The 272134-nt window shown below is 39.2% G+C and overlaps 4 protein-coding genes, 1 non-coding gene and 1 pseudogene across 13 annotated transcripts; 3 read left to right on the top strand and 3 right to left on the bottom strand.

The window, feature by feature from the left end:
* Positions 1-55602: 55602 nt before the first annotated feature.
* SP9 (Sp9 transcription factor) lies at positions 55603-58032 on the top strand. Its single transcript, XM_068543903.1, has 2 exons — positions 55603-55623; positions 56605-58032. The coding sequence occupies exons 1-2, from the start codon at positions 55603-55605 to the stop codon at positions 58030-58032; spliced, it is 1449 nt and encodes a 482-aa protein (XP_068400004.1).
* Positions 58033-68076: 10044 nt separating this feature from the next.
* Positions 68077-107943, bottom strand: CIR1 (corepressor interacting with RBPJ, CIR1). Its single transcript, XM_068544902.1, has 10 exons — positions 107794-107943; positions 103383-103477; positions 97869-97942; positions 97285-97295; positions 97133-97197; positions 96709-96757; positions 91604-91721; positions 71446-71552; positions 70294-70379; positions 68077-69083 (listed from the first exon to the last, which is right to left on the bottom strand). Exons 1-10 carry the CDS (start codon positions 107863-107865, stop codon positions 68414-68416), a joined length of 1347 nt encoding a protein of 448 aa, XP_068401003.1. The 5' UTR covers positions 107866-107943; the 3' UTR covers positions 68077-68413.
* Positions 107944-107973: 30 nt separating this feature from the next.
* SCRN3 (secernin 3) lies at positions 107974-147077 on the top strand. Of its 9 annotated transcripts, none has more exons than XM_068544892.1 (9): positions 107974-108059; positions 108703-108814; positions 109962-110131; positions 112227-112408; positions 113048-113247; positions 115929-116141; positions 136125-136287; positions 137580-137754; positions 140793-143109. In XM_068544892.1, the coding sequence occupies exons 3-9, from the start codon at positions 109973-109975 to the stop codon at positions 140961-140963; spliced, it is 1263 nt and encodes a 420-aa protein (XP_068400993.1). In that variant the 5' UTR covers positions 107974-108059; positions 108703-108814; positions 109962-109972; the 3' UTR covers positions 140964-143109. The 9 variants fall into 9 exon arrangements, with proteins under 9 accessions (XP_068400993.1, XP_068400994.1, XP_068400996.1 ...); XM_068544893.1 differs by having other exon boundaries at positions 107984-108059; positions 108685-108814; XM_068544898.1 differs by lacking the exons at positions 107974-108059; positions 140793-143109 and adding exons at positions 143269-143350; positions 146044-147077 and having other exon boundaries at positions 108375-108814.
* Positions 147078-153234: 6157 nt separating this feature from the next.
* On the bottom strand, positions 153235-196902 carry GPR155 (G protein-coupled receptor 155). The gene is made up of 16 exons (XM_068544891.1): positions 196716-196902; positions 191626-192122; positions 183002-183401; positions 181032-181197; positions 179984-180139; positions 178553-178636; positions 177502-177619; positions 174136-174220; positions 173947-174037; positions 172061-172271; positions 167965-168069; positions 164907-165043; positions 162997-163092; positions 160377-160441; positions 159037-159174; positions 153235-155171 (listed from the first exon to the last, which is right to left on the bottom strand). The coding sequence occupies exons 2-16, from the start codon at positions 192089-192091 to the stop codon at positions 154880-154882; spliced, it is 2610 nt and encodes an 869-aa protein (XP_068400992.1). The 5' UTR covers positions 192092-192122; positions 196716-196902; the 3' UTR covers positions 153235-154879.
* Positions 196903-242352: 45450 nt separating this feature from the next.
* LOC137765592 (U6 spliceosomal RNA) lies at positions 242353-242456 on the top strand. The gene has a single exon (XR_011074235.1). It is a non-coding gene; the product is annotated as a U6 spliceosomal RNA (small nuclear RNA).
* A 20021-nt stretch (positions 242457-262477) lies between these two features.
* LOC137764858 (MARCKS-related protein-like) lies at positions 262478-263074 on the bottom strand (annotated as a pseudogene).
* Between the last annotated feature and the right edge of the window lie 9060 nt (positions 263075-272134).

Below are 272134 nucleotides of genomic sequence, written 5' to 3'. Positions count from 1 at the left end.
CTAAATTGATGCAGTGATTAAAATGTTTCATCAGGAAACAGTTTATTCAGGGAATCCTGGATGAAATGCTGTAAAATCATTGGTGAACTATTAAATGATGCATATAAGTAGGAAGATGAAATCCCAGAACAGTGCTTCTTCCCATTTCATCTGTCTTTTAACTTCAGTTCTCATTACAGCTTGAAGAAGAGTATTTTCTTTTTTTTTTAATTTTGATATGGTCCAATTTACCTGTTTTTTTCTTTTGCTGCTTCTGCAGCCTTTGCCTTTTTTTTTTTAATTAATTAATTTTTTACTTATTTTTGGCTGCGTTGGGTCTTCGTTGCTGTGCACGGGCTTTCTCTAGTTGCGGCCAGCGGGGGCTACTCTTCCTTGCGGTGCACAGGCTTCCCATTGCAATGGCTTCTCTTGTTGCAGAGCACGGGCTCTAAGCGTGCGGGCTTCAGCAGCTGTGGCACGCGGGCTCAGTAGTTGTGGTGCACAGGCTTAGTTGCTCCAAGGCATGTGGAATCTTCCCGGACCAGGGATTGAACCCATGTCCCCTGCATTGGCAAGTGTATTCTTAACCACTGCGCCACCAGGGAAGTCTCTAGAACATAAGACTTTGAGTATATATTCTTAGAAATAGGTATTCTAAGGACAAAAAGAAAGATAAATTTTAAATTTCATCTAGTAGTCTAATTAGTGAAAAATACTTGGATCACTTTGAAACTATTTTATGGACATTATAGAGCAAATGATTATGTTAATGTGTTGGGATCCAAAATGTATAAAAGGAGCCCAGGATGCCTTCTACCTGAAAGCAAGGAAGTTATCAAAGACTGTTGGGATCATATCAAAATGACACAAAAGTCAATTTCCTCTAGGCTCCCTCTAGCCAAACACAGAACAATTTAAACATCCAAAAGAAAAATGATTGCAACAAATTGAAACATGTTGAATGTATAAAATCCATGCATTCATAATGATATGAAAAAGAGAAAGAAAGCTAATTAATTAATTAGCTAATTAATTACATAAATGTACAAAAAATTACTGGTCACCATTACAAGTAGCTAGGGCATTGTATGCTCGCTAGGGCTGCCATAACAAAATACTACAGACTAGGTGGCTTCAACAACAGAAATTTTTTTTCTCACAATTCTGGGAGCTAGAAATCCAAAGGTGTCAGCAAGGTTGATTTCTTCTGAGGCCTCTCTCTTTGGCTTGCAGAGGCCCACATTCTCCCAGTGTCTTCACATGGCCTTCCCTCTGTGTATATCTGTGTCTGAATTTCCTCTTCTTGTAAGGACACCAGTCTTGTTGTATTAGTGACCACCGTAATGACTACATTTTAACTTAATTGCCTTTTAAAGACATCTCCAAATATATAATGGGGCTTAGGACTTCAACATATGAATTTGAGGAACGACACGACTTAGTACAGGCACCGAGTCCTTACTTTGAAAATTAAAAACTAAAGGAAAAGAGGAACTTCACTGGCAGTCCAGTGGTTAGGATTCCATGCTTCCACTGTAGGGGGTGCGGGTTTGATCCCTGGTCGGGGAACTAGGATCCTGCATGCCACACACAGTGCGGCCAAAAAAAAAAATTTGTTTTTAATTAAAAAATAAAGGAAAAGAATTTATCCTGCCCATCCTTTACAAAATACACTAAATTACTCTAATTGAGGAGGGAAACCCAGTTAATAAATTTAAACAGAGGGACTTCCCTGGTGGCACAGTGGTTAAGAATCCACCTGCCAATGCAGGGGACACAGGTTCGAGCCCTGGTCCGGGAAGATCCCACATGCCTCGGAGCAACTAAGCCCATGCGCCACAACTCCTGAGCCCGTGTGCCAAAACTACTGAAGCCCACGTGCCTAGAGCCCATGCTCTGCAACAAGAGAAGCCACCGCAATGAGAAACCCGCGCACCTCAACAAAGAGTAGCCCCCACTCGCCACAACTGGAGAAAACCCGCACGCAACAATGAAGACCCAAAGCAGCCAAAAATAAATAAATAAATTAATTAATTTAAAAAATAAAAATTAAAAATAAATGTAAACAGAATGATTGAATTAGAAAAACACTATTTTGTGGTATAGGCTGTGCTTATCAATGGATGATTAAAACTATTAAGGAGAAAGGTTGGTAGTTCACTTTACAATGATTAAGCTGTTACCACTTGAATCTACCAATCAATGTAGCATCACTAAAAGTAGAACAACCAGATGTTATATGCCTCCTGATGTGACGCAACATAACTTACGTGACATCGCCTACGAGATATTCTTGCTAAAGAAGCTAAAACTGAATCTAATTGAACCTTTAGTCCTGACTTTCAGTTTACAGGAAATACAGTGGATGGGAGGACAAGTTGAATTACACTATGAAGAAGCAATTATCCAAATCCAGAAGGTAAGACATTCTACAAGGTAACTGACCTGATTTTGTCAACAAGTCAATGGCATGAGAAAATAAAAAAGGGAAAGACGACTGTTCTAGATTAAAAGAGACTTAGTCACAACAAAATGGAATGTGTTAACCTTGTTTTAATACTGATTTGAACAAACCAACCATAAAAAGTGTTTTTGAGATAATTAGAAAAATGTGATCATTATCAATGAGAGATATTAATGAAGTAGTGTTAACTTTTAGGTGTGATATTATAATATGTTGTTTTAAGTCCTTATTGTTTAGATATACACAGAAGTATTTAAGGGTGAAATGATAGAGAAACATCAGACATTTGCTTTTAGAAATACAGAAGAGAAAGGAAAGAGGAAGGAAGGGAGGGAGTGATAAATGATAGATATGGCAAAATGTTGATAATTGTTGAAACTGCTAGGCCAAAAATTCTCAAAAGTGGTCCCCAGACCAGCAGCGGTACCATCATTTGAGAATCTGTTAGAAATGCTAATTTCTTTTTTTTTTTTTTAGAATTCTTTTTTTTTTTTTTAACATCTTTATTGGAGTATAATTGCTTTACAATGGTGTGTTAGTTTCTGCTCTATAACAAAGTGAATCAGTTATACATATACATATGTTCCCATATCTCTTCCCTCTTGCATCTCCGTCCTTCCCACTCTCCCCATCCCACCCCCCTAGGTGATCACAGAGCACCGAGCTGATCTCCCTGTGCTATGCGGCTGCTTCCCACTAGCTATCCACTTCACGTTTGGCAGTGTATATATGTCCATGCCTCAGAATTTAGAAATGCTAATTTCTAAACTCTGAGGGTAGGGCCCAGCAATTTATAGTTTAACAAACCCTCCAGTTGATTCTGATGCAACTAAAGTTTGAGAACCACTGTGCTAGACAAAAGGAGGTCTGAGAATTTTAAGTGTTGAATATTTTTCAGTATGTTTGAAAACTGTCATTATAAAAAAAAAAGTTAAAAAAAAACACCAGCATTTGTGGTATATGCAAGAGTCTGAAGGAGAATAAATTGTAACTACCTCCAGGGGTTTGTCATAGCATAAATAACCCTAAGAAGTGAATTACAGGGCATGTGAATTATCTCTCAATAAAGCTGTTTGAAAGAGAAAGTAAGTTAGTGTGTTTTTCTGTGGATCTCCTTGAAGGTGCCTTTCTAAGGCTTGATTTTTTTTTTTTCTTTCTACGACAGACAGGCTTCCCTTTCATTCTCTCCTTTAATAAGCATTTATTGAATCTAATGCTGTGCCAGGTACTCTGCTGAGGGATGGGAAGATAAAGATGGATAAAATGCAGTTGCTTTCCTCAGTGGTTCCATAGCATAATGGGCAAAAGAGACAAAGGAATCACAGTGTAATAAGTGAGGGTTAAACTGGGGGTGAGTAAATGTAGTATGGCACCAAGACCAACAATGATGGAAGGCTTACTGGAGTAGGGGACACTTGTGCTGAATTGTAAAGGCTGAGTTGAGATTAATGAGATGGGGAGCAAGTCTCAGAGACATGCAAGAATACCACTCACTCACAAAGTCACAATAAAGAGCTGCCAGTGGCTAGGGCAGAGCAAGGGGTTCATGGCGGCAGTGGACAGAGACAAGACCCTAAAGGAACCAGCCTGCCAGACTTTTCACCACTGTTGTCTCCATCAATATTTCTGTGAATGTACGCAAAATGTAGTAAAATCCCTAGCAACTGGAAAATAATCCTAAGAGCCAGACTATGAAATTGTGAAAGTCTAGAGCAATCAAATAAAAGGAAAAATTTGGCCTAAAACCATTGCTCACATTTGTATAGAACTATACTGCTAAAAAGAATGCTAAGAGACTCCTTTGTATAGAATTGTTAGCTAAGTATAACTACCTAATCATTTGTGAATAAATTGAAATGAGCTATCTTGGGAAAGAATAGAAATGTCACTATGCTTTAACCACAGATTCCATCTTAGATATGGGGCTTTGAAGCAGGTATTTCAAGCTCTTTGAAGATTTTTTAGTGTTATTGTTCTAATCCACATTATTTTTTTAAGTCAAAATCTCAGGAATGTTGTGCCTATCAAATATAACTATCTTCTGTTGCATTTTCTATATATGCCACAAATATTAACTTTAAAGAAAGTGAAATGTAATGAATAGATTTTGGACCGCATTAAACCAATCGAAGAATTCCATAAGTAGCAAAATGAAAGATTTTTCCATAGAAATATAATTAAAATTTATTATCAATATAAGCAAGGAACATATCTCCCTGTTATTTGAATAGTACGTGCTAAAAGAGGAAATTAAGTTCAATAAAAGTCTATTAATTGAGACTATGATAAAGCAAAGATTTGGCTTTCTATGCATTAGCATGGTATATAAAATAAGAATTTGCCAGGACTTAATATAAACAAGGTTTCCAGAGTAATATTGTTTAAAATCACCAATCATATTTTTCTCTATGTTAAACCTGAGGTTTGCCCATTAATTATAAAATATTGTTGAGTGTCACAGCATACTAAAAAGAATACAGGCTTTGGAGCCAGATAACCTAGACCTGAATTCTGGTACTACCGCTTACTAGCTATGTCATTTGGACCATCTTATTTGTCTCAGCCTCAGTTTCCTGATCCTACCACCATCTTCCTCACAAAGGTTTTATGAGCTCTAACGAAAATGGTGTGTACAGCAGCAAGCAGGTTACCTGGCACAAGATGAAAGCATTCTACAGATATTATTAGTTCCCTTCAACTATAGTCTTCTGTACAAACAAAACTTAGTGGCTTAACACAAATATTTAGTATTTCTCACATTTCTTTGGGTTATCTGGGTAGTTCTGCTTTGGGTGGAATTGCTAGGCTAGGCACTGGGATTGCTGGAAGATCCAAAATGGCCTCACTCATTTGGCTGACATTTGGTATTAGTCAGCCAGGGCTGTTGCTTAGGCCACCTCAGTCCTTCTCTACATGGCCTTTCTCTGTCACTCAGGCATCTCACAGCATGGCAGCTGGGTTCAAAGAGGGAGCATTTCAGTAGCAATAGGCAGTGGAAGCTGTCAGTTCTCTTAAGGTCTAGTTCCAGAAGACCTAGAATGTCACTTTGTCTACATCCTACTGGTCAAAGCTAGTCTAGATTCAAGGAAAGGGAAATAAGCTCCATCTCTTAATGTGAAGAGTGGCAAGTATACTTGTAGGAGAAGTATTTGTGGGGGACAATCTTTGGAAACTAGCTACTTTAGTCTACCCTCTGGCCACAAATATTCACATCCTTCCAATGTGCAAAATATACTCACTCTTCAGAGCTCCTAAAATCTCGTACTTTTATGGCATCAGGTCAAAGTCCGGGACTTTGTCACTTAAATAAGGTCCAGGAGCAACTGAAGCTCTTCAAGGGTGGTCTCTCAAGTGCAGCCCTTATTTGCAAAGACCTGTGAACTAAAAAGAAAAATTATCTGTCCCACCTGCATCCAGCAATACCATGGTGAAAAAGGGACAGGATAACCGCAATAGACACCTCCATTCAAAAAGAGAGGAATAGATATGATCCAGCAATCCCACTCCTAGGCATATATCCAGAGAAAACTCTAATTCGAAAAGACACATGCACCCCAATGTTCATAGCAGCGCTACTCACAATAGCCAAGACATGGAAGTAACCTAAGTGTCCATCAACAGATGAATGGATGAAGAAGATGTGGTATATATATATATATAATGGAATATTACTCAGCCATAAAAAAAAGAAATATTGCCATTTGCAGCAACATGGATGGACCTAGAGATTATCATACTGAGTGAAGTAAGTCAGACAGAGAAAGACAAATATTATATCACTTACATGTGGAATCTAAAAAAAATAATACAAATCAACTGATTTACAAAACAGATTTGCAGACATAGAAAACAAACTTATGGTTACCAAAGGGAAAAGGGAGTGGGGGAGGGATAAATTAGGAGTTTGGAATTAGCAGATACAAAATACTATACATAAAATAGATAATAAGGTCCGACTGTATAGCACAGGGAACTATATTCAATATCCTGTAATAAACCATAATGGAAAAGAATGTGAAAAAGAATATGTGTGTACATGTGTGTACATATATATTATCTATCTATATAATTGAATCACTTTACTGTATACCAGAAACTAACACAATGTTGTAAATCAAATATACTTCAATTTAAAAAAAAATTTTTTAAGGGGTGGGAGGGATAGAAGGTACATAGCAGTCACCAGACCATAGTAATTCTGAAATTAGGCCAAGCACATAGTATCATTTCCTCCAACTCTGAGATCAGAGAATGTGTCTTAATTAAGGCCCAGTTCCACGTGCTGGGAGTACCAGATTCTCTAGGCCCTTGGCTCTGCCCTCTGAGTCATTCTTCACTTTCCATAAGAAATGGTCCAGGGACTTCCCTGATGGCGCAGTGGTTGAGAATCCGCCTGCCAATGCAGTAGACATGGGTTCGATCCCTGGTCCAGGAGGATCCCACATGCTGTGGAACAGCTAAGCCCCTGCACCACAACTACTGAGCCTGCGCTCTAGAGCCCTCGAGCCACAACTACTGAGCCCATGCGCCGCAACTACTGAAGCCTGCATGCTCTAGCGCCTGTGTGCCTCAACTACTGAGCCCACATGCTGCAGCTGCTGAAGCCCGCGCACCTAGAGCCCATGTTCTGCAACAAGAGAAACCACTGCAATGAGAAGCCCGTGCACCGCAACGAAGAGTAGCCCCCACTCGCCACAACTAGAGAAAGCCTGTGTGTAGCAATGAAGACCCAATGCAGCCAAAAAAAAAAGAAAAGAAAAAAGAAACGGTCCATGTTTGCAACTGAGTAGCAGTCTCTGCTTGCTTCTTGTCCAGAGGAAGTTGGGGGGTCAGAGGCCTCTTTTGTTTTTACACTATCTCTGTCCCTTCATGCCATGCTTATATAAATTCCTTTTTAAAAATCTTTAGGGGCTTCCAGTGTATGAAATTTTAATCCACTCTATTCGATAAAAGCCACACCCTCAAATCTCTGTGAGACAGGCCCCCTCTATCTTGGATTTAGAGTCAGGTGCTATGGGACAATGCCTTTAAGATTCTCAGGGGTCCTTTTGTCTAGCAAAGAAAATCCAAGAGGTGTGCACTTAAAATTCTTAGAAGCTCTATCATCTAGCTGGCAGCACCTTGGATTTGATTCTTGCCAGCAAAGTCCTGGCTGGGACTCTATATGCCTGTTTCATCATATGCAGCTTAGAGAAACCAACTGGTACTTGCAATATTCTGCCTGCAAATCTCCTAAGCCATATTGACAAGTTCATGAGGTATGTTTTCTATCTTGTATTGATGTATTACTACAGTCAACAGGTTGCCAGACTTTCCACCACTACTTAACAGGGGTTGCCTTTTCCCCAGTATCCAATAACATTGTTATCACCCTCCTTCCAACTTCATTTACAGTCTCCTCAAAGCCCTTCTGGCCTCTGCCCTCCAGCTGGTCCCAAAGCCAATGCCACATGTTTTTAGCTTTTTATTACCATAGCACCTCACTTCCAGATTCCAATTTCTGTCGTAGTTTTCTATTGTTATATTTAAAAAAAAAAAAAACAGCCCCAAACTTAGTGACTTCAAATGACTGCAGTCATAGTGGTTGGATCTATAACATACACATGCTTTTTTACTCACATGTTTGGTTCCTCAGTGCTCTTCCTGTGGCCTCTGTCTCCACATGATATCTCATCCTCCAGGGTCACCATATGAGGCAGACATCTCTCCAGCAGGATAGTCTGGACTTCTTACATGATGGCTCAGGGTTCCAAGGTTCAGGAGGTGAAGTGCCAGCTCTCTTAACCTGCGCGCTTGGAAGTCCTGGAAAGCCACTTCTGTTGTGTTCTGTTGGGCAGAGCAAGCCACAAGACCAGCGCAGATGGAAGGGGAGTGGAAATAAACTCCATGTTATGAACTGAATGTTTGCATCCCCCTAAAAATTCATGTGTTGAAATCTAGTCCACAGTGTGATGGTATTAGGAGGTGGGGCCTCTGGGAGGTAACTAGGTTATGAGGATGGAGCCCTCCTGAATGAGTTTAGTGCTCTTCTAAGAAGAGGCCAGAGAGCTAGCTCTCTCTTCCTGCCATGTGGGGAGGATACCACATGAAGTCAGCCATCTACAACCTGGAAGAGGGCTCTCACCAGGACCCAAACATGCTGCCACCCTGATCTCAGGACTTCCTGCCTCCAGAACTATGAGAGAGAAGTTAGTTTGTGCAGTTTTGCTATGGCAGCCCGATCTAAGAAATGACTAAGCTAAGAAGTGACTACGCTTCTCTTCTAAAGATGAGGAACAAAATGTGCATTCAGGGAGGGGAGGAACTGTTGGGGCTCAATTTTAGCCCCCGATTTTATCACAACAGTTAAGCCTAGCGCTGCCTTGTTTAGAGTAAATTGCAGGAAGTCTGGGTTCTGACTCCTTATATGTTGGTGTATGTAAGTGTGGAGGTAGATCTCTGACTAGAACAAGCGCTGCCACTCTCACCCTCAAACCCTGATTCAGGTCATCGGGGAATGTTGTGCCAGACATTAGAAGATTGCCGAGTTCCCCCTCCCTTTTTCTCTTTCCTTCCTTCCCTCTTTCTCTTTCTTTTTTCTCTTTCCTGTTTTTTTTTCTTAAAGAGGCCATGATCTTGGTAAAGAAGTTAATCTTGCTTCTAAGTCAAATTAATGATATTTCCTTTGACTCAATCACCTGCTTTTCTTGACTTATAAAATGCTATTTCAATCAATTACTATTTGACTGGTTTTCCCAAAGCAGTATAAGAGAGTGTGTCAAGTAGTATATTACTTATTACTGGTAGATTCCACTCCTGGCTGTTTGACTTACAGACTAGAGACTCAGACTCACCACTGAGAGTTCAGTATGTGTAATGAGACTTTTAAACAATGGGCATAAATAAGAAATGTTCAATGCATGTAGTAATCTTAAATTCAAACAAAAAGGAAATAAGACCAAATGATTAAAAGATTAAGTTTGACTCTGTTTTTTAAAATCTTAAATCAGATAACTTCATAGCTGAAGGGTGATAGACAAGCATAGCAAGGCAAAATAAACTAGCCATGGGGCAGAAAATTGTAGTAAATGGTTTATTTCTATGTAGCATGTCCACTGTGTCATATAGACCTTACTTTAGTCTCTAGTAGCTTTATTCACTTTATTTTTTTGTTGAGATATAATTCACATACCATAAAATTCACCTTTTTAAGATGTACAACTCAGTGTTTTTTAGTATATTCACAATGTACAACTATTACCACAGTCGAATTCTAGAATATTTTCATCACCCCCAAAAGAAACCCTATACCCATTAGCATATACCCATTGGCTCTTTGTGTCTGGCTTCTTTCTTAGCAGTACCATATATCAGTAATTCATTACTTTTTATGGTCAAATGGTATATAATTATACGGATAATATCACATTTTATTTAGTCATACATCAGTTAATAGACAATTGGGTTTTCACTTCTTGACTATTACGAATAATACTATGAACATTTGTGTACAGCTTTATTCACTTTAAAGATTCCTATAGAATATCCTAAATGAACAAGGTTAATGCTTTTTCATTTTTTCGTTTTTATTTTAATATTATAGAGAGTTTGGAAAAGAAAGCTGTCTAAAAGAAAACTGATTTCTGGAGGGAGAAATTAGGGCAAATAATGAATAGTTAGATAAAGTGCAGAGTGTGAAGTTAGAAATTACAGGTCCACTTTACTAATCAAACTCATAACCCCAGGAGGATGACAAGAACATAAAAGAGAATTCAAGCTGTTTTTCAAGGGTAGGGGGGATTTATATAACAAAACTTAAATAAAAGTTCTCTGGTTTCAAGATTTACAGGAACTATAAACCAAATAAAATTGCCTTATTATGAAGATTTAGGCAAAGAATTCTTTCTAGCTAGTTATTTAACATCGAAAAAGGCAGAGTGCTTACCTCTCCTGTCCTGTTTCTTGTTTTGAGGGTGTTTTTGTTTTTACATATAATTAATGGTCCCCAGATGTACTTGTTTTTCAGAGCTCTATCTTTTCACTTTCGTCTTCCTTAGGGAACAGAGGTTTCCAATATTCCCCAAGCCCAAAGTTTAAAAAAGACCAAACAACAGAGCCATGTTGACAGCATTTTTAGGAAATTTTCCTTTTGGGTCTAATATCAAACTCTCCTGTGTAATCTCAGCACACATCTCCACTCACTAACACTGACTTCAGGACCCTGTCGCTACCTAAAGCTTCTCTTTCCCCTGAAATTTTTCATTAGAAGCCTCTTTGTTTTCACCACCGCTTCCTTTCCACCTGCACTTCACGTGTCCTCTCTTTCATTAAACCAGCTCTTCAGCCTTATCTCTACCTCAAACGTCCTAAGTTGTCAGACTTCTAGCCTCTCGCTGTTCCTTTTCTCTCCCCTGGCCTGGATCCCAAAATATCAGCCACTCTCTCACCAGTCCCCCCAGTTCCCTCAGCCTGGGACTTTGGCCTCGTCATCTCTCTCAGCCATCCAAACAGAAATCCACCTCATTCAATTTCTCTGTTCCAGGACTACTATCCTCCGGCCCCTCCACACTCCTGTGAAAGCCATGCACTCCACTGAGTATAGCTCAGAAATTATTTTATTCCCTTTCTATTCACAGTGGTCACTCCAAATCTTTATTATTCTCCTCAAGTCCCAGACTTTATCCACCATCCTCTTAACAGAAGCAGAAACAAAAGCAAAAACAGAGGCATCAGGCAGGGACTCCTTTAATCCGCCTCCCTCTGTTAAGCTCTCTGAATCTTTCCTCATCCTTACATCTTTCTTCTTTTCTTCACTGACCTCCTTCTCCATGCCTTTTGTGCCCTTGGTCTGCCTTCAAGACCTCATCCTGTCCACTTGCTCATAACAGCTTCAGGTTCTTCCACACCATCTGCTCCCCTGCAGTCTCTACGTAGCACCCTGAAAACCTCCTTCCAGCTTCTTCGTCTCTCTGGATTCACCCTTAACTTCCTAATTAGTTTCCTTGCCTTCAAATACTTTCCCTCTTTACAATCCAATCCCCAGTGCAGACAGAGCCTCCAAAAACACAAATATGGTTGTGCCATTTCCATAATCTAAAATTTTCGGGCTTCCCCGGTGGCGCAGTGGTTAAGAATCTGCCTGCCAATGCAGGGGACATGGGTTCGAGCCCTGGTCCAGGAAGATCCCACATGCCGCGGAGCAGCTAAGCCTGTGCGCCACAACTACTGGGCCTGCACTCTAGAGCCCACGAGCCACAACTACTGAGCCTGTGTGCCACAACTACTGAAGCCCGTGCACCTAGAGCCCGTGCTCCACAACAAGAGAAACCACTGCAATGAAAAGCCCGCGCACCACAATGAAGAGCAGCCCCGGCTCCCCGCAACTAGAGAAAGCCCATGCACAGCAACAAAGACCCAATGCAACCAAAAAATAATAAATAAATAATTTTTTTTAAAATAAAATAAAACAAAATTTTCCATGGCTTCTCATAGTCTCCAGGCTAAAATCCAAACTCCACAGCCTGGTAGACAAGACCCTTCATCCTGTGAGCCCCATCTACCTCTCCAGCTGCGTCTCTCCCCACTCCCCAAAGAGCACGTTACACATCTGCTACAGCAAACACCCAGTCTTCATCATATACTTTTCATGTCATCATGCCCCTGCCTAGATTGCTCTCTGTTATGGGATGAATGTGTCCCTCCTCCCAAATTCATGTGTTGTGAAGTCCTAACCTCTAGTACCTCAGAACTGACTCTTTGGAGACAGGGCCTTTAAAGAGGTAATTAAGGTAAACTGAGATCAGATAGGTGCTCCCTAATCCAAAATGACTGGTGTCCATGTAAGAAGAAGAGATTAGGACACAGACAAACAGGGAAGGCCATACGAAGACACAGAAAGATGGCCACCTACAACCCAAGGAGAGAGATCCTCAGAAAAAAACCAACCCTACTGATATCTTAATCTTGGACTTCTAGCCCCCAGAACTGTGAAGAAATTAATTTCTGTTGTTTAAGCCACCCAGTCTGTGGTACTTTGTTATCACAGCCCAAACAAACTAATATACTTCCTATGTACTCTTCCAGAATCTCCTTCTAAATACCTACTATTTAGGCCACCTACTGCCTCCTTCAAACTTTGTCAATCCCATCTCTTCTCTAAGACACTTTTCTTATTAGCACACAGCCCCTCCTACCTTGAGCTCCATTCCTCCAGGGAGTCCTGAGCTACCTACAGGCTCCATTACATTGTCACCCTCATCAGTCGTCAAGGTTCTATATGCCTCAGTTGCTTCTTTAATGCAGAAATAGTGAGAGTAGCATCTATATTACCGTGTGATCAAACTCTAGACATGAAATATTAGGAAGAGATGTTTCTTTTCAGAGACACCAGTAGCCTTAGAAACCATCATAATTTCAAATCCATATGAAAATTTCTCAGTATCTTCTAGTAGACCAACAACCTGACGTGATCTGAAAGTATATTGTGTCACACGGATGTTTGTTCAAGAAGTTTCCGTGTATTTTAAAGATTCTTGCCATGTACAATTAATGACATTTAATAATTTTTAACATTGAGCTTTTCAGATCTTACCTGTAGTATTTATGCCACCTAAAAGTGTGTTTTAAAGCATGGGGGTAAAGGATATGGGGGAATTTTACGTAAGGAAACAGGTAGTTGTAGAGTGTTGCTTTTTAAAGACACCCCCAAAAAAGAGTAATCCTTGAAGATGTGAAATAGGTTACGACCTTTGCCAGACCAGCTGGAGTTCTTACAAGACTGCAAAAGGCATCTTCCTTTAAAGATGGCACTTTCTGCAGTAACGATGGAGACAGAATCTGGCTGCATGCTATCCGAGGTCAAAGGAGTAGAGAGAAAGGAGCAATGACATGTGTCTATATCCTCACTCATTAGAGCCAGGAAGAGCATCTTAGGCAGGCAGGCAACAAAAGAGACTACAGGAAGATCACCTCTATCATGATGAAGGCACTGGGAGAACTGTGTGCTTGCCATATAGTTTGAGGTTGGAGTCATCTCAGTAAGGCTTGCTTCAAGCACTGTTCAGGGTTATTGTATGACTATCCAGCTTTATTATGACTCAGTTCTAACATTTTAAAGGAAATGGAAATGTGGTAAACACTTCAGGTGCAGAATTTAAGGGCAGAAATTGTATTTTGTAGGTAGAAGATAACACCTCCAAAAATCTAGTCTGAAAAAACAAACAAAAAAAGACAGCCCAGGGAATTATGGAGGAAGAGTCACCACAGACAGTATAATGCACGGAAGACTCCATAGTCTCATTTTCATTGCTGCCAGATGCTCTGCAGCAATAAACGAAGATAGTCCCATTTCTTGGCTGGTACCTTCCTCACTGATTGCTTAAGTCACTATTCTTAACTTCTAGAAAAAAATCACAGTCAAAATCTAATCTGGTCCAGTTTGCAGTAGCTCTATTTCCTTGTCTGTTTCCAACTTTTCCTTATCCATCTTCCATCCTGTATAGACAGTGACTTCAGCAATAGGAGAACTCATTGGCCAAGAAATGGAACAGCTCCCAGGGCTTTTTTCCAGTGATGGGAATGAAATTGTAGGAAAGTGCTCCTTCCTTCTCTGAGGTTATCAGTGTCAGATTCCTCTCTTTCCCACCGTTTCTGGCTCTTACTCACGATCAAAAGGTATCTTATCTCAGGTGCACTGAAGTCCCACTTTAACCCCTAATTGCCAGAGGCATAGTAGCTAATTTTTAGGTGTGAGGGAAGGAAGGATATCTGGGGCAAAGGTACCAAGCAATGGTACTACCTACCAACTTTTCACGTCATCTTACGTTCTGCACATTTTCCCGTCCTGTTGATCATTTTATACTGTGTCTGTGGAAAAGACCCTGGGCTCCAAATCTGAGTTAAAAGTTTAACTTTGCTTCTTCACTCTTCCATTGTACTAAGCACCCTAATTGCTGCCTTGCTGTAGGTTCCCGGTGGTTAAGAACAGCAGTCTCACATCTGCACTACTCGTTCTGTTATTATGACATTCAGACAAGGTGATGTATGTGAAAGCTCTCTGTGAACTCTAAATCATTATGGAAATATTAATAGTCATTTTTATTGTCATTGTTCTAACATTTCGAATACACTGGGGAAAAGTGCGCTGCAATTCATTCCTTTCTTCACTCAATTAAACAAACTGTTGACCTTAGAGATGGAGAGGTAAATATAGATATATATAGATATATATACACACACACACACACACACACACACAAATACATATATACCATTTCTTCACTTTTACTTTGTCCAAAAAAGCTGTTTAAATACTTTACATAATTTATCTCATTTAATTCTCACAAAAACTCTTTAAGGTAGGCTATGAGGTAGGTATTATTATCCCTATTTGCGTAGGAGGAACTTTTGGCTTCTATACATGTATAGCTCAAGATCTCATAACTTTTTATTTATTTATTTATTTATTTATTTATTTATTTTTGGCTGTGTTGGGTCTTCGTTTCTGTGCGAGGGCTTTCTCTAGTTGCGGCAAGTGGGGGCCACTCTTCATCGCGGTGCGCGGGCCTCTCACTATCGCGGCCTCTCTTGTTGCAGAGCACAGGCTCCAGACACGCAGGCTCAGTAGTTGTGGCTCATGGGCCTAGTTGCTCCGCGGCATGTGGGATCTTCCCAGACCAGGGCTCGAACCCGTGTCCCCTGCATTAGCAGGCAGATTCTCAACCACTGCGCCGCCAGGGAAGCCCCGAGATCTCATAACTTTTAAGTGGTAGAACTGGTTCTTAGCCCAGGCTTTAAAAAGGTAATTTATTTTTATTGGGGTAAAATATATACAACCTAAAATTTACCATTTTAACCATTTTAAGTGTACAATTCAGTGGCATTAAGTACATTCATATTGTTGTGCAACCATCACCGCTATTGATCACTAGGACTTTTTCATCTTCCCAAACTGCAACTTTTTAGCACCGACTCCCCATTTCCCCTTCCTCCCATCTCCTAGTAACCACTGTTCTACTTTTTGTCTCTGTGAATTTGACTATTCTAGGTACTTCATGTAAGTAGTATCATATAATACTTGTCCTTTTATATCTGGCTTATTTCACTTAGCATGTTTTCAAAATTCATCCATGTTGTAGCATGTATCAGAATTTCATTCTTTTTTAAGGCTGAATAATATGCCTTTGAATGTATACCATATTTTGTTTATCCATGCATTGCTTGATGGACATTTAGCTCACGTCTTTTGAATGACAAACATCTTAACCACTAAACCAAGCCCAATTTTTATTTTAATAGCTCTTACGTTGTCAAAATATACTAAAAGCTAAACTGTTGCCCTTAAGATTTTACTCTGGGTGATTCTAGGAATCATTTAATTTCCCTAGCATATTAGACGTTAATAGGATTTCCTGCCTAATGTAATAGTACCAACTCAGATTATCAAGGATGATAGAAAAAGATACCTGCATGAATTGTGTCATTCTAAAATTAGAATTTATTTTGAAGAATTACTTTTCTCACTTCAAAATTAAAAATCTATTCTTTAAAAACACTGATAAGAGAAAAAAATATCTATTCTTTTAGCAAAAATGACAGTTGGTTCTGATCACCAATTCTAATCCAATATAGTGAGAAACTTTTTAAGTTTAAAGGAAAATAATCCAATGGCAGTATCTTAACTTAGCCTGGTGTGAATTTACCAGAGCACAGGGTTGCTCTCTTGTTGTGTTCATCTATCCATAGGAGATCCTAACCCAGATGGTATTCCACTTATGATTTGGGAGACATCTAACAACATCATCTGAAAAATTATACATTGGTTTTTCAGAAATAAATCTTAATGTTTTTTAAACAGCTAGATTGAGGTATAAATGACATACAATGAATTATGTATACTTAAAGTGTACAACTTGACAAGCTTTGACATATGTATATATCCATTCACTGTCATGCATGTGGATATCCAAACATCCCAACACCATTTTTTGGAAAGATTATCCTTTTTTCACTGAATTACCTCTATACCTTTGTCAAAATATCATTTGTTCATATACATGTGGCCTATTTCTGGACTCTCTATTCTTTTTCATTGATCTGTTTGTCTATCTTTGTGGCAATATACCTCACTGTCTTGGTTACTGAAGCTTTACAAAGTCTTAAAACCAGATAGAGGGGACCTCCCTGGTGGAGCAGTGGTTAAGAACCCACCTGCCAATGCAGGGGACACGGGTTCGAGCCCTGGTCTGGGAAGATCCCACATGCCGCAGAGCAACTAAGCCCATGTGCCACAACTACTGAGCCTGCGCTCTAGAGCCCGAGAGCCACAACTACTGAGCCCACGTGCTGCAACTACTGACGCTCACGCGCCTAGAGCCAGTGCCCCGCAACAAGAGAAGCCACCGCAATGAGAAGCACGTGCACCACAACAAAGAGTAGCCCCCCCTCACTCACCGCAGCTAGAGAAAGCCCTCGCACAGGAATGCAGCCAAAAATAAACAATAAATAAAATAAATAAATTTTTTAAAAAACAACCAGATAGAGTTAGTTCTCCAACTTTGTTCTTCTTTTTCAGTTCTTTTGGTTATGTTAAATCCTTTGCATTTCCATATGAATTTTAGAATCAGTTTGTCAATTTCTATAAAACAGCCTGCTGAGTTTTTTACTGGGATTGCATTGAATGTATAGATCAATTTGGGGAGAACAGATGTCTTAACAATATTGAGTCTTCAACCCCATGAACAAAATATAGCTCTCCTTTTATTTAAGCCTTCTTTCATTTCTCTCAGCAATGTTATGTAGTTTTTAGTGTACAGGTCCTGTGCATCTTTAATCAGAAAATTATTTCATATTTTCAATGCTATTGTAAATGTTCTTTTCTTAAGAAATTGGGTCTTTGGACTGTATTAATTCATCTTTAACTATAGAATATTTGCATATACTAGAATATGGCTGTCTGTTTTGAGTATACAAATGTTTTAATGTAAAGAATCTGTAAAACTTACCGCACTTCCAGTTCTGTTTCTTATTGACTAGGAGTAGAATAAGTAGTCTTTGTGGAAAGGCTTCATCCAAATAGCTAAGCATTTCAGTCCTTATTTATGGTTATTCCTTCCCAGCTACAAAGAAAACATGCTTCTCTCTCTAACTTTCTAATTAGGAAACCCATGAAAAATATATATATTCAAGTTGCAATTTTGGAGCCAAGTTCTATTTTTCTGGTGAATGAAAACATTTCCAGCTTTCTGCCACGATCCTGGAAGGTGCTTAACAAATATTTGTTTTGAAGGAATGAATAGTTAGCATATGGGGCACGGAGGCTCTCTGGGAAGATGCTTTCTGCAGTTGAAGGAGTCAGGATCTTTCATCTAAGCTCTGCCTGGGTTTTATAATTTCACTCAACTTGTTTGTACTCACTACTTTGTATTTCTTTCAAAGAACTTTTACAGTGTGACCCTTGAGGATGCTTAAATGTGGATGGATGGGAAGGAGCCAGTAGAGGTGTGTTGGTTAAAGTTGAGAACAGGAAAAAGCAGTCATAGTATAAGTGAATTCTTTGAAAAATCAGAAGAGAATAGAGTCCAGGGCACAGACCGAGGGTTGGCCTTACACGGGAGCAGGGTATATATGCCTCTTCCTCTGAAACTGGAGGAATAAAGGTTACAGTGTAGGCTGAAGGGGTGTTGCCAAGACATTGAGGGGGTTGGGTGTGATGGCACCCACCTCCTCTGAGAGTGAGAGGTGGAGCAGTAAGAAAGGAGAACAGGAAGGTGTAGTAGGAGGACCCCAGTAAAGAATCATATTCTAGGGCTTCCCTGGTGGCGCATTGGTTGAGAATCTGCCTGCTAATGCAGGGGACACAGGTTCGAGCCCTGGTCTGGGACGATCCCACATGCCGCGGAGCAACTAGGTCCGTGAGCCACAACTACTGAGCCTGCGCGTCTGGAGCCTGTGCTCCACAACAAGAGAGGCCACGATAGTGAGAGGCCCGCGCACCGAGATGAAGAGTGGCGCCCGCTTGCCATAACTAGAGAAAGCCCTCGCACAGAAACGAAGACCCAACACAGTCCTAAATAAATAAATAAATAAATAAATCAAAATCAGCATCTAAAAAAAAAAAGAATCATATTCTAGATCATCTCCTATTAATGATAACTATATCTTTAGGCTACAAAATTATTCCTTTTCTACCCTCCCCTCAACAATCACCCCCCAAAACTTTGCCAAACCCTTTCCAAACCCTTACTAGCGCCACTGAGGACCCAGTGATGTCAGAGACCATGAATAAATGAATGAAAAACTCATCTTTTAAGAAAAAAAATTGTATGTATATAAGCATTGTGATTTTTCTGATGATTTCCAGTTACGTTGTAAGATCATAAGAATTAAGTATTAGGAATCATTTTTGTTCCTATGATTTTAAGCACAAACCAATATAATAATTCCATTAGTAGTTTAAAATTTCAGTATTACTGTCTATCAAATCTTTAGCACTTTGAAACTCAAAGGTGAGAAACAGTTTCATTATCTAGACTCTCCTCTACCAGTGATAAGTGGTTGATAACCACTGATGTCAGCCATAAAATTACTCTTATTTCATCTATTCTAAGGTGCATATTTTTTCACATTTTAATAGCTCAGAAATCAAAGGGTATCTTACAGTTGAAGACATCTTCCAATTATAATTGGAAGTATTTTTTTAAATACACCAAATATAGGTGCCCCTTATGACCGATAGCATCATAGATTCCATGAAATAGACCTTTTTTAAAAAAATTAATTAATTTATTATTTATTTTTGGCTGCATTGGGTCTTTGTTGCCGTGCACAGGCTTCTCATTGCAGTGGCTTCTCTTGTTGTGGGGCATGGTCTCTAGGTGCACAGGCTTCAGTAGTTGTGGCTTGCAGGCTTAGTTGCTCCACGGCATGTGGGATCTTCCTGGACCAGGGCTCAAACCTGTGTCCCCTGCATTGGCAGGCGAGTTCTTAACCACTGCGCCACCAGGGAAGCCCCATGAAATAGACCTTTTTTCTCTCCACTCCCTTACTCCTTTCTAAGACTGACAGGAAAAAAAAAATAAAAGGTTTGATGCAGTCACTCTTTTCGAGGGACTGATGGTTAAGAATGTTACCTATCCCCAAAGTATTTATGTTTAAAAAGAGATGGTTGAGATAAGAGAATGACTCTATCTTATCCTATGAGACTAAAGGAGATTTCAATTAGGAAAAGGCCTTTGGGGACCCTCAGATCTACCATGTTGGCAACTCTCCACTTCTCTGAGACGGTTCTGTCTTTACCTCCTAAAAATTAGATAAACTTGTGAGCAAAATGAGGCCTAGGTTTTTGCCTATAGAATAAATAAATGCAACCCCAAAATTCCTTGGGGAGTACAAGTATCCCACCCAAACAAATCTTTTAAAGGGTCTGGTTTGGGGGATTGTTGGTCTCCAAAAATACCTTCTCATCAGGGTACGCCATCTCCTTCTCTTTCCAGAAACTCCACTACAGTCTTTGGGTAGTATTTTTTAAATAATAATGTAATAATTTTTTAAAAGGAGCAACATGCCCAGAGGGTCTTATTTAAAAGATGTGCATTTTCTGAAGGAAAAGGATAAAAGCTTGAAGCAATATTTCTCAAATAGTATGCTCTAGCCAACTGCATCAGAATCACCTGGGAAGCTAGCTAAAATACAGATTCATAGGTCCATGTTAGGGAATGAGCCACAGAAAATAGCATTTTTAATAGGCTGATTCATACCCGTATGGAAATTAGCAATCTTAGACCTCTTTAGAGAAGCTCATTATCTTACAAGAAGTTTTGTCTGGCAAAAAGAGCCTGGCACATAATTACCATAAGTAAATGGCAGGGGCTTGTATTAATTATCTATTGCCACATAGAAAATCACCCCCAGGGAGTTCCCTGGTGGCCTAGTGGTTAGGATTCCAGACTTTCACTGCCATGACCCAGGTTCAATCCCTGGTCGGGGAGCTGAGATCCCACAAGCCACATGACGTGGCCAAAAAAAAAATCACCGCCAAATTTAGCAGCTTAAACAATGAACATTTATTACCTCACAGTTTCTGTGGGTCAGGAATTTGGAAGAGGTTTAGCTGAGGGAGTCTGGCTCAGGGACTCTCACAAGGTTGCATTCAAGACAGAATTGCATTCAAGACGGCCCTGGCTACAGGCATCTGAAGGCCAACTGGGACAAGAGGATGGCTCACCCGCATGGTTCTTGATAGTGACCTCTTTTTATTCCTGTTGGCTGCTGTTTGGAAGGCTCAGTTTCTCAACCAATGGGCCTCTCCATAGGATTGTTTGAATGCCCTCTTGAGATTACCTCATGAGATGGCCCGTGCTTTCCCCTGAGTGAATGATTCAAGAGAGAGCAAGGAGGAAAACTTAATGCCTTTTATGACCTAGTCCCCAACATCATGCCCCATTATTTTCATCATATTCTATTTGTCACTAAGTCCAACCTAGTAGCAAGGAGAGGAGAATTAAGCGCCAGCTCTTGAAGGGAAGAATACCAAAGAATCTGTGGACATGTCTTTAAATTACTACAGTGCTAATATTTCTTTATGGTAGTACAGAGAGCACATCTGTGTGAAAGGGCGCCTTGGTTTAACTTCCCCAGAAATGCCCACAGCTTCCCACCCATTTTTTAGGGGGAGACTGGCAAAGAACCCAACCCTACAGAGGCAGTTTTATGCCAGACATGACTTGCTTTTCTAATTGTGGATGGGAAGTGAACCCCCCCCTATACTCTCTTCCCCTGCAAACAGGCTTTGGCTCAGCTAGTGGTTAAAATAGCTCAACAACCTGCAATCATAAATGTTATAGAGCTATAGGAAGAGAGAAAAAGCTTGAAGTGGGTGTTATTTTCTCCCTCTGTGGTACCACATAGCAATGGAAATGCCAAGCAGAATTGCCACAGCTACGCTGAGACATAGCCTGTGGACCTGTCCATCTGGAGGACAGCACTCCATAAAACCAACAGGGATATGATAATTGACAACTTGCCTTTAAATAACAAATCCTTCATTTTATAAAAATGTGGATTCTAACATTCCTTTAAGTAACCAGCGCTATTAACACACTTAAACTATTTATTTTAAAATTTGATCTACAGGGATGCATGAGACCTCTGCAGAACTCTAGAAGCCTGTCAAAGTTATACAGCTTCCAAAAGCATTTAATTTACAACCAGCAAGTGGTTTAAGCAGTGGAAGCATTGGGCTGATTCCAGGGCTGCCTTAGCTAACAATTTGAAGGGAAATTGAGTACATTACAAGACAGAATCAAATTCTGATCTTTCTTTGAAAGTCTATTGTCTGTTTTATCAAAGACATTCGATATTGACACAGTGCAGGCTATTGAGTCTCAATAAAATCTATTCTTCACTTTCTTTTACCTCATCTGCAGACTGTTGACATTTTCTTTTATTTCACCACCGATGTTTTTCTTTTACATTGGAGATTTTAGCACTGATGTTGTAATTGCTTATCACACAGCTGGCCCTGTTATGATGTTCTTGTGAATGTCCCTTCATTTTCCTGATGGTCCTGTGATCCAATCTACAATCCATTTAAAAACAAAACATTCATGTGCCATTTTATGCTGTGGCTCTTTTGGAGTTCTATTTCAGCTTCATTAATATTGATGCTGTCTGTCTCCTTGCTTATTTCAGAAGATTCTGAAATTAATCTTCAGAATTTGTTGTGATTTGTTGCTGTTTGGTACATCAGCCCCAGTACAGCTTGTCTCTTGTTAATTTTGTTTTTCTTTATTTTTACGCCTCTGCTATGACTGTTCTCCTACTTGTACTACTGGTGTGTGTCAGGTCCTTTATGGAATCCTGGTTTCGCCTCTGCCTTTCACTGTGATTTTCCATCATTAGGGACCTCTTGAATAAAAATGTAGCCCTTGTTTCTGACAGAGTCCATGTTCCTTTTCTTTTCTTTCTGTGTGATTTTCCATCATTATGGTTCTTAAATTTCTTGAATAATGATATATACTATGAACAAATGGACAGAGCAGTAATGCCTTCATCAGTGTTTTCTAAAATGTACCTGCAGCTTTTAGAGCACACAGTGCCAGAGCAGAATCTGTACTATGTAAGTAAATGAATTTTTAAAATAGATTTTGTGGTCTGTTGGTGACAATGCTATGTTGCATTAATAATTCACATTCTTGCTTACAGCATCTGCTTGTTAGAATGGCAGTTCCACAAAAGCCAGGTTGGAGAATGGCCTTAGGTCTGAATGTCTTTGAGGAATATAGGTGCATTGCTATATCTGCTTTTTTTTCCCATAACATTTTCAAAGGCAGTCAGTATTTCCTTGATCAGGAATGCTAAGTTGGAAATTGCACAAATTTCAAAAATGAGGTAGATGAAGCCAAACTTTACTCATTTGAGTTATTTTTGTCTGCCAGGATGAGTAATTTCATTGATCATTTCTGAATAAAATAGCTCCATACTTCTCATTACAAATAGGCAAGGGAGCATTACAGGTGATAGGAGAACAGAATTTAAATTTAACAACTACAGTTGACTAAAGCCAAGTCAATAAATGCCAAGAAATAAGAGAGTAAAGCTAAAATTATTGGCTGTCTAATCATTGCTGTAAAATGATGGAGAGAGAGTAATGCTAAAATAAGGTAATAAAATACACTGTTCACTATTGGTTAAAAACTATCCTTGCTTCAGATACCAGTTACCAACTGAAGAATTCAAAATCAACAAGCAGTTTGATCTTTGAAAATGCCCTATAAGAAACTACCAAGGGCTTTCCTGGTGGCACAGTGGTTAAGAATCTTCCTGCCAATGCAGGGGACACAGGTTCAAGCCCTGGTCCAGGAAGATCCCACATGCCGCAGAGCAGCTAAGACCGTGCACCACAACTACTGAGCCTGCTCTCTAGAGCCCACGAGCCACAACTACTGAGCCCACGTGCTACAACTACTGAAGCCCGTGCGCCTAGAGCCCGTGCTCTGCAACAAGAGAAGCCACTGCAATGAGAAGCCTGCGCACTGCAACGAAGAGTAGCCCCAGCTTGCCACAACAAGAGAAAGCCTGCGTGCAGCAACGAAGACCCAACGCAGCCAAAAATAAATAAATAAAATAAATTTATAAAAAAAAAAGAAACTACCAAAACCTATACACAGCTGCTGTTTCAGAGAGTTTTACAACTTTATGATGCACAAATGATTTCAAAGTTAAGCAAAAAATCTGGTGGTTTCCTTTAGATGAAAACCACTGTAACTTGGACATAAACCTAGAAATCAGAAATTTTGAGTTCTCAGTTTATTGTTAATACATTTCATTAGAATTATATCAGTTCCTTTATCAATCCTTTCCATATTTTAAAATAGAAGGAAAAATGCCTAGAAAATGGAATAGAAATCCACATGCAAAATCTACATGCAAAATCCACATAAAGTTGGATCTCTATCTCACATGATATTCAAAAATTAATTTAAGATGGATCAGAGGGCTTCCCTGGTGGCGCAGTGGTTGAGAATCTGCCTGCCAATGCAGGGGACACGGGTTTGAGCCCTGGTCTGGGAAGATCCCACATGCTGTGGAGCGACTGGGCCCGTGAGCCACAATTACTGAGCCTACGCGTCTGGAGCCTGTGCTCTGCAACAAGAGAAGCCGCGATAGTGAGAGGCCCGCGCACCGCGATAAAGAGTGGCCCCTGCTTGCCACAACTAGAGAAAGCCCTCGCACAGAAACGAAGACCCAACACAGCCATAAATAAATAAATAAATAAATAAATAAATAAATAAATAAATAATCCTTCCAAAAGGAAAAAAAAAACATGCCTCACAAAGAAATATAATTGATACTAATCTTAATTTTCTACCTAGGAATTTTTCACTTATTTGGAAGGTTAATAACAGGTTGTAGAGTATAATATATCCAGCTTCTCCATCTTCATTAAAAAGATTTTCGTTGCACTCAAGTCAAATTAAGACTGTTATCAGACTGGTTCAAGATGGCAGAGTAGAAGGACGTGTGCTCACTCCCTCTTGTGAGAGTACCAGAATCACGACTAACTGCTGAACAGTCATCAACAGGAAGACACTGTAACTCACCAGAAAAGGTACCCCACATCCAAAGACAAAGGAGAAGCTGCAATGAGATGGTAGGAGGGGTGCAATCACAATAAAATCAAATCCCATAACTGCTGGGTGGGTGACTTACAAACTGGAGAACACTTATACCACAGAAGTCCACCCACTGGAGTGAAGGTTCTGAGCGCCACATCAGGCTTCCCAACCTGGGGGTTCGTCAACAGGAGGAGGAATTCCCAGAAAATCAGACTTTGAAGGCTAGCGGGATTTGACTGCAGGACTTTGACAGGACTGGGGGAAACAGAGACTCCACTCTTGGAGGGCACACACAAAGTAGTGTGTGCATCAGAACCCAGGGGAAGGAGCAGTGACCCCATAGGAGACTGAACCACACCTACCTGTTAGTGTTGGAGGGTCTCCTGTAGAGGCAGGGGTAGTTGTGTCTCACCATGAGGACAAGGACACTGGCAGCGGAAGTTCTGGGAAGTACTTCTTGACGAGAGCCCTCCCAGAGTCTGCCATTAGCCCCACCAAAGAGCCAGGGTAGGCTCCAGTGTTGGGTCCCCTCAGGCCAAACAACCAACAGGGAGGGAACCCAGCCCCACCCATCAGCACACAAGCAGATTAAAGTTTTACTGAGCTCTGGCCACCAGAGCAACACCCAGGTCTACCCACCACCAGTCCCTCCCATCAGGAAACTTGCACAAGCCTCTTAGATAGCCTCAGCCACCAGACGACAGACAGCAGAAGCAAGAAGAACTACAATTCTGCAGCTGGTGGAAGGAAAACCACATTCACAGAAAGATAGACAAAATGAAAAGGCAGAGGACTTTGTACCAGATGAAGGAACAAGATAAAACGCCAGAAAAACAACTAAATGAAGTGGAGATAGGCAACCTTCCAGAAAAAGAATTCAGAATAATGATAGTGAACATGAACCAGGACCTCGGAAAAAGAATGGAGGCAAAGATCGAAAAGATGCAAGAAATGTTTAACAAAGACCTAGAAGAATTAAAGAACAAACAAACAGAGATGACCAATACAATAACTGAAATGAAAACTACACTAGAAGGAATCAACAGCAGAATAACTGAGGCAGAAGAACGGATAAGTGACCTGGAAGACAGAATGGTGGAATTCACTGCCACAGAGCAGAATAAAGAAAAAATAATGAAAAGAAATGAAGACAGCCTAAGAGACCTCTGGGACAACATTAAATGCAACAACATTTGCATTATAGGGGTCCCAGAAGGAGAAGAGAGAGAGAAAGCACCCGAGAAAATATTTGAAGAGATTATAGTCGAAAATTTCCCTAACATGGGAAAGGAAATAGCCACCGAGGTCCAGGAAGTGCAGAGAGTCCCAGACAGGATAAACCCAAGGAGAAACACGCCAAGACACATAGTAATCAAATTGACAAAAATTAAACACGAAGAATAATTATTGAAAGCAACAAGGGAAAAACGACAGATAATATACAAGGGAACTCCCATACGGTTAACAGATGATTTCTCAGCAGAAACTCTACAAGCCAGAAGGGACTGGCATGATATATTTAAAGTGATGAAAGGGAAGAACCTACAACCAAGATTACTCTACCTGGCAAGGATCTCATTCAGATTTGACGGAGAAATCAAAAGCTTTACGGACAAGCAAAAGCTAAAAGAATTCAGCACCACCAAACCAGCTCTACAACAAATGCTGAAGGAACTTCTCTAAGTGGGAAACACAAGAGAAGAAAAGGACCTACAAAAACAAACCCATAACAATTAAGAAAATGCTCATAGGAACATACATATCGATAATTACCTTAATCGTGAATGGATTAAATGTTCCAACCAAAAGACACAGGCTAGCTGAATGGATACAAAAATAAGACCCATATATATGCTGTCTACAAGAGACCCACTTCAGACCTAGGGACACATACAGACTGAAAGTGAGGGGATGGAAAAAGATATTCCATGAAAATGGAAATCAAAAGAAAGCTGGAGTAGCAACACTCATATCAGATAAAATAGACTTTAAAATAAAGAATGTTACAAGAGACAAGGAAGGACACTACATAATGATCAACGGATCAATCCAAAAAGAAGATATAACAATTGTAAATATATATGCACCCAACATAGGAGCACCTCAATACATAAGGCAACTGCTAACAGCTATAAAAGAGGAAATTGACAGTAACACAATAATAGTAGGGGACTTTAACACCCACTTACACCAATGGACAGATCATCCAGACAGAAAATTAATAAGGAAACACAAGCTCTAAATGACATAATAGACCAGATAGATTTAATGGATATTTATAGGACATTCCATCCAAAATAGCAGATTACACTTTCTTCTCAAGTGCACACAGAACATTCTCCAGGATAGATCACATCTTGGGTCACAAATCAAGCTTTGGTAAATTTAAGAAAATTGAAATCGTATCACGCATCTTTTCCACCCACAAAGCTATGAGATTAGAAATCAATTACAGGGAAAAAAACGTAAGAAACACAAACACATGGAGGCTAAACAATACTTTACTAAATAACCAAGAGATCACTGAAGAAATCAAAGGGGAAATCAAAAAATACTTAGAGACAAATTACAACGAAAATAATACTATCCAAAACCTATGGGATGCAGCAAAAGCAGTTCTAAGAGGGAAGTTTATAGCAATACAATCCTACCTCAAGAAACAAGAAAAATCTCAAATAAACAATCTAACCTTACACCTAAAGGAACTAGAGAAAGAAGAACAAACAAAACCCAAAGTTAGTACAAGGAAAGAAATCATAAATATCAGAGCAGAAATAAATGAAATAGAAACAAAGAAAACAATAGCAAAGATCAATGAAACTAAAAGCTGGTTCTTTGAGAAGATAAACAAAATTGATAAACCATTAGCCAGACTCATCCAGAAAAAGAGGGAGAGGACTCAAGTCAATAAAATTAGAAATGAAAAAGGAGAAGTTACAACAGACACCGCAGAAATACAAAGCATTCTAAGAGACTACTACAAGCAACCCTATGCCAATAAAATGGACAACCTGGAAGAAATGGACAAATTCTTAGAAAGGTATAACCTTCCAAGACTGAACCAGGAAGAAATAGAAAATATGAACAGACCAATCACAAGTAATGAAATTGAAACTGTGATTAAAAGTCTTTCAACAAACAAAAGTCCAGGACCAGATGGCTTCACAGGTGAATTCTATCAAACATTTAGAGAAGAGCTAACACCCATCCTTCTCAAACTCTTCCAAAGAATTGCAGAGGAAGGAACACTCCCAAACTCATTCTATGAGGCCACCATCAGCCTGATACCAAAACCAGACAAAGATACGACAAAAAAAGAAAATTACAGACCAATATCACTCATGAATATAGGTGCAAAAATCCTCAACAAAATACTAGCAAACAGAATCCAACAACACACTACAAGCATCATACACTATGATCAAGTGGGATTTATCCCAGGGATGCAAGGATTCTTCAATATACGCAAATCAATCAATGTGATACACCATATTAACAAAGTGAAGAATAAAAACCATGTGATCATCTCAATAGATGCAGAAAAAGCTTTTCACAAAATTCAACACCCATTTATGATAAAAACTCTCCAGAAAGTGGGCATAGAGGGAACCTACCTCAACATAGTAAAAGCCTTAAGTGACAAACCCACAGCAAACATCATTCTCAATGGTGAAAAACTGAAAGCATTTCCTCTAAGATCAGGAACAAGACAAAGATGTCCACTCTCGCCGCTATTATTCAACATAGTTTTGGAAGTCCTAGCCACGGTAATCGGAGAAGAAAAAGAAATAAAAGGAATACAAATTGGAAAAAGAGAAGTAAAACTGTCACTGTTTGCAGATGACATGGTACTATACACAGAGAATCCTAAAGATGCCACCAGAAAACTACTAGAGCTTATCAATGAATTTGGTAAAGTTGCAGGATACAAAATTAATGCACAGAAATCTCTTGCATTCCTATACACTAACAACAGAAGATCAGAAAGAGAAATTAAGGAAGCAATCCCATTCACCACTGCAAGAAAAAGAATAAAATACCTAGGAATAAACCTACCTAAGGAGGTAAAAGACCTGTACTCAGAAAACTATAAGACACTGATGAAGGAAATCGAAGATGACACAAACAGATGGAGAGATATACCATGTTCTTGGATTGGAAGAATCAATATTGTGAAAATAACTATACTACCCAAAGCAATCTACAGATTCAATGCAATCCCTATCAAATTACCAGTGGCATTTTTTACAGAGCTGGAACAAAAAATCTTAAAATTTGTATGGAGACACAAAAGACCCTGAATAGCCAAAGTGGTCTTGAGGGAAAAAAAAGGAGCCGGAGGAATCAGACTCCCTGACTTTAGACTATATTACAAAGCTACAGTAATCAAGACAATATGGTACTGGCACAAAAACAGAAATATAGGTCAATGGAACAGGATAGAAAGCCCAGAGACAAACCCACGCACCTATGGTCAACTAATCTATGACAAAGGAGGCAAGGATATACAATGGAGAAAAGACAGTCTCTTCAATAAGTGGTGCTGGGAAAACTGGACAGCTACATGTAAAAGAATGAAATTAGAACACTCCCTAACACCATACACAGAAATAAACTCAAAACGGATTAGAGACCTAAATGCAAGACCAGACACTATAAAACTCTTAGAGGAAAACATAGGAAGAACACTCTTTGACATAAATCACAGCAAGATCTTTTTTGATCCACCTCCTAGAGTAATGGAAATAAAAACAAAAATAAACAAATGGGACCTAATGAAACTTAAAAGCTTTTGCACAGCAAAGGAAACTACAAACAAGATGAAAAGACAACCCTCAGAATGGGAGAAAATATTTGCAAACAAATCAATGGACAAAGGATTAATCTCCAAAATATATAAATAGCTCATGCAGCTCAATATTAAAAAAACAAACAACCCAATCCAAAAATGGGCAGAAGACCTAAATAGACATTTCTCCAAAGAAGATATACAGATTGCCAACAAACACATGAAAGGATGCTCAACATCACTAACCATTAGAGAAACGCAAATCAAAACTACAATGAGTTATCACCTCATACCAGTTAGGATGGGCATCATCAGAAAATCTACAAACAACAAATGCTGGAGAGGGTGTAGAGAAAAGGGAACCCTCTTGCACTGTTGGTGGGAATGTAAATTGATACAGCCACTATGGCAAACAGTATGGGGTTCCTTAAAAAACTGAAACTAGAATTACCATATGACACAGCAATCCCACTACTGGGCATATACTCAGAGAAAACCATAATTCAAAAAGTCACATGCACCCGAATGTTCATTGCAGCACTATTTACAATAGCCAGGTCATGGAAGCAGCCTAAATGCTGATCGACAGACAAATGGATAAAGAAGATGTGGCACATATATACAATGGAATATTACTCAGCCATAAAAAGGAACGAAATTGGGTCATTTGTAGAGACGTGGATGGATCTAGAGACTGGCATACAGAGTGAAGTCAGAAAGAGAAAAACAAATATCGTATATTAACGCATGTATGTGGAACCTAGAAAAATGGTACAGATGAACCAATTTGCAGGGCAAAAATGAGACACAGATGTAGAGAACAAACGTATGGACACCATGGGGGGAAAGCGGCAGGTGGGGGATGGTGGTGGTGTGATGAATTGGGAGATTGGGATTGACATGTATACACTGATATGTATAAGATAAATAACTAATAAGAAAAAGAAAAGAGTGATAAAATTTGTTGGAGGCCAACAGGAAAAAAAAAAAAAGACTGTTATCAGCCTAATATCTCTCCAAATAAAAACCACATGCTGGGGCTTCCCTGGTGGCGCAGTGGTTAAGAATCTGCCTGCGAATGCAGGGGACACGGGTTCGAGTCTGGTCAGGGAACATCCCACATGCCGCGGAGCAACTAAGCCTGTGTGCCACAACTGCTAAGCCTGCGCTATAGAGCCCATGAGCCACAACTACGGAGCCCACACACCTAGAGCCCGTGCTCCACAACAAGAGAAGCCACTGTAATGAGAAGCTCCTGCACTGCAACAAAGAGTAACCCCCGCTCCCTGCAACTAGAGAAAGCCTGCGCACAGCAATGAAGACCCAACGCAGCCATCAATGAATGAATTAATTAATTAAATAAAACTAAAAACCACGTACTGACCTTTAAGGGAATCATCATTTTAGGACAAAATATTACTAATTTCCAGTATAATTGTATAGAGTAAGAAATGAATTTATGTTTATGAGTTTTAATAAATAATTCAATTGCTCTGCAACATTCCAAACAGTATTAGAAGCAAAATCATATATTAGAACAGAACACAAAAGCACTAGGAGCCAGACAACTTTCTATGGGTTTTTATAGCTAATGAAGCTCCAGACCATAATTAGTTCCTCTCTCAGTTGTATTTTATCATGAGAACCCATCTTTTAGAATTTCTATGCTTGGCATCGTTAAGGCCAAATACTGCAGCCTCAATTTTTGAAGGAAGAAATTATTTCAAGTTTTGTATCTGCACAATGTCAAAATGATTGGTGAAATCAGTGAAAATATTAGGCAAATCAGTTGTTTGATATAATGCTGGCACAAAGTAAGTCCTTATTCCTGGCTTTGGTCCTATATTTAGAAATATCTTTGCTTTCCTGTGATTAGAAAGATATGTATCATTTTCTTTGGGTTCTCATATTGGGGATCAAATAAGAAGACCTAGGGAAGTGCAGCCAGGCCTCTGTAGAGGGTGGCTCCCTGCCCACTAGCTTCACCTGGGGCGGCAGCACCACTAAGCCAGGTGGGGCTTTGCCATCTGAGTATTGACATAGCCAGGTCCTCCTAGCTTGAGGAAGGACAACTTGCTGGTCTGTTCCTTGCCGTGTACCCTAAAAAGGAACCTTCCTGAATGCCTGTTCCCCAATCTCAGCCTACGCTCAGCCAGGCCTACCCGCAGGGCCTGCTGTCCTGGTGGCCTGGGGACCGAGTAAAGGGGACCTTCACTCCAAGGGACACCAAACACTGACCTACCTCATTGCTGAGGATATCCATACCAAATGCCTGTACAAATCAGTCTACACCTTCTTTCCTTTTCCTTTTCCTTTTCTTCAGGAAAGAAAGTATTGGCTTTGTACTTACCAATGGAGAGCTTGACTCAGCCTCTAGACCAGACAGGTTTTCTAATACTTCTACTAAGTTTAACAAATCAGTCAGTCACAGACAGAGCTCCTGGACCACGCCCCTTTGCCTCCCCTCCAAGCAAATCGGCACTTTGTCCTGTTGTTGTCATGCATTTTACTTCCACATATGTTGTAAACCCCACACTACATTATTTTGTTTTTGTTTAAACAGTCAATTATCTTTTTAAAAGATTGAAATAATAAGAAAAAAATCTTACACATTTACCTACATTTTTAGCCTTTCAATTGCTCTTTATTCCTTTTGGTAGGTCCATATTTACAACTGATAATGTTTTCCTTCTGCCTAGAAGATTTCCTTTAACGTTTTTTGTAATGTGGATATGAATTCTTTCAGCTTTTTAATGACTGAAAAGTTCTTTATTTTGCCTTCATTTTTAAAATATATTCTAGTATAGTATATATATGACTATTTTCATTTTTTAGTACTTTAAAGATGTTGATCCACTGGGGTTTTTGTTTGTATGTTTGTTTTGTTTTGTTTTGTTTTTTGCTTACATTGTTCCTGACAAGAAATGTTCTGTCATTACCTTTGTTCTTCGTACATGTCATGTTTTTCCACCCCCTCTGGTTGCTTTTAATATTTTCCCTTTGTAACTTGTTTTAATGAATTTGATTATGATGTTACCTTGGTGTAGTGCTTCTTGTTCTTGGGGCTGGTTGAACTCCTTGGATCTAGTTTTTATTGCATTTGGAAAATTTTGGGCTTTTATTTCTTCAAATACTTTTTTTCTGTAAACCCCTCCCCCTGTCACCTTTCCATCGGGGCTCCAGTTACATATATATTAGGCCACTCGACGCTGGCCCACAGCTCACTGATGCTCTGTTCCTTTTCTTCCCCCAGACTTATTTTTGTCTGTGTTCATTGTGTGCAGTTTATATCGCCATGTCTTCAAATTCACCCCTGATTTTTCTGCAGTAACTAATCTTTTTTTAATTAATCCTATCCAGTGTATTTTTTCATCTCTGTCATTGTTGTTTTCATCTCTAGAAGCTCAATTTGTGTCTTTTTTTCACATTTACTGTGTTTCTACTTAACATGTTCTATCTTTCCTCTAGATCAGGATCTCGCAACTTCAGCTCTACTGATATTTGGTTTGAGTAACTCTCTGTTGCAGAGGCTGTCCTATGTATTGTAGGATGTTTAGCAGCATACCTGGCTTCTACCCACCACATGCCAGTAGCACCACTACCTTCAAGTTGTGATAATCAAACTGTCTCCAGACATTGCCAAATGTTGGCTGGGGGAAAAAAATCAGCCCTCTCTTGAAAACTACTGCTCTAGATTTTGGAACATATGTGATACAGTTATGATAACTATTTTAGTGTCATTATCTATTAATTCTATCATCTGTATCAGTTTTCTCCAATTTCTATTGTTAATTTTTCTCCTTATAATCTTCCTGCTTCTTCACATGCCCGATAGCTTTTTTATTATATGCCGGACATCGTGAAGTTTACTTTGTTGGTTATGGATATTCTTATATCCCTATAAATATTCTTGAGCTTTGTTCTGGGATGCAACTAAGTTACCAGGAAAAAAATTTGATCCTTTCAGGTCTTGCTTTTAAGCTTCATTAGGTAAGACCAGAACAGCATTTAATCTAGGGCTAATTTTGCCCTGCTACAGAAGCAAGACCCTTCTGCATGCTCTACCCAATACCCCATGAATTATAAGGTTTCCCAATATGGCTGGTGGGCATTGGCACTATTCGTGGCCCTGTGTGAGCTCCTCATGGGTGGTTCTTTACATGATCTACTATAGTGTCCTCACACACATGCGCTGGTAAGCTCTCAGGTGAATACTTCAGGGAGGACTTCTGGACATTTGGGGGGTTCTTTCTGTCTGAGAAGCTTTCTCCTCTCTGGTTCATTGTTCTTCGAACTCCAGCAGCTTTGGCCTCTCTCAGCTTCATCTCTTCAACTCCCAGCTCCACCTGCTCCACTCAGAGATCATTGCATTCTGCTTGGGTTCCCCCTCCTGCACTGCAGCCTGGAAACTGTCCCCAGGAACTAAGCTGTGATAATCACTGGGGTCACTTGCTGTGTTTCCCATCTCTCAGGGATCACTGTCCTTCATTATCTCATGGCCCATGTCTTGAAAACTATTGTTTCATATATGTCATCTGATTTTTTTTTTTTTTTAGTTGTTTCAGGCAGGAGGGTCAATCTGGTCTCTGTTACTCCATCTTGACTGGAAATGAGTACATTTTTAAGTTACTTGGAATTGACGTGGGTGTTAAACTTTCTGAATTATTGAATTTCTGACAATAACTGTACATTGCTCTTACTCTTTTTTTTAATATTTTATTTATTTATTTATTTGGTTGTGCCAGGTCTTAGTTGTGACAGGTGGACTCCTTAGCTGCAGCTCACCAGATCCTTTGTTGTGGCATGCGAACTCTTAGTTGTGGCATGCACATGGGCTCTAGTTCCCTGACCAGGGATCGAACCCGGGCCCCCTGCATTGGGAGTTAGGAGTCTTAACCTCTGTGCGACCAGGGAAGTCCCTGATCTCACTCTTGATTGAAAAGTTTGGATTGAAATAAAATGCTATTCAATATAATTTTCACTACAAACTGAAGACATTTTCCCCTTGTTTTAAGCATCCAATGTTGTGTATGGGAAGTCTGATGTTTGTTTCATTTTTGTTCCTTTGTAAATATTTTTTTTTCTACAGGATTTTAGAATCATCTCTTGACCTACAGCGTTCTGTAATTTCAAAGTGATCTGTTTAGATTTTTTTTTTAATAGTATCTGTGAAATCATGAGTTGACTAATTTTAATTTTACAACCCATTATAAAATAAATATATGATCATTAAGATACAAAACATTTATCCATGCCACTTAAAATCATCTTTAGTATCACTAGTGTTATATCTTCCACCCTTTGGAAAACTTTGGATTAAAGCATAGTGTTAAACAGCAAAGGAAACCATAAACAAAACAAAAAGACAACCTACAAACTGGGACAAAATATTTGCAAATGATGCAACCAACAAGGGATTAATTTCCAAAATATACAAACAGCTCATACAACTCAATATCAAAAAAAACCAAACAACCCAATCAAAAAGTGGGCAGAAAACCTACATAGACCTTTCTCCAAAGAAAACATACAGATGGCCAACAGGCACATGAAAAGATGCTCAACATCGCTAATTATTAAAGAAATGCAAATCACAACTACAATGAGGTATCGCCTCACACTGGTCAGAATGGCCATGATCAAAAAGTCTGCAAATAATAAATGCTGGAGAGAGTGTGGAAAAAATGGAACCCTCCTACACTGTTGGTGGGAATGTAAATTGGTGTAGCCACTATGGAGAACAGTATGGAGGTTCCTTAAAAAGCTAAAAATAGAGTTACCATATGATCCAGCAATCCCACTCCTGGGCCTATATCCAGAAAAGATGAAAACTCTAATTCGAAAAGATACATGCACCACAATGTTCATAGCAGTACTACTTACAATAGCCAAGACATGGAAGCAACCTAAGTGTCCATCAACAGATGAATGGATGAAGAAAATGTGGTATATATATATATATATATATATACATATATATATATATATACACACAAAGGAATATTACTCAGCCATAAAAAAAGAATGAAATATTGCCATTTGCAGCAACATGGATGGACCTAGAGATTATCATATTGAGTAAAGTAAGTCAGACAGAGAAAGACAAATATTATATTACATCACTTACATGTGGAATCTAAAAAATAATACAAATCAACTGATTTATAAAACAGAAACAGACTCGCAGACATAGAAAACAAACTGTGTGGGGGGAGGGATAAATTGGGAGTTTGGGATTAACAGATACACACCACTACATATAAAATAGACAGGCAACAAGGATTTACTGTATAGCACAGGGAACTATATTCAGTATCTTGTGATAACCTATAATGAGAAAGAATAAAAAAATTATAAATATATGTGTGTATATATGTATAACTGAATCACTTTTCTGTATACCTGAAACTAAGACAATATTGTCAATCAACTCTACTTCAATTTTTAAAAAGCACAGTGTTAAGAAAAATTATAATAGATCATCAGGGAAAATTCAGAATGGGTGATGATTACTAGGTATCTTCTCAATGGATGTTGTCTAGGTGATCCTTTGGGGTTTTCTGACTATATAGGTGTCTGTGGTTTTCATGATCTTCAGGCAATTTTACATCCAACTCTAAGTTGTATAAAACTGACGCAAATGAGTCTTGTCTGTAGACGTGACAATAAATTGTCTCTGGTGAAGATGCAATTGACTGTCACCATGTAAAAGAGATGATTCCAAACATTACATTTTATTCCCTGTAAATATTGTTTTATCACCTATTGGCAATTTCATTTCAGCATTCCTGGTTGCTACTATATGTGTTTGTTCTTTGAATTCTCTTTTGAAAAAGCTTTAACCTCTCACTGTTTCTCTCATTAATTATTAATAAGTTAAATAAGATCTTTGACCTGTGTGTCTTTGTATTTACATGACAATCATGATTTTGCCTTATATTTAAGTATATTTTATTAATAGCATATATGAATTATTATAATGTGCATTATTACTCTACTTATCATGTTTGAGAGGATTTGGAGAACACTTCAAACTGGACTTTGGAAAAAAGTGCCTCTTTGCTAAGCCTTGGTTTGGTATCAAATTCTCTATGACAAATCTGGCTGGCCACCCATTTTGTAAATAAAGTTTTGTTGGCACACAGCCACATTCATTCATTTACATATAGAGTTGACAGTTGTAACAGAGACCATATGACCCACAAGCCTAAAATATTTACTATCTGGCCTTCAATAGAAAAAGTTTGTTGACTCCTCTTTTACGATATGACACCAACCTGCTTTAGCATATAAACCGCAAATGAAAATTCTATTACTTTTTTAGCTTGAGATGGTTAGGGTTTTCTGTACCTCCAAATGGATGTACAATACCATTTGCAGGGATAGAGGGAACTTCTTCATTTTGGGAGACTGAATATCATAGTGTTTAATATCTCCCACTGGCCTTGAAGTCAGAGTGTCCTGGGTTTGAATCCACACTCTCTCACTTACAGCTGAGAGACCTTGATCAGGCTGTTAAACCTTCCTAACCTTTAACCTTCCTAAGCCTCAGGTACCTCATCCATAAAATAGGGATAATGATATTTTATATGGTAGTTGTAAGAATTAAATGAGCTGCAATATGTAAAGAGCTTAATACCCAGAACATAGAAATCCATGTTGTTATTGGGCATGGGCAAACTTTGGAAAGCACAGAATAATTAGATCTATGCCTGTTTTTGTAACCTTCAAAATAAAGTCCAATATCTGTCACCAGCCTACCCAACTTAAAGCTTCTCTCCACTCTTCCAAAGAAATTCTCTTCTTCTTACTCAAGAGGTAAAATACTTTGTTTGGTTAGTTGGGGACACTCCAAGAGGAAACCTCACTAAGTTATCCCTAGCAAAATCTCATCTTTATTACGGTAGACTGATTGCAAAAAAATGGCCCCGATTCTTCTCCTCTAGGTATGCATGTCTCTTATGATGTGACTTTTCATCCCATGTAGAAGTGGAATCTGTTTTCCCTGCCTTTCTCTACTGGCCTTGTTACTTGCTTAACCAGTAGAATGCAGCAGAAGTGAATGTGCCAGTTCTGAGCTAAGGCCTGCAAGAAGACTTACACACTTCTGCTTGCTCTTTTGAACCCTGCCTTCACCACGACAAGCATGGGATAGCCTGCTGGAGAACAAGAGTGCAGAGATGAGTCATCTCGTCCATGAACATCCTGCTTCAATCAGCTCCCAGCTGACCTGCCCACTGAGATCAACCAAGACCAGCTCAGATCAGCAGAACTACCTAACCAATGTATAGATTCATGAGCAAAAATACATATTGATTGTATGTCAAAATAAATTAGTGTCCGATAATTTCTATCACTGTAATCTTGGCTACTGAATGATTGCTCTCTGCTGTTATTTGCTAGGGGAGTGTCGAGCATACGTATCTCACACATAGGACTAGAGTGATAATCTGAAAATGTGGTCCTAACTCAACCCTGTTGTGTCAGGACATTGCTGAAGTGATTTATCCAGATGCATACTCAAGTAGAGAATTTCCCATGAAAGACTTGGACAGAAGTCACAGCTCTTGGCTACAGAGATCGTGTAACAGTATTATGAGAACTCTTAAAGAAAAGAGGTAAGTAGTCATTCCATTTACAAAACCAATTCTTACAATAGTGACCGTTAGAACCAAAATGTTTGCATGACAAAAGGACTTTTGAGTCCCCTCTGGTTGGCCTCCTGTTTAGAAATAGTAGTTAACAAAACAAAACTGATTACTGCTAGAAAATGCACTGTTCCTTGGGCCTCTAACAAGAAGTGACGTGATTATATTATGGCATGTTTTTCCCAAGGTAGTTAAAAAGAAAACAACATTCTTTTCTGGGTCTCTGGTGTTTCCCTTGTGATTTTGAGGATGACTATGCCTTTGCCTTTCCACTGTACTGACACTCTGCCACCCTGTGTCCCTTTAAGCCAGTCATTTAATATGTACTATGGATAAGTTCTCGTGTCTCTTCTAGCCCATGTCAGTTGCAGATACAAATTTTTTGCTTACCAATTTTTGTTCTCAGTCATTGGACATTTATTTCATATCTATTATGTGCCAGGCATTTTACTAGTCACTGGAGACACAGCAGTGAATAATGAGACATGGACTTTGCCCTCACATTAATAATGATAACAAAAATGACAGCAAGCATATCATTAACAATAACTGATACCATACTACATTATAGGTTCCGAAACACTTTCACAGGCATTTTTATGTTTGACCCTCACTGTGGCACTGTTAAATGGTTAGGACAAGTTATTATCATCTGCATTTTACATATGAAGAAACTGAGACTCAGTACCATTAAGTAACTTGGCCAAGGCTACAAGGAACTCATCTTATCACTTAGGATCTAGAAATTTCAATCCTGATTATTTACAAAAAAATATTTTATAATGAAATGTTTCAAACTTACTAAAAATAGTAGGATGATAAATCCCATATACCTAAAACCCCAAATTTTAAATTATCAATATTTTGACCATATTTTCTTCATCTTTCCCCCCTTTTTCCTTTGCAGAAATATTTTAAGCAAATCCCAGAGATCATGTTATTTCATCCCTTCATACTCAACATAAATCTTTAAAAAATAAGGCATTATGTTAACATAACCACAATGCCATTTTCACACTTAACAATATCAATAATAGTTACTTTGTCTCATTTAGATACAATTTTTGATGTTTACTTGGAATAGAATGAAATTTAAAAATCATTTTGCTATTCAGTCACATACTGACTAGCCCAATGTTGTATAAATTTGCCTCACCACAACAGTTTGTTAGATTCTAGATCATCCCTCCTCCCCCAAAGCACATATCTTGTGGTAGAGGATACTATTTGGCCTCCAGTGTCTCATCTCTCCCTTTTCCTTATAGATTTGTTATCTAGAAATACGGTCATGAGGAATAAAGACTGTATTTCCCAGCATTCCTTGCAGCTGGATGTGGCCATGTGAGTAAATTCTACTGCTACAGATGTTAAGTGAAGTGTTAAATTAGCTCCTGGGTAATATTCTTTTTTTTTTCTTCAAGATTTATTTATTATTATTTTATTTTATTTTTTGGCTGTGTCGGGTCTTAGCTGCGGCACGCGGGATCTTCGTTGTGGTGCGCAGGCTTTTCTCTAGTTGTGGCGTGCAGGTTTTCTCTCTCTAGTTGTGGCACACGGGCTCCAGGGCGTGTGGGCTCTGTAGTTGTGGTGCATGGGCTCTAGTTGAGGCGTGCGAGCTCAGTAGTTGGGGCATACAGGCTTAGTTGCCCCGCGGCATGTGGGATCTTAGTCCCCTGACCAGGGATCGAACCTGCGTCCCCTGCATTGTAAGGTGGATTCTTTACCACTGGACCACCGGGGAAGTTACTTGGGTAACATTCTTAAGGGGAAAGAGTATGTTCTCTTTTCCTTTCCTCCTTTTTGCTGACTAGAATGTAGACTCAGTAGCTGGAACTTAACATCTTGACCTATAAGGCTGTGTCCTAAGTAAAATAGGTGAGACATCAAGAGAGGCGGAAGATCCCTGATGATCATGGAGCTGCCATATCAGTTTAGAAGTAAGTTTCTATTTTGTAAACTTCAAGCCAATGTTATTTATCTTGGTTTCTGGTTGTTTTGACACATGTAGCCAGATGAATCCTAACTTCTACACACTTCTGTGTACATCTTCCCCATCCCTCAATTATGATGGAACTAGCACACAGAAAAAGGGGTTAGCTCTGAGCTAATGCCTCCAGATCTACTTTGACTATTCACTGAGATGTATTCCATTCAACTAAATGTTTTAAAATGACAAACTGTCAACTTCCAAAACTCCTTTTCTTTGAGTCTGTCCTTGTAATATGATCAACATCTTTTCTGTCTTCTTAATTGAAAGATCACCCAAACGCACCAACTGTTTGGTTCTTGAAAAAGGTGTTTTGTTCATAAGATTTGTAGAAAGGATTTGGAGAAGAGTGGAAAGGGCCTGAACTATTGTATGCATAGCAAGCATTGGATAGTGAAATCAAGTCCAGCCTTGTGACCTGTCTCAGATCTCTGAAAATGCATCACTGATTTCAGAGCTGGTCTGGGTGAGCTGCAGTGAGCTGTCACAATTGATATTGTCATTATCAGAAGATCACAGTATATGTACAGAAGTTGAACTATTGTTAACAGTTCTACATTTAAAAGATTTCTTACGGAATTTTACAGCTGATAAATCAAACCCTGATGACACAGTGAAATAGGACCAGGATATTAAAGCATTTAAACATGGGTTTTTAATTTGTTAACCAAACATTAAGACATTTCCTCAGTCTTTTTTCATATTAAAAAAAAAAAAGACTTGCAGTAACAAAGAAAAGTATTAAAGTTTCTTTCAAAGGTGCCCGCTAATTTCGAATATTCCAAAACTTTGCATTATGTAATCGAATAGAAGCTAATAAAAAGGAATGCACAACTGAGAGACTGGGCATTATATTTTTCTATTATCAGTAATTCTCTATTAAAGCAGTCTATCACATTTTACTTTAAAGAGATGCGAGTGATCGAGTTATTAGATCAATACTTTTATTACAGTATTTTGAGCCAAAACGGAAATTCTGGTAGTTACTGAAATTCTGTACTTGCTGTTGTTCATCTGCTGATGAGAAGTTTAAAGAATTGTAATGCACTTGCCAATTATGCGTGTGAGAGCAAAATGTTAATCAAAACACTGCAAACTTTACACTTGCAAGAAATTAGTGGAAAATAATTCTTAATAAAGAAAGCATAGGGAAGATGTAAAATCCTGCTTTACATCTCAGACTGACTTTATTATTTTTTAATGGATCACACAAAATATTTATTTCTCACTTCTGTGAATTCCAAAATGGGTGTTCATGTTTGGTGAGCAGCTGCGGAGGAAAGACTTTATTTTATTTATTTATTTTCAACACTTCATTTTTTAAAATAAAATTTATTATTTATTTATTTATTTTTGGCTGCGTTGGGTCTTCGTTGCTGCGTGCGGGCTTTCTTTTTAGTTGAGGGGAGCGGGGGCTACTCTTCGTTGCAGTGCGCAAGCCTCTCATTAAGGTGGCTTCTCTTGTTGCAGAGCACGGGCTCCAGGTGCGTGGACTTCAGTAGTTGTGGCACATGGGCTCAGTAGTTGTGGCTTGCTGGCTCTAGAGCGCAGGTTCAGTAGTTGTGGCACACGGGCTTAGTTGCTCCATGGCATGTGGGATCTTCCCAGACCGGGGCTCAAACCCATGTCCCCTGCATTGGCAGGTGGATTCTTAACCACTGCGCCACCAGGGAAGCCCTATATATATATATTTTTTAATATTTATTTATTTAGGCTGTGCCGGGTCTTAGTTGCAGCATGCGGGGTCTTAGTTGCAGCATGCAGACTCTCAGTTGCGGCATGCGGGATCTAGTTCCCTGACCAGGGATCAAACCAGGGCCCCCTGCATTGGGAGCATGGAGTCTTACCCACTGGACCACCAGGGAAGTCCCAGAAAGACTTTAATTTTCAACTGCCACAGACAGTGAAAAATAGCTCTCAGATGTTAACTCTCTGCACTCTGTTAGGAAGCTCCCTTTACATGTATATACATATATTATTGCAGACAGTATTTTCCAAAAGGGACTGAAACAGTATCTTATACTCTGAGTGCTCTTTTTACAATGTGATCTTAACACTCCTCCCACGGAGAGGTGGAATTTATGTCCTTTCCCATCAAACCTGGGCAAATACCTGTGACTGTCCCAATCAAGAGATCACCAAAATACCATGCTATTTCATCTTGCTCTCTTGGGACACTGGCTCTAGGAATTCACATGCATGCTGTGAGGAAGTCCAAACTAGCCCATGCAGAGAGACCACGTGGAGAGACCATGTATAGATGTCCCGACCAGCATCCATTGCCAGATGTGTGAATGAAGAAGACTCATCCAGATGATTCTAGTCCCTGCTCTTTGAGTTCTCCCAGCTGAGGCTTCAAATATGGTGGAGCAGAGACAAGCCATCTATACCCACTGTACTCAATCTGAATTCCAGACTGGCTGCAGGGAGGAGAAACAAGGAGATGTTGGTCAAAAGGTACAAACTTCCAAGTCATAGGATGAATAATTTCTGGGGATCTAATGATGTACAGCATGGTGACTATAGTTAACAGTATTGTATTGTGTACTTGAAAGTTGCTAAAAAAGTAGACCTCAGGGCTTCCCTGATGGTGCAGTGGTTAAGAACCTGCCTGCCAATACAGGGGACACGGGTTCGAGCCCTGGTCTGGGAAGATCCCACATGCCAAGAAGCAACTAAGCCCGTGCACCACAACTGAGCTGCGCTCTAGAGCCCACAAGCCACAACTACTGAGCCTGTGTGCCACAACTACTGAAGCCCGCGCACCTAGAGACCATGCTCCGCAACAAGAGAAGCCACCGCAATGAGAAGCCCACGCACCGCAACGAAGAGTAGCCCCCGCTCACCGCATCTGGAGAAAGCCCGCGTGCAGCAACAAAGACCCAATGCAGCCAAAAATAAATAATAAATAAATTTATTTTTTAAAAAAGTAGATCTCAAATGTTCTTACCATCACCACTACCAAAAAAAAAAAAAAGGTAGTTATGTGAGGTGATGAATGTGTTAACTAACCCTATTGTGGTAATCATTTCAAAATATACATTTGTATCATATCAACATGTATACCTTACATTTACCCAACGTAATGTGTCAGTTATATCTCAAAAAAGCTGGGGGGGTGCGGGGGGGAAGAAGTAGTAGATTCCTTTAATGATTCAAGTAGTTAAGAAAAAGCCCTAGCTGATATTGCTGTTTCTGCTTTTTTTTTTTTTTCCTATTTTGACCTAGAGAGGAATGTGCATATGTTTGCAAAAAATTTTGTTGTTGTTCAGGGTAAGTTTACTGTACAGAAATTACATTTTCCGCAAATGGAAGCAACATTCTCTCTTTCCTCTCTTTTTTTAGTTCTTACCCTGGCTCAAAATGTAATTCCTCAAGTCAAAATATTTTACATAGGTAGGGCCATCTAAAATAAAAAGGAAGGACTGGAACCTTCATTTTGTCGAGCCATTACGTTACAAAGGAGGACTTCCTGGCCCAGGAGACTCATAAGAGGCATCTTACCAACAGGAGCAGAACTGCCCAGGACTTCTTTTGCTACCTTTTGGCTTACTCACACCATAGCCCCAGGTCTTGAAACCAATCTTCCTTCTAGTCAAGAGAAAGGATTTGGATATTTGTAATTTATAAAGTCAGTTTGTCTGTTTTGTAAAGAAAAAGGAATCTAGAGTTGTGTGCATTAGAAGCATGATTGCGAGGGGAATTTTATTCAGAAGCAAATGCATGAATATTCTTACAAATGCTCATAGTCTAGTTGCTCCAAAAAGCCCTAATGTACAGCTTTTTTCCTTGCTGATTCTTCTCTACTTCACCTCCTTGAAATACTAACACATGTTTTATCAAATCTATAAAATTCAACGCTATGTGCATCATCTCCTCTCTTATTCCGTCATCTCACTAACTAATATCATTGCCCACTTTGGCAACTGCTCACCTACCAAGGTGTTTCCAGAAAGATTCTATAGTAGACTATTGGCTCTTCTACTCACTTTTTTTTTTCCCTCTTGCTAAGTCTCAAGGGACTGATCTAATGCCCTCTAACCATCCTCCCTCTTTTTTTTTTAAATAAATGAAGCCTTTAGGTTTGTTTTAGTGTTTCCTCTCACCTAGAAGCTCCACCGGCAGGTTGAGGCCCTTGTATGGTATCCAGTGACAGATGCTGAATCCCATCCTTACTGGTATTTGCTCCTTGGAGGTAAAAAAATAAATGTTTTATAAAGCTCAAATTGGCCTTATCAAACAAAACATCTGCTAGATCAGTGAATGACTGGTGACAGCAGGAGACAGCAGTGCTGGCCTCTCCAATAGAAGTCACTGCAGTTAATGGAGGCTATTACAGGAAAATTCTGGCAATAAGTTTTCTTTTTCTTTTTTTTCTCCTCCAGACAGCTAAAAAATTTTTTAAAGAAAAAAATGTATTCAGTTGCTAGGGTAACTGTGGTTTCAAAACTACCGTAACAAAAGCCAGATATCACATATCAAACTACCAAATTGTTAATTTGACTGGTATTTTAAAATAACTACTTAAAAGAGATGTTTTTTTCCTTATCTAGCTATGGAGAACAGAGAAAAGGGGAATATAGCAGGAAAGTAAGGAGGAAAGAAAGAAAAAGGAAACTGGTAGATTCGTTTAAGAAATGTTTTTGCTTTGCTAAATATTTGTTGGAAATAAAAATCCCTTCACCGTGTTACAGATACATATGAATGCAGGAATTATTTAGTCAGATTCAAAACAGAAGGAGGATACTGGGTTATCCTGTTTTCAATTTCTCTTCCCACATTCAAACCCTGCCTGGGTTTGAAATGAACAGCTTTCTGTGGACGCTTGGTAAAGGAACTAGTCACTTAGGGGAGTTAGACATGTTCCGAAATCTTTTATGGGTGATTGTCTTTTTCCTGTGTCTTGCTTTTCATCATTTGATTTAAAGGGAATATAATAAAGCCATTAAGCACTTGGACTCTGGAGTCAGACATGGCTGGGTCTGAATTCCTTTTCTATCTCTTACTAAATTCCTTTAACCTCTATGAGCCTGTTTCTTCCTTTATAAAAAGGATAAATGACTAGGTTACTTCAGTAAACAAATTACAAGGAAAGAAAAAGAGGGAGAGGGACCTATGATTAAAAGAGACATGAGAGACTAAATGTGTGGATATTGCTTAGATCTGATTTTGGAAAAAAAAATAAAGCAATTGTAAAAAATCATTTATGAGATAATTGGGGGGACTTGAACACTGATTAGATGTCTGATAATATTAAGGAATTATTTCAAATGTGTTTATGTATGATTATAACATGGTATTGTGATTTGGGTTTTTTTTTTTTAGTTGTCTTTTGATATTTTGATAGTAATGGAATATTTACAAGTAAAATGATATGATGTCTGAGATTTGCTTTAAAATAAGGGAGGAGGAAATGGATGGGGTAGGGATTAAAGAAGTTTGGCTATGAGATGACAATTATTGATGCTGGGTGATCAACATAGAGGGGTTCATTATAATATACTCTCTACTTTTAAATATATATTTGAGATTTTCCATAATAAAAGTTTAAAAAGAGAGATATCAATAATACTCATAATACTTACCTGATAAGATTATTGTGTGCATTAAATCAGATGCTGTTTGTAAAGCACTTGGCAGAATGCTTGGCATATAATAAGTGCTCAATAAATGTCATCTATTATTGTTAGGGACAACATCTCCTGTTTCCCATGTGCAGACCTGTGAAAGCCAGACCATAAAATGTGTTGCTGACTGGAGCAGCTAACCTCACTCCTTCCCAAACAGGCAGCTGCTAGCTGTTGTTGCATTCGTCCTCCTCCAACCTGATTTTGTACTAGGCCCCGTACTTTCCACACGCACTAAAATTCTGTATTATAGTAGCTGTTGATTTTGCTTTTAGTTCCACGGTAAGTTTTAGCTGGGAATTTCAATGGAAAATGGAAGGCAACTATTAATAAGTATTGAGCAGTTGCTAGGAATTTCCCTACACAGTTTTATTTAACCTTTCTAAAAATCCTTCGAAGTCGAAATTATTAGCTTCATTTTAGAGAGGAAGAAACTGAGAAGCTTCCTGGCCCACCCAAGGTCACAGCATGAAGTGGTGGACCTTAACTCACACCCAGCTCCTGACAGCCCCAAAGGGCTTGTGCTGATCCAGGAGCCCTGGCCATCAGCCTCCTTGCCTTTCTTTCCTTGTCCTAGCTTTAAAACAACCACAATCCAGAAAAAGTTAAGTTGTCCCCAGTCAAAGGGGTCCGATACCATATTTATCTGTCCTGTGGACTTCTTGGCAGGCTGGTTTGCCGCAGGGTGGTAAAAGATCTGCACATCTGATAAGGAGAGTCACAGGCTTGGGTGGGAGCTTGAGGCTGGCAGAGGGGATTCTCAGGAAGAAGTATCAGAAAGAAAAAGGACTTCAGGATTGCCCAGACATTTGTGTTTAATTTTCCTCTTGTTCTAAATGCTATTCAACTTTTATGGGAAGGAGAAAGCAGAGAGAGATACCTTATACGAGAGCTGTTCAATTCCAAAAATTAAAACCAGGCAACTACCATCCAAAACCGTGGGCCCCAATTCAAGCCCCAGCTGTCATTTAGTTCCGTGGTTGCGCCGACACCCTAAACTTGCAAATCATCAGTTGACTTTAGAATCCAGCTTATTGAAAGCGGGTCAGTTCCGTGCTAGGAGAGTATCTGATTACAACCGGAGTTATTGGTTGTTTATATCGAACATTCCCAGGAATGGAGCGGAGAAAGAGACACCAGGAGAAACAAACTCCAGCGACCAAGTGCCCAAGGAGATAGTGCCTCAAACTAGAGGCTCAGCCTCCTGGGCCCCGCTCCAGGGCGTCGGGAGGGGTTGGGTTCTTCCAAACGCCGCCGGGAAGTGGCCTAGCTAATTAACCCTTTCCCTGCAGAGCCCAGAGGCCCTCACTCTTAAGGCCACTCCCGCAGCCAAGCTGCAGGAAGGAGTCGACACCACCCCTCGCTAGAGCGGACCGCCCACCTCCCCAGGCCTGCCTATTCCCTGCTGCGAATCCGGGTCTCTCCGCCTAGCGCTGGGCTAAGGTCCTCTTAATTAGGAAACAATAGCTGTTTAGGAAGAAGCGCAAATACCCCGAGCTCTGCGCGCCCAAGCCTGGCATTCTCGAGAGTTCCCGCGGGGCGAGGAACCCGGCAACTCAGAGCAGAGGGAGATGAAGAGAAGGAGCCCGCTTGCGGAGGCCTGGGCGTCAGGAAGAGCCCGACCCGTCTCCCGGGGCCCTGCCCTCAGCCTTCCCGTCTGGCGGGGACATGCCGGGTGGGGAACCACCCTCTTCACTGCTGCAGATTTGGAGGGGAGGGGGCCAGAAGCCCTCGGGGAGAAGGCGCGGAACGCGGGATTTAGCCGCTCGGATGTCAGGGCGGTCCCCAGTCCAGCCTCAGGCCCCCGCGCCCGGCGCGCGGGGTCACAGCCACGAAGTCCTTCTCCTCCCCGAAGGGAGCCGGCCCTTGATTCCTCGGAGGGTGGAGATTCCTCGCGTTCCCTCCGCTCGCTCCCCCGGGTGGGAGAAGAGATGTGGGATTAGGCTGGAGTGAATATTCCGTGTGCTCTGTAATCACACACACAGTGAAATCTTCACCGTTGACTTAAGTTACTTGGCGCTGCGAGGGCTGGGGCCCCGCGTATTGATTAAACGCAGCCTCTATTTACCTAAACAACAAATGTAGAGATTAGCAACGTTCACTTGATCACAATAATGGGGTTGACAATTAAGGGGCAATGCATCCCAGATGTAACCGAGCCTTGGAGGAGGGCGAGCGGGCGGCAGGCTTCTTGGAGACGGGCGCTCGGGGGCTGCGGCGGTGAAGGTGCGGAGCCGGACGCAGAGCAGGGGGCGGCGCGGGGAGCGCGGCAAGAGGCGGAGGGGAGGACCAGCAGCAGCGAGGCCTCCGGCCACGCGGCAGGGGAGCCCCGCAGCTGGCTTTGGGGGACCCGAACATCCCCACTCCCAGGGTGGCATCTGGAGCGCGGAGTCTGCCTCCCCGCGGCGATGTCACCTGCCTCAAGGCCGTCTCGCCTGCTGCCTCCTGGCAGGGAAGGAGGATCGACGCCGCTGACGCGTGCCCGAGTGAGTGTGTCAGTGTCATCAATGTGCATTCTGCCTGCGGCAGCGGGGGAAGTGGGAGGGGCAGGAGGAGGCGCACGTGTCTAATGTGTGCGGAGCCTCCCTCTGCCCCTCCGGGTACCCGGCTCTAGATACTTCAAGAGGCGAGTCAGGGTAGAGGTGTCAATCTGGCCTCTCGATGGGGGTGGGTGTGACAAGAGAGGACTCTAGAGTAGCTGAAATTCAGAAAGCATGAAAGTGTCGGCCCAGGACAGGCCTGTTCTCGGAGATGTCACAGGACTACCTGGGTGCTTGGTGGGACTCTTAACCGACCATCTTTCTCAATCTCTCACTAAGCTGTAGAGCCCTGAGAAGTCCTGGGAAGGGGGGCGGGGTGGGGAATGAAAGAAAACAACTCAGGGAAGAACTCAGGAGAGTAAGATATGGGGTAATAAAGGACAGATGAGAGCGGTTGGGGGGAGAGGGGTGTGTGTGTGAGGTCACCGTCCGCCTAGAAGTGTTTCCGTATCCCGGGCTCCCATCGCAGGTTGGCTGCAAAAGACACAGGTGGCAACTCTCCCAGTGCATGTAGCTTCTCTGTTTTTCCCCTCTTCCCTCTGTGCCCCATTATCAACCCGGAATGCTTCCCATTCCACATATAGACACAAACAAAATGATTTGTCCCAGACACCCGTGGACAAGCCAGGACGAAGCCCTTTCCCGCCAAACCACTAAGGCCGGGAAATAAACTGCGCCTGCCCAGGCTCTAGGCGCTGGAGCCCGCGAGAAGACTTGAGTGGTAAGAGGATCTAGAGAATTGGAAAAAGGGAGGGAGAAAGGAAGAGAGAAGGTTGGGAAAGAGAAGAAGAGAGAGGAGAAAAGGGGGAGGGGATCTACAGGCACAGAGCTGGACGTGGGGTTCGGTTACTATCGCCCCCTCCGCGCCCAGGGTCTTTAGGCCCGCTGCCTGTCCCCCATTTCAGAGCTGAGGGCGGACTGGGGGAGGGAGAGATAAGACAAAGGGAATTCTCCCTTGGGAAGTGTGAAGTGCGTCTGTCCTCTCCTTTCAGGCTCTGGAAAAACTGGCTGGAATTTCCTTGTCGTGAGAAGACCGACGAGTCTGCAGCACAGGAGACAACTACAAACAGACTTTGGGGCGGGAAGGAGGGCGGGAGGAGGGGGCTGGCAGGGGCCTGCTTTGATCGCTTTGGCTCTGTTGTAATTTTGTCTTCGCCAGTTAGATTAGCTGAAATAGTCAGCCCGAGCGAGGAGGTCGGTTCCGAGGAGTTCTCGCCCTCCCCACCGCCCCCTCCCCCGCGTGGTGTGCACGCGGGGAGCTGGGTCGCGGCTCCTCCCCGAGTCGCGCCTGAAACTTCAAGGGCTAATGGTTGTGTGTTCCTGCCGTAATTAGGAGGCCACACAGCACTCGAACACTCCGTTAAAACAAATCTGTAAGTCATCCTCCCCCTCTCCGGGGACAGACCCGGGGAAAGGAGGCAGCTGGGACCGCTCGCGGCAGTGTCCTCCGCTGGGGGAGTGGCGTCGCTGTGAACCCCGGCCTCGGTCCTTCTAAGCTCTTCCTTAAAAAGAAGAGAAAAGGGGCAAAGAATGGGCACCTCGACATCCATCGAACGAGCCAGGGGAGCCTGTGTCTTTGCTTGAAAAGTTTTCAGAATAAATCGCTCTGGTGGTTCTAAGCAGTGACGAAGAGAGGCTGGGCCCGTGTTTTCTCCAGAACATTGCGATAATGTGAAGGATATGGAGTCGTCCTCCCCCCCAGCCCCTTTTCTTTTTCCTCTCCATATAAATCAGCCATATAAATCATTTGCATTGTTTAAGGTACGTTGATCAATCTAATGGCTTGTAATAGGCTCCTAATTGCCACTTGCAGAGTTCTGAAGGCTCCGGTTTGAACGGGGAAGGTTCTCGATTCCAGACCAAGGAAGAGCACCACGATGACCAAGTCATCTGCAGTCTCAGAGCCTCAGGGGAGGGAGGAAAGGGGGCTTACTAGGGATATTTGCTGTACCTTTTTTTCTTTCTTTCTTTCAAATTTCACTAATAAGCAAAGCCCAGGCTGTGATTTATTGATTAGTGTAGACAGGATGATTTTGCTTTTATCAGACAAGAAATCTTCCTTATTTGCATTCCTTGTGCCTGTATATAATACAGTAAAAAAATTCCTTAGCCACAAACCGTTCTTAGTCATACCTTTTCTTTTTATTTACTTATTTCTCACAGGGTAAGATTAGGAATTGTGATAGGAAATAATATGGGGGAGGGGGACGCTGTTAAAGGAAGGAAGAAAAAGCCAAACTTTCTCCAGTATGGAGTCCTGGAGATATGCCTAAAGTCCTGTTTCACAACTTGCAGTTGTGCCTCCTTCAAACCCTGAAAGGAGGAGGGAGAGTTGGAAGTCTCTTCAAAGCCTGCCTATGAAAGTGTAAAACTGAGGAAACTGGTACCCTGGCTGGGAGAAGCTGATGAACGACCAGAATTCCCTGGCCTTTGGCTTTTTAAAAATATTAGCTTAAGGTCTGTGTGAAAAGATTGCTTTAATATCTCCAGAGATGGTTCGATTAGAGTTGGCTGAGACACAAATGTGCTCCATTTTGGTAGAAATGCCCTAAAAGAGAAGAAGGAAGCCAACAGTGAATGGCACATTTGCTTAGGTCTAATACCCCTCTGTGGTAGTTGGTGAGGGAGGGAGGAAGGTAAAACCCCAAGCCGAATAGGCCCCCCATAGTTTCCAAGTAAGGCAGTAAACAAATCTATGATGCTTGTCGAATAATCTTCCAATAATTGCAGTCATTAAAATCATCACACAGTCTACAGTCACCTTCCTGCCTTTGACACACCAGAGTCTTTCCTTTAATTGTTCATGCATTTTTGGCTCAGATAAACAGATCAAGGCAGGCTTAAAATATATGGCCCAGATACATCTAGCAGCAGAAAATTAGTTGTGTAGCAAATGTTTGGAGTGTACTTAATAGACTAAGGGTTTTCAGTTTCTCCAGTAGACCTTATAGACAAAACGGATTTGCATCTCCTGCCATCTCTAAATAGCAGTAACACTTCTGAGATGGAGAAAAGATGAAAGTTCCAATGGCCTGGTGATCCTTCCTGGCTCTTTTATTTGCAAGGGTTGGGATGGAAGGAGGTTGTTATAGAACAAATATTAAATGAAAGCTCAATGGAAATTGTGGGAGAGTTCCTCAGTTTTCAATTTATTTTCTCCACCCAGTTGATCTCAAGGCTGGTGCTTTTAAAAATATAGATATGTTAACTATAAAAGATTCCCTTCTAATCAAAAGCTGCATTTCATTTTCACCCACAACTGACAAACTCCAACTGAGGAAAAGACTCATTGGACTCAACAGGCGCTATAGTCTGTATTGGCTTCCTCAGCCCCTGTTCATGGCAGGTGACTGTGGTACACAAGGGCAGCTTTTCGTGTGTGTGGTTTTTTTGTTTTGTTTTTTAACTCGTTATTAATGTATCTCCCCAAATCCCACACTGTGCTGACCTGATAATCACTGCTGTAGTGTAGATCATGCAAATGAAAAGCATAATTAATTGCACAAATTATCCAGAAAGGGAGAGCTGTGGCTAAGCAAATAAATAAAGGCATGCCGGAGGAGGACAGGTCAGATAGATGCTTTTTACGGGCTCCTCTCCCTGCCTTCTCCTTTCCCTGCTCCCGGGCACCCAGGTCCTGGTGGCCGAGGCTTTGGCAGCAGCCAGCAGAGTCCAGGCGAGAACCTTCGGTTCCTCCTCCCCAACCCCTTCCCTCCCGCCCACATCCTCGAGTCTCCCCAACTCTACCTCACCCCACCCCTGTGCAGTATATCCGCTGCTCAACTCTGCGACTGGCCAAAGCCCCTGGGAGACTGGGCAGCCACCTAATATTTCGAGTTATTCAGAAGATAACTGTTCCTCCCCCGTCTCCCTGTGCATCAGGGAGAAGCTTTTTTTTTTTTTTTTTTTTTTTTCCTGTGGCGTAGGAGCTCCAATCCTTCGGATCCGCGCTAATGACGGAATTGTTTCCCCGGTTTTGCCTACTAAATGCAGCAACTTGAGCAGTTGCTCAGATCAAAGCTCTCGGGAGAGGCAGGATGGGGGAAACAATATTTGTTCAAAGGAAGTGAACTCTTTCCTTTAATTACCCCATTCTTCTTTATTAGGATTCCTATTGAAATTTTTTGCAAAAAAATTATGTTGATTTAACCATAGTGTATTTACGATGTAAATATATTCCAAGATGAAAACGTCACGGATCAATTGTAAAGGACCCGGATACATAATTTTAAAAAATCAGTTTCAGTGTATATGAGGTTCTCACCCCACTTTCGCTGCTCAGTCAGATTTGTTTATGCAGAATCGACATTTAATAGTGCTAATTGCACTCCAGTTAAATTGCCCTGATTGCAGAAAGGGAAGCAATTTTCGTGCTCTCTGTCTGGGTTTGGAAGAAATTGTTTTATATTCACCTCTTTATAAAGAAGTGGAGATAAGGCACCGGGGCCTTTGCACAAATTGCACTTAGAGGCTGACTGGCAGCATTCAGGCGCTATAATAGAGCATTATTTGGCCGTTTTGAATAATGTAAAGCGTTTGCTGAAAGCTATTCTCCTGAAAATTGCTTTAACTTTTAAAAGGGTGATGATTCACTCCAAACCAGGCCTTTGTTACATTGTCATTATTTCCCCAAATGTTTTAACAGTCAGCTCAACACTTCAGCATAACACATTGATCTTTGTTTAAAAACTAGATTTTTTAGAGAATGAAAAAAACTGTCACACACACACACACACACACACACACACACAACTGGACTTCTTCTGAAAGATTTCCTTGGGGGCCCCACTTTAGAGTTGAAGTGCCCGGAGCGTCTGCCTGCGATCGTTTGGAAGATTTCCTAACTTTTATTGTGATCCGGTGATGTGTATCTAAAGGAATATCCGAGTGCCCACGTAGAGAGTCTGACAGCTGGAACTACACTGAAAACGGAGGGAGGGGGAGGGGAAAGGAGGAGGAAGAGGAGAAGAGACAGGCAACCAAGGCGCCGGGAGCCCGAGGTGCCTGCGTGAATTGTTTTAAATGGTTGACTTGAAAATGTCACGAGTGCTAAGTGGCTTTTCGGATTGTCTTATTTATTACTTTGTCAGGTTTCCTTAAGGAGAGCGTGTGTTGGGGGTGAGGGAGGATGTGGATGGGGGAAACCTCCGCGCTTCTCCTCCCGGGGCTGCACTGGGTGAGTCGGCAACGCCTGGCTGCCACTTAACAATCCCTCTATTAGTAAATCGACGCGAAGACTCTACGCGAAGCCTAGCACCAGTCTGACCTTCCAGGGCAGAAGTCACCTGTTGGGAAGGGCTCCCGGGTCCCCCTGCCGGGCTTTCTGGCTCTTCCGGGCTGCTTGGCTCCCCCTCACCCCTCCACCCCGAGTGTCCCGGGGGCTTTTCACACCTTTCCCCCCCCTTACCCCGCCGATTGCTACCACAACCCCCCAGGGCACAGAGCTTCATTATAGCCGCGCGGGTCTTCTCACTCTCTCCCCTTTCTCTGTCATACTTGCTTCGGTGCTTTCGCCACCTTAGATCAAAGTGCGGGGGGAGGCATTTTGAGCAAAGATATTCTACCGACTAGCAAAGAAAGCAACCCAGATAGCCTTCTCCACCTACGGAGTGCTCCGGGATACACGCAGGCTCCATCTCAGGGCCGAGAGAAGAGCCACGGTGGTCGCACTCTTGAGCCAAGAGATATTGCAAAAGAAGGAAGAAAACGCTGGGGGCATAGTTCCACGTCCTCCTCACATGCTCCCCCTCCTCAACAACTCGCCTTTTGCACCCAAGCATCTGAGGTTCGTGGTTTAAAATGTCTTTGAAAGCAGGATGTGGGCTTTCAGGAGAATGTGGTACATTAAAACCAGTACCCAGGTCTGTCGAGGGCACTGGTATTTCTGGTTCAAAAGCTGCTCCTGGCTGCCCTGAAGAAGAAAGAGAAAGGGAGACCCAGAAAAAAGAAAAACAAACAGCTCAGCGGGTGCCGAGGGGCTCCAGGACGCTCAGTTGTCCGTCTGAGGACGTGTCTCCTCACACCGACAGAATCCGGAGAGGACTTCAGGATGCTTCCAGCCTGCAAAATGTGGAGGCGCCCACGTGTGGCCTCGTCCCAGGCACTCGTGGACAGAGGTCCGGGAGAGAGGCTCCCTGAGCACGTCCACGAAAGCAGGGCTAGGGGCGAGCCCACTTCTCAACCCGGCGCCCTTGCCCTGCAGAGGAGCCTCTAGGCCTAGGCGGTCTGGAGTGGGAGTGGGCTGGAGCTGGGGCAAGAAAACTCGCTTCCAGGCTGAAACGTGACATGCAAATTTTCACCGGGTTAAACAAACAGCCTAGCAAGCTGCAGCTTCAGCGGGGGTGGCGATGGGGGCGGACGCGGCTCCCGCGGGTCTCTGTTTCCAAAGTCGTTACATTGTGAAGATAAGCAGCTTCGTGCAGCGTGTTGTATGGGCTGATGCCTCCCACCCCCACGCCAGCCCCCAGCGAAACCCGGCAGATAATCAGCACGTCCCACTGTTTAGTCATATTTGACAACTGGGTTAGCCTGGTATCTAGGCGCTGGCGAAACGGTACAAAGGGTGCCCTCAATTACCACTAGAAGCTTCTGGTGTGAGTGGCACTTGTATTACCCCCCGGGTCAGAGGCCAGAGCGACAATTAGGAAGTCACTTAGGCCGCTAGGGGAAATGGCGGGATGCGGGAGGCTCCAGGCCCTCCCAGCAAGTCTGTGGGTGTAGACCTGGACGGAGAGGCCTATTTCTCTCCTCTCGGAGGAGCTGTCCCTTCGCCCCCTTCTCCTCAATGTGACTCAGAGTAAAACTGAATCCAGTGGGAATAAGGAACTAGGTAGACAAATGACAATGATAAAATCGCGAGCGAGAATGATGGATTCCAGCTGAAGTTGTGCTCCGCAGGCGAGAGCCTGGACACACAAAGTGAGCGTTGACATTTCCGTCTCCACTTGGGTCTTGCTGGTGCGGCCTCAGCCTCGGGCCCCCTCCCCGCCTGCCTCCTTTCCCACAAGTGGAGAGTCGAGGACTGTCAGTCCTAACTTGCATCATCTCGGGGAGGTTCGGGGGGCTTGTGGCTCGGTCTCAACGATAGCTAAACCTGGCTTGGTGCGTGTGTGTAAATTTTTAATTGCGCTGTAATTTCTTCAATCTCTAGCCCGCGACCCCCCCTCCCCCCCCCCGCCAGCCGCGGTGACTGGCACGCGCCAGGAGCCCGGGCTCGGGCCCCTCGGCGCGTCTGATTGGCTGCGGGGTAGCTCCCGTCTGCTCTGCCTGCGCCCTCATTGGGTGAGAGGCGCCGCCAGCGGCACTTCAAAGCGGGTGCTCCTAGCACTTAGGCTGAGTTTAGCCGGCGGGAGCCCGGAGTCCGCTCGGCGCGAGCGCGGGGACACGGGAGCCGTGCGGTACCCGAACAGTTCTCCCGAGCAGCCGCCAGGTTCAGCCCCGCTCCCGGCCCCGCCGCGCCGCCCAGGGACCTGCTATGGCCACGTCTATACTTGGGGTAAGTCGGAAGTGCGGCATTTGCTTGTTTTAACTGGAGTAATTTTTCGTTATGGCTTCTCCGGGTCCGCGGCTCTGGAGAAACTGTTGCTGCCTGACTGCAGCCTCAGCTTCTTTTAGCACTTTCCACATTTCCAGGACTGATTCTTCCCAAGTTATTGGAACCCAGGAGGTGCCTTTGTAAGAAAAGGATTTTAACTGTTAAGCAAGTCCTTTTAATATTCGGTTTTAGAGGTTTCTTTTCTGCCCCTCGTGATTTATACCCCATCCCCCCTTGCTTCGGGGATTGTTGCAATTACGCGACAGCGGTGTTTCCAGAAAACAGCCTTAATTGTTTTGCAGTCCATGTAGTCACGTTAACAAACATTTACACTTCTGCGGCTTCCCAGTTCGTCTGTGACTCTGAAATCCATCGCGGGGGTCGCTTCTGCTCGGATTCTTGTTTGTGTGTGTGTATGTAAACATTTAAAATGTTTTCTGTTAAAAAGAGTCAAGTCCTAGCCACCCTTGGGAAGAGTGCCCCAAGTTTCCCCCACCCCCGGCTCGCTATTTCGGCCGCCTCTGCCCTCACCTGGCGTTTGTTGTCGATGTGTTTACCTCCGTGCTTCACCCCGAAGGGCGATTTGGGGGCTTCTGTGAGAGGAGCGGGCTTATGGCGAACGGAAGGCGGGCGACTCGAGTCCGGTTTGGGGCAGGGTTTGCAGCGACTGAGGCGAGGAGAACCGAGACATCTTTGATTTGTAGTCCCACTGAAGAACAACTTTCCAGCGCCGGGACCCTCGCCCTTGTGATTGCCTCTTCCCCGCGCGGGGCGCGGCGCATCCTCGGCGAGCGTGCGGGGAGGAGGCGCGAGCCGGGGAGCCACGACCCCCCGGGACCAGCCGCGGGAGGACGAGGCTGCTCACGGGTGCACTCTGTGTCTTCCTCCCACTTGTTCCTGCCCTCCTCCTCCTTGCTCCCTCCCCCACCCCACCCACTCTAGGAAGAGCCGCGCTTCGGAACGACCCCGTTGGCCATGCTGGCGGCGACCTGCAACAAGATCGGCAACACGAGCCCGCTGACGACGCTGCCGGAGTCGAGCGCTTTCGCCAAGGGCGGCTTCCATCCCTGGAAGCGCTCCTCGTCCAGCTGCAACCTCGGCTCCAGCCTCTCGGGCTTCGCCGTGGCCACCGGCGGCCGCGGCTCAGGCGGCCTGGCGGGCGGCTCTGGAGCGGCCAACAGCGCCTTCTGCTTGGCCTCCACGTCCCCCACGTCGTCCGCTTTCAGCAGCGACTACGGCGGCCTCTTCTCCAACTCGGCAGCGGCCGCGGCCGCGGCGGCCGGGGTGTCCCCGCAAGAGGCGGGCGGCCAGTCGGCCTTCATCTCCAAGGTGCACACGACGGCGGCCGACGGCCTGTACCCGCGCGTGGGCATGGCGCACCCGTACGAGTCGTGGTACAAGTCAGGCTTCCACTCAACGCTGGCGGCGGGCGAGGTGACCAACGGCGCGGCGTCGTCGTGGTGGGACGTGCACAGCAGCCCAGGCTCGTGGCTGGAGGTGCAGAACCCCGCTGGGGGACTCCAGAGCTCGCTGCACTCGGGCGCCCCCCAGGCCTCGCTGCACTCGCAGCTCGGCACCTACAACCCCGACTTCAGCTCGCTCACGCACTCGGCCTTCAGCTCCACGGGCCTCGGCTCCTCGGCCGCCGCCGCCTCGCACTTGCTCTCCACCAGCCAGCACCTGCTGGCCCAGGACGGCTTCAAGCCGGTGCTGCCCTCCTACTCGGACTCCAGCGCCGCCGTGGCGGCCGCCGCAGCCAGCGCCATGATCTCGGGCGCCGCGGCCGCCGCCGCCGGGGGGAGCTCGGCGCGCTCGGCCCGCCGCTACTCCGGCCGCGCCACCTGCGACTGCCCCAATTGCCAGGAGGCGGAGCGGCTGGGCCCGGCCGGGGCGAGTCTGCGGCGCAAGGGCCTGCACAGCTGCCACATCCCGGGCTGCGGCAAGGTGTACGGCAAGACGTCGCACCTGAAGGCGCACCTGCGCTGGCACACGGGCGAGCGGCCCTTCGTGTGCAACTGGCTCTTCTGCGGCAAGCGCTTCACGCGCTCGGACGAGCTGCAGCGGCACCTGCGGACTCACACGGGCGAGAAGCGCTTCGCCTGTCCGGTGTGCAATAAGCGCTTCATGCGCAGCGACCACCTGAGCAAACACATTAAGACGCACAACGGGGGCGGCGGGGGCAAAAAGGGCAGCGACAGTGACACGGACGCCAGCAACCTGGAGACGCCCCGCTCCGAGTCCCCCGACCTCATCCTGCACGACTCCGGCGTCAGTGCCGCCCGGGCGGCGGCGGCGGCTGCGGCGGCGGCGGCGGCGGCGGCGGCCTCGGCAGGAGGCAAGGAAGCCGCGTCTGGCCCCAACGACTCTTAGAGGCCGGGTGAGAGGCGCGAGCGAGCGAGTAGAGAGACAGCGAGAGCGAGCGAGAGGTTCGGAGGGCGAGCGAGCGGGGTATGGACGGGCGGGAGCTCCACGGCCGCCCCCGGGCCGGCGCGAGGTAGAGCGGCATCCGGCTCGCGGGCCGCCGCTTGCCGGCCACGCCAGGAGCTCCCCTCTGCTGCCCGAGCCCAGACGAGAATCAAACGCGTGGTCCAGGAACAAAAGCGAAGCATCTTTCGACACAAACAACACTTTAAAAAGCTGCACGCACAGACACACACACACACCGGAGACCTACAACCACAGGCACGCACACTCGAGCGCGCGCACACACACTTAACCACTCGCACAAACTTCTCGAGCGAAGAGCAATACACAGAAACGCTCCCTCCTCCCCCACCGCCCACCCCCTTCCACCACCCTTCTCTTTCCTTTTTTCCAAAAACAAGCCACCATCCTGCAAAGGACTGTCAGAACATTTGAGAACAAACGGGACCTATAAAAACAGACCCTTTGCGTGGATTATATTATATATAAAATGCTCCAAGTCCTGCTTGATATCTACTTACAATAAGACTTTTTTTTCCTGTAAAAGGAAGCATCAAAAAAGGCCGAAGGTGAGAAATTAAACTGGAAGTCTAGTGACAGTTTCTCTGTATTTCATAACATCTGTATAAATAGGGTTCAAAAGATTGTGTTCTCTTTTATTTTCTTGTAAATGTTCATTCGAATAGAGTTTTTTTGGTGAATTCCTGAAATTCAGGGAGTTTTTTGTTTTTAATTTTCTGATGCACTTTGTGAAAGTCAGTATATATGTAAAAGATATTTAAAATGTTGAGTTATCATTTCACTCACAAACACGTAAGTTAAGGTCATCTAAAGAAATTAAATGCGTTTATCTGTATGAAGAAAATCTTGACATCATATTTTCACTTTGGTATTATTAAAGGACTCTGAACAATACACTTTCTTTTTTTTTTTTTTGATCCTGTTACCCCCTCAATAACCTTTAAGTGAGCCGACTTTTTTTTGTTGGGAAAAATTCCCTTAATGTTAGTTTTAGGTGATGTAAGGTTTATGTGAGTTATAAAAGCGATACGTTTTTGAGAAGTGAGAATTATTTATTTGTATATTAACAGAGTAAATTAAATTAGGTGTTAAGAAGGTGTAGTTGTATTACTAAACGAGAGAGCTCTCAAAAGGTGACATTTTAAAACTCTGGAGCCCCTTCAAAAAAGCAGAGGTCCTTGGCAGCTTTAACTGGGGAGGTGCCTACCCCTCCCGGAGGGATCAGACGAAACTCCAGTGGGTTTGTTTGTTTTTAAAAAGCGATTTTAAAACAATCTGTGAAAGGAGAAAGCTTTTTAAAAGAAGTAGCTCCCAAGACCCTCTACGTTGGGAGGTGACTCAGGGGAATAAATCGCTAGAGTCAATACCCCGGAAAAGACATTTCATGCCTAAATGAAAATCTTGTTAAATGTTATTAATTTTGACTTAGAGCACACAGCAGCCCCCTGTGCCTTGTATTCCCTTATTAGGGATTCATGTCTTATCAAATATCTAATTAATCTCCTAGACATCATTTGTTCTGGCCAACTTTATCTCAGCTGGTCCACGGGGAAAACTCCAAATATTCTCCGTGACAAAGCTCCCTTGAAGATCTTTTTAATTGTCTAAATTAACTGCACCAAATTTGCATGTCAAACGGTAAAGGGCAACCTGAGATAAAATGTAAACGTTTTAAAAGCCCCCAAACTAAGCACTTGATTTGATAACTAGGCTTTTTAATGTTATGGAAGACAACTGCTCCTTTCCTTTTCAAAGACGGCTGATCTATGCAAATAGTGAATTGGAAATGCCTAGGTCCCCGCGCCGTCAAATGGCCCTCGCAGGTTATTTGAATATCAGTGGCGCTGCTTCTGAAAAGGTTCAAGGATGCTCTCTGACTTCTTTGTGATTACTCAGTGCGGCGTCTTATTCTGAAGAAAAAAAACTCAGGAATAATTAAAGGCTGGGATCAGGCCTGGGAACACATTTGGGACAGGAATCTCATTTAGACAGTCTCTTTCAAAATAAGGCACAGTTAAATTGACCAGAAGGCAATTATTGAAATGAAAATTATTTTCACTCTCTTTGTCTTCTGACCACCAACTTAACAGCCCCAGTTTAAAAGAGAGGGAGAAGAGAGGGAGAGACGAAAAGAAAATTGGTAAATGAGATAATTTCCCAATTCGAAAAAATGTTAGTTTAGAAAATAAAGTACATATTTACAGAATAAAAATATTTCTAAAAAGCTCCCCACACAATAGGAAATGCAAGTAAAGTCAGCCCCAGTGGGGGGGAATTTTTTTTATTATTATTACTGTCTTGGGAACTTGACTGAATGTTTTTATTTTTAGGGGGGAAAAATAAATTGTTATTAATAGTCAACAAAATTTTTCTCGCAAACTGCAGTGAAAAGCCAATTAGCAAAGTAGCGATAAAACGTACAGCGAAGGTCCCCAGAGGGGCGTTTGCAGCGTGGCGCTGGGTGGCTTCTTCCCGCTCCTCCTTCTTGCTGTCCCCGCAGCCTCGGCTGCCTCTCTCTTCCTCGAGTGTTTCTTTGCTTTGGCCATTTTCGCTCCCCGCTCAAACAGTTTATCACCGGGCGCCCCAGCCCACACTCCTCACGCCTCTGGTCCAGGTCTGGCCTGGAGCAGCTGGCCAGGGGGACGTTCACTCTGGGGGCTCGGGGCCGAGGTGCTGGAGGCCGGGAGGGTGCCCGGCATGTTTGGGGGCTGAGGGCGGGCGGCGCGGAGGTGAGGGTGTGGTGGGGTCTCCCGAGGAATGAGGGCGCCCGGGCGTCTGTCCCAGGCAGCTTTGTTTCTCGTGGATAATAAAAGCACATCAAAGGGCCTGGCCGTGCAGGTCCCGCTCGCCGCGCGGCTCCCTCCGCAGCCCAGTGATCAAGGCCTCTGCGCGCTGCCTCTGCCCCGCGGGTCAGCCGACGTCCATCACCGCGGCTCCCGGGAACGGCGGGCGGCGGCCGGGCCAGAGCGTCCAGCCGGGGTGAGTGGTGGGGGGGGGGGCAGAGCTCGCGGAACCTGCACGCGGAGGGAGCGGGCCCCTGTCCCCAGCCGAAACCAGCAGGCAAAGCAGACCCCCGCCCTCCTACCCAACCCCCAGCCCCAGGGGGCTCTGGGGGCGCGGGGATACCTTGACTTGAGCGGGCAGCCACCCGCTGCGGCCGAGCAAATTGGAGAGGGCGTGCGTGGGAGGAGAGCCCACGAACCCGGGAAGAGTTCAGTCTCCACCCGAGGTGGAGCCACGTCTCCCCTGGGCCACCTGGGGGCTACGGGGCCCGGGCCGCTCTGGCTCCTGGGCCCGGGAGAAATGGGAGGCCGCGGCCAGGGGTCGGGGCGCAGACGGGGGCTGCTGCTCGGAGGCCGGTGTGGGGCGAGGGGCGCAGACCGGGGTCCTGAGCCCGCTCAGGCCCGGGTGAGGGGAAATGCGATTTCGTTTCAGCCGGTTTCTCCCAGCGTTTCCTGTGCTGTAGCTTCCTGCATAGTAGAGGAACGAAGACCAAGTTTTCCTCGGCTCTTCGCCTAGCCAGCGCCGATCCACACCCTCCCCCGGCGATTTCCTTTTCTGGCTTTACATTTTCCCCCTCGGAGTGAATTGGATCCTACCTGATGAAGGGGGAAAAAAAGAAAGAAAAAAGAAGGAAAGATTTTTCTCTCCTCAAGGAGGGAAAACAGCATTATTTTGACGCGATTAGATGGTGCACCTGAGCGGCTTGTCTGGACATTCCGTCAAATCTTTATAAGTCGTGTAAAATTGAATTTCTTTTTATTCAGATGGAAACTTTATTTATTTTAACTCTAATCTTATTTGCATCTATTATCTGTATTCACCAAGGCTCTTTCCCACTACAAAAATGCAGATGAAGTAAATCTTACATAAATCCCGCCCATTTGTGTAATTGGTATACTAAGTGTTTATTTTAAGTGAGAATAATTTAGCTACAAATTTTCTTAAGGAATAACATTCTTAACACATTAAAAAAACTGAAAACTCTGATTTGCTTTTATGTTTGACAGTCGCTCTTGATTCCCTTAAGAGGAGCTTGGCGAGTGCGGCTCGCTGGCGCCATCTAGAGCTCCGGGCCGGGAAGGCCGCGCTGTCTGCCCTTGCTCGCCGCTTCGAGCGCGGGGAGTCGGCGTTTGCCGCGAGCTGCAGCAACCCAGCGAATCGAGCAAAGAAAAGCGAGTTTTTGTGCTTCGTGGGGGACAAGCCCCGCTACTGGGCGGCACTGCTTAGTAATGGCCGGTATTACTGCTCCCAGGCAAAGGAAGTCTTTTCTAGAACTTGCTAACTGAAAATCCAAACAAAACAATATAACGCCCTGTTTGGCCCTAGTCTTAGAATTGGCGCATTTAACATTTCCTTCAAGGCAACTTCAGGGTCTTCCAACTTGGAGTTGAGCACGCTGGGCGCTGTCGGCGGCGACGTGGACCCCGGCATGGGGACCCGGCAGTGGCTGCAGCGCCCCCGCACTCTTCCCCCAACTACCAGAATCCGAAGGCTCCCGGTCGGCGGGACCCACGTGGGTTATCTGGGACCGACCGAACCAAGCTGATTAAACCAGGCAAGCAGACCGTCCCAGGTCCCCAGGCCCCCCTGTGAAGGGGAGGAAAGCGAGGGACCCGCAGTTTTCTCCAACCCGGACCCGGGGATGGCCGAAGCAGCCTCCTGCCTTGCCTCTGTCTTCCAGGCGCCATCCCGCCCGAGTCGGGTGCTGGGGGCTGCTGGGCAGGCCGGGGCCCGGCGGGGCGCGCAGGGCCCCCTAGGGCTGCCAAAAGTCCCGAAATCCCTGACCCCAGACCCTTGCGAAGGGTCCGCACTCCCTGTCGGCGCAAACTGACCCCTTTGGCCCCCACCTTTTCCCTTTGAAACCCAAATCTAAAATCGGATAACACTTGGGGGCGTTGACCAATTTTCTCTCCACTCTGTGCCTCGCCCTCCTCCCGCCGCCCCCTTCCCTCCTCTTCCTAGTTCACTACCCAACCCCTCGTCTTCAGACGTCGTGCAGTGGCTTCTTCCCCTCCTTTCTTGTCCCCCACCCTCCCCGCACGTTTATTGTATTTTAATCTTGAAAGCTACACCTCCAAATCCCGCGCCAGAGGCCGCAGAGGCGCCGGAGCCCGCAGCAGCTAGAGCCGGCCCAGGCGCTGGGGCGCCGGGCTCCCCGATCTCGCGCCAGGGAAACGCCGTGCGTTTCAGGGAACTCGCAGCCACCTTTGCAGCCGGTAACTCGGCTGGGTTTGTATTTGCTGTTTTAATACAAACCCCGCCGCACTGCCTGTTTCAAAGATGTGCTAATTACTACTTGGATAGCAGGGCGCAAAGTCCTTGTCCATTTCCCAGTACAAAGTAGGTTGCTAGAAAATTTGAAATTGCCTTTCAGCCTAAAGCTGCCTTACCTGAATGTCATAATTACAGTAATTATGTACATCCAAATTACATGCTAATTAAATTAGAATCAAATCGTTCTAAATCGAAATCAAATGAGGTAGTGAAGAATTAATCAATGACAACATAAATAGAGAGCTTCCTTCAGAGATATTTATTGTAACGATCCAAGGAGGGATTTGATCTGAAAAAGTCACCTGTTTATTTACTTTCAAATTAGTAATCAGTTATTATCCCTTCTCCATAATTTTAACCGTTCGGGGTTATTTACCCCCACCTTTTCCAGACGCTGGAGTTTATAGAAATATGTATGAGGTAAATACATACAGACATGCCTACCCTATATGTTATTGATATAAATATATACAGTGTGTTTGCAACTCCAGTTAAGGGGAAGGTTTCAGTAGGTCCGTGGAAACATGTTCTGTCAGGGCCTGTTCTCAGGGACCCGGGAAAGAAAAACAAGGTTTAAGATTTTCCAAGACCCTTGCACTCTCTTCCTTTGGAATTCATACCAGGGATTTTGCATTGTTTTGCAAACATCTAACCGTTTCAGGGTGATTCATTTATAAAAGAAATACAAAGTGATGTGTTGTCCCCCCGCCCCCCTCCTCGGCAACCCCGATTTGTTTTCTGCTTGCAGATTGTTGGCGAGAGTCAACATTTTCACTTTTGCCTCAGGAGCGAGAGATTAGCAGCGGCGTCCTAAAGCGCCCTCTTCACCTGTGGAGCCCGAGAGACGAGAGAAATTCGCTCGCTTTCCTAACTAGTGAAGGCAAGTCCGCCCTCTGACCTGCGTAGGCGAAACGCGCTGGAGGCCGGGCGAGCTTAGGCTGGAACTGGCAGGCGAGAGCGCGCGGCGGCCTGGGAGTGCTGGTCCCCAGGGCGCAGCTCCTGTGGTCCGCAGCCTGGAATTTCTTCTGAGTGGGCCACTGGCAGGGTCGGGGCGGGGAGGCGGACCCTTGCCGCGAGCTAGCCCGCATCCTTTCCCGTTACACTTTGTCGGTGGGGAGTCCAGCGGCCTCCTCGCACGGGAGGCGCATATTCTAGGAGGGAGACGCGCCCCCTAACTCTCAGGTTTTCATCTGGGTTTGAGGTATGTTCAGAAGGTTGCCAGGCGCGCGTCTAGAAGGAAAGCACCACCGTACGCAGGGGTGGAGTCGCCTGTGGGGATGGGAAGGGGCACGCCAGCCCGGGACTCACTCCAGCCCCCTTCCGGCCTCCGGTCTAAGGCGAGGTCCTTGGAAGCCTCGGTCCGGCCAGCACCCAAGCCGCTGGACCTCCACTTCTGACCACCCCCTCGGGAGGACCTTCGAACCGAAGGGACCGGGTTTTCTTCCGTGCCTACGAGTCGCGGAAAGGCGACTCACGGGCAATTTGGGCCACAGTGTGCGTTTTCCATGACAAGCCGTTCCTGCGTTGCACCCCACGCCTCGCTTCATTATTACTGTTACATTCTGAGGGTGATGTTAAGTGTGGCGTGAAGGGAGGAGAAAGGGGGAAGGGTATGAGAATCTGCTTCCTTTTCTGTCAGCAGGAACGGGGTTTGAGCAGCTTCATCAGCTCTCAGCTGTCATGGCATTTCCCAAAACTTAAAGAGTTCCCTCGATCCTATTTGTTCCTCACAACTTTAAAAAAGCATTTCTCCTTTTTGATCCGAAAAACCCGCTCCCAAGGTCTGCAGCTATTGCATGCCTTTAGCTCTTTTCAAGAAGTGGTAACTATCAAGATTTTCTTTTCAGAAAACCGAAATAAGATTTCTTAATACCCCTCAGCTACTGAAGCTAAAATGCAGCTTTCTTCCTGATCTTAAACACAGGGTGTGGAGGACGCGGCCTTGTTGAGCGGCCTCCACCTGCGTCTTGGCCGAGTGGTTGTTAGGTAAGGAGAGTGAAATGGCTCAGGTGGATTTGAAATCTTTGAGATTCAATGCTAAAACATAGTAAATATTTGGTGATTGAAACTGGGAAACGCCGAGCTCCCAACAGCGTGGACTGATGTGATTCACTATCAGCAAGCCATCTCATGGAAGAACAAGGAAGGTCTCTCCAAGCCTTTCAGATAAAAAGCTTTCTTCAGATTAAAACCGTATGATACAAAGTAAGATCTCCATTTCCTACCGCAAGGTAAGCAGACCTGCCGCTATGCTGCAGCAACCGCTGCCTATTTTGGCACATTTATTAGATGAAATTATGACTAACTTACCACATAGACATTCAGATAAATAAGTCCTAACCTAGTAACCTGATCGTGCCTGACCATTTGTAAATCGACAGCACCTCCTACAGGAATTAATTTGCTAGTGTTAAATTATGTTAAATGTTAGGCCAGGGAAAAGGGGAGGAGGGAACCCCAATAATGTCTCCCAAGTTGGCCGGTGCAGTGCCAGGCCGCTGGACAAATGTCACTAGGCACACCCAGATTTCTTTAAAAGAATTTCTCTATTAAGGGTAAGAAGAATGACATATCACCAGACTTTTCCTGTGGTTTTCTAAAAAAAAGTCAGCTGGGGACTCTTGTTCTTGAATCATATTCATTAAACTTGAAGGATTCTTTTTTGGCGTTAGTACTTAGGGGAACCTCTACACATACAACTAGATATCCTTTTTATTATGGGGTTTATCTCTTTGGTTTTTACCTTGTATTTCAAAAGCAAAAGTATAATTAGATGCTTAACATTTTATTTTAAAAATCACTTTCAATTCCTTTTACCCTTATCATTAGAGTGTGCAGAACAAGTCAGGTGAGGCTCTTTAAAGCTGTTTGTTACCATGTTATGAATGTATGTGAAAATGCCTCCCTTCAGTTTTTAAGTTTGCCAAGTTGGAATGCTAGCCCCTTGGGGCTGTCTAGCATCCTTTGGTGACCAAGTCTGAAAGCCAAACAGCAAACCAACATTTCCTATAATTACATAGGAATTTTTCTCACCATTGGATAGATAAGAATGTTGGGGCTATTGGTATAGCTTCTCAATCTTAACAGTGAAGGATAAGTAAACCAGAGATTTGAAAAATTCTTGCAGCCACTTATAAAGTTAAAAGGGGACCACACTTTTGTGGAAGTCCAAGTGTTAAGAAATGATAATATATTTAATTCATTTTAATTACAGGATGCATTTCAACATTTCTCTTCATGAACACTGTTGGTTCAGAAATCCTTTAAGGCAGTAAGTATTGCATAGGTTTTGACATTATAAAAATTATAAAGTCTAAAAAGGCATAAGATAGAAAATAATCAGTGCAACACTGATGAACTCAAGGTGTAAATTAGCGGTCTTTATCAATCTCAAATGCATGCTTTCTTTTTTTAAATGAAGAGGGAAAGGGATCTTTGAGGTGCACTGTTAAGTTATTGAAGAGTACCGTAGAAGGAATTCAAGTTCTCCCCTCCCAACTCTCTTAAAAATGTAAATAATCAAAGGGTTGCTTATGCCTTTAGTTAGCTGCTTGTAAATCGGAGGACATCTGTGTGTGTGCATATACAAGACAAAGATATATATACCAGACTACGCAGAGAGGTTTTACTTAATTCTTCTTTCAAACTTCTTTCCTAGAAAATTTATGAAATTAGGACTGCCATTCTCAAAACCATCCAAACTAAGCAACATTTGTATTGTATTAAATAAGAGGTGTTTTTAAAATGTGGAACCCTGATAACAATACTTGTGTCCATGATGGTTAGTATATATTTTTTGGAATTGCATGTTACTTGTAATTTGAACTAAATGATTTTTTTCTATAGTTTTCCTTCACCATATGCTTTGAAACACAAGGGGAAACTTGCAGCTAAATTTAAACATACCTTATATACCTATACTTATGAAATATATCTAAATAGTTTACACTGGTTCATTTGTGACGTTATGTAAATGCTTCACCTTTAGAAGTAAAATCTGTAATAGCTGAATGTCAGTAGTAGAAGGGCCATCTGTCCTAGGTAGAATAATGGTCCCTTAATGACATAGCAATCCCAATCCCCTGGAACCTGTGAAGATGTTAGGTTACATGGCACAGGGGAATTAAGGTTGCAGATAGAATTAAGGTTGCTAATCAGTTGATTTTGAAATAGGGAGATTCTCCTGGTGGGCCCAATGTAATCACAAGGGTCCCAAAGAGTGGAAAACAATGCAGAATGTGAAAGTGTCAGAGTGATTAGATGTGAGAACTTGACTTTGTTAGCTTTGAAGATGGAAGAAGGGGCCAGGAGCCAAGGAATGCAGGCGGCCTCTAGAAGCTGCAACAGGCAAACAGATTTTCCCTAGAGCCTCCAGAACCAAACCTGCTGACACCTTGATTTTAGCCCAGTGAGAACCCACTTCAGATTTCTGATCTCCAGAACTGTATTCGCATTAAGACTGAGGTTATTTGTTATGGCAGTATAGAAAATTAATACATCATCCAAATGTAAATAGCTTCTGACCCTAGAGCAAAACACCTGAAGGGAATTTAAAGTCTTAAAGAAATACTGACCAATCCATTACTTACTTCATAGCAGTGAATTTCTACAATGATTACACTTGGCTTGTAAATTCAAATCTTAAAAGTAATAAATTTGAATTGAAAAAAAAAATTAAACTATACCCATTCATTGTACTGTCTGTCATTCTTTTAATGATGTTTCAGAACAAAGAAAATGTCACATGGTTACATGGGGTTTTTGTTTTAGTATAGGGCACAGGAAACATTAAAGAACAGAAAATATTTTTACAGCCCCAAAACAGATCACTTACAAATATTTGCCAAGTTCATTCTTATGGGATTCATGTAGTTTTGTACTTGATATAACAGTTTACAGAGATGAAAAATTAAAATAGAGCTTTTTTATGAGAAAGACAATAGTACATAATTTAGCCCTTGCTAAAGGTATTCAAGAAGAAAGTGGAGATATTTTTATTTCCAGGTACAAGTCACACACAAGTCTCTCTTTATTCTCTACTTCTCCATTCTCTTTGCATCACTCTAGTATGCCTATCTCCTGGTAATGCTCTGTGCATTTTCCCTCCTCTGTATCTATCTGTGCCATGGCTTCTGGTGTCGTTTCTCCTGTCCCGCTCTTCACTGGGACTTCGCCGTGGCCGTTTTCTCACTTCTCTTGGCTTGTAACCACCATGACTTCTGCTTCGGCTTCTCCTACTCCTCTCGTCCCTGCTCTGGCTCCTGCTGCTCCTCTCATTTCTTCCAGATCCGCTCTCCTCTGGACTCTGGTTATGGTTTCTGGGCTTTCTGTCAGAATCAGAATGGCTCCATTTGCTCTTCTCCCCAGAACTCTCTTGTTTTAAAAACCTAGGCTTTTCCTTGTTACTGTGACTGCTAGAACGTTCTTCATCAAGTTTTCTCTTCTTAGACTTGTCTGTCTCTTCAGAACCACTGTTGTAATTCCCTGAACGCTTGTTTTTCTTTCTTTTCTTCTTCTGTATTTTTTTTTCTTTGTTGTCACTCTCACTGCTGCTTTCTGAAGTGTCACCAGAGGAGGAAGACGAAGAGGAGGAGGATTTGTTTTTATGTTTTTTGTGTTTACTTCTGCTCTTCTGAAGCTTTTTCTTTTTTCTATCTTTTCTCCTTTTCTTTTTTTTCTTCTCAAGTCGATCCAATTTCCTGTTATTGGGAAAAAACAGTGACAGGCTATGTAAAAACAGTCCTTTCACTGACAAGTATAAAATTTTGAATAGACAATATAGTTTCTTAGAAGCTATTAAAAGTGGTATCAAATACACTCTTTACTTTTATTAAATGACAAATCATTTTCTTCCCTTTATTCAAGTCACATATACTATAAGTTTAAATTTAAAAATGCATTAACTGTCTCAGTATACTTTCCTCAATAGTAATGACTATTAAAAAAATTCTTACTGAATCAGAATTTGAAATTATATAGTACCCTAAATAAATGGTCATCCTGGCATAAAGAAAAGTTTGTAACATTAGCTGGACCAACTGCAAACTGAAATATAAAGCTCTAATCAGATGAAACATTAATTTTATGTATGTACTATTTTAAATATGGAAATACTCATCAACATTACACTATCAAATTTCAAGGGCATTTTCTCCAGAAAGTCTGAGTAAGTATAATACATTTTACTTTTTTTTAGTATTCTATTTTAGTTACATAAAATAAAATAATCACATATTAGTTTTCAACAATTGTTTAGACTTATACATAAATAATTAGGACAATTCTATTACAGCATTCTGAATTTCTAAAGAGTATTTCACATTCTCAGAAGAGTAACTTGTTTATATGATATGTCTGAGTTACTCTGAAATAAAAATGTCTTCACTGGATCCTGTCCAGCCATTCTCAAGACTCCGCATACTGAAACATCATGAGCTCCCTCTATTGGATTCAGCAGACATTTCTTGGATTCTTTAATCCAGAGGTAGTCTGTTTAACACGATTCATACTGACTTTAAATTTAAGCATTTTTCAGCATTCCTCATAAAATTGTACAAAATATAAGAAGAGTAATACATGGCCCACAATTTTCTAAGAACAAACCGTATGCAAAGATATATACAAATCTACTATGAAAACTAAAACCTACAAATAAATCTATTTCCAAATTAAATGTTCTGAAAAGTGCAGTGACTTTGCGGTATAAACTGAGTATATAATCTTACATTCATTTTCATATTACTGAAAGAAAGACAAAATTGTACTACTACAGCTGAAGAATAAATCAATAAATGAATGTGATACATGGTTTTAAGTACCTTAAACTTAGGATCAGAGTTGAATATGACACTAAGATGAAACATAAGAAAAAATGTAGTTGAATTCATTAAACAGACACTTTTTAATCACCTGAGAAGTTTCTGTTTTTGTTTGGTTGTTAGTGACTTTAAAAATTCGACTTCTGGATCTTCTTCACCCTCACTTGCAACATATTCCTAAGTCAACAAAGACATCATTAAATTGCTAGATTACAAGACAAGTTAGTTATCAGACAGGAAAGGAAACGTTTACAAATAAGAAATTTTATATTAGGGGCATACTGTAGATGAGTATGACATTTTGGATTGGAAAGTGGAATTAAAAAGTTTTTGTAGTCTACCTGCCAAGGAGGATCATAATGCCCTAAGAGGTTAAGACGACTGCTTTGCCACCATTAACAAACTTTTATCAGGAGAGGACGACAGAGAAGCATAGACAAAATGTTTATAGCATGGCTTCTACTCTCTCAATTTTCTTTTTAATTTAATGGAACATAAAAACCAGGAAGATCATGAACTTTAGGGGAAGGTCAAAACATCCACAATTTTTGCCTTTACAAATTCAACAGTACATTATCAAATATATTAAACAGTACAAATACACGATATATACGTTATACGTACAGTCCCTAGCAGTGTTTGAGAAGGAATGTGACTCTTTCAGAGCAACACAAGTTTATGCCAGTGGGAGTCTGGGTTTTAGTCTCAGCTCTGTCTCTAAAAAGCCACATGATCTCAGGGAAATCACTTAACTTCTGTGGGCTCCAGTTTCCTCATTAAATGAAATACATGGTTTGTATTAGAACATCTGCATTTAACCCTTTAAACTCAACCATTTTCTGGATCTATGTACACTTTAATCAAGTAACTGTTTAAAATATTTTCCATATTTTTTAGGGGTTTGCTTTTATACACTTCTTCCCATTGGTTCTGTTTAATGTCACTTCCATGGGTAAGTTAGCAGGAAGGAAAAAGTAACAACCTTATCACCAGATCAGTTAGATATTTTATCCACATAAACCCAGAGGAGCAGTTTCGTTTATTAAAATATAGGTTTAAAAACAATTTCTCATTTAGGTTAAAATAATAAAGAAGCAAAATCAAAATACGTTTTAGGCATTTTCTTTGCTCTAGCTTGCCTTCCTATGGATATATACATATTGGAAAACATTAAGTAGCAATTCACAAGCAATCACATTTAGATTTATAGACATTTTCAGTTTACTGATAAAAAGATCATTACCTGTGATGGATCATTTGCGGTCAAGTTTCTCCCCAGTACGTTTCGTTTCAGTGCAAACCCACTGTTTCTCATCTCCGCTATTAGCTCCGAGGGGTGCATCGATGGTCCTGTTCACAAAAATCACAGCTTGAATGTATCATTTATATCTCTCTACCTTTTTCGGACTCCACAGTAGGAATGCAGCTGAAGCTTTGTTAAGTAAAATCACAGCTAAATCAACTCAATAATCTTCTGCTGAGCAAATAATCAGATATGATTTTCTAAAACAGTAGTCTGGAGATTCAGAATAGAAAATAATTGCATTTTTCTTACGTGCTAGGGGATTCTCTTATGTAACTTTGTCATATTGAAAAAGATACACTGAAGTGTTATCTGCTTGGTAGTTTTTAGTATAAAATCAAAGCAAAATGATAAAAGACTGTAATTAAACTTTTAATGGTTATTCTCTCAGTAAGAATTCAATTTGAAAGAGATACTTACACATATGCTATCGGTAACGATCAATAGTTAATCTTGCATATATACATTCCCAGAGTTTGAAACTTCTAGTCATTAGTTTGGAGTTGGTGACAAGCAATTTTAGGCTAGCTATAGGTGTGTATGTGTTATATTTTCTACAAGCTGTTGTTTCCACTTTTACAAAATCCCCAAACTTTTTGAAAAGTGAGCTTGTTTTTGGTCACATAATATGCTCTACAGACAAACAATATGGACTAAACATAGATGTAATTAAAAATAAAAAGTTTTAAACATCTGCACCCTTCCCTCAAACATTATTATGTTTACATAAGATAGGAAAGATTCTTTCCTCCTTCTTTTGTATATTCCAGTTTCATTTTGTTTTCCCTGCAAGTAGCAAATTATGACAACATTTCATGGAAGCTTTTTAGTTTCTGGCCTAAATCATTACACTGGCTTAAAAGAACTATACTGGGCAATGTATCTGGAATACAGGAAAGAATAAGACAGTTCCTGCCAACAAGCAATTCATAAGGGAGGGTGGGGGATAGAGAAACATTCAGAAACTGATACTCTAGTTTGTTGATTAAATACGTCATCTAATTTCTTTACCTTTTCCCTGATATACTGGTCTTTTACTACTTATTTTGCATGCTCACCTACATGTTACCATAAAAAAACAAAAGGCAATAGGCAATATAATTCAAATCTGTTCTCTTGCCAATAGCATCTTTGGTAAAAAGTTTGGTCAGACAAGTTCAGGTGTAGGTTAATAACTTTTATTGGACTCTGGGCTTTACCATTCTACTCATATTACCAAAAACAATTGAAAGTTGGCTGTAGGTATTAGGGAGATAATTAGAAAAAAACTGCCTATTACTGGTGTATGGGAAGTATTAATAATGTGATGCTTTAATTTACTGGGGGGGAAAAGCCTTATTTAACTGAAAACAAAACAAAAACATCATAAAGCACCATCTTTATTTCATTGATATTAATATTTCATTTTAAAACAACACTGGATTTTTGATTTGTTTTTTCTTTTATACAATTAATTTAATTTCCTGTGGATCACTTTAATGACTTCTAGAAAAATTATTCAACTTGGTTGATAATACTGATAATACGTTAAGTAAAAAACTGAATTTTATAAATTCATTTATTTTATTTATTTTTGGCTGCATTGGGTCTTTGTTGCTGCACGCGGGCTTTCTCTAGTTGTGGCGAGCGGGGTCTACTCTTCATTGTGGTGTGTGGGCTTCTCATTGCGGTGGCTTCTCTTGTTGCAGAGAGTGGGCTCTAGGTGCACGGGCTTCAGTAGTTGTGGCACGCGGACTCAGTAGTTGTGGCTCGCAGGCTCTAGAGCGCAGGCTCAGTAGTTGTGGCACACGGGCTTAGTCACTCCACGGCATGTGGGATCTTCCTGGACCAGGGATCAAACCTGTGTCCCCTGCACTGGCAGGCGAATTCTTAACCACTGCACCACCAGGGAAGTCCCAAAAATTGAACTTTAAATATTAGTACGGAGTGCCTCTAAATGGCATTGAAGTGCTAATATAATGAATAGCTTTAAATTAATTATAGAGTGTTTCACTTTGGTGGCTTCTCAAATTTCACATGTAGGAACCTAATTTTATAAAGTAGAAAATGTCTTTCCTGAAGTGTCAAAACTACATTTCCTTGTCAACAACTTTTTTAGATGTTCAATGAATTCAGAAAGCAAACATGCTAAGAATTAGGATAAAAACCACTCCAGTAAAGGGCTAAAGAGCTTGGCCATTATGATGAGAGGGTACTGATTTCATCAGTTTTCATCAAAAGATGGGTAATTTTAATAAAATGCTTTAGAAAAAACATGCTTTAAAATTTTTCATTACAGTACTTCTAACTACTTCAAGAAAATGATCTCTCCTTCCCCAGGCTGACAGAGATTATTCAGACTATAAAACAAACATTATTCTTCCATCATTTATATTTCTCCAAAATCTCAACTGAAATTTTGTAGTACATATGCTTAGCATATACTTCCACACTGTAAGACTCTAAACAATGTTTAGTGAAGTACCTAACAAATAGTAACTATTATTTTTGTCAGTAGCCATAAAACTTTTGTGATTATTATATATTTTTCACAAAAAAATGCTCTTAATAGTAACATTTTTCAAAATCCAGTCTTATTCACTTCTTTTTGTACTTAAACTTTCTCCTTCTATCATCAAAACTTCTAGAAAGATATGACAAGTCAGGTTTAATTAAGATATATTCAGCAAGGTATCTTTATACTTTCATGTTACTGTGATAGTGGCTATGTAGAGTTAACCTGACAGAAATGACTCCAGCTCTCTGAGAACTCAAAATTTAATTGATATAATATCAATAAATTATATAGGTATGTTGAAGACAGATTTTACAATATGTTCAAATGCAAAATGACTACTTTTTTTGGATGCCTTTATAATTTAAATTACAGATGGAGCTGGGGTTCAGGAAGGTTTGGTTTGCTCTTAAATTTGCTATGGCAGAATGATTCTAGAGAACTCAGAAAAAGGGCATTTGTTTTAAAATGTAGATTTGTGAAGGCTCCTTTCTAGATCACTTCAGTCAGGCTGGGTTAAGCCTCCATAGCTTGAAAACCAGTGTTCCAACTTAGAAAAGTTGGTCCACTGAAGAAACTGTCTTCAACATTCATTAATTTTGCAAACTTTCTTTGCTGTGATGTGGGTAAGCACCAAAATACTAATTGTGACTATGGTATTCAGTTCTATGCCCTGATTAGACCCAGACTATTTTCTACTAGAAAAACAACATGAAGTCAATGTCACAGAAAAAATAAATTCTCAGAAGGCAAATTATGTCCTACAAAATTATGTTTGTAAAGGGTTTAATCTATTCATTAAGAGCATTCATTTTTATAGAACTAAGCAATAGAAGGTAAAAAATGTTCTGTAGTAAAACAGGTATTTTATCAGAGAATAATATAGGAGTCAAAAGAGCTGGCCGTGAGAAAGGCCCTGTCGCCGACTTCCCAATTAGAGGACAGCAGTCCCAGGTGAATCCCACAAATGGCACAGGAGGGAGACTAATGCTGAAGGCAGAGATATTCCTGTGTCTCACTGTTAGCCTGGGCCCATCTGCTCTTCCCAAGGACAGAGCTATCTTCCTTCCAAAGTTCACTGTTCCTTTCAAATGAAGCATTACCTGCTACAGTTTTATGGTATTTAGTGGGAAAGAGGACACTGAGTTACAGGTTAAGTATGGCTGTATTAGAAATACTTTCCCCTCCTTCCCCCAAATTTAATACACTAATTTAATTTATAGGATGCTACTGCTTCCTGAGACTAAAATTCTGTTCCTAGAGTGAATATCATTTTGTTTGTGATGACAGTGGTGATTAATTATTTTCCTTCTCATTCTGTGTGTGTATTTTAACTTGATACAATGAAAAAATCTCAAACCTAGGGAGAATAAAGAGTTCTATATATTCATCACACAGCTTCAACAATTATCAATGTTTTGCCATCCTTGTTTTATTTATTACCTCCAGGGTTTTTTGTTTCTTTTTTGATAGAGTATTTTAAATAAAATTTCAGACATCACTTTGGTATATAAATCACTAATATGGGCTATTTCTTAAAAATAACGCCCTAACACCTTTGTTACACTTATTAATACTGACAGTTTTAAAATCCAGTCAACATTCAGATTTCCCCAATTATCTCAAAAATATATTTTTTTTTACAGTTGGCTTGTTCACATTAGAATCCAAACAAGTTCCACACATTGCATTTGGTTTATGTATCTCTTAAGTCTCTCTCTCCCTCTCTACTTTTGAGGTACAAATGACACACATCTTAAATCTCTTTTAATCTAAAAAAATGTAGCCACTTTTCCTCCACTCCCCCCTTATTGCTATTCATTTGTTGAAGAAACTGGGTCATTTGTACTGTACAATTTCCCCCATTCTGGGTAGTGATGTCATTTAATATGTTCTTCTGGCCCTTGTATTTACTGTAAATGAGCAGTTAGATCTAGAGGCTTATTATTAAATTATTTTGGTATTTTATAACACATACTTTGGGGGAATAATGGAAAGTTTTCTAAAGTTTGGATTCAGGAAAATGACACCTGAAAAAACCCACATTTTTGCTAATGAACTAGACTAAGGAAAAAAGGCTGAGACTTCAACCTGGCATGTTCTTGCTTTCATCATGTATTTATTGTAGTCATAGTAACAGTGATACAAACTTAAAAATGCGTGGGTTTGAAAATAAACCCCCAAACACATCACAAATAAATTATGATTCTTATTTCCATGAAAAGTATGACATTTATTTCTTCCTTCTTTCTTACGGTTAAACTGACTATATATTGTGAAAAAGCCACTCCCTGTCACTAAATGTAAAACGGACACTTCGAAACACTAGTTACAGTACATGATCAAGAGGGAGATTATCACAATTATCTTACATTTGTATTTGATTCCTAATATTACCTAACCTTTTTGCTTTAAAGAAAGCTTATAGAAAGTTACCTTAAAAAAAGACTGAAAAGGGGGGCACAGCATGCAGCACAAGTCCCAGGGAAAAAATGAACAAAGCTATTAATAAAGTGTGTGGGTGATTTTTATTTATATAGATGAGAATGTTTTATGTATGATTTTCTAAAGGTTATGCAAGAACCAATTGTACTGAATTGTAATAAAACTGCTCCATACTGAGAATTTTCCTGACACGTTGCCAGTTCATCTTAGTGGAGGCTGGAAACAATAAGGTTTCTTATTGCCCTTATCCTGAGTTCATACTGAAGAAAGCTAATTTGATCTCTATTAAGACATACAATGTAAAGGAAAAATTAAACATTTCAGTTTTGTCCGTGTGTCTGGAAAATACAGCAAAGGCAGGGAAAGATGAAACTGCCCTTACTGTATGCTAGTGAAAAACACTTTATAAAAAACAACCTTGCCTTATAGAATCAATAATGTTAAAGATATTTGAGTTATATTTGATCATGTCTTTACACTTATATTTTCAACCTAACTTACATGCAGGTATTTTACTGATGATAGAGCTATCACTAAATAATAAAGTGAATGAAGATAATAAAGTGAACTCATAGTCCTAGAGGACTAAGAAAAATCATTTGTGTTGTGATGAACATGAAGTATTAGAAGTCAGCACTATGTTTTAAAGAAGTTATGAGAATAGGAACGCTCTTGAAAAGCTGTGCATCCATGAGCCTCAAAAACAGTATGTTGAGTCAAAGAAGTCAGACACAGAAGAACACACACTATATGATTCCATTTATATGAAGTTCATGAACAGGTAAAAGTAATATATGGGATTAGAAATGACAGTAGTAGTTGTAGGTGGAGGAGTCCAACTGGAAGGGGATAGAAGGGTATTTACCAGGGTGACAGCAATGCTCTATGCTCTGTATCTTGTCGGAAACATTGGTTACATGGGTGCATACATTTGTCAAACTCAATCTACACTTAAGACCACTGCATTTTACTTAAAAATATATGAAATCAGTCAACAGTTATTACTGAATGACTGAGTTACTATAGACTCTCACTACATTTCTATACTAGATCTCTCTCAAACTATGGAGAGAGCCCTGCATAGGGAATTTCAACTTAGTCTTCCCTAGTATATAACGTAGAAAGTGATTTTACAAATCAATATGTATTATTGAGGGCTTATTATTTTATCTCAGTAGGTACTTGAGAAATAAAGAATGGAGAACTTGGTTTTTGCCTTCAAGCTTATAATCTTTTTTGGGAAAATTAGTTAATATAAAAGAATAGGAAAAATATAACTTGTAAATTTGTGTTATAAGATATATTCAGAGAATAAGATGGTAAACAGTGATGTTTAGTATAGTTAGCAAAGCCTAACTCTTCAGCCACTCACTGAACTATTATTTAGGAAGCATGTGCATTGTGGAGAGCATTGGGAATACAAAGATAAATAAGATACATTACGTATTTCAGAAAAGCAATACTTTCTAGGAAAGAACTAGAAACTGAGTTTGACTTTCAAACTCATAGGATTTAGAAAAAGGTAAAAAATATGGCATTATAAATGAGTGGAACATGACGAAGGTCCATGTTAACTTAAGTTTGGTTTGGGTAGAATTATTAATATTTACTAGGTAGACTACATTTCATTCATTCTCCTTTTCCCAGGTAATCACTAGTTAATTTCCTTTACTTGAAGTTGGCAGACCTTGAGTAGATGGAATGATATTAACAGGAAGAGTCATGTAAAAGAGAGTTATGATTGGGATCTGAGAATCATAATACCCCTTTGAGATTATGGGAGGTATAGCCTCCACTAGCCCCACATATGCCTTTAACACAGAGCAGAGCCATTTACTGACAGAACAGGATTGCAATTAATTTGTTAATGTCAATGGAATTTCAAAGCATAGCCACTCTAACAACAAATTTAATCACTGAATTATAATAGTGCTTATAAATAGTTCAAAATGAGTAACCATTTGTAATCACTTAAAATAGCCAAAATTTAAAGTACTAATCAAGAGCATCAACTTGACCTTTGAAACACTATGAATTGACAAGTTTTACTGAATAATTTCTTTAGTAGGTCAATATTTCTTTTTAGATAATTAGTTTCCTCATGCATTTAGAAACATGTATGTTCCCGACTTATCAACTGCATATTTTTTTTTAAACTTCTTATCTTATTTATTTTTTTAATTTAATTTTTATTTTTGGCTGCATTGGGTCTTTGTTGCTGTGCGTGGGCTTTCTCTAGTTGCGGCGAGCGGGGGCTACTCTTCGTTACAGTGCGTGGGCTTCTCACTGCGGTGGCTTCTCTTGTTGCAGAGCACGGGCTCTAGGCACGTGGACTTCAGTAGTTGCGGCACGCGGGCTCTAGAGCGCAGGCTCAGTAGTTGTGGAGCATGGGCTTAGTTGCTCTGCGGCATGTGGGATCTTCCTGGACCAGGGCTCGAACCCTGCATTGGCAAGCGGATTCTTATCCACTGCGCCACCGGGGAAGTCCCTAATACTTTTTATTTTATATTGGAGTATAGCCGATTAACAATGCTGTGATAGTTTCAGGTACACAGCAGAGCGACTCAGCCATACACATACATGTATCCATTCTCCCCCAAACTCCCCTCCCATCCAGGCTGCCACATAACATTAAGCAGAGTTCCCTGTGCTATAACAGTAGGTCCTGGTTGGTTATCCGTTTTAAATACAGCAGTGTGTACATGTCAATCCCAAACTCCCTATCCCTTCCCTCCACCCTTCCTCCCTGGTAACCATAAGTTCGTTCCCTAAGTCTGTAAGTCTGTTTCTGTTTTGTAAATAAGTTCATTTGTATCATTTCTTTTTAGTTTCTGCATATAAGTGATATCATACATTTCTCTTTCTCTGACTTACTTCACTCAGTATGACAATCTCTAGGTCCACCTATGTTGCTGCAAATGGCATTATTTCATTCTTTTTTATGGCTGAGTAACTACTGACAAGGGCTTAATTTTCAAAATATACAAAGAGCTCATACAACTCAATAACAAAAAACCACACAACTACATATTAAAGGAGAGAAGAAATGGTGCCTGCCTAACTTTCCTTCTTTATTTTGAGGTCAATCCTTTATTAGTTTTAATATCTGCCTATTTGAAGAGTTTAGCTTTAAAGGGATTCTGGTAACACAAATACTTTTTCTGCAGTAGAATTATGTTGAAGGATTTTTAAAAATTCTGCCATCAGATGTAGGGCTATCTCAGTAGCTATCCTGGGAGGATTCAACTTCTTCAAGGAGTTACATAAAAGAACTCCGTAACAGATACGGGCAGGATGTGCCAGAAGGGCAACTGAGTTTATCATCTTTCTTTCTAAACAAAGTCCCTCCAGCATGCTCCTAGGTGTCCTTCTAGTACAAGCTTATGATCAGACAATTATTTTGTTAAATTTCCCAAACATGTTCTCAAGCAACAAAAATTCCTCCAACATGATAGGTTGATGGAAAGATGGAAGAGCAGCATGTGGGAGTACTCTTGCAGGAAACTGCTATTAGTACTACAGCTTAGTGTAATATTCTTCAACAAAAATTAAATCAAGACTTAGGGGAATAAGGCAAGGAAAAGAGCACTGATATGTAAACAAATGTTTGCAGCAAGTATAAAATAATACTTTCCTCAATTTAAGCTATTATTAATTTTCATATTGTTTAAACATATTAAAACCTTTGGCATACACAAGACTGGTTAGAGAAACCTGAAACATTAAGTACCAATCATTTTAGGTGTTAGTGGTATGGCTGGATCTCATACTTAGGCGTTATAAAGAAAAAGAAATTTTGTATATGTCATGAATACCCAGTGATACCACTTTGCATTTAAAATTTACTTTTATTAAAAACGTGAAATTTACCGTATTATCATATAGAGTCAGTTCCAAATATTCTTAAAATTAAGTTTAAAAAAATGGCAGGGACTTCCCTGGTGGCACAGTCGTTAAGAATCCTCCTGCCAATGCAGGGGACACAGGTTCATGCCCTGGTCTGGGAAGATCCCACATGCCGCAGAGCAACTAAGCCCGTGCACCACAACTACTGAGCCCGTGCTCTAGAGCCCGTGAGCCACAACTACTGAGCCCATGTGCCACAACTACTGAAGCCTGTGCGCCTAGAGCCCGTGCTCTGCAATGAGAAGCCACCACAATGAGAAGCTCGCACACCGCAACAAAGAGTAGCCCCTGCTCGCCACAACTAGAGAAAGTCCAGGCACAGCAACGAAGACCCAACGCAGCCAAAAATAAATAATAAATAAATAAATTTTAAAAAATCATTTAAAAAAATGGCAAAGTAACTTTAAATATATAGCAACTTAAACCTAAAAAAACAAAAGTCAAATAATTAGTACACTATGAATCTTATGTTAACAAATTTCGAATCAATATTTCTTCACTTTTATGTTGCTTTTACAACTTTTAGGCTTCAGTCCACTATATGAAGAGCTTGAAATTCCTCCCATTCTCACAACAAGAAAAAAGCTGAAAAAACTGAAAATCAATAAATCTTATAGATCTATCGGAGAATTGAGGTCACAGAGCAAATCACTGCCCCCAAATGGGAGAGACAGGTGATACAGAGAATCAGTTTACCAAGACCAGAAACCAACAGAGCCAGCAACTGGTAGAAATACTTAAAGGATAACTGACTATTCTTGGAGACTGAGCAAGGACTAGCTTGAGAGATGAAAACTCCTGGGGGCTCAACCTTAAAGGGGCCCCAACATTTCTGTGAGTTTTACTTCCAGAAGCCCCACCAGGTTCTCACTGTGAACATCAAATAACAATCCCCTTGTACTTCCCTTCCAACAGTGGGAAGGGAAAAATAATCATCTTGAAATACACCCAGAGCATTTTGTTGTCCTGAACAAATGCTTACCCTCAAAGGAAGCTATTTCACCAGAGCCTAACCTATGTGGGTGAAGAAAAAAAGCTGAGAAGTGGGGGAAAAAAAGCTGAGAAACACTTGTGAAGGTTACAGCCCAGGGGCAGAAGCTCACTAAAAAACTGAAACCTAGTCATAGAATTATAGAATGCTTCCCCTCCCCTCATATCTTACCACGACATTAGTAGGGCTCCTGTAAAATAACAGAAGATTACAACTGAAGCCAGGCTCAGCCTCTATTAACAGAGTCTGTAGGGAAACCCAAAGATAACAGAGACCAAAACAATGACACCAGAGGATATTTATCCTCTAAAATCTACAGCTATAGCAAAGAGTAAATACAACCTAACTCCTTGCCAGATAAACATAAAACCTCACACTAAAGGCCTATTTATCTCGGTTCTGTCTACCTGATACACCACGTCTGGCTTTCAACAAAAAATTACAAGTATGCTAAGAGGCAAAAACCACAGTCTGGAAAGACAAAGCAAGCATCAGAATCAAGCTCAGCTATAATGAAGATTCTGGAATTATCAGGTTGGGAATCTAAAATAACTAAGATTCATATGCTAAGGGCTCTAATGGAAAAAGTGGACAACATGCACAACAGATAGGTACTGTAAGCAGAGAGATGGAAACTCTGAGGAAGAATCTAATGGAAATGATAGAAATAAAAAACACTAATAGAAATGAAGAATGCTTTTGATGAGGTCATCAGTAGACTAGGCATAACTGAGGAAAGAATCAGTAAGCTTTAAGATAGGTCAATAGAAACTTCTCAAACTGAACAGAAAATTAAAAAAAAAAAAGAGAACCCAGAATATCCAAAAACTGTAGGACAATTACAAAAGGTGTAACATATGTACAACAGGAATACCAGAAGGGAAAGAGAAAAGACAGAAAAGAATAGAAAAAAATATTTGAAATAATAATGGCTGAGTTTTCTCAAGACTAATGATAGACACCAAACCACAAATCCAGGAAGCTCAGAGAACATGGAGCAGGATAAATACCAAAAATCTGTACCTAGGTATATGATTTTCAAACTGCAGAAAATCAAAGATGAAGAGAAAATCTTGAAAGATATCAGAGGGGGAAAAAAACCTTACCAAGAGAGGAACAAGGATAAGAATCATGAGACTTCTCTTAAGAAACCATGCAAGCAAGAGGAAAGTGGAGTGAAATATTTAAAGGTTGAAAGGAAAAACCTACCAACATAGAAATCATCCAGTATCCAGTAAAATTATCCTTCAAAAGTGAAGAAGAAATACTTTCTCAGGCAAACAAAAATTGAGGAACATGTTACTAGTAGACCTGCCTTTCAAGAAATATTAAAAAGAAGTTATTCAGAAAGAAGGAAATGACATAGATCAGAAACTCAGATCTACATAAAGAAAGGAAGAGCATTTGAGAAGAAATAAAAGAAACAATATTTTACGTTTTTTATTCTTAACTGATCTAACAGATAACATTATTCAAAATAATAACAGCAAGAATAAACTGGATGCATTATAACTTATGGATAAATGAAACGTATGACAGTAATGTTATAAGAGACAGGAGAAAGGAATTGTGTTATATAACAGAAATTGGTTTACTCTGTTATAAGGTACTGGCACTACTCATGAAGTGGTACAATGTTATTTGTAAGTGGACTTAGATTAACTGTAAATGTATATTGCAAATTCTAGGGCAACAACTAAAATTTTTTAAAAATTAAGCATAATTGATATGCTAAGAGAGGAGAGAAAATGGAATCACATAAAATACTCAATTAAAACCAGAGAAAGCAGAGAGTGGAAGACAAAAACAAAGAACAAGGGCAACAAATAGAAGACAATTATAAATATGGCAGATTTTAATCCAATTATGTCAATAATAGATAAAAAAAGATCCGACTCTGTGTTGTCTACAGAAACCCAAGTTAAATATAAAGACACAGAGAGATTAAAAGTAAAGATATGGAGAAAGATATACCATGCTAACACTAATAAAATAAAGCTGCAGTATTACATTATTTTCAGATAAAGCAGATTTCAGACCAAGGAAATTTATCAAGGATAAAGAAAGACAATTACATAATGAAAAAGGGGCTCATTCTCCAAGACATAACAATCCCAAATGTATATGCACCTAACAACAGAGCATTAAAATATGTGAGGCCAAAACTAACAGAAATGTTTTTAGAAATAGACAAATCCCCAATTACAGTTGGAGACTTCAGTGCTTCTCTATCAGAAATGGACAGATCCAGCAGGCAGAAAATCAGCAGGATACAGTTGAACAGCACCATCTATCAACCAGATCTAGTTGTTATTTATTGAGTACTTCATCTAACAACAGCAGAATACATTCTTCTCAAGCTCATATGGCAGCAGTCCCCAACCTTCTTGGCACCAGGGACCGGTTTCATGGAAGATAATTTTAACACGGACGGGGGGGTGGGGGGTGGGATGGTATGGTTCAGGCGGTAATGCGAGTGATGGGGAGCAGCAGATGAAGCTTCGCTTGCTCACCCACTGCTCACCTCCTGCCGTGTGGCCCAGTTCCTAACAGGCCGCGGACCGGTACTGGTCCACGGCCCAGGGGTTGGGGACCCCTGTCATATGGAACAGTTACCAAGACCACATGCTGAGCCATAACCTTAACATATACCTTAATACTAAAAGAACAGAAATCATACAAAGAATGCTCTCAGACCCAAATGGAATTAAACTAGAAACGAGTAACAGAATGATAGCCAGAAAATCCCCAAATATTTGGAGATTAAATAAACACACTTCTAAATAACACTCGGATAGAAGAAGAAGTCTCAAGAGAAACTTAATATTTTGAACTAAATGAAAATACAACTGCTGTATAATAAAGAACTCTGTCCCCAATTCGTGGAAGGGAGCCTCTAAATCTCAGAGTTTTCTTGAGTGATAGGAGTGTCTTTGTTATTCATGGTGAGCCCCTAGATAGGTTTTGCCAAGGAGATGACTCAGGATGGAGCTGGCCACACCAGAAAGGCTAACCATGTGATTAAAGAGTTGGAGCTTTGAGCTACATATCAACCTGACCTCTGGGGGAAGGGAGAGGGACAAGAGACTGAGTTCAACCACATGGCCAATGATTCAATGAATCATGCCCATGTAATTAAACCCTAATAAAAACTCTGGACAGCCTGGATGAGTTTCCCTCATTAACAATACTCTGTGCATATTGGTGTACATCAATGGGTAAGGAAGATGACATGTCCAGACCCGTGGAGAGAGGACACTGAAGCTACGTGTTTGGGGTAGGGAGAGGCAAGGCAATTTTGTGTTGAAACGTGAAATTTTTCTTTTCTACATATTGTATGATTCCATTTATATGAAATGTCCAGAATAGGCAATCAAAAAAAAAGCAGAAAGTAGGTTAGTGGTTGCCTAGGACTTGGGGAGACTGGGGACTGGGGATAAGAACTAAGGGGCGTGGGGTTTCATTTTGAGGAAATGAAAATGTTCTAAAATTGACTGTGGTAATGGATGTACAACTCTGTGAATATACAAATTCAAAGCCATTGAATTGTATACTTCAAATGGGTGAACTGTATTGTATGTAAATTATAACTCAATAAAGCTATTAAAAACACTTGCTCAAGGAAATGAAAAGACAAGCCACAGACTTGGAGAAAATATTTGCAGAAGACATATCTGATAAAGGACTGATACCCCAAATATATAAAGAATTCTTAAAACTCAACAATAAGAAAGCAAATAACCCAGTTTAAAAAAATGGGCCAAAGGCCTTAACAGATACCTCTCCAAGAAGATATACAGATGGCAAATAAGCATATGAATAGATGTGCTGCATAACATGTCATCAGGGAAGTGCAAAATAGAACAATGAGATACCACTACATACCTACTAGAAAGACCAAAATTCCTAACACGGACAATGCCAAATGCTGGTGAGGTTGTGGAGCGACAGGAACTCTCATTCATTGTTGGTGGGAATGCAAAATGGTGCAACTACCTTGGATCAGTTTGGCAGTTTCTTATAAAACTAAATATACTCTTACCACACGATCCAGCAATCACATTCCAAAAACCTGCACATAGATGTTTATAGCAGCTTTATTCGTAACTGCCAAAACATGGAAGCAACCAAGATGTCCTTCAGCAGGTGAATGGATCAATAAACTGTGGTACATCCAGACAATGGGCTATTATTCAGCACTAAAAACAAATACGCTATCAAGCCATGAAGAGACATGGAGGAACCTTAAATGCATATTACTAAGTGAAAGAAGCCAATCTGAAAAGGCCACATACTACAGATTCCAACTGTACGACCTTCAGGAAAAGGTGAAACTATGGAGACAGTAAAAAGATCAGTGGTTGTTAAGGGTTAGAGGGGAGGGAGGGGTGGATACTCCGAGCACAGATGATTTTTTAGGGCAGTGAAACTACTCTGTATGATACTATAATGGTGGATACATGCCATTATACATTTGTCCAAACCCATGGAATGTACAACACCAAGGGTGAGCCCTAAGGTAAACTATGGACTTTGGGTGATAATGATGTGTCAATGTAGGTTCATCAACTATAACAAATGTACCACTCTGATGGGGGATGCTGATAATGGGGGAGGCTATGTATTTGTGGAGGCAGGTGGTATATGGGAACTCTCTGTGCTTTTCTCTCAATTTTGCTATGAACCTAAAACTGCTCTTAAAAAAAAGTCTATTAAGAAAAAACACAAATAAGACTGAAACAAAACAAACAAAAAGATTAAGTAGTAGACATATAGATATATGTGACCATTAAATCTACTAAAGCCAAACAAAACAAAACAAAACAAAAAAACCCACTTGCTTTGTTGAAACCCCCCACTGTGGATTTAAAAAATGATGTTTAATTTCAATATACATTAAAAACATGAGTAAGTAACAGAAGGTAAGAAGCAATGATAAGAGTAAGGGCTGGGCTTCCCTGGTGGTGCAGTGGTTGAGAATCTGCCTGCCACTGCAGGGGACACGGGTTCGAGCCCTGGTCTGGGAGGATCCCACATGCCACGGAGCAGCTAAGCCTGTGCGCCACAACTGCTGAGCCTGTGCTCTGGAGCCTGCGAGCCACCACTAGAGCCCATGTGCTGCAACTACTGAAGCCCACGCGTCTAGAGCCTGTGCTCCGCAGCGTGAGAGGCCACCACAATGAGAAGCCCGCGCACCACAACAAAGAGTAGCCCCTGCTCGCCGCAATTGGAGAAGGCCCACGCGCAGCGGTGAGGACCCAGCGCAGCCAAGGATAAATGAATAAAATAAATAAATTTATTAAAAAAAAAAACACAAAAAACAATAACCTAACCTTAACCTTAAGAAGCAAACTAAAACCAAAGCAAAAAGAAAGGAACAATAGGTATTGGGGTGAAAATTTATGAAATAGAGAATAAAATACAATAGAGAACATCAACAACAACAACAAAAAAGAGTAAGGGCTATAGAGTATAAACAGAAGGCTGGTGGGCCAGGCATTTAGTTATGTTGTAATATAAAAATATTTTATAAAAATTCAGTCACCACTGAAGCTTATAAGTTTTATATATAATTTTGATGTATCTAGAGTAGACAAAAACTTATAAAGTTAAGATGATCTTATCAGTAGAAAAGATATTCTAAACCAGCTTAGCCAAAAGAAGCATTTTGATTGCCTAATTTAACTTTGTAAAGGAGAAGTAAATCTTATAGCTGGTCTCTGTAAACCTCACAGCTGGAACATTCTAACAGCACCTTGCAGTTTCCAGTGATCAAAGTAAGTTACTTTATATACTAAACTAAGAATTTCATAATAGAAATAATGTAACACCAAGAGGTGCAGTTATCATGAAATAATTACACTCCTGGGAGATTACAGGCACAAGGCTGTACCCCAGGGGTGTGATTATCCCATGATAACCATATCCACTGAAATTGCCTTATTGCAAAAATAATCTCTATTCACTGGTGAGACATTATTCAATAGGTGATTTTTTTAAATGAAAAGAGTTTTTAGCTTGAATCAGCAAGTGGATTAGGAAATTGGCCAGTTTATTTTTCATTGCATTCAAATTTTGAACATAACATCATTATTTGCTTTCCTATTTGATACAGTAGAGTATTTTTGATTTGGTTTTGAGAAACCTTTAGGAGTTTCTAATAATGTTAGTTAAGTGGTATTGCTAAATTCAGGTCAAACTTTAAAAGGTATTAAGTGAGCAAAACCATTTTAAATAATTTATTTCTATGCATAAGTTTTAACTCCTCTAATATTCCTTTAAAAATTATAAATGTATAACCACTGTTAATATTTTAGTGTATTTCCTTCGAGGCATTTTTATTTTTCTAAAAATATCTCTCTATATGTCTACCTAAAGATGTAAAGAGAAACATGAATGGAATCCATGTAATTACCTTGTTTTATAATGTTTTTTTATTTGACCAAATGTTGTAAACAACATCCATTAAGAAATCTTCCTGTCATTTTTAATGGTTGCATAGTATAGTATTCCCCTGTGGCAATATCCCATAATTATTCACTTAACATCCTTTTATTAAATATTTAGGTTCTCTACCTTACTATAATACACAATGCTTTACGACAAAAATCTTGGGACATATCCATGATTATTTCTGTAGGATAAAGTTATGACTGTGTAATATTAGTAAAACATAATTTAAACAAACAAACAAGGTCCTGTTTCCCACATCTTCAGTTGTTCTTACATACAGCTGAAGCTGATGGTTCTCAACGCCGACAGTGCATCAGAAATAGATCAGTAACTTTCATCATCTTATGTGGTATCACAGATGGTGAAAGTTACTGATCTATTTTTACCATAATCTTATCATAGAGTTCAGTGCTTTGAGGTATTCTTAGAAAAGTAAGACACAGGATTTAAGAAGTTTAAAATACTGCTTCTTAATTTTTTCTTTTTTACTTGATATATCCTGGTATACCCTCATGTGTCAAAATAGATCAATAGCTTGATTCATATATCTATATCTAACGGCTATATGGTATTCCATTTTGGCTATATTGGCATTCCAATTAATTCCGTAATTAATTTATTTTAAAAATGAAAAAAATTTTTTTGGCCACGCTGTGCATCATGCAGGATCTTAGTTCCCCAACCAGGGATTAAACCTGTGCCCCCTGCAGTGGAAGCGCGGAGTCTTAACCACTGGACCGCCAAGGAAGTCCCCATAATTAATTTTTTAAAAATACACCAATAGGGCTTCCCTGGTGGCGCAGTGGTTAAGAATCCGCCTGCCAATGCAGGGGACACAGGTTCAGTCCCTGGTCCGGGAAGATCCCACATGCTGTAGAGCAACTAAGCCCATGCGCCACAACTACTGAGCCTGTGCTCTAGAGCCCGTGAGCCACAACTACTGAAGCCCGCGCACCTAGAGCCCGTGCTCTGCAACAAGAGAAGCCACTGCAATGAGAAGCCCGCACACTGCAACAAAGAGTAGCCCGCGCTTGCTGCAACTAGAGAAAGCCCGTGCGCAGCAACGAAGACCCAATGCAGCCAAAAATAAATAAATAAAATAAACTTATATATGTAAAAAAATACATCAATAAAGTGTATGTGCCCAGCGCTATTCTAAGCACTACACGTGTATTAACTCATTTAGTTCTCTTAACAACCTTATGAGGTAGGTACTAGTATAATACCTATTTTACAGACACTGCAAACTGAGGCACAGAGCAGTTAAGCAGCTTGCTTAAAGTCACGTGGCTACTAAATAGAGAGCAGGGGTTCCAAATCAGGCATCTACGTACCTCCACACCTCCACAGTCTGAACTTATGGTTCCTTCTGTGTGGAAGGTTGTTCCTTCTGCCTGAGATACCAAATGCTCTTCTTCCAGATCCTGCATGGTTGCATTTTTCTGTCATCTAGGTCTCAGCCTAACATCACTTCCTCAGAGGGGCCCTTCCTGACCACCTCATATTCCCCATTTAGTTCTTATCACAGTATCCAATGTAATTTTAATCACAGAATTTATAAATACCTAGTACTTTCTTATTTATTAGTTTATTTTGTGTCATTCCCAATAGAATGAAAGTAAGAACCTTTTCTGTCTTGCTACTGTGTTCCGAGAGCCTAGAAAAATGGCTGGCACAGAGTAAGCACTCCATACGTGATTGTTGAATAAATGAGTGAGTTTATTTTACCAACCCCTTACTGACAGACATTTAGGGTTATTTCTCATCTTTACTACTATTAACCTTTGAGCATCTACCTTATCACTTTCTTACTATAAATTCCTGGACGTTGAATTTCCAGTAAAACGATATGCATCTTCTTAAGGCTTTTGATACATATCATCAAATAACTCTTCAGAAAGGCTGCTCCAATTTATCATTAGTGGATTAAAATGTTCATTTTATCATACTTGCTCCAACACTGGATGTGTTTTTCTTTTAAACCTTTAGCGCTCGTTCTTTTTGTTGTTGTTAGTAGACTTTCTAATACAGATTCAAGAGAAAGCAGGTCTATTAGTTACTAAATAAAAGGCTATCCTAGTCTATAGTCTACGTCCTAGTCTCCTAGTATCCTGGAGTCTATCCTACTCATTCTCTCCAAGCAGAATCAAAGTAAGACAAGGCTGAGGAACAAAGACAGCAACTGCCACTGCCTGCCCCTAGCCAACACAGGGGTCATGCAGCTGGAAGAGCACCACAAGGATGGAGAAAGAATGAAGAAAGATGCAACCCCTTCCAGCAAACAGAATATACCTTTCAAACATAACAACAGATCCCTGTGACTACCAAAATTAGTGGTCAGAGATATTTGCACCAATGGGTTCTTCATCCTACTTTGCCCTCATTTCTTTGGGGCTTTATTTCTTTGGGAGCTTCTCTCCCCTCTTTCATCAGTTGAGTGAGGGCAGGGGAGAGGGAGCATAGTATGTGGGTTTTAAGAGTACCTGCACTTTGGCATCAGCAGGATGTTCTTTTGTCAGAGATTGCCAGACCAAGGTCTGTACAGCTATTTTCTCACTACTGAGCAGTTTTCCCTCTACTTAAGATGTGGTTTTTTAAACTTTTTTAAAGAGCAATAAGGATTTTTAAAAAATCAGTTGCAATATTCTGTGTCTGTACTTCCTCTAGCCATCCCGACATTCGTAACACCATTAATGAGACAGTGTCAAACCTGATAATGGATCAAATTCCTAAACTCCTAATATGAGAACTGGCATCTTGAATCCTACAGCCTGCATCTGGCTTGCTGGAAGAAAGCCCAATGTCTAGCTATAGAAGAGGGCTGAAGGTCATATGCTGATTGAGGGTGAACCCTGGGCTCAGAAGTGGCAGTGGAAGCCTCAGGGAGTCTAAAGAGGTGCATCACAGGCCTAGATTAGCGGAGAGGTTGGGGCTTCACGCCCAGAACGTTTGCTTCAATACAGCAGCTCTGCCTTTATATGTTCTATACACTGGGATTACATGTAGGATTTATTTTAAAAAATTTTAAAAAGGTTCTATAGCTGTTCAAAAAATTCTGAAAATCTTGAGTTATATTATCATCTTTATTTTAAAATGAAGAACTGAAACTCATAAAGGTGAAATGACTTAAGGTTACAGGGTTAAGCAGGTTATTGGTATTATGATTCACTATGAGTTACTGTTGGATTAGTGTGGCTGTCTCAACAACATACTAACAAGGCACTGATAAATTTAAGTTAAAACTTCTCAGTTTTAGTATCTATTTATAAAAAGAACCCAAATGATCCAAACCAAATTAGACCAATTTTTCTTAGTAGACAATAACATGCAGGAAGGTAAATAACTTTCAAGTAAAAATTAATTTTAATATATCTAACATCTTTTAAAACTCAATTTTTATTTTATCTCGGAAACAAAAAATGCAATTGTTGAGGCTTTTGTCCAGCCCAGTTCTACAACTCGTTAGGACATGAATATGAGAAATAGCCATTTCTTCCTTCTATTTTTAGGTTACCAACCTGATAAACTATGTTTAATACATCTGTTACTTTTAAAATCAATTACACAGGGCCCTTGGCTAGAAAAATTAAATTCTAATATACAGCATTTCAAACTCAAAACATATGATCAGAGTTTCCTGTTGACCATCATATTTCGGGAATGTAACCTAACCCCAAAAAACCAACCAAACCAAATCAAACTAATATCCAGAGAGACAAAAAAAAAAAAAAAAAAAAGTTATTTTAGCTTCCCTTGTTTGCCCTCTTATAAATTCTAAAACAAACAAATAAATTATGTCTGGTGCCTACCTGAGCCATCAGTGGGAACTGAACTTGCATTAATTCCAGAAAGACCAAACAAAGGACATTCTCGATCTGTATTGACATGACCCCATTTGTGACATTTAATGCACCTCACATTTCGAACCTGAGAAATAGTAAACATTAATTATTTTGGTTACTAAAATACTAATAATCTAACCAATGTTCAACTCCCCACTCCTTAGCAGAGTTTAAGTTAAATTAGTCTTGTTTTTAAAAGATCTCCAGGGAAAGAGACTCCACAACTATATTTGGTAATGTAATTCAAACACTAAAATCTTTTATCATAAATTATGCCTAAAAGCTAAGCTGAATCCTGTTTCTTTTTTCTAAAAATATTTATTTATTTGGCTGCATCATGTCTTAGTTGCAGCACATGGGATCTCCCTTGCGGCATGCAGGCTCTTTCATTGCAGTGTGCAGGCCCTTCTTTGCAGCACGTGGGCTTCTCTTCAGTTGTGGCGTGCGGGCTCAGTTGTTGCAGCGTGTCGGCTCTCTAGTTGTGGCATGCGGGCTCTAGAGTGCGCGGGATTACTTGCCCCGCAGCATGTGGGATCTTAGTTCCCCAACCAGGGATCGAACCTGTGTCCCCTGCATCGGAAGGTGGATTCTTTTTTTTTTTAACATTTTATTGGAGTATAATTGCTTTACAATGTTGTGTTAGTTTCTGTTTAACAAAGTGAATCAGCTATATGTATACATATATCCCCATATCCCCTCCCTCTTGCGTCTCCCTCCCACCCTCCCTATCCCACCCCTCTAGGTGGTCACAAAGCACCGAGCTGACATCCCTGTGCTATGCAGCTGCTTCCCACTAGCTATCTAGTTTACATTTGGTAGTATATATGTCAATGCCACTCTCTCCCTTCGTCCCAGTTTATCCTTCCTCCTCCCCATGTCCTCAAGTCAGTTCTCTACGTCTGCGTCTTTACTCCTGTCCTGCCCCAGATTCATCAGATCCATAGTTTTTTTTAGATTCCATATATATGTGTTAGTATACGGTATTTGTTTTTCTCTTTCTGACTTACTTCACGCTGTATGACAGACTCTAGGTCCATCCACCTCACTACAAATAACTCAAGTTCGTTTCTTTTTTATGGCTGAATAATATTCCATTGTATACATGTGCCATATCTTCTTTATCCATTCATCTGTCAATGGACACTTAGGTTGCTACCATGTCCTGGCTATTGTAAATAGTGCTGCCATGAACACTGTGGTACATGGCTCTTTTTGAATTATGGTTTTCTCAGGGTATATGCCCAATAGTGGGATTGCTGGGTCATACTGTAGTTCTATTTCTAGTTTTTTAAGGAACCTCCACACTGTTCTTCACAGTGGCTGTATCAATTTAAATTCCCACCAACAATGCAAGAGGGTTCCCTTTTCTCCACACCCTCTCCGGCATTTGTTGTTTGTAGATTTTCTGATGATGCCTATTATAACTGGTGTGAGGTGATACCTCATTGTAGTTTTGATTTGCATTTCTCTAATAATTAGTGATGTTGAGCGTTCTTTCATGTGTTTGTTGGCAATCTGTATATCTTCTTTGGAGAAATGTCTATTTAGGTCTTCTGCCCATTTTTGGATTGGGTTGTTTGTTTTTTTGATATTGAGCTGCATGAGCTGCTTGTATATTTTGGAGATTAATCCTTTGTCAGTTGCTTCATTTGCAAATATTTTCTCCCATTCTGAGGGTTGTCTTTTCGTCTTATGGTTTCCTTTGCTGTGCAAAAGCTTGTTTCATTAGGTCCCATTTGTTTATTTTTGTTTTTATTTCTATTTCTCTAGGAGGTGGGTCAAAAAGGATCCTGCTGTGATTTATGCCATAGAGTGTTCCGCCTATGTTTTCCTCTAAGAGTTTTATAGTGTCTGACCTTACATTTAGGTCTTTAATCCAATTTGAGCTTATTTTTGTGTATGGTGTTAGGAAGTGGGTTTTTTTTGTGTTTTTCTTTTTTAAACATCTTTATTGGAGTATAATTGCTTTACAATGGTGTGTTAGTTTCTGCTTTATAACAAAGTGAATCAGTTATACATATACATACGTCCCCATATCTCTTCCATTTTGCATCTCCCTCCCTCCCACCCTCCCTATCCCACCCCTCTAGGTGGTCACAAAGCACCGAGCTGATCTCCCTGTGCTATGTGGCTGTTTCCCACTAGCTATCTATTGGTAGTGTATATATATGTCCACGCCACTCTCTCACTTTGTCCCAGCTTACCCTTCCCCTTCCCCGTATCCTCAAGTCCATTCTCTAGTAGGTCTGCATCTTTATTCCCGTCTTACCCCTAGGTTCTTCATGCCCATTATTTATTTATTTTTTTTAGATTCCATATATATGTGTTAGCATACGGTATTTGTTTTTCTTTTTCTGACTTACTTCACTCTGTATGACAGACTCTAGGTCCATCCACCTCACTACAAATAACTCAATTTCGTTTCTTTTTATGGCTGAGTAATATTCCATTGTGTTTATGTGCCACATCTTCTTTATCCATTCATCTGTTGATGGACACTTAGGTTGCTTCCATGTTCTGGCTATTGTAAATAGAGCTGCAGTGAACATTGTGGTACATGACTCTTTTTGAATTATGGTTTTCTCAGGGTATATGCCCAGTAGTGGGATTGCTGGGTCATATGGTAGTTGTATTTTTAGTTTTTTAAGGAACCTCCATACTGTTCTCCATAGTGGCTGTATCAATTTACATTCCCACCAACAGTGCAAGAGGGTTCCCTTTTCTCCACACCCTCTCCAGCATTTATTGTTTGTAGATTTTTTGATGATGGCCATTCTGACCGGTGTGAGGTGATAATTCATTGTAGTTTTGATTTGCATTTCTATAATGATTAATGATGTTGAGCATTCTTTCATGTGTTTGTTGGCAATCTGTGTATCTTCTTTGGAGAAATGTCTATTTAGGTTTTCTGCCCATTTTTGGATTGGGTTGTTTGTTTTTTTGATATTGAGCTGCATGAGCTGCTTGTATATTTTGGAGATTAATCCTTTGTCAGCTGCTTCATTTGCAAATACTTTCTCCCATTCTGAGGGTTGTCTTCTCGTCTTGTTTATGGTTTCCTTTGCTGTGCAAAAGCTTTTAAGTTTCATTAGGTCCCATTTATTTTTGTTTTTATTTCCATTTCTCTAGGAGGTGGGTCAAAAAGGATCTTGCTGTGATTTATGTCATAGAGTGTTCTGCCTATGTTTTCCTGTAAGAGTTTTATAGTGTCTGGCCTTACATTTAGGTCTTGAATCCATTTCGAGCTTATTTTTGTGTATGGTGTTAGGAAGTGGTCTAATTTCATTCTTTTACATGGAGCAGTCCAGTTTTCCCAGCACCACTTATTGAAGAGGCTGTCTTTTCTCCACTGTATGTTCTTGCCTCCTTTATCAAAAATAAGGTGACCATATGTGTGTGGGTTTACCTCTGGGCTTCCTATCCTGTTCCATTGATCTGTATGTCTCTTTTTGTGCCAGTATCATACTGTATTGATTACTGTAGCTTTGTCATATAGTCTGAAGTCAGGAAGCCTGTTTCCTCCAGCTCCATTTTTCTTTCTCAAGATTGCTTTGGCTATTTGGGGTCTTTGTGTTTCCATACAAATTGTGAAATTTTTTGTTCTAGTTCTGTGAAAAACGCCATTGGTGGTTTGACTGGGATTGCACTGAATCTGTAGATTGCTTTGGGTATAATAGTCATTTTCACAATGTTGATTCTTCCAATCCAAGAACATAGTATCTCTCCATCTGTTTGTATCATCTTCAATTTCTTTCATCAGTGTCTTACAGTTTTCTGCATACAGGTCTTTTGTCTCCTTAGGTAGGTTTATTCCTAGGTATTTTATTCTTTTTGTTGCAATGCTAAATGGGAGTGTTTCCTTAATTTCTCTTTCAGATTTTTCATCATTAGTGTATAGGAATGCAAGAGATTTCTGTGCATTAATCTTGTATCCTGCTACTTTACCAAATTCATTGATTAGCTCTAGTAGTTTTCTGGTAGCATCTTTAGGATTCTCTATGTATAGTATCATGTCATCTGCAAACAGTGACAGTTTTTCTTCTTCTTTTCTGATCTGGATTCCTTTTATTTCTTTTTCTTCTCTGATTGCTGTGGCTAAAACTTCCAAAACTATGTTGAATATTAGTGGTGAGAGTGGGCAACCTTGTCTTGTTCCTGATCTTAGTGGAAATGGTTTCAGTTTTTCACCATTGAGAACGATGTTGGCTGTGGGTTTGTCATATATGGCCTTTATTATGTTGAGGTAGGTTCCCTCTATGCCTACTTTCTAGAGAGTTTTTATCATAAATTGGCGTTGAATTTTGTCGAAAGCTTTTTCTGCATCTACTGAGATTATCATATAGTTTTTATCCTTCAATTTGTTAATATGGTGTATGACACTGATTGATTTGCGTATATTGAAGAATCCTTGCATGGAAGGCAGATTCTTAACCACTGGACCACCAGAGAAGTCCCTCCTATTTCTCTTTGTGTGTTACTTTGTGGCAATAAAACAATGTCATCCAAAAAGAAATGGCAAAATACCAAAAAAGAATGATGTCATGGCCTCATGTTAAATCCTCTCATTTTAAAAAATTAACCTTTGAGGTTTCAATTTTCTAAACCAGGGGCTGGCATACTTTTTCTGTAAAGGGCCAGATAGCAAATATTATAGGGTTTATGGGGCCAAAGGTCTCTGTTGCAACTACCCAACTCTGCCAATATAGCAGTAATATGTAAATGAATAAGTAAGGCAGTGTTCAAAAAAATGTTATTTATAACAAGGACCTGGCCCTCTGATGATAGTTTGTTCTGGTTCCAGACAGTTTTATATATTTTTTTGACCTTGAGCTAATTCTCCAAATTCCTTGAAAACCACAGAGACCATTATCATTATAACCCTCACAACAAAACTTTGAATCCTATCTTTTATCAGTTTAGTACATTTAATATTTTCTCTCCTAGTCCTTCTATTATCTGATACAAATAGAAACCACAGAGCCCCTTTTCAGCTTAAATACCTTTTGGACAACAGTATAAAGAAGTGTTTATAAAAAAAACTTATTCTTACAGTATGAATATGTGTCACTTGCCTGAATACCAAAGGGCTGATCTCTGATGTTCATGTCATCTTTGGCATATCTATTAAGGAGAGAAAATGTACAAACGCAATATTAAGAATAATTTAATAAGTAAACTAAAAATAGTTTTATAGTTCTGAGTAAATTATGAAATGTACAACTTCAATAAATAAATAGAACCATAAAATCTATTTAGTATTTCCAAACACCACTTCATTATTAAGTATCCAGTCTGATGATCTGTGATTTAAAAAAATGAAAAAAATAAAAATAGAACTAAAGACTATAATCAAGCAAATGAGTTGCATAAGACAAATCATTAAAAATAACTTTTCACATTAGTTGCTTTCTCTAATGAATAAAAAGGCAACATAAGATGGGATATTAGATAAATTTAATGATACACATTTTATCTTAAAAGAAAACCAGCTCTTACTTTTCTCGTGGGGCCCCTTTTTGCCATTCAAATTTGTATTCGGTCTCTCCTTCTGTTTCTTCTTTCTAAAAACATTCATTAAAGTCTTTCAATTTTTCCATAAAATTACAATCTATTGCAAATAAATCCAAACATAGAAAATAGTACTTTACCTCTTTGTTTTCTTGATTGCATATCAAAAACATGGGAGGAAAAAAAGGTAGGTCAAGTTAAAAACTTCAACATAAAACTCTTCTATCATATACGACACTATGATATCATGGTATTTAATTGTAACTTGTAAGAATGTATTAGTTTGACTTTTTTTCTTAAGATAAAATTCAAATCACTGAAGGATAAAAAACAGTGAATAAGAGATAGTATTTAATAAGCACATTTATTTCTAGTCTTTAAATTTTTATATTTTCCATTGACAGTGAATATTATGCTTTGTATTTACAAGTATACTCAGTAAGAAGGACTAAATACACAAATTATAAAAGAATAAATGTACTTCTGGTGATGTTGAGATTATTTTCCTCCCCAAAAGACAAGTCATGAAATTATTACTAGATTAGACAAATATTTTTAGTATTTATTCTACTGTATTGATTGTAGTATTTTAAAAGATTATTTTACAGAAATAATAGCAATTTTAAAAGATGAAGAGCAACTTCTAAAAAATGTCTGTCATAACAGTTCTCAATCTTTAGTTGCAAACACATCAAAGACTTAAAAAAAGGAAATGACCGAGTACCTTTTTTAGCCCCTGGTGGAGCCTCATACATGAAATTAAGGCCATTCTTTACACGTTCATCTCCCATAAGCAATCTAAATAAAACAAGACATAAAGTTAGCCATTTTTTGTAGGAGGAAAAAATTACAGAAAAACTGTCCCTCCATACCCCTAAATCCTAAGGGAATTAGGATAAAATATATTTATTAGAGATAAAGTTCCAGAAGTTTACTCCACTGATTAGGTGACATCTGAAATATCTGATTGGAAATTCCAACAGTACTGCCTCTTTAGTAACTAGTTGTAAATTCTGAGACTTTCTCATTACCTGAGAGATCCCGGCCCTCCCAACTGAAATGAGGGAAAAAATGCCATGCTTCCCCTCACATGCTTTTCTTAAACTTTGAAATGCTGTGGAAATAGGGACAACTTTGAAATCCTATACGCCAACGCAAATTTGGAATTAAGTTAAATAGTGCCAACATCTTTTCTTAATTGTGAGGAATCAAACAGTTCTAGAAAAATGAGTCTCTCTGGAATTTCTTTAGGAAGGCAAATCCAATTAATTCTTAAAAGAGTCAAAGGCAATAAAAGAATCAAATTCTTTAGCGAGGCCAATGAAGAGAGAATAGTTTAAAGATAATCTACAACAGGTTAATTACTATGATGGACTGCTGCATCTTAAAAATCATTTTCTTTTTTTTTTTTATAAATTTATTTATTTTGTTTATTTATTTTGGCTGCATTGGGTCTTCGCTGCTGCGTGCGGGCTTTCTCCAGTTGCAGTGAGCGGGGGCTACTCTTCGTTGTGGTGTGCGGGCTTCTCGTTGCTGTGGCTTCTCTTGTTGTGGAGCACGGGCTCTAGGCGTGCAGGCTTCAGCAGTTGTGGCTCGCAGGCTCTAGAGTGCCGGCTCAGTAGTTGTGGCGCACAGGCTTAGTTGCTCTGCGGCATGTGGGACCTTCCCAGACCAGGGCTCGAAACCGTGTCCCCTGCGTTGGCAGGCGGATTCTTAACCACTGCACCACCAGGGAAGCCCCTCATTTTGTTTTTTATCATTTCTGTTTTAACACGAAAAGTTCCCTGTTTGGGTTCTGTTTAGAGAGATATGCTGTGCTTTTTAGAAAAAAAGCTCTGCTACTAATTGAATGAATGGTCAAGTTAAAGTTTTAATTCATAAGATCCAAGTAAAGTACTGATTATAAAGAAAAAGGCTAAAGAGTGAACAGAATTTCCTCTTATTTGGAAAAGGCTATCACAAAGGATAGCCTACATGATTATAGTTCCTCACTTTTTATTTCCACTGGTGTTTACAAAGAATTGTAAAAGAAGAAGAGGGCAAAAGGATGACAGGATCTACCTCTATACAGTGCGGTATTATTCAGCAATAAAAGGGAATGAACTACTGACACATGCTACAACATGGATGAACTTCAAAAACACTGAAAAAAATGTTTTTTAAAATACATTTTAAAATTTTTAATTTTTAAATTTTAAATAATTATATTAAATGAAAGAAGCCAATCACAAAAGACCACATATTATATGATCCCATTTATATGACATTTCCAGAATAGGTGAATCTATAGAGACAAATAAATTAGTGGTTGCTTAGAGCTGAGAGGTATTAGGGGGCACAGGGTGTGGGAATGGGGAGTGACTGCTAATGGGTACAAGATTTCTTTTTCGGATGATGAAAATGTTCTGAAATGAGTTATGGTGATGGCTCCAAACTCTATAAATACACTTAAAACCAACATATACTTTAAAGTGTATAAATTATATCATATTAAATTAACACCATTTAAAAAATTAAAATGGACCACATGAAAAGCTCAACATCACTAGTTATTAGGGAAATGTAAATTAAAACCATGAGATATCATGTTGTACTCATTAGGATGCCTATTATCAAAAAAAAAAAAAAAAGGAAAATAACAAATGTTGGCAAGGATGTGGAAAAACTGCATTGCTGGTGGGAATGTAAAATGGTACAGCCCCTACGGAAAACTGTTGGGTGGTTCTTCAACAGCCAAACACAGAATTACCAGATGATCCAGCAATTCTACTCCTAGGTAATACCCAAAGGAACTGAAAATAGGGAGCTGAACAATATGTGCATGCCAATGTTTATAGCAGCATTATTCAAAACAGCCAAATGGTAGAAGCAATTCAAGTGTCCACTGATGGATGAATGGGTAGACCAACTGTGGTATACACATACAATGGAATGTTATTTGGCCATAAAAAGGAATAAGCTGTGATACATGCTACAATATGGATGAAACTTGAACATGTTATACTAAGTGAAGTACACCAGACACAAAAGGACAAATGTTGTGTAATGCCACTTATATGGTATATCTAGAATAGGCAAATTCATAGAGACAGAAAGAAGAATAGTGTTTACCAGGGGCTGGAGGGAGGGGGAATGGAGTTATTGTTTAACGGGTATAGAGTTTCTATTTGGGGTAATGAAAAAAATTTTGGAAATAGACAGTGGTAATGGTACCAACACTGTGAATGTAATTAACGCCGCTGAACTGCACACTTAAAAATGGCAAATTTTGTTTTATATATTCCCACCCCCGAAAAAGCATTTCATTTATATTGAAATGAAAATAACAAAATCAAAACTGGAATATCAATTTCATTTTGTGCAAAACTCAACAGGTATACAAAATAAAAGGAAAAGCTATGATATTGGCATTTCTGTTTTAACTTCAACTAAAAACCTGTACAGATTCTTTTTTTTTTTTTTTTTTGCTGTTGACTCTAAGCAGAGTGAAATGTACAGATTTTTGGACATCCTTTTATTTATCCAGTCAGAATAATAAATGTGATTGTCATCTTTTAAAAAAAGTATGTAGGGATCAATATCCACAAACATTAAGAAACATCTAGGACAGTTAAAAACTTAAAAGGGAAAAAAATAGAGTACTAAGGAACAGAATTGGCTATCAAGGACAATACTTCTGAATGAGGAAAAAAGAAAACTGTAGCAAATCACTCCACATACTCATAAATTTGCTTTTATATACTCATAAATTCAAACAAACAAACCTAAAAGCAATGAACACACCTAGTGTCCAGATCCTGGTTTGTAAATATCTTTCTCCAATAAAAGGAACCAGGTTGATTCCAATGCTGGAGCAGGGAAAAATAAAAGACAAATTTTTGACGATCTTGTAGTGCCAGGAAGAATTTTTTTTTTTTTTTTTTTAAAGGATGGGGCATGTTAAATGGACATAGGAGTCAAGCTGACAGAGCAGGCAAAGGCCAAAACTGGAACAATTTGAGCAAAAATATAAATAAGAGTATTAGATTATAACTGATTAAATAAATATCTGAGTCCATGCTGATAGGAATAAATGATTAAATAAATGAGTGAAAGAGAAAAATCCTCTTTCCAGAAAAATTCAAATTAAACAATGTAGAGGGACTGAAACAGAAAATCACTATTAGAATACCACAGTAATAACTGATGCAGGCAAGATCTATCAATGAATATTGACATCAGTGGGCAAAGTTCAGGATATGTGCATAGCTTCAAATATTTCCACCTCCACTATCTCTTCATTGGTGTAACTCAACTATATTGGCTGTTTTCTGAACATCCTCTCCATCTTCCCACCGTGATCATCTTTAATAAGCTTTTACTATATGTAAATCACGGTCTCTCAACGGTAGTGCTATTGACATTTTGGACTTGATCATTCTTTGAGTGCACTGTAGGCTGTTTTACAGCATCCCTAGAATCTACCCACTAGGTGCTCTTATCACCCAACCCCTGAGTTGTGACAATCAAAAAATGTGTCCAGGGACTTCCCTGGAGGTCCAGTAATTAAGAATCTGCCTTCCAAAGCAGGGGACACAGGTTCTATCCCTGGTCGGGGAACTAAGATCCCACATGCCACAGGGCAACTAAGCCTGTGCGCTCTAAAACCCACGCGCCACAACTAGAGAGCCAGCACGCTGCAACTACCAAGCCTGCATGCTCTAGAGCCCACACGCCAGAACGAAAGATCCCACATGCTACAATGAAGATCCCACATGCCGCAACTAAGACCAGACGCGGCCAAAATAAATAAATAAATATATTTTTTTAATTAAAAAAAAAATGTGGACTTCCCTGGTAGCGTAGTGGTTAAGAATCTGCCTGCCAATGCAGGGGACACAGGTTCGAGCCCTGGTCCGGGAAGATCCCACATGCTGCGGAGCAACTAAGCCCGTGCACCACAACTACTGAGCCTGCGCTCTAAAGCCCGTGAGCCACAACTACTGAAGCCCATGCACCACAACTACTGAAGCCCGCCCACCTAGAGCCCGTGCTCCACAACAACAGAAGCCACCGCAATGAGAAGCCCGTGCACTGCAACAAAGAGTAGCCCCCGCTCACCGCAACTAGCGAAAGCCCGCGTGCAGCAACAAAAACCCAACACAGCCAAAAATAAATTAAAAAAAAAAAATGTGTCCAAACATTGCCGCATGTCTCCTGGGGGCAATAATGGCCCTCAGTTGAGAACCAAAGATCTAAATCCTTACCATTCTTCACAGTTCAGCTTAAATGTCACCTCTTTTATGAAGTCTTACCTTGTTATCCCAAATGGAATTATTTTCTTATGCTAGCATGTCACAGTTTTTATAAAGTGTGTTTTCAATCAGTTATTACTTTCAGCCTTGAACTATATGTATGTACATATCCCTTATTAGATTTTCTTGGGGGTAGAAACTATGCATCACAATTTTATAGGCCACTACAACACCATTTGTTGTCTTACATGAAGTAGGCACTCAATAAAAGTTAATCAGATTAAATAAATGAGTGAGAAAAGTACTTAATTAAACTAAACATTTTATTTCTTTAATTTTGCTCTCATATACTATATTTTAAAGAGAGTATTTAGTAATAGTTTAGTATTACTTCGCTTAAGTTCCATGTTTTGATGAAATATACGACTGAGTGGAAGAGAAAATATGACTTATCTAACTAAAGCACCACTATTCATTTGCTTGATTAACCAAGAGAAATCAGCTTCAGAGTTAGACCTGCAAATACAAACATAAATGACAATAGCTAAAGGGCAGGTACTGTACCGTAGTAAACCAATGAAGAACTCTAGCTCTGATCCTGCCATTAACAGAACAATGACACGCAGGTCAAGTAGAGACACTTCAATTTACTTCTTGAAGCTGTCCTGTGCACCTTTTCATTTCAGTGTATGTTGAAGAAATATCTTTGTAAGAGGCCTCAGTAGTTCAAGTATAGACATTTATTTTTCTTCTAAGTTTTGTATAAGTTGGGACTTCCCTATAAACTGTATGTGGAGTCACATCAATCAATATTTTATGTGAATTATGGGTAAGGTTGGAAAAAGTGCCCATCTATCAATATAAGAGTAAAGACAGTTCACAGGGAATACAATCCTATCATTGGGGCATTCAATTCAATAAAGCTAATTTAATATATGATTCAGTAAAGGATATTCTCATGCAATTGACTATTCTAAAAACACCAGCATAGTGGAATTTCTTACCTATTATCATATGATTCTTGTTCTTTAAGATATTGTTGCATTAATTCTTCTTGTTTCTTCTTATCATATGATATTTTCTGTTCTGCCATCCATACCTAAATTAGTAAAGTACAAAACTTAAGTAGGAAGTTTGCTCTCTTTATAATAAAATATAAAATGCTATTGTATATAGTTTACAACATCATCTATTTTGGTCATAATGTCATTATCACAAAACAACAGTTGAAAATCTGATTTGTGCTTTTATACAAGTCCTTAAATATAATCATTCAAAACACCTAAACTTTCAGGCAAAAATGTCAAACTTGAGAACCACGCTGAGCACTTGGGGTACAACTGCTTCTTGCATTAAGTCCCTCTGTTGTTTCAGATATGAGAACGACCATCTCTCTACATGGAATATGTCTAGTCCAAAAAACATACAGGGCACAACCAGTAAGGTTAAACGGTGCCCATGGATGCCAGTGGGTGTTAATGACACCCCAAGAGAGGAGAAATGGAAGACAAATAGGAGAAAAAAAGGAAAGGAGATGAAAGGTAGTTGTAGAAAAAAGGGAAGAGACAAGAGAGGAATCAAAGAGATGCATCTGACGTCCTGCAGTTGCTCAAGGGCACCACCACCATAGGCTGAATGCGTCCCTATGTGAAATTCTCAGAATTGTAAAAGTGGTGAAGGTAAAAAGCCCACACAACTTATGCAAGGATATTTAATCATGTTACTTCCAGGTTTAAAAGGTATCAGTGACTTCCCACCTCCTATAAAGTAAAGGACAAAATGTTTGATAACCATTCAACATAAACAGCAAGGCAAAACTTTCTCTCCCAACAAGCTAAGTTTTAAGAAGGTAAATTCAAGGAAAAATACTTACACTGATAAAATTATAATTATTAAATGTAGGTGGGGGCAGATAAGTGTGGGGAGAAGGATGGGGGACAAGACTGCCATTATTCAATTTTAGATGCAAAACAGTAGTTATCAGTATTTAATAGTGCTCAGATAGGAAGCTTCTATGGGCACCATAATCTGAGATTAATATGGAGATAAAAGCAAAAATAGAAATGAAAAGAGAACCCTTCAGGGACAGATATACCAGAAATTTCTTTTGTTATAAGTTTCTGAAAGTTTCTTCCACTGCCTTCATAACATAATATACATGCCATAACCAATATAACGTTATAGTAGAAGAAAAGTCTACACTTGGGATGGGCAGTAAAAGGCACATGTTTGGAATTTTCACTGCAGCTCAAAATGCAAACAGTTGCAATAGAAAAATGCAAGGTGTCATTGCCTGGTCAAATAATATATTAATAATAACATTCTAATGATTAACATATTACTTCTACCAATAACTACCATTTATTTAAAGCTTTAGATTTTACAAAGTTATTTTACTAGTCTCAATTGCTCAAGAGCTTAAATACATGAATATTTATGATGAACTAGAATAAAAAGTAGTAAAACATATTCTTGCCTACAAAATGCTCAGAATCTGCTAATAGAAAAGCATACTAACTTTTCCGTATATTTAAGATATTTCATAATAAAAAAGACAGGAATTGTGTAAATAAACAGTAACAATATTTGGGCCTGGGCTGAGGGCGGGGGAGGGGGGCACATGGTGACTGTGTTTTTCATAACTAATGTTTTTATATGGTTGCATTTACGCCAATAAATCCTCAGCTGAGAAAAAAAATAGTAACAATAAAAATTGATATTTGGAACAGAATATGTTCAACATGAAGAAATAGAACAAGACAGTGTTCTAGGGGGCAAGGAAAAAGGCTGGTATAATGGAATGCTTTATAGCTAAGGTTTGGTTTTTAGAAGCTCTTTATTTTTTAAATGAAGTAACTATATTCACAGGTAGCCAATATTATTCCTGTTTTGTATATCCTTCCAAAGATGTTCACATGGACATACACATAATATACATAATATAATATACACACATGCATTTTTTGGTCACTCTTTTCATAAATGGTAACATATACAGCATATATATACAATATGCTGTACACAGAGAATATGTATAAAATAAAATTCTATACCATGAAGATCATTCCCAGATCAGTAAACAAAACACTTTCTTGTTTTCTGGAGGATGGGGTGCTGAAGAATATCATTCTTTTGTGGGGCTACACCACCATTCACTTAACCAATCTCCTGCTGTACTGATGGGCATTAAGAAATTTCCAATCTTTTACTATTACAAACTCAGCTGCAATAAATAACCCTGTTACACAAGTAGCTTCATACATGTTAAACAGGATTTTGAAGCGTATCAAAATTTTACCAAGGGAAAAACAAGGTAAGATATTACCAGCAGAGGGAACAACTCAGACAAAGATCCAAAAGTGTAAAACAAGAATTAAGTAGCTTGATTTTACCGCAGTATAAAATCTATGGTGGGAGAATAGCAGTAAGGCATGAAGAAGGAAAAATAAACTGGAGCCTGGTTACCTGGACTTAATCCTGTAGTATTTTAATAAGGAGCGAGAAGAAATCAGAGTTGCGCTTTAAAATGACTACTCTATGGAAACACCCAAATATTCATCAAATGATGGATAAATAAAATGTGCTATATCCATATAATGGAATTATTCAGCAATAAAAAGGAATGTAATACTAATACATTCTACAACATGAACTCTGAAACATTATACTAAGTGAAAGAAGGCAGTCACAAAAAAATCACATATTGCATGATTCCATTTATATGAAATGTCCAGAATAGGCAAATCCACAGAAACAAAAAGCAGATTAGTGGTTGACTAGGGCTGGGGAGGGGGAAGGATTAAGGACAAATGGGGAGTGACTGTTAATAGATATGGGTTTAAGCGGGGTAGGGGGGGTGATGAAAACCTTTTAGAACTTTTGTGGTGATGATAAAATTCATAAATATACTAAAAACTACTGAATTGAACACTTTAAATGGGTGATTGTACGGTATGTGAATTATACCTCAATAAAACTGCTAAATAAAAAAATAATTATTCTGATGGCTAGATGGGTAGAGAATGGATTTGAGAGGGGTCAAGACTGGCAGCAGAAAAACCAGTTAGGAAATATAACTGTCTAGGTGAAAGATGATGAGGGTCTAAGCTAAGATACAGGCAGTAGTGACAAGGAGGAGAGATGGATTCAACAGATATCTGAGACGTAAGACCAATAGAAATTATTAGCTGACAAGATAAAGGAGTGATGGGAAAGGACGAATCCTGAGTCTCTGGCCTGGGTGACTGGATGAAGGGTTGTGTTACTACCTGTATTTCCTACTGATATGAGAACAGGAGGTATAAAAAGAAGAGCAGATTTAGGATAAAAGGTAAATTCCATTTCAAATATGTTGAGTTTGAGATGCCTGTACGATATCAAGATGAAACTGTCTAGTATATAGTTGTCTTCAGGTGCCTCCAGCTAAGAGGAAAGATCTTGCACTGTAGATTTGAGAGTCAGGAGTAAACAAGGGGTGGTTAAAACTATAAAATTGGCTGTGATTGTTTGGGAAAGCATACAGAGTAAGCAAGACATGGGCCAGGGATGAAACTCTTGTTACCACCTGTATGTTAGGAGCAGGCTAAGGATAAGGGTGTGTGTAGGGCAATTAACATTTTATTGAGCACTCCCTTTATGTGTTGGGCAGAGTGCGAGGTGGTGGTACTTGTTTCAAAGTCTTTATCTACACCATCTTATTTAGTCCTCATAACAATTTCACAAGTCAAGGCAACTGATATTAATCATTCTTAACTTATAGATTAGGACACTGAGGATCAGGGACATTAAATATTTTGTGTAAGGTCTCAGGGCTAAAAGTGACTGTGCTGGAAAAACAGAATCTAGGTCTGGTTTCAATGCTCATACTCCTCCTACCTCACCATTCTGCTTTCCACTACTATAATATTCAACACAGTTTTTCTGTACTGGACGTAGTAGACCTGCAAGTGGTTATTTAAAAAGCCAAAGATCAATGACACCAGACAGACGGTACATGATCAAGTGGGATAAAAAGAGTAAGCAAGGTGTGACTTTAGTCCCCTTTTAAGATCTATCTTAAATAGACAGGGAGTCTTCTTTGTACAGGACAGCAGAGCTCAGAAGCCGTGATCTCTGGGATTCGAAAAGACAACATCAGAATCTGCTGCGGGAAGTTATGAGGAAGCCGGTTATCGGTCTCCATATCTTAAAGATTTACATTCTAGCTGACAAAACCGAAAGAGCACACAGAGCCGCCCGTCTCCTGGCTGATGTACAATAGAATAAACGTCGAGGGCCAGCCGGGAAGGGACGAGAACGCCAGGGCTTTAGGCATGGAGAAGAGGCGACTGTCCCAGGGATCCCAGAGACACCACCACTCTCACCTCCAGGAACCCCTGGGAACCCAGGCGCCAAGGGCCTGCTCCCCGTACTCACTTTTTTGATGTTGGATTTGGAGGCAGGATGAAAGTCCTTCTTGCACATGAAATTGGCGAAGGATTTTCCCATTTTGGAGCCTGAGCTGGGGAAGGCAGCCGCTAGATCTGAGAGCAACGTAAACAAACTCTGCCGCCTAACCGGAACTACGCCTGCCGTGGCAGAGGGAACTTCCGGGGTCAAAAGGGACAGCTTCCGGCAATTAGCGCCTCTGCCGCTCCCTCTTCGCCCCTTCCTCCTTTCACTTTGGGCCCCTCGGAGGCCAGGTGAGGGGCGTGCACGGGGGTGGGGCGAGCATAGTAGTTGTTGGAAGCGGGAAGTCGGGAACTGCGGCGCGGCGGGGCCGAGGGGCTCCTGGGAGGGGCTGCTGGGAGGGGCTCCTGGGGGGGGGGCTGCTGGGAGGGGCTCCTGGGAGGGGTCCGGGTCGCGGCGCGGGCTGCAGTTCGAGTGCAGCCAGTTCGGGTGCAGCCAGTTTGGGTGCGGAGTGCGGGCTTGGTGGCGGCTTATCTGCAAGGAGGTGTTTGAAGTCCGAACCCTTTACTCTGTGAACTCCATTTCGAGTTACGTAAACTTTTCTAAACCAACTTTTTCCATCTGTGTTGCTAAAGTAGTAATTCTTGCCCTAACTGTAGCAGGTTTGTGAGGATCGAACGATGTGATGTGTCTGAAACCGCTTGGTGAACTAAAGCATATAGTAGAATGTCATAAGTAGAATGTCAACTCCAAAGGAACGAGGACTCTATTTTGTTACCAATACGGTGCCTGGTGCAGAAAGATATTCATGAACATTTGTTAAATGACGAATACATTTTAGGAGTTAGTAAAGGCTCTCAAGGCTTCCCCTCCTAAATGGTCTAGGTGTCTTCTTAACTAGGTGGCATGTTTCCTTAGCTTTCCTCATTACCGCAGTTAGCTCAGATCACCCATTGAAGCTTGATGGCTCTTGAAACTTCACGGTTTTGAGTGGACGTGGCTGCTACTGCTGAGGGGATCCACCAACCAAATCCTCTGGCGGGAGGGGGTGAGTGTGACGTCAAGAATAAGCCTTTTGTAAGAAATTGACTCTTCTGACGAATAATAACAGTAACAGCTCTAAGTGTCTGATATGTTCTAACAACTGAAAAACGCTTTACACACTGTCTTATTAAATTCTCGTAACAGCCCCCGAGATATTTACCGATGAGGCAGGAGACTTAGAGATTAAATAGCCTGCCAAAGTTAGGTAGTGGTGGAATTAGCTTTGGAACACAAATAGAAGGCGATCTAGGATATAAAGGTTGAAATTCACACGGAAAAGAACAGAAGCAATGGTGACCGCTCTGTTTCCATCATTGAGGAAAAAAGAAAAACCCTTAGGTGTTTCAGGCTGAAGTTGTTTCTTACTTGAGTCATTTTGTTTTCTTTTGAATGAATCATTTATTACATTTAAATCTGAAACTCTAAGACAATGTGCCATTCTGGAAGCAAACAAATTCTACTAAATTGAGGATTTAAGATTTTCCAAATTACAAATGAAGACATGATCTTGATATTAAATTATACAATCAGGATTCACAAGTTGAATGTGAACGTCTTCCTGGAAATAACAATTTGGAATTTTATTGACATGTTTTTGTATTTGTCCAATTCAGTGAGTCTGTTTCAAAATTTCAGTCTTATTAGTATTGTAACCAGTTCAAAAGAGACCCCTTCTTCCTGCCTTTGAGGAAACACTGGGTATATAATACTGTGACTTTTCCATAAGTTCCAGTGATGAGAATACAAAGATTAATAAGACATACTCTCAGCTCTCAAGGATCTCACTGTCCACTAAGAAGACATATATACACAAATATGGTCTTCATAACAGTAGAGCTAGGTACAGGTGTTCCCAAATATGGAAATAGTGAAAGGAGATTCAAGGAAGACTTCAGGAGAGAAAGAGCTTAGAGAGTAAATTTGACCTATAATCTAGAAGAAGGTACCTGTCATTCCTATTTTCTTACTAAATCTTGTAGTACTAGATTGATTCCCAAGTCATTTTCTTACTGATATGAAATTTGAAACTTTAATGAGTATCCTATGTTAGATATGGCAGTAATATCCCCTGGTCATCAAGTAAAACTCTTTGTTTTGTATATACTAAAAATGCTTTTCTTTTTATTTTGAATCTTCCATATGATTTTTAGTTTTAAAAAAAATGGAACCTTGTTCCTGTGACACTTTTGTGGCACTACCTCCAGCAACAGTTAATAACAGGATTATTTTTGGAAAAAATTCAGATAGACCCTGTGATGAAGTACAGGAGGTAGTTTATTTTCCTGCTGCAGTTCATGACAACCTGAAGGAACATCTTAAGGTAGGTGAAATGCATGTTTTGTTAGCAATATTTTTCTTTAAAAATATCATAAACAGGTTTTTAAAAATCATTAGCTAGCCATTTGGCAGAGGCTATAGAAGTTAAAAATTTAAGAATTTAAATTTGAAAAATAATTTGAATCAGAACTAGACTTCTGGTCTTTAATTTCAATGATTTGGAGGAATCTGAAATAACAATAATAAGAATTGTTAATTCTTTGATCAGATATTTGAATGCTTACCATATGCAAGCATGTCGAATAGGGCAAAGGGATTTAAAGCCTGCTGTCAAGACTAGTTCTGTCTTCCAGGAGCTTAGAGTCTAGTAGAGGAATAGGATGTGTATGTAACTAACTGCATTGTAAAAAAGGATGGTTTAAATGCTAAATTTAAGTAAGGGCAGCAAGTTGTGACATCAGTGGAGAAGCAAGTAATTCAGACTAGGAATTAAGGAAGGCTTCACCAAGAGTTGGGCTTTCAGCTGGAGTTTGATGGGCAAAAAGGATTCTGATTGGTGTAGAATAGGAAAAGTCATTCCAGACTCTGGAAGTAACAATTTTATCATCAAAAAAGGTTTTTTGATCCAGTGGTAACACTGTCAACACTATGCAATTTATGCAGTCATTTGATAGTATACAGGTCAATTAAAGGATCCTTTAAATTTTTTATTAAAAAAATCCATTTAGCATGGAACTTAAAAATTTCATACTATGCTTTTATTCCTAAGTTATATATTTTTTAGATTCCTTTTTATTGATATTCTAATACCAAAATATATTAAATATTAGACATTTTATGTATACAGTTGTTCCTCCACATCCGTGGGGGATTGGTTCCAGGAGCCCCTAGGATATCAAAATCCTTTGATGCTTAAGTCCCTTATATAAAATAGCATATAAATGCGTATAACCTATGCACATCCTCCCGTAAACTTTAAATTTTCTCTAGATTATTTATAGTAGAATGTGAATGGTATGTAAATAGTTGTAAATACAATGTAAATGCTGTCTAAATAGTTGCCAGCAAGTGTCAAATTCAAGTTCTGCTTTTTGGAACTTTCTGGAATGTTTTATTTTTCCTGAATAGTTTCAATCTGTGTTTGGTTGAATCTGTGGACGTGGAACCTGTGTGTGTGGAGGACTGACTTTACTAGGCCAATTTTTTTCTTTTGCTGAGATTATTTATTCATCTTGGGTCCATTTCTTTTTTTAATTATTTTTTATTTATTTGGTTGCACCGGGTCTTAGTTGCAGTAGGCAGGCTCCTTAGTTGCAGCTCATCAGCTCCTTAGTTGAGGCACGTGGGCACCTTAGTTTTGGCGTGCAAACTCTTAGTTGCGGCGTGCGAACTCTTAGTTGCGGCATGCATGTGGGATCTAGTTCCCTGACCAGGGATCGAACCCAGGCCCCCTGCACTGGGAGCATGGAGTCTTATACACTGCGCCACCAGGGAAGTCCCTTGGATCCATTTGTATTTTATCTCTTCATATTTAAGTCTCACCTATCCTCTAACAGTGGTTCTCATTCTTTTCACTGCTGTGGACATATTCGGTGATTCCCACATGTGACATGGGCATCTATGTATTTAAGGGCTACCATATGGAACTTACATCACCAATCAAGAAACACTGGACATTGAGTTTGAGATCTGTTTCCTTACACTTCAACTCAGATACATCTTTCTCTACAAAATGTTTCAAGATTCCACAACTAGAAACTATCCCTTTCCTGAGCTTCCATTAGCACCCCATCTTCACTTTTCTTCATAGTCTTTATACTTTATATTTCATTGTATCTTAGGTAATGTAGAAGTCTTAGTTTCTTGACAGCAAGATCCGCATCTGATTCATCTTTGAAACCAATATATCTCTTAGCAGAGTGCTTTATCGTAGGAGATGCTTAGCAAATATCTGAATGAATAAATGCTCTAGGGACAATTCTGAATATGTTTTAAGCGTAATGCCTCTATTATTGAAATTTTCAATTTAGTTATAATCTCTTTCATAATCGTCACGTCTTCTGATGGATTTTAAGATTCTAGACTTTGATAACTTTTCTTTTTTGGTTTTATTGTTGTTGCTATGACTTTCTCTACAGTGTACTTACATAGAAATTGATCAAGTTCCTGAAACATATGCTATTGTCCTTAGTCGCCCAGCTTGGTTATGGGGGGCAGAAATGGGAGCCAATGAGCATGGAGTTTGCATTGGGAATGAAGCTGTATGGGGAAGAGAAGAAGTTTGTGATGAAGAGGCACTACTGGGCATGGACCTTGTCAGGTTATTTTTTTGTTATATTTTTGCACTGTAGAACTTGTCTAAATTTAAGATTTGTTGTAACTCTTAACATGTTTTATCTTCCCTTTTTTTTTCATTTTTTGGACTTTGATACTTTATAGTTTGTGTTAAAAATGCTTCAGAATGCAGGCATGCAATTTCAAGACTCTCAAATATCATTAATTAAGAGAAGGGAAGGAGTTGAAAATTATGATTCATTGGAAGTACCTAACTTACTTTATCGACTGTAACTAATTCTCACAGTCACCTTATGGGATATTATTATTATCCTAATTTTACAGATGAGATACCTAAGGTTCAGAGATAAAGTGATTTGCCAATAAACTACCAAGTTGTAATTTGAACGATGATCTTTTTGACTCCAAATCTTTGTTTTCATGAGTCCAAACTGACTTCGCTACTTCACAAGGAATAGTTTAGACTCCAAATCTTTGTTTTCATGATTCCAAACCGACTTCACTACTTCACAAGGAATAGTTTAGAAGTTGGATTTCAGTGTATCTGTTAACTTGAAAGGATTTTTACTTGGAATATAAACACAAAATCTCATGTGCATGAAATTATTTAAGAAACATAATGGAAATTTATTTTAATCTGAGAACTTTAATATTTTTATTTTAGACTTGGTCTTGAAAGAGCTGATACAGCTGAAAAAGCCCTCAATGTCATTGTTGATTTATTAGAAAAATATGGCCAGGGTGGAAATTGTTCAGAGGGCAGGATGGTATTTAGCTATCACAACAGTTTCCTGATAGCTGATAGGAACGAAGCCTGGGTTCTGGAGACTGCAGGGAAGTACTGGGCAGCAGAAAAAGTACAAGGTATGGACAACTTTTCATGATTTAATTTGTTTTACAATTAATAAAAAAACCTCTTAGTTGCAGACATTGCATTTAATTGTTTTTCAAGATTTATACTCCAGTGCAATGAAGGCGAAAACTGAAGGGGAAATGAAAAAATTTGAAAGAACATACATTGAAAGAGCACTATAAAGGGCTTTCTTGAAAAAGAGGAAAAGGTGGTGTTATCTCTTTTCAATATATATGATATTAATTTCATATAACCTGTATACATTTTCTGTGCAGTAGCTCTTGGCTGTTTTATAGTACTTTTTCACTTTTTTTACACCCCTCCCCTTTTTCACTTTTTTATGAAGTGAAACCATTTCTTTACCATTTTTTCATGTTTTAACTTTGGGCTGAACTCAAACATTTTATCATGTGTGGTTATGGAGGTGAGGACAGGGTAGTGTTATTGGGGATTGGTGACTGTGGGTTTAGTCGTTAGAAAGAATATATTGATACAATAGTAAAGTATAAAAATTTGATGTCATTGAGTAAATAACACAGTTGATTGTTTTAGAATGCTTTGCTTTTTTTTTTCTTGATTTCTTTGTAACCATATATTCCTCTCATTTTTCAAGTGAGGAAATCCAGAGATATGAAATGATTTACTCAAGGCAGTGAATGAGAGACTTAGTATGTAAATCTTTCCATCCTGACTCTCAGTTCAGTATTCTTTCACTAGAGTACAACCTTGTGCTTAAGCATGATCATGTACTTCTTGTGTAATTACCTCCTGGATCTCATAGTTTTACAGGGGGGATAAGATACACATGTGAAAATATTAAATGGCAAGTGAATGACACACACACATATATGCTATGAACATTTAGAGAAAGGAAAAGTCATCGTGAGCTGGAGAAATTTGGGAAGTCTTCATGAAGGTAGCCTTGAGCTACCTTTGGAGGATTTGTATGTTATTTTTCAAAACAGGTCATTGACAGTTGTTTTGATGGACATTTTATTTTATATTTTGCATATATGTTTATTAATACACAAAACTGAATTTAGACTCTTTTTATTATTGTGATAATTGGCCTGATTATACCATTAATTACTTTTTATTTTGTCAAGTGTGCTACATCCAAGAGAAAAACTAATTCTGTTGAAAAAGATAGCCCCACCGAGCCATCCAAAACAAACACCTTCACTGAGTCTGATTAACCAATTGTAGATTAACTTTGCCAACTTGTTTCTCTTCCTATTACTAAATTAGCCCAAGAACTAAGTAGTTTAACTATAGGGAATTATCTACTCGATGGAAAATTCCTCTTCTCTGTCTTTGATTCTATCATGACTTAAGTCTATTTTTGTAGTAAGAATATCCCAAGTATGATTTCATTAGAGTAATTAAATTGATTTCTACTTGGCAGACTATCATTCTAAATCTGTTGTAAAATGTTATTAATTTTCATTTATCATGATCGATTTCATTTATTCTGATCTGTTTAGAACAGACTTTTATTGTTTCTTCTGTTTTGTATTTTAGTTGAAAATTTTGTTATAACTTAGTGCCATGATATTTTTAGAAGCCTTATATTTCTGTTCTAAACTTACTTATGACTATTTTTTAAACAGTAATTCATATAAAAGACTAATATCTAGAATATATAAAGAACTGTCAAAACTCAACAGTAAAAAGACAAATGACACGAAGAGACATTTCACCTATAAGGATATACACATGTCACAAAAGCACATGAAATGATGTTCAACGCCATTAGCCATTAGGGAAATGCAAACTAAAACCACAATGAGATACCACTCTACCTCTATCAGAATGGCTAAAAATTTTTAAATGACACTCCCAAATGCTAGTGAGAATGTGAAGGATGGTACATTGCTAATAAGAATGTACAGTCACTCTGGAAAACAGTTTGGCAGTTAAAAAAAAACCTTAATATGCAACTATTATACAGTGCAGCAATTGCAATCTTATGCATTTATCCCAGAGAAATAAAACTTAAATGCACACAAAAACCTGTACATGAATTTTTAGAGCAGCTTTTCCCATGATACCAAAAACTGGAAACAACCTAGCTGTCCTTTAACTTGTGAATGTTTAAACAAACCATAGAATGTCTATAACATGGAATACTAGTCAGCAATAAAAAGGAATGAATTGTTGATACATACAATAACCTGGAATAATCTTTAGGGAATTAAACTGAGTAAAAAAAGCCTAAAGATTGTATATTATATGATTCCATTTATATGATTTTCTTGAAATGACAATTATAAAAATGGATAACAGATGGTTGCCTGGGGTTAATGAAGCGGTGGGCGTGGGAGACAAGTGGGTGTGGCTATAAAAGGGCAACACGAGTGATCCTTGTGATATTCTGTACCTTGACTGTATAAATACCAGTATTTTGGTTGTGATATTATACAAGATGTTACCATTTGGGGAGACGGTGTAAAGGTGCGTAGCTCTCTCTTTAATTCTTACAACTGCATGTGAATCCATAATTACCTCAAAATAAAAAGTTAAATTTAAAAAAATAATTTATCTATTTGAGTATGTAATAAATAGATGCACATGGTACATTGAGAAGCCTATATTTACATTGAAATAATGATTAAGAATCATAATGTACAGAGATAGATATATTAGATTAAATATTATTTTTCTTCTCCCTTCCTCTCTTCTTTGAAAATAGAGGGAGTTCGTAATATTTCTAATCAGCTTTCTATAACAACCAAGATTGATCGGGAACACCCAGACATGAGAAGCTATGCTAAGCAGAAAGGTTGGTGGGATGGTAAAAAGGAGTTTGATTTTGCTGCAACATACTCTTATCTTGACACAGCCAAGATGATGATTTCTCCAGGCAGATACTGTGAAGGCTACAAGCTTCTGAATAAACATAAAGGTAATTTTAAATAATATTAGAATGAAAATGGTATTTTGTGTAAATATAATGTGGGTATAATAAAGTCTGTTTTTTGAAAAATTATTCTAAGTAAGATATAGTTTTATTAAAACTGAAAACAGGGAATTCCCTGGTGGTCCAGTGGTTGGGACTCCGTGCTTCCACTGCAGGGGGCACGGGTTCGATTCTTGGTTGGGGAACTAGGATCCCACAGGCCGTGTGGCACAGCCAAAGGAAAAAAGAATTGAAAACATTGTGATACTGTAAGCTGTTTTTTGAGATGAGTGAAGTGCTATATAATTGTGAGACGGTAATAATTTTTTCTGAAAGACAAGTTCAGATTTGCAATCCTCAAACCCTTTTTTCAGTTCTTAGTAATATTCTTAAAGCCAAATTTGGATTACTTTTCTTCTCAGAGTTCATTGGAACATGGAGATGGTTTTCTTTGACTATTGCTGCTGCTTCTTTCATTTATCTTTTGATAGTACCCTTATTGGTTATTTTCTAATTTCAAAAGTTATATCTATAACTTGCCAAGAAGACAAACTGAGCAGATATAAGAATTCTCCCTTTCCACTCCTAAACTCTAGAAATGTTGAATAAAATATTTAAACATTAAGGACATATATAGATAGGTTTAAACACAAGAAGAGGAAATCACTAGGTACCAAAAATGAAGAGAGAACCCATAGAGTCAGCAAGATTTGAGGTGTCTCTTCTCCATACAGTCCTCCTCTCTGTGTCAAAGAGGGGATTGTGGACCACGTATCATCCTTAGAGGCTAGTTTTAACACCCATGAGAATGTAGGTGCCTAGCTGAAAGACCTATTTGGGGAGCAGGAACTGGACTAGTTACTAAGATTAGTACTCTGCTCCATGCCGAGTCCCAGCCTGGAATTGAGCTGTCTGCTGTCCCAGGCTATGGGTCAGTACATTCTCTTGTGAGTGACTGAACTCTGAGCTACATGTATTTTGTAGACTCAGCTGAGGCTACCTGTGCTGTGTTGAGAAACAAACTGGTTTGGAACCTGCAAACCACAGGTATGCAGAATTCCAGCATACCTGTGTCTCTATGAATATATGACAAATACTCAGGTTTTACTCAAATTTCCCATCCAGATGAGAAATCTGCTATAATGAATCTTCATGTAACTGCCATTAAAAACATGGACATTCAGATGAAAGGATGTAGTTTCTACATTTATTATGGATAGTTTCTATTATTATGTCCTCAAGTTCATTCATCTTTTCTTCTGCATTATCTAATATGCTGTTAATCTCACCTAGTAATATTTTCATTTCAGTTATTATATTTTTCATCTCTACATGTTCTATTTGGTTCTTTTTGTATATCTCTCATTTCTCTATTCATTACCTTCATGTTTTTCTTTAAATCCTTGAGCATATTTAGCCGACAGCTGTTTTATAATAGTTGTTTTAACATCCTTGTCTTCTAACTCCATTATCTCTGTAATTTCTGCATCTGTTTCTGTTGACTTGATTTTCTTCTGGTTTTGGGTCACATATTCCTGCTTATTCATATGTTTAATAATTTTTGATTAGATGATGGACATTGCAGATTTTAATCGTTGAGTTCTGGATTTTGTCTTATTCCTTTAATGAGTATTGGACTTTGTTTTATCAGTTAATTTCATTATTTAGGGAACAGTTTCATCTCTTTTAGGCCTATTTGCTTTTCTAGGGTAGCTCTAGAGTAGCTATTATACCAGGGCTAGTTTAGTCCCACTAAAGGCATGTGATCTTTCTGGGATCTCTGCTGAATGCCTTATGTATTAAATGAGATCTTCTTACTCCAGCTAGTGGGAACTCAAAAGATTCCCAGCCCTGTGTTAGCTTTATGGATTTTTTAAAACCTCATAGTTTCCAATAATTGCTCTTTCCTTATAATTTGTTCTTTGTTTGGTCTTGTGGAGTTTCACCCTATGTGTGTGTGCAAATTGGTATTCAGCCAGAGGCTCAATGGACCCTCTGTACAGGTTGCTAGAAATTTTTTGAGAGGTAGCTTATTCCTCTTTGGTGCTCTGCTTTGCAAATTCTACCACCTTGACCTCCCTGAACTTCCACCTCTGTTTCCTCAACTTAGAGTGATCTTTGGGCTATGTCTGGGTCTCCCTCCCTGCACTGTTGTCTGAAAATTGCCTCCAACATCACTGAGCTCCTGGAGTCAACACAATGGTAGGGCTTACTTTATTTGTTTCCTTTCTCTCAGGGATCATAATCCTACATTACCTGTTGTCCAATATCCAAAAACAGTTTTATATATTTTGTCCAGTTTTCTGTTTGTCTACAGTAGAGGGTAATTCTAGACCCTACTGTTCCATCATGGTTGGAAGCAGAAGTTCTATTTACATTATACTGAGTGTTTTTTGCAGTATAGAAGAGAAATGCAATTCATATCCAGTAAGATATGTTATTATTTTGAACTGCACACAAGCACAATTACTGGACATTCACTGAGAGTTAAATAAATAGATGATTAGTGTTTACACACTTTGCATTATGCAGAAGTTCTTGGTTGATTGCTACATAGGTTTTACAAGTATTTAGTAATATTTGGGGAAATTGATTGAATTTTTAAATATGGGCTAGGAATACATTATTATTTTTTCCATTTAAAATAATGGGTTGTAGGCTCTTGCTATTCAGTGTTTATAACAGTTTAGATTCAGGTAAGGAGGCTGTATCTATTTTATTAACCACCCATATGGAAGCCTTCATTATCCATGGTCTGCCAGGACTCTACCAGAAATTCCCTTTGAAGATGATTTCACAGAAAAAAATTAGAAACACATGAGCAAATACAGTACTAAAAGAGAAACAATTCATAGACCCAACAAATACAGGAAATTCACACCCAAGAACAAATTAGCTGATTTAAATTTAGCTAATGATTAAAACTTTCAAAGGTATTTGATAATGTTAAGGAATTATTATTTAAAAATTCAGATGTGGTAATTGTATTTTAGCTATATTTATAAAAAAATTCCTTTTGTATAGATACGTACTGAAGTATTATGGATGAGATGATGTGACTGGGATTTTCTTCAAAATAATTTGATGGGAGGGATTTGATAACTGTTGAAGCAGTAATGAATATTTGAGGATTCATTGTATAATTTTTCTGAACTTTTATATATTTAAAATTTTCTATAATAAAAAGTTAAAAAAATAAAATTAAAATGTTCAAAGATATAAAGGAAGGAATGAAATCCATAAAGCAAGAGTAGGAGATTATGAAAAATAAACAGATAAATTTGAAAATTCTAAAATGTGCAGAAATTCTAAAAATGAAAATTACAGTCACTGAAACAAAACCAAAATTGAACGTTGTAACAAATGTTCAAAGTTAAGCATTTGGAAAATGCAGGTAAACAAAGAGGAACAAAAATTACTCATAATAAGTACTCAGCACTCACTTAACATTTAAATATTTTTAATTGCAAAAGTAAAATGTATCATTGCTAGCAGATATTCTTTGTAGCCATATTTCCCTTTATACATATACAGCTTATTTTTTAAAATAAAAATAGGTCAATACTGAATATATTCTACTTTAATCCACTTTTTAGTTGATGGTATATTTGGAATATCATTCAACATCTTTAGTTATCATTCATTTGAAATGTTTTAAAATTTCCCTCGTGATTTCTTTTCTGACTTGTGGATTATTTAGAAGTGTGTTATGAATTTCCAAATATTTGGGGGTTTCCTAGATATCTTATTGTTATTGATTTCTAATTTAATTCCACTGAACTCAGAGAACATACTCTATATGACTTCAGTCCTTTAAAATTTACTGAGACTTATTTTATGGCCTGGCATATGATCTATTTTGGTGTACAAAATATGTACCTTGCACTTGTTAGGTATAGAGTTTTATAAATATCAATTAGGTCAAGATGGTTACTGTGATCATCTACATCTTCAATGATTTTTTTTTCTTGTTGTATATATTACTAAGAGAGGAGTGTGAATATCTCCAATTATGTTTATGGAATTGTCTGTTTCTCCCTTTAATTCTGTCAGTTTTTGCTTAATATATATTAAAGCTCTGTTATTAGGTGCATACACATTTATAATTGTTTTGTCTTTCTGGTGAATTGGCTCTTTTCTTCATGAAATATTATTTCTCACTGTTAATACTGTTTGTCTTGAAGTCAACTTTAGCCCAGCTTTCTGTTTACTGTTTATATGACATATACTCACCTATCCATTTGCTTTCAAACTATCTGTATCTTTATATTTAAAGCACATTTCTTGTAAAAAAAAATATGGTTTAATCTTTTTTTTTTAACCATTCTGATAAGTTTTGCCTTTTACTTAGAAACTGTAGTTCATTAACATTTAATGTAGGCTGGTTCTGGTTCCAGATAAGATGCTGTAAGTAAACTCAATCTCTTTTTCTGAATATAACCAAAAGCGTGGAAATATTGTATGGAACAGTTATCTGAGGACCTTTAAATGTAAAAAGGAACAGGAAATAGGAGAAAGAAACCAGAACCCAAAGTATGAATTCATCCAGCAGTGAGTTTCATGGTTTTTTTCCTTCCATATCACTTGGCCTGGTTTCAAACCGTATGATTCCTGGAACTATGCACTGGGTGTGGACAGAAAGTGGGCCCAAAATCTCATAACATAATGTTATAATCTAAATGATACAATCCAAAATTACCCAATATATGAAAACCAGGAAAATCTCAACAACTTGGAAGGGAAAGGACAATAGATACCAACCACAAGATGGTCTAGATGTTGGGATTATCAAATGAAGACTTTATTCTGTTATTTTTTTTGATTGAAGTACAGTTGATTTACAATGTTGTGTTAATTTCTGCTGTACAGCAAAGTGATTCAGTTAAATGTATATATATATCAATATATATATATATTCTTTTTTGTATTCTTTTCCATTATGGGTTATCACAGGATATTGAATATAGTTCTCTGTGCTATATAGTAGGACCTAGTTGTTTATCCATTCTATGTATAATAGCTTACATCTGCTAACCCCAACCTCCTATTCCATCTCTCCCCCAACCTTCTCCCCCTTGACAACCACAAGTCTGTTCTCTATGTCCATGAGTCTGTTTCTGTTTCGTAGATAGGTTCATTTGTGTCATTCAAATGAAGACTTTAAAGCAGCTATTTTAAGTGTGAACACTCCCAATATGAATGGGAAAGTAGAACATCTCAGCAGAGAAATAGAAGCTATAAAAAAGAACTGAATGGAAATTTTATAATTGAAAAACACAGTAACCAAAGTAAAAAATTCCTCTGATGGGCTCAGTAGCAGAATGGATATGACAGAGGAAAGTATCAGTGAATTTGAAGATAGATCAGTAGAAATTATCTAATATGAACACAGGGGAAAAAGATTGAAACAAAGAAACAGAACAGAGCCTTAGGGACTGTGGGATAATACCTAAACATCTAGAGTCATAGAGTCTTAGAAGGAGAGAAGAGTGTGATGCAGAAAAGTTTGTAAATAAATAATGGTTGAAAACTTCTCAAAATGGCAAAAGACTTAAATTTACAGATTCAGGAAAGTTAGCAAACCTCAAACAAGATAAATGAAAAGAAATCCATGCCTAAATGCACAAACTGCTGAAAACCAAAGACAAAAAGCCTTAAAAGCACCTAAAGAAAAATAACACATTATATATAGGTAAAAAATGATTTCTGTGTGTTTTTCATTATAAACCATAGATGCCTAAAGGCAGTGAAACAACATTTTTAAAGCTCTGAAAGAAAATAATTCTGTATCTAGACAAAATATTCTTCAGGAATGAAGGTGAAATAAAAACATCCTGACATGGGAAAACTAAGAGACTTTGTTGCCAGTATTCCTGCTATAAAAGAAATGCTAAAGGAATTTTTTTAGATAGAAGGGAAGTGATAGCACAGCAAAACATGGAACTTCAGGGATGAAGGAAGAGCCACAGAAATGGTAAATATTGGGTAAATATAATACCATGTTTCTCCTCTTAAGACCTTAAAAATATGTTTAACAGTTATAAGCCAAAATTACATTTCCTATAATACACATGATAATCACAGTATAAAGAGGGGAGTACATATGGTGTTAAGGTTTCTACATTGTACTTAGAGCTGTAAAATATTGATTCTAGTAAACAGATAATTTAATTACGTATATTGTAACCTTAGAGCAATATTTAAAAAGCTATGTAATAAGATACAGTAAAAAAAAAAAAACCCAACACATGAATTAAAATGGAATACTAAGAAAATATTCAAAAAGAAGGCAGGAAAGGGGAAATGGAAGAATAAAAATAGAAGCATCGGACATAAAACAATATAATATAGATCTAAAGTTCAACATATCTATAATTACATTAATTGTTAAATGGTCTAAGCATACCAATTAAAAGATGAAGTGTGTCAGACTGAAGTAAAAAAACAAACAAACCACGACTCAGCTATATGCTGTGTATGAGTGACTCACTTTAAGTAGGCGAAGGTAAAAGAATGGGAGAAGTTATAGCATGTAAACACTGATCAAAAGACAGCTGGGTTGGCTATATAAATATTAGATGAAGTAGACTTTTGAGCAAGGTACATTACCAGGGAGAGACATATCACATAATCAAAAGAGGGTCATTTCAGGGTTATTATTTTCTCCATGGTAAATGTATATGAACCTAACAACAAATCTTCAAAATATATGAAGTAAGAACTAACAGAACTGAAAGGAGAAGTAGCCAGTTCCACAATTATAGGTGGAGACTGCAATGCTTCTCTCTCAGTAATGGGAAGAACCAGTGGACAGAAAATCAGCAAGGATGTGAAAGAATTGAACAGTATATCAACCACTGGATCTAACTGATGATTATAGAATTCTCCACCCAACAACAGTGGAATGCACATTCTTTTCAAGTGCACATGGAACATACACTAAGTTGACCATATCCTGGATCATAAAACAAATCTTAAAAAGAGACACTAAGTTAAGTCTTTGACAATAATAAAATTATATTTGAAATCAGTTACATAAGGATATCTGGAAAATCCCCAATACTTGGAAATCACACAACACACTTCATTTTTTTTTTCTCTATTTTTTAAAAATTTATTATTTATTTTTGGATGCGTTGGGTCTTCGTTGCTGCGCACGGGCTTCCTCTAGTTGCGGCAAGCGGGGTCTACTCTTGGTTGCAGTGCGTGGGCTTCTCATTGCGGTGGCTTCTCTTGTTGTGGAGCACAGGCTCTAGGCGCGCGGGCTTCAGTAGTTGTGGCTCACAGGCTCTAGAGCACAGGCTCAATAGTTGTGGCGCACAGGCTTAGTTGCTCCGCGGCATGTGGGATCTTCCCAGACCAGGACTCGAACCCGTGTCCCCTGCATTGGCAGGCAGATTCTTAACCACTGTGCCACCAGGGAAGTCCACACAAGACACTTTAAATGTATGGGTCAAAAAAGAAGTCTCAAGGGAAATTAGAAAATATTTTGAGTGGAATGAAATGAAAATGAATATACCAAAATTTATAGCATGCAGCAAAAGTAGTGTTTACAGGAAAATTTAAAGCATTAAGTGCTTAAATTAGAGAATAAGAAAGGTCTCAAATCAACAATGTAAACTTTCACTTCAATAAACCAAAAAAAAAAAAAGAAAAGAAAGAAAAAAAAGAAAAAAAAAATCCCAAGCAAAGAAAAGAAAGAAATAATAAAGTGCAGAAATCAGTAAAATTGAAAACAAAACAGTGGAGAAAATGGATCAAATTACAAGCTGGTTCTTTGAAAAGATTAATAAATTAAAACACTCAGCTCCACAAAGAAAAAAAAAAAAAAAAGGAAAAAAACACAAGTTACATGTCAGGAATACAGATATTATTATAGACCCCATAGACATTAGGAGGATAATAGGGAAACACTATAAACAGCTCTAAGTGTGTTCAGTAACTTAGAGGAAATGAACCAATTCCTTGAAAGCCACCAATCACCAAAACTCACCTAGGAAGAAATACCAATAACTTTTGATTTAGCAGTTGAATTGGTTGTGTTCTGTCTGCAAAGTCTGTCTCCTGGTCAGCAGCTCAAATTCCAGTTTTGTTCTTTTATCTTTAGCTGAGCTGCTATCATTCTCCCCCACATATACTGATTCATGAAACAGATGGAGATTTGGGCAGAGTGTTTTTTTTTTTTTTTTACAAAGAATTTGGGGGTTCCTCTCTGTAACTCTCTCCTTTCTGCGATTCTCCCTTCACCTTCTAGTACCGGTAGTTGGCCTCTGGTTCTTCAGGCCAGAAAGACCAAGGTTTTCTATAACTACCTGTGCCACATTGCACGGCATTGACCATGGCCTTCCCTCAGGCTAAAGCTGTAACAAAAATGGGAAATTTACTCTGTGCTTCATCCCATCTTCCAAGTGTCACCTCTCCTCCAGAATTTTCCTGCTTTTGCTCACAGTAAAGAGCCTTAGTGTATTTTGTCCCAAGTTTATAGTTATCTGAGGGAGGGTTAGTATGATAGAAGCTTACTCAGCCTAAATGAAAGCAGAACTCCTTCCCATGTCATTTAATATTCTATAACATTCTTTTACTTATAAAAATAAATATATTCACATGATTCAAAATTCAGAGGTATACAAGAGTATACAGTGAAGCCTCTCCCTTCTAACATGCCCCTGTTCAGTCCTTTTTCCTCCAGGCATTTCCTTGTATATGCCTTCAGAGATGATGTATGCTTAATGAAACAAATATGTATAGGTATTCTTGTTCTCCTTTTTACAGAAATGGTAGCATGCCATACACACTCTTCTGCACATAGGTTTTCTCTAGTTACCAATATATAATGTAGATCATTCTATTTTAATATATATAGAGCTTTCTCATTTTTAACAGATGCATAGTATTCTATTATTTTGGTATATTATTTATTTCCATGTGGTTGTATTTGATCATTATATAGTAAAGATTGATTGTATGATTGATTGATTTAGTTAACAAATTCTCTGTTACTTAGGTTGTTTTTAGTTTTCTACCACTGAAAATTATACAGTATGCTTATAGCTTCTTTATTTTCACATCCATGATTATTTTCCTAGAATAATTTCCTACAAGTAGAATGTGGGGTCAAAGCATTTGCACGTTTTAAGGCTTTTGAAACTCATTGCCAAAATGACCACTAGGAAAGTTGCATCAATTTAAATTTCCACCAGCCCATTTTCTAATATATTTACCAATATAGGATATTGTTTTTGTTCCATCTTGTTAAATTTTTAGGCAAAATTGGCATGTTATTACTTTAAAATATATTTCTCCTATTAGTGAGGTTAACCATATTCTTATGTTTATTAAAAATTTATAATTTTTAAATAACTTTCCTGTTCTTAACATATCTTTTCCCCATTTTTATATTTGGTTACTACTAACTCTTAAAAAATTACTAGTAATGTACCTTTGTCTATTTGCCGCCAAATAATTCCAGAAAAATAACTTTTACTTAGAAGATTATTGGGTGGCAGATAAATGCTAAAAGGGTCTTTCCACTAATAAAACTCTGTGACTGATTTATCTTCCTTCACTTGAAGGATAAAATGGTTCTATAAATCAATCAGAAAGCAACTACTCAGAGATAGATAAGTCAGTGATTGATACTTGCTTCTCAGGTATTCATTAAACAATTTAATTATATGTATAGCAGAAAAAAGTTTGTGACAGAATGTTTTTAGAATGCCTTAACATCATTGTTTTCAAAGTATTTAATATCTTATATTTTAATTTCCAGAAGAATGTCATCATTTGAAAAGTTTCCTATACAGTTTCTTAATATTAGTTTGCCATTTTGTAAGTAGGTTATTTAAACTATCTTTTTTCATATAGATACATATGTAGAAAATGCTAAAATATGTTATTCTAAGGATTTTGATTTTAGGCTTACTGTTATTGTAAAAGTAGAGACAGTACTGATTGCAGCAACACCTACTTCTATTTATTAAAAAAGTGTATCAAAGGTTAGACACTGTGCTAAGTGATTACATTATTTTCTTTAAGCAACCATGTGAAGTAGGTATTATCTTCATTTTACAAATGAGGAAGTTGTGTTTGTGCTCTTCATTTATCTCCTGTATGAAACTGAAAAAAATGGACTCTCATTTGTCCTTATATTTCTCTCAGCACCTAGTTCAGTGTCTTGCACTAGTGTGTGTGTGCTTAATAAGTTTCTTTTTTTTGTTAAATTAACAAAGGATTATTAGTTGAATTGAATTAAATTGTAATTTGCAGATAGTTTAACAAAGATCATTGTTGTATGATGATGTATGATTGATGTATGTATGATGTTGTATGATTGCTTTTCTTCTGGCAATAAACCTAAAGGCTTAGGACATAAAATTAGCAGGTATTCTTAAAAAATGAAGAATAACAACACATAATTAAGGTGGAGAGGAAAATGTCGAGAATCATAAGGTTTAGGGTGATTGGACGAAAGGAAGAAAAAACTAGAAATAATTATAAATTAATTAGCCACTGTATCATAATAATTAATTCTGTTATATTTAACTATAAAATAACTGAATTATAGATTTGAAATGCATAAAATATTATAGTAATAGATGAATCTGACATGAAACTTATTTTTCCCCTAAGTATGAAGTATAGTTCATCCAACTTTCTGTGCTTTGCCAAAAGAATAAATGTCTTTCCAGTACTTTTATAGAAAATTGTCTACTAGTACATTATGGCTAATTCTTCCTATGAGTTTTCTAGATGGAAGAGCCTACCTCTCTTCTTTACAAGTATTCCTACCTGATAGCTATTAACTGTGCTGCATGTATATCCAAATTGTATCTATATTCACTCTTGTATTTTAAATAACTAGTTTAAATTGCAGTGAAATTGTACCCTGTGTTTTGCATTCATTGTAGTGAACCCTGCCACTGCAGTCTCAGTACTTATTCAATGCTTGCTAGTGGATTACTTATAGCTATCCTACTCAAGTGATCATGTAAATCCTTCTTTCATTTTGAGAATTGTAGGTTTTGACTACAGAAAACATTTTCGTAATACCTGTGTTACTGCAGTGTTATGGTTCTGACACTGTTTTCGTTAAAACTTGCCATTTACAGGAATTTATATGTGAATCATCCTAAAATCTCACTAGGTGCAGAAGCTATGTGTGTGATAGATAGGTGTGGATGGCTAATGCTTTATTGTTTAGTTTTAATATTAAGGGTTGTTTTCAGGTATATCCTTTTTTTTTCTTCCTACATTTCTCCAAAACTAACAGAAAGATATTGCTCCTGTAACAAGTTATCTATACATTGTTTTTCTTGAATTTGAAGTCATAGCTATATTATGGAGAAAGTGAAAATTTGCTATTAACATAAAACAGTTGGAAGTTTCCGTGATTAACTGAGGGTGGAACATTAGACTGTCTTATATGGAAATCAATTTTATTTTAATTTGAAATGTCACAAAAATCACAATTTGGGTGCAGACTTGATGTAACCTTTTTTTCTTTTAATTATTCCCATATATCATGGGGATGGGGGGAAATTCTTGCTCTTCATGCTTTCTTTGTCTTTGTGAGTAATTTCATTTTTTATTCCTTTGCTGTCATTGTAGTAGGGTTTGGGGAGAGAGGAAAACCATACCTGTGGTCAACCAACTATGTTAAATGAAAGTTATTTGTTTCTTTAGAACTAATTTTAATGAAGTAATTAAACATTTCCATACAAAGTATCTGAAGATATCTTATCCGCTGACAGGAACTATATGTTTTGTGTTATTTTTTAAACTGTACTTGTTACAGTATGGGTCTACCACATTCATTACTGTTATTCAGAAATTGATACTACTTGAGGGTAAAAAGAGACTGATGTATTTAATAAATGGGAGGCATAAAATTGGAGTGGTTAAAAGCACAAAGCTGGATATTTGCTTTTGGTTAACAAGGAGTAACTAGTACTAGACTAACCTCTCCCCAAGAATAACTAAAAGCTGGGAAAATAAAGCCCACTGTTTGAAGGCATGGTGAACACCCAAAACAGTTAGGACATGAGGGGCCTAGATCCAGGAGATTGGGAAAAGACTATGTGCACTCTGAGAAGAGTCTGACCTTCTATGTCACAATTTCTCCTTAAAGCAGTTGCTGGCTTGTAAGCAGTGCATATGTAGGATGAGACTCTGTAGGATGAGTAGTTACCAAGAGCTTAAAAAGTTAAGTAGAGATTTTGGCAGTCCCACAAGACCTTAGGGACAAAAATTGGATTTGATGAACAACCAAGAAGAAGGGGCCTGGGAAATACCCCAGGCTTTCAGTTGAAACCCCAGAAAGGCTACACTTTAGGAATAAGAACAAACAGAATAGACCAGTCTCAGCTGGATCAGTAGGTAATCTACCTGTATTCCATCTGTTTGCCAGAAGAAAATTAAATACTCTGTGGAGGAAAATATCATACAGTACCTCTACAGATTTTAATCTATAGTGTCCAACGTTCAATAAAAAATTATCAGACATGCCAAGAAATAGGACCAAATGATTGAAAATCAAGAGAAAGCAGACAGTAGAAACTGACCCATTGGTTATCCCCAAATTAGTTTTTATCAGATATAGACTTTAAAATTACTATGTTTTATATGTTCAAGAAAATTAGACAAAAAGATGGAGAATTTCATCAGAGAACTGAAATCTATAAAAGAGAACCAAATGGAATTAATAGAACTGTAAATTTATAATAACTGAAATTAAGAATTCAATAGATTAGTTTAACAACAGATTAGACATAGGAGAAGAAAAAAATTAGTGAACTGGAAGATCAGTAGAAAGTTCCCTGATTGAAACAGAGATAAGAGTTTGGAAAATATAGACAAGAGTGTGAGAGCCATATAGGACTCATTGAAAAGGTCTCATATATATGTAGTTGGAGTCCCAATAGGAAAGGAGAGAGAGAATATGGAGGGGCAAAAGCAAGATTTGAAGAGATACTGGCCAAGAATTTTTCCAAACTAATAAAAGTCATCCAGCCACAGCTTCAAGAAGCTCTGCAAATCCCAAGAATAAATAAAAGGAAACCACACCTGGGCACATTGTAGTGAGATTGCTGAAGGGGGAAAATAAACAGAAAATCTTAAATGCAGTCAGAGGGAAAATATATATTATCTTCAAAGGAACAACTATAAGACTGACAGATAACTTTTCAAAAGAAGGGAAAGAATCTGGAAGACTATAAGATGACATCTGTAAAGTGATGGAGAAAAATAATGACTACCAATTTAGAATTCCATACCCACTGAAAATATCCTCCAAAAATAAAATTGAGAAAATTTGTCACTAGCCAATTGGCATTAAAAGGAATACTAAGGGTCATTCTTCAGGCAGGAAAAATGATCTTTGATAGAGGCGAGGTAAGCAGGAGTGAATGAAGAGCAACAGAAACAGTAAATACGTGCATGAAACTAAATGAATATTGTCTTTTTAAAATAATAATAATTTTATGACCAATGGCCATAGCTGCAGTGCTCAAATTCTGTTGTGCATTGAATTCATGTAGTACCAAGGTTGCGCTTCCCACAGGCTGCTCCTGGCCAATGACTGAAAGCAGCAGGGAGACTAGGGCAGGCCCATTCCTGGGGTCATTGGACTCCTCTGATGGCTGACTCTGGGTCAAAGACTCCTTGATGGCCTTGCAAAGCTTTCCTTAGGTGGCATGGCAGTCTAGGTCACTTTCACCCAACCTTTCTTCCCTCTCTAGTAAAGCCAGGTTCGGACTTCTGTCGCAGTCCAGCTTCCTCCCCATTTTCTCACATAGGCATTTTCCCTCATAAAATCCTTGTACATTTAATCTCATGTTGTGGCATCTGCTTCTCAGAAGACCCAGATGAACACAGTAGAATTAAATATATGAGAATAGCACTAAAAACAGGAGGCAGTAATTGGAGTTAAAGTGTTACAAGGTCCTTGCATTAACTAAGTGGTGAAGAACTAATTTAAGGCAGACTGTGTAAGTCAAGAGAAACTAATAAAATAATAAAAGAATATATAAGTAATTAATGGGAGAAATAGAATAATAAATACTTGGAAAATTCAAAAGAGGGCAAGAAAGGATAAAAAGGGAAAAAGAATAGCTGGCATAAATAGAAAAGTAATAATAAAATGGTTGATTCTGTCCCATGTGGAATTGCTCTTACATGGTTTCTAGCATTGATGTCATGCTTTTAGAATGGCCATTTCACTGTACCAGAAATGGTTATCTACATCTTATATTTATAGTTTTATTTTTAAAATTTATAACTCTTCTGGAATTATTCTAAAATAAAATATGAATTAGGATTACAGCATTTTTTTCCCTCACTTCTCAAATGATTACCCAGTGATCTCAACACCGTATTTTAAATGAATTATCTTTTCTGTTGATTTGAAATGCCAACCAACTTTATCAAATATTAAATTCCTAAGTAAACCCAAGTGTAAATTAGATTACTGTGTTTGTGCAGTTTCATTTAGAACAGTGTAAGTATACGTAATAAGTGCTCAATACTTGCTTTATGAGCCAAAGGACAATATGAATGAATTTACAGGTTTTTTTTTTAATGTGGTAGGACAAATACCTCCTCATTATTCTGCTTTTTCAGAATTTTCCTGACAATCCTTGACTGTTCATTTTTCAAGGTTAATTTTACAATCATTTTTCCAGCTTCTCCCCAAAGAATCTTTTTGAGGTTTGACTGGGTTTGAATTAAAACTATAGATTATTTTAGGGGAGAATTCACATCTAATAATATTGCCTTCCTAGTCAAGAACAAGATATGGTTGTCCGTTTATTGAATTTTTCTTTTCTGTTCTAAATAGACTTTTATAATTTTATTTGTCTAGGTTTTCCATATTGACATTTTTTGTTGTTGTTAAAGAAATCTTTTATAAACACTTGCTCTGTGCTAGGCATGGGGCCACATAGTGGCAGACATGATACAGTCTATGACCTTCTGGAACATAGTAACTGGTGGAGGGGAGGACACAAATGGTATTGTTCACTATTTGGTTGTTTCCCTTTTACCACTGTAAATCATGTGAACATCTTATTTATTAAGTTTGTCTGCATTTCAAAATTACTTCTTTAGAATAGATTCTATAAGTGAAGTTGGACCTACAAAATTTGCAGTCTCAACCTAAACGAGAAAACAGTCTCTAGTTCTCTTCTATAGAGCCTAAACAAATTGTTTCTTAATAAGAACTTTTCAAAATTTCAGATTGTTTTCATTACTTTTTTGTATGTTGATCTTGTATTCTGTGACTTTGCTAAATGAATTTACTGGTTCTAGGAGGTTTGTTTTTTTGTTTGTTTTTTGGTTTTTGGTTTTTTTTTGGTCAGACTCCTTGGGATTTTTATGTATAGACTATCATGCCATCTGCAAATAGGGACAGTTTAGTTCTTCCTTTCCAATCTGTATGCTTTTTATTTCCTTTTCTTGCCTTATTGTGCTGGCTAGGACTTCAAGTGTTATACTGAATAAGAATGGTGAGAGCAGACATCCTTGCCTTGTTCCCAGTCTTAGGGGGAAAGCATTTAGTCATTTACCATTAAGTATAGTATTAGCTGTAGCTTTTTGTAGATGTACTTTGTCAACTTTATCAAGTTAAAGTAGTTTTCCACTATTCCTTGTTTGCTGAGAGTTTTTATCATGAATAGATACTGAGGTTTGTCAAATGCGTTTTCTGTATCAGTTGATATGATTCTCTTTTTTCTTTAGCCTGTTGATATGATAGATTACATTGATTTTCTAATATTGAACAAGCCTTGTATCCTGGGGAAAAAACCCAGCTTGGTCATGGTATATAATTCTTTTTATATATTGTTGGGTTCTATTTGCTAATATTTTGTTGAGGGTTTTTGCATCTGTATTCATGAGAGATATTGGTCTGTGTTGGTTTGTTTGTACTGTCTTTGTTTGATTTTGGTATAAGGGTAATATTTGCCTCATTAAATGAGTCAGGACAGGTTCCCTCCTTTTTTATTTTCTGGAAGAGTTTGTGTAGATTTGGAGTTAATTCTTCCTCAAATGTTTGACAGAATTCTCCAGTGAAACATCTGGGCCTGGAGATTTCTGGAAGTTTTAAAGTCAATTTCTTTAAGATATATAGGGCTAGTCAAATTATCTATTTCATATTGAGTGAGTTTTGGTAATATGTGCTTTTCAAATAATTGGTCCATTTCTTCTAAGTTGTTAATTTATGGGTATAGAGTTGTTCATAGTATTCCCTTATCATGCTTTTAATGTCTGCAGGGTCTGTCATGATACCCCTGTTTCATTTCTGATATTGGTAATTTTGTAATTTGTGTCTCTTTTTCTGTCAGTCTAGCTAGAGTTTTGTCAATTTTTTAAAAAATTAATTTATTTATTTTTGGCTGTGTTGGGTCTTCGTTTCTGTGCGAGGGCTTTCTCTAGTTGCGGCAAGCGGGGGCCACTCTTCATTGTGGTGCGCGGGCCTCTCACTGTCGAGGCCTCTCTTGTTGCGGAGCACAGGCTCCAGACGCGCGGGCTCAGTAGTTGTGGCTCACGGGCCCAGTTGCTCCGCGGCATGTGGGATCTTCCCAGACCAGGGCTCGAACCCGTGTCCCCTGCATTGGCAGGCAGATTCTCAACCACTGTGCCACCAGGGAAGCCCCGAGTTTTGTCAATTTTATTGATCTTTTCAAAGAACCACTTTTTGTTTCATTGACTTTTCTGTTTTCTGCTTTCAATTTCATTGATTTCTGCTTTTATCTTTATTATTTCTTCCTTCTGCTTGCCTTGAGCTTATTTTGCTCTTCTTTTTCTAGTTTGTTAAGGTGGAAGCTTAGATTACTGATTTCCACTTGACTTTGAAGTTTTTTTCTGGATATTTAATATTTTTTTTACTGGTAATGTGAATGGAATATTTTTCTATTATGTTTGTTAATTGGTTGGTTTTGATCTATAAGAAAGCTGTTGAGTGTTTTTACTTATTTAATGGGACACCTCATTGACAGTCTTTTGTTTTCGTAGTTTTAAAATCTATTCTCTTTGGTTTTTCAGGTAAGTAATTATATGTTAGTGATTCTATTTTAATTTTCTTGTAGAATTATACTTTGGGGAATATAAACTTTGTACAAGCATAAAAAATTAGGAGGTCATATAAGAAAATTGGGGAGATGTAGGTACTTTAAAAAATGACCTCATTTTAGTCATATATCAGCTGGTTAATGAAGCAAAGATTGCAGCAAGTTGTGATGGATGGTAGGAGGGATGTCCATTTTATCTGAATTTTCAGTCTGATGCCCCAAAGTTACAAGGGTTGCATAAGGAAGCAAAGCTAGTCTCAAACATAAAGATAATCACTGATTAACCATCTATTTATAAAATTAGTCCTCATTCAAACATCTTTCCCAACTTAACACTATCCTTCCTCTTCTTTGCGTCAATATTTTTGTTGATGTCTCTTAATGATTATTAACACAATACAAATAAAATACAAACTGAAAGTCTTACAAAAGATGCAGGATTTCCAGAAGCCCATGAAATTAACATTAGATAACTGATTAGGTCGCATACAAAGCCATTGGCAAATAAAAAATGGACAGAGAGTTAGACCTATTGACAACTGAAGAAAAACTGAGAGCAGTAACACAACAAAGTGCTTCAAAAGAAAATGATTTGAATATTAAAGAATTAAGAGTAGATAACTAATAATAACCTGCTGTATAGCACAGGGATCTTGACTCAATACTCTGTAATGGCTTACATGGGAAAAGAACCTAAAAAAAAAAAAAAAAAAGTGGGTATATGTATAACTGATTCACTTTGCTGTACACCTGAAACTAACACAACATTGTAAATCAACTATACTCCAAAAAATTTTAAAAAAGGAAAAAAAATAAAATTATTATACAGTAAAAAAGAAAAAAGAATTAAGAGAGGGACTTGAGAAACTTGATGAAGTCCTCATATATTTTTGCAATCATTATCTGTATGATCATTCTGCAATAGTCAAATAAAGTCGAATTCTCTTACCGTTTTGTTGTAAAAATTACACTTGTTTCATTCTTTGTTCTAAGAATTAGCATATTAAAATTTTAACCTAAATTTTGTTAACTATAAGCTTATATAAATTTATTTTTGTATTTTAATTTCATTTTAAAGACCCAGTCAATCCTTTTCCTCCACTACTTACCATGAAGTTTTGATTCTTATTTTAAATATGTTGCTTTAAGTGGCTATTTTCTGGTACCAATTTTCTTCTGATAATGAGAATTTCTTGCATTTATTCAAAGAAAAGGTTTCAGACCTGTTCTGAAACTCTTCAGGAGAAATCTTTTTTTAAAAAAAAATTACTTATTTATTATTTATTTATTTAGGCTGCAGTGGATCCTAGTTGCGGCATGCGGGATCTTTTGTTTTTAGTTGCGGCATGCGGACTCCTAGTTGTGGCATGCAGACTCTTAGTTGTGGCATGCAGACTCTTAGTTGTGGCATGCATGTGGGATCTAGTTCCCCGACCAGGGATCGAACCTGGGCCCCCTGCATTGGGAGTGTGGAGTCTTACCAGGGAAGTCCCAGGAGAAATCCTTTTTGAATTGTTAACTGTGGTTACCTCAATTGAAATTAGATCAGGGGACTTTCATTTCTTTATATTCACAGAGCTGTATATCCATGTCTAAATCTATCACTATCTGTCTTTCTGTCTGTCTGTGTCTATCTATCTATCCATTGCCTAGGACAGTGCCTGGCATTTACTAGGTGTTCAATAAATATTTGTTGAATGAATGAGAACTAAACAGAGAAAATCCCATTCTTGTCTTGAGAGAATTTGTAATCTAATGGCAGAGATATGACCAATACAGACAAAAGATCAGGAATTTATAATCTGATGGCAGAGATAGGACCAAGATAAACAAAAGATAGGACCAATACAGACAAAAGACAGATGGAGAGGAAAAGTTTATTTCAGTTAAGCTTAGTAGTAAGTTTTAATTTGAAGGAGTTCTAATGTGATTCAGGGAGAATTGAGTCATAAACTTTGGAGAAGAGAATTATTATCATGTGAGAAGAAGATATTTTGGCTACTTTTAGAGGACTGCATTGTGGAAGGGTAAGATTATTCATCTTGACATGAGATAGATCCTAAATCACATCTTTGACTATGGATATATATAGAAAGAAACAGAGCTGTCTGAGGGCATGATTGGCTTTTAAAATTTTTTGGTGGAAATTCCTTCCAAATATGGGATTCTGAGGTTCTCTGTAACCATGGACATGTTGTGTTTGCTAAAGAGATAGATTTTCTTCTATTTTTCTCAAAAAGATCTCCTTAAAATATCAAACTTTACCTATGAAAGCAGAAAACAGAATATAATGCCATTTATTTTCATCACGCATGATGGACATTTAAATTTTTAAAGTAGTCCAGTGGAACTATGTACATACAAATTCCATTAGCCAATAATGTCTTTTGCCTCCTTCATTCCCACTCAGGTTACAATTCACACTTTCATACAAGAGTATTAATGTCAGCATAGAAATTATATTACAGGAAAAATAATTTGTTATTTTGTAAAGAACATCTTGTATAATGTTGGAAACTAAGCACAATATTCTCTTAATATTTGGTTCCCAGAATGGATAGACTCAGATAATAGTTATTGATGTCATTAGTTAATTGTTAACTACATACCTCTTAAAAAATTTTGGAACGACAGTGAGATTGAGTGTATTTTGCATTATTGATTTCTTCTTCTTAGGAAATAACAGATTTAACCTGTTATAATGTTTTGAGATTTTGTATATTTTATAAAAAAAAAATCTTCCTTGTGACAGTGTAGTGAGTCTAACAGTTATGATACAAGATTTGCTTATAGTCAATCTTACTTAATTTATACCTAGACCAGTGTCTCATATTATGTATTATCAATAGAGAAAGCAGTTCATAATTGCAGGATACCAACCTGCAAATGCATATGTATTTGATGGTCTTAAAATTCATTTCCCTAGGAAACATAACTTTTGAAACAATGATGGAAATTCTCCGAGATAAACCAAGTGGCATTAATATGGAGGGAGAATTCCTGACCACTGCAAGCATGGTTTCTATTTTACCTCAAGACTCCAACGTTCCTTGCATCCACTTCTTTACAGGGACTCCTGATCCTGAGAGGTAAAGTCACAAAATGCTATAAACCAAGCAGGGGGTCAGGGGTAGGGTAGAGTCATTAGTTTGGTGATGATTTTGTCGGGCTAAGTTTTTGTTGCACAAATACCACAATAATTTTTGAATGCATTTTCTTTTTTTAAAATAATTAATTAATTAATTAATTAATTTTTGGCTGCGTTGGGTCTTCGTTGCTGCACGTGGGCTTTCTCTAGTTGCAGCGAGCGGGGGCTACTCTTCGTTGCGGTGCGCGGGCTTCTCATTGTGGTGGCTTCTCTTGTTGTGGAGCACAGACTCCAGGCATGTGGACTTCAGTAGTTGCAGCACATGGGCTCAGTAGTTACAGCTCGCGGGCTCTAGAGCGCAGGCTCAGTAGTTGTGGCACACGGGCTTAGTTGCTCCGTGGCATGTGAGATCTTTCCGGACCAGGGCTCGAACCCCTGTCCCCTGCATTGGCAGGCGGATTCTTAACCACTGCGCCACCAGGGAAGTCTCTTGAATGCATTTTCTATTCAGGTTTTAGTCTGCCATTTTCCTATGTGTATCATTGCCATAACTATTCTCATTCATATGGGACGAAAATGTTTATAGTTTCTGGTATGCAGTTATCCCTACTCCCTCTTTCCCTAACTATATTTAAAATTGTCAAGAAAAGAAAGTAGGTTGGTTTTCTAATGCAGATTTCAGTATTAAATATTAGATGATGAGTAAGAGTAAAAAGGTTAAATGATCTAGAAAATACATACATGTAAAACAAAATATCAGTAGTTCAAGTTATATCTTAAGTAGGATATATATAGACTACCTTGATTTAAATCATTGGTATCTCATAAAACTTAATGCACATTACATTTAGAAGTGATCTTATATTCACTATCTTTTAGTATTATAATCTTTCATATTATTAAAGATATCTTCCAGAAAACGGAATAAAACTTGTGAATCCCTTATTAATACTGCTGCTTATTTTCATCCCAAATCCTAATGCTCAATCTGTTACATTGAGGATTGTTCTTACCCTCCAACTGTGGAGTTTGCAGTAGAAAATGATGAACTATAATTTTACTTGACACTGTTTATATGCCAGGCCCTTTGTTAGGTTCATGGGAATACAAGGCTAAATAAAGTATTTAGGAGATCCCAGTGTACCAGGGAAGACAGGCATGGGTATAAGTAGTATGACAGGAACAACTAGTATGTTATAAATTAGTAGAAATTAGAGGGAATCTTAGAAGATTTAGAATAATGCTGAATATTTTTATATCCCCACATACCAAACTTAATACTTTTTCTTCTAGATCTGTTTTTAAGCCTTTCATATTTGTACCAAATATTTCACAACTATTGGACACCAGTTCACCCACATTTGAAGATTCAGTTAAAAAGAAGCCACAGTTTAACATTAAGCCTGACAGAAGACACCCACTCTACCAAAAACATCAACAGGCCTTGGAAATACTAGATAATAAAGAGGTATGATTAGATTATATTCTCTGTTTTATCATTAAGAATAACTTAAAATATGATTCAATCCATATTTTGAACTTTGAAATTTCAGCTTTCTTTCCTTTATATAAAAATAGGTTTAAAAATAGTTTAGATGCTTAGACTATATTAGAGCTATATTATTTTTGAACTTTGGTTAAAAAAAATGGTTAAGAATATATTATGAATTTAGAGAAATTTAGTATATTAAACATAATAACAATAGCTAACATTTATTGAACACTTATTATACACCAAGCACCATGGTACTGTTACATGGGATATTTCATTTAATCTTCACAACCACTTTATCAGGTAGGTACTATTATTGTTTCCATTTTACTGGTAAGAAATCTGAGACTTGGAGAGTTTAAGTAGCTTTCTTAGTGTATCTCACACCAAAAATTACAAAACCTCTGGAGGGGAGTTAACCTGGTCTCTAAAATAATGTTCTTAATCATATACCCTCAGATTAATTTTAATTGAAAGTGACTTGACACCCCATAGAGTTAAAATAATAATTATTATAATGAGTTGAAGTTTTAAAAAAAGATAAATGCTTATTATTTTTAAATGTAAGCATAATAAAAGATTAAACACATCACCCACAATCTCATCTCCAGAAATAAGTAGATATATATTTTGGGGGGACAGATAGATTGATGGGTAGACAAATAATTTTATAATGTTCATACCTCTTCAGCCTTCCTGCCCTCTTCCGTCTCTGCCCCAGAGACTAAAAAAAATAGATTAGGAGGAAATGGAAGGGCTACCTAAAGGCTTTTCTCAGAACTATCAACTGGTTCCTTGCAATGAAGGAAAAGATTGGCCATCTTATACCTTTTCTCACCTGCTTCTACCAGCTTCGCTTCTGATTTTTATTGCCTATAATTACTTTTACTTTGTGAAGGTATATACATTTACATTCTTTCTACATTAAATGAATTAGATGAATTTTCCTCCCCGGCAATTATTTATTTCTTTCCTTTTTCTGTAGTATGTTTACATAGTTGCCATGCTTTTCTCTCCGCCACCCCCCCGGCCCACCCCCGTGCTTATGCTTAAAGCAGAGAGCTCTGTACAGATCCTCTATTTGCTATAGATTCTCGACACTACTGCTTTTTTCTGAGACCAGTTTGTTTTACTTCTGACCTACAGTGTAAACACCTTTTTGTAGCCTAGTGGCATGGAGTGAGAGGCAAGTGTTTTGTTCTAGGAGCCTATTAAGTGCACTGACTAGGGCCCAGTGCACGGGGCCAGAAGTGTCATTCCCTCCATGGGCTTGGCCCATCCTCCAGACTCAGCACAGTGCTGTGAAAAATGATGAGCCCCTGGTTCTTCCTGCCTTTGCTCAAGTTCTTCAGTGATATGTTTCATGAATGTCTGCTCTGGAGGGATTTTCCCTCCTTCCTGAGCAGCCTCTGCACTGCTCTAATTGCTCATGATAGTTCTCAAGAGTTGTTAGCTCCCTTTTCCCCTTAAATACTGCTTCTGGGAGGTGGGTTTTGTAGACTTATTACTAAATGCCTGTTAAACTAAATTAAATTGCTGATTGACATTTTTCTAAGTAATAATGAAATAAAATTTAAAAGAAGTTACTATTTTAGGCTCTGTTTAATAGGTATTAAATGTTGATTGACAACATGAAGTAGTGGAAAGACAATGGGATTTGAGGGAAGAAGTGTCAAAGAGCAGGGTTCTAGTCCTGGCTCTGTAAATAACTACTGTGTTTTAGGGAGAGTCAGTCCTACTGGTAGTTTAGTTAACATTTCTTGATTACTAATGAGGTTGAAAATTTCATATGTTTATTGGCCTTTGTATTTCCTCTTAAATGACTTGCCTATTATTTTCCTTAGTCTGTATTTCAATTGATTCTTGGTTGTTTTTGTCTTTTGCCTCAAAGAGGCAAAAATATGTGAATAACTTTGTGGTATAGCAAATTTTTAATCTCAGTTTGTTTATTTAACTTTTTTGTCAGACAAAAGTTTAAAATTTAATCAATTGCATTTGTTAGTCTTTTCCTTTAAGGCATATTGATTTCATGCTTCAAAAGGGCTGCCTCACCTCAAAATAAATATAACTTCTGTATTTTCTTCTAGTACGTATATGCGTATTTGAAAAAAAAATTTAATTCTTTATCTGGAATTTATTTTTATGGGTGTTATGAAGTAGGGTTCTAACTTCGTTTTCCAAAGAGGTGACCAATTATTCTAACACCATTTATAGATAAAATACATTTTTTGCACTGATATGAAATGCAGTGTTTCTTCAGAAAAAATTGCATACAATTTCATACTGAAGTACAGGTCAAAGTTTAGAATCCTTGTTTTGTGGAGTTCTGCCCCATTATGGTTCACATTTTTAAAATTACGCTCACTTTCTAGTAACTCTCTTCTTATACACTTTTTCTGTCAGTACCTACCCTCTAACTGATGATGGTAATTCATTAATAACTTAAAAATTTCTCCTTTCTATAAGAATCATGACCTTTTTTCCCCCGTGTTGATACAAGGAGGAATCATAGAGAAAATGACTTTTCTTTTAGTTGCTCTTTCCCTTGAACGTCACTGTTCTATTTCCTTTGTTTAATCTGATAATACTGGTTTTAAATGTAGAAGATCCAAATTCATAAAAATATTTCAGCCTCAGTTTTCAGCAACCTTCCCCATACACAATTAATATCAAATTTTCAATTGACCTGTTATTTGTCTTTTAAGTTTCTTGCTTATAGACTAATACTACATAATTGTTATTGTATTTTCTACTAAAAATAACTAATAGTTTGTGGTTAATAGATTAACTGAATCTAGAACGATGATTTTTCCCAAAGAATTTCATTCTTTCTTTATCTAAAGAATAGGAGAAGGGGAACCGAACCAGAAGTAGAAACCAGAATGAACAAACCTTGTCTATAGAGGTGGTTTGGAATTTTGTTAGACTCGTGTGTGTGCATGTGTGGTCATGCACACATGTGTGTCTATGTAGTTATTTATTTTTATTTTTATTTTTATTTTTTAATTGTTCAGGAAAAAGCCAAAACAATGTTGGACAACATGAGCAAACTGGAGAAGGAACTATTCAAAGAGATGGAATCAATCCTTCAAAACAAGCATCTTGATGTGGATAAAATTGTTAATCTTTTTCCTCAGTGTACAAAAGATGAAATTAGAATTTATAAGCCAAATATTAGTTCTTAGTGATCGCATAAATAGTCAGCAATCTTCCTCAAAATTAGAATCTGTTACCTTGGTAAATAATATAAATTAAGTTTGAGCAGATCTGATTATTCTTTAATAGCATTCAAGTGATAGCTTGGCTATTAAAACTACATGTAGCCTTGATCAAATATTGAGAAGGAAAATAATATTGGAATTGGACACATATATCATGGATAGCCAGGTATCACTTTAGGTACTGACTTGTATTTTTTTTTAGCCACAATACCTTTTTAAAAATCACAGTAATTAAATGTCCAATTCTGCATAAAGCATGAAACATTAAAATAATGTATACATTTATTATAATTATGTATTGTCCTCAAATAATTTTCTCAGTTACAACAAGAAAGCAGATTTTTCTTTAGTAATGGAAAATATTGTCTCAACTAATAAGTTTTTGTGCTTTAGGCAAGTATTAGCCAGCTCTAGCAAAATTTTCTAGATTTACATTGTCTTATTCCAGTCTTTTAATTATGCAAATGTTTTATTAAACTCAAACATGCTCTTTGTCAAGACTTAGCTGACCAGTGAGCTTTTAGCTCTAATTATCTAGCATTTTTTCGCCCATACCCCTTAACAGACATTTATGTTAATATTTTTAGAAGAGCTTTCCTGGGAGATTAGGAAATAGAATAAGCCAAGACCTTAGGAGATATTATTTTGGTGTCTCAAATCTCTCTCATCTTTTACTTCTGTTCATTCAGTGAAAACAGGAACAGGAATGAGATAGTGGTGATGAAATAGAAATATTAGCATATTATGAACATTAAGAACGTTATAATGAATAATGTATTATGAACATTATATATGAATAATAATACCTGTCCAAAGATTATAAAACTTTGTTAAAGTTACACAGGGATTACCAAGTAAGACTCCAAGTTGGAAATATAAACAAAAGAAAAATCCAACTCAAAATAGCACTATGTTTTTATTGGTTTCTAGAAATTTCCATTTTAGGTGTTTGATTGCATTATCATATTTATTGGTCACTATCACTGCAATTAGGATTATTACTAAAATAGTGGATCATTATATTTAAAGAGTCCTCAGAAATTATTTTTTAAATTCTCTCATAAAAATCATAATCTGCCTGATGGCTCTTGTCTAATGCAGGGCTGCCATTACAAAAGAAAACTGTATCAAATGCTCAGTTAATTCTGGTTTGCCTTACATATAATTCAGTGATAAGTTCTTCTTAAATCATGAAGCCCCTTGGGCAACCCCCAAATGCCCCCCCTCTCTTTTTTAATATGTGAGGAAACTAAGGGTAAGCAGTTCATTGATTTATTTAGGCACAGAAACGTGCCTCTCTCTAGGGCCCGCGTGTTTTCACTTTCTCCTTTGACACCATGCTAGACCAAACTAGCACCAAGCTCTCACCTGGACCACTGCAGTTAAGTTCTTCTGCACCCATTTTTGCTCTTTATCTTCATCCACCTGGGTCACTGCAGCCAGAGTGGTCTATTAAAATTTTAAATATGTTCATGAATTTCCCTCCTAAAACTTTTTTTAAAAAATAGACTTTATTTTTAGAGCAGTTTTAGGCTTAAAGCAAAACTGAGCAGAAAGTACAGAGTTCCCATATACCCCTGTTCCTCTATCCTCCCCTCCACCATCAACATCCCACACCAGAATGGTACATTTGTTATAACTGATGAACCTACACTGACACATCATTATCACCCAAAATCCAGAGTTTACATTAGGTTTCACTCATTGTACATTCTATGGGTTTGGATAAATGTATAATGACGTGTATCTACAATTGTAGTATCATACAGAACAGTTTTACTGCTCTAAATATCCTTTGTGCTCCACCTATTCATCCCTCCCTTCCCCTAACCCCTGGCAATCACCTTTTTACTGTTTCCACAGTTTTGGCTTTTCCAGAATATTGTGTAGGTGGAATCATACAGTATGTAGCCTCCTTTTCAGATTGGCTCTTTAACTTAGTAATATGCATTTAAGTTTCCTCTGTGTCTTTTCATGGCTTGATAACTCATTTCTTTCTAATGATGAATAATATTCCACTGTCTGGATACCCTGGTTGCTGATATCCACTACTGAAGGACGTCTGGTTGCTTCTGTGTTTTGGCAATTATGAATAAAGCTGCTATAGATATCCATGTGCAGGTTTTTGTGTAGACATGGTTTCAACTCATTTGGGTAAATACCCAGGAACATGAGTGTTGGTTGGTGTGGTAAGAGTATGTTTAGTTTTATAAGAAACTGCCAAACTGTCTTCTAAAGTGACTACTGTACCATTTTGCTTTCCTACCAGCAGTCAGTGAGAGTTCCTATTGTTCCACATCCTCGCCAACATTTGTTGTTGTCAGTGTTCTGGATTTGGGCCATTCTAATAGGTATGTAGTAGTATCTCATTGTTTTAATTTGCATTTCCCTAACGACATATGATGCAAAGCACCTCTTCATATGCTTATTTGCCATCTATATTATCTTCTTTGGTGAGGAATCTGTTCAGATCTTTTGCTCATTTTAAAAAATCAAGTTGTTAATTTTCCTATTATGTCTAAAACTGTAAAGAGTCAATGAGATAAGTCCCAATCCTTAACAACTATCAACAAGATCCTGCCAATCTGCCCCATCTATATCGTATGCTTTATTTTTAAAGTTTCTATTCTGCTCTTTCAATTCCTTGAATGTGCCCAGTTCCTTCATCATGACTGTACCCTCTGCTTGCACCATTCATTTCATGTGCTTTTTATATAAGTAGTTCTTTCCATCCTTTAGAGTTTTGCTGAAACATGACTTCCTCAGGGAAGTTTTCCCCACTCAAGATCAAGCCTCTTGATACATACTCTGAGAGCCACATGTGATCCTGATCACAAGTGTAATTAAATGTTTAACATCTGTCTCTCACAGCAGAAGAAGCTTTATGAAGATAAGAACCATATTTTTTCCCACTGTTGTGTGCTTAATGTTCAGCATTATGTCTGGCACAAGCTAGATGCTCAATAAACATTTAAATTAACATTCAAGGACTGATGGAGAGAATTTACACAGTCCTCTTCTCTGCTTGTAAAGTTGAGAAAATTAGCTAGGCAATCTATCTGTACAACTTGATAGCCTTTTATAAGGCTGAGGTCAACCTGTTCCCTTATTCCATATTCAAAATAGGAATAATAACTCCCCAGATAAAGATAAGGATTATTATATTTATGAAACAGCCAATTAATTTATAAAACATTTTGGGAGACTTTCACTCTATAAATCCAATATGGTATTGGGCTTTGGTACTTCAGTGAGTAATTAATACCTTGTGGTATATTTTAGAAAATTTAAGGTTTTCTTAAATTTCATGTGTTTCTTAAGAGTAAAAAATATATTAGCTGGGGGGACCTTCAAGATGGTGGAGGAGTAAGATGTGGAGATCACCTTCCTCCCCACAAATACAGCAGAAATACATCTACATGTGGAACAACTCCTACAGAACACCTACTGAACGCTGGCAGAAGACCTCAGACTTCCCAAAAGGCAAGAAACTACCCATGTACCTGGGTAGGGCAAAAGAAAAAAGAAAAAACAGAGACAAAAGAATGGGGACGGGACCTGGACCTCTGGGAGAGAGTTGTGAAGGAGGAAAAGTTTCCATACACTAGGAAGCCCCTTCACTGGCGGAGATGGGGTGGGGGTAGGTGGGGAGGGTGTGGGGGGAAGCTTCAGAGCCACGGAGGAGAGTGCAGCAACAGGGGTGCAGAGGGCAAAGCAGAGAGATTCCCGCATGAGGATCGGTGCCGACTAGCACTCATGAGCCTGAGAGGCTTGTCTGCTCACCCGCCGGGGCGGGTGGGGGCTGGGAGCTGAGGCTCCAGCTTTGGAGGTCGGATCCCAGGGAGAGGACTGGGGTTGGCTGCGTGAACACAGCCTGAAGGAGGCTAGTGCGCCACAGCTAGCTGGGAGGGAGTCTGGGAAAAAGTCTGGAACTGCCTAAGGGGCAAGAGACCATTGTTTCAGGGTGCGTGAGGAAAGGGGATTCAGAGCACCACCTAAACGAGCTCCAGAGAAGGGTGCAAGCCGCGGCCATCAGCATGGACATCAGAGACAGACATGAAACGCTAAGGCTGCTGCTGCAGCTACCAAGAAGCCTGTGTGCAAGCACAGGTCACTATCCACACCTCCCCTCCTGGGAGCCTATGCAGCCTGCCACTGCCGGGGTCCCGTGATCCAGGGACAACTTCCCTGGGAGAACAGTGCGCCTCAGGCTGTTGCAATGTCACGCCAGCCTCTGCTGCTGCAGGCTCGCCCCGCATTCCATACCCCTCCCTCCCCCTGGCCTGAGTGAGCCAGAGCTCCCTAATCAGCTGCTACTTTAACCCCATCCTGTCTGGGTGGGAACAGACGCCCTCAGGCGACCTACATGCAGAGGCAGGGCCAAATCCAAAGCTGAACCCCAGGAGCTGTGCGAACAAAGAAGAGAAAGGGAAATCTCTCCCAGCAGCTTGAGGAGCAGCGGATTAAGTCTCCACAATCAACTTGATGTACGCTGCATCTGTGGAATACCTGAATAGACAACGAATCATCCCAAAATTGAGGAGGTGGACTTTGGGAGCAACTGAAGACTTGGGGTTTGCTTTCTGCATCTAATTTATTTCTGGTTTTATGTTTATCTTAGTTTAGTATTTAGACCTTATTATCATTGGTAGATTTGTTTATTGATTTGGTTACTCTTCCTTTTTTAAAAATATATATATTTTTCCTTTTTCTCTTTTTGTGAGTGTGTATGTGTATGCTTCTTTGTGTGATTTTGTCTGTATACCTTTGCTTTTACCATTTGTGCTAGAGTTCTGTCCGTTTTTTAATTTTTGGTATAGTTTTTAGCACTTGTTATCATTGGTGGATTTGTTTTTAGGTTTGGTTGCTCTCTTTCTTTTTTTTATTACATTTTAATTTTTAAATTTTTAATAATTTTTTTACTTTTTATTTTAATAACTTGATTTTTATTTTACTTTTTTCCTTCTTTGTTTCTCTGTCTCTCTTGCTCTCTCTCTCTTTCTTTCTTTTTTCTCCCTTTTCTTCTGAGCCGTGTGGCTGACAGGGTTTTAGTGCTCCGGCCAGGTGTCAGGCCTGAGCCTCCGAGTTGGGAGAGAGACCTCCTGGCTCCAAGTAATATCAAACGGTGAAAGCTCTACCAGAGATCTCCATCTCAACACTAAGACCCAGTTCCACTCAATGACCAGCCAAACAACTAGCAAGACAGGAACACAACCCCACCCATTAGCAGAGGGGCTGCCTAAAATCATAATAAGGTCACAGATACCCCCAAACACACCACCGGACGTGGTCCTGCTCACCAGAAAGACAAGTCCAGCCTCATCCACCAGAAATCAGGCACCAGTCCCCTCCACCAGAGAGTCTACACAACCCACTGAACCAACCTTACCCACTGGGGGCAGACACCAAAAACAACGGGAACTATGAACCTGCAGCCTGCGAAAAGGAGACCCCAAACACAGTAAGTTAAGCAAAATGAGAAGACAGAAATACACAGCAGATGAAGGAGCAAGGTAAAAACCCACCAGACCAAACAAATGAAGAGGAAATAGGCAGTCTACCTGAAAAAGAATTCAGAGTAATGATAGTAAAGATGATCCAAAATCTTGGAAATAGAATGGAGAAAATATAAGAAACGTTTAACAAGGACCTAGAAGAATTAAGAGCAAACAAACAATGATGAACAACACAATAAATGAAATTAAAAATTCTCTAGAAGGAATCAGTAGCAGAATAACTGAGGCAGAAAAACGGATAAGTGACCTAGAAGATAAAAGAGTGGAAATAACTACCACAGAGCAGAATAAAGAAAAAAGAATGAAAAGAATTGAGGACAGTCTCAGATACCTCTGGGACAACATTAAATGCACCAACATTCAAATTATAGGGGTCCCAGAAGAAGAAGAGAAAAAGAAAGGGACTGAGAAAATATTTGAGGAGATTATAGTTGAAAACTTCCCTAATATGGGAAAGGAAATAGTCAATCAAGTCCAGGAAGTGCAGAGAGTCCCATACAGGATAAATCCAAGGAGAAACATGCCAAGACACATATTAATCAAACTATCAAAAATTAAATACAAAGAAAAAATATTAAAAGCAGCAAGGGAAAAGCAACAAATAACATACAAGGGAATCCCCATAAGGTTAACAGCTGATCTTTCAGAAGAAACTCTGCAAGCCAGAAGGGAGTGGCAGGACATACTGAAAGTGATGAAAGGGAAAAACCTACAACCAAGATTACTCTGCCCAGCAAGAATGTCATTCAGATTTGACGGAGAAATTAAAACCTTTACAGACAAGCAAAAGCTAAGAGAATTCAGCACCACCAACCAGCTTTACAACAAATGCTAAAGGAACTTCTCTAGGCAGGAAACACAAGAGAAGGAAAAGACCTACAATAACAAAACGAAAACAATTAAGAAAATGGTAATAGGAATATACATATCAATAATTACCTTAAATGTAAATGGATTAAATGCTTCAACCAAAAGCATAGACTGGCTGAATGGATACAAAAACAAGACCCGTATATATGCTGTCTACAAGAGACCCACTTCAGACCTAGGGACACATACAGACTTAAAGTGAGGGGATGGAAAAAGATATTCCATGCAAATGGAAATCAAAAGAAAGCTGGAGTAGCAATTCTCGTATCAGACAAAGTAGACTTTAAAATAAAGACTATTACAAGAGACAAAGAAGGACACTACATAATGATCAAAGGATGAATCCAAGAAGAAGATATAACAATTGTAAATATTTATGCACCCAACATAGGAGCATCTCAGTACCTAAGGCAAATGCTAACAGCCATAAAAGGGGAAATCAACAGTAACACAATCATAGTAGGGGACTTTAACACCCCACTTTCACCAATGGACAGATCATCCAAAATGAAAATAAATAAGGAAACACAAGCTTTAAATGATACATTAAACAAGATGGACTTAACTGATATTTATAGGACATTCCATCCAAAAACAACAGAATACACTTTCTTCTCAAGTGCTCATGGAACATTCTCCAGGACAGATCATATCTTGGGTCACAAATCAAGCCTTGGTAAATTTAAGAAAATTGAAATCGTATCAAGCATCTTTTCCAACAACAGTGCTATGAGACTAGATGTCAATTACAGGGAAAAGATGTGTAAAAAATGCAAACACATGCAGGCTAAACAATACAGTACAAAATAACCAAGAGATCACTGAAGAAATCAAAGAGGAAATCAAAAAATACCTAGAAACAAATGACAATGAGAACATGACAACCCAAAACCTGTGGGGTGCAGCAAAAGCAGTTCTAAGAGGGAAGTTTATAGCAATACAGTCCTACCTCAAGAAACAAGAAACACCTCAAGTAAACAACCTAACCTTACACCTAGAGCAATTAGAGAAAGAAGAACAAAAAAACCCCAAAGTTAGCAGAAGGAAAAAAATCATAAAGATTAGATCAGAAATAAAAAGAAATGAAGGAAACGATAGCAAAGATCAATAAAACTAAAAGCTGGTTCTTTCAGAAGATAAACAAAATTGATAAACCATTAGCTAGACTCATCAAGAAAGAATGGGAGAAGACTCAATAGAATTAGAAATGAAAAAGAAGTAACAACTGACAGTGAAGAAATACAAAGGATCATGAGAGATTACTACAAGCAACTATACGACAATAAAATGGACAACCTGGAAGAAATGGACAAATTCTTAGAAAAGCACAACCTTCCAAGACTGAACCAGGAAGATATAGAAAATATAAACAGACCAATCACAAGCACAAGCACTATTGAAACTGCGATTAAACATCTTCCAACAAACAAATGCCCAGGACCAGATGGCTTCACAGGCGAATTCTATCAAACATTTAGAGAAGAGCTAACACCTATCCTTCTAAAACTCTTCCAAAATATAGCAGAGGGAGGAACACTCCCAAACTCATTCTACGTGGCCACCATCACCCTGATACCAACACCAGACAAAGAGGTCACAAAAAAAGAAAACTACAGGCTAATATAACTGATGAACATAGATGCAAAAATCCTCAACAACTAGCAAACAGAATCCAACAGCACATGATCCAACACCATGATCAAGTGGGGTTTATCCCAGGAATGCAAGGATTCTTCAATATACACAAATCAGTCAATGTGATACACCATGTTAACAAATTGAAGGAGAAAAACCATATGATAATCTCAACAGATGCAGAAAAAGCTTTTGACAAAATTCAACACCCATTTATGATAAAAACCCTCCAGAAAGTAGGCATAGAGGGAACTTACCTCAACATAATAAAGGCCATATATGACAAACCCACAGCCAACATTGTCCTCAGTGGTGAAAAACTGAAACCATTTCCTCTAAGATCAGGAACAAGACAAGGTTGCCCACTCTCACCACTATTATTCAACATAGTTTTGGAAGTTTTAGCCACAGCAATCAGAGAATAAAAAGAAAGAAAAGGCCACCATCACCCTGATACCAAAACCAGACAAAGATGTCACAAAGAAAGAAAACTACAGGCCAATATCACTGATGAACATAGATGCAAAAATCCTCAACAAAATACTAGCAAACAGAATCCAACAGCACATTAAAAGGATTATACACCATGATCAAGTGGGGTTTATCCCAGGAATGCAAGGATTCTTCAATATATGCAAATCAATCAACGTGATACATCATATTAACAAATTGAAGGAGAAAAACCATATGATCATATCAATAGATGCAGAGAAAGCTTTCAACAAAATTCAACACCCATTTATGATAAAAGCCCTGCAGAAAGTAGGCAGAGATGGAACTTTCCTCAACATAATAAAGGCCATATATGACAAACCCACAGCCAACATTGTCCTCAATGGTGAAAAACTGAAACCATTTCCACTAAGATCAGGAACAAGACAAGGTTGCCCACTCTCACCACTATTATTCAACATAGTTTTGGAAGTGTTAGCCACAGCAATCAGAGAAGAAAAAGAAATAAAAGGAATCCAAATCGGAAAAGAAGAAGTAAAGCTGTCACTGTTTGCAGATGACATGATACTATACATAGAGAATCCTAAAACTGCTACCAGAAAACTACTAGAGCTAATCAATGAATTTGGTAAAGTAGCAGGATACAAAATTAATGCACAGAAATCTCTTGCATTCCTATATACTAATGATGAAAAATCTGAAAGTGAAATTAAGAAAACACTCCCATTTACCATTGCAACAAAAAGAATAAAATATCTAGGAATAAACCTACCTAAGGAGACAAAAGACCTGTATGCAGAAAATTATAGGACACTGATGAAAGAAATTAAAGATGATACAAATAGATGGAGAGATATACCATGTTCTTGGATTGGAAGAATCAACATTGTGCAAATGACTCTACTACCCAAAGCAATCTACAGATTCAATGCAATCCCTATCAAACTACCACTGGCATTTTTCACAGAACTAGAACAAAAAATTTCACAATTTGTATGGAGACACAAAAGACCCCGAATAGCCAAAGCAATCTTGAGAACGAAAAATGGAGCTGGAGGAATCAGGCTCCCTGACTTCAGACTATATTACAAAGCTACAGTAATCAAGACAGTTTGGTACTGGCACAAAAACAGAAATATAGATCAATGGAACAGGATAGAAAGCCCAGAGATAAACCCACGCACATATGGTCACCTTATCTGTGATAAAGGAGGCAAGAATATACAATGAAGGAAAGACAGCCTCTTCAATAAGTTGTGCTGGGAAAACTGGACAGCTACATATAAAAGAATGAAATTAGAACACTTCCTAACACCATACACAAAAATAAACTCAAAACGGATTCAAGACCTAAATGTAAGGCCAGACAATACAAAACTCTTTGAGGAAAACATAGGCAGGACATTCTGTGACATGAATCACAGCAAGATCCTTTTTGACCCACCTCCTAGAGAAATGGAAATAAAAACAAAAATAAACAAATGGGACCTAATGAAACTTAAAAGCTTTTGCACAGCAAAGGAAACCATAAACAAGACGAAAAGACAACCCTTAGAATGGGAGAAAATATTTGCAAATGAAGCAACTGACAGTGGATTAATCTCTAAAATTTACAAGCAGCTCATGCAGCTCAATATTAAAAAAACAAACAACCCAATCCAAAAAAGGGGAGAAGACCGAAATAGACATTTCTCCAAAGAAGATATACAGATTGCCAACCAACACATGAAAGGATGCTCAACATCACTAATCATTAGAGAAATGCAAGTCAAAACTACAATGAGTTATCACCTCACACCGGTCAGAATAGCCATCATCAAAAAATCTACAAACAGTAAATGCTGGAGAGGGTGTGGAGAAAAGGGAACCCTCTTGTACTGTTGGTGGGAATGTAAATTGATACAGCCACTATGGAGAACAGTATGGAGGTTCCTTAAAAAACTAAAAATAGAACTACCATATGATCCAGCAATCCCACTACTGGGCATATACCCTGAGAAAACCATAATTCAAAAAGAGTCATGTACCACAATGTTCATTGCAGCTCTATTTACAATAGCCAGGACATGGTAGCAACCTAAGTGTCCATTGACAGATGAATGGATAAAGAAGATATGGCACATATATACAATGGAATATTACTCAGCCATAAAAAGAAACAAAATTGAGTTATTTGTAGTGATGTGCATGGACCTAGAGACTGTCATACAGAGTGAAATAACTAAGAAAGAGAAAAACAAATACCGTATGCTAACACATATATATGGAATCTAAAAAAAAAAAAAAAAGTTCTGAAGAACCTAGGGGCAGGAGAGGAATAAATACACATACGTAGAGAATGGACTTGAGGACACGGGGAGGGGGAAGGGTAAGCTGGGATGAAGTGAGAGAGTGGCATGGACATATATACATTACCAAATGTAAAATAGATAGCTAGTGGGAAGCAGCTGCATAGCACAGGGAGTTCAGCTTGGTGCTTTGTGTCCACTTAGAAGGGTGGGATAGGGAGGGTGGGAGGGAGACACAAGAGGGAGGAGATATGGGGGTATATGTATATGTACAGCTGATTCACTTTGTTATAAAGCAGAAACTAACACACCATTGTAGAGCAATTATACTCCAATAAAGATGTTAAAAAAAAAAAATAAGAGTTGATAAAATAAATATTAGAGTAACAGGAAAAGAGAGGTTTGGTCATAAAATGAGGTTAGCTAATATTTAATAAGCTCATGATTCCCTAAGGTGTGCCAGGCTCTTTATGAAAGTTATTAGATTTAATAAAGGTGTTAAAACTATGGGGAAAAAAAATAGCTGAAATTTAAGTTTTTTTTAGTCAGTCCTTAGATGATGTGGTTTATTATTTACCATTACATAATAAACCAAGGGAATAATCTAATAAACTGAGTATTTTAGAGAAAGCTAGTTTGATCTTTGATGAAAACATCCATTTACATATTAATTTTCAATAAAAAAATTTGCCCTAGAAATAATTATGCAGCCTAGAATTTTGGAAATCTAGTTCCTATTTGTAAAATTTGCCCCAAAATAGGTTCAACAGGGTGAGTGTTTTCTCTTTTTAATTGATTTTAGTTTTTTATCATAACAACTGTAGAAATTTATCGTCCCATCTTTTCCTGAAAAATGGTGGTAAAATTTCTGATCTGAACTGTTTCCAACCATAACTCATCACTTCACTACCTAGTTTAGTGATCTAAAGTAATTTAATATTTTACATGATATGAGGTATGATGGGGCAAAAACTAAGAGCTGTATTCTACTGCATAGCAAATGTAACATAATAGTTTTACATTATTTTTTGCTTTTAGAAGCTGACTGATCATTAATCGTTATTCCTAAAATGCCAAGCACAGTTTACCTTATTCTAAAAGTACTGAAATTTAAATACAAGTTAGGCATGAAATTACTCATTGAGAACAAAGAAAAAGAACAATTGACCATGCTGAAGATTAGTATAAAAGGGGTATATTTTAATCAAAACAGTATTGGATAATTTTCTCAGCTGTGACCCTGCACATTAAAAATTATGAAATATGTGAGGACTCTAATGTCATATTGACTCATGAATAAAATGTGTTTACTGAGTGCATAATTGGGCAAGGCCTTGTGCACAGATCCCATAGGGTCATGAAGAATAGAGCAATCTCAGGAGACCCATTTAAGGAAACATTGAAAACCTATAGAAAAGATGTCTCTGATGGCTTCTGCATTATTCAGATTACTCAAAGAAAAGACGTTGGCAATGCAAGTTAAAATAGATATTTTATTGAGAAACTTGCTTTGTCAGTGAGTGAGTAAAAGTTACAAATATTTTTATTTAATAAAATTAGCATATCCTTAATTCTAAAAACATCTCTTAAAAGCTTTCCTTATCTGAAACTGCAGATCATCCTGAGTCAGGGTTTTCTTTTAGTGTCTTCCATGGAAAAAGATGCTGCCAATTCCTGTCATGCAAATAACAGAACATGTGTAGTATGACTTGTTCACAAGCAAAACAAATTCCCCACTTGAGTTTGAGTTTCTTGCATGCATATGAATTAATATCTTTATTGCTGTAACTATAAAATTCCCCTGGTACAGCAATGAGGCTTTATGCTTACTCCTGAGGATTCTAAGAGTTATAATAATGTGGTCATATTTTTTTTTAAAAGTTATGTAGCAGACAGTTCTGCTGAAAAACCCCATTCCCTAGTTATAACTTAAAGTTGGTATAGGTTAATACTATACACTAATGTGTAATTTACTTGTTAAGTACACTAGGCTTCCATGCAGGTTTTTTTTTTTTAATTACATTTTTGTTACATTAAAAGGGCAATGATTTAACCCTATAAATTATTTTCTAAATGGCTTTTACATATAAGACACTAAAAGTATGAGACAAATAAATATTTGAAACAGTTTTAAATAAGTTAAACCAGTACTAACAGCTAATAATTAAGTAGAGGGCAACATTTAGTAATTTTCAAATTTATAAATTTTTATACATGGACACTTAAAAAAACTAAATTGTAAATGTAAAAATAGGATGTTAGGCATAGAATTTTAAAATCTTGGCTTGAATTACATAGTTTTTTCTTCTTTTTAACTGCAGGGAATAAGGTAATAGGTAATAAGGTAATCTCTGTCCTTCTGCACAGAGATGCTTTGTGCAAACACCAGAAATGATATGTCACACAGCAATAATTTTGCTGATAAATTTAAATGGATCTGCTCAAATTATTACATTTAGTACAAAAGCTAAAGGTTAGACTATACTTCTGTTGATGAATTTTAGAGATAATAATATTTATGGAGGTTCTTATTTCCCTCCTAATGGCACAGATTAGTACACTGGATAGAAAAGCAAGAGGAGATGAAGCACTTGTTTTTTAAAAAAGTGCTTCTAGTTTTTAATGAGTACTATTTTTCAAGGGAATGGAAAAATAGAATAAGAAGGCCTCTCATAAGAATCAATGAAATTTTTTTTAGGAAGTGCTATCAATAAGTGCAAACTGGTCATAATTTAAGGTCCATATCCTCCCAACAGCACACCTGCCAAATTCGGCAATTTGAAAGAATAGTAAATTGGATATTGATTTTGAAATTACAGCACGCAACTGCAGGAAGCAATGTTTTAAAATGTTGGCATAGTCTATAGTAATTATTATATTCATTATCAGAACTTTAAATCTTGATTTGTTTCTCTTTTTTCTAAGTCAATTTCCTGTGTGTTTTACATACACATGAAATCACAGAATATTAGCATGGGGTGGGAACATGTCTTGTCAAATTTTACAGAAGAGGCAACTGAGGCTCAGAGAGGTTGTGATTTGCCCAAGGTCCCCTAACTAATAAGTAACAGATCTGGGGCTAGAATATGACTCCATGTGGGCTTGTCTCCTTTATAACTTAGGTCTTAAGGGATGGGGATGAATGCTCAATTTCTTTGTATCGTTCCTGTTGGGGAATGTTTGCATTAATAGCAGGAGGACTCTGTTCAGGACTCTTTTGAAGAAATCTGTAAAACAAGTACTCATCCCGAAATTCATAATTGTTGGTGATGTGTTGGATGACTCCCCCTTGCACCAGTTTATCTCCGTATATCACAGCTTCACCACGGTCGGAGGCAAGGCCAACTTCAATTAGCCAGTTCACCAGGTCACAGCCACAGAAGGTCCCGGCAGAAGTCTTGGCACCACACCTGTATGTCAAAGGAATGATTCACCCATATGTTCTGTAAATCTGGTATCAGCACTGCATGATGGAGGACAAGCAAGGAAAAATAGAAGGAGACAGGGAAAGACAGCATGACAGTTAAAAGGTGGCAGGGATGAAACTATTCTGAATATAAAGGGTTTGTTAAATTACCTGAACCTAGAAAGACCCACCAGAGAAAAACAAAATAGGCCAATAATGCTTGTGAAAACAGAAACAAACAAAAAAAATGACTTAGATAATTTAAGTGCATCAACAAAGAAATATTCTTTTTATAGTAGATGGTCTTTTATGATCAGATGCATTCTGTAGATAGCAGTTATATATTTTATGTTATATTCAGTTAAAATAAATAATTTAATTGTCTCAGGAGCATTAAATAATATTTTTGCAAGCTCTTAAGAAGTGACAATTTTTACTAAATTACTGAAATCAAACTTTTTATTTTCTGCTTATCACAATACCTTTCTTCATGCCCTGAGCAAGATAATCTTACTGATATGTTAGGAATTTGCTCCATTAAGAAGCAGGCAGGGCTTCCCTGGTGGCGCAGTGGTTAAGAATCTGCCTGCCAATGCAGGGCACACGGGTTCGATCCCTGGTCCGGGAAGATCCCACATGCCATGGAGCAACTAAGCCCATGAGCCACAACTACCGAGCCTGTGCTCTAGAGCCCACGAGCCACAACTACTGAAGCTGCGTGCCACAGCTACTGAAGCCCGTGCGCCTAGAGCCCGTGCTCTGCAACAAGAGAAGCCACCGCAGTGAGAAGCCTGCACACTGCAACGAGTAGCCCCTGCTTGCCGCAACTAGAGAAAACCCACGCTCAACAACGAAGACCCAACGCAGCCAAAAATAAAAAAAATAAAAAAAGAATGACTATTAAAAAAAAAGAAGCAGGCAAAGGGTAAGTGAGATCTGTCTTGCTATAAATCTAAGATTTTTTTTTCATAGTTGTTGACTATATTCCTCACACTGTACATTTCACCCCTGTGATTCATCTATTTTACAACTGAAAGTCTGTACCTCTTAATCTCCATCACCTATTTCTTTCTTCCCCCCAACCTCCTCCCCTCTGGCAACCACTTGTCTGTTCTCTGTATCTATGACTCTGTTTCTGTTTTGTTATGCCTGTTCATTTGTTTTGTTTTTTTAGATTCCACATATAAGCGAAATCATACAGTGTTTGTCTTTCTCTGTCTGACTTATTTCACTTAGTATATTGCCCTCTAGGTCCATCCATCTTGTCGCAGATGGCAGGATTTCATTCTTTTTTGTGGCTGGGTGATATTCCATTGTATATATATACCCCATCTTCTTTATCCATCCATCTACTGAGGGACACTTAGGTTTCTTCTATATGTTGCCTATTGTAAATAATACTGCAATGAACAAAGGGGAGCACATATGTTTTCTAATTAGTGTTTTTATTTTCTTTGGGTCAATACTCAGGAGTGGAATTGCTGGATCATATGGTACTATTTTTAATTTTTTGAGGAATTTCCATAAGATTCCTCAGATTTTTTTTTTTTTTTTTTTGGCCATGCTGCATGGCTTGTGGGATCTTAGTTCCCAGACCAGGGATTAAACCCACACCCCCTGCACTGGAAGTGTGGAGTCTTTTTTTTTTTTTTTCTAAATTTATTTATTTTACTTATTTATTTTTGACTGTGTTGGGTCTTTGTTGCTGCAGGCGGGCTTTCTCTAGTTGCGGCGAGCGGGGGCTACTCTTCATTGCGGTGCGCGGGCCTCTCATTGCAGGGGCTTCTCTTGTTGCGGAGCACGGGCTCTAGGCACGTGGGCTTCAGTAGTTGTGGCACGTGGGCTCAGTAGTTGTGGCTCACGGGCTCTAGAGCGCAGGCTCAGTAGTTGTGGCGCACGGGCTTAGTTGCTCCGTGGCATGTGGGATCTTCCCGGACCAGGGCTCAAACCCGTGTCCCCTGCATTGGCAGGCGGATTCTTAACCATTGCGCCACCAGGGAAGCCCCAGTGCAGAGTCTTAATCACTGGACTGCCAGGGAAATCCCAGATTCCTCAGATTTAAAAAATTTTTGATAATAAATCTGCTTCTTAATTATTTAAAATTTGTCTTCCTAATGCAAATGTGAGGGTGCCTCAGGTATGAACAAAAAAACAAGGGAAAAAGAAATGTAAAAAAACAAATTAAGTAGATTCTCTTCATTTTTATACAAGTATGCAATAGACAACATGAATCTGTCCACAAGCATTAGTTAAGCTGCAAAACCTAAAGTGCTTGACAGTAGGAAACAGTGGATGAATATCAAGATGAAATGAGAAATAGGTGATAAAAATTTTAAAGCATTTAACCACAAATGAATGTACATTAGCGTTTCATATAAAAATTAGAAAAGAGGTTAATATATATGAAAAAGTTTCTCAAGTACACAAAATCACAATATTGTAACATCAATATTTTACTTAGTAATAAGATATCTTAATTTATGCTTTGCAACTACAAACATCACTTTAAACAAAAGCCTGAATGTTACACCCGGAGTCTGAGCCTTTTTCCTCCTTGCTGATTTTAAATTTATAGCCCTACACCTTCTAATCCAGACACCAACTGATTAATATTTGCTTCCTGATGACTGATCAGGCAGCTACAACCACAGCTCACGGAGTTGTACAGAGTGGCAGAGGATTAGCCACTATGCAGGATGCAGAGCAGTACCATCACCAGCCTGTGCCCATTTGCCATCTGGGACGGAGGCAGCCTGACAGCCCTGCAAATGGCAAAGAGCTATGCCAGTCAGCAATCACAGTGGGCCTGGTGGAGGTAACACAGAGTTCCTTTTTTTAAATTTTAAAAAGCAATTTTAAATTGCTGAAACTATCCATAGATGGTTCTTTGAAATCATTGTGTTTGGGCCTTTAAGGGTGGGAAACTAATTTTTTTTCATAGCTTACCATTTCCAGAAACTGGGCTAGGCGCATCATATAGATTTTGTTATCTAATGCAAACAACCCCAAGAGCCAGGTATTTTAAAGAAGAGGAAAACTAAGGTTTGGAGACTTAAACTTGCCCAATGTCACAGAGCTAATAAGTGGCAGATCCAGTAATTGAGTTCTAGTATTAGTCCCCACCCAGTGAGTCCCCTTTCCACGAGCTATACCAGGATACCTCCAGTTATAATGAAATATAGTGGCATAATATTTGTAAATATCCTGAATGGTAATTTTCATACATTTTCAATTTTTCAGTTATAGACATAAAAGTATTCTTAATATCATGTTTTGTTTTTTTCTCTTTTTTTTGACAACCAAAAATATTGGCACTAAAACATTTGTTTATTCTTTTCCTGCTGTATACTCCATACAGGATTAGAAGAATAAATATGCTGTCATAGACTGAAGATTAGGACTTGAGGTGAAAAATAAGCAGCAGAATTAATTAAGAGATAGAAATTTCATTTCATTTTCTTAACAATATCATTAGTAATATGAAATAGCATATTACTAGCATACCCCTAGGGGATGGGGAATATAAAATCACTTCTAAATACAATGTATCTCAAACGTTTTTGAGAGGTACAAATGGCCAACATGAAGTGAATGTTCATATTCTGCTACATTTTGGTTCATTCTAAAGTTTTCATGTTTTACATGGAAATCAGAAGTTATATGGCATTTAAAAATGTAAAGATCAAAGTGTTATGGCTCTTATATATACTGTTTCTTAAACTATAAACTGACCCATAGCTATTTTAACTTTTATGTGTATATGTGTTATTGAAAATAACAATAATAAAGTTAGTCACAAGCACATTACTTAGCTTATTACAAACCGAAATTAAGCATCTAAAATATAATTATCTAGAACCTGTACTTACCTTCTTTCCTTCACAATGTTTTGGATACAGAGGTCACGGTGATAATGGATAAACTGTTGACAGGTCATTTTTATTTCCTCAGGAACAGAAGAATCCCTATTTTCTGCTGTTTCTTTGTTGTTCCATAGGAATTCAAGTCTAAAAACCAAAATTTAAGGATGCAATTTTTAAGGAACGAAAAGCCCTGAAAGAGAGCCCCTTCTTGCTTATCACCCCGTCAACATGGCTGTTCCCAAACTGTCACTCACCACAGCTGTCATCTACAGCACCTAGACATCCTTAGTCTCTGAAGCAGAAACATATTTAACCTGCATTTGGTGGCTGGGGTGGGGGACTTGAACATTTTATAAACCCTCCAGACATGTTGGAGCCATTTCAGTAACTACCAAAAAATGAAGTTTCTTATTCTACATTCTACTGTTTTAAAACGCAAAAATAACATACAGAGATCAAGTATATTATTTAATCATTTTCCAATTTCGGTACCAGAGAGACAAATAGTGGGACCTGGAGTACAAAACAATTCTGTTTTGCCAGCCCAGACAATAGATCTGTTGACTCTTTTAACCGATCAACATTATGAAGCTAATAACTAAGTGCAGTGACTTTCCTATTATTCTTTTCTTCTTTCCTGAAAGGACTGTGACCCTAGCAGCTATATTTTAATGATGATGGAAAAAAGAGAAGGAGAAGAAGGAACAGGGACCATTTACTGGGCACTTTTTATATAGGCAATAGGATAAATTCCACTAGCACTTCTAGTTTCTACTAATTTTGACTTTGAAAACAAATGAGGAAGTACGGATTCACCCCTCTACCTCCACCACTTCCTCCCACCCGCAAGGTGAAGTGTTCTCATTTCATTATTTTTCATAAAGAAATCCCTGATCTGAATTCAAAGAAACTCTTCACCAAGTTAATTTAAAAAAATTGAAATTTAGAAAGAAGAAAACTTGAGTTTTCTATAAATTGTCAGTTTGACAGAAAGAGAAATCCTGTTGTCAAACGAGAAAGACAATCAAATATAGACCTTTGGGGGCACATCACTTACTATTTCCATTTCTAAATACATTTTCAAGTTTCATTTTACTTTATGTAGTTAATGGCATAGATAGAAGTCAGTGTCCATCAATTCTTGTTAAAATACAAATTAAAATGTTGGATTAATGACAGCTCTTCTGTCATTTTCTCTGCAATTATTTACAACAAATGTGTGAATCAACAGATAACCTTTCTGTGGTTTCCTAGTAGTTTCTAAAGGTTTAAAAATATAAGTATCTTAATAGAATGACTTTGTCATCACCTTTACAGTTATAGCTTTATTTCAAAACTAAAAGTACCTTCTTTTGAAAGGTAGGATGATTAAATGTTTGTCCAATCCAAAGATGCCAAAGGAAATAAATCCCTATGGAAGAAAAAAAAGTTATATTTTATGAGTTCTACAATAAATTTTAAGACAGAGAAATGATGGAAGCCAAAATATTTAGTGCTTGGGGAAGTAAACCTCTAGTGATTAGAGCAACATTTTAAATAGAACACACGGGCAGGACCTCTAAAGTTCAGTGCCTGATGGCAGGTACAGTCAATGCTCCGTATCCACAGATTCCACATCCATGGATTTAACCTACCGTGGATTGAAAATATTTGGGAAAAAAATTCCAGAAATTTCCAAAAAGCAAAACTTGAATTTGCCGCATACTGGCAACTATTTACATAGCAATTAAGGTGATGTAATTAACCTATAGATGATTTAAAATATACAGGAGGACATGCATAGGTCATATGCAAATACTGTGCCATTTTATATGAAGGACTTGAGCATCCATGGATTTTAGTACCTGAGGGGTGTCCTGGAACCAGTCCCCCTCGGATACTGAGGGATGATTGTATGCCTCCCTTGGCTGCCTCTTCCCAATCATCTTTCCTACTAATTATGATGGGTGATATAAGTGAGTGCTGAACAACCACATTGGCAAGCTAGCTTACTGGAGAAAAATGAAAACATTTAAGGGCTATATGACTTTTTCCCCCTTTCTAAAAAGAAAATAAAATATCTCCCATTATGCTTAAGTACTTCTTTATTATTTTTCTGTTAAAACTTCAGAAAATGTAGAATTAACAAGTGCTATAGGTCCTGATTATAATGAAGTAACTGAAAAAAATTTATGTGAGATGAAATTGGCTAGTGTTTAGGGAAAGGGTTTGACGAATTTGGGAGTGATGAGGCAAACTAGCACCAGATATTAGCCACGTATCAGGACAATCAGGACTGCCTTGGGGAGATGGGAAGCTGGGAACTGCCATCTGTCAGGCACAGTGGGGTAAGGATTTTAGAGCAGGTTGGTGTGGGTGGGATGGAAAATGCAATGACATGAAGGACCTACCTGTCTTCACCTCAAATTATAAGCCACCTAAAGGGAATGATCTTACCACCACAACTCCCCAAGAGAAAAATGGAATGGGAGCAGGTTTTGTATCTGTCTCCCTCCTTTGAAGCACTTCAGCCATAAGCTGTGGGGACAATATTTCAAATGCAACATTCCTGGCATTAGCTTCTGTTTGCGAAGCTTTGTCAGTCCCAGTCCTGGGATGGCTCAGCTTGGGGTGGGCTTTCTGAATGCAAAATGCTAAGTAAGACTAAGATTTTCAACTAGTATTTTATAGTTCTTGGGTACAAAATCAAATCTTGAACAGTATCACAGAGTGAGGTGGGCATCAAGTAGCCATGGGATGCTCATGTCTGTCTATAATAAACTGATAGGTCACTTGTCTGTCTAAATATAGCCATTTTTGCTCCCATAATAAAGGCAAAGAAAACTGGAAATATTTCAAGAAATTAACGTTAGGGAAAAACTTGCAAGAGTGTCTACTGATAAATGTTAACTAACTCATATGGCCAATTATTTCAGGTTTAATAGGCAAGTGCAATGATTTCAAGTACTGTATTTTTTTCAACCTGATACTTAATCTTGGGACTAATATTCTCTAATTAAAAAGTAAGGGATGTGGTTAAGACTTCACCTTCCAATGTAGGGAGTGCAGGCCTGATCTCTGGTCGGGGAGCTAGGATCCCACATGCCTTGTGGCCAAGGGACCAAGACATGGAACAGAAGCAATATTGTAACAAATTCAATAAAAGACTTTAAAAAAAATGGTGCTCATCAAAAAAAAAAAAAAATCTTTAAAAAAAAAAGTAAGGGATTGAAAACAATAAAAATTTAAAATTTTCACATCAAAATATATTCCCAATATCTAAAATATCATTTACCCTTAAATATCCATTTTAATAGTGATATAAACAAAGACAACAGCACCTATCATATTAGTTCTTCATGGAATTTTAATGTCTAATTTTTAAACTGGGGGTGATAAGTCTACTTTGCAGATATTCTTGTGATGTTTAAATAAAATAATTAATGTAAAATGCTTAAAAATGTTTGGCATATAGTAGACTCTCAAGGAATGGTATCTACTATCCCTGGTCAAATTTTATTTATATACCACATGATTTTTTTTAAAGGATTTAAGTACCTGTAGTTCAAGAAACATCAAAATGTAAATGAAATGATGCGCATTAAAATAAGTTGCTAAACTAAAGGCTCAGAGATGTTAAGTCATTTTCCCAAAGTAACTTATTAAGGCCACAACAAAGTTTATAAAGAACTTGGAACATCTTGTCCCTGCTAAATTATCATTCTTTATCTCAAAACCAAAGCAAAAAACTATTTGGTATTTCTGATTGAAACACTCAGTGTGCATTCTGATGACTTTAACCAATATAATAATTCATCTCTACTAGGAGATAGGCAGCAGCTGTCAGCTGTCACGCATACCAGCAGCTGGCAAACAAACTAAACCCTTTTGATTTAAAAGAAAACAACAACATCCGTACCATCACCCCCCCACCATCAAACCATCCAGAAAAACAAAAACCCCTCAAAGTTCTCAGTAAATAAATACCTGGCCAAAGTTAAACACAGCACAGAAAAACTGTAACTCAACATATAGTCTCCCAGGCTCTTGGTTGAATAGCCACCATAAACAACTGGAAAGATTCTGTAAAGGAAGGAGAAAATAGTACTTTAAAATGAAGCAAGCTAATCATTTCTCTCTATCCAGAACATAGTACAATAACTTATCTACTTAATAATTAGGAAGAAAAGGACTAAAGGGAAAAACACCAAGAGAATATAGAGGCTTTGTCTTTCAAACAAGAGGTTTCAACCTCTCTTCTTGACAGATGTCATTCAAGCAGCATCTATTCTGATCAGATTTGAAGCAAGAAGACATGAGCCATAATACAGAAGCTTACATAATACATCAGGACTTCGACTAGCCGAAGACAGGTCTGATTTTAAAATTAGTTTTACACAGTGAAAACAATCACATCACCGAGCAGCAATTCTTGGCTGCATTTCTTACTTTTTGATTTTTGTTCTTAAACAGCAGTTAAAATGGTGCTGGCTGATAATGATTCTATGTAGTGAGCATCCCAGTTTGGAAAGGGTAAGGGGGTTTCTTCATGGGTTATATGGTCCATCTCCCATCGCTAGGCAAGTTACACTTGAACTATCACAAAGAAGTATATAATAACTGGTAATTCACTAAAGAGGACATAGAACTAATTTAAAAAAAAAACCTTCAGTAATCAAAGAAATGCATTTAAAAAATGAAGTGCTATATTTCACTTATAAAATTATCAAATAGGGCTTCCCTGGTGGCGCAGTGGTTGAGAATCTGCCTGCCAATGCAGGGGACACGGGTTCGAGCTCTGGTCTGGGAAGATCCCACATGCCACGGAGCAACTGGGCCCGTGAGCCACAATTACTGAGCCTGCGCGTCTGGAGCCTGTGCTCCGCAGCAAGAGAGGCCGCGATAGTGAGAGGCCCGCGCACCGCGATGAAGAGTGGCCTCCGCTTGCCGCAACTAGAGAAAGCCCTCACACAGAAACGAAGACCCAACACAGCCATAAATTAAAAAAAAAAAAAAAAAATTATCAAATAAAAAATTTATAATATTCAATGTTGGTGAGAGTACTTTACAAACCTATACTACTCCTCTGGAAAACAACTTAGTAGAATGCATCCAAAGGCACAAAAATATTTATACTCTTTGGTCCAGGTTTCCCAACTTTGAGAATCTATCATAAGGAAATATATTTCATGGAGATGTTTATTAGAGCATTCTGAAAAACTAGGAACGATCCATAGTTCCATAAGGAAGTGGTTGAGTGAATGCTAATGCATCTCCTCTATGGTTTATTGAGGAGCCATTTAAAGGAACGGTTATGAACACTTTGCAGCAACATGAAAATGCTTGACATAAGTCACAAAGCAGGACATAAATCTGAATGTATTATTAGAACCATGAAAAATATATTAAAAAAGAGAAGGCAGTAGTATGATGGATATTTTTCCTCTTTTCTCTATTTTGTAAGTATCCATTGAATGAAGTGGTTATGTTATTTTCATAATGTAAAATTATTTTTAAAAGTTTATTTATCTGAGGACTATCTTCTGAGAGACCATGTAGTCATTTATCCACAGAAGTCAGTCAAGGAATATGTTAGGAGTAAGTGGTCCTGTACGCATCATGGAGATGCCCGGTTTTACCCCAAATTCTAGGTTCTAGGCATAGGATGAGTAAGTATTCTAAGCAAAATAAGCTACCGAAGCACTTAGGCAACAGAGTATTGTGAATTATTCATTCTTTTTTCCCCCCCAAAACATTTAGCTCAAGATTAGGATTCAGATGGTCAAACTGCCACCCCCCTGTGAAGAAGCAACTAAGTTTCTCCAGATGCCTGAAAAAAAACCTTTGCCAAACATTTAAAGAAATGGCCCCAAAACAAAATCAGAAGAAACATTTACAGCAAACAGGCCAATAATGAGAAGTAAACACAAAAACACATGTCGAGTCAGTTGCTGGTCTCCACTCTGTAGATACTGCTCTTCTTCCTGGGCTAATATGCAGCTCTGGGAGTTACAGCGACTCACACAATGTTCATCTATAAAACAGTAAGTACAACAATTTGTAATCAGAGCTTTTTATCTGAATGCATTTTAAATTCATAATGACTTCCTAAACAAACCACCACATATGCACATTCAGCTCAGAATCAGTATTTTATTTTAGTTGAAATCCAAGGAAGTCTCCTGCATGTTGTTTCAGGAGAGTTCTACTTGTAGAATGTTTTTATCCAAAAAAAATACAAGTAGTACGCAATAGTTCCCTTCTACATTATTTAACAATGTAACACACACACACACACTTTTTTAAGGCTAAATTAATAACTCAAGTTTCACCTGTGATAAATCTACACCTTGGTGTAATTTTGTAAAAATGTAAAAATCTACACCTTGGTGTAAATAGGTCACGAATACCCTATTTTGGCTAAGAGCAAAACAAATTTACTACTACCACTTGCCTTTCATTAAAGAGTTTAAAATTTGCCTTAGAAAAGACCTTTAAGGAACCAAATAAAAAATATTATACACTTTGTTCTGTTTGCATATGGAACCAAGTCCAAATCACATGTCTCTTCTCTGGCCTAAAAGAGAAGTGAGGGGCCTTTCACAAGAAACCTTTATTCTCCCACCTCAGCTCCACTATATCTAAGGCATCAAATGCAGGGGAAAACATTTTTACAAAATAGATGCTAGTCTAACATACAGTCTTATTACAGAAAGTCAGAGATTAAAAAACAACTTTACAGCTCTTACCTTTAAGCGAACAAAAATTTATACTTCCTAAAGCCTCTTAGAAAAGAACATATACAACCATTAAATATGGTCTGGCCTGATAGCTAATGGCATAGGTGAATGTTCACAATAAAAGTAGGTTAAAAGTAAAAAGTAAAAAGAAAGTAGGCTGCCAAACAGTTTCTGTAGTATGATCCTATTTTATAACAATTATTTGGGTATATCTTGGTATAGAAAAATTCTAGCAGTATATATAATAAACCTGGTCTTAAAACATTATGTAGAAGTATTATAAAAATGGATAAAAATAAATTTTACTATCTTTTATTTGCCTTTTTTACACATTGCGATATTTATTTTGCCTTTGTGGTGTGCCAGTGTTTTGGCGACAAGGAATTAATCACATTGTTAAACTCTAAAAATTCTCATTTGTCCATGGTTTGATTTCCTTTAGACTTTCTTTATTTCAGGCTTAGGAATGGTACTAAATTATGTAGGCAGATGAAGTCCTTATATGATGGCTCTCATTCTATATAATTTTTGTAAAATATGATCAGAAAATCTAAGAAGCCCCTATAATTAAAAAAATTTTTCAGGAATCAGCATTATTAATGGAGAAATGATAGATAAGCAAATTGTAAGGGGATTTTGGGGGGCAAAAATGTTGTTGAATCAAATCACATGTTGAGTTTGCTAATGGACTTTACTATTAGGTATATTGTATAAGGAAGAAAAAGCAAGGAGCAAACACTTGGGAATTCTGATGTAAAGAAATATCAGCTTTAGGGCTTCCCCGGTGGCGCAGTGGTTAAGAATCTGCCTGCTAATGCAGGGCACACGGGTTCGAGCCCTGGTCTGGGAAGATCCCACATGCCGCAGAGCAACTGGGCCCGTGAGCCACAACTACTGAGCCTGCGCGTCTGGAGCCTCTGCTCCGCAACAAGAGAGGCCACGATAGTGAGAGGCCCGCGCACCGCGATGAAGAGCGGCCCCCGCTTGCCGCAACTAGAGAAAGCCCAAGCACAGAAACGAAGACCCAACATAGCAATCAATCAATCAATAAATAAATCTTTAAAAAAAAAAAAAAAGAAATATCAGCTTTAGAAAAGGGGCACACAAAGCTTGAAACACATGTAACTGAATGCCAAGAGGGGTTTCCTATTGAAAGTCAGTGAAGGCTCAACATCTGATGTATTTTTACTTCTTTCTATGGAAATGTGAATTCTACTATTTAAGATTCATTCCTAGCCAGCAGAAAGCAGTCAAGTATAAATCCCGCCTGAATAATAACAACAACTACTGCTGCTGCTGCTATGTTTAATAAGCATTTAGTTTGTATACCACTCACTGTGCTAAGTGATTTGCACACATCATTTCTTATAATCCTCACAACATTTCTTATATAAAAACATAATGCCCTTGACAGCAAAACAGTTGACGTATGCTCCATCATAAAGAGGACTTTTTAGGGTTTCCCTTTCTACTTTGATTAAAAATAAGCATGATCAACTGAAGGTACATTGCAATTTCACATAAATGTATTCAGTTGTCTTAAATAATTTGAAATTCAGACCATAAATGTGATTTAGTCTCTTAGTCTATATGCCAAAAGGTTATTACTTGTAAAGATTTTTCTTATTTTATAAGAAAGGGCATATTTTAAAGCACATGGATTCAAAATGTAATTAAGCACTAACTAATTAGTCCTGGCCCTGGGGGAATGGAGTGGGGGAAAAGTCTCAGCTTCTAAAACAAGAGCCCCAAAAAAATAATGGCCCTTAGGGCAAACTTCTTGGAATTATCACTTGGGTTAAATTTATTGGAAAATTTCCATGCAAATTAAAAATCAGTACCCTATCTATGCACAATTATTATACTATTTGTACTTTCTTTGAGAATATTCTCAAACAGTAGCTTCTATAGAAATTCTATATAGAGTTCTTTTAAGGCATAAGAATAAGGAATCTTTTGTTCCTTAGGCCCATCCTCATAGCCCAGGTGCACTTACTTTTCTTTCTTTTTTTTTTTTTAATATATATTTTTATTATTTTTTTATTGGAGTATAATTGCTTTAAAATGATGTGTTAGTCTCTGCTGTACAATGAAGTGAATCAGCTATATGTATATATACATCCCCTCCCTCTTGGACCTCCCTCCCACCCACCCCATCCCACCCATCTAGGTGGTCACAGAGCACCGAGCTGAGCTCCCTGCCAGAGGCACTTACTTTCCTCAAACGAGGGAGTCACAGACCCACTGGTGCTTATGTTTGCTACTGGTTCTGTGGATGGGCAGCGTAATTCACCGTTTCCCATGCAGCAGGAGCAGCAACCTATATAGACAAAATAACATGTGAGGGGAGAGTCCAACCACAACAGAAATGGACAACATGAAGAGATGCCAAGTAAAACAAACCAAACCCCCCAAAACAAAAAAAAACCCCAAACTCATTCACACACGCACACAAATTTTCCATACAGCCACATTGTATGGGTATCTATCAAAAAGTATTCAAATGTGCTTATACAGAAGCTAACATTTAAAGAGTGGCAGACAAAGGATCAGCTCCTTTACATATTATCTCTTCTTTGTATGAGACAAGGAAAATGTTTTTGTTTGTTTCTTCTCCGGCTGATATCTTTTTTGGACCATCAGGGAATTCCCATAATTAATTAATTTTTTTTTAAGGAAAATGTTTTTATCCATGCTGTTTTATTAGTTTCCACTGTGCTTTGGGAAATAAGAATTTGACCACTTTCCTAAAATACAGCTTGGATTTCACCTCTCCTTGAAAACATGCACTAATGCTCTATTGCTAACTGCAGCTAATTCAAACTCCTTAGCCTGAATTTGAAAGCTCTCTAGGACTCGGCCCCTCTCCCCCATCCAACCACTCCCACTATTCAACAAAGGCCCTTCCCTTCTTTCAGGACAATTCTCTAGTTGTCCTCCACAAACTTCATGTTTATTTGAGTCTCCCGGCCTAGTTTGACACAGATTTCATCCAAACCCTCTCCTCCTCTAAGTTTAGCTCAAAACTCACTTCTTTCAAGAACATGTTTCCTACTAGTTTAGAAGATGCAGTAAAAGCAGTTGTATTCTTTTTTTATTTTTAGATATATACTGCTGAAAGTCTCTTGCTGGTTTATAGGTAAACTGGTTTACAGAAGTCGTACTGAGACATCTGCTATAGAGCTGTAATTTTACCTCTATATAGTCAGAGAACTGCATGCAGTGTCCTTTAAAACATTTCTCACATATATGGACACGGTGCTCCTTGACATGGATTATAATAGAATAACTTCAGTGATAAACTGTATTAAAACTTAATGTACTAAAAAGGAATAATTCATAGGCTGAACCTTTCATTGATAATGTGCTTTAATTTTTCAGTAGTGTTCTTAAAAACAAAACAAAAAAAGATTTCAAAGTATAAAAACTACAATCTATAATAAGCTATTACAAATGTCTTTCTAAATTTAAGATAACGATGCCACAGAATAATCGAAAAGAAAATACAGAAATCATCTGGCCCTGCCCTATTACCTTCAGAAATTTGAAGGCTTAAATTCACTAAGATAAAATTGTTAAGAAAACAGATATAAAGCCAGGCCATTCCAATGACATATGTATAGGGAACACACACATATGGCAGTTTTTCCCTTCAAATGTAAGAAGGACATGTAAGCGCCCCATTAGCCTTCTCATTTATGTATGTATGTTTGTACGTTGCTCAGTAATACACCATACTTATTACTTTTTTATTTTACCCTTTGACCCCCTTCGCCCATTTCTCCTACCCTCTACTCCCTGCCTCTGGCAACCACGAATCTTGTTTTCAGAATCTATGAGCTTGTTTTTTTTTTTTTAAGATTCCATATATAGAGAGATGATATGGCCTTCTCTTTTTATTAACTGAACCTTTGCTCTCATATTAAAATAGGTTAATTTTCCTTTCAATTATAATTCCACACTTAGAGCATAAGCAAATCATGTGTCTCTGACAAATGTGTAGCGAGGGGCAGAAGGGAGTGAACTATTTTGGATTACTGAGATTTGGGGAGGCCAGGCTGGACATCTAATGTGTTATGTGTTAATACTACTAGCAAAGCAGAAGAGAGCAGGCTTTAGGGAAGAAAAATAACCAGACAGGTTTAAAAACCTTTTTCCTAGGAACATGGGTGAATAGGCAAATAAACAAGTGCTTTGCCACAGGAGTTTTCAGGGTAGCTTCAGAAAATCATGGCACATCTTATTGACCCATGCATCTATCCATTCATTTAACAAATATTACTAAACATGTATAGGAAGCCTGATACCATGCTAGGTGCTGAGGCTATAATGATGGGCAAGTCAGTCACAGCACTTACACTCTAGTGGGTTATACTGAAAATTTAAAAAGCAATTATAAAGCAGTGAGATAAGAGGAGAGGGAAGTATAAACACTGCAGAAGGTTTTCTATTGAGATAAGCCATAGCTGTCTTCTGGCTCTCCATTTATTTATATAAAAGGTGCAAGCTAGTTTTCCTGCTAGAGATGACAATGACAGGATTTAAAGAACATCTATGGTACTGTTTATTTTTCATTTTTAAAGGACAGTAGAGACATAGCAGCAGAAGTCTCCGGGCTTAAGACACTTAGTTTAGGACTCCCCACACATGTTCACAAGCCTTTGGTGGCCAGTTCTAAAACACTCGCAGGAGAAGAAGATGTAGAGAGTGGTGGTCTTTACGCCCTGTCTGAAAACATAAAGTAGATGGATTTATAGGATAAATGTGAGAGTACACAAAGAAAGCGAGGAAGGAAAGGATGCTGGGCATGATCAGAAAAGTACTCGAGACTTCAGAAAAGTGGCTTTTAAAATCTTAGTGAAAGCATACACATAATCCTTGAACTTCTGTTTTAGAAGGGAAAATAGTCAAGAGGACTCAAAAGAATGAAATTCTGATGATATAATCACAAAGGATCTGACAAAGAAATTAATGAGCACCACCAATAAAATGAACTAAAGGAGGCCTGATTGAAGCAGGGTTAATGTAAATCACTAGTTGGCAAACTACAGTCCTATGTAGTGGGACCCCGCAGTCCTATGTAGTAGGTATTAGCAGCATTAAATATGGAAACCAAGGCACAGAGAACTTGCCTAAGACCAAATAATAGTAAATTGTAGAGTCAGATTTGAACCCAGGCAGACTGGCTCCAGATCCGTGTTTCTAACCCCCGTGCTATCTACTTCCAGTTTGGGATGAAGGACAGGAGAGAGGAAGGAAGGCAATGTAAGACAGTAGGATTTGTGGGATCTTCTTCCTTTTAAGTTAGTTAAAATGCTTTTTAAAATCTCTTTTTAAAAAGAGATTTCTTTTTGCTCTTTCTTTACTTATTGCTATTTACAACTAATAGTTTTAAGATTAGTCATCTCTCTACTCCACACACTCTCTAAACAAAATAGGTACCATCATTTACACTTCCTAGCACAGTGGTCTATGTCTATGAAATCTCCACACGCACCAATGAATCCAAAATGCATACTCTATTGCTGAGTTCCCTTCACGATTTGAAGCAATCTCGATAACTGTTAACACATTAACAAAGTCACTGGTTAGGGTCATATTTTCACTTATACCAAGGATTGCCGAACATTTTCTATAAAGGGCCAGATAATAAATATTTTAGGCTTTGCAGTCCATTGAATCTCTGTTGAATGACTCAACTCTACCAACATAGCATGAAAGCATCCATAGGCAATATATAAATAAATGAGCATGGCTATGTTCCAATAACATGTGATGGACACTGAAATTTAAATTTCACATAACTTTCAAGTGTCATAAAATATTTGTCTTTTAAAATTTTTTCTTCAACTCTTTAAAAATGTACAAGCTATTCTTAGCTCTTGAAACATACAAAAACAGATGGCCCACTGCAGTTTGCCAACTCCCAACTTTCACCATTAACCCTGCTTCAATCAAGCCTCTTTAGTTCATTTTATTGATGGTGCTTACCTGATACAATGTTGTTAAATTAACAAACATAGGTGCTTAGTTTCCTAGAAAGAGCCCTCCTTCAGTTGTTACTCTTCTCTAAACTCTCAGGACCAAGGAAGTCTTAGGATTTAACAAAAGATTATCCTCACAAAAGATTTATAAACAAGAATCTAATAAATGAACTTGCAAGCTCTTTCTATTATTGACTATGCTTCAAATTCCTCATTTCATAAATACCTGTGATATTCAAGATAGTTCAAGGAAGTTTCCTTAAACAAAACATTTAGGATACAGGCTATACAGGCATGTAAGAGTTTCTTTATAATTAAGGATCATACTTGTTTCTGGGATAGAACTTGTAAAAGGTTCAGGTTCATTTATCGGCACTGGACTGTCCTCAAAAGCAGTGCTTCCAGGCTCTGCTGCTTTGTGGTCTTGAGACTGGTCGAAACCTTCATAGCGTCCTGCTTGGGAGGTGCGGTACATACACATGAGTGATACGCTGGCTATCACAATGCTGCAGAACAGGGTGACTGCCGTGATGATCATCTGTCAACATTGCAAAGAGACGTTAGGCCACTTTTCACAATCCCAGCTTGAAATCTTAGTAGACGAGGTTAAGGGCGCTTTTTTGGTTGAAAATGCGTTATCTCCATAGCTATAAATGCTCTACAACAGTGGTTCTTAAAAAAGAGGAAGAGTATGGAAGGAATGTAAGTTACTTGAAGAGAAATTAGGGTTTGCTTGTAATCAAATGAGATTTCTAGATGCTTCTTTCACTATGCATCATGTCCTTGGTTTCCTCTACAAGTAATCTAAATGATTACTTATAGACTTTTTCTTTACTTCAGAGATTTTGCTTGCTTTAGTACACAGTTCAAGTGTATTTCAACTAGAAACTTTGTTATGGTGATAATACTAAAAATAAGTAATTATAGCTAATACTTATTGAGTACTAACTATATGCCAGCACTAGTCTAAGTCATTTATATGTATAATCTTATTTATTCTCACAACAATCCAATAAAATTCAAAATTACAAAACAGAAAAAAAGGGTAAGAAATCAAAATCATTTTAGGAAGTTCTTAAAAAACACATCTTTGGGCTTCCCTGGTGGTGCAGTGGTTGAGAATCTGCCTGCCAATGCAGGGGACACGGGTTCGAGCCCTGGTCTGGGAAGATCCCACATGCCCCGGAGCGACTAGGCCCGTGAGCCACAATTGCTGACCCTGTGCGTCTGGAGCCTGTGCTCTGCAACAAGAGAGGCTGCGATAGTGAGAGGCCCGCGCACCGCGATGAAGAGTGGCCTCCACTTGCCGCAACTAGAGAAAGCCCTCGCACAGAAACGAAGACCCAACACAGCCATAAATAAATAAATAAATAAATAAATAAATAAATAAATAAATAAATAAAATTAAAAAAAAAAGTCACAGACCTAAGTGGTATGTAGATTTAAAAAACAAACAAACAAACAAACAAAAAACCACATCTTTGGGAGGGGCAAGGAAGGGATATGGAATTAAGAGATACAAACTACTGCGTATAAATAGATAAGCAACAAGGGTATATTGTACAGCACAGGGAAATAGAGCCATTATTTTGTAATAACTTTAAATGGAGTATAATCTATAAAAATATTGAATCACTATGTTATACACTTGAAACTAATGTAATATTGTAGATCAAACTATACTTCAATTAGAAAAAAACAAAAACCACACAAATCCTTGGGAAATTCTGATTCAGCAGGTCCCAGAAGCCTCCTACTCAATAGCTTTTCAAGCACACTTTTTCCCCAAATACTTTTTGTTCTGAAATTTATATGTATGATACAATTGAAAGTCAAGAACTTGGCTTTTATTATTACTGCTAACTTATTAAATGGCTTTAAATTAATCACCCTTTCCTCCAATAAAGGAAACATAATTCATAAGTATGCTTAAGAAGACCCAGTAAGTTTCAAATATTTGGAAATCCTCAGCGACAAACAGACTTAAACATGTGAAATCTTTTTTTTCAATTTCATTTTTCTTTTTATAGACATGTAAAATCTTTACTGCATTTTGAGGTGTGAGTTAACAAAGTGACATAGGCTCATCAGTGTGATAGGCAATAAACTGGAATAGACTTTCAAAATTAATTTTAATTTAAGTATAGCAAAACACATTAAGAAGCTAAAAAGAGACGTTCTCAAGAACAGAACTGTCAATAAACTCTTCTCACCTGCTCTTTTCCATAAAAGAAGGCTGAGTCAATGCTTTCTCCATTATGTTTTCCAGTTATCAAAAGAACACCAACAAGGAGAGCAGGAATCCTGTAATAACAAGAGTTTAGAGGGAGAGAAAAAAAGAGAGGATGAATAGTAACTGTGTATGTGGGAACATGTAAGCAAACAGAAAACTACCAACTTACCCCCAGCCAGATATTATGATGATTCCAACAGGAATTTGTACCCTTTCTCTCTTTTTCAAAAGAAGCAAAGAAATTGCTAGAAGGCCTAAGAATAAAAAATAGAGATTGAAAGATAGGTGATTACTCTTGATGTTGATCAGACTTCATGGAACTTTAACCAAGCTTATTTCAATAGTAGTCTGTAGTTCTTGCCCTAGAATTCACTCCTTCTAAATAAATGCTTTTCCCAATATTTTGAAGCAAGTTTTCTTAATTCAGAATCATTCATGTTTTCCCTACTACATTGTTTCTTTACTGAAATCTTCTTGTTTTATACATGAGGATTTTTTTTCAAAAAGCCCAAATCATTTTGTTCTTTTGACTGATGTGTTTGGAATCGAACTATATTTGGAAAAAAAATTTTTTTAACTGGATACAGAACAATTCTAAAAATAAAAACACCCCCACTTCGCTGGTGCTAAGAAAGTACAGGCAATTCTTATACAGGTTTTGTTTTGGGAAAATTCACCAAGTCTAAATGATGGACCTTAATATGAATATAATATAAAGTTAATACAAAAACAAATGTTTTAAACATTTAAACAAATGTTTTAAAACAAATATTTCAAGAGCTTCCCTTATATCTTATACACAATTATTTATAGAAGTAACATCTTATTTAATAAATTCTACATAGCTATAGAAGCTTAGAACTTTAGGGTTGGAAGGGACCACTGTTTTAAATTAATGCCTTCATTTTATAGATATGTAAACAGGGTTTGCCCAAGCCACACAGCCAGCAGAGGGCAGAGCAAGACTAGAAACCCAGCCTTCTGCCAGAAGGTTAAGTCCTTCAACTCTGTCAATGTTTCTAAAACTCAGATCTGTGGACCCATAGGGATCTGGAAATTTGTGAGAAATGTTAAGTCTTTTTGGTTTATTTGCAATGATAATCATCTGGATGACCATCTTACAACCAAAGTACAGTCTCGTTATTTCAGGGCTTACATCTGGTTTTATCTGAAGTTTGAGCCAAGTGAAGGTCAAATAGTATCACAACACATAGTCCAAATGAACATTCTGTGGTAGTTTGAAGAGAGAAAAGCAGTGAGATAACCAGGTCATAAACCCACACATCAAAGTAAAGCCAGGCCAAACCAAAACAACCCTACCCAGAGAAGTGAGTTCCATTTTACATTTCAAGCTGTGATTCAGATTAGCAAAATAAGATCCTTTGTCATGTCAATTAATGTTGCTAATTAGAGTAACTGAGTTTGTAGTTTTGTTTAAATCTAATCTGTGAATTTGCTTTGGTTTTAAAATTGTATATTAGCTGTATATAAGGATTTCATACCTAGATTTAAGATTATACAGATTAAGTAACACTGTGCTAGAAATAGTACAAGTCAACATTGAGATCCTTGAGAATTGTTCTTCTTTATAGAGGACCCACACAGTACTCAAGTTCAAGAGATACTGTAATACCAATGCTCTTCCCAATGCATTTGCACACTCTATTGTTTGAGGTTTTTAAAGTGCCAGGGAAGCAAGTAACCAGTCACAAAAGAGTGCCAACTGTGTTATAGTAGTGAGGGCACTCTTTAAAATTCCAATGTTTATCATTTCATTCCTGCCTTGTGAAAATATTGACATATGAAGAACAGGCTTAGTCTAGGCCTGGATGTCTCACTGATGAAGCTGTGAGAGTTCTTGCCTGAATCAGTTAAACTCTTTGGGCCTTATCTTCCTCCATTTGCAAAATGAAAGATTTAAACTAGACCAGTGTTTCCAAAAGTGCGGTGACTGTAGGTGGCACGGGGGGAACATTTTTTGACTAATTATGTGTTTATTTTAACATGTGCTTGAAAAATTTTTAACTAACACATGAAACCTGGGATTTTACTGAGATAAGGCTAAATTTATTAAAGTAAAAAAAGTGAGTTAATTTTAAGGTGGAAAGAAAGGACAAGTGGTAGGCAGATATGGCAAAATTCATGAGGATGGTTTGCAAATGAGTAAAATTGAAAATGGCTGAACAGGATGACTTAAAATGACCTTTTAGGTCTAAAATTCTGTTATATCATAATAATCTCAAGGTTATTCTTCATCGACGTCAGGGAATTCAGAACAGCTTCTTTGGAGAGATTTTGGTATGCATGCTTGAAGAGGATATCAGAGAAACTTGGGGCTTTTTGACAGATTGATCTATATACTGCTCTCTTATTCTCATTATAAATTTAACCTTAATAAACCTAAGTATTAGAGATCAAGTTGGTTCATCTGTATTTGGAAATGAAGTATTCAGGCTCTTTTAACTTGACAGCTCGTGAAAACTCTTATGCCATGGAAGGTGTATTTGCCTTTAAAAAGCACAAACCTTCTCCTGTTTGCACTGAATTCATTTTGTAATTCCTCACCACATTGTTGCTTCACTTCAAAAGGCTGTTGACTGAGATGGGTCCTGCTTTGATCCTGAAGGCATGAAATCAAAGCCTGTCCCCCCCGCCCCGCCCCCAGCCACTTCCCGACACCTGCCTCCTAACAGGGGCTATAACTAGTGCTACAATTCTACAGTTTCCTTTTATGCGCCATTTTATAGGTTTGCATTTGTGGTATGAATACAAATCAGCCAGACTGAATGTTTCACAAACATCCCAGAATGTACACACCCAAATAAATGTTATACTTCAAAAGAGCAATGTGCTAAAACATTTTGAATATCCTTTATGGGGCCAGTTGAAATGAAAAATAGTTTTTCTTACTGGGTATTCTTCTCTTTCCATTCCCTTTTGTTCACTTGTTTTTCTTGTTCTCATATTACTGCTCTTCCCTCTATTTAATAATATAGTTACATTTGTTGAGTGCCTACCAGGTGCCAGGCATAAACATCCATATTTCATTTAATTCTCAAAATAACTCTTTAAGGTGTGATAATCCAGTCTTACAGATAAGGAAACTGAGACCGCAAAAGTCAAGTCATTTGCTTAAGGCAGAGCCAGAATTTTTCATTCAGTTCAGTTGGATTCTAATAGTGAGCTCTGCGACACACCTCACATGCCTCATCCCTCTCCGCCCATTCTTTCCTTTCCCAACCTGCTTCTAGTGCCTTTCCCCCTTGATGGCGCCAAAGGGGAGCTGTGCTGACTGTGGCCTAGAACCCAAGACCCTGAAGAAAAAGGACATGTGACTGGAAGCCACCTGAGCCCAGGCAGAAACAGTGATTAGGGAAGAGAAGTCAGCTTTGCAGACTGCCTATGTTAGTGGGTGTAACTGCCCAAGTGAATGCCCTAATCCTGTACTACTAGACTTCAACTAGATCACTAGAAACTGGGGCCTCAAGTGATGGAGGAGAGGGGGACCTAAATTTCTCTTCATGATCCAACTTACCTGTCCACAGGTAGGTGCTGTAGAGGGAGCTGTACAATAAAACAAACACCAGAATTTGTCCAACAAAATTTTTTTCTTTAACAAAATTCCATATCATCATTCCAGCACAGACAATAGACTGAAGAAAAAATTATAAAAAAACAAAGTCAGTCATACTCATATGACTCATACTCATGTGTTTTATTCACAGCAACTATAATTATTCATTTAAAATTATTGCTGAGTAATTAACTATTGCATTCTAGTTATACTAAAACTTCAAGTTTTATGATTAAAAAACTTTTTATACAGAGCCTTTAACAAGCCTTTCTATTTAATTGGAATAGATAATGACAACATTCTAAATACTAACCATATATTTAGAAAAGGTTTACATAGAAAATGTAAACTTCTTTCCTTTACGATTTGAGACATGCAAAGGTTTAACTAGAAAAGTAAGATTATGAGAGTTTAATTTGTAATGATTCAATTATTTCTATTAAAAAATGCAAAATTATCACTAAATGTCATTACACTTGTCTTTCTGTATCCATGGAGGATTGGTTCTAGGACGCCTCCTCGCCCCCCCAACAGATACCAAAATCCAAGGATGCTCGAGTTCCTTATATAAAATTCTGTAGTATTTGCTTACAACCTATGCATATATTCCTGTATACTGTAAATCATCTCCAGATTACTTATAATACCAAATACACTGTTAATGCTATGTAAATAGTTGTCGGCATATGGCAAATTCAAGTTTTGCTTTTTGGAACTTTCTGGAATTTTTTTTCTGAATATTTTCAATCCATGTTTGGTTGAATCTGAGGATATGGAACCCATGGATCTGGAGGGCCAGCTGTATTAGCCTCAACTTTGTATAGTTCAAGACACACTGCAGTATTTAATAAATTAGGCATAAATTAGTTGTAATCAAATTGTAATTGATTGTATTTGGTAAAAAAATACTTTTGACTTTATACCTGGAAAAACCCAACAAAGCGATTTTTTCCTCTATAGTAATATAATCAATGAGAAAAACACAGCTTTAATTATCTGTAGGTTTACTAACCTGAGCGATGAGTAAATTCGTTGTAAGCATATGAGGAAGCTGTTTATACTTCTTGCTCAAAAGAAGAATAGCCAAAGACCAGATCTTAAACACAGAGGTTCAAAGGTTACTCAGGTTTCTTAATCTTTATAATCACTTATTAATTACTAACTTTTATTTTATAATTACTTTACTAATTACTTATTAGCCTCTTTAAAGAATTCTCTTATCCTGGTTCAAAAAGCAATATTTTATTTACTTTAACTTGTGTAGCTCCCAAAAGGGCATTAAGGTAAACTAATATCCAAAGTAAAATAGAAAGCATGGAGAGATCCTATGGTAAATTAACTCCCAAAATGACAGTCTTTAAGAACTATTCCTTGAACAGGGAGGGCCACTTTCCAACTATCCCTACCTTTGGTGGCTGGGGTGGGACACAGGCTCACAGCCAACTCTTCAGAAAAGGAGCTTTAGTTGGAGACGCAGTTATACTGCCCTATCTTGAATTTTCCCCTTTTGATTCCACCACATTGGCTCGTGAGGTATCTAAATTCCAGGCTGTCTTACTTCAAACAACACATGTCATCCACCTTAAGATTAATTTTCCTGCATTCTTTATATTTAAAAGGATACACAGTAGTCAGCTACGTATGCTGGTTTGATTTCCTTCTTTCTTCTCACCTCACTGTCAATCAAAATTTATACTGTCTCTCCCCCTACGAAACTGCCCTCTTATCAATGGGCATCATTTTTAAGAAAATGTAACAGAAGCAAAATTTCTTAAAAATTACATTAATCACACATTTATTTGTTGCCAGTATACATATTCATCCTTATCTCCTTTCCTTTAACAGCAAAAGTTGTCTTTTTATTTTCAGCCAGAATACTGTTTGAATTCAACAGGCAACTCAATCTACAAGATACTCTAGTTGCCAAGTGTGTAAGTATTTAATTTGAGCTAGATATATCCAAAAGTTTCATTAGCATTAAATGGGTATTTAGTCTTAATCCCAAAGATCCCTTCCAACAACATGATTCTACAATAGCTAGTATTTATATAGCAATTCACCATTTTCAGAATGCCTTTTACATATATTGTCTCATGTAATCCTTAAACCATGGAAATAGGTAAAATTATTATCTGTATTTTATAGTTGAGAAAATTGAAGCTTAGAGAGGCTTAGGTAACTCCACAGAGAAATAACAGCTAGTTTGTCATAGGGCCAGGAGTCAAATCCAGGTCTGACTAAATCTCATGCCTTGTCTGTTATACAACTCTAACTCCCAACTGGAAAGACAAAACTCAGAAGGCTGATACTATATTTTATGGGCAGGCTTCAGCTTTCTGTATTGCATAAGAAATTAGATTTTTACTCCCTAACTTTCTGTTACCAAGCTATTCTCAAATTCATTCTGTGATTCTCATTCATTTTTACACTGAAATATACTTACCAAGGAGACCAGACTGATAATACTTATATCAAAACTAACATTCTGGATGGCATATGCCAATGGCTTCGGGTCCATGGTGGGGAAAGTCAGTAACCAGGCAGAGACGTACATGATTGGCGCAGACACAAATGTGCTTATTACCATCCCTGAGGTTATCTGCAAAAAATGAAGTCAAATTGAGGTAGAGTCACAGACTCACTTAATTCCCATGAGCTTTAGCCACAGCGCACTAAGGCATTCTAAAATAAAAGCAGGAGTCAGTAAAGAGACATCACAGAATCCAGCATGTTATCTAATATCATATTCCCCTTTTCTTAGAGTTCTTAAAAGAAAACACAGTTAAGTTCCCTTGGCTTCTCTTCCAGCCTATGCTCAATTTATATTTGCATATAACAATGCTAGAAATCCCACATCTGATGTTTATCTCCTAGATTCTAGAAAGAAACCATATTAATGATCTACTTAAACTGATGACCAGTTTCCTTCCATACTATTTCATAAAATATAGGGCAATAAAAGCAATTTCAAAATGAGAAAAAATTACCATGCAAACATTCTACCGATTAAATAATGGAACTAACCTTTGGTCAACAATTTAGTTCCTTCATGTTATATTTCAAAACCATCTGCTCTAATGCTGTAGACAACATATATAGTATGCTTAGACACTAATTGATGTTAACTGATTTAGCTATATATTGCAGTTGATTATGTGGTATTTTGCATCTGGTGGTTGGATTATCAATGAATAAAACAGATTTTTTCCCCTCAAATTTCGAAAGTTACCCTTCTGTAAATAACCTTTAGGCTTAACTAAAATTACAGCATTAAAATACTTGAAACTAAAAAAGACTAATGAAAAAAGTCATGGCTGAATAAAGACCCCAGATTAAATAACTCTCTTGTTACATGATGTTACATAATGTCTCTTTATTTATAATGAGGCAATTTACAGATATCAAATTCTCATAAAAGAATGTAGATTTCTGTGTTTTAAAAATTCATTTTTCTACTAACCAATCAAACTTAGAAAGTAATATATACATACAATCTCTACTTCCATGTTGAACTGTGTTGCAAAGATAGCCACTCCTGGTGCTACAGGAAAGACACCATACAAAAATGCATAATTCGATACACTTGTATGGTTCACTACACTGTTGCCCTTGTCCAAGAGTTCCACCATTTCTCGGCACAGAAGTGGCAGCACCAGGCTGAAGAAACAAGAAAGGCATCATTTGCTTGGTATCAAAGTATGCTGGTCCCCAAATAGTAAATTGCTCTAGTGAACTTGGCATTAGGTTATTCTTCTCCTGCCCAGAAGGTATCATTTTATTGAAAGAATAAAAAATTCAACTTGGAGCTACTTAAAGTAAAACAATATTCTAGAAATCCTTCAAACATCAGGAATTAGGAGGAAAAAAACTAATTTTTTGGTTCTATGAATAATTTTCTTGCAAAAAAATCTGTAAAAGCTGCAATTATAACTGCTGTTTCTTGCTTTCCCTATTAGTTCATTGAAATGTTAAAAGAAAAAAAGAAGACTGACAACCTGAGTAAACTTTTTCAAGAAAATTACTAAACTCATTCTTGGAAAAAAAAAAAAAAGTGGACCTTTATTATGATTAGAGGTTTAAATGGTTCAGGTAATGATAACAATGCTACTCAGTTAGATTTCAAAAACCAGTAGAGAAACAGGTATTTTACAATTAGCTCTTTATCTTAATAAAGAAAAAAGGTTTAGCAAAGGGAACTGAAATAACTGAGGTAGAGCAAAAAACTAATGAAATCCAGATTTGGTGAAGAGTTAGTTATTAAACAAATCCGCCAGGATTCCATAGAAAGACCATATCAACAGTAGCAAGTTAATGGGGCTTTCCTTTAGAAAAAACAAAACCAAGGTTAATATTGTCACAGCAGCACCTACAGAGATGCTCTCGGAGTAAAGAACTACTCTTATGTGTTTTTTTTTTTTAATTAAAAGAAGAAGAAGAAGAAATTATATAATAGGGATCAAAGAACCAGAAAAAAGATTTTAAAAATGAGAATATTTAAATACTTATAAGTAACGGTTGGTATTACTATTATTGTTAGAACCATATTCATTGCTGTGAAAAACTAAATAAGGGACTTCCCTGGTGGTCCAGTGGTTAACACTCCACGCTTCCACTGCAGGGGGCGTGGGTTCAATCCCTGGTCGGGGAACTAAGATTCTGCATGCCATGCAGTGCAGCCAAAAATTAAACAAAAAAACTAAATAATACTTTATTTCCAAGAGCATAACACCACTATAAATAATCTTCAGAATTTATATTCATTTTCATTATTTTGAAAATACAGATACTATTTCATATTGCACTGGTCTCATGAATTTAATTGTCTATACAAGAGCTAAATTCAATAGTTAAATATGCCCCAAGTGCCTTGGGATAATCTTGTAGTAAAATTATGTCACCTTTACCAGGAAGTATAACACCACGGCTAAAGAGCTAAGGAGGCTGAAGGAACTATCAACTAAGGAGCCAAGAACTTTTCATTTACAGGCTAGGATCAGATGGTTAATAATAGTCATTCCTATTGACTTACCTATATTCAGCCACCTTCAGAATTTTAGAATATTTCCCTCAAATTCATGAAATAGAAGTTTATATTCAAAATTATTGTTTTCATCATGGCCAATAGGATTTTAATAAATTTAGAAAACTCAGAAATCCTGCAAAATTCCTTTAAAAGTATGATCAAACTAGGACACTGGAAGATATGAAGTAAAATTATATAAAAGCTGAAGGGAAACCAATAGTCTTTATCCTCTGACAGTAAAATGGAAAGAGTAACCTACACGGAAATGACTTTCCACCATATACCAACATCACATTTTCCTTTAAATTGTAACTACTCAATTAGGAGGGATTACTACTATCAAACTATTTAATGGAGAAAACAGAGACATATACCAACGAACGGGCTAAATAAGGCTTTCACAAAGTACAATCCCCAAGTTAAATAAGTGAAACTTACAGTTTAGCTGTGATGAGAAGAATAAGTACAACAAATGCTGACTTCTTCAGTTTCTTTATTTTTCCTACCATTGTGAGACCAAGATAAAATAGAGCTGATCCAGAAAAAGAATTTGCAAGTCCATCAAGAAAATTTTCCATATATACGGGCACCTTTTGATCAAGAATAAAATTGAAAGCAATGCCAATGAAAACCATAAATACTATTGGGTTCTGTAACACACGCAGAAGTCCAAGTCCCACAATTTTCACTTTGTTTTGAGAGGCATTTTGAGTGTCTTTCCATCTCTGGATTTCACAGAAGATAAACCCTATAGGGTTTAACATCATAAGAGATATTGGTGCCACTAAGTAAATGTACTGGAGATACTCTGGGTATGTCGTTTGATATAAAGCTTCAACTGCAAAATACAAATTAAAATTGATTTTTTAATGGTTACCACAGATATATATTAATAAATTATGAATATAATGTTTTCCATGCTTAATTATAACATATTGTAAATTAACCTAAATAGTGTAGAATGACCTCATTACCCTAGTTTTGGAAAAGTATGTTTTAGTAATAAAGCTGAAAAGGAAAAAAAACCCACTATATTAAATGACATTTAGCTTATAAAATGATAATCAACTTTTAAAAAGTATTTTTAGTAAAACCCACTAATTGTTACTATTTAGAGGCTAAGACTAGTCTCAATAAAGGGGCAGAATTGTAGAATTCTTTTTTTTTTTTTTATAAAGGTACATTTATTCTCCAGTCTTTTTCTTTTTTTAAAAAAATTAATTAATTAATTAATTAATTTATGGCTGTGTTGGGTCTTCGTTTCTGTGTGAGGGCTTTCTCCAGCTGTGGCAAGCGGGGGCCACTCTTCATCGTGGTGCGCGGGCCTCTCACTATCGCGGCCTCTCTTGTTGCGGAGCATAGGCTCCAGACGCGCAGGCTCAGTAATTGTGGCTCACGGGCCCAGCTGCTCCGCGGCATGTGGGATCCTCCCACACCAGGGCTCGAACCTGTGTCCCCTGCACTGGCAGGCAGATTCTTAACCACTGCGCCACCAGGGAAGCCCTAGAATTCTTAAAACAATTCAAAGTAAAAATCTACTAACAAAATGTTTAAGTAGTCATAGCAACAAGGTGGTTGTTGGTTCTCTTGAGAGGGAAGTTTCATTGGAGTGGTGAGGCAGAAATCAGAGCACAGGGACTACCCTGGTGGCACAGTGGTTGGGAATCCGCCTGCCAATGCAGGGGACACGGGTTCGTTCCCTGGTCTGGGAATATCCCACATGCCGCGGAGCAACTAAGCCCGTGCGCCACAACTACTGAGCATGCATGCCACGACTACTGAAGCCCGTGCTCCTAGAGCCTGTGCTCTGCAACAAGAGAAACCACCACAATGAGAAGCCCGCGCACCACAATGAAGAGTAGCCCCCGCTCGCCGCAACTAGAGAAAAGCCCGTGCGCAGCAATGAAGACCCAATGCAGCCAAAAATAAATAAATAAATAAATAAATTTATAAAAAAAGAAAAAGAAATCAGAGCACAGAGAACGCAGGAGAGAGGAGGAGATAACAGACTAAAAAATGAGCACTGAGGGACTTCCCTGCTGGCACAGTGGTTGAGAATCTGCCTGCCAATGCAGGGGACACAGGTTTGAGCCCTGGTCCGGGAAGATCCCACATGCCGTGGAGCAACTAAGCCCATGCGCCACAACTACTGAGCCTGCGCTCTAGAGCCCGTGAGCCACAACTACCGAGCCCGCGTGCCACAACTACTGAAGCCCGTGCACCTAGAGCCCGTGCTCCACAAGATAGGCCACTGCAATAAGAAGCCCGTGCATCGCAACGAAGAGGAGACCCCGCTTGCAGCAACTGGAGAAAGCCCGCGTGCAGCAACGAAGACCCAACGCAGCCAAAAATAAATAAAATTAAATAAATACATTTACTTTTAAAATGTTTTTTAAAAAAATGAGCACTGAGGCGATGGAGTCCAAGCTATATAGGAAAAGAAGTGAAGATGGGAGATGGCTAACAGATAGATAGCAGAGCGGTTAGAGACTGGAGGTCCCTGGGAAGTTCAAGAAGTAGGTGTAGCTGGAAGTTTAGGAGTTCACAGTAAGTCAGATAGTGAGCTATTGGATTTAATATTTCCCAGATGACTGGGTCCAGGATGTGGCCATGGGAGTTGGTGGCGGAAGTGGAGTACCAGAAAACATCATTGGAGGTGAGGAGGTCAAGGAACTGAGAGAGCAGAGAATTTGGTGGGTAGTTCACATGGATGCTAAAGTTAAACAAGATAACAAGCAAAACTTGGGAGTAGAGAAGATGAGAGTGGGCCAGATATTAGTCTTCAATGAGTGAGGAGGAATGACGAGAGTGAGGTCAGCAGGTGGCAGCAAGAAGGATGAGCAGTTTAGCCAGGCAGCAGGAACCTCAAAGAAGCAGTTTTTACAGAAGAGAGAGAATAACGGCCTAGCAGTGGTACACAGTGGCTATGAGGATGCCAATCCTGCCTACCCACTGCTCACATGGTATGCAGGCGATGAGAAAATGAGCAGCCTCCACTGGGGAGGAATGAATGCCTTCAGGAAGGAAGACCAGTGAAGATGCTGAAGAATTGGAGATGGAAAGGTGGATCTGAGAAACGTTTGGGAGGGGAATACAGTAAAGTCATGTCAATGCACATTTAATGCAAATTCAACTACACTTTCTTAGGAAAACAAAGGCTTCATTTTTCGTTTTCATAAAACATGTTCCCAAGTGCAAACTAATTACTTGTTCATTGAAGAAGAGCAACGCTTGCAAAAGAATCTGGCTATTAGACTTATGAGAAATGGTACAATATACACAAAGTACGTGTGCTGCATCTTGTGGGTGATTTGAGGGATTTTTCAAAGGTTCAACTGTATATGATGACTTTAGAACCTAACCATTGCATGAGATGAGGCTCCTTGGAAGGAGATGGGTTGGATCAGACTTCTAGCAGTTTCTTGGTTCATGTGAGGGTTGGTGGCCTGGTCTTGGCTTGATCAGGTTAACTTAGAGCCTTGCAGCATCAAATTGGTCTCAAGGCACATTTTTGGCAATGAATTCTGAAATTATTCAACCTAATATATGCAAAGCCTGATTCATAAATGATTTCAAGTTGAGAAAGACAGATAAAATAAGAACAGCCACAATCACTCACAATCACTTGCTTCACAAGAGAGGCAATCATGTGAAAAAATGTAAAAGATTAGGTTTCTCAATTTACATTAAGATAAAGTGACACAGGTAGGAAAATATATTTGTTTGCTTACTCAGGATACATAAGTTCAGTTAATGTCAAGCACATGTCCCGTTAGTTATGTAACTAGATTATATAACCTTTAGAATACCTTGTTCTCATTAGCTAAAAGCTACTTTTTATAAGATTCAACTCCCTTTTTTTCAACTAAGCACATACAGAGGTCTCTAATATCTTTGAAATGTTAAACAAAATATATTTGATTACATAAAATTTCACAAATTCTTTCCACTGATTTCCAAATTAGATATATAGCTCTGTAACTCAGTGGTTCTCTTTCATGTTTCATAAGGTTTCATCCTTTAAGTAAAACAAAATAAAGCAGCACTTTTGATAACTATTTCTAGTTAGCTACACTTCTTCTGACTAGATATTTTAGCTCAAAGAGAAAGGTGTCTATACCCACCCCTCAATTTTTAAAATAAAGAGTATATTTTAGAAAAGCCTTGTGTTTTCAATCTGAGCCTAAGAATTTTCCCAAGTAGCCAAAATAAAATGCATAAGGTATTTCCTTTGACAACGTACAGCACACAAACCTTCTTAAGTTAATGCCTTTTTACCAGAAATGTACTTTCCTGGTACAGTAGCACTAAATCACCATTACATAATGGACTTCAGGTTGTTTTAAATGCTCAATGCAAATTTGAACAAAAGTCTATATTTAGGCCTAGCCAATCACCAAGTCCTTTCTTCTTTTGCATGATCTTTTGTATTTGATTCCTACTTGGAATCTTGATTCCTGCTACTCCCACTAGTCAAAAATCTCAAAAGTGGGTTACCTACTCTGTTTACCAACGTATATTCTTCTGGTTTTTCTTAACCATCCCCTTTATCCATTTTACTTGCTACCAACAATATCGCCTAAATCTTAGCTTTCAAAAATTAAGATTTTCCCACAGCTCTCCCTGCCCACAAGACCACATATAAAATCTTTCTTTTGACATTCACAATCTAGTCTCCACAATTTGTTCCTTATTTATCCAGCTCACCTCTCACTATACCTTAGTGCAAAGCCTCTATCAGCCAGTTTATATCACTGTAACGCTGGATAAACACCAGGTTCATAATTTCTAGTTCTACATGCCAGTTATCATTCCCCAACTTCATCATCCCCCAACTTCTTGAAACCTCTCCTTTCTTATCCAAATCTTGCCTACTATTTAAGGCCTGTCTCAGGTACCACTTCTTCCACCAAGTCTTCAGTCTACATCATGGATCTCTCCTTCCCTGGATGGCTCTGGTACTTTGTTTCATATCAGTGCCATCTCAACAAATTCTAAGTTCCTTTAAGGTATCCTTTTATAACCCCCAGTCCCAGCTGAGTGCTAAGCAAAATCTGAAAATACTTGCTGAATGGAATTAACACATCAATGAATGTCAAAGGTTTCAGACAGACTAAAAATGTGTTTTGTAACATAGCAATTTATAACTAATTGTTATCCATGAACCCATTTCTTTTTATATCCAATTTTTTTTCTTTTTTCATCTTCTGAATATTTATAAAGCAGACTACTACTGGGGTATTTTAAGTCAGTTGAACAGGTATACAAAGGCAAAAGAAGTATAGTCTAGTGGGAAAGCAAAAAATTGGGAATAAATACTTGTTTAATTACTAGAATAGGGTTCAGTATGGGAATTTCAGTTCATTCTGCCATTCATTTGCATAACTACTTAACATTCCATCTTTATCTATAAATAGGGAGCACTATTTTTTAAATTTAATTTTATTTATGTATTTTTTATACAGCAGGTTCTTATTAGTTATCTATTTTATACATATTAGTGTATATATGTCAATCCCAATCTCCCAATTCATCCCACCACCCTCCCTCCCCTGCAGCACTATTCTTTTGTTATCAATCTGAGTGTAGTTTTTCAAATCTGAAAAATAATTGAAAGCAGTGACCCATATTAACAAATTAGATTTATAATCATTATATCAACTATTAAGTTCTAATTAATACTTATAAATAAGGCTCTTGGGGGGAGGGGAGAATCCCACTCTGAGGAATTATTATATAGCTTTGAAGAACTAAGAGACAAAATTAGCCACCCACTGTGGCTCCTATTTTGATTACTGCAGGGTTTCAATCCCTAGCAAATAACACAAAGACCCAGACAAGATCATTCTATTATTTAATGGCATATCGTTAAATGCTTCATTTCCTTTCTGTTTACAGCTCAAGCACTAGAGCATAATTATGATTAGTCAGGGTGCTTATGCTATCAGCATTGTTTAAGAATGAATTATAGCACTTAACTATGCCCTACTGTATCTTTTAATGACAGAGGCAGGGAACCATTCTGATTTGCTAAAATCCACCTTTCACCTCAGTAGAGTCTTGGTTTCTTCTCATACGCGGATTTCTTAAAGTACCTCTGAGAAGAATTGTTTTTAAAAATAGCAAGCTTATTTTTTTAGTCTGCAATAATGCAGTGTAGTATTATGTCACTTGAGTATAGATAAATCATTTCAATGCAATTTCATAGACCATTATAATTATAGTACAGAGAGAAAGTAAACACGACTGTCCTTCTTCTTTAATCACTAACATCTCTCTTCTGAGTCACCTGTAAATTGGACCAATGTTGTAGAACAAATGCAGTCGTAAAAAGGACATTTCCTTTAAGCTACCACGCTTATCTGTGAACTAGAGAGTAGGAATTCTTGGGAGAGGCCACATAACAAACAGAAAGAATGATCTTCTCTCTAGAGACAGTCTTCTCTGTTCACCCTGAGCATAGCCAGAAGGCAGATGGCTATGAACAGCAGTAATAAATAATCTCATTGGAGCAGATACATGGCCCTAGTTCTGTACCACAGCTTCCAATCTGTAGTTATATGAAAAAGCACTTCTGTGTATACTGTTGGTTTCTGGTAAAGTTATTGTCTACAACCTAATGTCACAAGAGCTCTTACATTATCTGTGATTTAAAAACAAACAAACAATTACAACTCAAAATCTGCAAGCATAATCATCAGGGGAACTGGGCTAGCACACTGCTGGGAACATGATTATTACCAGATTCATTGATTTAATGTGGGACATGAGAAAAGCAGCAATGAAAATGGCTGACTATATTTTTTATTTGGAGATTCTGCCTTAATATGAGAATGGATAAACTCATCTAATAGGTCTTTTTCCACTGCTACTCATTTTATGAATTTTTTTGAATAATGTAAAGATTATGAAAAACTTTGATTCTCTCTGAAAATAATGTATTATAAGGGCTAGCTGGGTCTTCTGATGATCAAATGGGCATGTTATATAACTGTGTGGCATAAGAGAATGCCCAGGATTTAAATCTAGGTTTGGGTCTCAGTCACCTGTTAGCTGTGTGACCTGGGGTAAGACAATTAAATCTCTGTAAGTCTGCCTTCTTATTTGAAAATGAGGATAATAATATCTGCCCTACCTCAAATGAGATAAGTATATAAGAAAATACTCTTATAAAGTTACAAATGTTAGTTCTATTTAGTTATGGGCTTACTACTCTATGACAGCATGAAACTTACAGTTCATGTCTAAATTAAGATATAGCACTATTTATTAAATATTTAACACTATGATACTCAGCCACTTCTAAGGTCCTTATACCATCAATACCTTGACAAATGTACATTATTAATGCTCCTGAAGAGAGGGACAACACATTAACTCCTTGCTCTTTTATTTCCAAAATCTTTATTTAAATGCTTGGCTCATCCTTTAATTTTAAAATTGATTAACCTTAAAGGAACACCTATCTAGTTTCTGACTATTCACAGCTCAGTTATCTAAGAGCCTGGTTTTTCCTCTCTCATAAACCTCCTACTTTATTCATAGTTATATAATTTCTTAAGTGTGTATCTCTATTTCTGGTAAGCAATATGGAGGAAGAGAATGATGAAAAGTATAGTCCACTAGAATCCTTCTGGTGCCAGAGGTGTAATAATTTTTTTGTTTGGGGGGGGTGGGTTGTTAAAAGATAAGAAATTTGAAAGTTAATGGCAGATTTCAATTGTCCATTTCATTAAGTTTCATTCAGTCTCTGCTCAGAAGATATATCACCAGAGAGGCCTTCACTGACCCTGCTCCCCACCTCAAATGCCATCTCCTTGTAAAATAACACTACTTTGTTTTTATGGCCCTTGTCATTACCTGATATTATTTTTGTTTTTATTTTACTTTCCCATTAAAATGTAAATTCAGTATGTACAAGAACTTTGTTCACAAGTGTATTCACAGCAGCTAGCACAGTCACTGGTACTAACAGGTTCCTATGAATGAATGAAGTAATAAATGAATGACTATATCCATAATATTCAGTTCCCTACATTATGATACATGATCAGAGCAAAACATAAACTTTAAAAATATTAAAAATTCATAGAAAGTACATTGGTAGATGCCAGGGGCTGGGGGCTTGGGGGGCAGTAGGGAGGGGGAATGGGGAGTTAGTGTTTAAAGGGGACAGAGTTTCAGTTTAGGTAGGTGAAAAATTTGGGAGATGGATGATGGTGAGAGTTGTACTTAGTGCCACTGAACTGTACACTTAAGTATGGTTAAAATAGTATGTTTTATATTATGTGACTTTTACCACAATAAAAAAACATTAAAAAAAAAGTAGTTACTAAGTATACACTTTCTTGGTGGCAGAGAGTTCTGGAAAATAGAATATGTTTCTAAGCTATCTCAACATCCCCAACTAGTATGTTTACTATTTCATCAGGAAAACATATACACATAGAAACATAAAATTAGGCTGTTTAAAGAGTTGGAAAGTTAAAGAAGGAAAAGTTGGAAAGGTAAAAAAAAGTCCTCATTTTGTCCTTAAACAAGAAATTAACTTCGACCAAAGTACACTGATATTTTGAATAAAAAACTCAATAACAAGCATTAATGTAAAATAATATACACTCTAGATGGAAAGAAAAATAAGGAAGGGAAAAAGTCACTCATAAATTTCCACTGCTAACATTTAATAAAGACAGTTTTTCAACAGGTGTATGCCTATGCTTTTTACATAATTTAAATCAGAATCTGATCTCTTCTGGAAATTATATTTCTTTCATATGTGATTATTGAGAAGAAAAACAATACTATTAGAAAGATGACTCACAAAGTTTATTTGGATATGACCATTTATTTCAGGTAGATGTTTGAAGGTGCCTCAAACTCTGAAAAAATATAATTCATCTAACTTAAGACATATTTAAGAAAAAAATATGAAAGATTTCTTAGATATAAGTATAAATCACTAACAAATGCTTAGTTAAAAGATTCAAATTAAAGCCTTACATTTTGTTACCTTCTAAAAGACCTGAAATTTTTTAAAACTTAAAAAATAAAAAGTAACTTACCTATAGGATATCCCAATGCAAAGTCGTTACTTTGTGTAGCAAAAATAGGGAATAGTCCAGCTTTGCTAAATCGACTATCGGGACTGGCAACCAATAAGGTTAATACACATACAATGAAAAATACAGAAGCTTTGGCAATTAAGATACTATATAGAAAAGACCAGTCCACATTGGAAAAATTAAGTACAACCATGTTTTTGAATAATAAAGCTGGAAGTGCAAACCTGGAGACAAAATTTCCCAGTCCTTTTGCCTGTGTTGATGTTATAACATTGGCCCTTCCTGCTATGTAGCCACAAAGGACTATGCCAAAGCATTCTAGTAAGGCTGGAAAAAGCCTTGTTATTGACATTGAAGGTGGGTCATTAGTGGAATTAAATCCATGTGTTACTGGTGAGGACAAAGTCTTGGTCATATTGACTGCAATGGTCAAGTTCTTGGCAGGTATATCAGAAAAAGAATTCATTTTCTTTCACCCTCCAACTCCAGCCAGATCTCTGGAAAGAAAGAAGAAAGATTCAGTGTGAAGTCAATGAGAAGAATTCTAGTTTAAAGGATATACTGGCAAACATAGATTTATTAAATGGCCAAATAAACATACAAACTTTTTTCAACTACCATCAGAGAAAAATACAATGAAAAATAAAATGGGTGGAAGTGTCTGCTAACAACAACCTCTTGACTCTCAAAGGTGGGTCAGCTCAAAATATTTATGTTGCTGTCCTATGTTCAGTATCAGATATGAGAAAAATAAGATCCACAGATTTTACAGCTGTAATGATGCCCTGTGGTCCTCTCCAGTGCTCCACAGTCAAGCTCTGCCTAGTGGATGAGAGCATGGGGCCCACAGAGTCTGCTGAATGTCCACCTGCAGCCAAATTTTCCAGAAATTTCAGAAGTTCTCAGGGCTACATCAAAGAGTCACAATGGACAGGAAGGTCCTTTCCAGCCTGCGGAAGGACTTGAATATAGGATAGGAAGAAGAGTATAATAGAATATCACTGATCAACTTTGAACCAGTAACTTACTTTTCTGTACCTCATTTTCCTCATCTGTGAAACAGCAATAATAGTACCTACCTCATAGGAACTTGATATTATTCAATATCAAGTCCTTACAAACACATATGGCACAAATAAATCACTTAACAAAAGTTAAATATAACTTCTGGTGGCATATAAGAGAGAGAATGAAAGAAAAAATGATGGCATCCCACCAACCTACTCTTAGTTCCTTTTACACCAGCCAGACATATTGGCTGTCTTGAATTCCCCATAGTCCTTTGTGCCACAGGGGCTTTGCCCATGCAGTTCACACTAAAATATTCTCTTCCCTGCCCACCCACATAACAACTACCCATCCTCCGAATCATATCCAAATCAATTCAGGAGTCATTGTATCAGGTAAGGCTCCTCTAACACCATAGCCAGGCCAGGAGTCTTTCTCAAATAGAATCATGTTCCTTAACTTTAGGCCACTCTTCTCAGTTTATAATTATACTATGTATTAGAGTGACTATGTGATTTATGTCTGTCTCCTTCACTAGACTTTAAGTGCCATAGAAGCAGGGACTATGCATGTTTCTGCTCACTTTTGTGTCCCTAATGCCTAGCACCGTGCCTGGAGCACACAGGAGATTTAGGAGACTAAAATAATCACCTGCTCTTAAATAAACCTTTCACCCTTTAGTGGATCAATGTTCTTTCTTAGGAACTATCTACTTCATGGACAGAATTTTGTTTTTTTGTTTTTTCCTGAATGTTAAGTATTCTAAGTTTTTCACCAAGACCACAAAATGTGTTCTGAAATGTTCCAAAGCTGTTCATAAAATGTTAAAGAACACAAAATGTCTTGTAAAATGTTCTAAAGATGTTCAGAAAATGAAGCAAGGAAAACTTTATGTTAATATGACAATACTTACCAGACTTTCCTCTTGCTGCCAGGGACACAATGAACATTAGGTTTGAACAACTCTACAACTAACCAGTTTTATTAGTAACTTGAAACTAACATAGTGACAATTGCCAATTCCCAAGTGATTATTCTGGGTTAACCATCTAAAGTAGCCTTATATAAGGTAGAAAGTAAAAAAGCTTATGCTTCCTGAAATGTATAATGCCCAGGTTAAGTTCTCAAACACCCACATCACATTAAGGACTCAGAGGGCAGGCCAAAGACCAACAACTGATACAACTGGGGGTGTGGATGAGATCATTTTGTCTGTGCTACCCTGGTATAAACTGAACCGTTTTAAAACATTACATTTAATCTGGATCAGGACAAATATTTTCCTACTAGGATTAGATAGGAGTGGTCAATATACACAAAACCTGCAATACTCACATACTTGAAGTTTACCAAATAAGCATCAAATTATATCCTGGGAAAGCTACTGATTGGTACAGGTACCCATAATTAAAGTAATGAGCTGGTAAACAAGTGAACAAAGGTGTTAAACATTTGGAGCCCCTGAGAGATGTGGACTTGAAAAGGCAGTGCTAAAGATTAAGGTGATAAACTACTCCAGTCTTCTGTTTTTAAAAAAGTTCCCTATATTTCTTTTCCTGGAGCATTATAACTTACACTGCTCCCTACCCCTTATTTGTACCACACTTGCATATCAATGTATTCCAATAATTTTTAAACCAACAGTTTTAACTAAACTTGCAGTTGTTCAGTGAAAAGAGTCAAATGGCCTGAACCCAATTTGGGGCCTATCACTCATCAACTCTTCGGGTAACTCAGCCTCTCTGCACCGTAGCTTCTTCAACTGTAAAATGAGAGTAAAAACCTCCTTAGAGGGCTCTTGTGAGGATTGGAGCTTTTATACACAGCTTATCACAAAGTAGGCCTTCAAGAAATGGTAGCAATTGCCATTAGGAGTTGTGTGTCCTAATAATAAGAAGAATGGTAGTAAATTAAATATAATTCATTGTTCTATGCAGTTCTTCAAACATACTTGGTATTAAAGAGCCTCCAGGGCTTCCCTGGTGGCGCAGTGGTTGAGAGTCTGCCTGCCGGTGCAGGGGACACGGGTTCGAGCCCTGGTCTGGGAGGATCCCACATGCCGCGGAGCGGCTGGGCCCGTGGGCCACAATTGCTGAGCCTGCGCGTCTGGAGCCTGTGCTCCGCGGCGGGAGAGGCCGCGATGGTGAGAGGCCCGCGCATCGCGATGAAGAGTGTGACCCCCGCTTGCCGCAACTGGAGAAAGCCCTCTCACAGAGACGAAGACCCAACACAGCCAAAAAATAAATAAATACAATTAAAAAAAAAAAAAAAAAAGCCTCCAACTAAAACAGAGGGATGGGATGGGTTGTAAGGTTATCAGTTTTCATTTTATACCAAACAACTAAGAGGAGTTCAATTTAATTTAGTTTGATCTTAGTTGTTAGCAGGGAAGGGAGAGCTCTTTATTTCCCTCAAGGTGATGGTCAAATAGCTGTAGCAAGGCCCAGGTTTAACTTTCAGGTAGTCAAAAATTAAGTGAAAAACTTTGGGAAGTAATCTTCCCCTTCCCATGAAGTTTCTTTTAATGTTCCTTGATATTATAGAAGCAATATCTGCTAATTGAGGGGCAGTCAAAATAACCAAAAAGGACTTACAAAGTTTTATCTCATCTGAAATTTTTTTCCAACAGGAAGAGAATATACTTTTTTTAAAAAATAAATTTATTTTATTTTATTTTTGGCTACGTTGGATCTTCGTTGCTGCACACGGGCTTTCTCTGGTTGCGGCGAGCGGGGGCTACTCTTCGTTGCGGTGCGCAGGCTTCTCCTTGCTGTGGCTTCCCTTGTTGAGGGGCAGGGGCTCTAGGCGCACGGGTTTCAGTAGTTGTGGCTCTTGGGCTCTAGAGCGCAGGCTCAGTAGTTGTGGCGCGCGGGCTTAGTTGCTCCGCGGCATGTGGATCTTCCCGGACCAGGGCTTAATCCCGTGTCCCCTGCATTGGCAGGCGGATTCTTAACCACTGCGCCACCAGAGAAGCCCCGAGAATATACTTCTTAAAGCATTCTTTTAAAATAAACAGGAGCCACAGCAATGGAAGTTTAAAAAAAAAAATAGCATCCAGTCTTTTCATCTCATTAAAAACAAGGCTTGTTAAAGAACAAAAAAGTTGGCTTGTCACAGTAAAAGACCACTCACTGGGTCGGGAGCAGAGAAATGCTATACACCAGCCACTTCTGGCCACTCATACTTGGTTTAGATAACATGGAGGAACCACTAACATTGTAAACAACTGCTATTAAGTGAAAATGGGGAGGAGGGTTCTGACGGGTTTCAAAGAGAAAGCTTTAAACTCTTAAGCTATTTCTCAAACACCCAGTAACCTTTCTCCGGTGGGAAAAGCATAATACAGTGTGGTCCTATTCAAGCACCCTTCAACACCAGCAGTCACACCATCCACCCACTCCCACCTACTTGCAGGGGACCAAACGTCTTCCCTAAAGACCCAGAGTGGGGAGGGAGTGCTGAGCACTGCCTCTTCTCTTGTCGGCAGGGACAGACTTTGGCCCTCTAAGATAAGGATGTAGAGAATCCGTAACCAAATAGGCCGCCTAAAGAACAGCTGCCACCCAATGCCTGGGCAGCCAGCAGTGGAAGTGTAAAGGCAGCCTGGGTTCTGTGCCTGGGATACAAAGTTGGTCGCTCAGCTTCCCCAGGGCATGGCATTCACAAAGCATGGTAAGTGAAATGCTCCAAAAAGGGGTAAGGGAGAAAATTTGGTGCAACGCTCCAGGTACCTGGGCAGAAGCTCCCAGGATGGCATTCACTGAGGCCAACCCCCGGAATAAAGGGAAGAGTCTGAGAATGGTAGGGTGGACGCACGTAAATGATGTGCTCCTCAAACTGAGAGATGGCAGCTCTGTCACCAAAGGGGACAAGCCGCCCCTTCCCCTACGTAAGTCTTCCCGGGTGGCCCCGCACGTCCTAAAGGCGGGCGCTGCGGGGCAGAGGCGGGCAGGCGCAGGCAGCGGATTGCGGGCTTGGGCGCTGCCCACCTGCTCAGACTCGAGGGGCGAGAGCGGGGTCACCAGGGGCCCGCAAAGCCGAGCCGGGACCGCGCAGGTCGGCGCCCCGGGGGCCCATCTCACCTGCTACGGCCGCATCCCCGGGGCCGCGGGAGAAGGGAGTCGATGTTCGAGGTGGGTCAAGCAGGGAGGAAATCACCGTCACCTCCCACCCCAGCCCTCCTAGCCGAGAGCTGCCGGCTGCCAGCGGCCGGCTATAGCAGCTTATTCACATTCCGAGAAAGTGAGGCGCTCGTAAGCTGGGACCGGGTCAGCTCCTCCCTGCGCCGCCGCCCCGCCTCCAGGCCCCGCCCCCGGCCGGGGGAACCACAGAGCCGCGCCGTCCAAGGCCCCGCCTTCAGGCTCCGCCTCCCGCCGCGAGACTACGCCGCGCGGCCCCGGCCCCGCCCTCTGGCTCCGTCCCCGACCGCTGAGACGCGGAGGCTCAAGGTCCTCCGGTACCCCAGCCTCCGCCGCAGGCTGTGAGCTTCCCAGCCGCTAGACGCCGGCGGCGGGACTTCCGGCCGCTCGGCTCCTGCAAAATGGCGGCTGCCGTGGGCGCTTTGCCGTTTCGTTTTCCTCTCCGTAAATTCAGGTGCAGAGCCTCTTGTCTTTACGCCTAACCCCAGACTCGTGTGGTTGGCCAAGTCCTCTCTTGATTAGCCTGCTCGTTTTTATAGCACAGTTTAAAGCAAGGTCTTTAATCGTGGGTCAGACTCCTGCCTTTCACCTTTCTCAAGGCAGTGTGACCTTGACCTTCCTAAATCAGAGACTAAAATGTCTGTAAAGCTTTAGCCCTGTGCTTGGTTTAGAATAAGCACCCAGTCCCTGACTGCTTGTGTTTCTATTGTCGGGGGAACGACATCCATATCCCTTCAGTGTACTGAGCGGAAACTGTATTGGTGGAAAACTGTAGAGCAGGAACTGAACATATAGAAAAGTCGTGAATTCTGCTACTCTTCTCCTCACTTCACCCTTGTTCTCTATCTTCCTAACTTTTAACAGCTTCCCTGTTTCCCTTGAACCTGGCTGCTTTTTTTTTTTTAATCTCCTGGTTATATCTCAAAGCTAAAAGAATTTGTGTTTAGAAAGTATGGAGATTAATTCAATTAAATAAATATTTATTCAGCTTTAACTTTTAGCGGAATACTGGAAGATAGGCCTGGAAAGGTAAGTTAGGGTGAACCTCTAGGAAGTTCCTTAGGTTAGCCTTAAGAGTTTGGACCTATCCTCTGACCACAGTAAAACCATCAAATTCTTTTTTCATGAGAACATGTCTTAGTGATCACACTATTTTCAGATATGCAATCTGGAAGCTTTCCCAGGATTAGTTGAAAGACTGAAAGCAGGAAAAACATGACTTTGGGAAAAACCAAGCCACGAGGAAATAAAGATGTAGTCTGGGGTGGTGGTAATGAAAAGAATGAAAGAGGTTTGAGAGACATTACAAAAGGAGAACTGATGGGACTGGATTACTGATAGGGCAAGAAAAGGAAGGAGATAATGAAGGTATGTATTTGTTCATCCATTATAGTAAAGAAAAGGAATTGAGCTAGGGAGACTCTAACATCCTTATTAGTTCTAAAGTTCTACTGTTTCCTATCATTCTATTATCTGAAGATGAAAGGAAGAAATCTTTCAAGTGAGGGAAGTGGTTACAAGAAGATAATGAATTTGGTTTCAGGCCTAAAATCTAAAACCTCAAGAAACTTAGTTTAGTCTCCTCTCTTGAAGAAGTTATCATCATCTTCTTTATCTGAGGTCCTGGAGATTAAGTCATTGATCTAAGAACAGCCAGCAAGTGAATGAGAGTCTAAGTGCTCACTGTCCTGTGAACTAACTGCTCATGAAGGTATCAGCACATGTAAGTAGAGATTTCTAGGAGACACCTAAAGAGAAAACAGAAGCTCAAGAGAGAAAAAACAGAGCCAAAGATGTGGTTTGGAGATACCTGTATGGAGTGGACAAGTAAGAGCAGCTGGCAGGGGGACAATGACTCTAGGAACAAAGTGTTTACGGAGATGAAGGACTTCATCAAAAACTCATTCTTAGGGCTTCCCTGGTGGCGCAGTGGTTGAGAATCTGCCTGCCAATGCAGGGGACACGGGTTCGAGCCCTGGTCTGGGAAGATCCCACATGCCGCGGAGCAACTGGGCCCGTGAGCCACAATTACTGAGCCTGTGCGTCTGGAGCCTGTGCTCCGCAGCAAGAGAGGCCGCGACAGTGAGAGGCCCGCGCACCGCGATGAAGAGTGGCCCCCGCTCTCCGCAACTGGAGAAAGCCCTCTCACAGAAACGAAGACCCAACACAGCCATAAAATAAATAAATAAATAAAATTTTTAAAAAAAGTCATTCTTAGATAAGCAATTACTGATGAATGCCATAAGGTAATAATTTAATTCCACTATCCTGTCTGCCAGTCATTCTGTGAGATGCTGACCTATATATACTGTTAACTGGAAATAGGAAGTGAAAAGCACACCTAAGATAACTTCTGTTAATGTTTTACTATATATGTATCACTTTTTCCTATGCATATATAAATCAGTTAAGAAAAATAGGGTCATACAATACACATTATTTTTCATATACGTGATTTTTAGTAACCTTTTTCATTTAATATATAACATTTTTATTCAGAAATATAGATCTGTGTCATAATTTTCAATACCTACTTAATATTCTCTATCAAAATTTTGAGGATGATCTCCCTTGAAAAATTTGGACTCTGGGCCATCCATAGAGTCTAATCAAAGATGAGTAAAGAAGAGGAAGATAAAATAGTACAAGTGTTTAGAGTGACTTAAAATGTGTTGTTTGAATATGTCTAAAATGATTTCTAGTTTCTTTAATACTGCCTCTCCCCTTCCTGTCAGTACCAATTTCTCCTTAGAGATTCATATGATTCCAGAGAAGCTGATCTCCGCCTTCAAAGGTGATGTAACTAACCTATGCTAACCAATCAGTATGTTCGTTAGACTCAATCATTGAGTCAGGATGGGCAGTGGCACCAAGGTGGTTTGATAGAATGGCTCTTAGAACATTTGCTGAGAATGCTGACGTTCTTTTCTACTGCCAGGAAGATACTGGCAGCCATCTAGGGACCACGAGAGGAACCAGTCTTAGAATGGTGCAGACACCAAGGAAAGCACAGCAGAGGGAAGGAAATAAACGGGTCCTTGATGACATATTGAGTTGTAGGATCAAGCTTCACCTGAAGCCAGTCAGCCTGTGGACTTCTCATTCATGTGAGCCAATCAATTTTCTTTATTGTTTAAACAAGTTTGAGTTGGGTTTTCTGTTACTTGAAATCAAATGTATAAAAAAAATTCTAGAAGAAAATGCCAATAGTAATTATCTTTGAGTGATAAAAATACACGACTTTTTTTTTTCTGTGTAGAAAAGTTCCCAAAATTTCTACCAAAAAATGTGTATGTATTTTATCAGGAAAAAGTCTGAAATAAGTCATAAAGTGTATATTTTGGCTATATGGAAATGTTGAACCATAATAGTAAATATTTTTCTAAAATTCACTGCTAAGTATTAAACCAGGTAGGTGTACAAAATCCACCTATAAAATAGAACAATTTAAGAGCACTGATACAGTGCAATATATGAACTTACACAAGACTAAGGCCTTGTTTTTGTTAATCTGTGTATCCCTAGCATTTATAATAGTGCTTTCCATGACATACAGTAGCTGTTTCATAAATGGTTTTTGAATGATTGAATAAAACATAACTGCCTACCAGTTATCCAAGATACCTTCTTTCTATTCAATGGGAATGATGGGGCTTGGGGCAGGCTGTTCCTAAATATGCCAAGGTGGCATATTGATTATTTTGATTTAAAGTTACTTGAGAAACAGCTCCTATAAGAACACTCTGACCTTCCTTTGTTCCCCTGAAAGCAGGAAACAAAGCTCCCATAGGAAGTTATCCTCCCTATGCCATGCGGATAAAGGGCATTGAGATAGGGAATTTGAGGCCGGGAAAGGTGTATAAGCAAACTTTGTTACTCCTTCATTAATTTGCTACCCCAAGCAAAAACCCCCTTGTTTTGTCAAATCTTCACAAATGTTTGATTCTTTTTCTAAAAAGGTATGTAAACAGCCTGCTTTGTTCTCTTCTTAGGTATGTATCAAATTAATTTTGTTTTTCTCTTGTTTATCGTCCTTATGTTAATTTGATTGTTAGACCAGTCGAAGGAACCTAGAAGGGGAAAGGAAAAATTTTCTTCCCCCACAAGAAGCTATTTGATACAAGCAACTGTGGTATAGCTCTTTTATAGTGGCTGGATTTCTTATTTTTTCCAGCTTTTCACTTGGCCCAGGTTTATAGCTTTACATAAACATTCTCTGAAACTATGGCTTCTGTTTGTTATTTTAAATGCTATAATTAATTTAATTTCTGATCTGTCAAGATAGAACCCTGAAAATTATCTTTTAATTTAATATTGTGTTTTTGTAAATACATAATAACTTTTTCCCCTTTTCAATTTGCTGTTAAAATATTCTTACAGGGCTTCTGGGTTGGTGGGCACATGGAGGTGCCTGGAGAGTGGCTCATCCAGAGAGGGCTTGGAAGCTCCGAGCCCCTTCCCACATACTGTGCCCTATGCATCTCTTCCATCTGGATGTTCATCTGTATCCTTCATCATATCCTTTTATAATAAACTGGTAAAAATAAATATATATAGATTTTATATACACATGTAATATGTGTATTACATATATATTCTTACAAAAGCAGTGAGGGAAAATAGAATCTAAACATCTCACCTTGTTATTGATCTTATTGACTTCAGGTAAGGCTCAAATGTAGTTACGCAGGCAAGGGCTTTTGTCTGGGCCAGCACTTAAGTTTTAAGCAGAAAAACAATGAAACCAGAATTAGATTATGAAACTGAAAGTTAAATCAATGATTTAGATAAGAAAGGGTGCAGAAACCATACAATAGCAACATGATGACTTTGGAGCCCATCCCATTTGTCTCAGGATTTAGCTTCTTGATACTTGTGGTTTTGTTTTGATCTTTTTTTTTTTTTTTGTAAAGGGGTTAGAGATCAGGTAAATGGGAATGAAAAACAAACAAACAACAAATACTCCTGTTTTTACTGTTACTCTGTTCATTTAAAAATGTGCTCATAGACAAATTTATGTAATAGGCAGTCACTCAACAAAGAATCTTATAAATGTGCAGAACATTTTGTAATTTGAATTATGTCTAAGATGAAACACCGTAGAACTAACAAATTTTGTGTGATATAAAGAGGAAGAGGCAAAAACCTCAGATTTAGTTTTGACTTTGGAGTAAGAAGTTCTTTAGCTGATTCTAGTTAAAACCTGGGTGGAACTTTTGAGGAAATAGCTAATTCAAGAAAAGGTTATCTATCATATCCTCAGCATAACAATTAAGCACAGACCTCAGAAGCACTCTTCCAGTAGAGTATGTGTTTCAGGAGTTCCACTGTCCTTCCCTCCTTGAAGGGGCAGGCACTCTATCTGTGTTGATTTCCATAGTATCCTCAGTACCTGGAACAGTGCTTGGCACATAGTAGGCACTTGGTAAATGTTTGTTAACCTACCAACTCTTGGAATGCCAGCTAAACATGTTTATGAAATTTCTGTATTTAGAGAACTTAGAACGGAAACACCTGCTCTTTCTTGTGCTGCTTCTTTCCACTATCAACAAAAGTAACTGAAGGAGAAGTATCAGAACTCAAGTCTCTGTGTAGCAGCAGAGGAACCAGATGGTTTTGTGACTGACAGTGGCTGGAAAAGCCAAATCATGAAGAATTATCGTTGGTTGTGACATAGAATAAATGTGATAATGTCCCAAGAATCAATTCTACAAATATTTAAATGTCCCCAGAATTCCAAAAATTATTTAGACTTTCCTTTTACCTTAACTTCTATGCAAGCTTTCCCTAAGCCATTCCAAAAAGTTGAAACAGGAAAGAGAACTTAAGACTTCTGAACTACAAGAACATTACCCAGACTGGGTCAGAAAGAGTCCTGGGCACTAGGTTTGGAGACAGTTCTTCTTGGAGAATAAAACTGATAAAAGTAAGTTTCTCAGTGCAGTATTAATTGGCACCTAGGCTTCTATAGCCTATAGCTAATATCACTATTAACTATATCCTCAAGTCTGGCTTATTATTAGTTCCAATGGCCTAACTCAAGCCCTCTCCCATGGGTGTACATAAACATTTTGGAGACAAGATGTTTATAGTAATGCTAACATTTGATAAAATTCCTAGAAAAGTCTTAGAAATTTAATTTCATATGTTGCCTCAGTAACTGGTTAAGGATTTTGTTTCTTAACATAATAGTTTTTGTCAAATGAAGAACTACTATTAAAAGTTTAAGCCCAGAGGTATACATTTTATAAAACGTTACAGTGAAACTCATGACTGACCTTTGAATGGTAGGAGTTTTAAGTATGCTGTTGAAAATCTGTAAAGGACAGTTAAGAAAATTATCAGACTGTAAGAGAAACATGTGAGCTCACCAAACAGGAGTTTTAGTGTAGACTTTGCCTTTTTAATTAATTAATTAATTTATTTATTTATTTTTGGCTGCATTGGGTCTTTGTTGCTACGCACAGGCTTTCTCTAGTTGCAGCGAGCAGGGGCTACTCTTCGTTGTGGTTCGCGGGCTTCTCTCATTGTGGTGGCTTCTCTTGTTGTGGAGCACGGGTTCTAGGTATGTGGGCTTCAGTAGTTGCGGCTGGTTGGCTCAGTTGTTGTGGCTCGCGGGCTCTAGAGCGCAGGCTCAGTAGTTGTGGTGCACGGGCTTAGTTGCTCAACGGCATGTGGGATATTCCCGGACCGGGGCTCGAACCTGTGTCCCCTGATTTGGCAGGCGGATTCTTAACCACTGCGCCACCAGGGAAGTCCCTAGACTTTGTCTTTATCAAATGAAGTTAAAGGAACAAGTTATAGTTAAAGTTTGAATGGAAGAGCCTTCCCTTGTTCCACATCCGGTTGTTGCTCTTTGCATTCCTTTATTGAGCCTACATCTTCATGAGCTTTTTAGCAGGTATATGTTGAACACTTCTGTTTCATGGTCAAGACAGGATCAGAGGCCATGGATACTGACAACTGATTTGTCTGTTTTCTTCTGTCTTTTTCCGTGACTGTATCTACTGCCTCATCTTGATTTACAAGCAAAACCTAGAAAACCTACAAAAATAAGTGTTCTGTGGTTTATCTAGGAATAATACAGAAAATATTGCTGTTATTTTTGGTGAAGAAAATCAATTTTGTATAGTTTATTTCAACCTAAATAAAATGTGAATTTCGTTTTAAAAAAATGTTTAAGCCCAATATTTGCCATAGTGAATGTAATTGTTTATTTTAGAGGCAAAAGGAGACTGTCCCTGAGGGCAATTGAAACAGTTTTTAGGAATCTTCAAACCCAGGCAGTGATCCCAGAGAAATTCAGAAGCCTCTCCCTGAATCTTTCTTCTCAGCCACTTTAACTCACTGATCCAACCATGTGTGTCAGAAATTAGAGTATGAAGGAAATGACCATTTTTCTTGTTTGTCCAAAATTCCTCTGCTAACTTTGGAAGGTGGTAAGCAGGAAAGGAGCATGACCTCTGTTACAGGGAGTTTAGCCTGTGTGAAGAGGTTGGAGAGGAAAAAGCCTTCATGACTTTTCGTAGTGGCTAGTTCAAAAAATGTAGAGGGTTCATGAAAGTAATTACGGAGTAACCTGAAGAAGAGAAATTTGTCTCCTCCAGTCTTGGAAAGGGAAATAAGAGAAGCTTTATGTAAGTCCCTCTGAGGAGAGGCGACCAATGGGAAGCTGTTGCTAAGGAGCCAGCTGGTGCAGGGATTATGCTGTAGGTAATGTTCTATAAAAAGATAGAGGGCGGAGGTTAGAGTGTAGACATTTCCTCCAATTTGAGAAGAGCTGTTCCATTGTTTCCTCTTTTAAGCCTCAGGCTTGATGTGCTTTCAAGCACTCTATCATTCTTTCTCTTTCTCAGCATGTTCTCATCTTCTCATTTCACTATTATTACAAGCATACTTTGGAGACATTGTGGGTTTGGTTCCAGGTCTCCACAATAAAGCGAATATTGCAATAGAGTAAGTCACATGAACTTTGGGGTTTCCTAGTGCCTATAAAAGTGATGTTTACACTATAGTCTGTTAAGTGTGCAATGCCTACAAATGTACATTGTGTCTAAAAAACAATGTACATACCTTAATTAAAAAATACTTTAGGGCTTCCCTGGTGGCGCAGTGGTTCAGAGTCTGCCTGCCAATGCAGGGGACAAGGGTTCGAGTCCTGGTCTGGGAAGATCCCACATGCCACGGAGCGGCTGGGCCCGTGAGCCACAGCTGCTGAGCCTGCGCGTCTGGAGCCTGTGCTCCGCAACAAGAGAGGCCGCGATAGTGAGAGGCCCGCGCACCGTGATGAAGAGTGGCCCCCGCTTGCCGCAACTAGAGAAAGCCCTCGCACAGAAACGAAGACCCAACATAGTAATCAATCAATAAATAAATCTTTAAAAAAAAAAAAAAAAACTTTATTGCTAAAAAATGCTAACCGTCACCTGACAACACAGGGTTTCCACAGACCTTCAATTTGTAAAAAGCACAATTATCTGTGAAGTGCAATAAAGCCAAATGCAATAAAACGAGGTATGCCTGTACATGCTAGCGATTTGGTGCTAACAGGCTACCTGCTTGCTCCACACTTTATGTGTTCAGTATGATTTTCGTGCATAGGTTACTGATCAAGGACCTAGGAGAGTCATGTGAACAAACAGATGGAATAACATGGGGCAGGGATCATTCATAAGAATTGAGGTACAGAGGGGTAAAAAGTAGAATGATTAATCATAGTCAGGAGCCCAAAGGTCTGTCACAGTGCTCAATCAGCTTCACACTAGAATCACTTGGGGAATAAATTTTTTTAAGTTGAAGCATAATTGACCTACAATATTATATTAATTTTAGGTTTACAACATAATGATTTAACATTTGTATGCATTGCAAAATGATCACTTGGGGAATATAATTTTTAAAAATATAGATGCCAGAGTCCCTGTCAGACTTACTAAATCAACATCACTGGGATTGGGTCCAAAACCCGTATTTTTTTTTTAAGATTCTGCAGATGATTCTAATGCAAATTTCTAAGTGAGAGCTACTCATTTAGGGAATAAACTAGAAATTATAAATCCGTTTCAAGGACAGGCAGGAATATTTGTCTCAGAGGAGGGCAGAAAAAATTTCCAGAGTCTCGGTACTTTATGGGGAGAAATGTGTTCTTAATTATATGAAAAAGGGCACATTGAGTCGGTAACTTCCTTTGGAAATCCATCTCAATAGCGGTTTTCCCATCAGGACATATTTCTCACATGAGACCCATTTCTTTTTGGTTTGTGGACAAAAGCAAAACAAAATAAAACTGACCACTGTCTTCGTTTCTCGTATATGTACACCATGTCCTCGCTATAGTGCCATTATCAAATTCCAGTCAGAATGTTCATGTTGGGGGTAAAACTAGGTCAAGTAATTTTCTGACACATTCAGTAACTAAACCAGTACATTTACTGTATCATGGATTATGTAGCAAAACCTCAGTGCAGTCATTTCACCATCTCTTAAAGCTTCAGTTTTTGAGAAACAATCATAATTCCTCTTACCTTTCTTCAGAGATGTTATTTTCTAAAATACGGCTTTTTACTAACCTTTTCTTTTGTAGTTTGTGCATTTGGTGTCTTATTTAAGAAATCCTCACCTGCATCAAGGTCATAATGATACTCACCTACATTTTCTTCTAAAAGTTAAATGTCTTTCAAAATTGTTATCTTTGTACCATTTTCCAAATTCTTATATGCTGTTAGAGCCCCACTCTAGATTCAAAGTGTAGAAAGTTCCTGCCCAGCACAGAGAAGAATGCTTCTATAGCTCCTGCTACAGTCTAGATCCAAAAATCCTCAATGCAGAATAAAATAAAGTAGGAATGTACAGAGATAAAAATCTATCAAATGTGGTAAAAAGAAGATAGAGTAGTATCAGCTAACGGAAATATAAATTATCTTAAAGTCAATGTATATTTCCCCTAGAGATACTGAAGAGATGAGACCTTAAGCCTTGAGAAGAGTGAGCAAATGCAGGACGTGTGGACTAATGACTGGTAATCATGCTGTGGTTACACTCATTGCATGTTTGTCAGATGTCTAGCAGGGGAATACTTATGTGTTTGCCAAATGTCTAGCAGGGATATACTTATGTTTGTGAAATGTCTAGCAGGGATATACTCATGTTTGTCAAATGTCTAGCAGGGCCTTTAAGATGTCCTTGAGTTAAAAGTCACTGTACAGCTCCATGTCAGCTCTAATGAAAAACCAACTACTTCGAAGAAAGTAATCTTTTGATAAAATTCCTAGAAGACAACCCATATCTGAACCCCTGCTCTGGCATTTCATACCCAACTACTCCCTCAGGTTCTTGGCTCAGTTTTGGAACTGGCTGTTGGATTTGCGGCTCCAGCTCTTGCACTGCTTTATAAATGTCTGTTGTCTACTGTCTTCCACCTGCCTCCAGGATTGTGTCAGATATCCAGTTGGGCCCACCTGTGATTGACTTGGCTCAGTTGTATACTCTGCTCTATCTAATCAGAGTCATAGGGCCTCTGTGTAGGATCCTTAATGTCATCTCAAGCTGATGAGAATAAGCTTCTGGCCCCAACTTTCCAACTGTTACGTAGTGGGGACTATGATTTGCGTTAACAAAGCCAAACCTTTAGATACTCTCCATATACTCAGATGATCTAATTGACAGTTGTCCCAACAAAGGAGGCATCTCTACTGATAAAAAAATAGTCCATTTTCAAAGGTGTGACTTGTGTTAGGCTACCCTGTGCAGAATAGCAGCACCCTTTGTGGGAGGGCCTGTTTCCCTCTTATCAAGTGAGTCTGATAGTTGGGTGGGCCCAAGGGGTGATTCTGCTGCTCACCAATAGCAGCTTTCCCTACTCTCCACTGTAAGAAGTGTTACTGCTGTCCCTGCAACCTTGCCTAGGATTGGATGGACCTCCGGATGTGAGGGGGAACTGACAGGGTTGATTCAGTTGCCTTGGCCGGCTAGGCAGGTGGTCCTTTCCTTCCTCACTGCTTTGTGTGCTTTCCCCCAGTCTGCCCCTCAGTAAAAAGGCACAGCCTGATATTTTTTCATTTCTGCCACTTCCAAATTCCCTCTGCCTTGGTGAGTCCAAAAATCTGAGGCCCTGTCATCTTGGATCCCCTCCAAATACCCTTCTCTCCTACAGTCATTGCCTTTGGGCTCTTATCTGTGCCATGATGTGGAGCCCTGGTTAGCATTCGACACTGAAGCAGGCCATAAGGATCTTGTGTGTCTCCAAAGTCCCTGTAGCAGCCTAGGGCCCTGCTTAGCTTCACTTCAAGAATTGTAGGCCTGGGTTCCCTTGCACTTTCTTCACAGTCCCAGGTGCGCTATGACAATTCCCAGTGTCCCCCCTCTGCTGATAAACCTCAACCTGACCAACCCTTGAGTTACAGCGTTTCTGTCAGCTCCACGAAGAATTCTGGTCAATTAGAGTTTACAGCTCTGTCCTGGGCATACGGACTAGATCACTTAGGAGTGGCACCATCACGCCCTGGGTACATCCTCAGTAGTGTTCCCCATCCTGTGCCAGGAGTCAGCATGTGCCCGTGGCCCAGGGGAAGCTTAGTGTGAGTGGACCTTCTGCCTCCCTTGCAGTCCCCAGCTCTAGTAGAGAGGCATTCAGTGAGGCTTCCTAGCTGATGTTCCTATTGTGAGGAAGCTGGCCTTTGCGTAGCCCTTTATGTGCACTTCAGAACCACTGAACCTTTGTAGGCTTTTCGGGTCCTACTCCACCTGGGAAAATATGCATATTATGCATGTTGTATAAGTTTCCTATTGTTGCTGTAACAAATTACCACAAACACAGTGGCTTAAAACAACACAGACTTATTATAGTTCTGGAGATCAAAAGTCCAGAATCCTCCTCACAGGGCTAAAGTCAAGGTTTCTTCCGGAGGCTCTAGGGAAGAATCTGTGTCCTTGCCTTTCCCGGCTCCTAGAGGCCACCTCGGCTTGTGAACCCCTTGCTCCATACTCAAAACCAGCAATGTTGCATCTCCCTGACCCTCCTTCTGTAGTCACATCTCCCTCTGACCACAGTTTTAAGGACTCATATGATTAGATTGAGTCCACCTGGGTAATCCAGAATACTCTCCCCTTCTCAAGGTCCTTTTCTTAATCACACATTTGCTTTGTGTAATTTTTCCAAGTCCCTTTGGTCGTGTAAGATAGCATGTTCACAGGGTCTGGGGGTTAGGACAGGGACATCTCTGGAGGGCCACTTTCGGCTACCACACATATTTTCATAGGAACACCAACAAACCAGATTATTCACAAACTAAATTAATTCTATCCTGTAAGAGCCTAATTGCCCCTAGTGTATGTCTTCCTGAGAGATTATAAACCCCTGTTTTTGGTTCCTAGCATTTAGCTCAGTTCCCTGAATACTGTAAGTAGTCAGTGGAGCTTCGTTTATAAGAATAAGGATGTCCAGTCTTGGGGTAGGGGGCACAAGTCTGTCTCTGTGTGTGTTGGGGACAGCGGCGGTTCATGGTAGCAGACATGATAATATGGGCTGCAGTCAGTTGTCCGAGTTATCATTGGACAAACTGGTCTGATTGGGCGTGACGTCTGGTAGAGGATACGATGAACCAACGTGCCAAAATGCTGAGTGAGAGCAATTGTGCTGCTGAAGCCAACTTGTAGAGTGAGACCGCCACGCTGGTCAGACTTCTAGTCATAGGGAGCTGTTCTTTTCCTCAAAGAACGCAGTTTTCCTTCCCTAGCCACAACCATTGGTATTGTCGTCTGAGGAAAAAACCAAGCTCTCCTGCTGGAGCAGGATGTCAGCCTGTGTGCACGGGGCCTGGGTCCCTCCTCCCCTTGATCACGCACCTGGGGTTGGACTACATGTCAAGATGTGCTTGCATTTTTGTCTTATTTCCCCTCCCTCAACCATGCTTTTCTTTGTTTGCTTTTAGTGATGTTGAAGGCTATAAGTATTTCTAGTAACACAGAGAACCCTGATCCACAAAGAATGTTTCATATAAACTGCAGTTTGAGGTCAATAGGGACAAAATATCCAAAAATAGTGGAATGGCCAGACAGAGCAAAACATGACATTTTCTTTTTTCTTTTCCCCCCAAATCACAACCTTTTCTTTTTCTTTTCTGATTATAATAACGGACAGTATGCATGCACACTTTAAAAAATGTACCAAAATGTATGTAGTAGAAAACAAAAAGTATTCAGTAATGACAACAGAAATAATCTCAGTTAACATATGCAGAAATATGTATACATATATATATACACACTCAAAAGCACATATATGTTTATTAAAATGCAAACATTTTATAATCTCTTTTTTTTTTACTCAATACATTGAGAATATTTTTCCATTTCAACTCACACATCCTTTTTTTAAACTGGGTTATGGTATTCTATATATGTGTGTCATAGTTCATTTACTTAATTCTCTAATGGGAATTTCAGTAAATTTCATGAATATTTGCTTTATTTTTTTAGTAGTCACCATTAAATTATTAACACATGTATTTAAAGTTAACAAACAACCAAAAAAAAAAAAATACCCAAGGTCTGAAATTAATCTCTGGCCCCTTCCTAGACAAGAAAAGAAATTTAAAACACTTCACTATTTAACACAGCTCGCCTCCCCTATCACCCTACCATCTTCCTTATTAGTATTGCTCAGAATTTTAATTTTGCCTCTTTGAAAAACCACAGAATAATTCAATTCATTAAAGTTTAGAAAACATATTACCCATTCATTATTACTAATTTCTGTGCTCACTAGTCTTTCCTGAATCTGACTCCTCCCCACCTGGGCTCTGGAAGTGGCAGGGATGTACAGAAGCTCCAAAGCCAGACTGCCTCCATCAGACCGTCAGTTCTGCCACTTGAAAGCTGCATGGCTTTGGATAAGTGACTTAACTTTTCCGTGCTTCAGTTTTCTCGTCTATAAAATCAGGGTAATTATAGTAACTACCTCATCAAATTACTGTGAGAATTAAATAAATTAATGCCTTTGAACAGTACCTTTGCACTAGTAAGTTGTCCATAAATATTTGCTACAATTATTATATTCCTATAGTAGGTTCTTTCCACTGAGGGTCTTTCAGTTACATACATATGTTTTCATGTTACTAATTAGCATCCTTTCATTTCAACTTGAAGAACTCCTTTCAGCATATCTTATAACACAGGTCTAATGGTGATGAACTCACTCAGCTTTTGTTTGTTTGGGAAAGTCTATCTCTCCTTCGTTTCTGAAAGACAACTTTGCTGGGTAAAGTATTCTTGGTTGGCAGATTTTCTAGTTCTTATACTCTGAATATATCATCCCACGCTCTCCTGGCCTGCAAGTTTTCTGCTGAGAAATCTGTTGGTCATGGCCTTTTGCAGGTTCCCTTTATATGTGAAGAAGTTTTTTCTCTTGCTGCTTTTAAAATTCTCTCTGTCTTTGATTTTATATAGTTTTATTATAATATACCTTGGAGAAAATCGTTTGGGGTTGAAATTTTGGGATGACCTATTAGCTTCATGAATTTGGACGTCCAGACATCTCCTCAGATTTGGGAAGTTCTCAGTCACTGTTTCTTTTTTTCTTTTTTAACGTTTTAAGTTTTAAAAAATTTTTGGCTGCGTTGGGTCTTCGTTGCTTCATGCAGGCTTTCTTCTAGATGCAGCAAGCGGGGGCTACTCTTTGTTGTGGTGCGTGGACTTCTCATTGCAGGGGCTTCTCTTGTTGTGGAGCACGGGCTCTAGGCGTGTGGGCTTCAGTGGTTGCAGTGCATGGGCTCAGTAGTTGTGGCTCGTGGGCTCTAGAGCTCAGGCTCAGTAGCTGTGGCGCACGGGCCTAGTTGCTCCACGGCATGTGGGTTCTTCCCGGACCAGGGCTTGAACCCGTGTCCCCTGCATTGGCGGGGGGATTCTTAACCACTGAACCACCATGGAAGCCCAGTCACTATTTCTTTAAATAAGCTTTCTTCTCCTTCCTCCCTTTCTCCTCATTCTGGGACTCCAATTATGTGTAGATTGTTTCTTTTAATGGTATCTCATAATTCACATAGACTGTCTTCCTTCTTTTCATTCTTTTTTCTTTTTGCTCCTCTGACTGGATGATTTCAAATGACCTGCCCTTTAGGTAATCAGTTCTTTCTTTTGCTTGATTGAGTCTATTTCAACTCAGTTGAAACTGTTGAATTCTTCAGGCAGTGTATTCTTCAACTCTAAGATTTCAGAAGTCTTTCTTTTCTTTATGGTTTCTATTTCTTTGTTGAACTCATTTTCTTCATGCATTATATTCCTAAATTCATTTAATTGTCTATCTGTTTTCTTTTAGTTCACTAAATTTCTTTAAGAGGATTATTCTGAATTCTTTGTCAGACAGTTCATAGATCTCCATTTCTTTAAGGTCAGTCATTGGAGTTTTAATAGCTTCCTTTGGTGGAGTCATGTTTCTTTGAGTATTCATGATCCCTCTGGCCTTGCGTTGGTACCTGTGCATTTGAGGAAGTAGTCACCTCTTCCAGTCTTTACAGACTGACTTTGACAGGCAAAGCCTGTCAGCCTATCCAGAGACTCTGGGTGGATCGTCTGGTGTGTCTATGGGCAGGCTTGCTGCTGGATTCCTTGGGCAGGCAGGTCTGGTACCTGGGTCAGTAGGTAGAAAGGCTTGGTGTTTGGGTAAGAGGGGATCAGCTTGGTGTCTGGGTCCATGGTGGCTCACTGGGGCAGGCCTGGTGCTTGAGTCTGCACTGATGGGCCTGGGACCTGGGTCTGTATGGGCAGACCTGGATCTTGGGTCCACAGGAGCCAACCAGGTGCCAAGGACCAGTGGGTGGGCCCATCATCTGAATCTGTATGGGGCTTATCTGGTACTGGGATGGACTGGGAGCCTGATTTCACAGGAACTGGCCTGGAGGCTGGGGCCACAGGGCCAGCCTGGCACTAGGGCAAGCCTGGAGTCTGGGGCTATAGGAGGCATCCTGTCACCTGGGGCCTCAGGGGCCAGCCTAGAGGTTGTGTCTGTGGGTCCAGACTGGTTCTGGTGCGGACTGCAAGCCTGGGTCCATGGGAGCTAGCCTTGAGGGTAGGGCCTCAGGGGCTGGCCTAGTGATGGGGTGGGCTAGGAGCCTGGGTCTGTAGCAGCCTATCTGGAGCCTATATCCATGGGGGCCAGCACGGCACTGAGGTGGGATGGGGGCCTGGGGTCATAGGAGCTAGCCTGGTGCTGGGTTGGGTCAAAAACCTGGTCTTTGATAGTCGGCCTGGTGCTGGGCCCAGCCAGGAGCCTAGGTTGGTGGGAGCCCACTTGGAGCCTGGGTTTGTGGGGGGCGGGGGAAGAAGGGAGGTGTTTTATAGTCCTATGATTAGGTCTCAGTCTTTTAGTGAGACTGTGCCTCTGGACTGTGAACTTCACATGTGCCTCTCAGTCCCCCCCCACCAATACCCTGAGATGGAATAGGATGGCTAGAGGGGGCTTGAACTGGGTATTTCCCTTCCCTAGGCCAGTTAGGCTCTGATAAAACCCCACCAGGTTAGGCTCTGGTTAAATAGTTTCTCCTGAAGGCAGACCTTGTTAAGAACTGAATGTTCTGGTTTATTTCAAAATAGTTCCTGCAGAATAGTTCTGCCAGAAGCATGGTGGGGAAGCAGGTTGTGGTGGGATTTTTCTTCAGTGTTTACTGTGAGAACCTGGTGGAGATCCAGAAGGTAAAACTCACAAATATGTGGAAGCCCCCAATGACTGGGGCCCCCTTGAGTTTTCAGAGTTCTCCACACTGAGCCTCCAGCAATTTGTAAATCATAGTTCAGGTTTCCCTACCTCGGTGCTGGTTCCCACAGAGGTTGCTGCTCCAGTGAGCTGTGATTCTCAGTACTTGCCTGTTGGTCTCTCCAATTTTGGGAGCAGCATTTTGCCCTGTGACTTCACTTCTCTTTTGGGTCTAAGAAGATGTGTTGATTTTTGCCTTTTACCTATTGTTAGGTTGGAGTGGCAACTTCCAAGCTTCTTATGTGCTGGACTAGAAACCAAAAGTCTCTTTTTAGCTTTTCATCACTGAAATATGAAAAGGCTTAGTGATTTTGTATGAATCATTGCTAGGCCTCTTTCTTCCAGCAGTTCTTATCTGTTTCCCTTGTTTACCCTATTATTTTACTGAGGCTCCCAGAAGTTATATGTCAGTGGACTTCATGTTCTATTGACAGAATGTCCCCTGGCCAAAATATATGAAGAAGTGAGTAACTGGAATGGCTTGATCAGTCCTACCCTTTCTAATAAGGTTTTCCCAATCTGTCATCCAGTAAGCCTACCCACTTCCTTTTGGTTCTTAATGACCCCTCTTAACATTCCAAAATATAACCCAACAGTTCTCACTAGTTTATCTTATTTTCACAGATGTTTATTATTTTTTCTTTTTACCATACTTAATGGTTTTACACACTGCTTTATGGAACCTGGTTGTACGTTTTGTGATGAGTACTTTATATATTTTAAATACTTACGACTTTACATCTTTTGTTGCTAGCGGATATCAACTGTTGGACTGTGATTGGGCTGAATCCTCAAATAAATGTCTCTTTCATCTTCAACCTTCCAGTTCTCTTGTGTTTTACATCTGTTTCCTTGGGAGTGGGCTCAAACTTTCATTCCCTATATTCCTTAAATTTTTCCCCTTAGCCTTTTATTGAGTGTAAGAATTCTGGTTTTATCGATATAGATTTGCCTCACACATCAATTCTCTCTTTCCAATGACTCTTCTTCTCACTGCTGCCTTGTGCCTTATCACTGCAGACCTAGTCTCCCACCTGGTCTAACTCTTTTCAGTGTCTCCCCATTCCATATTATTTTTCTAAGACAGTGGAATACTTTTAATCTCAAGTACCTCAAAACTCAACTCAGACAATTTTTAGGCAATGAATGTGGTTTACTGGCTAATAGAACTAAAAAGTCCAAGGTAGGATAGGCTTCAGGGTTGGTTTGATTTAATATTTCAACCATGTCCTCAAAGACCTGGGTTCTTTACCTTTCTCTGCTCTGCCTTCAGTCTTGTCAGCCTCATTCCAAACCTGGCTTCTCTCCGAGTGGCAAAATGAATCCAGAAATTCAAATTTCATATCTATATGTCACTCTGCCCAGAAAGGGAAGAAGTATCCCTTATGGTGGCTCTTCCAGAGAACTGAAAAAGCTTCTTTCCTAGAAGCCCATTACTGTAAAGGATACATTATGTGTTACTGGACAAAATTAGTCCAGATGCCCTTCCTGTACTGACACGTGTGCCTGAGAAATGGCATGCTGTGTGGCTTAGCTGCGGCTTATATGATCCAATCATTGTAGAAAGAGGAATGGTATGACCTGGTGAATTTAGACCAATCTGAGACCCACTCCTCTAGTGCTGGGAGTCCAGTCAGCTTCTTGATAAACATGAGAGAGAAGCTGACATCTGACTGAAAGTCTGGAAATTCTGAGGAAGGAGCAATAGGGAAATGGACGTTGAGTAAGAAATGCCCGGAACCTTTACATGGTTACTTCAAAAACTGATAAAACACCACTTTTATTTTATTGTTCTGCTGCTCTAGTCCAAGAACAAAATCTGTCCTGCCACCTGTTTTTGTAAGATTTTACTAAAACACAGCTGCACTCATTTAAAAAGTATTGTCTATGGCTGCTTTCACACCACAATGGAGAGTTGAGTAGTTGTGACAGAGACCCTATGACCTGCAAAACCTAAAGCATTTATTATTTGGCCCTTTCAGAAAGTTTGCTGAGCCTTGGCCTGAGAGATTAAATCTAAACTCATCCTGGATTTCAAAGTGTTCTATCATCTATTATCACTCTACTGATCTTATTTAATTGGCATTATCCACTGTATACAACCTCTCTAATCCAATCAGATTAGTTTATTCACCTACCCCAAATAGTGCATGTTCATTCTTCACTTTTCTCTTTTGTTCCTGGCTTATCCAACTTGGAATGTTCTCCTTCAGTCTTATGTATCATTGAAGGCCCATCTCAAGTTCATGAAGTTTTCTTTGTTAGCTTTACCCACACTGGAGCCTTCTTTCCTACATTTATTGCCTCTATCACACTACGAAGCATTTTGAGTCTGTGTATGTTTTATAAATATATCAGATGAATACACATCTGTCCAATTAAAAGCAAAACTCCTGGATATTAGAGTCTTGGTAAAATAATATTTTTTGGTGTCTTTTATAGAAATTCAAGCCATACTGGACCAAGAGAAGGCACTTAACTAATACATACTAGTCCTGTCAAACTCCGCCTCACGCATACCCAGAGTTAGTCCACTTCTCTGTGCACCCCTCTCCCACCCTAATCTGAGCTCCACCTCCTCTCATCTGGCCTAATGCTACAGTCTCCCAAGTGCCCCCTGCTCCTTCTAGCCTGTACAGTCTTCTCCCCCCATAGCAAACGGACTGACTGTAAATATTTAAATCAGATGATGTTATTCTCCTACTTAAAATCCTCCACTTCCATGGCATATCTAGAAGAGAAGTTGTGATCTGTTTCTGCCTAGAGCTGCCCTTTCATCTCCTTTTGCTTGTCGGTGGTCACTCAGCTCTAGGTTCTCTCCGTCCTTTCTGCCTGGAATACTCCCCTCCGGGTCATGAACATCTGGCTCTTCATAATTGAGGTCTCAGCTCTCTCCTCCTTGCCTGATCACCCAATCTGTACTGACTCCTCACTTCCTGTATATCACTCTATATCACAGCATCCAGCTTCACTTTCTTCATTGTCCTGATCTTGATAAAATTTGTCTTGTTTACTGGTTTAACTGTTTCCCCTATAAATGCAGCTCCATGAGCTTGCCTAATTTGTTCACTGCTAATTTGTTCATGGCTATATTTCCAACCCCTAGAATAGTGCCTGGTGCATAAGAGGTATTCAGTAGCTTTTTGTGGAAAAAATAAACAAAACGATTCATAGATTTATTTTCTTTTGAAATAGGAAAAAAGGACTTTTGTTCACTCTCATTAAAATGCATTTACTAAGCACCTACTTTCATGGTGCTTAGTAAATGCATTTTACCACTTAGGGTTTTGCAAAAACCGTTCTTAGGGGCTATGTTAGTTTCCTAGGGATGCCGTAACAAATTACCACAAACTGAATGGCTTAAATAACTTTATTCTCTCGCCATTCAGGAGGCCAGAAGTGTTGGCAGGGTTCATTCCTTCTGGAGGCTCTGAGGGAGAATCCATCCCATGCCTCTTTCCTAGCTTCTGGTGGTTGCGGCAATCCTTGGCATCCTGTGACTGGTAGGCACATCACTCCAATCTCTCCTTCCATCTTCGCATCATGTTTTCTCTGTGTGTCTCTCTGTGTCCTCTTCTGTCTCTTATCAGGACACTCTCATTGGATTTAGGGCTCACTCTAATACAGTAAGATCTCATCTTGACCCTTAGCTAATTATATCTGCAGTTGCCCTATTTCCAAGTAAGATCACATTCTGAGGTTCTGCATGGACATGAATTTGGAGCGGGGGGGACACTATTCAACCCATTACAGGGGTCTACAATATGACACAGAAATTAACAATCTACTCTTCCTGTAGTTTAGTGCACCCAGGTTGTTTTTTGAGTGGCCAGCAATCATCTCCCTTCCCAGGAACACCCCAATTTCTTCTTGGGGAATTACTTCTCGCCTTTTGTGGACAATCTTGGTAGGGATGTAAATCAATATTTCTCATCCCAGGGTAACCAAGGAGCCACATGTGACCCAAGGGAAGGCACCTGGACTCCTGGGATTTTTATTTTTCCAAATTTATGTTTCTTTATATTTTGGCAGCCTTTCAAGACAGAGCCTTTACTCCACACTAACTTTCCCACGATTGTAGCACTAGAAATCTGTGAATTCGCAGAACACATTAAACAGCCTAGACTCTTAGAACTTTTAACCTTGGGTTAGGGACATACAAGGATGGGAAGTAAAGTGTGAGGTTACATTGGAGCAGCAGCTCCGTGACAAGATCTGTGAGTTGTTTTTGCTGCCTGGACTCCAGGAGGCTGTCCTCATTCCTGTCTTGTGTCCAGGTCTGGCCCTCTAGCCCCCTGTCCATCCCATGAGCTCCTGGCTAGTACTCTGTTAAAGCCCCTTTTTGCCTGTTAGCCAGAATCCATTCCTACCATTTGCAACCAAAGAAACTCGACTGTTACACTGAGATCCAGATTTGTTCAGTACTGGTGCAGTGTTGCATATTTAGCTCTGAGTTCTGACATGCTGAGTTTACTGCTACATGAGATACTACCTTCAAAATGTCAATTTCATCTCAAACCTACAAATTTAGTGCAATTGCAAGACAGCATATTAGCATTATTATTAATTTATTTATAACCCGTCTTGTTCCAAAAGGATTGCATTGTGTTAAATCATCCTACAAAGCAAGGAAAAGTACGTTTAAAATTAGAAATGAAAATGAGGCAAGGGAAGAATAGGATAGAAAAGTGAGATGGGGCCGTGAGAGAACCTAATCCATAACATGGTTACTGAGAAGACCTAGACAATAGGTAGAGAAAAGATGCAACAACGTGAGAGGGTCTACAGGCTACTGTTTTTGCTGTGGTATTGAGCAACAGTATTTTCTATTATTTATCTTATTCTTGAAATAATTATTCTACTATTTATGTTAGTCTTGAAATAATACCTTCTCAACCCACATTTCTGTTAAAAAAACTTGCAATCTCTTTATAGTAAAGTGGGACCATGAGATAATTAAGCAACTTGCCAAATAGGAACTGCCAAATACCAGAAAAGACAATGAATTTGCTTAAAGTCATTATGTTATTAGTTTAAAGATGGTAAAAAAAAAAAAAAAAAGTCCTAAAACATCAGCTTTACATTTATTATTTTTTTGGTTAATATTACTCAAAAAACCTTTAATCTATAGTGCCTTATTTTAAATTGGTGATAATTTATTTTGCTTTACATAATAGATGGATCTTGGAAAACTTAATTTTATAATCTTTTGTTACAGATGAAAATATTTTAAACACAACAGAGAAACTGACTGTTTGAAAGAACACCTGTAGTCAATCTTTCTGCAAATCAAATATTACCCCCTTGTTTATTATTTTAGTGATGTGGGGTTTTCACATACTATAGAAATGCTGGTTCCCCTCTTGCAGTTTTTATAAAGGAAGCAAAGCCTAGATTTTAAATGCAAACGCTGCGTAAAGATATTGCTCATACACAGTAACACAGTAAACACAATCATAAGATACTGATCTTCATCATTATAATGAAGATTTTCCCATTTTAATATTTATTGCATTTTTTTTCCCTACCAAACCTTTTCCAAACAGGATCTGAGGCAACTATTGAATACTTCACAAGTGCCACCTAGTGCTTTCTTTGAAAGTAACATTTTTATTTTATTTATTTATTTATTTTTAAAATATTTATTTACTTATTTATTTGGTTGCACCAGCTCTTGGTTGCGGCAGGCAGGGTCCTTAGTTGTGGCTTTCGAACTCTTAGTTGTGGCGTGCATGTGGGATCTAGTTCCCTGACCAGTGAGCAAACCCGGGCCCCCTGTGTTGGGAGCACAGAGTCCCCCAGGGAAGTCCCAACATTTTTATTTTTTATAAATTTATTTATTTATTTGTTTATTTTTGGCTGTGTTGGGTCTTTGTTGCTGTGCACGGGCTCTCTGCAGTTGCGGTGAGCGGGGGCTACTCTTCATTGCTGTACACGGGTTTCTAATTGTCGTGGCTTCTCTTGTTGCAGAGCACGGGCTCTAGGCGCACGAGCTTCAGTAGTTGTGGCACACGGGCTCAGTAGTTGTGGCGCACGGGCTTAGTTGCTCCGTGGCATGTGGGATCTTCCCCGGCCAGGGATCAAACCCGTGTCTCCTGCATTGGCAGGCAGATTCTTAACCACTGCACCACCAGGGAAGCCTGGAAAGTAACATTTTTTTTAATCTTCAGAAACCAGAACGAAACAAGATGTGAAAGACCCATACTCCCAGGGCAGAGCCTGTTTAAATAGCTCTGCTTCCTAAAAGAGAGTCTGTTTTCAGTCAAAAAAGGATTTGAAAGAAGAATTTGGAAGTAAGTTTGACTGTAGTCAGATCTTCCAATACTGGTTGGTTTTATTTCTACATAAGTACAGGTTTCCCCTCTCTCTGAAAGTAGAGTGTTCCTGTGAAACCTTTTATAAGCCAAAATGACGTAAAGCAAAGAAGCAGTTACCTTAGGACACATCTTGCTAAAGGATGCACAGAATAAATCGAGATACAGCACAAGTGCTCATAGACACAGCTCAAAGCTGTGGAGGCTTGATGCTGAGATGCTGAGTGTATGTAGTTACCGGGGAAGGAGGTGGGCAGCGCTACTCTACTGCTCAGGGTGCGCGCTGCCTCTATAATAGCTCGCTGCAAAACAAGCACTGAACACTATTTTCCCTTTTTTGCCTTGTTTTGTAGAAGTGAAAATCTTTTTCAGATTTCTTTTAATAAGTGGAAACAGGTACTTATGTAGGTCTTTCGTAAAAGGGAAGTGGCATAGAGCAAAGTTTGGAAAAGCAGGGGATCCCTGTATAGATGGAGTTAAGTAAAGGGTACTAAAGAAAGGAAAAATGAAGGTATTTCACTACAGAAGTAGCAGCAATATTTTCAAAAGTACTTTCTTCGAACTCCCAATAGGAGCTGATATCTCTCAGAAGCTCTAATTCTACCATCATTATTTTACGCCCCAAGTCACTCCTCCTCCCCACTGTCTTTAAGGCACTGAAACATCATTGTTACCATCATCATCACCACCTACAGTCGCACAATCACAAGCACCAGCCGAGTGACTCTTGTTGTAGGACCCAGTGCTGCCATCAAGGAAACAAACACAGGCTTTAGTCTCTGCAATCAAGGAGCTTAATGCCAACTTGGAGAGAGGAATAGAAGGAGGAGGAGGAGGAGGAGGAGAAGTATGAGCATAATAGTAAAACAGCAATACTAGATAAAAGCCATCACCGCTTTCCCAGTTCACAGACCAGAAATCATTGGAACTACCCCACCCTTTACCCACTCCTGGTACCAGAGTCCTGTAGTCCTTGTCGGAAATGCCTTTCTGGTTGTTCTCTTTTCCTCCTCTGTTGTCCATTTATTCCTCCACCTCATGCCTGGAAAATTGCAACAGACTTATCCTTTGGCTCTCTGCTTCTCCTCCTGCCAGCTAACATCACTGCAGTGCTGCCTTTAACTTTTCATTCTCTCCCTCAAGAACCAGTATGGCTCTCTGTGCTTATCAGACCATGGACACAAATCTCTGAGTCCAGCTTTGAAGGCCTTCTGTAATTTACATGGACTTTGTCCATTCAATTTGATGGGCCACTACACTCCAACACTAAATTTTTATCCCCAAGGGGTAGTTCTCGCTTTACTTTGAAACCAAGGGCCACACTATGCTTTCATTTCCTTTTTTAAATTGTGTGGGTTTTTTTTTTCTGGTATTTCTACGTTGTTTTTTTTTTTTTTTGGTCTTTTGTGCCATTTGCTTACTTTCAACTTTTCCCAATTATTTCATTATATTGTTATTCTATCACTTATTACCATTCTCCTCCCCACCGCTTTTTTTCCTACTGCCCTCCCTCCTGGGCATCACATTCTCCTCCAATCTCTTCTGGTTGCTCTTTCATCTTGCTCCACAGCAAATCATATGGAAACTTCCCTTTCCTGCTCCTTGGATTTATTTTGCTGTTTCCTGGGTCACTGGTCTTCCCCTTTTTTTCCTCCTTGTTGTGCTGCAAAATATTTTCAAGCAACTTCCCCAAAATGAGCATGTTAAGAAGTAAATGTTCCAAGTTCTTGCATGTCTGAAAATGTCTTCATTCTACTTTCACCCTTAATTGTGTTTGTCTGGACACAATATTCTAGTTTATAATCATGTTACCTACCAAAGAGCTTGGCATCTGTTTCCTCACCGTGTGTTAGTACCTGAGTTTCTGATAAGAAGTTTGATGTCAGTCTGACTCTTGTTCTTCTGTAATGTGGAAGATGAATTCCTACTATTTCACTACTATCAAGTCAAATCCTAACAGTCCATTTTTCCATTTTAAACCTGAGCCCCACAGGTCTGTGTTGTGCTTTTAATGCTAACTTACGGTATTTCAGAGATGTACTTTGAAAATATAGAAAAAAAGTCTAGTAAAGAGATGAAGAAAATGTTTCTTCTCTACTGCAGCTACAAAGGGAGAGGCATTCTCCCTCATCTTAAAACTTGGTCAAGGGATCTGATAAGGAAGGTGGTAAATGTGAACTCTCACAAGGACACCACTCTTGTTTCCTATGTGGTATGAAGTCTTGCACAAATATTCATAACTGTTACCAGCTCATTCTCTTCTCTCTAATATAAAAATCTATCATTGGAATTATTATTTGAGCAAAGGAGTCTTGTAGATGCTAGAGATTTTAAAAATTATTGCCATGTCATGTGAACATAACCTTCAGTGACACCTGTTTTACTTGTTATGGTTTGTTAGGATAGTCTTATTTGTTGTCCTGGTGATAATGTTGTAGTTGACACCTATGTTTCCAAGTGGTATAAACATTATCAGAAGAGGATTCTTGGCTCTCTCCTCTTCCTATTTGCATAATGGACAAGTAAGTCTACTTTGCTAGAGTCCTTAGCATGACAAAGAGTTTGAGTCTTGTCCATTTACATTTCTACACGGTTGTATATTCAGTTGCTTCAGCACCATGGAACACAGCGACAATTTCTCAAACCAAGAGTTAGTTTTCTTGTTTTGTTTGGTTTTTGTTTTTTTAATTTAATTTTATTTAATTAATTTATTAATTTATTTATTTTTGGCTGTGTTGGGTCTTTGTTGCTGTGCGCGGGCTTTCTCTAGTTGCGGCGAGTGGGGGCTGCTCCTCGTTGTGGTGCGCGGGCTTCTCGTTGCGGTGGCTTCTCTTATTGCAGAGCACGGGCTCTAGGCACCTGGGCTTCAGGAGTTGTGGCTTGCAGCCTCTAGAGCGCAGGCTCAGTAGTTGTGGCGCACGGGCTTAGTTGCTCCGTGACATGTGGGATCTTCCTGGACCAGGGCTCGAACCTGTGTCCCCTGCATTGGCAGGCGGATTCTTAACCACTGTGCCACCAGGGAAGCCCCAAGAGTTAGTTTTACAAGATATTTGGCTTCTAATACCTGAGTACTATTCAAAACATGTCACCTACAGCAGAAACTAACACACCATTGTAAAGCAATTATAGTCCAATAAAGATGTTAATAAAAAAAATGTCACCTTTTCAGTGTTAGTTGCAACATATTTGTATCATTTCAGTGTCCTTCAGGAACTTTGGGAGGGGAGAGGAACATTGAACAACAATATAAAAATGCAAAGTGGCAGTACCTGTAATTTAAAAAAATGTTACCCCCTGCCTCTAGACACACAAATATCCTAGAATATTCTTCTAAATATGGTAAAAATCTTCCTACCAAAACCAAAATTATTCTCTGCATTACCATAACATTAAATCTTTACTAAATCTATTATTCTATAGAGTAATCAGTTCTAGGACATAGAACAATAGAAAAGAATTATATTGTGGAAAAGGAACTTTCCTTAGATCCATATGAAGCTCCATATCATAATCGAAAGTGCTCAAATAGATAATAGATAAGCAGAATAGAGTCCAGAAATAGGCCCGCATGTAGAAGATCACTTGATTTATCACAAAGGCGCCAATGAAATTCATGGGGGAAGGAGAGACTTTTTAATATATGGTACTGGTTCAAAGGATATTTGCATTTTAAAATTGGATAGATATTATCAAATTATTCACCAGAAAGCTAACACTAATTTATACTCACCAACATGGCTGAAGAGCACTTCATGGCCTAATCATATAAATATTCAAGGATGTTTGCAAAGAATGGATATTCTGTTTATTGAGCACAAAGTACTCTTTCTGTATAATGCAATTCATTCATTATTCAAGTGACAGGTATTTCCTAGATGCCTCGTATATTCTAGGTACTGCTCTAGGGCCTGGGGACTTGGCTGAAGGCAGAGTACCTGCTTTCTTGGAGCTTACATTCTTGGCGGAGCGGGAGGGGGGTGGTGAGAGATTATAAACAGATACAAAAAATATAATTTTATAGGGTTCTAAGTTGTATGAGGGAAAAACCCAACAGGGCAAGGGGTTAGAGAGACTAGGGGTGAGGGCTCTAGTTCAGATAGGAGAGTCAGGGAAGACCTCTCTGCAGAGGTAAGAAGGAGGCGTCCAAACAAAGTTAAAGGGGAAGGTGTGTGTCCAGGCAGAAGCTCAGCAAGTAGAAAGGCCCCAGGTCAGGAAAGTGTTTGGTGTGGGAGAGACTCCAAGAGAGACTAATGTGGCTGGAGAGTGTAGGAGAGATGCTCACAGAGGTAGGCAGGGGCTGGTTTGTGCTGACCTTGTTGGCCATAGCAAGACGTTTAGATTTTATTCCAGTGTAATAGGAAGCCGTTGAAGGGTCTTCAGCACTGATGTGGCATGATCTGATTAATATTTATAGAAGATAATTTTGATTGCTCTGAGCAAATGAATTGGAGGGGAAAGAAATGGGACGAAAAGACCTTTAGTTGTGGCCAGAGGGACAGTAGTTTCGACTAGGTGGTAGCTGGGGAAGTGTTGAAATGTGACCAAAATTGGGACATACGTGGATGTTATAACAGGACTTGCTGACGGTTTGGCTGTCAGGGGTAGGGTGGGGCCGGGGGAAGAGGGGAGTCAAGGATGACTCCTAGGTTTGGGGCCTAAACACCTGGGTCAGTGGCAGTGCCGCCAACTGAGACAGAGATGATTGAGGGAGACAGTGGGGGGCACTGGAAGAAAAACCTTGGTGTGTATGAGTGGAACAACCCAATGCCCATCAATAGATGAAAGGATAAACGAAATGTAATATATCCACACAATGAAATATTATTCAGCTATGAAAAGAAATGACATACTGATACCTGTTACAACATGGCTGAACCTTGAAAACATTATACTAAGTGGAAAGGAACCAGACAGATAAGCCCACATATTGTATGACTCCATGTATATGAAATATCCAGAATAAGCAAATCTACAGAGTCAGAAAATAGATTAGTGTTTGCCAGGGGCTCAGGGTGGGAGGAGGAACTGGAGAGTGACTGCTTAATGGAGGTTTCCATTTGGGGTGATGAAAAAGTTCTGAAGCTAGACAATAGAGGTGCCTGCACAACATTGTGAAGATACTAAATGCTGTGGAATTTTATACTTTAGAATGGCGACAGCGGTAAATGTTACTTGTATTTTACCACAGTAAAAAAAATCTGAGACGACAACAACACAAATTTTAGGATGTATGTAGGGAAACTCAAGAGTTTAGTTTGGGGCATGTTAAATTTGAAATGCCTATTAGATATTCAAGTAGAGCTAGATAAAGGAATCTGGAGCTCAGGGGAAAGTTCAGGACTGGAGAAATAAATCTGGGAGTCATTAGCATAGGGATGATACTTAAAGACTGAGAATTAGGTGAGAACTGCCATCTGGGAAGGCAGTGGAGGGAGAGAAGAAAGGAAAGACTGAGCCTGGACTACCTTGATACTGGTCAGGAATAGGAGGAGGAGCCAGCAAAACAGGGTGGGCACACTGCTCTGCAAAGCAGTAGGAAAGTAGGAGAACGTGGCATCTCTGGAGCTCGGGTAGAGGGCATTGTGGGGAGAGGGGCACCGAGTGTCAATTACCATTGAGAGATGGAGTACAATGAAGATGGTTGGATTTTGTGCGATGGAAGTCCCTGTGGTCTTTACAAAGTTGTTTGTAGTTCCAAGTGGTTTTATGCATTACTCAAATATACTAGCTTACAATACTTTTTGGTCTATTAATTTCTCCAGTAGATATATTAAGGTTTCCACCATCAGTACAGATTGATCAGTTTTTATTTCTCCTTGTTAAATTTTAAAATTCTGTATTAAGAGAACGTGTTCTTGACTCTCATGTCTTGTTAGTGAACTGTGATTTTTATCACTTGGAAATAGCCTTCTTTCCTTTTAATTGTAATGGCATATGTAGCTGGACTTTTTTTCACTCCAAATTAAAACTTGGTTTTTTAATATGGGAACTTAACTCATTCACATTTTGTACTGTTAATGTGTTTAAATACACTCATGTTATCTTGGCTTATGTTTTCTATTCAGGTGTTTTTTTGTTTTTGTTTGTTTTCTTTTCTGTTTCTTCTTGCTGTCTTTTGTTTGAGCAAGTTTTCTTTATTCCATTTTCTTCAGGGGTTGGCAAAGTTATGAACTCAGTTTCGCTTATTTAGATAGTTAACTTAAAATTTGAACTCTCATGGTTATACATGTTTTTTATCAGCATCTAGAATTAATCTACCTTCATGTCTTCCCATTAAACAAGAGATTTTTACTCTGACTTCCTCCTTTTGCCTCTATAGGTATAAGCAATTTACCAAATTAGCTTTATTCTAGTTAAGTTTTACTTTTTGTTTTGACTCAGTTTTTTCCTTTTACCCCATATTATCTTTTTCTTTGGGTTACCTTTTGTCATTGTTGTTTTGTTCAAGTGCATTTTTGAGAGCCATAATTATTTTAGAGATAGTGTGATTGTGGCAAAACTCCTGAATCCTTGTATGTTAAAAATGTCTCCAATTTGCTCTCACAGTTGATTGTACATTTGCCTTGGTATAGATTTCTAGGTACAAAATCATTTTTCTTTCAGAATTTGGAATGTATTACGCAGGTGTCTTTAGCACCCCGTATTGCTGATGAGAAGCCTGATGCTGATCTGCTTCTTCTCTGATCATAAGTAACAGAAACGGGCTCTGGCTAATTTGTGCAGAAAAATAATATGTTGGCAGGCTATTGGGTGGCTCACAGAATTACCTAGAAGGCTGAAAATCAGGCTTGGAAAGCCAGCAGGAACCAAGGGGGCAACAACCAAGGATACTCTGTAGGAACAGTCTGGTTAGGTCATTGCCGCCAGTCTTTGTGGGTATCACTCCAGATACAGGTCCTGGGTGAAACAGCTAACACTCAAATTGCCGAACCTGAAAGCGGGGTTATTTGCCAGGCGCCCAATAACCACATGTGGTAGGCAGAAAAATGGTCCCAAAGATGTCCATGGCCTAACGCTTGGAACCTGTGAACATGTTCCCTTAAATGGCAAAGGGACTTCACAGATGTGATTAAGTTAGTTTGAGAAAGGGTGACTAGCCTGGATTATCCAGGTGGACCCAATTACATGATTACTTAAAAGTAAAGAAGCTCTCCCACCTGTGATCAGAGGGAGCCGTGACTAATACAGAAGGGTCAGAGAGATGCAATGTTGCTGTCTCTGAGGATGGAGGAAGGGGGCCATGAGCTAAGATATGTGATGGCTGTTGGTAGCTGGAAAATGCAAAACACAAATTCTCCCCTAGTCTCCAGAAAGGAGTGCTGACACCTTGAGCCTAGTCCTGGACTTCTGATCTACAGAACGGTAAAGTAATGAATTTGTGCTGTTTTAAGCCACCGTTTGTGGAAAATCGTTATGGCAGCAATAGAAAACCAATACACCACACATTTGTAGTATTTCTTTGTCGTGATACTAAAGCCAGGAAGGCCTCACTCTGGCGGCAACCTGTGAGCATTTTGTTCCTTGTAGAGCTACCTTGTCATCTAACACTTCCTTTTGGGTGCTCACTTCCTATCCCCCTCTGTCCCTGTGAAAACACTCCTGATGGTTTCTTTCTGCTAGTTTAGGGGCAGGAGAAGGCCACTGGGCCCCATGTTCTGAATACAGTTCTTTTTTTTTTAAATATATAAATTTATTTATTTATTTTTGGCCGTGTTGGGTCTTTGTTACTGCGCACGGGCATTTCTCTAGTTGTGGCGAGCAGGGGCTACTCTTTGTTGTGGTGTGCTGGCTTCTCATTGCGGTGGCTTCTCTTGTTGCGGAGCACGGGCTCTAGGTGCTCGGGCTTCAGTAGTTGTGGCTCACGGGCTCTAGAGCGCAGGCTCAGTAGTTGGTGGCGCACGGGCTAAGTTGCTCCGCAGCACGTGGGATCTTCCCGGACCAGGGATCGAACCCGTGTCCCCTGCATTGGCAGGCGGATTCTTAACCACTGCGCCACCAGGGAAGCCCCTGAATACAGTTCTTTAATAAATTATCCTGATGGTTGATTCAGAGCCTTCTGTATTATTGTAAATGTCCCTCTGAGTATGGAAACTCTGGATTTGCTCTTTCCATTATTTTAATCATTTATTTGGTTTGTTTTCTGCAGCCAGTTTGGGGATGTGATTTTTCCTCACTCTTGTAAATGTTGATTAACTTTTATCTTTTAAGTATTTCAAATTTTTCTGGTAATAGTGCCTTTTCCTGTTTATCAGTGCCATGTGAATTTCTTTGGGGCTTCCCGGGTGGCGCAGTGGTTAAGAATCCGCCTGCTAATGCAGGGGACACGGGTTCGAGCCCTAGTCAGGGAAGATCCCACATGCCGTGGAGCGACTAAGCCTGTGCGGCACAACTACGGAAACCCGCACGCCTAGAGCCCGCGCTCCGCAACAAGAGAAGCCACGGCAATGAGAAGCACGCGCACCACAACAAAAGAGTAGACCCTGCTCGCTGCAGCTAGAGAAAACCCGCGCGCAGCAACCAGGACCCAAAGCAGCCAAAAATAAATAAATAAATAAATAAATAAATACATTTAAAAAAGAAAACAGTAAATAAATTAATCCTTTGAAAACAAACAAAAAAAAAACAAACAAAAAAACAACACTTTGCACCTGTCATTGTAAGAAAATTTGGGTGGAAGGGGACATGATCTTATGAGCTCAATTCACCATCTTGATCCAATTGTTGCCTATTACTTAGGCTGATTATTCTGAACCCGGGGCTCAGACAGAATCTGAAGGACTAGAAAGTTCCCTGAAGAGTGGGCCGTGTGGTCTCGTCTCAGCAACATGGAGGCCCAGGAGGAAGCCAGTGGAACACAGGGGTTGGGAGGGCCCAGGTTGGGGGTCGGGGAAGGCCCTTAACAGGAAAAGACAAAACAGACCTGAGTGCAAACCCTGATTTTGCCCCTTTCCAACTATGTAACCTTAAGCAAATTTAGCCTCTGTGAACTTCAGTTTCTTCACTTTAAAATGGTGATAACACCAGCTATCAGGCAAGGTTGCTCTAAGAATTAAATGAGACAATATTGGTAAAGTGCTTATCATAGGCTTGGCATTTAATAATATTGGGTATTTACTGAGTGCTTTTACATGGATTAATCTTGTTTAATCCTGATTTTTAAACCTATTACACAGATCAGGAAACTGAGGTGTAGAGAATTTAAGTAAGCTGCTTAAGGCTGTAATCATAAAGTGGCAGAGGAGGGATTTGAACCTGGGCAGTCTGGCTGACATCTCTGCACACACACATCATGCTACAGGTTACCCCCATGGGCGAGGGCTTATTGGGCTGAGTGCTCTCCTCTGGTGGTTAAAATTTCCTGTGTGGTTTTGGTGGAGGGAGCCAGATTAATTTTAGGAATTAGGAAGGGATTGAGTCAGCAAGAGAGGTTTAAATGGCCCCAGTAATAGGCCAGCTGGAGCTGGTAGGTCATTGTAGGTTACTGTTTGGTATCCAAGTTTGTTGGCTTATTTGCTTTTATTATGTAATTACTTTGTGGAGGTAACACATATAACAGTAACGTGCACGTATCTTAAAGGCACAGCTCAATGAATTTTCACACGTGTTTACACCTGTGTAATCACCATCCAGATCAAGCTATAGAATATTTCTAGCCCCGTAGAAGGCTCCCTTGTGCTCCCTCCCAGTCAATACCTGGCCAAAGGTAACTATAGTACTAACCTCTGTCATTATGGGTCAGTTTAGTCTGTTTTGAACTTCATATAATCGAACATATGGTTTGTGTTCTCTCATATCTGGCTTCTTTCACTCATCCTGTTTATTTTGATAAAGAACCAGATGCTATGAATCTGTGAGCAGATGACCACATTCCACGAGCAGGTAGCTAAGCTCCGAGCGTGACCCCAAGGGCTCTGTACACAAGTACAGCCTTTTGTGCATCTCAGTAGCCAGCTGTGGGAGATGGGAAAGAGAAGGAAAACTTGCCCAGGCAGGGCTGCCATTGGCTGCACACCTGAAGGCTCTCAGGACGCCCTGGGCTCAAGGGTAAACGTTCTAGGTACGCTATGGGTATGAAGTGAATGTTAGTTCCTTTCCTCTTTCTGGGATTCCCCATGAGTCAGGTTTTGAGATGGGACAGCTGCCTAAGTTTGCTTGAGGGGGGCACGTTCTTTGCCCTTTTGCAGCTATAGTGGTGCATTGGAAAACTCTGAATTGCTCTACACGCTTGGATGCAAGTAATGTCCACACCTCTCTCCAGCCTCTGGGAACCCATCTTCTCAGGGTAGGGGCATAGCTGTCTTCCCTGTGAAACATTGCCTTCCATCTCCTCCCTTTTTAGGGTAATTCCAGCTTCTTTTCTTGAAAAGATAAGAATTCTCAAAGTCTGTAAATTAAAAAAAAAAAGACTTCCCTGGTGGTGCAGTGATTAAGACTCCGTGCTCCCAATGCAGGGGGCCCGGGTTCCATCCCTGGTCGGGGAACTAGATCCCACATGCATGCTGCAACTAAGAGTTCGAATGCCACAACTAAGGAGCCCTCGAGCCACAACTAAGACCTGGTGCAACCAAATAAATAAAAAAAAATAAAGTAAATCTGGCTTTTTCCAGTTCTTAACCACAAAGAAGCTCTTAAAGCTCTTACAACTGAGCATAAGAGGGTCCTGTGCCTCAGAACAAAAAGCCAGGTTTCCTTCCAGAGAGGAAAGGAAGGGGGAAATCACCTTTCCCTCTACCAAGTAAGTCTCCAATAGAAGTAAGAACAGGGCACAAATGACTACATCAGTAATCTCTCCTGTCCCACAGCACTGGGTTCCAGATCTGCTCTCTGAGACTAACCATGGGGAAAACCTGGCAAAATCGCACTCTAATCATCTCAGCCCCAGTTCTTTCAGCTACAAAATGGTGGCGATACCAACCTTGCAAAGATGTCGTCATTGGTAAATTAGCTATTTGTAAAGCTCCATACTTAGGGTCCTAACGAGTGTATTTTCTTTTTTTCTACAGGAGGAATCACCTGCTTGTATGGAAGTAGGAACAGCTGAAGTGGGTGGCCTGGATTACAGGGCTCTGAGAACAGAGAAGCGATGCGCTTTGCCAGGTAGTTGGGAAGCCGGCTGGAGCTCAGAGAGGCTTTTCTCCCTTTTCTTTATGGTTCCGAGCAGGTAAGTGGTATGACTTAGGAGGTACTGGGAGGTGGCCCTGTACTCTCACGTAGTGCCCAAACCTGACTGATCACTAGAACTTCATGGAGAGTTTAAAAACATTCCTACCCAGCCGCTTACTTTCTCCCACTCTGGCTGAGAATCTGATTCAGGACAAAAAAAAAAAAAAAACCCCAGGTGACTCTGCTGACTAGTAAGGTTTAGAGACCTTTTCTAAAATATATTCCTGCCTGAAAGTCCAATAGTTTATTTATTTATTTTTTCAGCTTTGAGGAAAGTCTTTAATATCATTGCCCCACACAGTGAATTTGGGTAAAAGAGGAAACTGATGGAACTTTAACAGGCAAGTCTGGAGCCTGAAGCTTCATGGGAGCCCCTGGCGCCAAATAGAAGTGTAACAGGTCACCTGCACCCTTTCATGGCATTAAGGGCAGAAACGCAGTGCGTGGGTCTTGAGTTTTAGGAAAGTCCAATAGTTTAAAACATTTCCATGTTATCTCAGTGGGGGGCATAAAAAATAGGACTGGGGGAGTCATGAGTCACCTTGACTACCCCGAAGGAAAAAACTTTTGTGGAACTGTCTAGATTATATGAACCTTATCACATACATTGTAAAGCCTACGTCTTGATTTCTGTGACAAAATTTTCATCAGGGTAGAAGAACAAAGCTTACCAGTACCTTGTTCAAGTAATTGGTACGACCCTCATTTCCAAACACTAAACTATACCTTTAATTGGGAATTTTTATTACATTAAAGTAAATTAGAATGATCAGGCATGTTTTTCTCTTCTCTGTAGCCCCTCCTTAGCTTGTTATTGAAGGCATATTAATAACTACCTCTCTAGGATGCAACCGCTGAGCATCCTGATGAGAGAGAACGTAAGGATGGTAGGTCCTTAGGACTGTGAGCTGGTAGCTGAGAATGTCCATTAGAAATAGTTAGAATCCTAACTGCTACATTAGGTCAGCACACGGAGAGAATGGGAATTCGAATTCTGATGGAAGATGGCTTTGGGGGATCAAACAAATCTAAAATTCTAGTAGTGTTTTATTACATATTGCTGTGATTGAAACCTTAATTTCGGAATTTGTAATTGAATTTGGGAGCATTGAAAATTTAGAGAGAGGGCAGAAATGAGAAAGGCTCAGGGAAGCCAGAGGACGTGGGCACAATGCAAGCTCCGGTGGGAGATGAAGAGGGATGGAGTCAGAAAGTAGGAAGATTGTAGAGGGAGAACAACAACAAAAACAATGATTATTTCCTTCAACCCTTTATGGTCCTTGCTGGGCAATTCCCATTCCAGTTTTTCCCTATCTCTTGTTATTATTTCATCCTGGTAAAAGGGAGAACCAAACTAGTTTCTTGAGGTAGTCTTAAGATGATTTAAGTAGAAGTCTAGGAGATGCTTAGATATAGCCAGGAAAATACCTACATGTATCAGATCACAGCTTTGCCCTATATTGTTTAGCTGCCTTATTGGGGGCGGTGCTCATGGAACTTTTGCAAACAATCTGGAGTTTGGAGGGTGTCTTCATCTCTCATATTTCTGAGAATTTGAATCCTGTCTGCGCTGTTCAGTGTGTGTGTGTGTGTTGCATTTGTTTTTTTGGATTTGAATTCCTATTGGAACAAAACTGGCTTATTGCTGTGAAGAGGTTTGATTTTTGGTTTTGCTGTACTTATAGAGAGCAAATGAAGTCTAAAAATTAAGTTTCTTGGTTCTAAGTGCGCCAGATTTATACCTTCTCAAAATGAACAGAGGCTTTACTGATAGTGAATAAATGACTATAAATCTTCATAGCGTGTCATTCCTCCCACTTTAACTTCCACCTGTGCTCCCACTGGGTTATTTATTTTTTTTTGGCTGCGTCGGGTCTTAGTTGTGGCACACAGGCTCCAGGGCACGTGGACTCTAGTTGAGGCTCTTGAGCTCAGTATTTGTGGCGAACAGCCGTAGTTGCCCCATGGCATGTGGGATCTTAGTTCCCTGATAAGGGATGGAACCCATGTCCCCTGCATTGCAAGGTGGATTCTTTTCCACTGGACCACCAGGGAAGTCCCCCCACTGGCTTATTTTGAGGCATCTGAAGTAAATCTCAGATGTCATTTCATTTCTGCTGTAAGCATTTCAGCATGTGTCTCTAAAAGATATGGACTCTTTTTAAAAACATAACTGCATATTTGGATTAAGTGACGAGCAAAACAAAGAGGGGTGCTTGCAAAACAAAATATAACCACAATACCTTTATAACTCCCCAAAATATTGATAAAATTTCCTTAATATCGTCAAATATCTAATCAGGTTTAAATTTCCTGCATCATTTTTGGATTTTGCTGATTATTTCACTGAGATGTTGCTTAACAAATTCCTCTGTTCCCTGTACATCCTGTAAGCTGAGTGTTAGATCTGGAGGTTTAATCTGACTTGGCTTGGTTTTTTTGGCAAGAACACTTCATATGTGGCATTATATAATTCCTTAGGAAACATATGATGGTAACAGGCATTAATTATCATTGTCTAGAAGATTGTACATTTTTGACCTCCCTCAACTCAACCATCAATCTATACACACCCTTAGACATACCTCACATATACCCTCCCCTTTTTACTGTTTTTTTTTTTTTTCTCTCATCCCTAGAAACACCATCGTCTATTAACCATCACTGCAGATCCCTGCAGGTCAGGGTGTTCTGCCTGATACTCCACACTCGCTGCTAATTATGATAATTATGTATACTTTGCATCTGATGCTTACGTGTTGCCACTGGCCTCTGTTATACTGAAATCTTACTCTTCCCATTGGTACTAGGAAGATTAATTTTGTAAAAGCACCTATGGTTGTTTTTTGTTTGTTTTGTTTTTATTTTATTGAAGTATAGTTTTTTTATTTATACATCTTTATTGGAGTATAATTGCTTCACAATGCTGTGTTATTTCTGTTGTACAACAAAGTAAATCAGCCATGTGCATAGTTGATTTACAATGTTGTATTTTTTTCTCATTAATTACCTATTTTATACATAGTATCAATAGTGTACTGTTTTAACTGATTAGAAAATGGTTACTTGATTGTAAACTCATCTCACAGACATAATCTCCTTGGAAAATAATCAGAAGGTTCCATTAGCTTTCAATATATGTAAATAAACATTTTCTCAGGTCCCACCTATGGTGATATTGTTGGTTGTCTGTTGAACTGCCGTCCCTCTCACCCTTTTTATGCGCTGACAGAGAGCCCACTTCCCATTAAAGAGGCTGACCACTTTCCAAAGTGCCTGGTTTCTGGGAAACTCTTTCTTTCCCTCTTTATGAGGATACTGTCATCTTTGGTTCTTTACATGAGGTGTGAGGTTTTTTATTTGGTGCTGCAGTGACCGTCCTCTGACCATAGGGAGCAGGCTAAAGGATTAACACCAATGTGCCCAGGATGATGGGATGGAAATGTGGGAAGAATCCAGATGCTCAGTAAGTCATTGAGCCACTGAAATAGCCAACCTTGCAAATGCCATACCTCCAGACTTCTTATGTGAGATTATAAAAAGGGGTATTTAACCCACTTTTAGTTGATCATTTGCAGCTATAAACAACACACCAGGTATATTCAAATACACTTCTTTTGTGTTTCTGCTTACTATTTAAAGCCCTGATGTAGGGAAAAAAACCCTATAGACTTTGGCCTTGAGTTTCCTATAAAATCAGTCTCTCTTAACCACTCTAATAGAGCTAAAATGGTGGTACACATAGCATAAATCATTGAATCATCAAAATAAACTTGTTTTGATGTCATTTTAAAAATAAAACCAGTTTTTTGATAAGATACAAGTTGAAAAAGCATACAGTAACTTAGAAGTGGAGATAGAGGCCTAAACGTTCTATGTTGGTGATAGGAATTAGAGTTGAAATATTTTCCAAGGCTCATTCTCAAAGCACATAACTAAGAGTTGACTTTGAGTGCTGGCAACAAAGGGAGACTTTTCTCCTATTACATTATGCTGGACATAATACTCGTATTAAGTAGGAGAACTGAAATTTCTGAATCTCCTCCTTTGCAACAAAACAATTCCCAAGTTTCAAATTGAATGCACAAGATTAGCAGGCAGAGTGATGAGGATTTAATTTTTCAAAAATATATGATGTTTGAAATCTGTCTAAGGAGCAGCTATAGAACCAAAAAAGTAAAGGATAGCTGATGATCTGTCTGTGCTTGCTCCTGCTTCTGTTTTTTTAAAATTGAGATATAATTGACCTATAACATTATGCTCCTGCTTGTATTTTGCACTCCCAGATTGTTATTTGGAAGCAGAGCTTCATTGTTTTTTGGTCAGTAGATTGCACCTTTGTCCTTGCAGACAAGGTGATGACAGCAAGTGGTTCCATGAAACCCTTGGTGACAGACCTTCTTTGTGCTGTGTGAGGAAGCCCTGGCTCATAAGTGGATGACATCAACAGGCTTCCACCCACTCCTCTGGATCCCTCAGTGTACAGACTCATCGGTAATGACTTTCGCTCTGAACAGCTGCCGGCCTCCCTGGCTTCATTCACTGTGAAGATGGTGATCACACATCCCAGATTTCAAAAATCTGTCCTGTTTTCAGACCATGTGTCAGGCCATCTGCCCTTGTGTCTGATTAGGAAAATATGATCACCTTAATTATGGCACAACCCCTCCCAACTTCTCTGCCTGCTTGGAGGTTTTCCCAACATGTCTCGTTGTTTGGGATACCTCTCAGGTGGTGTCCCTTCTCCTTCGCTAAATAAGCAAAATTACCCATGTGTTCAATGGAAATACCCTCCTTTAGGGATCCTGCCTAGAAGGGATTTAAACATAGCCAGTACTTAGACACAGTAAGGCAGAGCCTACCTCCCTATGAAAAGCTACCTGATCAGAATTCTGAGTGAGTTAAATGTCCGTTAGCACAATAAAATTCAAAGCCTTTGAAAATGCATAAGGTGATACATTTAAGCAGGTGAGCATAGCTTATCTTGGAAAAGTCACTGAAAGGAAGAAGGCAGGGTTAGAATTCAGCTTTGGAGATGAGATAGGAGCAAAGGGTAACTTCAGAGCCCACTGGGGGCAGCCTTGCTGTCTATAGGTTGTGGGTCAGGCAGCAGGCTCACTGTTTACTCTGACACTGCGGCTTGGAGAACATACCAGAATCTCTGCTATCTTTGGTGTCCTTAATTCAGTGAGCCAGGTACACGAAAGGTGCTCAGGAGATACTTGTTGAACTGCATTGACAAGTAACTTTTTCTTTCATCTACTGTGTTTGATACACGAGATAAATGCACTTGCAACCATCTTTCTGGTTCAGAGTATCAAAGCTGGTCTGAAATGCCATAAAGAGTGTTTGTACTTAAGGATAGTTATGGAGGTAGGACTTTGATTTTCTGAAAAAAAATTTTTTTTTTACCTATGTAGCCAGAATATTAGAAATAAAATTTAGGAGGGGACAGACAATCCTTGGGTGTAAGGAGACTGGTAATGGCTTGGGACAGCTGAATAAATATATTTATCTGGTTCCGTGGGCCTTACCCCTTTTCACAACTACCAGGTGTTTTATAGACACGTTTTTCTGTGAAGTAGTCAAGCTGTAAACACCTTGAATCCTGACTGATAGTCATGTCTTTAAAAAAAAAAAAAAGAAAGAAAAAAAGACAGGAAAGGGAAAAGAGAAGCACTATGTCATTCTCCTAATGGAAATATCTTTTGTCTCTGGAAGCACAGGACCAAGGGTGTGGACCATCACAGGGCCTTCACTCTACTTTCAACCCATCCTGATTATGGGCTTCCTGTAGGTCTGTCCCTCATATGTAACCGTGGTGCTCTGAGAGGAAACTCTGTACCCACTGCACCCCAAGCCCAATCTCACGTTTCTGTACAAAGAATGGTGGGTGCTCAGTAAATGTTTGTTGGGTAAAAAACATCAAGTGTTTAGCAGTATTGGTGAACAGTGTAGCTTCTCCTTCATGTTCACAAGTTAAATCACAGGGTTTAAATCTTTCACATCCAGGTGTCTTAGTATACAGATATACACAGTAAGCATTTATGTCTGAGTGAGCAGAGCAAGGGCCACATTCATGAATACCATGGGAGCCTGTGGTGTTAACCTTCCCCCCATATCACCAGCGCTGCCTGCTGAGCAACAAAGATGTTCTCCCTCTTCCTTTTTTTTTTAAAATAAATTTTATTTATTTATTTTTGGCTGCGTTGGGTCTTTGTTGCTGCGCGCGGATTTTCTCTAGTTGCGGCGAGCGGGGGCTACTCTCACTGCGGTGGCTTCTCTTGTTGTGGAGCGTGGGCCCTAGGCACGGGGGCTTCAGTAGTTGTGGCACATGGGCTCAGTAGTTGTGGCTCTAGAGCACAGGCTCAGTAGTTGTGGCTCATGGGCTTAGTTGCTCCACGGCATGTGGGATGTTCCCCAGACCCGGGCTCGAACCTGTGTCCTCTGCATTGACAGGCGGATTCTTAACCACTGTGCCACCAGGGAAGCCCTCTCCCACTTCCTTTCAAGGTCTCACAGGTTCATTGTAATACGTGGGAAAGGACCAGAGAGATTTTTAAGCCAAACTCTTCATTTTATAAGTGAAAAAAATTAGGTCTGGAGAGATGGAGCGACTTACCCAAGATCATATATAGCTCGTCTCTGGCAAAACCAAGAAAGAATCTGAGTCTCCTTGAAAGTCATTTTTCTTCCCGAAATATTTTAAAGTTTTATGTAAAAGATCTTCATTTCATGGCTCTATATATATGCCATCAAATAGTTGTTATAATCAATTACTCCTCAAGGAAACCCTAAAAACTTTTAGCTAATTATTTCCCATTTGACACATTTCAGGATGTCAAATAAGAAGTTCTTACTGAGACATCAAGATAAAATACGTGACAAGCCAAAGAGGAGAGCCATAAAAAGATAGAAATCTTTAAAGCGGTTATCCAAAAAAACTGGTAATGTGACTCCAATCCTTTGGGAACACTCAAGGTAAAAAGATGTTGGGCCTCTGAGGAGGGCTCAATAAGTAGCACCTGTCTTCCCCACCCAGGTTCTGAACAAATTGTGAAACAACACGAAAGGTAGCAGACGAAGGTCAAAATATCACCTTCCTTACTGAAAGAGGCTGAGTGGAGAGCAGGACTTAGTGTGGCAGCCAAGTGGGGTGTTAACTAAACCCCAGATTTAGGACCACCTTCTGGGCAGAACCAGTACAAGCCTGAGGGCAAGACCACTGCCAAGAGGAAGAAGAGGGGCCAGGCTAAACTTTTCCAGTGAGTGAATAGTGTCGGTAAGCGGTGCCGGGAAAATTCCAGGATGTTACAGCTAGTTCAGGATTCTCTACAAGAGCAGAGAACAGCCATTCCCCGTAACAAAAAGGGGGTTGAAGATGGACAGGGAAGATATGTGATGAGGTTTCTCTGGAGGAAGATAATCTGAAAGCCCCTCCCACTCCAAAATTGCTTTCTCATGGAAAAGGCTTCACTCAGGAAGCTTTACACCTGCAGCTTGGAGGGTGCTGGCAACTGGAGTTTTGCTCCCACTTGGAAACTAGAAGGAAAGAGAATTCTAACGGTAGCTGCGAAGGAGAGGTGGCTGGACTGGGTAGGCCGGCGGCATTTGGAGAGAGAAAGAGAGAAGTGGGGCAGGGGCCGGGTGGGAGGAGAGAGGAGAGGAGGAGGGGAGAGAGGGAGAGGTGGAGACTTCGTTCCTGTCCAACAGGGCCACCTAGAGGGGCTCTCAGGCTTTCGAGGGGAGAAGCTGGAGTTTTGACGCAGAGCTGAGGAAGTTTTAGCTAATCTGGGGAGCCTCGGGTGAGAGGTCCCCAGCAATGGGGGATGGTGGGTGTCTGAAGAACCGTGAGGGCACTCCACACCAGGAAGAGGCAGCTTTCAGTACGCTAGCTCAGCTCAGAAAGAGAAGCCAGTCAATTAAGAACTCCCCCCACTCCGCCCTTACTTCTCCCTCTTCCCACTTTGACCCTGGAATAACCACGTTTAGTGAAATGGGGCAGATAGTTGGAAACAGTAGGTAGAGGAAAGGAAAAGATGGACCTTGCCCCCATTCCCTGGTTTCTTGGCTGCACAAGGCCCCAGAGAATAAAGGGAAAAGTTTCACCTTTAAATCTGATTCCAGGAGTTGATTATTACACAAGATTGGCTATTCTCACTTATTAATTGAGACTGTTGGAGACTTAATGTGGCTGTAGGACTTTTCATTACCTGGGAGTGATTTAAAACCAGTCATAGGATTATGGAGGTTTTCATCCAGGGGCAGGGAAAGAACATTCCCTCACTGGATAATTTTAAAAGAGACGGTGGAAATAAAAGTGAGTTGCTTTCTCATTTGAGTAAATTAGTTTCTTCAAATTGAACAGCCTGTCGACTTTATTTTGTTGGTTTTTATTTCTCTAGCCCGCCAACATACGATTGCCTGCGGTGTCTCTACATTTATTAAGCATGCTGCCTAAACCAGCATTTGGGACATTAAGAACACTGGGAACTCCAGCTAAGCAAGGACCCCATCCCACTGATGGCACTTGCTACATTTTCCCCACGTGGTGGAGTGCACGCACAGCAACTTGGGGCTACTTCTCTAGCAAGTTATGAACTCAAGCAGGAAAATGATAAATGCATTCTAGTCAGTACAGTGGTCTTTCCATGATCTCTTTCTTTTCAAAGCACTCTCCCGGCAGATAGCACGCTAGTTAAACCTGTTGGTGAGTAAACCGAAGGAAATATGTTAAAGGACTCTATCCAGTCCTGCCCAAAGCCAGGCAGAGGAGGCCAGCTTGAGTTCTCACTACCGTCTCCCAACACCCTTTGTTGTTTGCTCAGAATAGTTTCCCCCTGTAAGACATTAGTGATTCCTAGGGCTTCTTTAATAAGTTTCTTTATTATATGTGAAGTGATCGAAAACTGCCCATCATGAATCTGGCAAACCCCTCTCATGAGCTTCAAGACTGTTCTGATTACAATAATCACAGTTTTATGAATATCCTACCTAGAGAGTAACAATTTTACTATGTCAGACTACACCACACAAAGATGCATCAGTTTCATCTGCAGTGAAAAATAGAGCCTAATAGCTCAGTTGTATATTTATGATGGTCAAACATCAAGATGCAACGTAAGTACTTCAGCTGAAAGAATTCTGATCATTATTTATAACCTTGAGATGATAAGGGTGAAGGCTTGTCAGCTTTCATGAATTATTTTTTTCATGATTTTTGCTATTTTGATTTGATTTTTAAAACTCCATAATTTAACACGTATTAACATTTGGATTCCACCCCACCCCTCATGATATGTAGACGAGGCACACCAACAAAAGATTGATAGATATGATTGATAGTCAAAGGGAGAGGATTAGGTAATTGTAAGACATAATTATGTTTCAGGTACAATAGTGCCAGTCCAACGAGTTTTCTTCTTGCCTAAGTTTCTTCAGCCATGATGCAAATAATGGACACAGTGTTTAGGTTTGATGAATACATATTAGTTTAATGCAAAGAAAAAACTGTTCCATTATTACACATAGTGGTCAGTGCCAGTCGAAGTGTGCTCTGAGAACCCATAGCGTCAGGCATCACCTAGAAGCCTGTTAAAAGATGTAAATCCTCAGGTCCCCACCCCAGACTTGCTGAGTCAGAATCTTTGGCCGTGGAGCGCAGGACTCTGTCTTAACAAGCCCTCCAGGTGATCCTCTGAGGTTTGAGAACCACTGCTGTAGCATCTTGCAGCTCTTCCCATTGGCTGCAGTGAAACGTTGTCAGGTGTGGACGCGGCAGTCCCAGCAGCGCTGTAGGTGTTCCCTGTTAACTGCAGCAGTGTGCGTTCCAGCGCAGCTTAAGTGAACAGGCTCTTTTGGTCAAATTCCTGAGTGCAGAGGTTCCTCTTACGTGGATTTTTTTCTTCTCTTTAAATCCCCAGATGTCACAAGCCATAGTTTCTTCCCATTACCACTCGTAATTGTTAGTTTATCCTCCCTGGTAGAGGGATGTTGTGATATCCTTTCTAATGTCAAAAGATTTCCACCACCCTGAACCTCTGCTGATCCTTTCCCTTTATTACAGCCACTTCCCTAAAGTCATCTTGAGTTGTTTAAAAAATTTTAACATCCAACATGATGCTCTTTATATTTCTTATGGCAGTGCCATAAGAAATGCACTCTATATTTTGATAGCACTGTGAGTTAAAATTATCTACCGTAACTCACCAGAAAATGGTATAGGGAGTTGTCACATGTTGCAAGCACACTTAATTCAAGAAAACATGGTAGAACATACTTAGTACAAATGCTGATGCTCACTAACCAGGACTGTGCGGTGCTGTCAGTGACACAGTTTTTCTTCGAGAGGTTAAGATAGCTCTCGGTGTGAGGGAAATGTATCACAGAATTTGGTAATAGATGAAAAAGGGGGAGGGAGGGGAAGAAAGGAGTGAGGGAGGGAAAGAGGGAGATTGAGAGAGAATATATATATATTTTTTAAAGATTTATTGATTGATTGATTGCTATGTTGGGTCTTCGTTTCTGTGCTAGGGCTTTCTCTAGCTGCAGCAAGTGGGGGCCACTCTTCATCGCAGTGCGCGGGCCTCTCACCATCGCGGCCTCTCTTGTTGCGGAGCACAGGCTCCAGTCACGCAGGCTCAGCAGTTGTGGTTCACGGGCCCAGTTGCTCCGCGGCATGTGGGATCTTCCCAGACCAGGGCTCGAACCCGTGTCCCCTGCATTAGCAGGCAGATTCTCAACCACTGCGCCACCAGGGAAGCCCCCGAGAGAGAATATTTTAATGAAAATATTTTAGAGACAAGTAGCATTTTAATGAATCAGCATGCGTGGGGCAATGTTAAATGGAGTAGAAGAGTATGACAAAAAGTGAATGCCGGGCTTCCCTGGTGGTGCAGTGGTTGAGAATCTGCCTGCCAATGCAGGGGACACGGGTTCGAGCCCTGGTCTGGGAAGATCACACGTGCCGCGGAGCAACTAGGCCCGTGAGCCACAACTACTGAGCCTGAGCGTCTGGAGCCTGTGCTCCGCAACAAGAGAGGCCGCGATAGTGAGAGGCCCACGCACCGCGATGAAGAGTGGCTCCCGCTTGCCACAACTAGAGAAAGCCCTCGCACAGAAACGAAGACCCAACACAGCCAAAAATAAATAAATAAATAATTTAAAAAAAAAAGTGAATGCCATCTTATCATTTAATCTTCATATTACTTTATACATTCTATATCTAAAAATATATTCTCACATATATGAATATATTCTTTTAAAGACCCAAATGCAAGGATAAACAGTGATTCTAAATCCTGAATGTGCATCAGAATGACCTTGAAGCTTGTTAAAAATACAAATTCCCACGGTCATGGTTGCTTTGGCAACACATATACTGAAATTCAAGCGATACAGAGAAAATTAGCATGGTCCCTGTGCGAGGATAACATGGAAACTCATGAAGCATTCCATATTATTTTTTGAATTTTATTTTAGTTTTTTTTATACAGTAGGTTCTTATTAGTTATCTATATTATACATATTAGTGTATATATGTCAATCCCAATCTCCCAATTCATCCCACCCCCCCTCACTTTCCCACTTTGCTGTCCATACGTTTGTTCTCTACATCTGTGTCTCTGTATCTGCCTTGCAAACCAGTTCATCTGCACCATTTTTCTAGATTCCACATATATGTGTTAATATATGATATTTGTTTTTCTCTTTTGACTTACTTCACTCTGTATGAGTCTCTAGTTCCATTCACGTCTCTACAAATGACCCAATTTCGTTCTTTTTTATGGCTGACTAATATTCCACTGTATATATGTACCACATCTTCTTTATCCATTCGTCTGTCGATGGGCATTTAGGTTGCTTCCATGACCTGGCTGCTGTAAATAGTGCTGCACTGAACATTGGGGTGCATGTGTCTTTTTGAATTATGGTTTTCTCAGGGTATATGCCCAGTAGTGGGATTGCTGGGTCATATGGTAGTTCTGTTTTTAGTTTTTTAAGGAACCTCCATACTGTTCTCCATAGTGGCTGTATCAATTTACATTCCCACCAACAGTGCAAGAGGGTTCCCTTTTCTCCACACCCTCTCCAGCATTTATTTGCAGATTTTCTGATGATGCCCATTCTAACTGGTGTGAGATGATACCTCATTGTAGTTTTGATTTGCATTTCTCTAATAATTAGTGATGTTGAGCAGCTTTTCATGTGCCTCTTGGCCATCTGTATGTCTTCTTTGGAGAGGTGTCTATTTAGGTCTTCTGCCCATTTTTTGATTTAGTTGTTTGTTTTTTTAATATTGAGCTGCATGAGCTGTTTATATATTTTAGAGATTAATCCTTTGTCTGTTGATTTGTTTGCAAATATTTTCTCCCATTCTGAAGCTTGTCTTTTCATCTTGTTTATAGTTTCCTTTGCTGTGCAAAAGGTTTTAAGTTTCATTAGGTCCCATTTGTTTATTTTTGTTTTTATTTCCATTACTCTAGGAGGTGGGTCAAAAAAAGATCTTGCTGTGGTTTATGTTGAAAAGTGTTCTTCCTATGTTTTCCTCTAAGAGTTTTATAGTGTCCAGTCTTACATTTAGATCTTGAATCCATTTTGAGTTTATTTTTGTGTATGCTGTTAGGCAGTGTTCTAATTTCATTCTTTTACATGTAGCTGTCCAGTTTTCCCAGCACCACTTATTGAAGAGACTGTCTTTTCTCCGTTATATATCCTTGCCTCCTTTGTCATAGATTAGTTGACCATAGGTGCGTGGGTTTGTCTCTGGGCTTTCTATCCTGTTCCATTGATATATATTTCTGTTTTTGTGGCAGTACAATATTGTCTTGATTACTGTAGCTTTGTAGTATAGTCTGAAGTCAGGGAGTCTGATTCCTCCAGCTCCGTTTTTTTCCCTCAAGATTGCTTTGGCTATTCGAGGTCTTTTGTGGCTCCATACAAATTTAAGATTTTTTGTTCTAGTTCTGTAAAAAAAAATGCCACTGGTAATTTGATAGGGATTGCATTGAATCTGTAGATTGCTTTGGGTAGTACAGTTATTTTCACAATATTGATTCTTCCAATCCAAGAACATGGTATATCTCTCCATCTGTTTGTTTCATCTTTGATTTCTTTCACCAGTGTCTTATAGTTTTCTGAATACAGGTCTTTACCTCCTTAGGTAGGTTTATTCCTAGGTATTTTATTCTTTTTGTTGCAGTGGTAAATGGGATTGTTTCCTTAATTTCTCTTTCTGATCTTTCGTTGTTAGTGTGCAGGAATGCAAGAGATTTCTGTGCATTAATTTTATATCATGCAACTTTACCAGTTTCATTGATGAGCTCTAGTAGTTTTCTGGTGGCATCTTTAGGATTCTCTATGTATATGTATAGTATCATGTCATCTGCACACAGTGACAGTTGTACTTCTCCTTTTCCAATTTGTATTCCTTTTATTTCTTTTTCTTCTCTGATTACCGTGGCTAGGACTTCCAAAACTATGTTGAATAATAGTGGCGAGAGTGGACATCCTTGTCTTGTTCCTGATCTTAGAGGAAATGCTTTCAGTTTTTCACCATTGAGAATGATGTTTGCTGTGGGTTTGTCGTATATGGCCTTTATTACGTTGAGGTAGGTTACCTCTATGCCCACTTTCTGGAGAGTTTTTATCATAAATGGGTGTTGAATGTTGTCAAAAGCTTTTTCTGCATCTATTGAGATGATCATATGGTTTTTTATTCTTCAATTTGTTAATATGGTGTATCACATTGATTGATTTGCGTATATTGAAGAATCGTTGCATCCCTGGGATACATCCCACTTGATCATGGTGTATGATCCTTTTAATGTGCTGTTGGATTCTGTTTGCTAGTATTTTTTTGAGGAGTTTTGCATCTATATACATCAGTGATATTGGTCTGTAATTTTCTTTTTTTGTAGTATCTCTGTCTGGTTTTGGTACCAGGGTGATGGTGGCCTCATAGAATGAGTTTGGGAGTGTTCCTTCCTCTGCAGTTTTTTGGAAGAGTTTGAGAAGGATGGGTGTTAGCTCTTCTCTAAATGTTTGATAGAATTCACCTGTGAAGCCATCTGGTCCTGGACTTTTGTTTGTTGGAAGATTTTTAATCGCGGTTTCAATTTCATTTCTTGTGATTGGTCTCTTCATATTTTCTAATTCTTCCTGATTCAGTCTTGAAAGTTCTACCTTTCCAAGAATTTGTCCATTTCTTCCAGGTTGTCCATTTTATTGGCATAGTGTTGCTTTTAGTAGTCTCTTGTGATGCTTCGTATTTCTGCTGTGTCTGTTGTAACTTCTCCTTCTTCATTTCTAATTTTATTGATTTGAGTCCTCTCCCTCTTTTTCTTGGTGAGTCTGGCTAAAAGTTTGTCAATTTTGTTTATCTTCTCAAAGAACCAGCTTTTAGTTTTATTGATCTTTGCTATTGTTTTCTTTGTTTCTATTTCATTTATTTCTGCTCTGATCTTTATATTTCTTTCCTTCTACTAACTTTGGGTTTTGTTTGTTCTTCATTCTCTAGTTCCTTTAGGTGTAAGGTTAGATTGTTTATTTGAGATTTTTCTTGTTTCTTGAGGTAGGATTGTATTGCTATAAACTTCCCTCTTAGAACTGCTTTTGCTGCATCCCATAGGTTTTGGATTGTCATGATTTTTTTGTCATTTGTCTCTAGGTATTTTTTGATTTCCTCTTTGATTTCTTCAGTGATCTCTTGGTTATTTAGTAACGTATTGTTTAGCCTCCATGTGTTTGTGTCTTTTACATTTTTTTCCCTGTAATTTATGTCTAGTCTCATAGTGTTGGGGTCAGAAAAGGTGCTTGATATGATTTCAGTTTTCTCAAATTTACCGAGGCTTGATTTGTGGCCAAAGATGTGATCTATCCTGGAGAATGTTCCGTGTGCACTTGAGAAGAAAGTGTAATCTGCTGTTTTTGGATAGAATGTCCTGTAAATATCCATTAAATCTATCTGGTCTGTTGTGTCATTTAAAGCTTGTGTTTCTTTATTAATTTTCTGTTTGGATGATCTGTCCATTGGTGTATGTGACATGTTAAAGCCCCACACCATTATTGTGTTACTGTCGATTTCCCCTTTTATAACTGTTAGCATTTGCCTTATGGATTGAGGTGCTCCTATGTTGGGTGCATATATATTTATAATTGTTATATCTTCTTCTTGGGTTGATCCCTTGACCATTATGCAGTGTCCTTCCTTGTCTCTTATAACATTCTTTATTTTAAAGTCTATTTTATCTGATATGAGTATTGCTACTCCAGCTTTCTTTTGATTTCCATTTTCATGGAATATCTTTTTCCATCCCCTCTCTTTCAGTCTGTATGTGTCCCTAGGTCTGAAGTGGGTCTCTTGTAGACAGCCTATATATGGGTCTTGTTTTTGTATCCATTCAGCAAGCCTGTGTCTTTTGGTTGGAGCATTTAATCCATTCACATTTAAGGTGATTATCAATATGTATGTTCCTATTACCATCGTCTTAATTGTTATAGGTTTGTTTTCGTAGGTCCTTTTTTTCTCTTGTGTTTCCCACTTAAGTTCCTTAGCATTTGTTGTAGAGCTGGTTTGGTGGTGGTGAATTCTCTTAGCTTTTGCTTGTCTGTAAAGCTTTTGATTTCTCCTTCGAATCTGAATGAGATCCTTGCCGGGTAGAGTAATCTTGGTTGTAGGTTCTTCCCTTTGATCACTTTAAATATATTGTGCCACTCCCTTCTGGCTTGTAGAGTTTCTGTTGAGAAATAGCTGTTAACCTTATGGGAGTTCCCTTGTATGTTATTTGTCGTTTTTCCCTTGTTGGTTTCAATAATTTTTCTTTGTCTTTAATTTTTGTCAATTTGCTTACTTTGTGTCTCGGCATTTTTCTCCTTGGGTTTATCCTGCATGGGACTCTCTGTGCTTCCTGGACTTGGGTGGCTATTTCCTTTCCCATGTTAGGGAAATTTTCGACTATAATCTCTTCAAATATTTTCTCGGGTCCTTTCTCTCTCTCTCTCTTCTCCTTCTGGGACCTCTATAATGTGAATGCGTTTAGAGGTGCATTTAATATTGTCCCAGAGGTCTCTTAGGCTGTTTTCATTTCTTTTCATTCTTTTTTTATTCTGTTGCGTGGCAGTGAATTCCACCATCCTGTCTTCCAGGTCACTTATCTGTTCTTCTACCTCAGTTTTTCTGCTATTGATTCCTTCTAGTGTATTTTTCATTTCAGTTATTGTATTGTTCATCTCTGTTTGTTTGTTCTTTAATTCTTCTAGGTGTTTGTTCTTTAATTCTTCTAGGTCTTTGTTAAACATTTCTTGCATCTTCTCAGTCTTTGCCTCCATTCTTTTTCCGAGGTCCTGGGTCATCTTCACTATCATTATTCTGAATTCTTTTTCTGGAAGGTTGCCTATCTCCACTTCATTTAATTGTTTTTCTGGGGTTTTATCTTGTTCCTTCATCTGGTACATAGTCCTCTGCCTTTTCATTTTGTCTATATTTCTGTGAATGTGGTTTTCCTTCCACAGGCTGCAGAATTGTGATTCTTGTTGCTTCCGCTGTCTACTGTCTGGTGGATGAGGAACTTGTGCAAGCTTCCTGATGGGAGGGACTGGTGATGGGTAGAGCTTGGGTGTTGCTCAGGTGGGCAGAGCTCAGTAAAAGTTTAATCAGCTTGTCTGCTGATAGGTGGGGCTGGGTTCCCTCCCTGTTGGTTGTTTGGCCTGAAGCAACCCAGCACTGGAGACTACCTGGCTCTTTGGTGGGGCTAATGGCAGACTCTGGGAGGGCTCACGCCAAGGAGTACTTCCCAGAACTTCTGCTGCCAGTGTCGTTGTCCCCACAGTGAGCCACAGCCACCCCCTGCCTCTGCAGGAGACCCTCCAACACTAGCAGGTAGGTCTGGTTCAGTCTCCTATGGGGTCACTGCTCCTTCCCCTTGGTCCTGATGCACACACTACTTTGTGTGTGCCCTCCAAGAGTGGAGTCTCTGTATCCCCCAGTCCTGTCAGAGTCCTGCAATCAAATCCCACTAGCCTTCAAAGTCATTCTCTGAGAATTCCTCCTCCTGTTGCCAGACCCTCAGCTTGGGAAGTCTGATATGGGGCTCAGAACCTTCACTCCAGTGGGTGGACTTCTGTGGTATAATTGTTCTCCAGTTTGTGAGTCACCCACCCAGCAGTTATGAGATTTGATTCTATTGTGATTGCGCCCCTCCTACCATCTCATTGTGGCTTCTCCTTTGTCTTTGGATGTGGGATATCTTTTTTGGTGAGTTCCAGTGTCTTCCTGTCGATGATTGTTCAGCAGTTAGTTGTGATTCCGGTGCTCTCACAGGAGGGAATGAGTGCACGTCCTTCTACTCTGCCATCTTGAACCAATCTCTGAAGCATTCCATATTTTAAAAAATTTCCTGGGTTCCAAGACATATTTATTTTGGTAGGTCTGAGGTGGAGCCCAGGAATCTGTATGTAATAACCACCCCAGGTGATTCTGGTGCAGGTGATCCTTAACTTTCATTGTGAGAAACACTGCAAATCTCACTCAGAAAAAGCAGAGAAACACATGTGAATGTGAGGCAGTAAGGCTGAACCAATTGCACAGGAGTTGTACCTTCTTTGGATCCCAGTGGTTCAGTAAATAAAGCTTTTGAACAGCACGTGTATTCTGCCTAGTTCTAAACTTATTTGTGCACTTGCCTCCACCCCCAAAAAACTGTAAGCTCCCTGAAACACAGGAATTACGTGGTATACTGACAGTTGTATCTTCAGCTAGACTCACCCCCTGCCTTCTTATTGAGAAGATACTCAGTAATATTTGTTAAATGAATGAGGACAGTAAGGGTAAAAATGTAATTCAAAGAGTGTGATTGAAACAGAGAGGGGTTTAGTCTTGGCCTCCTTTCACCCACCAGCTAGCTATGAGACCTAGAGTCACTTTATCTCCTGATGTCTCAGGCCTGCATTTGTTACATGCGAGATCAGTTTCTTCCTCCTTCATAGGGCTGCTGTGGGGTAAAAATGATATAATGTATGTGAAACTTTCCTTGAAATTGCAGAGCCACTTGTTTCAATTTTTTAGAGTGTGACTGTCTTTTTTTCTAACCTCATTTTTCCTGTGAATGAGTGCAAGTTTATATGACTGGGGCAAAGTACACAACATTCACTTCTGGCCATTATGGGGAAGCAAATTCTATTATTTGGAATTTAAAAGAACTACATGACTTTTCCAACTTCAAGGAGAGTAAAAAATAAGTTCGATACTAAAAATTTATAATGTAAATGGAATAACTGCCCCACAAATAATGGGCAGTACAAAGGAAGGGAGGTACCCAGGAGCAAATTAACTATTCACATTGACGTTTGATTCTGAGATGGGGACTTTCAGATACCTGTGTTTAATGCAATGATCTCTGAATTTTAGTGGCTCCCCGAAGATCACCATAAAAGGTAACAGTTATCTGATAAGATGAGCTGAAAAGTACAAGTATATAACATCCCTTTCAAAACCTCAAGGTAGAGATTATGATTACCCCGCAAGCTGTAAAGAACCAAAGAATTGAAAGAAACTAGGTCAGTTACAAGAGGTGATGTGCCCTGGGTAGTAAATGCTGGTCCAGGACTGGAGCCAGTTTATATCCCAATGAGGAAAAGGATAATGTAGTGAGTTTTCCATGAAGCTATATTTATTCAATTGAGCCTACTGTCTTTTATGTATGTATGTATTTATTATTTTAGTAACTTTAAAAAATTAAAGTATAGTTGATTTACAATATTTTATTAGTTTCAGGTGTACAGCATAGTGATCCAGTATTTTTGCAGATTATAGTCCATTATAGGTTATTACAAGATAATGGCTATAAATCCCTGTGTTACAGAGTAAATTCTTTTTTTTTTTTTTTCAGAGTAAATTCTTATTACCTATTTTATACATAGTAGTTTGTGTCTGTTAACCCATACCCCTAATTTGTCCCTCTCCCCTTACCTCTCCCCTTTGGTAACCACAAGTTTGTTTTCTATATCTGTGAGTCTGTTTCTGTTTTGCATATATATTCATTTGTATTAGGTTTTAGATTCCACATGTAAGTGATATCAGACAGTATTTGTCTTTCTCTGACTTAGTTCACTAAGCATAGTATTCTCTAGGTCCATCCACATTTCCACAAATGGCAAAATTTCATTCTTTTTTATGGCTGGGTAGTATTCCATTGTGTGTGTGTGTGTGTGTGTGTGTGTGTGTGTAGCACATCTTCTTAATCCAGTCATCTGTTGATAGGCTCTTGGGTTGCTTCTATGCCTTGGCTATTGTAAATAGTATTGTTATGAACATTAGGGTGCATATATCTTTTTGAATTAGCGTTTTTGTTTTTTCTGGGTAAATGCCCAGGAGTGGAATTGCTGGATCATATGGTAGTTCCATTTTTAGTTTTTTACATTTTTTTCAGTAGATCTTTATTGGAGTATAATTGCTTCACAATACTGTGTTAGTTTCTGTTGCCCAACAAAGCAAATCAACCATATGCATACACATGTCCCCATATCCCCTTCCTCTTGAGCCTCCCTCCCATCCTCCCTATCGCACCCCTCTAGGTCATCGCAAAACACTGAACCCATCTCCCTGTGCCATGCTGCTGCTTCCCACCAGCCAACTATTTTACATTCGGTAGTGTATATATGTCAATGCTACTCTCACTTCACCCCAGCTTCGCCCTCCCACCCCATGTCCTCAAGTCCATTCTCTATGTCTACCTCTTTATTCCTACCCTGCAACTAGGTTCATCAGACCATTTTTTTTTTTAGATTCTATATATATGCGTTAGCATACGGTATTTGTTTTTTCTCTTTCTTACTTCACACTGTATGACAGACTGTAGGTACATCCACCTCACTACAAATAACTCAATTTTGTTTCTTTTTATGGCTGAGTAATATTCCATTGTATATATGTGCCACATCTTCTTTATCCATTCATCTGTCGATGGACATTTAGGTTGCTTCCATGTCCTGGCTATTGTAAATAGAGCTGCAATGAACATTGTGGTACATGTCTCTTTTTGAATTTTGGTTTTCTCAGGATATATGCCCAGTAGTGGTATTGCTGGGTCATGTGGTAGGTCTGTTTTTAGTTTTTTAAGGAACCTCCATACTGTTCTCCGTAGTGGTTGTTATCAATTTACATTCCTACCAACAGTGCAGGAGGGTTCCCTTTTCACCACACCCTTTCCAGCATTTATTGTTTCTAGATTTTTTGATAATGACCATTCTGACCGGCGTGAGGTGATACCTCATCGCAGTTTTGATTTGCATTTCTCTAATAATTAGTGATGCTGAGCATCTTTTCATGTGCCTCTTGGCCATCTGTATGTCTTCTTGGAGAGATGTCTATTTAGGTCTTCTGCCCATGTTTTAACTGGATTGTTTGTTTTTTTGATATTGAGCTCCATGAGCTTTTTGTATATTTTGGAGATTAATCCTTTGTCTGTTGTTTCATTTGCAAATGTTTTCTCCCATTCTGAAGGTTGTCTTTTTGTCTTGTCTTTGGTTTTCTTTGCTGTGCAAAAGCTTTTAAGTTTAATTAGGTCCCATTTGTTTATTTTTGTTTATATTTCTGTTACTCTAGGAGGTGGGTCAAAAAAGTTCTTGCTGTGGTTTATGTCAAGGAGTGTTTTTCCTGTGTTTTTCTCTAAGAGTTTTATAGTGTCTGATCTTACATTTAAATCTTTATTCCATTTGGAGTTTATTTTTGTGTATGGTGTTCGGTAGTGTTCTCGTTTCATTCTTTTACATGTGAGTTTTCCATGAAGCTATATTTATTCAATTTTTCCCAGCACCACTTATTGAAGAGGCTGTCTTTTCTCCATTGTATGTTCTTGCCTCCTTTGTCATAAATTAGGTGCCCATATGCACGTGGGTTTATCTCTGGGCATTCTATCCTGTACCATTGATCTATATTCTGTTTTTGTGCCAGTACCGTACTTTCTTGATTACTGTAGCTTTGTGGTATAGTTTGAAGTCGGCGAGCCTGATTCCTCCAGCTCTGTTTTTCTTTCTCAAGATTGCTTTGGCTATTCAGGGTCTTTTGTGTTTCCATACGAATTGTAAGATTTTTTGTTCTAATTCTGTGAAGAATGCCATTGGTAATTTGATAGGGATTGCATTGAATCTGTAGATTGCTTTGGGTAGTATAGTCATTTTCACAATATTGATTCTTCCAATCCAAGAACATGGTATATTTCTCCATCTATTTATGTCATCTTTGATTTCTTTCACCAGTGTTTTATAGTTTTCTGAGTACAAGTCTTTTGCCTCCTTAGGCAGGTTTATTCCTAGGTATTTTATTCTTTTTGTTGCAGTGGTAAATGGGAGTGTTTCCTTAATTTCTCTTTCTGATTTTTCATTGTTGGTATATAGGAATGCCAGAGATTTCTGTGCATTAATTTTATATCCTGCAACCTTAACCAAATTCATTTAGTTCTAGTAGTTTTCTGGTGGCATCCTTAGGATTTTCTATGTATAGTATCATGTCATCTGCAAACAGTGACAGTTTTACTCCTTTTCCAATTTGTATTCCTTTTATTTCTTTTTCTTCTCTGATTGCTGTGGCTAGAACTTCCAAAATTATGTTGAATAAGAATGGTAATAGTCTTGTTCCTGATCTTAGTGGAAATGCTTTCAGTTTTTCACCATTGAGTGTGATGCTTGCTGTGGGTTTGTCATACATGGCCTTTATTATGTTGAGGTAGGTTCCCTCTATGCCCATTTTCTGGAGAGTTTTTATTGTAAATGAGTGTTGAATTTTGTCAAAAGCTTTTTCTGCATCTATTGAGATGATCATATGGTTTTTATTCTTCAATTTGTTAACATGGTCTGTCACATTGATCAATTTGCGTGTATTGAAGAATCCTTGCATCCCTGGGATAAATCCCACTTGATCGTGGTGTATGATCCTTTTAATGTGCTGTTGGAATTTGTTTGCTAGTATTTTGTTGAGGATTTTTGCATCTATATACATCAGTGATATTGGTCTGTAATTTTCTTTTTTTGTGATATCTTTTTCTGGTTTTGGTATCAGGGTGATGGTAGCTTCGTAGAATGAATTTGTGAGCGTTCCTTCCTCTGCAATTTTTTGGAAGAGTTTGAGAAAGATCGGTGTTAGCTCTTCTCTAAATGTTTGATAGAATTCGCCTGTGAAGCCATCTGGTCATGGACTTTTGTTTGTTGGAAGATTTTTAATTACACTTTCAATTTCATTACTTGTGATAGGTCTGCTTATATTTTCTAATTCTTCCTGGTTCAATCTTGGAAAATTGTACCTTTCCATGAATTTGTCCATTTCTTCGTGGTTGTCCATGTTATTGGCATATAGTTGTGTGTAGTAGTCTCTTAAAAGCCTTTGTATTTCTGCAGTGTCAGTTGTGATTTCTCCTTTTTCATTTCTAATTTTATTGATTTGAGTCCTCTCCCTTTTTTTCTTGATGAGTCTGGCTAAGGGTTTATCAATTTTGTTTATCTTCTCAAAGAACCAGCTTTTAGTTTTAGTGACCTTTGCTTTCGTAGTCTTTGTTTTTGTTTTGTTTATTTCTGATCTTTATGATTTGTTTCCTTCTACTGACTTTGGGTTTTCTTTGTTCTTCTTTCTCTAGTTGTTTTAAGTGTAGGGTTAGATTGTTTATTTGAGATTTTTCTTGTTTCTTGAGGTGAGATTGAATTGCTATAAACTTCCCTCTTAGAACTGCTTTTGCTGTGTCCCACAGGTTTTGGGTTGTCGTGTTTTCATTGTCATTTGTTTCTGTGTATTGTTTTATTTCTTGTTTGATTTCTTCAGTGATCTCTTGGTTATTTAGTAGCACACTGTTTAGCCTCCATGTATTTGTGTTTTTTACAGTTTTTTTCCTGTAATTGATTTCCAATCTCATAGCGTTGTGGTCAGAGAAGATGCTTGATACGATTTCAGTTTCCTTAAATTTTCTGAGGCTTGACTTGTGACCCAAGATGTGATCTATCTTGGAGAATGTTCCACGTGCACTTGCGAAGAGAGTGTATTCTGCCACTTTTGAGTGGAATGTTCTATAAATATCAATTAGATCTATCTGATCTATTGTGTCATTTAAAGCTTGTGTTTCCTTATTTATTTTCTGTTTGGATGATCTGTCCGTTGGTGTAGGTGGGGTGTTAAAGTCCCCTACTATTATTGTGTTATTGTCGATTTCTCCTTTCATGGTCGTTAGCATTTGCCTTATGTATTGAGGTGCTCCTATGTTGGGTGCATGAACATTTATTAATGTTACATCTTCTTCTTGGACTGATCCTTTGATCATTATGTAGTGTCCCTCCTTATCTCTTGTAACAGGCTTTATTTTAAAGTCTATTTTATCTGATATAAGTATTGCTACTCCAGCTATCTTTTGATTTCCATTTGTATGGAATATCTTTTTCCATCCCTTCACTTTCAGTCTGTATGTGTCCCTAGGTCTGAAGTGGGTCTCTTGTAGACAGCATGTATAAGGGTCTTGTTTTTGTATCCATTCAGTGACCCTGTGTCTTTTGGTGGGACATTTAATCCATTTACATTCGAGGTTATTATCGATATGTATGTTCCTATTACCATTTTCTTGATTTTGGGGGGTTTGTTTTTGTGGGTGTTTTTCTTCTCTTGTGTTTCCCACTTAGAGAAGTTTCTTTAGCATTTGTTGTAGAGCTGGTTTGGTGGTGCTGAATTGTCTTAGCTTTTGTTTGTCTGAAAAGCTTTTGACTTCTCCATTGAATCTGAATGAGATCCTTGCTGGGTAATCTTGGTTGTAGGTTTTTCTCTTTCATCACTTTAAGTATATCCTGCCACTCCCTTCTGGCCTGCAGAGTTTCTGCTGAAAAATCAGCTGATAACCTTATGGGAATTCCTTTGTGTGTTATTTTTTGTTTTCCCCTTGCTGCTTTTAATATTTTTTCTTTGAATTTAACTTTTATTAGTTTGATTAATATGTGTGTTGGTGTGTTTTCCCTAGGTTTATCCTGTATGGGACTCTCTGTGCTTCCTGGACTTGGGTGACTATTTCCTTTCCCGTGTTAGGGAAGTTTTCAACTATAATCTCTTCAAATATTTTCTCAGACTGTTTCTTTTTCTCTTCTTCTTCTGGGACCCCTATAATTCGAATGTTGGTGCAATTAGTGTTGTCCCAGAGGTCTCTGAGATTATCTTCAATTCTTTTCATTCTTTTTTCTTTATTCTGCTCCTCAGCAGTTATTTCCATCATTTTGTCTTCCAGCTCACTTATTTGTTCTTCTGCCTCAGTTTTTCTGTTATTGATTCCTTCTAGTGTATTTTTCATTTCAGTTATTGTGTTGTTCACCTGTGTTTGTTTGTTCTTTATTTCTTCTACATCTTTGTTAAACATTTCTTGTATTTTCTCAATCTGTGCTTCCATTCTGTTTCCTAGATTCTGGATCATCTTTACTATCATTACTCTGAATCCTTTTTCAGGTAGATTGCCTATTTCCTCTTCATTTATTTGATCTTGGAGGTTTTTACCTTGCTCCTTCATCTGTGACATTTTTTTGCCATCTAATTTTTTTAATGAGTGGGATTGTGTTCCTGTCTTACTGGTTGTTTAGCCTGAGGCTTCCAACACTGGAGTTTGTAGGCTGTTGGGTAGAGCTGGGTCTTGGTGCTGAGATGAGGAACTCCATGAGACCTCACTCTGATGAGTATTCCCTTGGGTCTGAGGTTCTCTGTTAGTCCAGTGGTTTGGACTCGGAGCTCCCACTGCCGGAGCTTTGGCCCAACCGTGGGCTCGAGAACCAAGGTCCCGCAAGCTGCGTGGGGTGGCAAAAAAAGAAACAATATCAAAGTAAAAAATAAAATTAGACTAGGAAACTATCAGATATGTTAGAAAGAACGTAAAAATAAAAATATAGGTGAATCAACAACTGGAAGGTTCATTAGTACCACAATAGCAAAAAAGAGGAGGAGGGAAAAGAAAAGAAAAAAAAATGGGGGGAAAAGGCCTTGGCTGTGGAGGGCAGGGCCTAAGCAAGGTCGAGTTTTGGGCTGTGGGCAGGGCCAATGCTCAGGACCCACAGGGCTGCAAAAGGCCCTGGGGACTGTGAGGGTTTGGGCTTAGGCTCAAGGAACAGAAGGGGCCCAGGTGTGACCCCCAGCCCTGGTCTCAGAGGGCAGGGGACCTCACTTGGGGCCCAGTAGATTTCCTGGGCTGGAGTGGGCAGGGCATACGCCCTCCTCTCCTGCTCCTCTGGTCTGGGAGGGCCCCTCCTGCCTCCCTCTCCTGATCTCCCGGGCCTCCCTCCTATGCCCCCAGGACCAGTGTGGCCAGGGGAGAGGGGGAGGGCTTGGAGGGCAGAGGACTGGCCTGGGATCTCAGCAGGCTCCCTGTGCCCAAGTGGGCAGGGCAGTTGCCCTCCCTCCTCTCCTGTTCCTCAGGATGGCTCTTCCTGCCTGCCTCTCCTGATCACCCTGACCTCCATCCTATGCCCTCAAGTACCCACACGGCCTGGAGGGGGCCTTGGAGGGCTGGGGATCGACCTGGGAGCTCCGCAGGCTCCCTGGGCCCAAATGGGCGGGGTAATCGCCTTCGCTCCTCTCCCACTCTTCCCGGAGAGTTCCTCCCACCTGCCTCTCCTGATCTCCCCAGCCTCAGGGATGCCAATCCTGTCTGGCCTCCACTTCTCCTCCCCCCTCAGTTCCCCTACATCCTACTTGTTCACTTGGGGGTTCCTCCCGCCTCCTTGGGCATCAGAGTTCCCCACCAGTGGCCGGCAGGCACCCTAGTTGTGGCGAGACTCTAACTCTGTGTCTTCCCACACTGCCATCTTGACTCCGCCTCCATTTTTAGTTTTTTGAGGAACCTTCATACTGTTTTCCATAGTGGCTGCACCAATTTACATTCCTACCAACAGTGTACAAGGGTTCCCTTTTCTCCACATACTCTCCAACATTTGTTGTTTGTAGACTTTTTGATGATAGCCATTCTGACAGGTGTGAGGTGATACCTCATTGTGGTTTTGATTTGCATTTCTCTAGTAATTAGTGGTGTTGAACATCTTTTCTTGTGCCGGTTAGCCATCTGTATGTCTTTTTTGGAAAAATATTCAGATCTTTCCGTTTTTTGATTGGGTGTTTGTTTTTCTGATATTGAATTGTATTAGCTGTTTACATATTTTGGATATTAATCCCTTGTCAGTCACATCATTTGCAAATATTTTCTCCCATTCCATAGGTTGTTTTTTTGTTGTCCTTTGCTGTGCAAAAGCTTTTAAATTTAATTAGGTCTCGTTTGTTTTTGCTATAATTTATATGGCAAAGAGTGTTCTGCCTCTGTTCTCTTCTAGGAGTTCTATGGTTTTCATTCTTACATTTAGGTTTTTAAACCATTTTGAGTTTATTGTTTTATTTGGTGTGAGGGGATACTCTAATCTCATTGGTGGCTGTCCAGTTTTCCCAGCACCACTTGTTGAAGAGGTTGTCTTTTCTCCACTGTATATTCTTGCCTTCTTTGTTTTAGATTAATTGACCATAAGTGCATGGGTTTATTTCTGGGCTCTATACTGTTCCATTGATCCACGGGTCTGTTTTTGTGCCAGTACCATACTTTTTTGATTACTGTAGCTATGTGGTATAATCTGAAATCTGGGAGGGTTATGCCTCCAGCTTTGTTCTTTTTCCTCAAGATTGTTTTTGGGGTCTTTTGTGGTTTCATACGAATTTTAGGATTATTTGTTCTACTTCTGTGAAAAATGTCATGCGTATTTTGATAGGGATTGCATTTAATCTGTAGATTGCTTTGGGCAGAATGGCCATTTTAACAGTATTCTTCCAATCCAAGAGCATGGGATATCTTTCCTCTTTGTATCATCTTCAATTTCCTTCATCAAAACTTTTCAGAGTATAGGTCTTTCACCTCCTTGGTTAAGTTTATTCCTTGGTTAAGTTTATTCCTAGGTATTTTATTCTTTTTGGTGAGATTTTAAATGGGATTTTTTTTTTTTTTACTTTCTCTTTCTGATATTTTGTTATTAGTGTATAGAAATGTAACAGATTTTTGTACATTAATCTTGTATCCTGTGACCTTGCTGAATTCATTTATTAGTTCTAATGGTTTTTGGGTGGAAGCTTTAGGGTTTTCTATACAGAGTATCATGTCATCTGCAAATAGTGACAGTTTTACTTTTTTCCCTTCCAGTTTGGATACCTTTTATTTCTTTTTCATGTCTGATTATTGTGGCTAGGACTTCCGATTCTTTTTTAAAAAGAAGTGGTGAGAGTGGGCATCCTTGTCTTTTTCCTGAGTTTAGTGGGAAGGCTATCATCTTTTCATCATTGTGTATGATGTTGGTTGTGGGTTTGTTGTAAATAGCCTTTATTATTTTGAGATATGTTCCTGTTATACCCACTTTGATGAGAGTTTTTTACCATGAATGGATGTTGGGTTTTATCAAGTGCTTTTTCTTGTCTATTGAGATGATCATGTGATTTTTATCCTTCTTTTTGTTATTGTGGTATATCATGTTGGTTGATTTGGGAATATTGACCCTGGAATAAATCTAACTTGATCATGGTGTATGATCCTTTTTAGGTATTGTTGGATTCAGTTTGCTAATATTTAGTTGAGGATTTTTGCATCTATATTCATCAAAGATATTGGCCTGTAATTTTCTTTTTTTGTAGTGTGTTTGGTTTTGGTATCAGGGCAATAGTGGCCTCATGGAATGAATTTGGGTGTGTTCCATACTCTTCAACTTTTTTGGAATAGTTTGAGAAGGATATGTATTAGTTCTTCTTTATATTTTGGTGGAATTACCTGTGATGCTGTCCCATCCTGGACTTTTGTTTGCTGGGAGTTTTTGAATTACAAATTCAATTTCACTTCTAGTGATCAGTATGTTCAAATTGTCTGTTTCCTCTTGGTTCAGTCTTGGCAAGCCATATGTTTCTAGAAATTTGTCCATTTCTTCTAGGTTGTCCAATTTGTTGGCATGTAACTGTTTGTAGTGTTCTGTTATGATTTTTTATATCTCTGTAGTATCGGTTGTAATTTCTCTTCTTATTCTGTTTGAGTCCTCTTTTCTTCCTGGTGAGCCTGGCTAAAGGTTTTTCAATTTTGTTTATCTTTTCAAAAACCCAGCTCTTGGTTTCACTGATCTTTTCTATTGTTTTCTATCTCTGTTTATTTATTTCCTCTCTGATCTTTATTATTTCCTTCCTTTTGCTGACTTTGGGCTTTGTTTTTTATTTTTCTAATTCTTTTAGGTGGTAGTTTAGGTTGATTATTTGAGATTTTTCTTGTTTATTTAGGAAGGCCTATATTGCTATAAACTTTCCTCTTAGAACTGCTTTTGCTGCATCCCATAGATTTTGGAAAGCTGTGTTTCCATTTTCATTTGTCTTGGGGTATTTTCTGATTTCCTCTTTGATTTCATTGACCCATTGGTTTTTTAGTAGCATGTAGTTTAGTCCCCACATGTTTGTTCTTTTTCCATTTTTCTTTATGTAGTTGATTTCTAGTTTCATACCATTGTAGTCAGAAAAAATGCTTGATATAATTTCTATCCTCTTAAATTTGTTGTGGCTTGTTTCGTGCCCTAGTGTCCCAGTATGTTCTTCAGGATAGTATGTGGTCTATCTTGCAGAACATTGCATATGCAGTTGAAAAGATTGTGTATTCTGCTGTTTGGGGATGAAATGTCTTGTAGATAAATCTATTCAATCCAACTGGTCTATTTTTTTTTTTTTTTTTATCAAATGGTTTTTATTTGCTTAAGTACCCCTCCATTTTTTTTTAACATCTTTATTGGAGTGTAATTGCTTTACAATGGTGTGTTAGTTTCTGCTTTATAACAAAGTGAATCAGTTATACATATACATATATCCCCATATCTCTTCCCTCTTGTGTCTCCCTCCCTCCCACCCTCCCTCTCCCACCCCTCTAGGTGGTCACAAAGCACCGAGCTGATCTCCCTGCCAACTGGTCTGTTGTGTCATTTAAGCACTGTTGCCGTATTGATTTTCTGTCTGAATGATCTGTCCATTGATCTAAGTGGAGTCTTAAAGTCCCCTACTGTTATTGTATTATTGTCAGTTTCTCCCTTTATGTCTGTTAATATTTGCTTTAGGTGCTCCTATATTGGGTGCATATATGTTAAGAAGTGTAATGTTCTCTTCTTGTATTGATCCCTTTATCATTATATAATGCTCTTCTTTGTCTTTTGTTATAGCCTTTGTTTTAAAGTTTATTTTGTCTGATATGAGTATTGCTACCCCTGCTTTCTTGTCATTTCCATTTGTGTGAAATATCTTTTTCCATCCCCTCACTTTCAGTCTATGTGTGTCTTTAGCCCTGAAGTAAGTCTCTTGTAGGCAGCATGTTGAAGGGTCTTTTTTTTTTTTTTAATCCAGTCAGTCACCATATGTCTTTTGATTGGAGCATTTAGTCTGTTGATATTTAAAGTAATTGTTGATAGGAATGTACTTATTGCCATTTTATTATTTGTTTTCAACTTGTTTTTTGTAGTTCTTTTCTGTTCATTTCTTCTTCTTTTTGTTTTTTCCCTTGTGGTTTGATGAATTTCTTTAGTAGTATGCTTCTGTTCCTTTCCTTTTGTTTTTTGTGTATCCATTGTAGGTTTTTCATTTGTGGTTACCATGGGGTTCATATATGTTGACCCATAATTATATCTACTTGATTTAAACTTATGGTCATTTAAGTTCAAACACATTCTAAAACATCTACATTTTTTACTCTCCTTCCCCACATTTTGTTTTTTTTAATGTCATCTTCATGCTTATCCCTTTAACAGTTTGTTGTAGTTATAGTTGCTTTTACAGTTTTTTGTGTTATAATCTACATACTGGCTTATTCAAGTAATCTTCAATTCTTGCTATATATCTGCCTTTCCTAATGGGATTTACCCTTTCCTCTAGATTCTTCTTTTCCATTTAGAGAAGATCCTTCAAGGTTTCTTTTAGGGTAAGTTTAGTATTGCTGAATTCTTTTAGTTTTTGCTTGTCTGAGAAGTTCTTTATCTCTCCTTCTATTCTAAAGGATAAGCTTGCTGGATAGAGTATCCTAGGTTGCAGGTTTTTCCCTTTCAGGAGTTTGAATATATCATGCCACTCCCTTCTGGCCTGCAAAGTGTCTGCAGAGAAATCAGCTGATAACCTTATGGAAATTCCCTTGTACATGACTCTTTGGTTTTCTCTTGCTCCCTTTAGAATTCTCTTTATCTTTAATTTTTGCCATTTTAATTATGATATGTCTTGATGTGGGTCTATTTGGTATCATCTTGTTTGGGACCCTCTGTGCCTCCTGTAACTAGATATATGTTTCCTTCTTTAGTTTTAGGAAGTTTTCAGCCATAATGTCTTCAAATACATTTTCTATACCCTTCTCTCTCTTCTTCTGGAACCCTTATAGTGTGAATGTTGGTGGGTTTAATATTATTCCAGAGATCTCAAATGTTACTTTTGTTTTTTTTCTTCTTCATCTGTTTTTCTGTCTGCTATTCTGATTGGGTGATTTTCATTATTTTATCTTCCAAATCACTTATGTGTTTTTCTGTGTCATTTAGTCTGCTATTCATAGCTTCCAGAGTGTTTTTTATTTCAGATATTGAATTATCTATTTTTGATTGGGTCTTTTATATTTTCTAGTTCCTTGTTAAAATGATCTATGTTTAGATCAATTCTCTTCCCTAATTCGATTAGCATTTTTGTTACTAATGTCTTGAACTTTTTTTTTTAAAGGGACGACATATATTCCTTTTCCAAACGTTACAGTAAAACCAGGTGGAAGAAAATGGTTTTAGCAGTTAGAAAAAAAAAAGTACACATCTGGAGTTTGGCCATTAAAAGTCAGTTACAACACTGGGAGGGGAAAAAAAAAGACAAGAAGTTGTTTCACATTACAGACCTCCCCACCACCCCAAAGCTTAATACTTGCTTACCAAGTCAAAAAGGAGACAGTTGATTCACAAGCTGGAGGTTTGAACTTGAGTAAGGCATTTATAAAAACCCAGACAGGGGCAGTGTCCTCCCCAGCCGAGGGGCCGCTAGGCACAGCACAAGAGACTACAAACTCAGCAGGGGAAGGCTGGACACTCAGGGTTTGGGAGTGTAGGCACCCCCACCTCTGGCTCAGGGATTTGGGGAGTAAGCAAAACCTGCCTGGAAAAGAACTGGGGATGAAAACGAGCAATTGCCTTCTGCATGGATGGGGACAGGGAAGGAGGTAGGGCCAGGGGCAGGAGCATTTCACATCACTAACCTAACTTAGGAAACTGCAAGGGACCATCTTCAACTGGCCTTAAGAGGAAGACCAGATGGATGATGGGAGAATCCACAAGAGGGAGAGGAGGAGAGGGAACATGGCTAGGGGGCAACAGCCCCTTCCCTTCTGGACACAGGAAGGCAGCCAGGGCACCAGGTCCAGGCAGTGACCACAAGGACAGCGCAGTTTCTGCAGCTTAGAGATCACCCACCTGCCCCCATCCAGCTACTCATTCTGCCCGCCCGCTGGTGTAGGGCCACTCTCCGGCCCGAGCAGTGGATGGCTCTGTGCCTGGGGCCCTGCCTCTTCTGTGTCTCCTCCCTTGGAGGCAGCACCAGCCTCTGCCCCTTTGGCCTGGGGCTCCTGGCTCTCGGGTAGCGGCAGCCTTCCCTCCCTGGGCAGTGCCTTCCTCGCTGCAGGCACCGACTCCCCCGGCTCCTGCCCTTCCTCTGTGGGTGACGAGGCAGACAGATCATCCCCCCCACCGCTTCCCAGTTCTCCTGAAGGCCAGGCCACTCAATTTGGAAGGCTTCTTGAAAGAGAATGTCTTCTTCTTCTTGGGGGTCTCCTCCCCCTTGGCCTCAGCGCCCTGGCTAAGGGGTGCTAGCTTGATGGCAACGCCAGTGGCCCCAGCTGCCTCCTCTGTTCCATTCATGGGGGCGGGGGCGACTCCCCTTCACCTTTGGGGGATAAGTCTCCACTGCTTTTCACGCGGCCGTTCTTGTGGCCGTTCTCCTGTCCATTGACCTTTGTGGGGGGAGTGCCTGCTGCCTCCTTGGCGGTCACATTGCCCTGGGGAGCCTTGGAGCTCTGGCTGCCCATGGTGGGGTTCTGCCGGAGGGGCGCCTGGAGCCACCCTGGGCTTGTGCCACAGGGGATAGTTCGGTCAGGTGGGCCTCACCGGCTGGGGGGGGAGGGATGAGGTGGGACTCATGGCTGAGGGAGGGGGCCCCACTCCATGCCCCACCCGACTAGCTGTGCCGGCCCCACTCCGTGCCAGAATGCCACCCTGTTTTGAATTTTTTATCTGGTAAATTGTTTATTTCTGTTTCATTATTTATTTTTTCAGGGGTTTTCTCTTGTTCTTTCAATTGAGAGTAGTTCCTCTTCCTTTTCATTTTACTTAACTTTCTCTGTCTATGAATTTAGGTAAACCGTTACCTATTGTGGTCTTAAAGAGGTGTTCTCATGTGGGAGCCTCCCTACGCAGAGCGCGTGTGCCCAGAGCCTTTGGTGGGAAGGCTGGAAGTTATGTGGATGCCAATCACGTCTTTCCTCAGGTTGTGCTGGCTGCTTTCACCTTGGTAGGGAGTGTGGCTGGTGATGGAGGAGCTAGAGCCTGTGCACAGTTTGAGGTGGGACTTCCTCTCTGCTCGCTGGCTGTCATCGTCCTGGCAGGGGCGGGGTCTGATCCCTAGTTGCTGGAGCAGAAGCCCTGAGGGTCAGGCTTGCACTGGATCTGTTCCCTTTAAGTGTGTATTTTTCCTTCTCCCACACTGGGACCTTTGCCCCAAAGGAGGGGAGTGCTGAAGCAAGTGGGACTTGTGCTCTTATAGAGGACCAGTGTGTTGCCTGTGTAGAAGTCTGCAGCTCTGCTCGATGCAGCCCATGGTTGCATCTTTTCCCTGGTCTTGGCTGCCCCAGATCTAGTGCTGTGTTGCCATGGAGTGAGTGGGACTGGAGCGGGGCCAGAGCATTGGCTCAGCTTGGGCTGGGGCATGCAGTGAGGCAGCTGTGGAAAATCTGGATGGCCACATTGCTGTCAGAAGTTTGAGCTGCTTCTGGAGTGCTGCTTTGAGTGAGCACCGACTGTGGCTGCCACTGCCCCACCTGGACTATGTCCTGGGCTGCCTCTGAGTGCTTAGCTCAAGTCTTTACCCAGGTCCTGACCACCCTAGATCCAGTGCCACACTGTGGAGTGGAGTGAGGAGGGTCGAGGTGTTTGCTTGAGTCTGTCTTTTTTTCTAAGATTAGGTCTTCCCTTGCTTTGGCTTATTAAAATGTCCTTGCTTCTGTGAAATATCAGTATTTTTTAGAACTGGCAAAGAAAAAGTGGACAATGATATTATGTCTCGTCATTCAAATTTATTTACTCAGCCTTGAGTTTGACTTCTGGATCCATTCAAGATAAGTGGCTTGAGGTAAATTTCTAATTTTGATTTCACCACATGTAAAGTCACAGAGATTCATAATAACATATGTAATATTTGCAAATAACATATGTAATATTTGCAAAGACCTTAGCACGCTTTGTAGTACATAGTAGATGATCAATAATTTGTGGTAGTTATATGAAAAATAAAGACAATAGATAAATGTCATCATCCAGATAAGTAAATTAAGAAGAGTGTCTTGATGGTATAAACTTACCATGTTTACTCTACTGTGTTAGCTAAGTTTTTCCATTTTTCCACGGTGGCTTCATTTGGGACCTATCCATGCTTTTGGCTCCAAGAGTACGTCTAAGCAGTAAGCATCAAGGGGGAATTTTCCTTTCATGCACACAGGCAACCAAACAGACCTGTGTTAGTTGTGAGGAGCATTCCAGAACCAGTGGTAGAATGAGGTTGTGCCTACTGGCTGAAGTTCTTGTTGGATCTAGAATTTAAACTCACCTCTTTGGTTCTAGGACTAGTATTTCCTATTGTACAATGCAGATCTTTGTATTTCCAATGCTTAATAAATCATAGTTTTTTAAAATTAATTTCTTTTTGGCCACGTTGGATCTTCATTGCTGTGCGTGGGCTTTCTCCAGTTGAGGTGAGCAGGGGCTACTCTTCGTTGCGGTGCGCGGGCTTCTCATTGCGGTGGCTTCTCTTGTTGCGGAGCATGGGCTCTAGGCGTGTGGGTTTCAGTAGTTGCAGCACACAGGCTTCAGTAGTTGCAGCACGCAGGCTCAGTAGTTGTGGCTCATGGGCTGTAGAGCACAGGCTCAGTAGTTTCAGTGCATGTGGCATGTGGGATCTTCCCAGACCAGGGCTCGAACCCGTGTCGCCTGCATTGGCAGGCACATCCTTAACCACTGCGCCACCAGGGAAGTCCAATAAATCATAGTTTATCAGTGTTTGTTGATGATTTAAATGAATAAATGTGAAAATACACCTAGGGGAATACAATAGCTCCATAAAGCATTAGGGTTTTCTCAGTTATCTGCTGCTATTCGTTTCAGGGACCTATCTGAAATAGATAGCATTTTGACAGGTGACCTTTAACTTACTAACTTAAGAAAACAGAAAACAGGAAAAGGGTGGGAATTACTCTTGACTAAAACACATTTGTGTTAAGTCCATGATGGGTATTACAGGTATTCTGACAGGCATCTTCCTGGTCAAGATTTAAGTTAAATTTGAGCTCGATGTCTAATAACATCCAGACTTGTTTCCCAGGCACCTCAAAAGTCGAACATGTTTTCCTAGATAGGTGACATTGTGGGGCCTTTAACTGACTCTGATGCAATGTGGGCAGTGCAATGACTGAATGATTTTAGAAATATTGATATCTATAGGCCACTCTATTAGTAGAGAGGAGGCAAACACTTTTGCTGTCTCATATTTATCTGGGATTCTCATGTCACTCTTACGGAAAGCTTGTGGCTTAAAGTTTTTAAGACATCCACTTTGTTCAGGTTCTGCATCAGAAGCTAGGGAGGGCCATAATGCAAGGACAGATCCAGGTTTTGTGAGGCCTGAAGCTTTAGACAATTTAGGGTGCTCTATTGTTAAAAAAAAAAAAAACCCTATATAATCATAAATTTAAATATTTGATATAAAAGTGAGTAATTAGAAGGGATCAGTCCTTGCAAGTGGAGGTCACAAAGCTGGTTTCATTAGCTTCCTGTAAATGTGCCTCTGTAATAATGGAAGCAACATTTTAAGACAAAGGGATTTGTGATAGAATGTTGATGGGTGGGGCATTTCCAAACATTTACCAGTAAGAGACACATGTATATGCTAAATGTAGCTCCAGAGATAGACATTAAGTGCCAAGTGCTCAGAGTGGAGGGAAGCCGGGTTGTAGGGAAGACAGCAGAGAAGGGGCCACTGTAAATTATGCATCCAGGAAGCCTTCAGTTAATTGGAATGCTTAGGGAACTGGGAATCCTTGAGTTGACTTTTCAAATTAATCAAAAAAAAAACAACAAAAAAACCCCATCATTTATTGACCATCAAAACTTTTTAAAAATACAGTCCTTTCTTTTTTCCAATTTTCCTGTAGGTTTAAGAATTTAAAAAAAAAATCAATCAATGTAATTTACCCACTGAGTTTAAGGAGAAAAGAAACCAAATAATTACTTAGAGGGGGAAAATAAAGTATTCACTTCCAGCCTTAATAGAAAGTCCTCTGTTGCTTGGGTGAGTGAAGTAGCACCCGTGCCTGGTGGGAACAGGAATGCTGGCCTCCTTAACTGCCTCTCAGAGATCATTTGACCGGTAGAATTATGGTGGGGACATTGGTTTAATTGTGGTGTAGCTGTAAGTGCTCAATAAAAATTTCTTGAATGGATGAATGAACCAAATTAATGGTTCCAGTTTGAACAGATAAGGATAGTTTTGAAAGCATTTTTTATTCCTAAGAATTCTGTAATTAAATTTTATCAGACTCTTTTGAATGCACTGAAAATTCCTTCCTGAATATGGCCTAGGTTTGACAGCAAAAGGATTAGGAAATGGAACTTTCACTGAGCGCCTGACATATGCCGATATTTTGCTGATGTCTGTATATTTATTTAAGCCTTGTAATCATTTTGCAGTGGAGGAAAACTAGATCTCAGGACTAAAATAACTTGTTGGTGGCCTTCCAGGGAGCAAGTGGCAGAGCTAGGATTCAGATCCAAGTTTGTGTGTCCAGGGTTCATTCTCTGACTCTGTAACTTGTCATTTGACCTTTCTTTCCAGCAAATTTGAAAGACACATGAAACAGAGACTTTAGCTAGAGGTAGGAAGGATTATAAAGAAGGGAGTGTGGTGTGGTGCAGAGTAATGCTGCTTAGCCATCGGTAGTATGTTACTTGGGGTCTTAAATTACCCATCTGTAAGATCAGAGGACTGGAGTTGATGACCTCTGAGTGGGGTGACCACATGGCCCAGTTTGCCAAGGCAGTCCTGATTTATACCAGTTGTACCAAGGTGACTATGATTAGCATTCCCTTCCACTTTCAAAAGTGTTCCACTGTGGATCGTAAAGTCTAAGGCTGCCCTATATATGAGATTGATTCCAGGTCTTAATTTCTATGATTTCAAATTGAATCTAATAATTTCTTTTATTACTGAAGCAATAGGAATTTTCATTTCCCAGGCCCGTGAGGTGTGAGAGACTGACAGCACATCAAGTGACCTCTGTCTAGAGCTTGCTTTACATTTCTGATACAGATATTTTTTCTGCTATTGCCCCTTTCCTTTAAAAGTACACTAGTTAGGGACTTCCCTGGTGGTGCAGTGGTTAAGAATCCGCCTGCCAATGCAGGGGACATGGGTTCGATCCCTGGTCCAGGAAGATCCCACATGCCTTGGAGCAACTAAGCCCGTGTGCCACAATGACTGAGCCCATGTGCCACAACTACTGAAACCTGTGCACCTAGAGCCCTGCTCCGCAACAAGAGAAGCCACTGCAATGAGAAGCCTGTGCTCCGCAACGAAGAGTAGCCCCTGCTCGCCGCAACTAGAGAAGGCCCGCACGCAGCAACGAAGACCCAACGCAGCCAAAAATAAATAGTTATAAAAAAAATAGTACACTAGTTCATCCCCTTCTGGTCAGTTTGGTTCCAGTTAATTTGGGATCATTATATAAATATTTATTTCTACTAATAGTGGCCATCACTTATTGAGTGCTTAGAATAAATCATTATTCTAAGCACTGATTACATTATCTCATTTAATGCACTTATTAATACTATAAGATAGTTTCTCACTTTCTAGATAAGGAAACTGAGGCTTAGAGCAATTAAGTGACTTGAAGGAAGAGGTGAAAGCAGGTATTCCTAATCTCTTAACCATTATACCATAGTAAGGTATGTATACAAACACAGAGCAGATAATTTAAAAAACGATCAGAGTTGGAGACACAATGGTGGGTAGAAGGACTTGAGCTCACCTCCTCTCATGAAAACACCAAAATCACAACTGACTGCTGAACAACCATTAACAAAAAAGACTCAAACCTACCAAAAAAGATATTCTTTCCAAAGACAAAGAAGAAGCCACAAGGAGACAGTAGGAGGGGTGCTTTTGCCATATAATCAAAGCCCATACCTGCTGGGTGGGTGACCCACAAACTGTTAAATAATTATATCACAGAGGTTCTCCCACAGGCATGAGAGTTCTGAGCCCCATGTCAGGCTCCCCAGCCTGGGGGTCTGGCATCAGGAGGAGGAACCCCCAGAGCATTTGGCTTTGAAGGCTGGCAGGGTTTGAGTGCAGGAGCTCCACAGGACAAGGGGAAACAGAGATTCCACTCTTGGAGAGCACACACAAGGTTTCATGTGCACTGGGACCCAAGGCAAAGCTGTGATACCATAGGAGCCTGGGGCAGACCTACCTGCAAGTCTTCGAGGGTCTCCTGGGGAGGCAGGGGTCAACTGTGGCTCACTGGGGGGCAAGGACACCAGTGGCAGACGCCCCAGGGAATACTCATCAGCGTGAGCTCTCCCAGAGGTTGCCATTTTGGCACTGAGACCTGGCCCCACCCAACAGCCTGCAGGCTCCAGTGCTGGGACACCTCAGGCCAAACAACCAGCAGGGTGGGAACACAGCCCCACCCATCAGCAGACAGGCTGCCTAAAGTCATCCTGAGTTAACAGCTGCCTGACACGGCTCTGCCCACCAGAGTGACAAGACCCACCTCCACCCACGAGTGGGCAGGCACCAGTCCCTCCCACCAGCAAGCCTGCACAAGCCCCTGGACCAACTTCACCCACCAGGGCACAGACACCAGAACCAAGAAGAATTACAATCCTGCAGCCTGAGGAAGAGAGACCACAAACACAGAAAGTTAGACAAAATGAGACAGCAGAGAAATATGTTCCAGATGAAGGAACAAGATAAAACCCCAGAAGAACAACTAAGTGAAGTGGAGATAAGCAATCTACCTGAAAAAGAATTCAGAGTAATGATAGTAGATATGATCCAAGGTCTCAGAAAAAGAATGGAGGCACCAACTGAGAGGATACAAGACATGTTTCATAAAGAGCTAGAAGCTTTAAAGAACGAGCAAACAGAGATGAGCAATACAGTAACTGAAATGAAAAACATACTAGAAGGAATCAAAGCAGAATAAATGAGGCAGAACAACAAATAAGTGAGTTGGAAGACAGATTGGTAGAAATCACTGCTGTGGAACAGAATAAAGAAAAAAAGAATGAAAAGAAGTGAGAACAGTCCAAGAGAACTCTGGGACAACATTAAATGTACCAACATTCACATTAGAGAGGTCCCAGAAGAAGACAGAGAGAGAGGGCCTGAGAAAATATTGAAGAGATAATAGCCAAAAACTTCACTAATATGGGAAAGGAAACACTCACGCAAATCCAGGAAGCACAGAGAGGCCCATAGAGGATAAACCCAAGGAGGAACACACTGAGACACATATTAATCAAATTGACAAAAATTAAAGACAGAGAAAATATTAAAAGCAACAAGGGGAAAGCAACAAATAACATACAAGGGAATCCCTGTAAGGTTATCAGCTGATTTTTCAGCAGAAACTCCACAGGCCAGAAGGGAGTGGAAAAATATATTTAAAGTGATGAAAGGGAAAAACCTTCAACCAAGAATACTCTACCCAGCGAGGCTCTCGTTCAGATTTTATGGAGAAAATCAGAAACTTTACAGACTAGCAAAAGCTAAGAGAATTCAGCACCACCAAACCAGCTTTACAAGAAATGCTAAAGAGGGACTTTCCTGGTGGCGCAGTGGTTAAGAATCTGCCTGCCAATTCAGGGGACACGGGTTCGAGCCCTGGTCCGGGAAGATCCCACATGCCACAGAGCAACTAAGCCTGTGCGCCACAACTGCTGAGCCTGTGCTCTAGAGCCCACGAGCCACAACTGCTGAGCCTGCGTGCCACAACTACTAGAGCCCATGCTCTGCAACAAGAGAAGCCACTTCAATGAGAAGCCCACGCACCACAACGAAGAGTAGCCCCTGCTCACCACAACTAGAGAAAGCCCATGTGCAGCAATGAAGACCTGACACAGCCAAAAATAAAAATAAATAAATAAATTTATAAAAAATAAAGAAATATTAAATAAACGTCTCTAAAAACCTTGCCGATAATCAAGTGTTCATAAAGACATGCAGCAAGAGGATGTCGCATATGCTGCAGCACAGTAGAAATCAGTGCATCACCTATTAAAGTTGACCCGTCAATTCCATTCCTACACACTTATAGACACTAGCAAAATTCTTGCACATGTACACCAGGAGACAAGTATACAATTATTTATAACAGCATTATTTGTAATAAATAAAAAGACTGAAAGCAACCTGAAATTTCCATCAACAGTGAAATGAATAAATAAATGTGATATAGTGATAGCATGGACTAACAAATACCTGTGGACAGCAGCATGAAGAAGTCTCAGTAATTTTTTTTTCTTTTTTTAATTTATTTTTGGCTGCGTTGGGTCTTTGCTGCTGCGTGTGGGCTTTCTCTAGTTGCGGCAAGCGGGGGCTACTCTTCGTTGTGGTGCGTGGGCCTCTCATTGCGGTGGCTTCTCTTGTTGCAGAGCACGGGCTCTAGACATGTGGGCTTCAGTAGCTGTGGGGCATGGGCTCAGTAATTGTGGCTCGTGGGCTCTAGAGCGCAGGCTCAGTAGTTGTGGCACACGGGCTTATTTGCTCCGTGGCATGTGGGATCTTTCCGGACCAGGGATTGAACCTGTGTCCCCTGCACTGGCAGGTGGATTCTTAACCACTGCGCCACCAGGGAAGTCCCTCAGTAATGTTGAGGGGGGTAAAGTAAGTCCCTGAAAAATATATTCAAGCAGTCAGCAAAAGATGAGATTTTGAAAACTGAGGAGTAAGTTAGACCAAGAGAAGAGAGGACATCGTAGTCATAGAGACAAGGAACAGCAGATGCATACCACCTCCCCCACTGCATGTGTCCCTAATGCGGAATTCTGGTATACCTGAATTCACTTCTGGATACCTTTTTTTGAACCCTGAGAAATTCTGTAAGTGAATTAATTGCTGTTGGGAATAATTGCAGGAGAAGACTGAGGTTGGAAAGCCAATAAAAGAGATAAAGCAGTTAGGAAAGGAATAGAGATGTTTACAATTAATTCCTGTCTAGGAAGCCAGGTGGGGGAAATTAAATCTTGTGCTTCTGCCTGCCCTCCAGTGGCGTCCCCAAGGAGGAAAGGGGCAAAGGTCAATGTCAGTTATGCTTCAGTGTCAAGATTACCAAGACTGAAGGAAGCTACACTAACCTGGAGATTGGAGAGGGATTTTAAAAGTCAAAGACAGCTAACTTAAGGTTTTCTCTGCGCTTTTTCCATCTCAAGCACTTAAGTAGGTTACAGTGTCTCTGAGATCACAATGGGAATGATCAATGGAGTTTTTAAAAGAGAATTTTTGTGTCCAGAAAGAAAGGTTATTGTAGTAGAGCTTAGTACTGAATTTATTGAAGCTATAAATTAAGAATCTGTTTTTACAAATGTTTAAGTTCAGTTTTCAAATCAGTTTTTTTTTTTTTTTTTTTAGAAATACAGTAATTGTCCAAAAAAAAACCCCCAAAACAGAAAAACTATCAGGCCTCCTAAATTCCCATTGGCCTTTCCTTATTTATCAGTGTCAGTGATAATCTTTGTAATTACATCTTCCATTGCTTCCACCATCCATCATTTACTTCAGAGTAGAAGAAGCATTTGCCTCAAGTACGCAGACT

Source organism: Eschrichtius robustus, chromosome 5 (assembly GCF_028021215.1).
Source record: "Eschrichtius robustus isolate mEscRob2 chromosome 5, mEscRob2.pri, whole genome shotgun sequence".
Taxonomy (NCBI): domain Eukaryota; kingdom Metazoa; phylum Chordata; class Mammalia; order Artiodactyla; family Eschrichtiidae; genus Eschrichtius; species Eschrichtius robustus.
The sequence above is the reverse complement of the archived record's forward strand: the minus strand, read 5'-3'. Positions and strand labels throughout refer to the sequence as shown.

What these genes read in the sequence shown, in the direction of transcription:
- GPR155 (XM_068544891.1), bottom strand. Translation starts at nt 192,091, where the DNA reads ATGAATTCTTTTTCTGATATACCTGCCAAGAACTTGACCATTGCAGTC. An exon ending in CAGCACCTACCTGTGGACAG is followed by an intron (nt 174,221 to 177,501) that starts GTAAGTTGGATC and finishes TTTTATTCTTAG; the next exon opens with GCCTTCTAGCAATTTCTTTG. An exon ending in TCATTATTGGCCTGTTTGCT is followed by an intron (nt 163,093 to 164,906) that starts GTAAATGTTTCT and finishes CTTCCTTTACAG; the next exon opens with AATCTTTCCAGTTGTTTATG.
- SP9 (XM_068543903.1), top strand. Translation starts at nt 55,603, where the DNA reads ATGGCCACGTCTATACTTGGG. An exon ending in TGGCCACGTCTATACTTGGG is followed by an intron (nt 55,624 to 56,604) that starts GTAAGTCGGAAG and finishes CACCCACTCTAG; the next exon opens with GAAGAGCCGCGCTTCGGAAC.
- SCRN3 (XM_068544892.1), top strand. Translation starts at nt 109,973, where the DNA reads ATGGAACCTTGTTCCTGTGACACTTTTGTGGCACTACCTCCAGCAACA. An exon ending in GGCAGCAGAAAAAGTACAAG is followed by an intron (nt 113,248 to 115,928) that starts GTATGGACAACT and finishes CTTTGAAAATAG; the next exon opens with AGGGAGTTCGTAATATTTCT. An exon ending in GCTTCTGAATAAACATAAAG is followed by an intron (nt 116,142 to 136,124) that starts GTAATTTTAAAT and finishes TCATTTCCCTAG; the next exon opens with GAAACATAACTTTTGAAACA.
- CIR1 (XM_068544902.1), bottom strand. Translation starts at nt 107,865, where the DNA reads ATGGGAAAATCCTTCGCCAATTTCATGTGCAAGAAGGACTTTCATCCT. An exon ending in AAAGGGGCCCCACGAGAAAA is followed by an intron (nt 96,758 to 97,132) that starts GTAAGAGCTGGT and finishes TCTCCTTAATAG; the next exon opens with ATATGCCAAAGATGACATGA. An exon ending in ATCAGCCCTTTGGTATTCAG is followed by an intron (nt 91,722 to 96,708) that starts GCAAGTGACACA and finishes ACTATTTCTCAG; the next exon opens with GTTCGAAATGTGAGGTGCAT.